Source organism: Neofelis nebulosa, chromosome 9 (assembly GCF_028018385.1).
Source record: "Neofelis nebulosa isolate mNeoNeb1 chromosome 9, mNeoNeb1.pri, whole genome shotgun sequence".
In the NCBI taxonomy this organism is placed as follows: domain Eukaryota; kingdom Metazoa; phylum Chordata; class Mammalia; order Carnivora; family Felidae; genus Neofelis; species Neofelis nebulosa.
The window spans coordinates 13,511,994-13,774,781 of record NC_080790.1 but is presented as its reverse complement, the minus strand read 5'-3'; the positions used below and the strand labels follow the sequence as shown (position 1 = coordinate 13,774,781).

At 40.8% G+C, this 262,788-nt stretch overlaps 4 protein-coding genes and 1 pseudogene across 6 annotated transcripts; 2 read left to right on the top strand and 3 right to left on the bottom strand.

The window, feature by feature from the left end:
* Nucleotides 1-14,513: 14,513 nt before the first annotated feature.
* Nucleotides 14,514-15,095, bottom strand: MSGN1 (mesogenin 1). The gene has a single exon (XM_058686337.1). It carries the CDS (start codon nt 15,093-15,095, stop codon nt 14,514-14,516), a length of 582 nt encoding a protein of 193 aa, XP_058542320.1.
* Nucleotides 15,096-47,463: 32,368 nt separating this feature from the next.
* On the bottom strand, nt 47,464-76,490 carry GEN1 (GEN1 Holliday junction 5' flap endonuclease). 2 transcript variants are annotated; one of them, XM_058682587.1, is made up of 14 exons: nt 76,009-76,490; nt 68,432-68,634; nt 67,566-67,752; nt 63,609-63,785; nt 62,127-62,237; nt 59,110-59,183; nt 56,811-56,902; nt 54,746-54,896; nt 54,407-54,443; nt 54,235-54,315; nt 52,712-52,842; nt 51,301-51,362; nt 49,789-49,929; nt 47,464-49,005 (listed from the first exon to the last, which is right to left on the bottom strand). In XM_058682587.1, exons 2-14 carry the CDS (start codon nt 68,590-68,592, stop codon nt 47,690-47,692), a joined length of 2,721 nt encoding a protein of 906 aa, XP_058538570.1. In that variant the 5' UTR covers nt 68,593-68,634; nt 76,009-76,490; the 3' UTR covers nt 47,464-47,689. The 2 variants fall into 2 exon arrangements, with proteins under 2 accessions (XP_058538570.1, XP_058538571.1); XM_058682588.1 differs by having other exon boundaries at nt 68,432-68,607.
* Nucleotides 76,491-76,607: 117 nt separating this feature from the next.
* SMC6 (structural maintenance of chromosomes 6) lies at nt 76,608-155,464 on the top strand. 2 transcript variants are annotated; one of them, XM_058682585.1, is made up of 27 exons: nt 76,609-76,763; nt 84,874-85,016; nt 87,163-87,280; nt 89,472-89,577; nt 95,589-95,725; nt 96,360-96,421; nt 99,820-99,900; nt 100,890-100,991; nt 103,843-103,962; nt 104,065-104,163; nt 106,948-107,094; nt 107,367-107,455; nt 107,636-107,800; nt 108,126-108,304; nt 109,643-109,847; nt 113,119-113,233; nt 115,135-115,295; nt 121,540-121,675; nt 123,166-123,246; nt 124,856-125,026; nt 138,876-139,013; nt 140,007-140,152; nt 143,725-143,850; nt 147,354-147,459; nt 150,172-150,324; nt 154,013-154,110; nt 154,958-155,464. In XM_058682585.1, exons 2-27 carry the CDS (start codon nt 84,879-84,881, stop codon nt 155,070-155,072), a joined length of 3,294 nt encoding a protein of 1,097 aa, XP_058538568.1. In that variant the 5' UTR covers nt 76,609-76,763; nt 84,874-84,878; the 3' UTR covers nt 155,073-155,464. The 2 variants fall into 2 exon arrangements, with proteins under 2 accessions (XP_058538569.1, XP_058538568.1); XM_058682586.1 differs by lacking the exon at nt 150,172-150,324 and having other exon boundaries at nt 76,608-76,763.
* On the top strand, nt 134,329-137,659 carry LOC131484402 (RAD51-associated protein 1-like; annotated as a pseudogene).
* A 6,223-nt stretch (nt 155,465-161,687) lies between the features above and the next one.
* Nucleotides 161,688-259,968, bottom strand: VSNL1 (visinin like 1). Its single transcript, XM_058682584.1, has 4 exons — nt 259,681-259,968; nt 220,097-220,263; nt 164,467-164,682; nt 161,688-162,663 (listed from the first exon to the last, which is right to left on the bottom strand). Exons 2-4 carry the CDS (start codon nt 220,256-220,258, stop codon nt 162,466-162,468), a joined length of 576 nt encoding a protein of 191 aa, XP_058538567.1. The 5' UTR covers nt 220,259-220,263; nt 259,681-259,968; the 3' UTR covers nt 161,688-162,465.
* Nucleotides 259,969-262,788: the final 2,820 nt, after the last annotated feature.

Sequence of the window (262,788 nt, the reverse complement as noted above, 5' to 3'; positions counted from 1 at the left end):
TCACTGAGCCTTCTGCCAGCACTGGATGCCCAACCCGGGTTAGCAGCCGAGCGTAGATAAGTCCACACAGAGCACTGAGGAGCTCATGTTTCCTGGGTGTGTCCCACCAGCCAGCTCTGATTTGAAGGACATCATCAAGAGGATGTGACTGCTGGTTGACCCTCCAGCTTGACCTGGACAACCGGAGGCCCCTTCCCCTGTCCTTGGAATGTATGTGTGGCCCACCGTTCCTGCACTAGGAGCTGGTATTAAGGATGTAGACTTGAGAAAAAAATGTGTGGCTGAGAGCTTCTGGACAGGGTATGTGACTGAACCCGGTTAAGGCCTCTATATAAATTTTTAAGATCCTGGAGGATGGGTGTGGAGATCCCCTCATCTTGTGGTGCCCAGGAGAAGCCTCGTAAGTTCTCTTGTGTAGTAAAACTACCACCTACCAGTCTGGAGTGGCCTGCCTCTTTCTTTGGTTTATCCCTGACGTCTGTGTATGAGGCCAGCTTCAGATCTCACCCAGGCAATTCCTGAGGATGCATACCAATGGCGTAGGGGCTAAGTTACCAGTGGGTGAGCCATGAGCAAGAAATTGTTTTATTCATGCCCATATTCCTGGTCTCTAGCACAATCCCTGGTAAATAGTAGGGTTTTCATCCATGACATATTCTTGCCGTGGAAAAGTTCCCATTCCGGTGAGTAGAGATGTTTTGGTGTGCACAAACATATTGAGGGTTACTCATGCCCTGGCTGATTTCACCTAGTCTTGGCCAAACATCTCACGGGTCTTTCCTGGTTACCCATTTAATTTGTACATCTGACCGAAAGTGTCAGAAAAAAAATTATTTAGTTATATATATATAACTATATAGTTATATATATATAGTTATATATAGTTATATATATAGTTAGTTATATATATAATATATATATTACCGTCCATATACATATGAGTTATTCTAGCTCATTCTAAAGCTTTCCTTTTCTACTCAATAAAGCCAAAATCTTTTCAGCAGAGATGTCATGTTTAGCAAATAAACATGAAGGATGCTCTGTTAAATTTGAATTTCAGAGAAACAACGGGCAATCTTTTACTATAAGTATGTCCCAAATATTGCAATATTCCAAGCATTATCTGAAGTTCAAATTTAACAAGGGCATCCTGTATTTTATCTGGCAGCCCTACTTGGGCCTCTATGGAGTGTCTGTGGAACATTCCTAGTGAGCTGAAGGGAAGCCGTAGGAAAGAATCAGCAAACGGTGGCACCTCCTTGCAGGACAGCTCTCCTGGATCCTGTCTTATTGCTGGGAAGGGAGGAAGGGCAGCTGTAATGGTGTCTCCTGATGATTGCAAGCCCCACTGAGGGCAGTTCCATGCTCATAGGCCAAACAGAAAGCAGAGCTTGTCTGCAGAGATAAAAGGCCAAAAGGCTGGGCTTCTTGCTGTAACACGGCTCCACATCTTGTGAGATGAGTGATCCCACCGGGCTCTAACATTGGGGCTGAGAGAGGCCGCAGGACCTCAGGGTTCAGGGTTCTGATCATCTCTCTCTCTCTCTCTCAATCTCTCTCCCCGTGTGTGGGTGTGAGTGTGTGTGCGTCCGTCTCTCTGTGCATGTCTGTCCATCTCTGTCTCTCTATGCATACGTGTCTGTGCGTCTCCTCCCCGCCCCCACCCCCTCTTTCTCTGACTGTTTGGTAAACTTCCCTCAGCACTTCTCAAAGCAGAGACAGGAAGGCATTCGTGTACAGACTTAATGGTCAGATCTGTGCTTTTATTGCATGTTAATTCATCTAGGAGCTTTGGTTTTCAGACATGGAGCAGGCAGGTGATAAGACTCTATATCCCCCTGGACACAGAGGGGCTACAAGTGGTATTCAGAACCCCATCACCCCCCTTCACTTTGCTCCACACACACAGATGCAGACTTCCTGACTCCGGAGGGGATGCATGACCCTGGAGCCCTGCGCACAGCAGAGACAAGTAAACTGACCTTTATGCAGTTGACGAGTTCAGCTTCGACTGCTCCGGATTCTCAGGGGTATGGTGAGTCACAGCAGCTCTGCTTGGTTTTCATTTTGTCAAAGGACGTCAGCTCAAACCTCCTGTTTCCCATAAATCCCTGGTACATTTTGCCTTTCTTAGCATTAACCAGCCCCATTTGCCATCTGTAGAGTTTTACGTCACTGGGACCTGCACCTCTGGCCATGGAATAATTGGTAGATATCACATTTGGATGGATGTGTGCTTGTAAATAGTTGACTTTGACCAATAAGCAACAGCTGTTTTGGGGTGGCTCGCCCTTCAAAAAGAAGCTTTATATCTTAGAGAAACCACAAAACATTATGGAGAGCACTTAGACTTGAGTTTGACCCACCACCACTTGAGTTTAAACCCACCTCCGTTCTTCACCAGGTGTGTGGCCTTGAAGGGGACTGACATCAGGGTCGTGCTGTGAGCTGTGTTCACAGCCCCTGAAGCCCACCAATTGAAGGTGGGTGAATTTCTAAATCTAAGAATATCTTTTTCTTCCGATAAAAACAATGTATGAATTATGAATGAAAACTTGTAGAGTTTTTTTTCTCCCTCCCAAGATTAACAAAGACTGTTTTTAATGATAGGAACACTAATTGTAAAGCAGTTTGAATTTGTTATGAAATTCTTATTGCTTGACCTTGTGATACCCCTTAAAAGAACATATATATAGATTGAGTATAGAAAATATAAATATTATGGCATTGTTAAGGGAAGTTTGAAATCTCAGACTCTAAGATTGTTTAGACTATGGTCTCTTCATCATCAAATAGCCATTAAAATACTATTTAGTCAAAAAGGCTTTTAAATGACAAGAGGTGGAATGCTATTTGCAAATAGAAGCAGACGCTATTTCCCGTAAAATTCTGAGACACACATTTTGCATAGAAAATGCAAATGGATTTATTTTATAACCACTCAGCAATACAGCTTAGACCTTGCAAAAACAAACTTTAAAACAAATTGTCAGGATTCTAACTACTTGTGATTCTTGGCAGATGCCAGGCATTACTTTTACTGTTAGATCGTTCTGCTCTAAGCCGTGCTGGATGGTTTTGTTGGTGCACCCAGCCGCAGCCTGCCTGTGGGTAACAGAAAGCGAGCTGTTTGGGGAGCACTTGAATCTCTGGCTTTTTTAGCCTAGTGTACAATGTAGGACTATTCCTGCATTAGGGCTCTTGGTTGCACTCAACGGATCCCCAGTTGTAATCAGGTCAATGAAAGTTCTTCATTCAGGAAACCGAAAACTTCAGTTAGAGCTCGCTCCCCTTGAGGCATGCTTGACTTAGCCTTTCACTTCATCCTCTTCCTTCTCAGAAAGACCTTCCCTGTTGTGGCAAAGATAAGCCCCGAACAGCATGGGGTCCTCTTCTTCACCTCTAAAGATAAAGATGGCCATTTCTGTGCTTGGGGGTCCCCAGGCCACGCAGGGAGTATACATTTGAACTCTAAACTATGCATCAGGCAGAGTCACGGATATACTGTTTCCATAAGGCTCCAAACACATCATTCAGAACAACTCACTGTAATTAGCAAAATTTATGTTATAAATCTTACTGATATAAAAAAAAAGTCATTAAGAACAATTAGGAGATGAAATAGGTAAATGCCAATTTCTCTGTCTTTCATAAGGCATTTAAACTCATAAGGCAACCTCTAGAGTATAAAACAGTATGGCCATTGTCTAGGCAATGAGGAAAAGTTTTACTTTGCATTTTCAGTTTGTCCATACTGTTTGAACTTTTTTTTTTACTGGGTTACATAATCAAACACTTAAATAATTCTATCATCTCAAGACTGAAATACAGGCAGCAGCTTCTTTCTGTGGTTGATCTGGGATCTCTGCCTCCAGGATGGATCATTTATAGTGAGCCCAGTCTCTGACATCATGGGGCCATCTACCCCCTACCCACTGGGGGGGGGGGGGAAGATCATGTACTGCTAACTCTCCTCCACTAAGCTTACTGATATAACTTTTTGATAATTGTTTACCAGATCTCCTTACCTTGAGGGGAAAAAACTAGCATTTACTCCATCAGTCACTGTGCAGGAAACTTAATGCCATTTAATCTTCATACTGGCCTGTGATGTAAGCTTTGATCCAACATGTTACAGATAAAAACTTCCTGAACTTTGTAACTTTGGAGACATTGCTATGTTACTTCACTAAACCACCGGGCTTCTCACTGTCTCGAGTTCTCAGACCGTGCAACCAGAGGCTCAAAGCTGTTCCTTTGCCTTGGTAGGCAGTCTGTTCAAAGCCTGGCTGGCAGAAAGGGCTGTCACCTTGGAGCCCAGGAGCACAGCCCCTGAGGTGCATGCTGGAGCCTCCCTGAATATTCCATTCCTTCCGCTCTTGCCTCTCTGCAGCCCAGGACCGGTTCTGCAGGATTGCCTGCTCACCCGGAAATAAAGTTTTCTGAATGGATCCCTTGTTTTGCAGCAAGGGGCCTCCCTGGCAGCCAGAACATCTGTCCGTGCCCTTCACAGTGAGCCTGGGCCGTGGGGCGGCCAGAAGCAATGACTGGATGTCTGGTGGCTCGGGAGACTTACCTGCAGTTTGTTGACAAATGGGACGGGCAGAGCCTTCCAAAAGAGGGGGAAAGAGCACCTGCCTCCAGTTCCTGTTTTCCTGTTTCCACAGAGATGCACTGCACTTCTGCTACTGGGTCCTTGGCACCGTGAGCCTGTCATTCCCCTGGTATTTAAAATCCACACACACAAACAAACAACAAGGCCCTAGCATTTCTCCGACACCTTTTGCTCCTTTTAAGTAGAGCCCTTTATGATGGCGCCTCTGGTCCCTCCAGCCCCCCAGGGGCCCACTTTGGCACCTCCAGCCTGGCTGGCCTGCTGCGGAGAGAGGTGGGCAGGGGGGCTCCGGAGTAGGATAGACCGAAAGGGCCTCCATCACAGGAACCGGGGACCCCGGGGAAGTGACCGGCGCATTTATTTGGTTTTATATACCTATTTCACCCCCTGGGATTTTTGAATGGGCCCTTTCCAAACAGGAAAACTGAAAGATCAAAAGGGGGAGGCATTCGTACTTCCTTAAATCGGCTGTAAACAGAGGACGAAATCTGCCCCTCCCCCTCTCCTGGAACTGATCATTTCTAGTGTGAATCACAGGTATTCCCTGTGTTTAGAACCTGCCCTAAGCAGTTATTCGTCCCTCGTGATCATCATTCTGTAGTTTGTACTTCCAGGTTCTTTGTCTGAATGAGGGTGGCTCCACTGAGAGGGCCTGGGGAAGCTCTGTGACCAAACAGCCCTTTACTAGCCACAGGCCCCAGGCAACTTGCTTCCCCTCTGGGAGCCTCATTTTCTCATCTGTAAAATGGGGATAATGGCAGCTACTTCACAGCCTTGCTGGAAGGGCTAGGAAGTGGCAGGCATGCGGTAAGCGGTGCATTAGGGCCAGGTGTTCACTGAAGTGAGTATTTGAGAGCAACATAACGCTCGGGTACAGTTTTCCAGAAAGCTGTCTTTTACACTGGCTTTTCCAGAGCTTTCCAAAACGAGACCTACCTCTTCCTTCCCACCACTTCTGGCCCCTCATTCACTCTGCTCTTGAGTTCTTCTAAGAATGCTCTACCCTCCACTCCCTTTCCACCACCCACCCAGCCTCAGTTCTCATATTCAGGAACCCCTTCAACCCCTCAGTCTGCGCTGCTCATCCCCAGTTGAGCAGATACTCATTTCTAGGGTTCCTAGCAGACTCACTGTCCACGCCACAGTCCTTTCTCCTCCTCATGGAATCTGACTCCTCCACTATTAGGGGATAAGCTCCCAAAGCGCAGGGGTCCTGCCTCTCTCCCAGGTACCAGGTGCAGGCTAAGAAACATGCCATGAACTCACAAGTTCTTGTCCAGTGCATAAATTTATCATCATCACATACCCTGCCAGAATGAGCAAACAAAAAATAAAGGTATTTGCCCTTTTTTTATAGCTCCAACCCCTTGGCTTGACATTTGGCCCGTCATAACCTGTTCCCAAACGCCCTCAGCCCACATGCCCAGGCGCTCTGCCTCTTGCCGATTCCTGCCTTTCTACCTCTGCTTTGCTGCTCTTCCTGTCTTGAAATGCCCCTCTGCCCTACCGAGATTCCACTTACCCATTGAGGTTCAAGTTCAACGCTGGCTTACCTACGAAGCCAGGTGCCCCCTCAGACAGAATTCCTCTCTCCCTCCCTTATTCCCATTGGTTTTGGACACCTCTTAAAAATGTTTTCTCTCTTTTATTTTTTGCTTATAATATGCTTATTTAGGTATAGGCCTATCTCTCCCAGATCCACTGAAACATCTTGAGAACAGAGACTGCATTTTGCCCTCACAAGGTTATTATGAGGATTGAACAAGACTGCAATGGTCAAGAAAGAACACAATGTTACTTGTGTTTAAATATGTGGCGCCTTGGTCCCCCTCCACCTGTGTGTTGCCACAAGGCCTGGTACTCAGCCAGACACGTATGGTTAATAATCTGCAGCACACAGACCATGAAAGAGACCCTAACTGCAAGCCGGTTCACCCAGTGCTGTCCTCACCAATGGGACAGGACGACCATTGATTGAGTGTAACCTGCCACCAAAGAAGTTTCCGGCTGTGTCTGCTTAGTCTCCGGGCTTCCCCTGCTAGGCTGGGCAGGTGTGGTGCAGAACAGAGGGAGGGGCAAGTACCGAAGGCTGGGGGTGCTGGGGAGACAGAGGGGTGAAGGACAAGGGTGACGTGGGCACACCCGGGAAGGAATTGTTTGCAGGGTTTGAAGGAAAGGAGCTGTGAGAGGCAGAGAAAACAGACACGAGTAGGAAGAAGATTGTAAGCATGATCACTGAGCACTGGATTTCTCCGTCACAGGTACGAAAAGCAGTACTGGCAGAAGTAAAACGGGAAACACTCGAGCATTTAGTGACTGAGCCACGTGGGACGCTGCCCATCGTTCACTCCGTGTGTGTGAGGTTCTACGCCCGTTGCTGTGCCTGGGCCCCGGGGAGCTGGCCCCCCAGTTAGCCCGTGAGTGAGGGGCTGCCCCCAGGCTGAGAGTCGGCTCCTCTCCGTGGCAGCTTGGAGGATGTTCGAGCCCCCAGCATCTGACTCTCCCTGAGCCTCCAGCCCGACCCTGTGCTTGGGCCAAACCAGCCCACAGCGGATCCCCCAAATCCTGCTGCTCGCACAGACCTCCGTGCTTTTACACATGTTTGTTAGTTTCCTTGAACTGAAGTTACTTACATTTTGTCTACTTTCTCTGCTAGAAGTAATTAGATGCACAGTAAAAATCGTGGGGGGGGGGGGGTCCTGGGGATGCAAAATCTTGAATTATGAGGGAGAATAAAATTCTGTTCAAGGGTTTAGGATTTCATCAGCCTACCCTACCTGCGGATTTGGTTGTTTTCTGAGTGCGCGCAGATTAGATTCAAAAATTCAGAAAGGTTTCAGGCAAAACCCACCTTGAAGAAATGTACCTGTTTTGAGAAAGATGCCTTTGGGGGCAGGCTTCAGGGCACAACTAGATATTCTCAGGAGACAGAAGCGATTAGCCAGAACGAGCCAGACTAGGATTCTGATGCTAGCTTTGCCGTTTATTAAGCGCTGTGATACCTTGTCATGATAAGCCTTAACCTCCTCATCTGTAAAAGGGACATGGCGGTCCCTGTTCAACTTCATGTGTAATGAGGTTTAGATTAGGGTGGAACAGGATGATGTAAGTAAAATGCTTTGTAATCACGAAAGCAGTGGGATGACACAGTGGAGTGGTGGTAAGGGCCAGGGGTGGAGCATGACCACCAGGGATCCAATCCTGGGTCTGCTGCCTCCAACTTGTACCATCTTAGATAAGTTTTCGCCTCTCTGTGCCTCAGCCTCCCCATCTGCAAAATGGGGACAACGTTAGTCCTTGTTTTATAGGGTCGTTCGAGGAGCTGTCTCTTACCTGATAGGGGGTTAAAATAGCTGTTTCCTATAAAGTGCTTAGAAGAGTGCCTTACGCGGAGTAAGCACATGGTAAATATTAGTTGTTGTGGTGGCCATTATTATGATTGCCGTTTCAGTTTTGTCATTTGGGGCGTAAAAGAAACCGAAGGAAAAGAGTGTGTAAGCTGTAGTCCCTATGAACAGGTATTACTTGAAATCTGGTTTATGATACCTCTGGAGGCATACAAGTACCCCCAAAGTCGTTACAAAACTCCTACACACTTGAATTATGAAGGCAGATAATAATGAAGGAGCACCTGGGTGGCTCAGTTGGTTAAGCGTTGGACTTCAGCTTAGGTCATGCCCTAGTGGGTCGTTGGTTCGACCCCTGCGTTGGGCTCTCTGCTGTCGGCACAGAGTCTGCTTTGGATCCTCTATCCACCACCCTCTCCCACCCCTTCCCCACTCATACTCTTTCTCAAAAATAAATAAACATAAAAAAAAAAACCCTCCCACACGTTGTATCTTAAAAGAGAGAATCACAACCATGCTCCACATTGTGTAGGAGGAGAATAGAAAGGGAATCGCAACTTAGAATATGCCCTGATCTGTGTAAGTCCTGATGCGTTCTTTGAACCCTGCAAAAGCACACTTCTTCAAACGAGAGCATAGGCTCATGGGAAAGACTTGACTGCAGAGACCGTTCTGGCGTGTGTGTGTGCCACACTGCTGGCACGTGGAGCCTCGAATGGCCAGAGGAAGGAGTCAAGCAGATCCAGTGGAACTCTGGGCTCTGCACCAATTATGTGACCCTGGGCAAGGTGACTTGACCTCTCTGATCCCGTTTCTTTATTTGCAAACTGGCCTAATAATAGCCCTCCGCTATTGTTAGCTGTCAAAGTTAAAGGGGAAAGAGTATGTAGAGAACTTGGCCCTGAGCCTCGCACCTCGCAGGATGGATCCACAACTGGGGTTGGCTCTGCTGGGAATAGCCCGTGGTGGTGCTTTCCTCTTGTGACCCCCGCCCTGCCCCTCTGCCCTCTTCACTCAATGAAGGAAAACAGAAGTCAATAGAGTTCATTTGCAGAACTTAGCGGGAGGCTCTGCTAGGGGAAGGGCAGTCAATAGTTTCCAAACCCAAGAGGCAAACAAATAATTGCCTTTTCCCCCCACTTCCTCAGAAGTTTTTTGCTTTCTTCCAGCTCAGTTTAAGGGCCTTTCTGGAATGAAAATCCAGGCCAGTTTAAGGGCCTTTCTGGAACGAAAATATCAAGATCAAGTCCTTCCAGCTTCTCTAGGAAGCACTGCTTCAGCTTCAACATCTCATTTTTTTTTTTAACGTTTATTTATTTTTGAGACAGAGAGAGACAGACCATGAATGGGGGAGGGTCAGAGAGAGAGAGGGAGACACAGAATCTGAAACAGGCTCCAGGCTCTGAGCTGTCAGCACAGAGCCCGACGCGGGGCTCGAACTCACGGACCGCGAGATCATGACCCGAGCCGAAGTCGGCCGCTTAACTGACTGAGCCACCCAGGCACCCCATCAACATCTCATTTTTGAGGTAGCAGCCCCTCAGATTCTCAGAGAAGGACAGGAGGAGAGTGCCAGACTCTGGGTGCCCTGAAACCCGTCTGGGGTCCAAGCTCAGCCTGTCCTGCAGCCTGGAGTGTGTGTAGGAATCAGATGACACCTTAGAGTTGGCACATAGAAGCTACTCTAACGGGACCTCAAAGGCAGCGACGCCAAAACTCACTTGCATGTGCATTTTCTTTTGCTGTTTGTTTTTTTTTTTTAATATTCTAAAGTAAAGGCAATTCTGTCTACTTGTCAGTTTGCGAAGGATCCCCCCCTACCCCTGCTCTGGCCTCTCTGATGATTAGCTCGTGGCAGAAACGACAAGAAGAACAAAGAATCCTCAGCCCGGTGTGAATTGTGGAACACTTTATTGAACACAAATGAACAGAAGTGAGGTTTCCTCTGTGGTTCATCCTAGGTGCCAGCAAGGAAGTGAAAGGGATTTTTGAGGAAACATTTGGGGCAGAGGCAGAGGTTCAAAGGGAAATAATTCAGAGGACAAGACAAATGACAGCCTCTTCAGAAATGCTCCCGATGGTGAAAGAAATGAGGGTACCAGAGACGGGGAAGCAGAGAAAAATGGTGGAGAAGCCTGGGAGCGAGCGTTTGCCGAGAAAGCTCTCCACTGCCCAGCACACATCAGCCCAGAGTGAGCTGGAAGGAAGGGCCTAAGCTTTGGAGTTAGAGCTGAACCCTCCAGCCAACTAGTCAACCATGTGCCACTAATCGTGGGGCTTTGCACTGTTTAGCTGGCGCAAATCTTAGTTTCCTCACCCTCAACATGGGATCAATAATGCCCCCTCCTGGGCTTGTTAGGAGGATTACGTGAAATAATAAATATGAAAATCTGAGGACAACATAACAGGCACACACAATCTGTGGTTCCCTATCCAAGCACCAGAAATAACTTACTCCTATTTATGAGCTTTGCCCTGTCAACTGCCCGTAAATGCTCCCTAGAGGGATCAGGGACCTGATCCAGCTATTTTCCCCACAAGGGAGGCATCTTCGTGGGGGCATTGCCGCAGGAGGCAAACGCCGGTACACAGCTGTCTCTGCCGGACGGGGCCCGGGCTGTGGAGTCTGTCTGGGGAGGACTGCAGCTGTGCTGGGCTCAACCGTGTCTGTGAGACAAGGCCCCACACCAGAAGCCCCCTCCCACAGAGCTCTCACCTTCTCTTCATGTTCCACATGCCTCCCCTCCCATGGGCACCTTGGAGTCCTGAGGGCAGGCCCAGCTAGTAGGTGAGTCCGTGGCTTTCCAGGTTTTTGGACAGTGAGGACAAGCAGTTCCTAACTCATCCACAGTATCTGGTCCCCAGGGCAACCGAAATTACCCAAGCTATTTATAAACCATTCTTTTTTTTTCTTTATTTTTTTGTTTTAACATTTATTCATCTTTGAGAGCGAGAGAGACAGAGCCATGAACGGGTGAGGGACGGAGAGAGTGGGAGACACAGAATCTGAAGCAGGCTCCAGGCTCCAGGCTCTGAGTTATCAGCCCAGAGCCAATGCAGGCCTCGAACTCACAGACCACAAGATCATGACCTGAGCTGAAGTTGGACATTTAGCCGACTGAGCCACCGGGCACCCCTATTTATAAACCATTCTTAATGCTCGATCTTGAAAAACTCAAAAGCCAAGAGCATTTGGGTCCCACTCTTTTCAAAACAGCAAGGAAAATAGCTAAAACTTGATCAAAGGCTAGACATCCCCTTCCCCATATTACTATCTTCCCTAATCTTCCTCCCCCCACACATTAAACCACACACACACACACACACACACACACACGCACACACACAAATACATATACATGTGCACAAACATATACTCTCGCTACAAATGCACAGGGCAGAGTCCCTTGAAGAAAATCTTGATATACTGCCCAACACTTTCCTTTTATAAAGTACCAGCAACAAATATATGAGAAGCTGATGAAGGTTTGTAGACATAGAATGACATTTTAGCAACTGTCCCAAAACCCACCATCCCTGATGACAAGATATATTTATTCTTCGGTTATAACAAAACTAATGAGAAATAAAGTTATATCCCTTCTTTGTACTATAGACGAAAATAAAATGCAGGTATATTAAAGATACATATGTATGTTTTCACTCATATGTGGATCCTGAGAAACTTAACAGAGAACCATGGAGGAGGGGGAGGGGGGAAAAAGTTACAGAGAGGGAGGGAGGAAAACCATAAGAGACTCTTAAATACAGAGAACAAACTAAGGCTTGATGGGGCATGGGAGAGAGGGGAAGGTGGGTGATGGGCACTGAGGAGGGCACCTGTTGGGATGAGCACTGGGTGTTGTATGGAAACCAATTTGACAACAAATTATATTTAATATAAAAAGATACATATGTAAATAACTATGAAAATATTTGAAAAACCCATAACATTTGGATAGCCTTGGAACTGGGAAAAATTAAGCAAAAGAAAAAAAAACATAAGTCATAAAAGGGGGAGAGGTTTGACCGTATAAAAATGAAAAGCTTCATAGAGCAAAAGGACACCACATTCAAAAGCATAAATATATGATACCATAAACATGGTGCTATGACAAAATGATAGATAACGAGGAAATCTTTTCAATATGTATAATGTACAAAGAACTTTCCCAAATTAATGAGAAGACAAGTAACCCAGTAGAAAAATAGCAAAGAATATTAACTGACAAGTTACAGAAGAGGAAGCAAAATGAACAAAAGTCACGTAAACTAAAAAACAACGCACCGTCTCAAATAGTAGATAGGGAAATTAAAATTAACACAACAGTGACATAGTCATTTTTTTAATCTATTAAGTATTCAGAAGGTTAGCAACATCCGGTGGCAGTGTGGGACAGCTAGTTCTGTTGCATCAGGTTTGGGACCCCATAAATAACTACAAACTTTTATAAAAGTCTTCTAATAGTATTTATTTAAATTTAAAATGTGCATATATTCTGATCTGGGCATCCCATTGGTGGGAAATTTCCAGGCTACGAAAAATTACCATGGATAAATATAATTGTCCGTGATGATTGCCATAGCATTTTGGGGGAGTAAAAAAGTGAAACAACCGGGGCGCCTGGGTGGCGCAGTCGGTTAAGCGTCCGACTTCAGCCAGGTCACGATCTCGCGGTCCGTGAGTTTGAGCCCCGCGTCAGGCTCTGGGCTGATGGCTCGGAGCCTGGAGCCTGTTTCCGATTCTGTGTCTCCCTCTCTCTCTGCCCCTCCCCCGTTCATGCTGTGTCTCTCTCTGTCCAAAAATAAATAAAAAACGTTGAAAAAAAAAATTTTTTTTTAAAAAAAAAAAGTGAAACAACCCAAGTATTATTCAAAAGGTGACTCTTAAATTATGTTAATACCTGTGCTCTGGCACGCTGACCCTCTGATCTCCACCCTGCTCTTCACATGTGTAACTCAGAGCAAATCTGTGCTTCCATTTCCATCTATAAAATCAAGGTAATAATGACACTTACATCTCAGATTTATCTCTGTTAAATGAGAAGGAATTTACTATGTATTGCTAAGTAAAAAAAAAAAAAGCAGTTTGCAGAACTCAAGGTATTTTTAAATGTATGTTTGCCTCCATTTGTAAATGTTTGTACCCACAAAGGAAAAAAAGTGGAAAAGTTATACATTAAACTGTGAACACATATACTGCTTTTGTTAATATGTCATTTTAAAAAAAAAGAAAAATTTAAAAAAAGAGAGAGAAAGAAAAATCACCAATAGGAAAAGAAATGACAGGAAACATTAACAGACTGTTCACTGGGGAAAAAAAAAGTATCAATTGTTAATAACCATTTGGAGAAAAAGGTAGCCTTAAAAAAAAGAAAAAAAGCCTTTTTAGTTCAAAGGTTTTGAGAACTTCCTTCACTCAAATCCCCCTTTTGACTGCTTGTGCCACTCACATTAGCCAAGGCGAGAGTGCGTTTCACCAGCCCCCAGACAAGGCCCCCGTGAAGTAGGGATGTGTGTTTGTGTATAGGTGCAGGAGGGCTGATTTGGAGGTGGGCGGGGGGGGGGGGGGGGGGGGGGGATGTGCGGAGGAAGAACAAATACCTCTGGAGGGGCTAGAGACAGACTTGAATTCTAATCCCAACACTTCCACTCATCTATAGAACTAAAATAGTCTCTTACTTTTTTTGAACCAATCTCTCCATTTGAGAAAGGACTCCGCAAAGGGACTCCGTGACGTTATTGTCACTGCAGGCCTGGCCCAGGCCGTGCCTGCCCCCCACCCAGCCCTGCTTCAGGCCCACGCTGTGGTGCTGAGTACCCCCTACCTCCCTCCTCCTTCCTACCCGCTCGCTCATACCCCGGCATCGGGCGTGTGCAGCCTCCTGTCCCCCGCATGAAGAGAGGAGGGGCTGGCCTGTACTTCACTGTATCTTAATGAGGTCTGTCTGCCTGTGCCTTGCTATTTACCATGACGCTAAATCCTTCTGCATTTACGTGATTTTGGCTCCTGCAAAAGAAAAGGCACGGTTTTAGTCAAACACACACAAGTACACACACAAGCACACAGACAAAATAAAAAGAGGAATGCTATAGCCCTTTACTTGATACACATCTTTCTAAATAAGAATCCAGGTGTCACGCTGGATGCTACACAAAATATGGGTTTAGTCGGCAACAGAAAGAAAGCTCCCACCACCAAAATAAGGAGAGAAGATTAATCGTGACAATTTTACTTTACGGACAAAATGCATTTAAAGTCATCGGCCCTCTAAAATACCTCGGACAGGCAGAGAAGGGCACAGCAATCTGTCTCTTCGCAAAGGCGCCGGGCTCCCGAGAAACCATGAGAAAACGAGAAAATACCTGCTTGTCTGGCTGTTAAGTGTTCCCAGTGGGAATTCCCTCGGGACTTTTCAGACCACAAAGTCACCACGCTTACTGTATTAAAAGAATAACTACACGCTGTTGTTCCGTGAGCTAGTCCAGGTCTTGAAAGCTCTCCTGTCCCCTCCCAGGGGCCAGGATGGGTCGTGGTCCTGGGGTGGAGCTCAAGCGCTCTGGGGCCGAGGCTCTCGCCCGCCGTTGAGGAGGTCTGTGAGCTCTCCGATGTACTTGATGGTGTACTTCAGCGTCTGGATCTTGGTGAGCGGCTGGCCCCTCTGGCTGTAGACAGGTGGCAGGTAATTCCGAAGGGTGTGCAGGGCATCGGCCAAGGTCCTCATTCGGAGCTTCTCCCTCTCGCTGGCCTTCCGTCTCCGCTGCACGGACATCCTGACTTTGGCGCCCTTCTGGGTCTTGGGGCCACCAGCGCCCTGCAGGTAGGCAGGCTGGAAGGCTAACACGTTGTAGTCCACCTCCCCCAGGCCACCGGTCCCACGGCCACCGCAGGCACCACTGCCCCCACTGTTGGCACCTCCGTGCCCACAGGGCAGCCCAGCCACAGCTGGACGGGGAGAAGAAGCATAGGACTCCAGCGATGGAGCCGGAGACAGGCTCTGAGTGGGGGAGGCCTCGTTCGACTCAAAGGGCCCTGCCCTGTCGTTCCAGTCCCAGGATGACAGCAGGCCGGGGCTGTCGGAGGGGCCCAAGCCCTCCTCGAGGCCAAGGAAGGTCTCACGCAGGTTGTCCATGCCTGGGAGACAGCTGCAGAGAGAACGGCTCCCTGGCAAGTGAGAAAGAAAGTTCTGCCGCCAGCCAGGGCAAGCTCCCTTTTATGATGGTGGGGGAGAAGTGATAAAGTGGGAAAGAGGGCCGGGTGGGGGGAGTTCAAAGGAGACACCAAGGACCAAGATGGAAAATGAACTCTTCAGGTGTCACTTTCTCCTCATTGATAATTAGCATCTTCCAGCTAAAATGTCTTTAAACAAAAAGGCCTCCAAGAGAAGAAAAAAGGAATTATCTTGTTGTAACTAAACCAATTAAGGCTGCCTAACTAGACTTAGCATTGTCCTGTGGAACTCATTAATGAGGGAGCCAAAGAAAACAAACCTGGGGCAATTTGCAGCAAGGAGGTGGTGGCCCAGGGCCCTGGTGGAGAGTCCCAGGGTGCCCCAGAGGGCCACCATCCCCATTCAGCAAGACCTCCTAGACGTTTCAGAGCAGATGGGGTATCCTGGTGGAGAAGCAGCGTGGTGTAGGGACAGGGAACCCCTCTGGGCTTGGATTCCATGGCATGTCAAATGCGGACAATTATGACTCTTACTTCAGAAGGCTTTCCAGAAGACAGCACCCAGCAGACACACAGTGAATGCCGATTTCCCTCTTGCCTTCCTCTTCAGCAAATTGTTGTGCTTCCAACATGCCCACACTCAGAATGACAAAGGCCAGCAGCTCCAGGAAAGCCAGAGCCTTAATGAGCAGGAAATATCCTTCCAGAAGCTTAAAGGCCTTGCTTTAACTGAGCAGATTGGGATTCCCCACGGCAAACAGACACCAGGCAACAGAAAACTCTTTTAAGGCAGGGAGTTTGCAGAATACCTGGCATTTTGCCGTCTGAAGGTCTTTTAAAAATCCAGGGGCAGAATCACACCTTGGTTTTTGAAATGTATAGAGGAAGTGTGAAATTAACTAGGGAGCCTGTTTTCCCCACCGTGGCTCCAAATGCCACCGAATGTGTTAAGTTGGATGGTCCTGCTAGTTTGCTTCACTTCCTACACACTCTGAGAGATAGACCCTCGGTGTTGGAAAGGGGTCTCAGATTCCCCATTTGTCCCATAAATTTAACTTATTCTCCACGTAACTAGTTCTACGAATTAGTATTAACATCAGATCAAAGCGAGTTACGTAGCAGAGTAACATTTAACATGTCCCTTAACATGATTAAGTCCCTTTGCAATTATTGAAAAGAAATGTCAATGGTCTTAATTAGAACACTTACGGTATTTCTTAATTAACTAGGCCCAGGGAAGAAAAAGCGAAAGCAGCTAATCTGTAGAAGAATGCTCTTAAATTCACCACTTATTAAAGGACCCTATTGTGAAGAATAAACATGAATGAAACATAGTAAGTGTGATAAATAACTTCTTCTCTCTGCCCACCGCTGCTTTCTCTTCCTTCAGTTCTTATGGAAAAGCCTAGAATCTGCTAATACTATTCAAGAAACTTTATATATAACTAACCTTTATTTATTTATTCATTTATTTATTTATTTATTTATTTGAGTCTCATTTTACAGATGAAAACGCTGAGGCTCTAAGAGGCTAAGAAACTCAGTTAAGGGGCACCTGGGTGGCTCAGTCAGTTGAATGTCTGGCTTCAGTTCAGGTCATGGATCTCTTAGTCCGTGAGTTTGAGCCCCGCATCGGGCTCTGTGCTGACAGCTCAGAGCCTGGAGCTTGCTTCGCATTCTGTGTCTCCCTCTCTCTCTGCCCCTCTCTTGCTCACACTCTGTCTCTCTCTCTGTCTCTCTCTCAAAAATAAATAATAATAAAACATTTAAATTTTTTTTTTTAAAAGGAAACTCAGTTAAGATATCCCTGGTAGCAAGGGGTAAAGCCAAGAGTCCTGGTAAGACCCCAAAGTCCACTTCTTTAAAAAATTCTGTTTTCTCTATTTTAGTTGTTTGTAGTAGTGGCAGGTGACTTGATGGGGTTCAATGAGATGGAGACTCTCAGTAGACCCAAGGTGGCTGTGATGGACACTGACACACTAAGCTCTTAGCCCTTATATTCTAAACTTCACAGTTTTCCTTGTAATACTACTTCTGCTCTCAGACTCCAGAGATGTTGTTTTTTTCTTTTTTAAATAGCTTCTTTCTAAAATTGCTTATTTCTTAAACTATTTTCAGAAATTTCATTTCCTAAATGAGACAGGATCTGTCAAATAGTTGGTACATTATAGACACTTGGTAAGTGTAGGCTTTATTCCTGTTGTGACTGTCACTCATGGTCAGACTCACCAGTATCAGAATGACCTATTCTGTTCTGGCTCCTTTACCCCTGACCCCAGACCCTAGCAGTGCTGCTCCCCAAAAAAACTGTTCTTAGAGCAAGAAAAGCTGCCTGGTTTCTATGTTTGTCAGTGTATACTCTCTGGTAAGAAATCAACCAGAACTAAACTTGCATTTTCCTGCTGGTCTCCATGAAGTATCCTAGGCCCCATCTGAGGAAAATGGTTGTGCAGGATGGTAAAACACCATTAGCACTTGAAGACCGTGGCTGGGCACGCGCTAGTTAGGTGTTTTTCTACGTCCGTTGACAATAAGGCAGAAAACTGGACGGTGCTAGACGGGACCCAGTAAAACCTAGTTGAGTGTGTGGTGTAGTAGAAAGATGAGCCAGAGTTCATCCCCGTTCGAGCACATCATTCACCTTTTCAGGGCTCTAGGATTTTACTTTGTAAAAAGAGGATAATAGTATCTGTCCTGTCTTTTTGATGAAGAGCATCTGTAAAATAAGGTGTTTGGACCAAGGGATCATTAAACTCCCTTCCAGCTCTAAAATGCAATGAAACAAGTTACTGTGTGTGTGAGCTCGATTAAAAGCACCCACCATACCAGTGTGAAGGGACTTAGAGACAATTAAGTCCATCCTTTTATCTGCATTCTAGAGATGACAATGACTTGTTTAATGTCACATCAAAAGGCTGCGGCAGAAATGGGAACAGAAAGCAAAGTTGTGTGACTCCCAGATTTTTCTTCCCTAGAAAATAATGCAGGTTAAGTGATACATACGCTTTCATATCAGTCAGACTACATAGTTCCCACATTACTGAGTTAGTAGGATAAATATCTTTAAAAAAAATTTTTTTTTAACATTTACTTATTTTGAAGGAGAGAGAGAACGTGAGCAAGGGATGGGCAGAGAGAGAGGGAGACGCAGAATCCGAAGCAGGCTCCAGGCTCCCAGCTGTCAGCACAGAGCCCGTCGCGGGGCTCGAACTCATGAGTAGTGAGATCATGACCTGAGCTGAAGTCAGAAGCTTAACCGACTGAGCCACCCAGGTGCCCCAGGATAAATGTCTTAATGTGCATCTAAAGGTCATTCCCTCAGCAAACATTGATAAGATATTGTGACTATGATGGTAACAAACCAAAAAGAAATCCCCAACCCTGAGCCATGTCCCCAAGAGGCCTTGCAAAATTTCCTCGTCCTAGTTTCCAAAGAGTAATGTGGAGGTACAGATTGGCTCTCAAATACCAGGCTCATGGCAGCCTTTTGATTGTAGCTCTCCCCAGTGAGCAGGACCCACAATTTGCCACACAGATTAATGAGTGAGTGTCCCGATGTCTAATTTTCACCAGGATGAGCTTCTGAGGGGATGCCAGTCATATCCCTGATAACAGCAATGACAGAGGCATGGGCAACTAGGCATTTTTCAGTAGCCTGAAGTGGAGATTGTACAGGAGACCGTAGACTTTGGAACTGGCCAGGAAGCTAGGCAGAGCCACTTCTGAGAAACTGACAAACGGGGCTCAGAGAATCAACAGGAAACAGAGGGCAACAGACTGCTCTGATGCGTGAACCTAAAACCACCCATGGTCCCATGTCACTGCTGGCCCATAAGGCACCTCTGTGCAAATTAGAAAAAAATACCTGGTTTGGGCTTCTTTCAGTTCCCACTGACCTCCTTGGCCAGGCTCATTGATGCAGGGCTCAGTCTCCGCCAAGAGTGGCCCTGGGAGCCCTCTGTGATGTGTCTCCTTTGCAACATTAGCATTTTTAGTACTTCAGTGACTGTTCAGATATTGTTGGACAGATAGACAGTGGCAGTAGTCGCAAGACTGTGTCCACTGGAGTCAGCCTGATCTTACGTTGGCTATTGAGGAATTGTGATCTTGGAGCCTTTAATGAATCTCTTTTAGCTTCAGCTTTGTCTGTACAGTTGAAATACTAGTACTCACCTCATACCAGGTGTCTGCACTGTCAGCTTTGAGTATGGCAACTAATGTTGCCATAGGTGTTAAACCCTGTTCAGTGAGCTGTTGATTCCTTGAGTCAAGAGAAGTTATGGGCACCATATGTGGGACTATAAATACATCTCTCCTATTTTCTTTGGTGTCAACTCACCTCGGCTTAGAAATCAAATTTCTTGCCTTCAAATGAAGCTTTTTTTTTTTTCTTTTCTTTTTAACAAAACCAATTTAGAGTTCTTCACCAAAGAGCAGTAGTTGCCCAGAGCCAGTGATGGGAGCCATCAGCTTCCTGTGCAGTCAATAAAGGGATGTATTGCCCATAGATCATTTGAAAACAGAAATAAAGCTGACTGTAAGTTGGCCTGTGTTTTACTGTCACATTCCAGTGCCAACTCTAAACAATGACAAAAATAAAACAAACACTCCTAGCTGAGACGGAGCACTCCCACCACTGACCTCTCCTTGGTAACCACTGCCAAAGAGAACTTTAAACTTTGCTCAGAAGTTTGGAACTGTGACCCAAGATGCCCCAATCCTAGTCCTAGTTTTGACCCTGCTTTACTACGGAACGTTGAGTGAGTCACTCACCCTTTACGCGCTGCAGTTTCCTCCCAGGAAAGTTAGGGTCAACCTGTATACCGTGTTGTAAGAAGCTAAAAAGATTTAAAGCTGAAGCTTGCCATTGGGGAAGTGGAAAGGGCTATAGGAATATGTTAAGGTGTTTTCAAGATTAATAAAAGTTACTACGGTCACCCATGAAGTCATCCACTCTGAACCTGGCAATTTTGCCATGCCACATAACACTAAGTGAATCAGCATGGAAGAGGGCTTTTTAAAGTCTATCTTGTGGGAAGTAGCGCTGTCCCCAGATCTTCAAGGAACATCGAGATGGAAGGTCTATTCCCCTTAGAGCTTCCTAGACCCCTGTACCACATAAGGCAGTTTGGATGGACCGTTTACTCAAGACCAAGGGAGGGCTCAAGTGGATTTCAACTTCTCATGATGTTGCAGAAAGTCCTTCAATAGCTCTGTAAACTGAAAATACTAATCCTGGAGTCTAATGAAAACGAAAGCTTCTTTGTTGAATTCCTACCAGGTACTGAGAATTACACCTGTTTCTTTTTCTTTCTTTTTTTTTTTTTTTAAAAGAAGTTTTTACTTTCTTTTTTTTTTTTTTTTTTTTAATTTATTTTTGGGACAGAGAGAGACAGAGCATGAACCGGGGAGGGGCAGAGAGAGAGGGAGACACAGAATCGGAAACAGGCTCCAGGCTCCGAGCCATCAGCCCAGAGCCCGACGCGGGGCTCGAACTCACGGACCGCGAGATCGTGACCTGGCTGAAGTCGGACGCTCAACCGACTGCGCCACCCAGGCGCCCCTACACCTGTTTCTTTTAGATCTATTAGGTCATCTTAATTTTTCCACACTCTGTATGGTAGAGGTTATAATCCACCATACTTAAAGCTTACAATGTAGAGACCTGGTAAAAGTGTGTTCTCTATGAGCTAAGTATTAGTATTTCAATAGTACAGACCAAGCTGAAGCTAAGAGAGATTCATTAACGGGTCCAAGATCACGACTACTCACATGCTAAACATGAGGAACCCCGTGTTCAGAAAGTGTTCAGAAAGGGACCCAGCAAGAGGACATAAAAGCAGGGTAGGTACCACCTAAGTCTGTATGAATGCCACATCCAGGCTCCTTCCACAGTAGACTCTGGCCCCCAGAAGCAATGTCACCCATGGAGTGTAATCACTGAGAAAATCTGCAAGATGTGGAGCTTGGTTCAAATCCCACCTCCTCTAAGAAGCCTTCCCTGCTTGCCTCAGCCCTCAGAATTTCTTCCTTCTCTGATTGACAGTCCACAGCTTTGACCCCATTCATTTGACACTAATATATACTGCCTGATGTTCTGGTTTACTATCCACATTAGTCTGACTTGCTTTCCCAATTATGTTGCAAGTCCCTTGAAGGTATGGATGATTATTTTGCTGGGCCACAACATGGTGGGCGGAGTTAAGAAGGTGACCGTCAATTAGCCTGTTTGTTTGTTTGTTTGTTTGTTTGTTTGTTTTTTGGTACATGTTGAGGGCCAAGCCCTGTGCTGGGTGCTGAGAACAGAAAATTAAATTAAGAAGCTTTTGTCTTCATGTTGCTTAGAGTATTGAGGGTGGAGATAGAGAAGTAAAAATACTGATAAAACAATGTATAAATGCGGTGATAAATTTAACCATAGGGCACAGGCATGACTGTATGTGACAGCCCCCAGGAATCCTCTGTAATGTGTCCCCATCACAAATTAGCACTCACAGTGCTTCACCAAACACTGGTGGGTGGATAGGAAGTGATTACTGTCCAGAGGAGAGCCACTAGAGGCAGACGAAACCTGAGTCAAATCTTATAAATATTCACACACAGATGAGGGGCACAGAGAAGAATCGGGAGGACTTTCTGAAAGACGTGATTTCTACAGCCTTGCTTTGCTTTTTAAGTAACACTCCTTCGTGTTCTTAAAAGGATGTTCCTTTAAAAGCAGACCTGTTTTAGCAAGATGAAAGGTTAGGGGAGCTCCTTCTAGACACTGCTTGAAGGTTAGATGTAGCATGAATTGTGCAGGAAACCACTAACTCAGTGTCCACAGGGGAGCCAGTGGAGGCTGAGGTTGGAGAAGTAAGCCTTGTCCCTAAGGGTAAGGCACTTGGACCATAGCTGGCAGGTGACAAGGAGCTTCTAGTCCTCATCATTAGGTTGAAGTGGAGGCAGACTGGGCCAGCCCAGCCTGGGGCCACCATACCAGCTGCTGGTGGAGACCAGGCATAGAGGCCACGGCTGCACGTGGTATTGTTGTAGTTGCTTAATGTAGATTAACTCACATCAGTCCTCACAGGAACCGTACAAAGTAGGTGCCAGAAGCAGCCCTCATCCTGTTTTACTAATAAGAAATTGAGGCAGAGAGGGGTTCAGCAACTTGCCCAAGGCCCCACACCTAACGACTGGTAACCCCAGGATGCGAACCTAAGCATGCCGCCCGCGGTCCAGGCTTTTAACCTCTGGCTAAAAGAACTGAGAACAGCTGCAGGCATCAGTGTGATGGTCTCTGTAGGGCTCTTGAAGCCAGAACTCAAGCTTGAACCTCAGCTCAGTAAGAGAAGACTGACTGGTTGGTGCCGTTCAGTCATGTAGCCAGGGTGTTCAGAGCACCGGAGATCGGCCCCGGGTCCTAGGCATTGTGGGGGCTGAGAAGATTCAGTAGGTTTAGACTTTCTGTCTTCATTCCTAAATTAAGCACCCATGGAACTCTTTTCTGTCCCAGTGAGTCTCATTCTGGTAGTCTAAGGGGGGGTGTCGTGTACGTGTATGTGTGACCTGGAGAGATACCCCTTTCTTGGCCAGACCCAGGGATGATAAGAATAATAAATGTATTTAGTACTAAATGCCTTGTATGACTTATTTAATTTAAATATTACAAAAACCTCTCAAGAAAGTACTATTTTTGTTCCATTTTACATAAGAAAAAAACCAAGGCTTAGAGAAGTTGAGAAGTTGCCCCAAACCATGAGATTAAAACATGGAGGAGACACGATCTAGTCCCGTGTGGTCTGACTCGGGAGCACCAGGCTCTAGGGGGTGATTTTACACCATGAGGGAAGACATGGGTGAGGAAGGGGTTTGGACTGGGCCCTTGTCACATGTTGTAAGGATTGCAGCTGTTTTACAACTTAGGGTTTATAGTTCTAAAATAGAAGGCATCTGTCTCTCCCTACCACTTCCCGGTACTTTCCCTGGCCTTGCACCATGCGATAATTTTTATCAAACAACAAGTAAGGCTGATATTTAAGCATATTATCCTATAATTAAAATTTTAGAGAGAATGTCTTATTAGTTTGTAAATAAAACACTTTTCCATTTTAATGTTGATAATAACAGTGCTAATGCCTTCCTTTTTTTATTTTTTAAAAAAATGTGTTTATTTATTTTGAGGGAGGTGTGGACAGAGAGAGAGGGAGACAGAATTCCAAGCAGGTTCCGCTCTCTCAAAGCAGAACCCAACGTGGGGCTTGAACTCATGAACTGATCATGACCTGAGCCGAAATTAAAAGTCGGACGCTGAACCGACTGAGCCAGCCAGGTGCCCCTGATGCTTTCCTTTTCTGAGTATTTACAGCACCGAGTCTGTGCTAGGCTGAAGGTGAGAGCCTGGCACACATCATCCCATGTAATCCTCGACAGTCCAGCGAGGTAGGCGTCACCCTCAGTTTACAAGAGAGGAAGCCAAACTTAGACGCCAAGGACCTGGCCCAAGGTCAGCAGACGCAGCCTCTCTTTGCAAGGCCACACCTTCACCCAACAACTCTGTGGCTGGCACACCCTGGGTCAGCTGTGGTAACGCACCCACTCTCCTGCCTCCAGCTCTGTGCTCAGCACAGGACACTCAGAGTGCCCTAGTTTTTTTTTTAATTTTTTTTTTAATGTTTATTTTATTTTTGAGACAGGGAGAGACAGCATGAACAGGGGAGGGTCAGAGAGAGAGGGAGACACAGAATCTGAAACAGGCTCCAGGCTCTGAGCTGTCAGCACAGAGCCTGATGTGGGGCTCGAACTCGCGGACCACGAGATCATGACCTGAGCCGAAGTCGATGCTTAACCGACTGAGCCACCCAGGCGCCCCCAGAGTGCCCTAGTTCTGACAGCTGTCCTTAGCCTTTGGGGTTCCTGCCTGCTCTGGGCTCCACGTACTCCCCTGACCTCTGTATATTCTTCAGTCCAGCCACAGCCACAGCCACAGCCACACAGATCCCCACTGGCCAGCGCAGCCCACCCCCAGACCTTCCTAGTAGGCAAGTGATGGGCCTAACCTTTGAAAACCATCAGGGCTAAGTTAAGAACCTGGATCTTTTCAACTCTTCACACAATCTTGGCACACAGCTGACGCTCAACAATAACAAAACAAATAATTCTTGTGAGACAAAGGGAATATGGCATGTGTATGTACACGTGTGTGTCTGTGTCTGTCTCTGTGTGTCAGTCTGTGTGTGTCTGTGTGTGTGTTAAAACACCTAAGTGCTATTGGGTATCTTCTTATGTCCTTGAGCTAGTAAAGAGAAATAAAAGTAGCAATTTCCTACACAGCCCCTGTGTTGTCAAGCTTGTGAGAGTTTTAGCAAAGGCAGCCTGAGGTGCTTGGGAGAATTACTTTCCTGTCACTGCCATTACTTTCACTACAAACGAGGGAAATAATAAGCATTTTTGGCTCTCCTGGTTTGAGTTTGAAGCTCATTGTAAAGCCAAAAACCCCCCAATATTTTGGCCTAACTAATCATAAAGCATTACACAAATGAACGAATAGATTATTTTCCCAGGCCGAGTATTTGACAAGGACAAGATAGCAGGAAAAAAATAGAAACAAAATAATTTGGCTTATGTCATGGGAGAGATGAGAGACAGAAGATAGATGTGCTGAATTCCAGAAATCCCTTATTTGCAAATGACATATCAGATAAAGGGTTACTATCCAAAATCTATAAAGAACTTATCAGACTCAACACCCAAAAAACAAATAATCCAGTGAAGAAATGGGCAAAAGACATGAATAGACACTTCTCCATAGAAGACATCGCAAACACTCATGAAAAAATGCTCAACATCGCTCATCATCAGGGAAATACAAATCAAAACCACAATGAGATACCACCTCACGCCTGTCAGAATGGCTAACATTAACAACTCAGGCAACAACAGATGTGGGTGAGGATGTGGAGAAAGAGGAACCCTTTTGCACTGATGGTGGGAATGTAAACTGGTGCAGCCACGCTGGGAAACAGTATGGAGGTTCCTCAGAAAACTAAAAATAGAACTATCCTACGACCCAGCAATTGCATTTCTAGGCATTTATCCAAGGGATACACGTGTGCTGTTTTAAAGGGGCACATGCACCCAACATTTATAGCAGCACTATCAACAAGAAGCAAAGTATGGAAAGAGCCCAAATGTCCATCACCATCAATGGATGAATGGATAAAGAAGATGTGGTGTGTGTGTGTGTATACACACACATACATACAATGCAGTATTACTTGGCAATCAAAAAGAATGAAATCTTGCCCTTTGCAACTACATGGATGGAAGTAAAGGGTACTATGCTAGTGAAATTGGTGAGTCAGAGAAGGACAAATATCATACGACTTCACTCATGAGGAATTTAAGAAACAAAACAGATGATCACAAGGGAAGGGAAGCAAAAATAATATAAAAACAGGAAGGGGGACAAAACATAAGAGACTCTTAAATATAGAGAACAGAGGATTGCTGGAGGGGTTGTGGGAGGGGGGATGAGCTAAGTGGGCAAGGGGCATTAAGGAATCTACCCCTGAAATCACTGTTGCACTATATGCTAACTTGGATGTAAATTAAAAAGTAAATTAAAAAAAATTTTTTTTAAAATTAAGCTTTTAAATGACTAAATAAATAAATAAAAATCAACTCCAGAAGTCCTTTAGAACAGAAAGATAAAACCCTTGTGTACTTCTTAAGCCATTCCTGAGGAGGATTCCCTGACCAGAAATTAAGTTTATCTCCACCCCCTTGCTAAGCCAGGTCATGAAGAACAACAGAATCCTCCCTCCCAAGAATTTGTAAGCCTTCCTTTCTCCTCCAGCACTCAAACAACCTGACCTCAAGATCCTAACTCATCAACCAACTTTATAGCCAAGTGCTGTGTGAATTTTCTTTGCAAAATCAGTGTAGATGGAAGCCAAGGTTGTGTGGCTTTGTCTCAGAAAGAATCCACTCCAAGTACCCATGTCCCCGTGGGGTCCCTAAACTTCTTTCTGTTTTGAAAATACGAGTAAGTATGTTCATTTGGGGGGGGAGGGGAATCCAGCCACCATGTCTGCACAAAATGGGCATGTAGGTGGAAGACAGGAGGGTTGTAGAGAGACATATGGGTGGAGAATCATCAGAACAGAGGAAAAGGGTAGTAAAAAGAGGAAGTGAAACTAATTCTCCCTTGAGACCAATGGGCAGGATGTGTTGATTAATCCTTAGTGCAAGGGAATATGAGCAGTTCACCTTGGTTCAAAAATCTCATGTCAACATTTAGCCCCAAATAGCTCGGGTTTTCCTCACAGACCAGAAAGGGGAAGCAGCTTTGAGTGCTTCTCCTCTGATTCTTCAGCAACTGGCTAGCAAGATGCAAAAAAAAAAAAAAAATCTCATGTGTTACATTTACACCTACTCCCCTTTTAAGTTGGATTTTTTATTACCACTGGTACTTGGGGTGGCGTTTTAATACCCATGTCAAAAAAGTTGAAAGCAATTTGCACTGAGGTTGTTCTCTAAGGATTTGCCTCTGTTCTTACCAGCCTGAAGAGCAAAAGAAGTGTGAAATTACTTCCTCAGTCCTCTCCAATGCCAGAAATTAAGATGCCGGAAGTCCTGGTATTAAAATGAATACTAAACATGTTTTTTAGGAAAATATCTGCCTAATGACCCCGCTTATTTTCAGAAACATTGGCCTCTCCTTTGGACCATTTTTTAATCCAGATTTCCCTACTTGCAAGTAGACTGGCACCTAAAAAGCAGATACAAGGCAAAGAATAAAGTAGGGAAAATATTTCTCATAAATATGAGGATCAAAGGAGTATTGTTCTGGAAAACTCATCCTGATAAGAAAAACACAAGCTTGCCATTGGGGAAATGAACAAGGGAGTGAATAAACAACTCACCAAAGAAATACAAGGGGCTAATAAACAGAAAAGTTCACCTCAATAGTAATCAAAGACATGTAAATGGAAACAACAAGGAGAGGCCATTTTGCACCTTCCAAATTGGCAAAGTTGGCAAAAGGGTGAAAAAGTAGTCCTGTCCACACACTGCTTGTGGAAGAGTAAACTGGCTAGATTTTTAAAAAATATTTTAAAATATCCAGAATGCATTAAAAAAATTTTTTTAGATGTTTATTTACTTCTGAGAGACAGAAAGAGACAGAGCATGAGCAGTGTAGGGGCAGAAAGAGAGGGAGACAGAATCTGAAGCAGGCTCCAGGCTCTGAGCTGTCAGTACAGAGCCCGATCTGGGGCTCGAACCCATGAAACACGGGATCATGACCTGAGCCAAAGTTGGATGCTTAACTGAGCCACCCAGGTGTCCCTAGAATGCATTTTAGATTTAAAACTACCTTTGGCATATGAACTTTATTCTATAGAACCAAACAAAGTCACAGTCAAATATTTATAAAAAAGAATATTTATCATAATATTATGATAGTAAAAAATTTAAAACAACTTTGAAATCTAACAACAAAGGAGGGGTATATAAATTATGCCCTCTCTGTATGATGGAATACTACATAGTTAACAAAAATCAGATTTGCAAGGAACACACAACAGAGGAGATATAATATAATCGTAGAGTTTTTAAGCAGGGCATATAAAATTAATACTTTGATTCAATTAAATGTTTGCATATAAAAATGACTAAGTGTTTGAGTGGTTGTTTCTGGTAAGAGGAATTGAGGGTATTTTTCTTTATTCACCTTACTTGCTTCGTTGTCTAATGGTTTGAAGCATGGTTTGAAGCAAAGACTGTCAGCCAGTGTTCCTAGGTTCAAATCTTGACCTTCTCCTTTTACAACTATGCGATCATAAGCAGGTAACTGAATCTGTGTCTCAGTTTCTCTGTTTGTGATATGGGGATGATAAGAGTACACACTTCACAGGATTGTTGTGGAGATTAATACATGTAGAGAAATGGCATGATACCTGGCCTTGGATATAGACTCAGGAACCACAGTTGCCCTCAAGTTGAATCAAAGCATCTGGGTAGCACATTTACTCAAAAAGAAGAAAGGACAAAGGAGGAAGGAAGGGAGGAAGGGAGGGGAATTACTCTTGTAAAGATAATAGGACGCTGGCGAGTCAGATACAGTAAGGGTTGCCAAGTCCTTGTTGGAGCTCTATGTTCAGTATGCATGTCATAGAGTTCACATGCACACATTCCCACACTTGTATGATGACAAGATCACCTAGGGAAAGAGGAAGATGTATTTTCAAAAGGAAGATTCCCAGGTCCCTCTCCTGGAGATTCTGATTTGATAAGTCTAGGCTGAGCCCAGTCAATTTCTTTTTTTAATAATCAGGGAAGTCATAAGCCACTGATTTGGACAGACAAAAGACCTCCAGAGGGTTGAAAGCTACTGAGTCTGGCACCAGGAAGCCAAGGGCATGTCCAACGCTGGTCTCTTTGTCTAGAGTGTTAAATAGACATAAAGTACGGGGACACAGGGAGCAGGACTGGGTGATGTCTAGGCCTTTAAGACTCCTTGACTTTTTCATGCTATTAAAAGCTTTCCTGATAACTTGTCTGTCTGACATTTAAGGCTGGTTAGGATGTTCTGGCCCATCCTGACCCTTTGAACTTTACGTCCCCCTGGTCCTCGGGCACATTCTCTACCCCACTCCAGGATCCAGGATGGCTCTACACTGTCCCCAGACCACAGTTTCTTTTCTTGACTTTTTCCTGGGTGTGTCTCACATTCAAATGTCCCTCTCCCTCCCTTAACCTAATTCTCTTAATCCCTTTAAGCCCGGTATAAGCGTCTCCTCCAAAAACCCTTTGTGTCCTGTCCACCCCTCAGTGACCATTTATACAGACAACCCAGTTCCGAAGGTTACCGTGCTGTCCTGCATTGCTCAGTAACTTCTTTCACTTGTCAAACTCAGGAACAAGGGCCTTGATCATAACTAATACACAAATATTGCTTAATAGCATGTAAATGGTTTTCCTGTTTATATCTCCGGAGCTTTACAACAACCACATGAGGTAGGTAGTGTTATCACTTCCATCGGAGAGTTGAGTAAACTTATGTTTAGGGAGGCTTTCTCACTTGCCTATGGCAAAACTATCCATAAATGGCAGAATTACAAGACTGTACCACTGGTAAAAGGAAGAGGGATTCCCCCATATGAATATTTCCAATGTGGAGGGTTAATGAATGGTCCTCTTTGTCATCCAGAGCAGGGGGAGGCCAAGCCCCAAGGCTTTAAAGAACAGCTGCATCTCGGGGCTGAGCCTGTGCCATCCACAGACTCAAATGGCAGGCTCATTATTGCAGCTGTTGCCAGCTTTAGGGAGCCACACAGCTGTTACCAGGAGATGGGCTCAAAGAGAACGGGGGAATAGAGCCCTGCGACAATAACTGTGCCTATGTGTGTGAGTGTGCATAGCGTTGTCCCTTCTCACTGCTCAAAAATGTTCTAAAGATGTCGTGTCATTATTCCTTACAGGAACACCGGGTTCGGCAAGTACAAGTGAGAAAGCCATCAGAAGGAAGGTAAGTGTCTTAAACTAGCCTTTCCTGGACATTCTGCAAAATGAAAAGCAGAGTCTTTGCGGGCTGTGCAACCTTCTTAATCATCAGCATTTGTGATAAGCCCTGCAGAAGAATGTTCTTGGCAGAGCTGAGGAGCCCTAGTAGTGTCTGTGCTGAGGAACAGACAATGGATTTGGAGATAAATGTCCAGCTCCCCTCCCCTCCCATGCCTTCCCCATGACACCAGCTGTTGACATCTTATGGATCTTAGCATCTTTTTTTGATGCTGAAGAGACCGTGCCTGCTGATGAGCCCATATTCTGTTTTCTCTTATTACCCATCTTACTTGTCCCTAAAGCTTCCCTATTGCTTCCCCACATTTCCCTTTCCTCCAGGCTGGACCTCCCCTTTTCACTCTTCCTTGGAAAACAGGCCTCTTTTCCCACTACTAGGCCTTGGCCAGTGTAGGTTTTCTGCCTCGGGCGAGTGGTGCCACCCCACTTCCTATCCAAACCCTACGTGTCCTTTCTGGTCTACTCTGAATACTAGCCACCACCTTAGTGGCCACTATTGCACCTATCGTGTGTGCTATGCAGGCCAATACAAGGTGTGGTAAATGGATCTGTGCCCCACAAATGCCATCATTTTCCTTCTTTTCTTGCACCAGGCCCCTTCCATCCCTCTCTGATCTACAGCACTGCTTCTCTAAGTGTGACCCAAAAACCACCTGACTCAGAATGTAGGCGGATAAGGTCCAATGATTTGTTTTTATAACAGACTCTTCAGATGAGTCCTCTTAAGAAAGCTGGATTTGGGAATGATTGGTCTAGCGGTTTGCAATCCCCATGGTTACCTACCTGGAGTCTGATCCAGTACAGAACATCCCAAGGTATTTCCCTTGTCAACGCTTGTCCGCCTTGTTTGTCCAACCCTCTCTCATTTCTGCGGGAGTGAAGCCTTGCAGGCTTCCTGTGAGCTGTGCACAGTCTCTCAATGCCATTCTTCCTGGGCCAGAATAGCAACACCCTCCTTCACAGGGTATCACCAAGCTGGTTTTGCTCTTACAAACTCGCTTCCAGATTGGTTAATGCATCCAGCCTGCAACACACATTTTCTAAGTATTCTATCTATGATGTACCAGAAACCTCCCTATATTCTGGAGACATACCAGGAACCAGATGAGGTCCCTTTACCAGGGTGCTCATTTTCTAGAACAGACATCTATCTGCAGGGTACTAGAGGTCAGGAATGGGCTTCAGGATGTCAAATGCAGTGCACAGCAATGACCGTGTATGTGTCTGGGTATATTTTACTGGTAAGGAGGTCTATAGATTTCATAACGTTTTAAAAGTTTTGCATAACTCAAAAAGGCTAAGAGCTACCAGATGGATGGATAATGATGAGAGTACTTCTAAATAGAGAAAATGTCATCACCGGCAAGCTAACAAAATGGTGCCAAATTGGGATCTTTAGTAACCCTGTCATTAACAGGTCAACTATTTACTCCAGAGTGGGTGATATCAAGATGCAGAAAAATTTCCTTAGGTATCAAGGCCCTTGAGGTAAAACTAAATGCCACAGACTATCCTCCTGGTAGTTATATGTGGGTATATCTCATTTCTGAGGAGAATGAGGTTGGTATTGATGGTCAAGAAAAAAAAATTTGGTGGAAATAAGTTGCAAGTTATACCTTAAGAGCAGATGGGGTTGGGCCAGGGCATGCTGCATAAAATCTGAAGTCGTTGGACCAGCATCATCTCAGACCCCTGTTGTCCTGAAACTTGGGCCCCACAACTATGTGTTTGATGGTCAATCATTCAGAAAAGAGTTTCCTCAGGAGCAGCTCAGTCCACACCAGAATCTATCCTGGGTGCTCAGGAGGGGAGATTTCTCCTTCTGTAGCCATTCTTCTGGAGAGGAACATTACCGAGAGCCTCTACCATGAGGTTGGATTCTATCTGAAAAGAGCAGAAAGGATGCGTCAGACTCCCAGTCGGACCCCCAGCTCAGCACAATTTAGAGGTGTTTACAAGGAACTACAGTGGGGGAAGGGAAGAGGCATTCCCTGTCTGGATTGGAGATGGGATGGGATGGGGAGTGGTGGGGAGGAAGCTGCAGTTTGAGCTTTGAACGTGATCTCTCAACCTCAACAGGAAGACCCAGCACCAGCAACGACTTTCTTATGGCTCCCAATTTGACACTTCTCAGGCCCCCTCTTTGGGCGTGGGGGGGGTGGATTTTCCAAGGAGGAAGGGAACTTGCAGAATCTTCTGACATGTACCAGACAACCTCACGATTCTGGGGGGGAGCCCACCATCCTTGTTTTCCAGGGGAGGCCCTATTGCTCAAAATCTGACTCAGGTTGCTGGTGAATGCTGGGTGATTTTAGATTACAGACCCAACCTCCATTAGTCCACAAAATGATTGCATTCATTGCTTCATTCGGCTGACTCTTCACTCTTCTGCACAGGAACAAATTTCCTAGGCCAGTCACTTCAACCTGGGTGTTGTTTGTGCTTTTCATCACACCCCTCCACCTGCTGTGGGACAGGAAGGGTCTGTGTTACCTGCAGTGCCCAAGTTCAGATCTTCTGATTCCACTAGGTACTCATTAAGAACCTTAAGTCAGTTATTTCTCTAAGCCAGGACTCATCTGTAACATGAGGACAGTAATTAATTGTACCTCACTGGGTTGTAGTGAAGATTAAATACAACAAACCACCTAGCACATGGAAGTGTTAATGTGATTTGTTTCTCTTACCTTTCCTTTTTTTTTTTTTTTTTGAGTATACTTGACACACAATGTTACATTAGTAAAAGGTATACAACTCAGTGATTTGACAAGTTTACACATTACACTGTTCCTCACGAGTATAACTGCCACCTACCCACTTTTAATATAGCAAATATATAGTATTCTAACAAATCTGGTGCCGGTTACTCTGCACAAGTCATTGTCTGAATGTCTGTTTCTTGGATGGTTTTCGAGACCCCCTCTGCAAAAATGTAAGGGTTTGAGATTCTGAGTTTGTTTCCAATAGGCTTTCTTAGGGCTGGAGAGAAGCTGCGTTCAGCAAACCCTATGAGGCTGCAGATGATGGTTCTAAACCCAGGCTTGCAGCTGTTGGGCCGAAGTGGTCGGTGCGAAAGATGAGTAGAAGCAAAGGGAAAGTTCTGAGCCCAAGAAGAGCTGCAAAGGAAAAGGCAGCTGCCAGTTTGTCCCAAGTAAATCAAATTGTGACATTTATTGGGCTATTTCCAGAATAACACCAGCAAAACTGGAATGCAGGATAATCTGTTCTGAGAAGGATCTTAGCTAAGCAGCCTGCAAGAACCACCCTTGTCTACTGGAGTCAGCCTGGCTTACTGAAAAGGTCATAGGTTGGGACATACAGACCTGGGTTTTAATTCTGTCTCCACTACTTATTGGCGACTGGAGCAGGATTTTTAATCTCTCTGAGCCTCAGTCTCCCCCACCCCTTAACAACAACAATAAAAGGTAAATCATAAATGAAGCTTGCAGGGGGATTGTGGGGGGTAGGAATTAAGAAAAGCACTTGATATATAGTCAATATTCAATAAATAGGAACTATGTGATTATGGGCACACCACGTCAGTGCACCAGGGTCCTCTGGCTCTGGAGCCATCACCATTTCTTTGATTTGTACCTGGGACAATGCACAGAATCGGGTGGGGGAGGAGGAGGCAGGCAAGTTTCAGGGGGTGGGTGGTAAGGGGGAAAAAGGAGATCAAAAGGCCTATAAATATCTGTCAAACTTTAAAATGCAAATCCCTTGCCTGTGTCCCTGTTGGGACCAAATCTTCCATTATCACCTTTCTGGGAAGAGCCTGAGAGGAAAAAAAGGTTAAGCATAGTCTTTCCCTTCATGGAGTGTTATGGTTTGTTTTGGTGTGATTTTGTGGTCAGGCCTGGATATGTGATAAACATTTTCATCCAACCCAGACCTGGAAGCATGAGTAGCCAGTTAAGACACTAACTGTACATGGGCTTCCTTGTGGGTAGACCATGAATTCCTCAAGAAAATTTTCTCTCCCTTACTATAGCCCCTGAAATTTGCATGATACCCTCTTGTTAAATGAATGGATGGATGGATGGATGGTTGGATGGATGGATGTTTATTCTGAACATAGTAAGTCATCTTTACTGGTTGGTGACCTAGTTCTCAAGGATCTCCTTGCTCTACACTTCACTGGGAGCCATGATTGGAGGTGAGGGAATCTCCTCTGAGGGGCAGCTACAGCCCTCTGACAAACTCTAGGATGGTCTCTGCCAATGGCCAGGGCTCTATGCAGCCCCATACCTGGGTATATATGATGCTACAGAGAGGCCTTGCCCTACCATTTGCCCCAAAGTGGTGGCCTCCTCTTATGAGCCCCTACTATTGGTGACTTATTTTTGGAGAAAGCATAAAATTCCAGATGAATTCCACAAAAAAAGAACTTCAAGGGTAAGAGAGCCAACAACTATCTGATACTCACTGTGTGCTAGCTCCGTCTCTCCCCTACCACCACCACAATCAGAAACACAGAGCCTCATTTCCTCTCCTCCTTTCCTCTTCCCTTGTTTGCCTTGTTTTCTTGTGAAATTGTACTTGTATATGAAGGGTGAGTGTTGTTGTTTTTGTTGTTGTTGTTTTTCCTGGAAAAAAGGCTCTAACAAATGTCCCTAGTCTGATATCCTAAAATACATGTCATTGATTAGACTCTGTCCTGGATAAAGTCACCGATGCTAGGTCTTAACCAAGAACCCAGTAGTCTTCTCTCCTTCTCTAAGTTGCCTCCACCATTCAAAGCTCCTACCAATCACTCACCTCTAGAAAGCCTTTAAGGACTGCCTGGGTCCTCACTGACCATTCTATTCTGCATTCTGATGCCCTCCGGTGCCATTCCCTTTACCAAGAACTCAGTGGTATTATTTGCTATCCCAAGAACGCATAAGTGTCATATTACAACTAAATTGTAAACATTTTAAAGGGAGGGACCAGATATTATTCCTGCCTAGCCCATTACTGAATCTATCTTAAGAATTTAATTAAAAATTGCAGCATATTGGTGGTCAAAGCGTGGCCTTTCGCTTCAGGCAGATTTGGGTTTAGAGGTTCACTTCATCCATTTCATTCATTCATCAAGGATGCATTAAATGTGTGCTACATGTTAGGCACTGTTGAAAGCTCTGGGAATATAACAAAGAACAAGATGAAGTTTCTTCTCTTGTGTTGTTATTCCAGCGATAAGAACCAAACAAACCAAAAATATAGTGATTTGTGAAGAAAATAATGCAGAGTAAGAGGTAAGTATGAAGGAGTGCATGTCCAAGGGTGGGAGGAGTGGCTACTTAGCTAGCATGGTCATAAAAATACTAGCTAAATGGTGATAAGGAGCTTACTATCCAGAGATCTGTGAGAATTCCAGGCATAGGGAAGAGCAATTTCAAGAACCGGAATTTGGATAGAGTTTGGTATGTTTAAGGAAATTAAAGAAAGCCAGCACCACTGGAGCAAGGTGAGCGAGGGGGAAGAGGTTGGAGACAAGGCTAGGGAGACAGGCAGGGGCCAGCCGTGGTAGACCTCATAGGATCTGTCAGGGATTTTGGAATTTATGCAGTGTCTTGGTAAGTTTTTACATGGGTGTGGGTTGGGGTGAGTGTTAGGTTGTGATTTGCAATTTCAATAGATTTAGCTGATGTGTGCGCTGTGAAGGGCACAAGTGCTTTCAAGCAAGGAGAGCAATTTGAAAACGCTTTTAGTAGTTCACGCAAGAGCTGCTGGGACCTGCCTTTGGAGATAGCAACACAATCGGGGGGTACTGTGTGGCTGCAGGCATGTTGCTTTACTTTCCTCTGTTGTTTTCAAGATCACTAAAACATGTATTTATCTGATTATAACAAGGCCTGGCCCACTGTAGGCATGAGGCACAAGTGATTAAAGTCAGAAATGAATGCTAAAAAGGAGACGCTCCTAACTCATGCTCTGCTGTGAACTTGCGGATGACCAGTCTTGCGGACATTTGGCCCTGGTGGTTAAAGCTTTGAAGGAAGGGGGCAAACGCTCTGGGAGATTGTGTCCCACTTGTCCCTCACATCCTACTCCTTCCTCACACACCCAAATCCCCCAGTCTCCCCAAGTGTTGACTTTGATAGTTATTTTTTAATTCTGAAAATTAAAGCAACTTTCGAGATCGTTTCTTGAGTATCCACAATACTGCTTTTCAGGGACTCTGAATAACTCTGATTTAGTGGCTAGTTTTCTATAAATCCAATCATTATAGATCATTGCATCTCACTGATGGGTGGTTTCTTGAACAGTGCCACAGCCTTGGATAAATGCAGAGTATATAGAAGCCTAATTTTTACCAAAAAATCTTTGGAGATGGACTAGCTCTGGGCTCAAATCCTGGTTCTGCTGTTTACTGGATATTGACCTTGAATAAGTTCCTCGGCTTCTCTTAGCCTCATATATAAATAGAGGATAAAAGTGCCTGCCTTTCTGAGTCTTTGTGGGACATAATGGAAAGCATTTTAAAGACATCATCTGTGGTCCATCAATGGATTTGATATACCAAAATCAGTGATGCTAACTTTGTACATTAATATATGTCTTTCAAGAGGCCATTCATCGTCAGTATGTAAATGAGTGTGAAGAAAGGAGGAAGTATCGTTGTTCTCACTATGAGAAGGAGAAGCAAGCCAGAGGCTGGGAAGGTAGCTAATCTCTTCAGAACTAGGACAATTACTCAGACCACTGCCTCTGAGGTTAAAGGGTGTCCTTTGGTCTGTTTCACAGGATGTAGACCTGGTTGTACTGAGTCCTTTGACACCTCACATAGAACTATCCCAGCTGTGAAGTCGTGGGGGCTTCACAGGGCCTGGACGGGAGATGTCTGTGTTTGGACAACCCTGTAAAATAAGCCTTCTGGGATCTGGCATCCACGGAGTCACCATTCTCCATGTCATAGAAATGCAAATGATTTCGGCAATAACGATTACACTGGAGCAGTTACTGCAACCAGTATTACTTGAAAACAAAGCAAAACAAAGAGGGAAAGGATGGATAGTCTACCTTCCCATGAACACTGGATAAGTCACTCATTTTCATTTTCAGATTCAAAGGGCAGACAGCCCTTTCCAACTTCACTCATGGACAGTGAGTGGCCAATGAAGAGATTTAAGTTATGATGAGGTGAACACTATAGAAATACTTTCATTGGGTCTCTGATCAAAGAAGTCTAAATATGCAGGCAATTTTTGCCATTTGGGGAGGTCAACATTTACCTTTTCAGGTCTTGGCATAGAATAATGCTGACGAAACTCAGACACTTAACCTCTGTTAAAGAAGTTTTGCCATGGTGCTTACAAAGAGAACTCTTCTGAACATTAGCAAAATATTCAGTCATTCTGCCCACATAAGGGTCAGCCTACTTTACTGATGACCCTCCCCTCCACTGCCAAACAGGCAATTTATTGAATTTCTCCAGCCTGGAGATAGATACACCATCCATTCTGACAGTCATCAGAAAAGACTCCACTTTTTTTGGACTCTTACCGGGGCTGACTCTGCAGCATGTCAGTTTAAAGGCAATGTGGGAAGTCCTTGTAAGAGGCTAATGCAAGCTGTTAGCTGAGCCTGATAAAAGCTTTTCCTGTCTAAGAAGGTGATAAACATTGCCCAGTTAATCTGCAGATGAAAGGAGGCTGCCTTCAGTGATATTATTTATACTGTTTTACCCGAAGTGCTACCAGCACAGCAGAAACACTCAGCAGTTGGTTTAGCCTCTCCAGCTTCAGAAAGTGAGGCATATCACCATGGCATCTTACAATGACTAAGGGGGACTAGGGATCAAGCTGATGAAGGGAGCCATCCAACCAGATTTGATCTTTCTCCACGGAGAGTGGAGGCACTAAGACCCTGAATTCACCACCAGGAAGTCCACACCCATTCATTGAAGCTTCCTGTGCCAGCTCCTCTGTTAGGTGCTACAGATTCAGAAGTAACAGGTGCTCGCAGCTGGTGCCACAGACAAAAATGCAAATGAATCAACACACACCTATTTGCAGGTAATAATTTAGAAGTTTATCAGAAATTGTAGGGATCCCTAACAAGCTATATAAACTTTTCTAGAGAAGACCATATTCACAGTGAATCTTGATGGGTAAATGAGAGTTGGTGAAGCAGAGAATCAAACTTTGTGCAGAGTTCTGAGAGCTACAAAAATAAATAAGACTTGACCTCTGAAAGAGTTCTCAGTCTTGCCTTAGAAAAAGATGGACACATTTTTAAAGAATACTGTGCCTCCTATGTGGAAGGCACCCAACTAATATTTGTTGAATGAATCAATGAAATGTGATACCCTCATGGAGGTATGCATAGTTTTTTGGGGGGCACAAATAGAGCAACTAGTTTGGGTTGGAATCAGAAGTTATTACGACATTTGAGTTGGTCATTGATAGATGAAGGGAAGTCATCCAGCTAATAAGGAAGGAGCAAGGATTTCAGGCAGTGAGACATTCATGAGTAAAGACATAAATATATGTTTGGGGAATAACAAGTGGACTTAGGCAGCTAGAGCCAAGGTTCATGGCTGAGAATGCCTGAAGCTGAAGCTGGAGAGATGGGTGGGGGCCAGACTGCCCCAACCTGGTGAGCCAGGCTGGGGTTCTGAGACCGTATTTTGCAAGGACTGTGAAGCCACTGCTGGCATAGGCTCCCGGTGGGAGGACCATTCACACAGCTAGAAGTTACTATGCTGAGTGCCGTTCCAGTGCTCTGTGAACAAAAAGGACTCAGCCCCTGCCCTCATCAAGTGTGTATTCTGGTTTGGAAAAGAAGCAATGAAAAAGGCCCTAGAAATGTTTATAATGTCAGGTAGTGCTAAGTGTAAAACGAAGTAATTTTAGATGAGGTAGGGAAAGGCTCCTTGAGCTGACATTTGAGTAAAGAACTCAATGAAGTAAGGAAACATAGGGCATTTCGTTCTGTAAGGAATTAGGAGACCTGAGTTCTAGTCCCAGCTTAAACTTTTTCCATCTGGGTGGTTTGGGAAAATTATTTTTAAACTACATAGGCTTCCAGCTAGCTGTTATACACAGAAAATCCTGTACAAAGTAGGTTCTCAGTTAAGTGGCTTATGTTAAGTGGCTGATAAATGATACACGAATTGCCAATTCTATTTGAACAAGCACATTATTTTTTTCCAGGATTGTAACCTTAGCTTAAATGCCATTATCTTTTAGGATCCCTTTTCTGACAATGCTAACATACAGACAGAATTTCCGTTTTCTGAAACCATTTCTCCCACACTCACACTGCTTCCTAGCAGAGTATTATGGTGTCCACATTTTTTACCTGAAGGGCAATGTTTGCTTACACTCAGCTTAAATCCAAATCTGAAAGTTTGCTCTCCTTCCAAATGATGGTAAGTGCATAGCTGACAGCCCATAAGGTGTCAATGGTGGCAGCCATTTTGTAATATCTACAATATGTTGAAACAATCTTATAGTATACCATTTACCACTGTGTCTGTAGGACCCAGAATAATGCTTGTCACATAAGTTGTTGCATAGATATTTGAATAAATGAGTTTCAAAAAAGTTAGGAAATGCCCCCAAATTCACATAGAAAATCTGGAGCAGAGAAGAAAATAGGCATGTCCAAAAACATGATCCATGTGACCCCTCAAAAAGCAGGGTCCTCCTCATTACAAGATGTGGAAGAAAACCCCCAAACTTAAAGACTGATCATACAAAGCCCAGAGTAGTTACGCCAGAATAGGACCTTAGTGTGAAGCCAGTTCTGGGATTCCAGTAGCTTAGAGGCAGCTCTTTGAAACTGCATTTTGGAGTAAAGCAAGGCCTCCCTAACACGACAGTCTATGAAGTGAGGAACACGTACACAAGCCATAAAAGTCTATATTACAAATGACATCATAGACCAAATCAGCAAGGAACAGGAACAACATAGAAGGCTTTAAAAAGGATTGATAGAATCCGAATAATTCCTTCAGGAGGAGAAACTGAAAACTGACGTCCAAATTCATACATTCATGCCTATATTAGATATTGAGCAAAAGCAACCCAGATCAGTGACTCTGAACTAATTTCGTTTCCAGCTTATAAAATCGCAAGTTAAGAACAGCTCTGGATGCTGGGAGTGAACAGATCAAGATAAGCAGGTCCCTGGAGGAATGTTTTAATAAGGATTACTTTTGCTTCTGAATATTCAAAATATTGCAAATATAGTCTTTACAGAGTTGTTAAGAGAATAAAAAGCTTGTGAAAAACCTAGTTTGCACATAGTAGGTGCTCAAGAAATGTTCCTTTTCCCTCTTGCCCAGCAATTTTAAATTCACTGTCTTCCTCCTCCTCTATGACCAGGCTGGGTCAGAGAGGCACCTTTGGTACTTTGTGTGCATTGCTGAACTCGCATATAAACTATCCATGTGTGACTTATACAGTCAGAATCCTTTAGCATCCTGGTCAGGTTCTTTGCTACGTTTTGTCCTGTTCATTTTCCCTTTGCCCTAAGATACCTTAGCTGGCTTTCTGCTCCAGATTCCTCATCACTTCTCCATCCTTGGCCATTTCTTTGCCTGCGTAGTGATTTGTTCCATGGACACTGGAGTTCCAAGTAAGACTCCACAGTTGAAATGTATTGTTCACCATAAGCATGCCGACTCTTACCCTTTATTCCAAGCCCAGGTTACTTCAACCTATTCCCTCATCCCCTGAAACATCTTCTGCTCGTAATCCTGCTCCTGCCAATCAAATTTCTGCCTGTACTTCAAAACCCAGTCAATTCTCATGTTTGCTAAAAGAATCCTCCCTCCTCTGGAAGACTGGTATAGTATAGATTGCCTATTCCATTCATTCAACAGTTAATTCTGTGCTAGCCAATATAATTTATTCTTGTATATAAATATGCCACATTTCCCTATCTTGCTCTAGACTGTCAATTCCTTGCAAGTAAAAATTGGGTATTACGCCACCCTGTATTTCCTGGCAGTCCCTGGCATTTGAATAACTATTGCTGGGGTCAATCAATGTGCACTATCCAAGTGACTTCACTTGGAACCAGGTACCAGTTACAGCAAGACTTGGAACTACATCAAAGGTTAAATGAAAAATAAGAGAAGAGAAACTTTCAAAAAGTTCAATAGTCCCAAACTCTGGAGAAAAGTAAATTTGAGACTATTTAACTTTAGTAACATGGAAGCCAAATTGGTGACTTTGACAGGAAAATGTAAATAACGAACAAAGATAAACTACCCAATTTCAAGACTTGCTATAAAGCTACAGTAATTGAGCCAGTGTGGTACTGGAATGATAGATCAGCGGAAAGAAGAGAGGTCAGCAATAGACCTACACTCATGGTTGAATGATTTTCAACAAAGGAGCCAAGGTAATTCAATGAGGTAAAAGGTATGTTTTTGTAACAAACTGTGGTGGCATAACTGGGTATCTGTATGGAGAAAAAATGTTCCTCAATCATTACCTCCTTTCACATGCAAAAATTAACTTAAGATGAATCATAGACCAAAATATAAGAGATAAAAACCATTAAACTTGTAGAAGAAAAAACAGGAAAATTAGTTGGGACACTGAGTTAGACAAAGACATCTTAAATAGGCTACTGAAAACAAAAATTAATAAAATAAACATCAAAGTTTAAAACATTTCAGTCTTTGAGACACACAGTTAAAATGAAAAGATAAGCCAGACTCAGACAAAATATTTGTTTTTGTTTTTTTTTTAATTTTTTTAACGTTTATTTATTTTTGAGACAGAGAGAGACAGAGCATGAACAGGGGAGGGGCAGAGAGAGAGGGAGACACAGAATCCGAAACAGGCTCCAGGCTCTGAGCTGTCAGCACAGAGCCCGACGCGGGGCTTGAACTCACGGACCGTGAGATCATGACCTGAGCCGGAGTCGGACACTTAACCGACCGAGCCACCCAGGCGCCCCTCAGACAAAATATTTGTAAAGCACATATCTAACAAAGGGCTTATATCTAGAAAAAATAGAGCCCTTATGATTTAATAACAAGAAGACAAATAACCCAATTAAAAATTGGCCAGAAAAAATTGCAATTTCATAAGAGATATATGAATGGGTAATATGGACATAAGATCTTCACGTCACCAGTTTTCAGGAAAGTGAAAATAAAGCCAAAGGAGATATCACTACACACTTACTAGAATGGCTAAAATGAAAAAGATTGACCATAGTAAGTTTTGGTGATGATATGGTGTGACTAGGACTCCCACATATTGCTGGTGGGAACACAAAATGATTCTGCACCTTTGGAAAAGAGTGTGGCAGTAGGTTAACAATTTCAACAAATGCTGACCAAAGATCCCTACATCCCCAAACATCCCTAGATGTTTATCAAAGAGAAATTAAATGTCCATCTGAAGACCTGTATCTGAATATTCATGGTTATATTATTCATAATAACCAAAGTAGAAAAACCAACTTTACTTCTCATCAACTGATGGAGGAAAAAATGGCAGGATATTAACACTATGACATATTCTGCAAGAAAAGGAACAGAGTATTAATATACACAACATAGATAAGTCTTAAAAACATGTGCTAAGTAAAAGTCAAACACAAAGACTACATACTGAATGGTCCCATTTATAGAAATTCTAGAAAGGCAAAGCATTGTGAAAGAAAGTATCAGTGGTTGTCTGGGATCAAGGTAATCTGAGAGGGTTAACTACAAAGGAGCATAAAGAAGGAAACATGAGGACGATGAGACTTTTCTATAGCTTGATTATGGTGGAAATTATACGACTGTATACACTTAACCAAAACTCATGAGACTTTGCACTGAAAATGAGTGGATTTTAGTGTACATAAACTATACTTCAGAAAAGGAAAAAGTCAGTTAAGTGAAAAAGGAATTGAGTCCTTAGCTAGATCTCTGAGAACATAATCAAGATCATTAGCATGGGGTGTAGGATCAGGTGAGCAGTTCCAAACAAAATCAATTACTCTAAAGTAAAATTTCACCGTCATTGATGAATGGATAAAGATGTGGTTATACCTATATACCACATATATGGTATATACCTATATACCACATCTTCTTTATCTATATCTATATCTATATCTATATCTATATCTATATCTATATCTATCTATATACATATATACAGAAAAAAATATATATAGTGTTACTCAACAATCAAAAAGAATGAACTCTTGCCATTTGCAACTAGGTGGATGGAACTGGGAAGTATTATACTACGCAAAATTAGTCGAGAAAGACAAATATGACTTCACTCATATGAAGAATTTAAGACACTAAACAGATGAACATAAGGGAAGGGAAGCAAATAATAGAAAAACAGGGAGGGGGACAAAATATACGACTTAAATATAGAGAACAAACGGAGGGTTGCTGGAGGGGTTGTGGGAGAGGGGATGGGCTAAATGGGTAAGGGGCATTAAGGAATCTACTCCTGAAATCATTGTTGCACTATATGCTAACTTGAATGTAAATTAAACAACAAATAAATTAATTAAAAAAAATTTCACCGTCATCTCCTTCAATACTAGTCCTGGGAGGGGGCGCCTGGGTGGCTCACTCCATTAAGCATCCAACTTCGGCTCAGTTCATGATCTCGCAGACCGTGAGCTCGAGCCGCGCATCGGGCTCTGCGCTGACAGCTCAATAGTAGTCCCGGGTTGTGCAACCATAACCTCAGAACATAGAGACAGCTGTACACACATCTGTGCAATAAGGTCCAATTAAAATCAAAAGTATAGTTTCCTTGAAAAAAATTAAATATGTACATCGTATGGGCATTTAAAATTTAGGTTACTAAAATATGTGAGTGCTAGCTCAAACTTTAAACTGTGGTTATTTTACCAGAAAAATGCCATTCTTGGTAAATACAGTCAAGTTTTTCTAATGTCTGGTCTTCGAAGCAAATTTACTATTTTCATGTGTACAGTAAATGCATATCATTTATAATTTTTTAAACTATTAAAGGATATTTGGAGGATTCTTAAAAGGAAACTTACAACAAAATCAATGTGTTTAAGAGGCACTCAGCTGATTTAGTTCACATATTTGACATTCCATAGTTTAGATGGCCTTAGAGACTCAAAAATGCTTCAACTAATGTACATTTACCAATAGTTAAAATCAAACATGACATTCACATCTGACATATCTCTAGGCATCTGGGCAAAAATACACATGGAATGACATGAGTCATTAAAGAGTAAAACACATCATTTATTGATATGGAATAATTTCTAAGATACATTAATATATTGGTACAGAACACCTCCGGAAGGATCTACAAGAAATTAGACACTGTGCTTGCCTCTAGATATAAGAACTAGAGTCTGGTCATTAGGGTAGAAAGCCGACTGACTTTTTCACTCTATACTTTTGGACTGTTTCACCTTTTTAATTAACCATTGAAATTCCTACCTTAAAAAATAACTTAAACACACACACACACACACACACACACACACACACACACACACACACACACAATCTGTTGAATTAGGCTTAGGTGGGATCCTTGAGAGCAGAGGACTGATTGCCTTTATTTAGGATTCCACTTGCCTAGGATTTTATAGTGAGTGCTCTACAAACAGGACACTTTTCTAAAACAGGTAAACTTGATTCAAAGCATTTTATATATATATATATTTAAGGAAATGTTCAAAAAAAATAAAATCACAACCTCAGAAAAAGCACAAAAATTCACAAGTATTCCAAATTTAATTTTAAAACATAGCATAATGTAATAAATACTAGATAAATAAGCCACAATTTCATCTCCAGTCTTAGGAAAACCTCTTTGTTACTCTGGACTTGTTTTCTAATCTATAATATAATGATGCCAGTGTATAAATGGGGAGGTTAGAGTATAAACATTTTAGATATTAAAGAGTTTGGACAGGTATAATGCTGTACAATTCATTTTTGTTTTTAATGTGTTTTTGTTTATTGTGATATAATTAATGTGATATAATTCACATACCACAGAATATATCTATTTAAATCACACCATTCAATAGTTTTAGTAAATTCAGAATTTTGCAAACATCACTGCAATCAACTTTAGAACATTTTCCTTATCCACCCACTTCCCAAAAAAACCATCCCATTAGCATTCATTTTCCCTTCTCCATCCTCAACCTCCCCTCCTCTCCCACATCCCCCACAGCCTTTGGTAACCATGAGTCTACTTTCTGTTTCTACAGATTATAGATTTACCTATTTACCTATTTGGAATTTTGTACATAGATTGAATCATACAAGTCATCTTTTCCAACTGGCCTCTCATTTAGCATGCTTTCAAGGTTTATCATATTGTAACAGGTATCAGTACTTCATTTTCTTCTTATTGCCAATATTCCACTGTATTGATATACCACATTTTGTTTACCCATTCATCAGCTGATGGACATTTGGGTTGTTTCCACTTTGGGGCTATTATGAATTATGCTGCTATGGACATATGTGTAAAGGTTTTTGTGTGGACACAGGTCTTCATTTCTCTTGGGTGTATTTTTGGAAGTGGTTCTGCTGGATCATATGGTAACTATGTTTAACCATTTGAGGAACCACCTAACTTTTTCCAAAATGGCTGCCCCATTTTACATTCCTACCAGTAGGATAGGAGGGTTCCGATTTCTCCACATCGTCACAAACACTTGTTATCCGTCTTCATGATTCCGGCCATCCTATTAGGTGTAATGTAGTATCTCATTGTGGTTTTGATTTATATTTTTCTGATAACTAATGACTTTGAGTTTTTCCATGTGCTTACTGGCCATTTGTACATCTTCAGAGAAGTGTTTATTCAGATATATTTATTCATTTGTTTTTTTGAGTCGTAAGAGCTATTGAGACACATTTCCAGTTACAAGTCCTCTATCACATTTATCATTTGAAAATATTTTCTACTTTTTTATGGGTTGTTTCTTCATTTTGATGGTATCCTCTGAAACACAAAAATTGTTGGTTTTAATGAAGTACGATGTATTTACTTTTGTTGTCTGAGCTTTTGGTGCCAGATCTAAGAAATCTTTACCTAATCCAAAGTCACAAAGACGTATGTCTATGTTTTCTTCTAAGAGTTTTGTAGTTTGCAACCAGGTCTTTGATCCATTTTTGAGTTAATATGGTATGAGGTAGTGCTCAAAACTCATCCTTTTGCATATGGATATCCAGTAGTACCAGTAGAATTTCTCAAAGAAAACTGTTCCCCCATTGAACTGTGTTGGTACTCTGGTTGAAAATCAATTGAACGTAAATGTTAGGGTGTATGTCTGGACCCTCAATTCCATCCCATTGATCTATAGGTCTACCTTTATGCCATTACAGCACATTCTTCATTACTGAAACCTTATAGTAAGTTTGAAATCAGAATCAGGAAGGGCAAGTTCTCTCTTTTTTTTAAAAATTGTTTCACCTATTCTGTGTCCCTTAAATTTCCATATGGATTTTAGAATCAGGTTGTACTCTGGTGCAAATAAATCAGCTGGAATTGATGGAGATTGCATCGAATCTGGAAACTAGTTTGGGCAATATTGCCATCTTAATATCAAGTGGTCTGATCTAAGAACATGAGAGATGTCTTTCCATTTATTAGGTGTTCTTTTTTTTTGAACAGTATTTTGTAGTTTTGAGTAAAAATTTTACACTTGTTTTGTTAAATTAATTCCAAAGTATTTTATCCCTTTTGATGCTATTGTGAACAGAATTTACTTAATTTCATTAGTATTATTCACTGTGGGTATATAGAAATATAATTGATGTTTGCATATTGATCTTTTATTTATTAGTTCTAATAGTTTTTACTGGGTTCATTAGAATTTTGTAGATACAAGATCTTGTCATCTGCAAATAACAACAGTTTTACTTTTTGCTTTCCAACCTGGTTACCTCTAGAGTTTTTGAATGCTAAATAAATTTATGTAAAACTTAATATTTAGAGTTATTGAAGTTAATATTGTACAAATTCACTTTTATTTTTTAAAAAGAAAGGAAATAAAGTGCTACAGAAAGAAAAAAAAAAAAACAGAAAAGCCAATAAATTGGAGGAAAGAAACCTGGTTCCCAAACCATTATTAATTAGTTGTGTGATCCTGAGCAAATTTCTTTTTTTTTTTTTTTTTTTTTTTATTTATTTTTTTGGGACAGAGAGAGAGACAGAGCATGAACGGGGGAGGGGCAGAGAGAGAGGGAGACACAGAATCGGAAACAGGCTCCAGGCTCCGAGCCATCAGCCCAGAGCCTGACGCGGGGCTCGAACTCACGGACCCCGCGAGATCGTGACCTGGCTGAAGTCGGACGCTTAACCGACTGCGCCACCCAGGCGCCCCATGAGCAAATTTCTAAGTCTCTTCTCATTATACATTCTATCTTGCAGATCTTTTTCCATTTGGCATACTGCGAACTCCCGGGGTTATGTAAGAAGTAGCTTTCCTCAGTTTAGTCAGCCATTATAACCATGATTTTTCCTAATTATTTTGAGCATCTTCCTCCTTTTCCATTTTTGCCCCTCATGAAAAGAATAAGATTAGCACAACTGGAAGAGCACCCTAAATGTATCTTCATATTGAGAGAAAATACAACTCTCAGGAAAAGCACAACAGAAGACATTGAGAGAGAGGGTAGGCAATTACAAAGAGTTATCCTCTTGGGAACAAGCTGAAATAAAAAAAACAAAACTTTAGAGGTTTGTGAACAAAATGAATAAAAGTGAGCAAATAGATGAAGCATTTTCCTAGTACTGTATTAACATTTTAAAGCTTTAACTAAAGAAAAATCAAGAACGATATAAAAATGGAAAAGTATGTTTTAGAAATGTACATTATCTGAAGTTTTTCTCACAAGGATCACCTTTTAAAACCAAAGTTTTAGGTAACATCTTTTATTACAATTTTAATTAAAAATGGAAAAGAGTGTCTCATGACATACAGAAGCACATTACATTTTTATGCCAAATGCAGATTATGTGTTTATGGTACTAAAATACGTTATATTTAAATATTTTTAATTTCATTTCAAGAGTTTTGGAACCTTAGTTTTAATCTTTGACATAAAGGAAGAGGACTACCCAAACAAGTACCACAGTCACCTTTGTCCTTAGGACGCTGTAGAAAACCCAGAGAACCTTTAGCTGCATCTGGGAAACAGTCTTCCTTTCCAGCTGTGTCATAAGCCTGGGCACACTGTTCGGTTTCTTTAATATGTATTTTAGGATTATTCAACTTGTTGGCATCATCTTTCTTGAACGGGGCTGGATAATGCTTCTGAGAACGAGGCTTCATTTTTTGAGTTGTGTATTTAGCTTTCCCAAACACTGGGACACTTTCTTCATCAGAGGAATGTCTGTCAAGGCAAACACTCTTCTTCATTACACTTTTCTGAGTGGTTTGCACATCAGCTTTTCTATTATAATCTAAAGCAGTATTTGATGGTCCAACTCTGGAGGTCTTTACTATTACTGGGTTATTGACAGAATAAGGTACAGAAGTATTCATTTTATAGTTTTCTTGAAATAGATAGTCTCCTTTTAGAACTTTAGATTTTCTAGATTCATTTTGCAAATGATTTCCTAGAAGATCCTTTGAAAGATATGATTGACAATCAGAACCATTGTTAGCAATACAAGATTCTTTTATGGTAACTAGGGACAAAGTCTTCAGGTCGACATTTGGTTGTGCATTATCCGGAGGATACGATGATTTTATACGTATTCGTTCCTTTAAAGGCAAATCTTGAAGATGTAAATCAGTAATGCCAGAAAGTAGATGTTCTTCAGTATCATCAATCTTTTGAAGATCCCTATCCAATACTCCATTAATGTCTGTGGTGCACCATTCTGATGCAAAGGACGATTGTTCTGGGATATTTTTAAAATTTTCAGCGATGGCTGTTTCAAGTTCTGATTTTAAACCATGAGAGGAAGTGTTTCTTGGAATAGCTGGAGAATTACTAAAAGAAGTACCTTCCCAGTCAATGGTGCTTAAGTGTAGATCAGCGATCACCGATACATTATAGGATGAGGTACTAGGTTGAGTAGATTCTGGAATTAGAGACTTACTGACAGCTGTAATTTGCTGCATAGGCAAAGATCCTGGAGAAAACATTAAATGCTCTTGTGTATTCAAACAAGGGTTATCTTCAGGTAAAAGCAAGCTATTCAGTGATGCAGAAATAGATTTCTGGGATAATGGACAATGAGGGGTAATTTCCAAATTTAACTTGGAATTCTGCTTAGAAATGATGTCACATGTGGGGTTTAAAGTCATCTGTGACTGGAAATTCTTATTATCTGATTCTGGCCAATTGTTTTCTTTATGCTTAATTTTCAAGCCTGAAAAGAAAAAAAATACAGCATTATTAAAATCGATTTCATTTTCCCTACCTTGAGTAAATAAATAAAGAGCGCAGATCAGAAGTTTTCTGTATGAGCAATTTTTGCCTTTTTTTGTCTCAGTGTATTCCTAGAAACTATATTATAATCATAACAAAATAATTATTAACAAAATATTATAAAGTATTTTCTTTTGGAAACAATGTTATAATTGAATTTTTTTCTCATCAAGTTCTTGGAAATAAAGAAAATGTATTTATAATCCAAAAGATGTTATACATACTAGTTGCTCGCTAAGTGGTTAGTACAATTACTATTAACACTTGGTTTATTTAGCAGTCACAGAGTAGAATGGTTTACTCATGGCTTTAAACGAAATATGTCAAGGGGTGCCTGGGTGGCTCAGTCAGTTAAACATCCAACTTTGGCTCAGGTCATAATCTCATGGTCTGTGAGTTTGAGCCCTGCATTGGGCTCTGTGCTGACAGCTAAGAGCCTGGAACCTGCTTCAGATTCTGTGTGTGTGTGTGTGTGTGTGTGTGTGTGTGTGTGTGTCTCTCTCTCTCTCCCCTCTTCTGCTCACGCTTTCTCTCTCAAAAATAAATAAACATTAAAAACATTTTTAAAAATTTTTTTAAAAGAAGTATTTCAAGACAAAGAAGCAAGAGTATAATCCTAGCTCTTGATTTCATAGAACTTTCAGCAAAATATAGACAAGATAGATTCAAATAGAACATTAAACATTTGTGTGTGGTATAAACAGCTATCAAATGTGATACTTACTTTTTTGTTTCTTCCCTTTCATTTCTAAGTTTTGTTTTTGGTAAACAGCAACAATCTCGGGATAAGCTGCTTCAAACAACGATAATTCTTCTATTGTTTTTAGAACCAATTCTCCATGTTTATCTTCCATAGCATAATGTTCTAAAAGATTAAAAATGCAGTAAAAACAGCCTTAACTGAAGGTTTGTAAAATTCAATTTTTCTAGGTAAGTAAATCATGAGCAAATCGACAATTCATTACAAATCTTGCTTTACAATATCTCTATTCTAATAATTTATTGATACTAGTGCAGAACTGATTTTCTTCTGCCTTGCAAGACCTGGAAAATGATTCCTTTCAAAATTAGAACTTTAAATTCTCTTGCTTTAAAGATGGTACTTACAGAATAGAAAACTTTGTTTAGATAAGGTTAGTTGGTTTGAATTCAGTAGGAGTGTTAAAATTTCCAGAAAAAGAGTGGGAACAGACAGTTTCCTAAAACCACAACATTAACTTTCTTTAGTGGTGGCTTCTGAAAAGAACAGAATTGAGGACATATTCAGGCTCACTGGACTCACAAGTGGCTGATACATGAAAATGAGAATGCTTGCATGTTGAATTTACAGTAAGGTATATAAATAGTAGGTTAGGTACTTATGTTTATCCTACATGAGTGCAAGGCTGCATGAGAAGCCACACTATAGTGAAAATATCAGTTGATGAGTTTAAAGTACAAAGAGAGGAAACAGGTAACTTAAACTATTTCCTAGTTAAACAGCTTGCTTACATCTTCTCCCTTAAGCAATAGAACCTACAAGAACGATGCTCGATTCTGGACAGAGGAGATGTACTGCCGAACTGGGTCAATGCTATTTTCTTTCCTGAAAATATACGACAGTTGGTGGAACTGTTCCTAAACAGTCTTCAAAATTCTTCAGCTATTTTCCTGTTATTGCTTAGAGTAGTTTATCTAGTTCTTTATAATTTCATTCTTCAAAATCATCTACAACTTAAACTTTCATTGACAAATCTACTGCCTCATTTATTCACATATAGTCACACAATCTAACTTCAAAGCCAGACAGAAATGAATTTGGAATCACTTTCCATTTTAAATGATCTGTGCTTTCCCTGCCTTCAGTTTTGGAGGTAGCTCAGAGTTCACTGCGTTTTTGTCTGCAGCAAAATAAGAGTAATTTGACAACTATACATCCCCATAAAAACAAAACAGAGTAAAGAAGGAGAAGACAGCAGCATTTTCTTAATAGAAATCAAAACTGCTTCCATATTATATTCTTAAACACTACAAAATAAATGTCAACTTAAGGTATTAAAATAAAATTACTTGACATTTTTAATATTTACTATTCATCAAAACTTATTTAAATAGCACAGGTAAACTATGAAATCAATCCTCAATGAATGTGATATGTCTTTATTTTTTACATACATACATGTTTTATATATGTATACAATATTTGCTAAACATACATGATTAAATGTTACAAAGTTTGCCTAAAGTGAATACATACCAGGCTTTTCCCATTCTATTTCCAAGCAATGAATTCCATTTCTGATTCGGGTTTTAACAATTCTGAAAAACAAATTCTTCTAATGAGGTCCAACTGCAGTAGGTATTTGGAAATTTCCAATTTGTAGATTATTCAATTTCCATTGATTTTTATTCTATTTTTATAATATTCTAAAAATACTATAAAGAATTATGACATAGTTATTCCTCCGACTATTCAAAAGATAATTTTATTGTTAAGTGTACAGAGTTTGTAATTGTTTTACCCTATCAGATTTCATTATTATTCAGTGTTCCTCTTTTCCATAATAATGATCTTTCTTTTAAAGCCTATTTTTTGTTAATAGGGAAGTTTAATCCAGTTACATTTATTGTGACTACTGATTTAGCTGGACTCATTCGTACATCTTATTTTGTGTTTCTGTTACCAAGCTTTTTCTGTGGTACTTCCCCTCTCCTCCTTCCTGTATTCTTTTGGTTTGACAATTTTACTTTCCTATTTTATGTATTAATTTTGAAGACAGAGATCGTATTTCTGGTGTTTTAGTGGTTACCCTTCAGTGTTTACATGTATACTTTGGAAGTTTTAGTTTATTATCATCATCATATATTAATCATCAAGCATTATGCAGCTATTTATATACATATTTTTCCAATTTATTAAATTAGCTAATACATTTTATTGATTTCTCTTTATTGATTGACCACTGTTTTTTGTTATCCACATCATCCCTCTAGGTTCATTTTTCTTCTTGCTTAGATACATCCTTTAACAGTGGTTTTAATGAGGATCTGTGATTTACTCACCAACCAGTAAGTCATGCATTAATGATGTCTAGGTTGCCAATTATTTTTACTCAAAGCTTTGAAATGTTACTCTATCACCTTCTGGCATCTATTAGTGTCATGAAAGATTTGTGTTATCAGACTGACATTCCTTTGTAGTTTATCTTTTTTCTTTGATACTCCCCCCGCCAAACTTTCAGCTTGAAAATTTTCAAACCTTTAGAAAAGTTGCAAGAATAACACAATGAACACTCACATACCCTTCACTGAGTTTCACCAATTCTTAGTTTTTGTTCCTCATTCACTTTACATTTTTGTTCCCTTTCTGGTCCATTGAAATAGTTCTATATGGTTAAGCTTGGCTATATCACTTTATGTTTATTTCTTTTAATAATCTGGTATCACTACTTGTTTGAGTAGAAAAGTGTGTGAAGGCACAAACTTACTATGTTAGGTTGACTATAAGCCCTGAATAAGCTCTTAATATTTTCTACTAGACCTTTACTCCAACTTTATATAATGGAGAGCTACACACCCCACTATTAAAGATATTAAGAAGATTATTTTAGATCATAAGATACTCAAATGGAAACACACAGACTTCTTCATTCAATTCTTTATATTACCGAATTGGCTGTAGTTGATTAGAATTCCTTCTACCAAGCTTTCTTTCTGTCATGTCATAGTGGGTCAAAAGCACTAACAATTTCTCACATGCATAGTGACTGGGCCACTCCATTTTTTCAAGAGTAAATCTCTGTAAATATAAAACAAAACAAGATTTTGTTATCTCTTGGAGACAAACAGCACTTTTAAGTGGTATTATTTTTTTCCTATTGAATTATCTTAGTTAAAGCAGGATCAATGAGAATATTCATGGAAAGAATAAGGAGTTTCCTAAGGAGGCAACATTGCACAATGATCAAGTGTGAGGGTTGTCAATTTGAACCCTAGTATGATATTTCTGAGATGTTGGGTAAATTACTTAACCTCTTTTAGCCTCAGGATTTCCATCATAAAATATAACCCAGCTCAGAGATCACAAAGATTAAGTGAAGTTACATGTAATGGGTTAAATATCACAGCAAATTTTAATGTTCAATAAATGTTGGCTGCCATTATTACTACTGCGGTTGGTAGGGATAAGCAACAAGTAGTTACAATTTACTGAACCACTCTGTTTCTCTGGTCACTGTATTAGGGGCTATTATAAATATCATTTAATCTTTTTTTTTTAATGTTTAGTTATTAATTTTGAGAGAGAGCATGAGTGGGGGAGAAGAGCAGAGCAAGAGAAAGAGAATTTTTAAGAAAAAATTTTCAACGTTTATTTATTTTTGAGAGAGAGAGAGACAGAGTATGAGCAGGGGAGTAGCAGAGAAAGAAAGGGAGACACAGAATCTGAAGCTTGCTCTAGGCTCTGAGCTATCAGCACAGAGCCCGATGCAGGGCTTGAACCCATGGACAGGACCATGAGATCATGACCTGAGCTGAAGTCTGACACTTAACCGACTGAGCCACCCAGGCACCCCGAGAGAGAGAGAATCTTAAGCAGGCTCCATGCTCATCGTGGAGCCTGACGTGGGGCTCAATATCACGACCATGAGATCATGACCTGAGCCAAAATCAAGAGCTGGACACTTAACTGACTGAGCCATCCAGGTGCCCCAATCTCATTTAATCTTCACAGTGACTTCATGAAATAAGTAATATTATTTCTATTTTGAGGATAACACATATCCAGGGTCACAGAGTAAGTGATACACTGTCCAAATTTAAAGTTATGTCACTGATTAAAAATCCCAATGTCCTTTGGTGAACACAGCATAATGTATAAACTTGTCACATTCCTAAGTTGTACACCTGAAACTAATGTAACCTTGTATATCAACTATACTGAAAAAAAAAAAAAAAATTCCATTGACCTTGTAAACTATACCACCTTTTATAACAACATATTCAATCCTCAAATTTTCTGGGTATGGTCTGCAAAGTATGGTTCCTATGTGGCAAAGGAATGAAAACTAGAAATAAATGCTGAAAAATACATGGGCAGTCAATAGCTGTTTTAAATCTCTTAGACCAAAGTGAGTATCCCTTATCTTCCTAGTATCCCACTACATACTATAAGGTAAGTATTTTCTGATACCTGAAACAATAATAAATCAGGTCTTTGGTACCTGATAACCTTCACCAACTTATCCTTGTTCAGAAGGAATTCTTGAATAACCTAGCAAGAGAAAATAAAATAGGAATTCAGATTTCAAACTTTTTAAAAGAACTTCTGAAATAAAACACACATTTGAGCTATTAGTTATTACCTCATAGAAAGGGAATCCCTCACAACCGCAAGCTTTTCTGAAAATAAATTATATACATGTTGTTAATATAATCAGGCAACTCAGCCTCTAAATTCATCTCATCCAATTTCTGCTCATTTAGTGAAAAATGTTCTTGGATAATATCCTAGTCTTCAAGCTTCTCTTTGAGTAACTATTAAATCACTATCTTCTGAGATAGCCCAATATTTGAACCAAATCAAAAAAAGGATTTTGTGAAATGTTACTAATCTAGACCTGGGGGAAGATTATGTGGAAGTAATTTGAGTAGAGGTGTATGAATAGGTAAGCACAGAAAAAATAAGTTAAAAAAAACCTTACTTCTTAATGCTGTTCTCTACTGCACTTAGTTGTCTATCATGCTCTGCACGGTGCCACTCACAAGGACAGCAATATTCATAATCATGTGGTTCACAGTATCGATCAGTTTTACACAGTTTGCAGCCATTACGTACATGATCCTTAGGTGAACCTTTATGGAAACACAAAGTATGATTTTCACTGCTTTTTAGATTTACTTTCTACACACTTTTTTTTTTTTTGCCCTTATCCAAATTTTTAAAAACGAATACTGCCTAGCAAAGTGCCTAGCATATAGAAAGGTTCCAATACATTTAGGTTGAACAGAATAATGAACACTACAGTAATTCTTAAGACAAAATAGATCCTGAGCTATTACACTTACATGACACTATTTTTGTTTCTACAAATTACTCTTCTATCTGAAAGCGTTAACTTGTAACCAGAAGTTACACATTTACAATAATCAACAATTAAAACTTTGTGGCTTATTTGGTAGCTATATGCAAGAAAAATGGGATATAATTATTAGCATTAAAAAAGATTACTTAATAGAATAATTCATGAAATGGTTTAATGAGAATATTAAAAGAATATAACAGTTAATTACCTCTGCTAGTTAATTCAGTTACCTCACAGCTATTTTTATTCATTTATTCATTTATTTTTAAAGATTTTATCTTTTAATTAAAAAAATTTTTTTTAATGTTTATTTTTGAGAGAGACAGAGTGAGAGTCGGGGAGGGGCAAGGAGCTACAGAGGGAGACACAGACACAGAATCTGAAGCAGGCTCCTGGCTCCCAGCTGTCAGAGCAGAGCCTGAGGTGGGGGCTCAAACCCACGAATCTCGAGATCATGACTTGAGCTGAAGTTGGACACTTGACCGACTGAGCCATCTAGTTATTCAGTTTATTTTTAAGCAATCTCTATACCCACTGTGGGGATCAAACTCACAATCCTGAAATCAAGACTCACATGCTCCACTGACTTAGCCAGCCAGATGCTCCCCTCTACAGCTATTTTTAAACTGCTTGGAACATGAATATACTATGAATGTGGCACAGGTGTGGGGCCCTAGCTCCCTTAGAACGAAAGCATGACCACCTTTAACATTGGTTTGAGAATATAGAAGAGCACATATAATTGATAGAAACTAAAACTGTCATTTTATAAAGTATCAAAAAACTACGGAATGGAATTTTATAAAACTTTTATTTCTTCTATGATTTTGTCTCTAATTTAACAATGTTTCTGAACATATATTAAGACAAATAGATAAAGAATTTCTTTTAAAAGATGAGCTAATAAGATCTCCTAGTCTCTCCTGGGAGTGAAAGGTGTTTCTGATCCAGCATACAGTAATGACATCTTTTTTTTTTTTATTTTAACCAAGACTAATGAAGAGGAACCAAGCTATTTTCAATAACAATGAACATGTATTAGAAATTAGTGTTAAGTCACTATTTTCATGCAATAAAAACAAATGCTTTCAGTTCGATATTCCCCTAAGACTTAGCAGGATACATTTTTTTGTTTAAATGGATTTCTATATTCAAAACGTAATTTTAACATCTAAGTAATTTGGTATCATAGTTTAAAACTTCACTTATCCTGTATTTATCACTTACATCACATTATTTCAATTAATAATTATTGAGTGCCTACTATTATATGTGACACAACTCCTGACGCCAAGAATTTTCAATCTACTGAAGAAGACAGGTATGTATGTGGGCATGTAAGAAGTATTATAAGATCAGGATGAGGTGCCTGGGTGGTTTAGTTGGTTAAGCCTCTGACTTCGACTCAGGTCCTGATCTCAAGGTTCGTGAGCTTGAGCCCCACAATGGACTCTTTGCTGTAGCAGAGAGCCCCCACTGGATCCTCTCTCCCCGTCTCTCTCTGCCCCTCCCCAAACAGCACATGTGAGTGTGTGCATGTGTGTGTGTGTGTGTGTGTGTGTGTGTGTGTGTGTGTGTGAATGTTCTCTCAAAATGAAGTAAAAATTAAAAACAAGAAAACCAGAACAGGATGTGGGTATCAGACACTTATATTCTAGAGATATCACCCCCTATGTCTGCTTACCTGGATGGGAACACACAGAACAATGGGCCAGTTTTTTAATAACTACTGGCTGTGGATCAGAGAAAGAAGGTTTTTCATTCCACTGAGTAAATCTGTAAAGGAAAATGATTTTAAAAGGAAAACAAAACAAAACAAAACAAAACAAAAACAAGGTCACCAAAATGCCATGCTCTCAAAGGTCAGGCTATTCTGTTCCCTTACCACCTGTCTCATTTTCCCTTTGCAGGAGATGAAGTTGCTGGCCCAGCGTATGAAAACTCTCAGTCTATGTACCTCAATTTAAAAATATGGTTCCAAAGACAACAGAATTGCAACAGGGGGAAGAGAGAATCAGACAGTCACAGAGGAAAAGAGAAGGAGGACACAGGAGGGGGAGGAGAGGGAGGAGGCAGGAGAGAGAGGAAGGGTGAGGGAAGAGAGAAAAAGAGTATGTGTATATGTGTTCACGTGTATACTCTTGTATTCATTTTTTTTTTTTTTTAAGAATCCTAAGTTAGGCAGCAATATGTAGAGAGAATGAGATGTATATACCTGTTTGATCTCTCTTCTGTGTGCCAGAGTATAAAGCAAATAGAATCATGCACATGAACATTACCCTGTATCAGGAATTGGGAGCAGGGTAAAGGATAAAAATAAATAGAACATCAAACTTCTGAGTAAAAATTGTTTAAAAAATCTAGACCATTTGAAATTATCATTTTCTTAATCTCTTATGCAAGCAGCAAAAACATTACCTGTTAAATGAGTGATTTTAAAGAAAATGCTTTCTGCTAAAATGTCCACTGAAGAAAAAGTTAACTTTATTTTTGGCCAAAATTCTAGGTAACATAAAACCACCAAGGGGATAGTTAAGTATTCATCATAAAACATAAGTGTTCTGAATTATATTCCTCTGCTTATAGAAGTTAAAGTTCGAATAAAAAGCTGAATTATCTCTTTAGTACCTTGTGCAGGATCTGACACTAGGAGTTATTATTTGGCTTCTGGAATTTCTGATTCATTTATTACAAAGACCAAGTATAAGCTTGCTAAAAATTAGCATTAATAGATGCTGGATAAATACACAGAAACTTCAAATGTGGAAGAAAAAAAAAACCTAGGGGGAAAGTCAGTCTAAATTAATCAGTTAGAATGGCACATAATGATAATGTAATTTTATGTAATGTAATAAAATGTAATTTTATTCTCTTCAAGTGTTCAAACATTTCATAAAATGTTGCCAAAAATACATACTTGCTGAAACTATTACAATAAGAATGATCTGTAGTTAGTCAAGTGCCATACCTTCTTGTTTTTTATTCTTTATATTATTCTTCACATTCCCAAATGATTCCAGGCCAAAGTATATCTTTTTTTTCCTGCTTTGGCATCATATTCACTGATACCAGTAATGGATATATTGAAGTCTTAGATCTATCAGTAGCTTTATAGCTTTCGAAGGAGTACAACAATTTCAAGTTTTTTTCATGGCCATTCCTTCTTGATTTCTACAACTTAATGTTTCCTTTCATGCACTCACCATCTCAAACCTATTGGAGGCCAAGACTGCTTTAAGTCTCCTAGTATCCCAGTTCCTTCTTATTCATTTGACACTTTATCACTAATATTAATTTAAAAATATATATTAAATAATTAATATTAACATAGACTGTTGCTTTCATTAAGTAAACATAATTCACATGGTTTCAAAACTAAATAGCACAGTTGGTAAACTTCCATATATTCTGTACCTTAATTGTCTTGAATCCTCAAATTGTATAGACTAAATCAATTAGAATTTATATATTACTAAATACGTGGCTATAGAAGAAAGGGCACTCAAGGAAAAATTTTGATCAAGTGTTACTTATTAAATATTTGCAGTATGTCAGGCATTTCACTTATAGAGTATATGATATCAAAATATTTTATATAGAAAATAATTTTAAATAAAAATTATTTTACAGTTATGTTTACCTTTACTTGGTGGCAAAATAGTCTAAAATAGCCTGTGGTAAAAGCCCGAGGTTATAAATAAACACATTTGGCATCTTACTACTTGTGTTTGTAGTGACCTAATAATGAAAAAAATACAATATGGCTTAGGACACATACTTTCATCCTTTAAAAAAAACCTCACAATAAATAAAAATCAGTGATTTTGTTTATTTATTATTTTTTAAATCCGTGATTTTAAATGAAAATATAGAGGAGCTTAAAAACACAAAACTCTGTCTCAGAAAGCAGAATACTTTTTGAAATATTTACTATTCAGTTCAAAAAGAATAAATGTCTAATGTCACAAGAAAGTTTTAGTTACCTTTGAAGTAAACTTTGCCCTTTCAAAATCTGTATAAGTTTTAATGCTTGCTCTTTTCCAACTCCAGGGACTCCCTTTCAGAAAGTGGAAAAGAAATGCCAATGTTAGTCACAGGGGAATGGAGAAATAAAGTATGGCATATCCTGCAGTCTGGGATGGTGCAGCTGACAGAATAAGGTAACTAGGTCACGATAGGAAAAGACGTGCAAGGTACACTGCCATGTGTAAAACAAAGATTGCAGAATAGCTCACCCTGTGACCTAGATTTGTAAGTAAAATAACTACTACATCATCCATTAATCTATGCAAACAACAAAGTCACAGGGTTATATACTTAACTGCTGACAGCATTTATTTTAAGGGAGGGAGGAAAAGAATTTTAGAAGGCTTTTACTTTTTATGTTAATTACTTTGATAATCTTTTAATTTGATCTACTTCAAGTTATATTTGTAATCAGAAAAAGCATGTTCATTTACTTTGATGAACATTTAATATTTAAAAACTCGGATATCAAAAGAGAACAATGTTCTTCCAAGTTAACTCTTGAAATGAAAACTTAAGAAAAATTAAAACAAGTGTTAAGTGTCCAACACACAATAAAATGTCAATAAATGTATATCTGCAGGACAATTTCTTGTTTGAGTCGTCCAGTTCCTAGAGAAGTTTATGCATGTATCCTTATAAGCAGGGCTGCCATTTAGCAATGTGCACTGGGACAGACATACCAGTGTTAAAAACACTTCCTAATCGGTTAATAAATATTCATGGCACAAGCATCCTAAGTGCCTGCTGGCAAAGGGGTCTCCCCTCCAGTCTGAATCTCCTTCCCAACCCACTTACAGTCAGGATCAGCTACTAAAAGGGTCACACCTGGCCTAAGAGTGGTTCCCAGAAGTCTGTTTCATGGCCACAGCCTATATCTTTGCATACAGGTTGCTACAGATTTTGTATACCACCCTTCTTATATTAGCATTTAGCTACATCTTAAACTTTTTGAAGGTAAATCACGTTAGTCCATAAGTCTTACAAATCTTTAAGTAGAACAATATAAATGGATAGTGGTTTCGTTACAAAGGATAGAAAATGTCAAAATAGCTAAGGTTAATGCATAATGTAACACCACTATAGCTAAAATTGGTTTCTGTGAGTTTAATTTTGCGAATTTTTTCTTACTTTCAACATTCAGCTGTTTCTAGACTTTAATTATTATATAGTGACATACGGGAAATAAAAATCTTCTATTTCAGAATGAGAACTATAATGAAATAATTATTTTTGTGTTATTTAAAAGTTTCCCTCCTCCTGCTTCCTTTAGTTACTACTTAAAAGAGTGATTTCTCTAAGTCAGTCAGAGACAGATATGATATGTTTTCACTCATATGCGGATCTTGAGAAACTTAACAGAAGATCATCGGGGAAGGGAAGGGGCAAAAAATACTTACAAACACAGAGGGAGGGAGGCAAACCATAAGAGACTCTTTTTTTTTTTAATTTTTTTTTTTTTCATCATTTTTTTAAATTTATTTTTGGGACAGAGAGAGACAGAGCATGAACGGGGGAGGGGCAGAGAGAGAGGGAGACACGGAATTGGAAACAGGCTCCAGGCTCCGAGCCATCAGCCCAGAGCCTGACGCGGGGCTCGAACTCACGGACCGCGAGATCGTGACCTGGCTGAAGTCGGACGCTTAACCGACTGCGCCACCCAGGCGCCCCAAGAGACTCTTAAATACAGAACAAACTGAGGGTTGATGGGGGGTGGGGGAGAAGGGAAAGTGGGTGATGGGCACTGAGGAGGGCACTTGTTGGGATGAGCACTGTGTGTTGTATGTAAGCCAATTTGACAATACATTATATTAAAAATAAATTTAAAAATAGTGATTTCTCTGATCACTGAGGACATAAGTTAGAAACGAGGGTTAATAATTTTAGTATCCTATTTTTTCCCTCTCCCGTAAGCTCTGATAAAAAAAAAAATTTATATATATATATATATACACACACACACACACACACATATAATATATATATGTCATTCTTCTTTAGACTTCTCTTGGGGATTGGGGTGCCTGGGTGGCTCAGCTGGTTAAGCATCTGACTTCAGATCAGGTCACGACCTCGCGGCTCGTGGGTTCGTGCCCTGCATCGGGCTCTGTGCTGACAGCTCAGAGCCTGGAGCCTGCTTTGGATTCTGTGTCTCTCTCTCTTTCTCTGCCCCTCCCCTGCTTGCACTCTGCCTCTCTCTCAAAAATAAACAAACATTAAAAAATAAATAAAATTATAGACTTCTCTTGGGGATGGAATATGTAGTCTAACAAGGGATTCAGTAAGAATACAGAAATGATCAGTAAGGACATGATGACAGGACTACATACTAAGAACTACAAGACAAATCATTCAATATTTTTAAATATACTTAAGAATGGGGTTATCCTTGTAATGCTTAATTTATCACTCACCTATTAGTATACCTATTTGTTTATTGTGCATCTTAAATAAAATGTTTTCATGACTAAAACTCAGTGCAATGCTAAGAAGCAAGGAGGGATGAATGGCTTACCCCAATAATTATATTGCCTAGCAACAGTAATAACATTGAGCATGTGCAGTTGGAAAGCTGGAAGGAAGACTGAAAACCACAAAATAGACAAAACAGTGATAGAAACTCATATTGGTATGATATGAGAAAAGAGTGATTCCTATACATTTTTAAAAGGGTGGTAAAACTTGAATGTGAATCTCTCAGTCTAGAGTAAGTCTTAAAGTCTTGATCTTCAAGCTGTGGGACTAGTTACTATTCCATTCTCATTTGCAACATTCAGTGTCACAAGGAACCAGCTTTTTAATGCCACTTGAAATGCTGGTTCTTTTAGTTACTGAGTTGTTTATTATGCCTAAAATTATACTCTAAGTTAGGTTATTAATCATATAGCCATATTATTTTCATATTTATGCAGCATGTAAGACATCAAAAAAGATACACTGTGACCAGTAAGTAAATACGACAATCTAAGTGTACCTTGGGGAGATAATCACAGCCAAGTAGTATCGCCAGTCCGACCAGAGCCTCTCTATCCAAACCTAGTTTACTCTTGATAGATGGCATTGTGTAACAATCAACATGTGGATCCTGGAAGAAAGTACGGATTTAGTTTCATCTTCAAAAAGTAAACATTTATACATTAAGCATTACAAAAACTAATTGGTCAGAGTTCTCTCTAAATGCTTAATTATTCCTTAAAGTTAAGTGGGAAAAATTGTGATCACCAGGATCTTCAGACTCCAACACTTCAATATCCGGAAATAAAGTCATAGTTTCAAAAATGGCTTAAAAAATAAACTATTATAGTCAAAATGTTCCTCTTCATTATTTTTGATGTTTTACAAAATATTTTCAATTTGCAAAATTACACACTGTAAAGTGTATATTATAAAAAGTAAACATTCCCAGTAACTGCATCATCTAAAATTAACTATTATTGGGGCCCCTGGGTTCAGTCAGTTAAGCATCTGACTTTGGCTCAGGGCATGATCTCACAGTTCGTGAGTTCAAGCCCCGTGTCTGGCTCTGTGCTGACAGTGAGGAACCTGAAGCCCGGAGCCCACTTCAAGTTCTGTGTCTCCCTCTCTCTCTGCCCTTCCTGCTCACACTTTGTCTCTCTCTGTCTCAAAAATAAATACTTAAAAAATTAACTATTATTAATAGTGTAGCGCATGTTCTTTCAAAAAACACTTTGACACATAAATACAAATATTTATTATTAGCTATATTTTTAAGCAAAAATAGAATTATATGGAAGTGCTTTTAACATGTTTTTCTTGCTAATATATCTTTAATATCAGTAATACGTATCTTTTTAATGACTGCTTGTTATTACATTATAATGGACTCTGAGGCAATGTTTCTCAGTGAGCACACAATGAACATTTTCAGAGAGGTAACAGAATTGTCTGGCAAGAGGTTTTTAGCTTTCTGGGCTCCAATCTACCAAATGTCTGTTGTCTTGGCCAACTTTGAAAAGTTACAACCAAAATTTCCCCTGACCTCTCTGAGAACCATGGCTGTATTCAACCATTCCCTAGAAATGGGCATTTGGGTTGTCTGCCACATTTTTGTAATACTAATAATGTTGCAATTAACATCCTCATACATCTCTTCTTGCATATTTGGAGGTGTTGTTGAAGATAAATTACTAAAAATGGAAATCTGGGGTCAAAGCAAAACATTTCATATGCATTTTTATAATATATTATCAAAACATTTAGAATTAAACCATGTGAAACAAATCAAGCCCTTAAGAGAGAAATGCACATTTCAAAGAAAATGAACTATGCGTCAATGATATTTGTAACAACAGTAAACATTTATTTCATTTAGCAATTGCTGTGTGCCAGGTATTATGGTAATCATTTTACACATATTATTTCATTCCATCATTTAATAATCCCTTTTAAAAAGGTACTTTGTGAAACAAATGCTGACAGAAAGAAACAAAGGTACCTTGGTATTCATAGAGAAATTCCTATAAACAGTCTGGGCTCCATATAGGAAAGCATCCCCATCATTGGTAAGGCAGCCGTCCACATAACCACTGGCATTAAGATAAGCACACATGGCTTCAGCTTCCCCAGCAGCTTGGACCCAGGGAATTCCTAAGCATTCCAGCATATCAAGGCACTGGAAAGAAAACGTAGGAGCAAGATATCTAAGACCATTTTTATTGCTTTTTCTTTCAGTGTTTAACTGATTTCTGTATGACAAATATTAACTATTTAAGTGTTTTACAAATTCTGATATTTAAGAAATAACTGGAAATTTGAATACTGAATACTTTATGGCATTACAGAATGATTGCTTAACTTTAGGTGTGACAATAAGAAATGTACTGTGGTTATGTTTTTGTTTATTTTTAAGAGTCCTTATCTTTTAGACAAAGATAATGAAATATTGAGACTGAAGCAATATTGTGTCTGGGATTTGCTCCAGAATGACATGGGAGAAGGGACTGAGTCGGGACATAGATGAAACAGGAGTTGATAATTGTTTAAGATTGATGATAATTGTTTAATTACTTTTGTGTTGATTTAAAATTTTCTATAATGAAAACTTAAAAAATTTTAATGTCCATTAAAAAGTAATCCATATTCAGGATGCCTGGGTGGCTCAGTCAGTTAAGTGTCTGACTCCTGATTTTGGCTCAGGTCTTGATCTCATGGTACTCACAGTTCGTGAGTTCGAGCCCCACATTGGGCTCTGTGCTGACAGTGCAGAGCCTGCTTGGGATTTTCTCTTTCCCTCTCTCCCTGCCTCTCCCCCATTTGTGCTGTCTCTCTCTCTCGAAATAAATAAACTTTACAAAAGCACTCCACATTCAATTAAAAATTAATTTAAAAATATTCAATTTGCATTTTGGTCAATGTTATCTCAAGATTAAAGAGAAATATCTTGTAAATGATTAATAGTTAATCACAGTAAGATTTAATATCTGCAAAATAACAAAAATTCTTCTCCCATGATGGGAGCTCTTCCCATGAGCTCTTCCAAAGAAGATACTATTATCCAATTTTACTTGAGACCTTAAGGTTCTTTTTTCTTCCTCTATCATGTCTGTACAATGAAACTCTCATGTTGTGGGAAACCAAGTAGGAGCCAGTTGTTGATTTGCTCCTAGAAGTCAATTGTCTGTGCAAGCGATTTCTTGCTATCAATTTGCTGACTCATGAACAATCCTCTGTGAGTTTTCCTTGCATTATGAGTTGAATCTGGATGAACAGCTTGTAATTTAGCCTTATAGCTTACTGCATTGTTCTTGTCATTTTCACATTCCACATTGAGAAATACTGGGTATGGTGAGGAAAAATGCCTTTTTACCGGTAGTTTTAGAGACTGATAAAGTAAATATCATCCATTGCTTTAACTGATTGCTTGCATGCTACATTACATAATACAAACCTCTGCTAGATGTTGCCCAAGGTGGACAAGGTTCAAAAAGACAAAGTACTGTGTTAGAAAAAAAGAGTACTTTCCAGGACTCTGGCTGGGTGACTTTAGGGAGATAGTTTTATTACAGGGGTTGCTTCTGCATTCCTTTAAATAAGAATTATCTTTTCATAATAAACAAAAGAATTTGGAAGTTATTTTAGATTCCTGCATTGTCATTCCAATTCTTCAAAAACCAGCACAGAATTTGGAAGGCTGGTTGTAAATTTTGCTACCCTAAGTGTCTGTCACGTGGGGTGGTATTGGAGGAAGACTAATTTGTGTTTTCATGCTTATACCTAAGAGACTGCAGTGGGTTAGCAGGAAGTAGGGCCTAGAAACTGAGGGTACAGAAATATAAAAATGAAAGTTTTATTCATTCAGGCAATACTGAACACTCACACAAAATGCTTAAGGACATCACAATTACTACAATAAAGAAACAGAAATGGAACAATTTTCTCAAGAAGAGATGGACATCTTTTTGTTTTATACTGGGTATTAATGCCCTGAGTATACAGACCATGGATATTTCTAGGACCAGACTATACAAGAAATAATTAGAATCCAGTACAGATATTTTCTTCAACTACTGACAGTCATTAAGGTGGAAAAAGTCACCAACTGAAAACTATTTTTTAAAATCTTATGTGAATAGAAAATAAAATTTCAAGAAAAAATGATTAATTTATACAATATTGTTTAAAAGAAATGAACTTTTTAACCATAATTAAAAAGAAAACAGGGATATGAATTAAAAGCAAATATAATAAAAAGTTTATATCCTTAACATAAAGAAAACAAAAGAAAAAAATTTCTTGATCTTGGGGTTGTGAGTTTGAGCCCTGCATTGGGTATTATAGATTACTTAAAAATAAAATCTGGGGCATCTAGATGGCTCAGTCAGTTGAGCAACCAACTTTGGCTCAGGTCATGATCTCATGGTTCACGATTTTGAGCCCTATGTTGGGCTTGGGCTTGGGCTCGGGCTCACAGCTCACTGCTGTCCCGATCCCACTTGGGATTCTCTGTCTCCCTCTTTCTGCCCCTCCCCATCTTGCACTCTCTCAAAAATAAATGAACATTTAAAATAAAAAAAAAAATCTTAAAAAAAAAAAAAGACCAATATATATTAAATGTATATTATATGTACTCCTACATTTTACATAAACAAAGAAATATCTTTGTTTTTATATACTAAATAATACAAAGATAAACCTCCTACCACCTGATGTTCTTTGGATGTACTGAAACTGCTTATCTCATATCTGTGCTGATGGAAAGTGACTGGCGAGAGCTATAAAATCATTCCTAAACTTTGGTCTGTCTGTCTATCTATCTATCTATCCATCCCACTTTGGGTAATTATGTTAAAATCTCAAATCACAAGAAAAAGCTATGTACACAAAAAAATCTTCGTAAGTTCACATGTAATAGAGAACTGAAAAGCAAACCATATATGAAATGATGAGGGATGATTTCAGAGCTTTTTATAGTATTTCATACATGTTGCACAACCATTACAAGTGATGGATTTGGAAAGAATGTGGCAACAGGCATATAAGGGTATGATAAGTTAAAAGTCCAAGATAGAGGCACCTGGGTGGCTCAGTCGGTTAAGCAGCTGACTTTGGCTCAGGTCATGACCTCATGGTTGGTGGGATTGAGCCCTGTGTCGGGTTCTGTGCCGATGGCTCAGAGGCTGGAGCCTGCTTCGGATTCTGTGTCTCCCTCTCTCTCTCTCTCTGCCCCTCCCCCGCTAATGCTCTGTCTCTCTCAAAAATAAACATAAAAAAAAAAGTCCAAGATAAAAATCACTTGTGCACTATTAAAGGCAAGTTTAAAAAGTATATACATTTGAAGAGAGGCAAAATAATAGTTGGTTTTTATTTTTTTCATTATATATTTCATTATAGATGATCTCTCCATTCCTTAACTTCTATAAAAATACATATTTTGTAATATATAAGTATATTAAAATATAACAATAAGTACTTTTAAAAATTAGAAAGTCCTAAATATATATTCTATATATGAACTATCATTAGTTCTGAATGAGTGAAGTATGAATTAATTAAATCTCTATTCTGGGAATTCTTTAAGTGCTGAAGATGTCACAACAGGTAACATGTATTAACTCCTTACTATGCAGTGGTTGCTTTAAATATCAGATATTTTTAATTTTTCTAATTTTCACCCTATCCCTGCAAAGTGCTACTTTCCTCATTGCACAGGATAGGAAATGAGGCAGATATAATTTAAAAATCTTGCTCAACATCTCAGAATTTCTATATGCCAGAGCCAGGGCTTGAACTTGGTCAGTTTCACTACAGAATATCAACTTGTCTCTATACACACTGGCCTTCTATTTACAGTAAGTTTAGTGAGTATTAAAGATAATTATATAACAACCTTTATCAAAGTAAAATGTACTCACCACTTCATATCACAATTATTGAATCATATCTAAATGCTCACCTCTTTTAAGACTGATTTAAAATGTGATCTCCCTGTTTTCTGAGACCATGTTTTTCCAGAAGGCCCATACCGAGTCTGATTCCTCCTGCTTATGACATCAGCTTTCAGCTTTGGGGGTTCCCCTTCCATAACGAACACCAGTTTTACATCCATTAGCGTTAAATATGAGATACGAAAAAATAAGTTCCTTAAATATAAAAATTAATAATATATTAATCTTCATACATTGATAGTGAAAGTCTACACAGCAGTATGACATAATGGCAAGAACATCAGACTAGTATCAAAAAGGTTACATACATGCAATAACATTTTATTTATTAATATTTTGCTTTAAGTGAACTGAGAAAACACTAAATGTTTTTAAGCAAGAGAGATTTATGATTGTTCTAAGTGCTACATGGAAAACAGTTTGGAGAAGGAGGAGGCCAGGAACTGAGGGAGGAAAACTCATGAGGAGGTCATTTCAGAACAGATGAGAGGATGGTGGCAGTGAGGTGGTGCCTCTGGACATTGACCAAAGTTTATGAACACATGGTATATTCTGGAAGTAGAGCTGGCAAGACTTTCTGATAGATTGGATGTGAGGAGGGGTCAAACAGAGAGAATGGCTCCCAATTTTCTGGCTTCTAGTCGCCAAAGCATCCTGTGGCTATGTTAAGCAGGCAGCTAGGTCTTTGAATCTGGAGCTCAAAGAGTAAGAAGTACAAATTTGTGAGTCATCAATTTAGAGATGGGAGAGGCAGACATGTTAATATATTTTAAAATCTCAAAATGTAAAGCAACAATAAACAAAGTGGAAACAAAACCAAGATGTCATCTGCTGATACAATCATACATTTATATCCTAAGAACTTTTACTCTACCTGAGGTGGGGCTTCAGGACTGTTCCAATCATTTTTTTGACTGTCTGTGCTTCACATACCCAGAGACTCAGATCAACCGCAATGGTTTTCCCACCAAGATTATGCAAGTGGATGTGTTGTTTAACAGGCTCCAAAATTTGCCACAAGTCATTCACTCCCATTCTGGTGATTATCTGCTGTTATTTGAAACACACTTCAAAAGACTGTTAAAAGACACAGAAGCTCAGAATAGAAATTCAAATAATATATGTTAGTTTAGGATAATTCATAAATAGAGAATTCTTTTATTTATTTATTTATTTATTTATTTATTTATTTATTTATTTCAGATGTCAGCCTTTCCTTTGTTTTTTCTTTTATTACGAAATGTATTGTCAAATTGGTTTCCATACAACACCCAGTGCTCATCCCAACAGGTGCCCTCCTCAATGCCCATCACCTACTTCACCTCCTTCCCACCCCGCATCAACCCTCAGTTTATTCTCAGTTTTTAAGAGTCTCTTATGGTTTGGCTCCCTCCTTCTCTAACTGCTCCCCACCCCAACCCCAAGTCAGCTTTTCCAAATGAATCAAGAACATTTGAAACATTAACAATGGTGGTAACTGACCTACTAGCTACAAAAATACTGATGTAACTAACGGAGTAAAAGCTATTTGCAAATTGTACTATGCTAAATCTGTCCTTAAAAATCCACTCATCAACAAATATGGGTTTCTCTGTAGTACTGAAAAATAAAGTTATTTTAAAATTTAATGTAACCCAAATGTAAATGGTCTTGTCCCTCGTCATTCTTTCTTCTTCTCTATGTTCTCTTTAGCAGTGGTGGAGAATATTTTTCATACGGTTACATTAATATTAAATGAGGGAAAAACCCCAAAATGGTAAAATTGGCTTTGTTTCAGCTGTTAACAAGGGATAACACAAGCAGCCATGGGCACTGGGGATGCTGTAAATCATATTTGTCTACTTGAGAATTCACTCTTTGATTTACATATCCAAAGCAAGAATTGGACTAGTCCCCTACCATAATCAGGAAAAATAAGAAAACAAAAGCAAGAAAGCAGGCATGTTAAAGTAAAGTAAACTAAAGAAAAAAAAAAAAAAAATCCCAAGGGGTCATTGCAGGAAAAGTCAATGGAAGATTGTGGGGGGGGGGGGGGGGGGACAGAAAATGGAGAGTTGGAAGGATATGCGATACCTTTTTAAAAAGAGCTTTGGCTTTTCAAATTGCAACGCCACACATACTCATTGTAGAAAATAAAATAAAGTCTTTTAAAAGAACAAAGAATTTTAAATCACCTATAGTGCCACTATTCAAAGTAAACTAATGTTAAACTCTTCTGTGTACAAGACATTTTAAAGACAAAAGTGGCTTGAACTCTGGTATTCTAGCTTTGGTATTTTCTACAGTTGTTTTTCTTTACTAAACACCTGTATCTCTTTTTCTCTTACTTTGCTATTATTTGATAAGAGTATTATGTAGTATTTGCAATGAAAATTCAGTCTGACTCTACAAACATAATCCAGATTACCATCCTCTGAAAATGACCTTAATTCATTCCAGAAACACAAAGTAGGATATAAAAAATATTACAAAAGGCTATCACCATGCAAAATGCAAAACCAATGCAAAGCCATTCTAAATTAAAAAAAAAAAAGCAAATTTTCTCAAATTGTACATGGCTGCAAAAATAAATAAATAAAGGCTGGAAGTATTGTTACTTTCTCTGCACTTCTCTGAATCTTAATTTTATAATGTGGCCAGTGCCACAGGTATTATTTTGTGCATTTATTTTTTATGAAGAACTGCACCAATATTTGCTGATATGTCACCTTACAAAGAATATACAGATTTAAATGCAAAGGATAAAGCATTAGGTAGTGAATGGTACCTCAGTGTTAATATTGTCTACTTCACGTAAGAAGTCTCACTGGTTGAATGTGGCATTGTGGCATCAATTCAGAGATAGTTTTATCTCTTTGTTAATGTGAAAAGTTGTAGCTAATTCTGGAAAGAGTGGGGACATATATATTTTCTAACTCATTATTATGAAAGGAAACAAGCCTTCTAAGTCTTAAACATCAGAATGCATAAAATTCAGAAGTAGCAAGTTTGAGAGGGAAGTTCTTGTTGACAGTTGCTTTTCTTTCATGATTCAAGTTGTACACTGGAATGAATTGCTAACTGAAGGAAATTATGAGATTTTTCTCTCGGGCGCAACATTATAACTGATCATATTTCATTTAAATGTACCCCTGGTTCTAGCCTTCAAAATTTTAAATGCAGGTCGTCTTCTGATTAGCAAAAGCTCTCCCAGGAATTTAGGATATCTCTTAGCTGTGTGCAGATTTATATAAAAAGATATCAACCGTAGCACTGTTTGTAACAGTGAAACAATGAGCAGAACCAAATGTCCATCAATAGAGGAGTATCTTTAATAAATTATGGTAGGTTGAAATACAACAGATGATGCAGCAAAAAAATGGGATAGATCTAAATGTACAATCTCCAAGTTTTAAAGAGAAAACAGGTACAACATAGATTATATTTCAGGGATGACTATAGTTCAGGAATGGGGACAAGAATTACTCTTCAAAGTATACTCTCCTTTGTGCTAATTTTTTAAATAATCATATGTATGTATTACTTCTCAAATTAAAAAAAGTTTTAAAAAATGTAGTCCTATCTGGAGCACCTGGGTGGCTCAGCCAAGTTAAGCATCTGACTCTTGGTTTTGGCTCAGGTCATGATCCCATAGTTTGTGAGTTTGAGCTCCATGTCAGACTCTGTGTTGACAGTGTGCAGCCTGCTTGGGAGTTTTCTCCCCCTCTCTCTCTGACCCTCCCCAGCTTGCTCTCTCTCTCTCAAAAAATAAACATAATTTTTTTTTTTTAATGTGGTCCTATCTGTAAAAGGTTGGGGAAATAAAACAAGAAATCTTTAGATGGTTTGCATCTTGCCTAAAAATTATGAGACCAAATATGGCTAGAGTTCATGGGTCAAGTCAAAAAGCAAAGTTCTGCAAATATATAATACCTGATATCAAATCTGACTTCAGTATGGCTTTTTTAGGGATGAGAGACTCACATTTTCCGGTTTCTATCATACCATCTAGGAGCTAGTCATGAAAACTTAGGCAAGGTGCATCCTTTCCTCTGGCCTTTCCAGTTTGCAAGTTCCTTCCTTTTTGTCTTACCTCTGAAGCTTCATTACATGATTTTACTAATATTACATAATATTATTCACTACATAATATTACTAGTATATATGTAATGAACAAAGATTGCCATCTTGTGCAGTGTTGTTTATGGTGGCACACATAAGCATACATTTATGTAAAGGACTGCCATGCATATTGTATTCCTTCCAAACGCTGTAGAAAGAAAAGAGGCATTGATGAGGCAGCCTCTTGATTACACACTGTTGTCCTCTAAATATTTCAAGCACATTAGGAACGTTTTGCAAAGACTTTAATGGAATATTACTCACTAGGGTAGCCATGCCTAGAAAAAAGTAAGCTTGGAATTAATTCTACTAAAACATTAAAATTCCACAGATTGGATCCCTTAAGCAACATAGAGAGGGCTTTTAACTAAGCCCATAAATAGTATTTTTAGTATAATTATTATGCTTAAAACTGAATTCTTCATGCTATTTTATTTTCTTTTGTCAGAATAAACCTGGTTTAAAGGATGACCATCACAGTTATGTCACAAAACAACCAGCACTGGTAGTTGAACAGATACCTGTATCGTCTACCTAGAACATGTTTTAGTTATTCCTTTATTAAAATGGGAGTGAAGACTACAAGATATAACTACAGCTATTTAAACACAACTGTTAAGAACAATGTAAGCAAAAAGAAAAAGAGTAGCAGAATTATCTGTTGGTTCCAGAAAAGCAAAATCTGACTATCTCTGAGCTAAAGTGTTCTCTTCTCCAATTTTCCTGAGTTATGTGGTATGTTCCAGAAAAATGTCTCTTTTGTTGCCAATCTTTTTGGTCACTGTATTTTAAAATCCATCTCAAAGCTTTTAAAACCACTTTGATCCCTTAACCTACAGTCCCTGTGTATCTATTGAAATGGATTTGAAAAAGGTGAATCTCTCTTGTGCTCCCCAAGCACACTCCTATAAAGTAGTAATGCTCTCAGTTTCTTTCATAAGCATGGAAGAATTGCTGCTATTGTGAAATATGCCTTTTTGACCATTTTCTCTGAATGACAGGAATCAAGGGGACATTTTTATAGGAGCTAGACATGCCCCAACAAATCTTTTTTCTCTGAGTAACTTTACATTAATGAACTTCTATTAGACCTTCTTGAATTACTGCAAGGCTCTACACAGCCTTGACTACTTTTAACTAATAATAATACTAATACTAATACTAGTAATAATGAATTAGAACTATACCAAGCAACATGTTAAAAGGATTGGGAGTGGGCATGGGATATAGAAAGTGAGCAAAAGGAATTATAGGAAGAATATTTTTAGAATCAGAGGCAGACTACACCAGAAAGGACATTACTGCTGAGTGTCCTTTGAAGAGTCTATAATGAACTCTTCTAATAATATATAATGAACTCTCCCTAATAATATTTTTCCCACTTCATCGGACATCTCCACTGAGCTCTTAACTAGAACATCTAATTGCCTACTTTACCTTCACATGGATGCATAACATGCATCCAACTCTTGATTTCATCTCTCCCCAGAACTGTTTTACTTATCTCTCCACAATATCCAGTTGCTTAGGCCAAAAACCTAGCCATCCTTTTTGATTCTCTTTACTTGGTTCCCCAACACCCATTCCATCAGCAAGTCCTCTACCTCCAAAATATATCCTAAATCCCTATTTCTAATGATAGTCACCCCTGCCCTGCGTTTTCCTGTATACAACTGTAACAGTCACCCAACTGGCCTCCCTGCTTCTACTTTTTACAACCTTCCACTTGTATGAAAACAACTGTTTTCATAGAAGCCAGAGTGATCCTGTTTGAAAATCTAAAGCATATGCTTTAAAATCATCTTCCTGTTTGTACATGTTAATTTACTTATGCTGATATCTTATAGCCAGTTATACAATGCAAAAAATATTAATGTAGAATTACATTAAGTGTTCTACATGCAGTACATTATTTTAAAAGACTATTTTTAGGATTATTTTCATTAGACCTATGATCTAAATTGGTTAAGTTTAAAATGCATGTTTTTTGAAAATCACTCATAAAAGCAGAATATATAAAAAGAATATCCCAATAGTTCTGAAAGGGCAAAATTATGTGAAATGTGTATTTTATGAAAAACACCACCACCACATGTTTTAAGAATGTAGTTAATACAAAATTTCTATTCTAATCATCTATTGTTTTCCACTTCTTTGCACCAATGCTTCCTCTGAACACTAAGTTGCAATGGGAAGATTGTAAAGGTATGTAAAGTTTCAAAAGGGACAGAACGCAACAGTTTTTAAGATATTCAAGTGCAACTACACTCAAAGATAGAACAGATGGTTTCTGAATGAGGTCATGATCAACCTGATGAGGTTACTCTAAAATAGCTCAGCATTAAGTAAAATTTAAATACCACATATTATCAAACTCACCCAAAACTACATATAATTTTCCCTTATTTTTTAATAGGGTACAATTAAAAAAATTTGTGGTGTGGGATTTGGTGTCTACTCCCATATTTTATAATGTGATAATCTTACTGACATCAATCTGATCATGCAGTCAATATAAATTACATATAAAGTCTCTTTAACATATTAACAATTGCTAAGAATTAAAGTGACACAAGAATACTTACATGAATCAAAAACATCAGAATAACGCTAGCAAATAACTTTATATAATGTATTAGTGGCTTCAATTTATTTAATTTACTGAAAGAGCATTAGACTTGGGATTGGAAACCTAGGATTTTGGTCTTGGATACTGAAGCTGTATGACCTTGGAAGACATTTAACCAACCCATCTACAAAATGAGAGGTAGGAAACCAGATGAACTATAAAACTCTAATATCCTTTGAATCTCATGACCAATTTTGGGTCAGTTGGTACTAAAATAAAATCACTCGATATTCGTTAGTATTGCTTGACAGAAAGAACATGAATTTCTAATTTAAAGAAAGGGCTCAAGAATCCACTTCAGGTTAAAACAAAACAAATCCTTTGATGTAACCATATGGTGCCCATAAATCAATTTATGCTCCTAAAACTTCCTTAAGAGCTAATAAGCTTTTATTGGTTAATTATAAAACTGAACGAGGTGAGAAAAGCACAGAACCTTGCTAATTTCACTAATGAATCAAATTTTAAAGAACATAAACAGAGGTCAGTGGTTAGATTTATGCAAAATACACATTTTGTTAGGCCAACAGTTTTCCAATTTTATTTAAGTTTTAAGCAAAAACATTAGGGAAAAAACTTTGTAGCAATAAAGCAAAAAATACTTTAAGTTTCCCAATTCCCATTTCAAGACTGTTTTCATATAAAGATAGGCAAATAGTTTATTTAAGTACAAGACTGAATTGTATGGGTTTACTACATAATTTCACTAATTGATGCTAGTTTAATTTTCTTCAGTTTTATTTTCATATGAATTTAGCTTAAACTTTGAAGGATAATATACCCGGCTTAACTTATAGTTATCAATAAATCTTTATTAAATGTCCACTATGTACCAGGAACTCTAGATGCTAGAGATACAATAATGAAAGATAAAGCCCTGCATCTAAAGACCCCAGGAGGGCAACTGAGAGTAGAGATGAAAAGAGAATTACAACAATGTGTCAAGTACAGGCAGGGGTATTATGAGGGAGCTAGGGTTTTAGCGTAGTCTGACCAGGTCCTACTTTTATACAAGGGCCACACTGGGAATATGATATACATTTGATTATCTTTAGAGGCAAAAGGTGACTTCGATGGAAGGAATTTCATTACTGGGGATGAGAAATTTATCATCTATCTATTTGGGGGTGAAGTGGGGTAGCGGTAAATGCCACTTTTTCCTATCTACAACGGGAGGCTGTGGAGTAAATAAAGTAGATTATTTAACTAGATCAACCCAACTCTTGAAGAGCTGTGTAAAGGCAGAAGAGAAGAGGTAGGTTTAATGACGGGCTGAGAACATCCCTGAAAGTTACGTCAAGGAACTTAAAACTTAATTAGTTCCGATATTTATTGGGTGGGTTTACAATAGGCCAGTGCGGGGGGGGGGGGGAAGGCTGTAAACAACCACAATGCCTTCAGGTAATTGCTATTATGTATTTTCAGAGCACAACGTTAACAAGGAAAAAGGAACACTCCAGTACGACTTTGCCCGCTTCGGCCTAGAACCGGGCGTGGGCGTTTGCTCCATTGTGCGGGAAGGAAGGACATCCAGGGGCCATCCGCCTCTGCGGAGCCGCCAGCGGCCAGGCACGCAAGGCCAGAGCGCGGTCAGGCGGCTCTCCCACCGTACTCCCAGCCGAGCCTCTGACCAGGGTTCGCAGGAGCGCCCCTAACCCGGCTTTTCAAAGGAACCAGAGGAAGGCGGGCAGGGCCGCCTCTCCACGGTCCGCGGGACTTACCCGGACAACCTTTTCTCCTTGGTTTTGGAAGACGCCCCTCCGTCATTTACTAGTTTGGCCTGAATCCTAACTACTGCGGCCTCCAAGTTTCCAAACTTTCTCTTCTAAAATAAAAAAAATTTAAAAACTTAAGTGGAAAAAAAAAGAAAAGGAAAAGTTCTCTACCTTTTTCGCTAAGCAAAGACTAACGTCTGGGACTCAGCACCCCAACCCGGGAAGCCGCCAATCACTTCTAATTCGGCGCCCTCTCTCAGTGGCCCCGCCTCTTCCGGGAAGTAACCGTCCCCTTTCCGCGACCAGTCTTTCTCTAGGCTTTTCTGGCTTTTAGCCGGTCGGCTCTACGCATGCTTGGAACTGTTGCCGGGGTACTCCGAGTTCTCTTCCCTTTCACTTAGGCAAATCACCCGTCCCCTCAAGTCTCGCCGCAGCCGAGCCCTGCGTGCCTACCAGCTTCCCCGCCCGCCAAGGAGCACTTCCGGCCCCTTCTCTTAGACGCTAGTGGCGCGAAAACCCTGAAACGCGCACGCGCGGGCAGAGCCCTGGCGGGAGGGGGGGGCGGGGCGCAGGCGCGTAGTGTCCCGCGGTGGGCGCCAGGGCAGCTAGGCTCCTGCCTTCTCCCACCGCAGGCGCGCGGTTCCCGGCGGGCCAACGGTGGCCAGCCGAGGCTGAGACGACCCAGGGTGCCCTTAGCGTCCCGCTTCACCGCGACAGCCGCGCTGATCGTGTTCCCTGGGGGAGACTTCGACTTGTTCGAGGTAAGGTGAGGGCGCGCGCTGTCGCTCTCCCTTGCTCCGGATCCATCCCCTGTCGTTACCCCCTTAGCCAGCGCCCCACAGCCCACCTAGCGGTGGCTCGGTCAGCGGAGCTGCTGCGGTGTCCAGGGTATCCCCGCGGGCCCGAGCGGACCAGCCGGCCGGCGCGGATTTTCGGGCTGTCTCTGCGGGCGACGCAGGTCCCCTGAACCGCGGGAAACTTGCCCGTTGCAGCTGAGCCCCTCCTCGGGCGGCTCCGCCGGTGGGGCTGAGAAATCCTGGCCCTGGCTGTTGGACCCGGCGCCCGGCCCCAATTTTCATTCAGGCTTAGAAGACTTGCTCGAGGGGATGGGGTCAGGAGGGAAGGTGGGCTCGGACATCCGGCTCTTAGAGCGAATCTGATACCCTCACCGGCAGCTACTTCGTCTGTTTACGAGATGTATGCAAATAGCACTTAAATTGGATTTGTTGTTAAATCCCAGCTTCGTGACAACGCAGGCTGTATTATCTAGAAAAAGTAACATGTAACGTTTGGAGGTTTTATGATGGCATTTCTTTTCCCCCTTGTGGAAATAAACTGGAGAAGAATCGCGACTGGCAATTGCGGAATACTAGAGTCAAGGATAGAGAAAGGGCTGTAGGACCAATACGACTTGAGATAAAACTGATAATTCTTGGAAAAATCAACTATTTTGTTTTTAAACCCTGAAGGCAGAATTTATGTGAGCGCTTATTACTTGGTGTATGTTTTGTGTATATTTCATTAACAGCGAGTGTTTTAAAGGCAAGGTATTCCGGAATGTATATTCTAAGGGGGGGAAAAAGAGCCCAAACTCCCTAACTTTTAGATGGCTGCTATATAGTCGTTTAAAGTAGTCAATAGCAAAATAAAAATAAAAAAAATTCAGTATCCTGTACAGTGGACTGCAGGTAGTTCCACGGGCGTGTGGGTGGGAGGGAACATAATAGAGCTTCTACTTAGATTTACTTTATCTCGTTCTAGTACTGTGTGAAATACACAGAGTGATAATTTTATGTCAAAATGTGTATTCCAAATTTCTTTTCCTGAATGGGTGGGCGTACAGAAAGTTTGGAGATCACTAGAATATTGCTTTAAAAAACATGTTTTTATATGAGAGAACCAGTGTTGAGTGACCCAGAGTTTATTGGTATCACCTCTTTAAGTTTTATTTCTTATTCTGTAATTGGAGGAAAATAGCTGTAGTACCCAATGGGCCAGATTCTTCAATATGTGTGTTAAATATGTAATGAATATAAAGCATTTAGTATTGAGCCTGGCAGAAAAGTAACTACAAATGGTACGTTAAAGTTGTTAAAGTAAGAATCTGTTTTTATTCCCCAAAGGTTTATTTTACTGAGTGTCTAGATGTAGAATTTTATATAAAACCTGCCTAAATCTTGACTTACCATTTTTAGACCTAAGTTAGGAAAATTAACCAAAGCTATACTTGACTTACTCTCAGGAATCAATAAACAAGTAACTCAAAATTTTACCATAGTAGTATGCATTATATTTAAGGCATAATTACCTGTTACACTTCTGTATACACATACACTCGTAAGTCCAGGTAACTGAGGGTCAAGTATAGTCACTTATATTAATGTTAGCATTTTGATTCACTAGTACATGAGATACATCTTTTCTCATTCAACATACTTTCCCTAGTGACCAAATTCAAAGTAATTTCTGTAGCTTTCTTAGCAACACTTCCAATCCCACCCCTACTGCAGAGTATATTTTACTGTCTATTGGCTTCACCATCTCAGTATCCTAGGATGGCTTCAAACTCAGTGTTTCCAAACAAAATAAATGTATTGTTTACTTCTTTTCTTTCCAGATCTGCTCTGTCTACTTATAATGGCATTTAGCCTTGTGTGAAGATTGTTTCCAAAAATGAAACACGAGATGGAATTTTATAAAGCCCAATTTTTCTTAAATTTTTTTTTCAACGTTTTTTATTTATTTTTGGGACAGAGAGAGACAGAGCATGAACGGGGGAGGGGCAGAGAGAGAGAGGGAGACACAGAATCGGAAACAGGCTCCAGACTCCGAGCCATCGGCCCAGAGCCTGATGCGGGGCTCGAACTCACAGACCGCGAGATCGTGACCTAAAGCCCAATTTTTAATTTGCTCAAATAGCAACATTAGAAGGACACATCACAATAGAATCCTTTTTGTAGTTTTTATACATTAACAAAAAATAGATAAGAAGATGGGTAGATTAATATCCAATTTCACTACCTATAAACAAACTCAGTTGTTCATGCCTGGAGGAACCTGGGCATTGAAGAGGTTTGACTTTGGGTTTTGACAAACTTGGGTTTAGATCTGAGCTCTGATAATTTATAGCTACACAGACCTGGGCAAAATGTCTTATGGAGCCTCAATATCCCCTTTTGTAAAATAAGGACAGTACTTAAAAAATGTTGGGGATTAAAGGAGATATTCAACAAATGTTACTTCTACTTCCCCACTTTACTCATACTTTTAAATCTCTTGATTTCTTCTGTTCCTTCTGATTTCTCTGTTTCCTTCTGTTACTGATATTGCCACTACTTTTGTTCAGTGCCCCTCATCCTTTCGAGGCTGTCTCTTTCGCCTCTATTCTCCCTCTCTCTTTCATCTTCCTTTTATACTGAGGCCACAGGGATGTTTCTAAAACATATATCTGAGTGTTCACATTTTATTATCTGAAATGCTGTGCTTAGTATTTCCCAGTTTTGCTGATCTGAGTTATTTGATAGGTGGACTTATGAATTTTTTCACTTAAATATTTATCATGTCTTATGATTTTATGATATATCTCAAGCAGTGTGTTTAATGAGTTCATTACATTTAAAATGAGATTGTTTAATGCAGAATTGAGGATGTTGGTGGCGGTGAGAGGGGCAGAATTGGGGATGAGGTAAACACAGTCCACTGCAGATTCAGAGATAGCAGCAATTTGCCTTTATTTTTTTTTTTTTAATTATTTTTTAACTTTATTTTTGTGAGAGAGTGTGTGCAAGTGAGTGGGACAGGGGCAGAGAGAGAGAGCAGGTGAGAGAGATTCCAAGCAGGCACTGTGCTGTCAATGCAGAGCTGGGTGTGTAGCTCAATCTCACAAATCTTGAGAGCACTGACCTGAGCGGAAATCAAGAGCTGATGCTTAACAGACTGAGCCACCCTGGCACCTCTGCCGTTATTTTTAACCTCTATTTCCTATTGATAATTTCAGTTCTGTTATGTCTGTTCTCACTGCTGTTAGTCCCTACTTGGATATTAATGAGAAGTATGAATTATTATATGGATCACAATAAAATCTAAAATTTAGGAATTTAAAATCCTGTTGAAGTGTATTTGATCCATTAGATTTCCAGTTCACTTATTTGCTATAATGAACTCTTGCTTATTGATTTTTCTTCTTGAACTTATTTTTTATTGATAGTTGCATATTTGTTACTATTCTACTCTGATTTGCTTCCTGTGAGGGAGAGAGATGTTCCTTAATTCTGACTTTTTTTGATTGTAAATAAACACATAATGAGCTTTTATGGATGTATTAAAAGTCCCAGAGGAGATGTTTTCCATTTTGTGTGTATATCAGAATATTAGAAGTATTTTTCTTTGCATCTGTTTTTATGTCTCTTTAGCCTTTTGGAAACAGTTTTATTGTATTAACTTGTATCTAATGCTCAGGACATTCATATGTGTTTTTAAAAATTCATTATCATTAAATTACAAAGTGATTCCTATTTTAAAAGGTAGAATCCTTTGGTGTCTGATGCATGTTACCATGGCAACCTAATAGCAAACTGCAAATCCTAGGCCAAGTGCAGCAAATAAAACACATCGTCATCATGTTGCACACCATCTTCTGTGTAGTACAGAATCTCACATTCATTGTAAGAAGCTTATCACATTTACCTACGTCATCTCCCTCCCCCCAGTTTTACTTAAAAAACTGCCATTTTTTTAATGGTAAAATACTAAAAATCAGTCAGCTGATGTCTGAGCGCCTGCTTACTGCAGGATCATTATTGGGCATTAATAAAAACAGTATGTAAAGGGACATTTAATGTGGGGAAAACCAAACAGTAATGCTTCATTTTTGCTCTTCTACAATAAATAAATTATTGCTCAGTAATTAAGGAGATAGAGGACGGGTGGGGGAAAAGAGATATTTTGGGGAAAATAATGGCATGGTGGTATTCCAGGAAATGTAAGTTAGCAACAAGCTGAAACTAACAGACATTGACTCTTGTTAAATAGTTTGAGAAATATGTTGGATTTTCAAGTTTTGACTTGTGTAAGAGATTCAATATTAACATTCAATTATTTATAAAAGAGATGTTGACTCTTATGTAATTGTGACTAATGCTAATATCATCTCAGGGATTTGTTTAGGTTAAATGTCCTTCGGATTATCTAATACACCTTTTAGATGGTATTTGTTTTATCATGATTTAATTCTTCATTGCCTTCAGGATAAGATAAAGGCCAAGTTTTTAAATGTTATTTATAACGGTTCTTCTTTAGAATCTCCTAAGATTTTGTTAGAAATGAAGATTCTGATTCATTTGATTTAGGAAGGGGGCTGAGATTCTGGATATCTAATACATTTCCAGGAGATGTAAATGCTACTTGCTGGTCCTTGGACCACACATTGAATATCAAGTCTATAAGTTATTTGATGGTTGGCTTCTTCTCTGCTGCTCTAACTTAATTGCTTGCTAGCTACGCCTTATAATTTATGGCATTGTGTCATGGATTACTTACAGTATCGTCTGCACTAAGCAGTTTGCAGACTGTGGCCCAGGGACCCTTGAGACTCTTTCAAAGGGTCAACAAAGTCAAACAATTTTCATAATAATAGTCAGATATTATTTGCCTTTTTCACTCTTATTCACTTATGAGTGAATGGAGTTTTCCAGAGGCTATGAGACGTGGTGATGTCATTGCTTTGAGGACTGACAGAATGTGTACATGTGTGTTCTTTGGCCTAACAGTTTCTCGGTTTTAATTTACAGTATGATAGATATTGATAGGTGTAAACAAAAAGCTCTTTGAGATCCTTAGTACTTTTGAAGAGATGGACCACAGCCTTTGAGAACTTCTGCCCTATGGTATTAAGCTGTAGACACTAAGACTCAGAGGTGTAGAACTGTACCAGAGCTCTTTTCTTAGCCACAGTGACTGCTGGTATGAGTGGGAATTTTGGCTCTCCACATGGTTTTCGTATGCTTTTGGGGGGTGGTCTCTTTACCTCTCTGGGTGGTAGTAAAAGGTCTCATGAGACACCATCCAACCGGGAGTGGGAGTAAGTAGCAACCTATTACTGCCTGATCAAGGTGGACACCTAGGCTCTCTAGGCGGGCTCCATGGACACCCATTATCATGACTCCCTATTTGGCCTACATAACGTTCTCTGACACTGGCCCAAATGGGATATGGAGATGCCTTCTTATGGCATTATAAGGTCCAGGCTACCCACTTGACCTTTGCTAAAGTGTGTGTCATTGGGGGAGTAGAAGGAGGCGCCACAGTTTTTTTTTTGTGGTTTTTGGCTGGAATAGAGCAATTATTGTCTAAAAGCTTTCTGTGCTGTCAGGCTGCCTGGTCCTTTGGCTAGAGAGAGGAAGCTTTTATTAGGTCTTTTTTTCCCATGCACCTGTTGGTATTTCCCCAGTTGCTGTCTTCTCCAAGTCTGGGATATTTAAAGCAAAACAAAAACTCTGGGAACTTACCTTGATGTCATTCCTTGGGTCCTGAGGTTCCTAGCCAATCTACTTCCTTCTCATTCAGAGTTGTCTTATGTTTGTTTTATATATGATTTCCAAAGTTTTTAGTTTTACTAAGCAGGAGAAACAGGGAAAAGTGTATCTATTCCATTTTCCTGGAAGTGGAAGTCTCTGATTTCTTTTTTAACTTGCATTTTGGGAGAAAGAATGAGAGATTGAACTCTAGACTCACACTGAATATCCCTTAAATTTGGTTGTATAAGAAATATGAATAAACATTAAAATATTCCCATTAAAGAAAACCTTGATTTGATAAAGACCTAATTTTTAGAGAAAATATTTCAAAATTTAATTAAATATAATTTGCATGAAAGGAGTCATGACTACTGATGAGGATTTTACAAAACATAAGGTAATCTTGTCTCGTAAGTGTGAGGGTTCACATTATATCAATGTTTTGAAAATAAAATTACAGAAAAATTGATTCAAGAGGTTATTGTAAACCTGTTAAAACCAGTATACAAGAAAGAAATGTAAATGATTTCATAAAGTTAACTTTCAAACTTTCTACTTACTAATAGCTCTACTTTCTAATAGCTTTCAGCCTACTTCTTTCTTAAGAAAAAATTTTTAATGTTTATTTTTGAGAGAGAGAGACAGAGTGCAAACGGGGGAGGGGCAGAGAGAGAGGGAGACACAGAATCTGAAGCAGGCTCCAGGCTCTGAGCTGTCAGCAGAGCCCTGATGCGAGCTGGGGGTGGGGCTCAATTTCATGAACTTCAAGATCATGACCTGAGCTGAAGTTGGACACTTAACCAACTGAGCCATCCAGGTGCCCCTAGCCTAGCTCTTTCTTACTTTCAAAAAAACATTTAATGTGTCATGCAGTTGAAGTGATTTCAGAGCATTAAAAGGATGGGAAAACCACTTAGTTCATTTAACGAGGTATACATTATCAAAATAACACAGCCTAACAAAGATAGTTCCCCAAACCAGTTCCTCCATAATATGTATAGATATTTCATATTTCTGCCAGATCAGTTCTGTCAGTATAATTTTGGAAAGCAGTGGATTAAAAAATTAAACACATATATGGATATCTCTTTCTCCCTTACCCTCCTTTTGTCGCTCACATACTTTCTCTAGAGGCCCCATTCTGGTTCCTACACATCTACTTCATACTCTCTTTGGAACACCACTCCACTAGCCCCCCACCCTTCTGACACACACACACACACACACACACACACGCACGCACACACACACACACAAAGACTGCTTTGTTACCCTGTGTGCATATATCATCACATATGGCTATCATCTGTAGTGAGGACTGACTGGAATCCTTCAGTCCGAAATCAAGAGAGAGAAAACCTCATTTACTCTCTTGCTGCCTAGGTACCTGGTGCAAACCTGGTTGCTATGGTATACAGTCCTTGGTGGACTTAGGTAGAGACTAGAACCATTCTACATATTCTTTCCTTGTATCTTAGACATTTTTGATTACCTATGTTATGGATTTTCTCTCCATTTATTTAGCAAATAGTTATTAGGTGCATATCATTATAAGTCTTAAGTGTATTTTAGAGAGAACAATGAAAGTAATAATCAAATGACTCATAACATTTAATTTTAATCACAGACCGTCAGCTTTGACTTGAGGTGCAGTATTTATATGTTCAAAAAGTTTAGTCTAATTTTACATACATTAATTTTCTAGGCATAAATTTTATAGTACATTGGAAAAAATAGCATGGCTTGTTTCTTTAGGGAACAATTAAGGGAAACTACTGATACTAGGCAACATGGCTTCAAGATATACTTCTTTGGGAAATTAATTTAAAATTAATGCTTTTATCTGAAAAATTGGATGATTGCTTTGGAAAACTTTCAGAAGACATTATGGCATCTCTATTAATAGATCTAGGAAACTAGAAAACAGAGTCTCACAAATAAGAGTTTTTACCTTTTGTGAGTTTCAGTAGTTAAAACATTTAGGGAGGCCCATATCCATAAAATCTTGGCCGTGAATAACTCTGAAGTAAAATCAACTAGTGTGGCATGTGCACATGATTTTAAAAAGCCACAACATAAACTTTTTGTCTTACACTTCTGCAGGTTAGAAGTCTGCTGCAGCGCCGAGGGCTAAAATCAAGGTGGCGGTAGGGCTGTTCCTTTCTGGAAACTCAAGGGGTGAATCTGTTTGGTTGCCTTTCCAGCCTCAAGTGGCCGCTTGTGTTTTTTGTCTCATGGCCCTCTTCCTCTGCACAGATGATATGTTTATTTTTTTTAACTAAAAACGAATGGACGTAGTACTTAAAACTTAAGCTTTGTCTTATTTTACTTCATTGTTACTCTAATACATGTTCAGACCTGATGGCCAAAAGAAAGGAAGAAAATTTCTTCTCTCCTGAAAATGCCAAAAGACCAAGACAAGAAGAGTTGGATGACTTTGACAAAGATGGTGATGAAGATGAATGTACGGTTTCTTTCACAAATGGTACCTCTACTTTGGTAAGTGCAAAATTTTTGGATTGGCCTGATTCTCATGTTTGGCTTATATGTCATATTCTTGATAATTCAATGTCAGGAAAAGCAGTATAGTTTTTAAAAAACTAAGGTAAAATAATGTAACTAATTCTGAAGTTTATGTGAATTATTAGAAACATTTAGGAAAACCCTTAAAACAAAGAGCTTGTTCTTTGGAAAGATCAATAAATTTGGCAGACCTCTAGTAAGACTGACAAAGGGAAAAAAAAAGAAGGCATTACCAATAACAGGAATGAAGCAGTAGGTATGACCACTGACCCTGCAGGCTTCAAAATGACAATGACATGAAAGATGTTCAACATCATTTATAATTGAGGAAATGCAAATTAAGAAGACCACAATGAAATGTTACAACACACCCATCAGACTGACTGAAATTAAAAACAACGACAACTTCAAATGCTGGCAAGGATACAGAGAAACCGGATCATTCATATATTGCTGGTGGGAATGTAAAATGATACTGCCACACTGAAAAATAGCTTGGCTTTTTTTTTTTTTTTTAATTTAACACACACCTGTCTACCACAAAACCCAGCATTTGTCCCAGAGAAATGAAGATATACTTTCACACAGAATTCTATACATGAATGTTTATAGCAGCTTTATTTGTAATAGCCCAAACTGAAACAACCCAGATGTCACTCAGTGAGTGAATGGTTAAATACTGTGGTACATCCATACCATGAAATACTAGTTAGCAGTGACCTCCTGATGTAGGTGACAATAGACATTTCTTTTTTTTTCAATTTTTATTTTTTTAATGTTTATTTATTTTTGAGAGACAGAGAGTGTGTGGGAGAGAGAGACAGAGCAGGAGCAGGGGAGGGATAGAGAAAGAGGGAGACACAGAATCTGAAGCAGGCTCCAGGCTCTGAGCTGCCTGCACAGAGCATGATGCGGGGCTTGAATCCATGAACTGTGAGATGTGACCTGAGCCAAAGTCAGACGCTTAACCGACTGAACCACCAAGGTACCCCATAGACATTTCTATAACATTTGTGAAATGACAGTGTTCTAGAAATGGAGAACAGATTAGTGGACTGGGGGTTCAGGTGGGAGTGGATTGGGTGGGATGTGGATCAGCTATAAAAGGTGACCTAAGGGATCCTTGTGGTGATGGAAATGTTCTGTATCTTGACTGTATCAGTGTCAGTATCCTGGTTGTGATTTTGTACCACAGTTTTTAAGATACTACCATGGGCAGAAACTGAATAAAGAATTCATAGGATCTCTCTGTATTATTTCTTACAACTGTATCTACAATTAGATCAAAATAAAAGTTTATTTTAAAAAACCTTCAACCATAATTTCTGATATTCTACTTATAAAAGGATATAAATGTTTCTGGTTTTTAATAAGATGGCATCCAAAAGAAGACAGCCAGGGAGTTTTTAAAGACTTTATTTTTTATTTATTTATTTTTTAAAAATTTTTTATGTTTATTTATTTTTGAGACAGAGAGAGACAGAGCATGAACAGGGGAAGGTCAGAGAGAGAGGGAGACACAGAATCTGAAACAGGCTCTGGGCACCGAGCTGTCAGCACAGAGCCCGACGCGGGGCTCGAACCCACGGACTGTGAGATCATGACCTGGGCTGAAGTTGGACTCTCAACCGACTGAGCCACCCAGGCGCCCCAAGACTTTATTTTTTTTAAGAGTTTTTAAATGTCCCCTGGGGGACAGTGTCTGGATATATTTTTGATTGGCACAACTTAGGTAGATGTGTGCTTCTAGCATCTACTAGGCAGAGGCTAGGGATGTTGTTAAAATTCTCAAAATCGCAAAGCAGCCCCCCTCCAACAAAAAATTACCTGACTCAAAAGGTTAGTATCGTCCATATTAAGAAACTATGTAATACAATTATTAGATCCTTTAAGGACTTGAGAATGAGTAGTTATTCATTGAAGGTTCCCATTTAATTTCATCTTACTCATTGAAGTTAAGATTATTCACTTATTATATAACTGTTTTCTTTAGTAACACTGCTGATCTTTCTCCAAATGCTTGGATGAGTATAATGAGTTTATTAGACAGATTAATAATTAATTGTTTTCTCCCTCTGTCTCTTGCTCTCTCTCTCTCTTTTTTTTTTTTTTTGGTTACTAGACTGCAGCAGAAGTTGGAATAATTGAGAGTATTCAGCTAAGAAACTTCATGTGTCATTCAATGCTCGGACCCTTTAAGTTTGGTTCTAATGTCAACTTTGTTGTTGGCAACAATGGAAGTAAGTGCTTTTGCCCTCCTTACTTTACTTTGAGTAGTATTTTGAAGTTAGAATGCACTAACTTTTTAAAGTAGGTGATTGTGCATGCTGATAAATCTAAGTTTGGGATCTATAAACTGTGGTCATGAATATTTTCAGTATTTGCTGCTATTCTGTACTTTAAGAAAATAATAAGTTAACTCTAGGTTCATTATTTATGTAGTAGGAATAAACATTTCCTACTTATTGTTTTGACTCCTTTTACCTTGGTGTTCATATCATAGAAGAGTGGACAAGCTAGCCTCATTGTGTTTAAGGCAGCCCTGTGTCTTACATCTATTAAATGTTATAATAGAGCACAAATATAGTGCCATGGGAATCCAGACAAGAAAGAAACTATTTCTCACTGTGGCCAATGAAAGCTTAAGGAGGAGGTGGTATTTATGGTGGCACTTGAATGAAAATTATAGATTCTTTAGGCCTCATTGGGGAAGAGGAGGCTGAGATGTTCCAGGCGAAGATTGCTTATTAGCAGAGGTTTGGAGGGGCAGAAATAGATGTGCATGGATGATGGTGAACAGCCTCATATGGCTTTATCATATCCTACATGGTAGGGAGGGGCAGAAGCTGATGCTGGAGGGGCCTGTCGTAGGTGATACTGGTGAGGATCTTGAATGCCACGATAAAGATTTTGGTGTTTTATTCAGAAGTTAGTGGAGAACCAATTACAGTTTGTCAGTAAGGGATGACATGGTCAAGATTTGTGAAACAAAGTGGCCACACTGTGGAGAATGGATTAGAAGGGGAGAGGCATAGAGGTTAGAAAGACCAGTTATGCAGCCTTTGTGATGGACCAGCCAGGCATGAGCTGTCGACAGCTTGACTGACCAGTACATGGAGAGGAAGCTTGCCAGAGTCTACGGCTGGTGACGGTGCTAGAACAGGATAGTAGGTGAATGCAGCTCCACATTCTGCTTAGTTGTTCTTTGTTTCCCCTGCTGTATATTCAGTCCAGAGGAAAGTGTTTTCAGAAGGAGAGAATGGACAGAGGGATTAGTGCTACTGGGAGGTCCCACAGGACAAGAAGTAAGGAAAAACTTGTGGGTTCTGCAATTAGGTCTTTTCTTCTTTTTTAACTTTTGAAATAGTTATTTTATTACTGAAACTTAGAGAAGAAGAAATAATGCAAATAGTGGAGGCAGTGAATTTGGAAACGAAGGAGAGATTTAGAACAGAGACTTGAAAGGCATTCGAGTAACTAAATCAGGTTAGCCAGTGGTGAATTTTGGTTAATTTAGGCTATGTTGTGGGAAATGATGGGCTGGTAAGAGTTGATTGAATTGGTTGATTGTGGAGTTCAGAAAATGATTGCATATTCTGGGTAATTGTTTAGATATTGAAATTTCAGCTTGTGTTATTTTATATGTTAGAGTCAAAAGAAGTATACTTTTCAGAAAGTTAGCAAATGAATAATCAAATTAGGAATAAGAGTTGTCAAAATATTACATAGAAACATTTATCTGTATGACTGATGATTTTTTTTCATATTGAAGTTCATTTATTCATTCAATAAATACCAGAGTGCCTATTATGGGCCACTATTGGCTGTATCATGTTGAATAAAACAGACAACATCCTGTCCCTGTGGAGCTTGCTTGCATTCAGCGGTTGTTAAAAATAGTTTCTGGCTTCTGTGAATTTGTGGAAAAGTAAATCATACCTAAATTAGAATAAAATGATAATTTTATTATAAAATTAATTTAATTTATTTAAATTAAATTAATTTAATTTATTATTAAATTTATTATAAATTATAAATTATGATAAAGATTAGATAAATTCAGTATCTATGTGTAATTAAAAAGATAACCTCATTTAATAGGCTGATGGACCAAGATGAAACAATGAGCATTTTAGGTTGGAAAGATATCAACCTTTTTTTTTTTTTTTTTTAATTATTAGTGGCAAAAATTTGAGTCCTGAATTATACTAATTTTTTTTCTAATTGCAACAGCTAAATATTTCATGATATCTATAATTCTTTTTTTAAGATTGCTGAAAGAAAATGGTAATCGAAGTGTAACACTTCATTTCAGGGTTAGAACTAATTTACATTTTCATTCAGAAATCTTTTTACATCAAATTGTGGGAGTCAGCCTCTTCTTTTCTCTCTCCTTAATGAATGTGATTTCATCAACACCTGTTTCCGTAGGTGGGAAGAGTGCAGTGCTCACAGCTCTCATAGTTGGTCTTGGCGGAAAAGCAGTCGCTACCAATAGAGGCTCTTCTTTAAAAGGTTTTGTGAAAGACGGACAGAAGTAAGTGTTTGCTTTCTACATGTATTTTCCAGTTCCTTAGTAAGAAGTGGCTGCTTTAGATTCCCAGTTCATGTAAACATGATAGGAAGTGAATTGGCTTCCCAGAACTGAAACGGAAGAGTCCCATCTTTCCATTCCTTTCTTTTCTCCCCGTTGCCAGTATGGCCCACTGTTGCCTGTTCAGCTGTCCAGAAGGAAAGCTCGCGTAAAGTACTGCCATGTGCCTGCCCTCTTACACTCTTGTTTCTATTACCTTTTTGGAGGAAAGAACAAGCAATGATGAATCTACGTACTTCTGTTTATTTTATTTTATTTTATTTTTTTAATGTTTACTCTTTTATTTTGAGGGAGAGAGGAAGTGCACACAGTTGCACGCACAAGCTGGGGAGGGGCAGAGAGGGGGGAGAGAGAATCCCAAGCAGGCTCCATGCTATCAATGCAGAGCCTGACATGGGGCTCAGTCTCAACCATGAGATCATGACCTGAGCTGAAATCAAGAGTTGGACACTTAACCAGCTGAGCCACCCAGGCGCCCCACTATGTACTTCTACTTAAAGAGATATTTATAAACATTGGACTTTCCTTGCTCTTGATCCAAACCCAGCCTGAATAAGTTCATGTTGGTGTGTTACAGGCAAAAGCAGAGTCAGCAACCAGCCAGGGGTCCCCGCACAAAATTTCTGCCTCCAGTTCACTAAGAATTCCAAAAAAGTATTCTGGTGTCTTTGATTTTCTGTCCTTTACTCAGGTGGTTTGCAAGTGGATTTGATTTGAGGACTACACCCACACGTCTGTTTGTGGTCCATCTTGACTCTTGGAAAATGGTCATAAAACTGCCTTCATTCACTCTACACCTGTATTTCTTCTTGATATAACTTGCCTTCATGTAACTTCATATAAATTGCCCAATTTGGATCATCATAGACTTAGGGCCTTTTGCCCATTAGGAGCACTCTTCAGGCCGGTCTCCTTATTCTTATTACTGCCTCGAATAACTCCGAAGGGGTCCTTGCGTCTCCTAAAAACTAGAAGTCCCAAACTGTTCTGCTGGCTCGCAGAGTGAGGCCGCTCCCATTGCTCAGTGCTCCTTTGCACACCCCATGCCCAGAACTTCTGGAACTTTGATAATTAGCAGTGAGATCTTTTTTCTCATATAACAGACTTTCCTTCTGCTCAATGTTCTTTCCGTTTAACTTTAATTTTATTACTAAAAAACAGAATAGGGACGGGATGTGAACCAGGATTGCAGTTTTCTCATGTATTTCTCAGAAAGCTGTAAGAATATTAACCCAAGCCGAGGTTCCAAGTGGACTCAGGAGAAGGGAGGTAAAGATACACGGAAAACATTCCCCATGCTGTATGGCCGTGGAAAATAACTATTCGGTAACAATTCTCCAGCATATTTTCTGTCTCTCCTTATCTTATTGGGGCTGCAGCTCAGCAAGGTCTTCTCCCCCTTCCATAGTCCGCAACCAAATGATCTCTGAAATCAAAAATTAGCTATTCCAACCTTTTTAATGGCTCCAGCTCTGTTTCAATTCATTACACTTAACTATACATTTCTTAGTTGTCTAAACAGTCACCTAGTCTACCTAGTCAGATAACACATTGATCTTTCAGATAGAAGCTTCAGGAAAAGAAATAATTTTTTTCTGTAGCCCTAATTGTTTTATATCTCAATAAATAATTTTTTGTTTTTTTTGTTTTGTTTTGTTTTTTTCCATTTGAGAAGTATCTGGACCAAAGCAGAAACTTCTTTCTGAGACTTGTCTTCAGAATACCATTTTTAAAAAGAAAGGAAGAGGCCAGCTTACACAGATCACCAACTTTTAAGGACACAGCTGCCTAGAGGAAATTAATATATTTTAAATAGTTAATAACAGTTAAAAGCCTTAACCTGAGCTCAGTCTCCTTTTTACAGAGCTTGACTGAAAAAGTAGCTTAAAAACAGCTTTTCCAAACCCACTACTATTTCCCTAGTCATCCCCTTCTGTTTAAAATATTTAATATCTGTGAATCTCTTTATATTTTATAATCTCTGATTCTGTCATCATTTTTTACAGATTCACCTCATGGAGCTTTGCAGTTCTAGTCTTAAGTCAGTTCTACATCTAAGATTTGTGTGTCTGCTCCATTTTCCCTGAAGGAAGTCTGTCTGGCACAGGTTTGGGAGAGTCCTCGGGACTCTCCTTCCCTCCATGTCAAACATTACACTCCCCGTTGGTAGCACCTGGGCTCAGTCCTGTCTTGTTTGGGGTTTTAGCTCTCTGTAGCAGTCTTGCCTAGTGAGATTTGGAGAAGCCAGAGAACCCTGCCCTGAGACACTCTGCCTGGGGGTCACCTCTCTGTCGGCTACCAGCTCTTTACAGTGGTGGTGAATTAATTCACCTAATACAACTTCTCCCATGGAAACCTCTGTCAGTGCCCCAAGGTCTCATGGCCCTCACTATTCAGGTTCTTTTTGAACATATTTAGTTCACTGTTCCCTCCCTTGGCTTTCTAATACTAGCCCTGGTTGCCTTGGCATCTGACAGCTGCAGCATTGGGAGTGAGTTATGGAGGGACAAAAACTCTTACTCCTGCTGTACATTGCTGATGTATTTAGTCAAGGCTACAGAACTTAACTGCAGATGAGCTGGCTATTCAGAGACAGAGCAGATGCATCATATTTTTGTATGGTTCGTGCCTTCTTCGTGCCTATGTTCCTGCTGCTGCCAGGTACCTCTGTGCAGATAGACTTTTCCAGGGTTGAGAAAGAAGCCAAATTCTTTCTGTGGCACTGCTTGTTTGTGATGTCATTCTAAAAGAACTCTTCACTTAAGGATTTCCTGTATTTACAGACATTGGGCTCCCTGACTCTTGACCCAAATTGAGAATTAGCCACATTAGTAGCTGAGGAGACAGCAGTTAGTGCCCCGCAAAGGTGTCCCTGTCTCCTGGTACAGTTACTAGGAGGCTTTTCTCTTAAACCTTAATTTTTTGAAAAACTTGCTTTTCTTTATTCAGTTCACATCGCAACAGAATACCAGTGCCTCCGAAGTTCTCACAATACTAAAGGTAGCTATTAAATACACAGAGTAGCTAGGAATGAAAATAATAAAATATACGTTTGCTAATCAAGAGAGATGTTTGATGATTCAAAGAGGAAACATATATAATCACTTTATTTTTAAAATGTTTTCATGAAGTACATTCACTTAATATAGGTAAACATACGAGTTAATGAAAAAAAATATTTTATTCCGTATTGTGGGCAGCTGCCCTTCCCCTATTACACTTTAGTTAACGGTTTTCAACTTTGTTCATTAGAATCAACTGGAGAGCTTTTAAAAATTCCATTAATTGGGGCACCTAGGTAGCTCAGTAGGTTAAATGTCTGACTTTGGCTCAGGTCATGATCTCATGGTTTACAAGTTCGAGCTCCATGCCGGGCTCTGTGCTGACAGCTCAGAGCCTGGAGCCTGCTTCAGATTCTCTGTCTCCCCGTCTCTACCTCTCCCCTGCTCATGCTCTGTCTCTGTCTCTCAATAATAAATGTTAAATTAAAAAAAACCCTCCCATTAATTACAACTTGTCTGGAGTATATCTGTCCTAATTGGGTATTTCTGATTTAAACACACACACACACACACACACACACACACACAGAGCACACAGGGGCGCCTGGGCGGCTCAGTTGGTTAAGCATCCAACTCTTGATTTCGACTCAGGTCGTGATCTCATGGTCATGAGATCCAGCCCCGCGTGGGTGCTGGATGTAGAGTCTGCTTAAGATTCTCTCTCTCTCTCTCTCTCTCTCTCTCTCTCTCTCTCTCTCTCTCTGCCCCTCTCCCGCTCATGTGCACTTGTGCACGCACGCCTTCTCTCTTTCTTTAAAAAAAAAAACAACAAAATACACACACCCCAGCCCACTTAGGGTAGCTTTAGAAAACGAGATTTAGGGGTGCCTGGGTGGCTTAGTCAGTTAAGCGTTCGACTCTTGATTTCGACTCTGGTCAAGATTTCACAGTTTGAGTTCAAGTCCTGCATAAGGCTCTGCACTGACAGCACAGAGCCTGTTGAGGATTTCTCTTCCTCTCTCTCTGCCCCTATTCTCTGCTCTCTAGCTCTCTCTGAAAATAAATAAATAAACATTTAAAAAAAAAAGGGAGATTTATTGTAAAAATTCAGGGATTTGTATATTAGAAGCTGCAGGAGCGAAGAAGTATAGTTGGGTCTCATGAGTAACTGGTACTCAGAGACCTCAGAACCAAGGATCTTTTGTCTCTGGGCCTTTCTTTTCTGTGTCTATGGCTTTTTCTCTGTATTTTTGTCTCTAGGCCTCTGTCTGCCTCTCCCTTCCTTTGGGTCCATGCGGCAGCCCTTCTGTTCCACCTCCCTCACCCCCTTGTATAATGGGCTGTACCGTATTGTGCCCCCTTCCCTCTGTCTCCTTATGACAGGTGTGTGAGTTTGTGAGGAGTGTGTTCTCTACCTTACAACTTAGCCAAGTCTTCATTACTCTGTGTCTTTGTTTGTGCAGTCGTCCAGTCATCCACGTCTAACTGTCTTAGTCTTTGGGTCTGTGTACGTTCTCTGTGTCTGATTTACTGCCAATATCTGTGGGTGTGTCTCTTTCACTTGGTCTAGGTGGTTTTCTAAGAGGTTATCTGTTGTGTGCTCTTGCTTCTCTCTGTAGCCTCTGCACATGTTCTGCTTGCTCATCTCAGTATAAAGCCCCAAATTGGTTTCTCTAGTCCTCAGAGGCTTCAGGGAATCACCAGCTCTTAACGTGGTTGTGCCTTCATTTGAGTTTGTTTTTAAAACTTCATTGTGAAATAATTTAGATTTATGGAAGTGTTGTAAAGATAGTATACTTTCCTTTATGCCCTTCATCTAATTTCCCTTAATGTTGACATCTCAAGTAACTAAGGTTACTCTTTCTGAGTTCGAATCAGATTTCTATATTTAGCTCCATCCCTGGAGGGCAGGGTGAGGACTGATCAGGCTACTAAGCCCTGTCTTTCTGCTCAGGCTCTGGTGAAGAAGAGGGTGACTGGAGCAGGAGGTAACAAAACCCTTCAGTATGTCTACTGTAATATCAGTTTACAGTGAAGTTTATCTTGAGTATTTTTTTCTGCATTTCCTGCAGATGGGAACAGTTTGGGAATCTGATTATAAATTCATGAAAACAAGTTCTATTAAAGATTTCATTTAATTACTAGTTAAAGTAGTTTTGCGTTAAAGGGCTTTAGCATTTTGGGAGATGTTCACCTGAATCAGAAAAAAATATTGATTGCTTTTACGTTTAAGGAAATTATGAGTGTGCATATAGTAATATACTTCCTTAACACTTTTTGTTTTTCTACCAAGTCTTATTTTTTTAAAAAAAAGTAGAAAAATAAGATTGATTTTTTTTTTCCTGTGTAAAAATGTGCATGGCTATAAATGCTCTAAACTTGTTTAAAACTTTAAAAATAATTCCTTTATAATATCAATAGAATTTCAAGAAATTCTGAGCTTCCGTTTACATTTCTTGGTATCAAATACTTTCATTTTTTTATTGCCATACATTTGAAAGATGAAAGTTGCTTCATTTGATTCTAATGTTCTTGGAAGATGTTATTATTTCCCCATAATTGTTACTTCGTCATTCTTAAGGGATTGCTGTCAGCATGATGCTTTATTTTATAGTCAGACAGTGTAGTATTCCATGTTGCCTATAAAAGGTGTATAACTTATCTGCATGATTTGAAACAACCAAAATTTTAACGGGTTTTATGTGACCGTGGTATTTCTATTATGGATAGAACAGTCAGTATTTCCACAACTCTTATTCTCTCTTTTTTTTTTTATTAGGCATGGTATATTCAGCATTATTCTGTAGTAGCCTATCAGCCATCAGCTACTGGTATAAAGCTACTTTTCAAATGAATTAGGCAAATTATTTTGGAGGTTTTGAAAATTCTAGTAACCTAGTATTGAAATTGCACTGTACCTTCATGTGACTTACCTTAACCTTCTTGCTTTAGCTCAGCAGATATCTCAATAACATTAAGGAACAGAGGAGATGATGCCTATAGAGCAAACGTGTACGGTAACTCTATAGTTGTGCAACAACACATCAGCATGGATGGAAGTCGATCTTATAAACTAAAAAGTGAAACAGGTTTGTTATGAATGTCTTTTCATTTCATATAAAATATTAGTAAATGTTCAGTTAAACAGTGAAGTGATTGCTCAGGTATTCATCAAAAGGGCATTTCTTCCTAATCTCTTGAAACCTTTCTCATGTCAGATCATGGGTTGGTTGCATGTATGTGTACATGCACATGTTTATGTACGTACATATATGCACAGAGTTGTTTCATCCCAGGACATTGGACAGCAGAACCATGATTATCAGAGTTTGGGTCCACTTGAAACAGGCTGTGCCATTTTGTCCTCACCCGCAGACCTCCTTTCACCCCTGTAGTTGCTAGCACATGTGGAAAGATGTGGTTCGCAAAAGGTGGGGAAAAAGTTCGCAAAAGGAAGAGGAGGCAAAGAGGTAGGTGAGAAGGAAGAGCAAGCGGGAATGGGAAGCTAATGGGAAGAAGAGAAGCACCATCATGGTGTCCGCGCTTCTTCCTCTGCGTGCTTGGGTCATGATCACCGTAGTGGCCAGCTCTCTCAGATGCGTGCGTATTCTTGATGACATCACAAAAATAGTAATGCTTATATTGGTAAATAATTGCTTCATTTTTCTCTGTATTTTTGCCCTAAAAACAGTCTGGTCATTTGTATGTGTTTCTCTTAACCAGGCACCGTGGTTTCTACTAGAAAAGAAGAGCTGATTGCGATTCTTGATCATTTTAACATACAGGTAATTGCTAAATCTGCATTCCTGATTGATGCAACTGGTCACTTTTTCATAAGCTGTCATTTGCAATGTCGAAAGAATTCAGATGGGCTCATATGAGTAAATTGACCACAGGAGGAACATGTACAACTATTGTTAGTGACATTGCTTAAAATTTGCTAATTCAGCAGGTGTTTTCAATGCCTAATATCACACTCGTATTTTGACAGAGCAGTCAAGAACATGTAGTCTGCACCAGTATGGGATAGAACTGCTGTTCATAAAAGCTATACAGTTTCTTTGCTTTCTGTTGCCCTAGGCTCCCTAAGCTCAGTTGCTAAGTCATTATAGAAAGGAAATTTATTCCAAAAAAATAAAGCATTTCTTTATGTATTTTGGAGTTCTTGATCATAACTGCAGGAGGTGTGTCAAGTCCTTTCTGCTAAGATAACTTTGAGTAATTAGAAATAGAGCATGTAGTCTTATGATGTGAGCACTGGAATTGTCCTGGGTGGTCATCTGATTCACCTATATTTTGTAGGTGAGGAAGGAGCTAGAAAAAGTAAATGTACACCTACAGTCGTCTAGGCATGCTTGCTGGTAGAGCCCGGATTGGGATCCAGGCATCCCTGTTACATTCTGATGTACTACCCTGCCTTATTCCGGGACGAAGAACACCAAGGCTAGTCACCAAGGGAAAAGAACAATTACAAGTCTAGGTATCTTTGCCAGTTTGGTTCAGAACAAAGCTATCCAGAAAAACTTTCTGTGATGGTAGAAATATTCTGTAGTATGCTATTCAGTGGGGTAGCCACTGGCATCTTGCTCTTGAGCACCTGAAATGTGCGACTGAGAAATCGAGTGTTTGATTTTATTTAATTTACTTAAGTGTAAAAAGCTCCATGTGGGTAGTGGCTTCCATGTCAGGCAACAGAAATTTAGAAAAATACTTATTAAAATCTGAAGAAAAGCAGACATATCAAATAAATTTGAGGCTAGAATGCAGGACAATTTTAAAGCAAAATCAGGAAAACCAAACGTATATGGAATCATAGATGTTTGGGAGGATCTTGGAGGGCATCCAGTAGGTTTCTCACACTCCGTACTTACCCTGTGTGGAATCCTTCACTCTTCAGCAACTACTTCTAAGTGGATTGTGATGGAGGAATCACTTCTGCCTGAGGCTTCTGATTCCTTCTGTGGACAACTCTATTTATCAGAAAGAAAAATTATGGGAAAGTTGAATTAAGCCTGTTCTCTAAGTTCCCGCTTCCTTGGGGAATGTAAAAACATGTTTATTTCTTTTGAAATATGTAAAGATTGTTACAACTCTTCTAGTCCTCTTCTAGTATGATGCAGTTGCTAAAGGTTCATTTATCAAAATATAGAAGGTCTAGAGCTGCACTTACCTGTATAATAACCATAGCTACGTGCGGGTATTAAGCACTTGAAATGTAGGTAGTCCAAATTGTGATGTACTATAGTGTGAGATACATATGAGATTTTGAAGAGTTACTGCAAAGGAATAATTCAATTTTTATATAGGTTATATGTTAATTGATATTTTAGACTAGAAATATATTAAAATTGATTTTCCCTGTTTATTAATATCGCCACTAGCAAATTTAAAATTATCTGTGTGATTTGCATTATGTATCTATTAGACATTGGTGGCCTAGAATAACCAAGTGGGAGGAGAATATTTAATGTCTTTAAGTACCTGATTATTTTGTCCCCTGTGCCTATTCTTCTTATCCTTTCTCTGAAGTTTACCCGTTTGTGCTTGCCTTTTGCTTGTTCTAGAGTCTCGACAGGTAAAGCTACAAGGTTCTTACATAATCCCTAGAGTAGGGTAGGAACTAGGAATCCCATTTCAAAAACAATCAAAAAGTTGTAGACAAGAGAATGTAAGTTTGGTGAAGTTAACTGATTCAAAGTTGGTTAAAATGTCTTGTCATTAAAGACTAGAACATTAGGTCTTGTTTTTAAGAAGTCAAATGGAATGTGAAATGAAGATATAGGGCAAACTTTGTAAAAAATATGTGGCAGTCTGTGTGGCCTACCTATATAATAGTAGTGATAAAAATAATAAAAAGTGGCATGTAGAAGTTTGATTTTGTTTTTTTAATTGAGAGAGAGAGAAAGTGGAGAAAGGGCAGAAGGAGAGAGAGAATCTTAAGCAGGCTTCATGCCCTGTGTGGAGCCCAATGCGGGGCTCAATCTCACCACCCTGAGATCATGACTTTGGCTGAAATCAAGAGTCAGACACTTAACCAACTGAGCCACCCAGGCACCCCTGTAGAGGTTTCTTTATAACTGCATAAATGGTTTTGTTATCTTAGAAGACCCCACATTTTACAGATGGCAAAATGAAGGAGTTTAAATTTTTTTTCATTTATACTGGTCCTACATATTCCATAACTTTCAAACCGTATTATTTTCTAGTATGTAAATTATTTTCTTATTAATGCCAAAGACATAAATGAGTAATGACCTTGAATTTTTCTGAAGCAAGTTATATGTTTTTTAAACTTTTTCACCTGTACTTTGATGAGTTACTGTACTTTACTGTTACTTTAACTGTACTTTAACTTGCTAGTTACAGATAGTTTAATTCAAGCAATAGTTTATTTTAAATGACTCCTCCTCCAAAAGGTAGAAATAACTCCAGCATTTCGATTTATTTTATAATATCTTCATGAAGAAATAACAAATCTGAAAGAAAAATAATCACTACTTGTCATCATAATTCCTATTAGAAATAACCAAGTTGGGAGCTGCCTGGGTGGCTCAGTCGGTTAAGCAGCCAGCTCTTCATTTTGGCTCAGGTCATGATCTCACCGATTGTGAGATTGAGCCCTGCGTCAGGTTCTGTATTATACTTGAGATTCTCTTGCTACTTGGGATTCTCTCTCTCTCCTCTCTCCCTGCCTCTCCCACTGTGTTCTTGCTCTCTCTCTCTCTCAAAATAAACATTAAGAAATAACAAAGTTGGACCTTTTGTATTTAGTTGGAGAAACTAACTTGCCCAGGGCAACATAGGGGGTGAGAGACAAGAACCCAAGTCAGCTGGGAGCTTTATTCACTGTTGTCTGATTGTTAACCAGTAGCATAGGAGTGATATTCTATAAAACAGGTGAAAGAAGTAACAACTTTCTAATAAAAATACTTCTTCAGAGATTTCTTGTGCCCTCATATAGTGGCAGAAAAATTTTGACTATGCTATTTATTTTAGTATCATGAAATATTGAAATATTTTCCCTACATTAATAACTAACATTTTTTCTTTGTGTATTTACCCTAATACCCTAACCTTAGCCTTCTTGATGACGCCATGGGTGAATTGTATTCTGTATTTCAGTCGGTTTATCTTAAGTCGTTAAAATGAAATAATCAGAAATAATCTTTCTTATTTATTTCAGGTGGATAATCCAGTTTCTGTTTTAACACAAGAGATGAGCAAGCAGTTCTTGCAGTCTAAAAATGAGGGAGACAAATACAAAGTAAGGAACACCAAAGTAAATATGAATTTATCAAAAAAGAATATATTTCTAGATTAAGCATATATACTGAATATAACTTTTGCTCATGTTATAAAAACTGAGTTTTTAAAAAATGTTTATTTATTCTGAGAGAGAAAGAGAATGATCAGGGGTGGGGGGGAGAGGGAGAGAGAGAGAGAGAGAGAGAGAGAGAGAGAGAGAGAGAGAGACAGAATATCCCAAGCAGGCCTAGCACTGTCAGTGCAGAGCCTGGTGCAGAGCTCGAACCCAAGAGCCATGAGATCATGGCCTGAGAGGAAATCCAGAGTCAGAAGGTTAACCGACTGAGCCACCTAAGGGTCCCTTGAGTTTTTTGTTTTTTTTTTTTTAAAGCCATTGATTTATAGTAATAGTGTAGGGCTAATTTAGGAAAGTTCTAAGTAGGTATGATAGAAACGTAATTTTCATGGTAAATTCTTGCTTTCACTCTTTGGCTCTGAATTCTGAGAGAGAACGGATTATTCTAAAATTAATCTTTAAGAAAATTAAAAGGAATGATTGGTCATGCATAACAACCTTTAAACCTTAAATTATAAAGCTAGCAAAGTATTTGACTTCTACTAAAACTTATGCTGTAACTTTTGAATGGATTTCACTATTTCCTTTTCTAAAAATTTAAGATGTGTAAAGATCAAGGATATGGATGTTTTCTCTTTTTTTCATACTTGCTTAAAGAATGAAAGAATAGTGAACGTGAGTTTTTAAGATGGTATTATTATCACACCAAAAGTGTTTTCTTACATAGGCTTTTAAGAGTTCTTTCAAGTAAATGTGTAGATGTGAACAGAGTAAGTGAAATAAATTTGGGGTCTGAAAACATGTTCTTTTGTGTATATGTGTACTTGCTCAAGATTGTTTTTAGTGTCTTTTTACATAATTAGTCCACAATTTTTTTTTTACAGTTCATGGAAGTTTACAGACTCCTAATTGTGTTTTCCTTATTGATACAGTTCTTCATGAAAGCAACCCAACTTGAGCAGATGAAGGAAGATTATTCGTACATTATGGAAACAAAAGAAAGAACAAAGGAGCAGATAAATCAAGGAGAAGAGGTTTGTAAACACTTGATGCCAATATTTTTGAGGTCAAATTACTATAGTACCTATAAGATAAATGGTACTGTAAAATTACATACTTATATATAAATACGTAGCTATAGAAAACTAATAGCACTTTCATGGTACTCTATGAAATATACGAAGGGTGGTTTTTATATTCAGGGTATTTTACTAGCCTTTACTTTGTTATGTAATAATGGGCATGTACACATTTTCCTCTGTTAAGTTATAAACTAGAGGACAGGGCAATATTTTACATACTTACGCCTGGATATATGACTTACTGGTTCTACAATAAGGTATCACTAATTCTCACTATAAGTCGTTTGAAAACTGTAGTATTTCTTATGATGGCAAAAGAAGCACAAGCCTCAAGCTGATATTAAACGTATGAAACGCACATGTAATTATATATGGTAGATAAGTATTTCATCACACTGGTAAATTGTTAACATTCATTAAGCACTGATAGCTTGGTGGCAACTGTCACATCTGTACTTGCCAGGTTAGCAGCTGTGCATATCTGTGTGAATTTGAAATTACTCAAGCCAGCGTGACTTACTTAAATTTGTTTTTACATCTGCTGTATTTTGTTTTTATACTTTCTTCTTCAGATTCCTGAAGATCCAACCTTCTGTCTGATAATCAGAGACCTCAAAGTCATAAGGCTTACGTTTGAGCCTTTCGTCCAGTACATTAAGTCCACCAATTTTTATGTGATTCTGTATCTTATTCTTTTGTTAGTCAGTTTCATACAACCAGTTCAGCTTTCAGCTGTTTCTTAGCTTGTGCTTTTGACACAGAATTGTACTAATGATTGCTCCAGGTCACCTTTAGTTAGATGTCACACTGGCCCTTTTACTTCAAGTTTTCAGGATTGCATATGTAAAATTAGGTCTGTGGCTGTATGAAAACTTAAAAAGCAAGGATGGGTATATTTATTTTTATTCCCCACATTGTCCCTTTAAACCGCAGGTATGTGGTAGTGTACAAGGAGGCACTGTAAACCACAGAATTAATACAGCACACTTTCTTGGAGTATCAGTGTTATTGGGAAAAGGAAATATTTGCATATTCAGAAAAAAGTAAAATATGTTACATTTATTATTTTTAAAATAATAAGTCAGGACTTTGAAGAAATTTGTTTGCTTTAGACAGTGGGGGGGGTTGAACACCCACTCTCTCCATGGTATACTTTGTTATCAACTAGTAAAGATATTTTAATTATGAAGTTAAAGAAGCACTTCCCTATATCATGTAGCAGAGTTCCGTATGTATAATGTGCACTTAATAAGAACTTTTTTCTAATTAATTAATTAATTAAATATTAATTAAATATCTTGTATTCTTAAACTCTGGATTTAAATAGCTAAATCTATAGGAAGAACTTTATATTCTCAAAATAAACTCCGAATTTGAATAACTAAATCTATAGGAAACAGTATGTGAAGGTTAGAAACTAGAAAGCATTCGGCCAACAAATAATAAGTTCCACTGTGTGCCTCCTGGCATTGTGCTTTGTCCGTGGCCATAAACAGCCAATATATACCAGGGCTTGAGGGCTCGTGGGGTCATAGACCTAACTACTCAGCAGGAACCAGATGGTAAATAACTGAGTATGGTGGTCACTACTAAAGGACTTATTTGTGACTGGGTTTGTGCAAAAGCACTTAATAGGGTATTAGTGTTGGGGTGTAGGGACTCGGAAAGGGTGGATTTGTTAAGGCTTATGTCTAAGATGAGAAATGAAGGATGAACAGTGCCAGGAGAGGGATGGTGAGAGGAGGGAAGCAGTCTCCAAGAAATAAAAATGATAGTGGAAGGGAGTCAGTGAAGAGGATAAAGTGGAAACAAAGATGAAAAGATGGGATGAGAAATGAAGTAATTTAGACCTCCCAAGAAGGCAGAAGCAAGTGGTCGCATCCAAAAGGTATAGATAGGGGGTGTAGCTCAGGGGTAGAGCATTTGACTGCAAAAGGTATAGGTAGATGGGGACTGGACTTCAGTGTAATGAAGGCCCCTCCTCTTCAGTGTAAGGAAGCTGTGACTGTGTTAGGTTTGTAGATAAGGCTATTGGAAGTTGGAGTTTCCATCTGATGGCCACTAAATTCCCTGAGGTAGGAGGCAGGGAGAATCAGTGAGGATTAGCGCGGGGGCATGTGTGTGAGGTGTGAAGAGAGTGATGATGGATTGAAATAATCCTGGAAATTGGGAAAGTGACTTGTAGGGACACCCTTGTAGATCTACAGTGTGAGGCCCTGGTTGAAGATGGTCAGCACCAGTGAACGGGAGAGGCCATCTATCTACCCTGGTGTACAGAATATGAAGTCTAGGAGCTACTTCAGAAGCTGTTCTAATGTCACTCTGTCTGATATTTAATGATTTTATTTACTGTTAAACGAGAACTTAGGTTTTAAAAATTGTAGCTTACTTAGCTTTTAGGAATAAATGTCTTCTACATCTTCCATTATCTTTGGAAAGGGTGCTGGGTATACTTTGCCCAGAAGAACAGACCATTCTGTCTCTCAGATATGGTGTCAAGAGAAGCGGGAAACTGAGTTTTGTGATTTGTCTGCACTTGTGAGGTCTTAAACCCTTTGTTCCTTTGATCATCATTAGAATAGTATTTGGCCATTTTTATAGTGCAGAAATTAAGAAAATAGTTGTACCTAGTCAAAGCATATCAAAGAACCAAAAGTATTTTTATTTTCATCTTAAAAGAAGACATTTCTTTGCATATCTTTTTTAATGCCATTAAGGCAGTACACTTAAAAGAAATACATTTGTAAAATGTCGTGTCTTTCTAATGTCAGTAAGAAATATTTCCTTTTTTTCTTTTTTTAAGCGACTTATTGAACTAAAACGCCAGTGTTTGGAAAAAGAAGAACGTTTTCAGAGTATTGCTGGCTTAAGTACAATGAAGACTAATTTAGAATATTTGAAACATGAAATGGCTTGGGCAGTGGTAATTTTTACTTAATTACTTATTCACTTATACTTTTAATATGCAGAATATATTTGGTTACAGTTAGTCTTCTACATGATTTACTGTGTAATTTCTTTGTAGGTCAATGAAATTGAAAAGCAATTGAATGCTATCAGAGATAATATCAAAATCGGAGAAGATCGTGCTGCTAGACTTGACAGGAAGATGGAAGAACAGCAGGTAATTGTAGTTTTTCTACTACAGATTTGGTAGTTTAATCATACGAGATTACTCATATTAGACTATTTTAAAAGACTTAACAAAAGTAGAAGTGTTAACCTATATATCTGTCTGTGTGTGAATTTATTACCTAATTTATTAGGTGAATCTGACCTAAACTTTTGTTCAAGGACTATTGTGGCAACTCCCTTTTTTAAAAGAGTGTTGTATTTGGACATGATCAGCCAGTTGAGCCCAGTGATGTCGCACTCTGAACTCGTGCTTGCAGACAATGGTACTTTGTTACCAACTAGAGATGCTACAGCCTGAATCTTTTACTCTGGGTTCATTAGCAGTGGCAACATAAGAAGTCTTGAGGTGCTAGGATAATAGTGAATTAGAATAGCATTAAAGTTAAGTATCATGAAGTGTAACAATTCAAAACTGAACACAATACCCAGAGACTGCTACCATAACTTACAGGGAACTGAAGTTTAGGGCCCAGAACCATCAGAAGATTCCATGTAGGTAGAACACATGTGGGACAGGTTGTTAGGTCTATAAAGTTAATTTCAAGCCGAGATGTAAGAGCCCAAGTGGAAACTATGCTATTTATGTAAGATTCAAGAAAAACCACAAGTCTTCCACTTGGGCCTAGAGGTAGAAGTTGGTTGAATGGTAAATAAAAGCAGTAATTCTCTGTTGGGGGTGTGCATGTAGACCTTTTTACCATATAGCAGATCCACTCTTTATACTTGTCTTTTCGTTCTTTTTTTTTTAACAGCTTTATTAAGATATAATTTATATACCATACAATTCACACATTAAAAATTTACGCTTGAGTGGTTTCTTAGTATGTTCCCAAGGGTATGTAGCCAGCAGTGCAGAATTCCTCACATTGTCATGCCAGAAGTAGAAGTCCTAGCCTTTTCTTTTTTATAGAAGCCCCATCTGCTCAGTGTGGCTGGCCTAACCTCGTAGTATTTTGTTCTACTTACAAATTTTTGGCCCCCAAGCTTAGTTTGTAGTATTGGACGTAATATCCCCCACCTTGCTTTTTCCTGTCTCTCCTCCAGGTATGCAGATATGTTTTTTCGTTTCAAGAATTATGACATTAATCCATCAAAACAGAGATAGATATGTAAAAATAACAGAAATAAGCTGAATTTCGTACTCCCTCTTCAGGTAGTAAATGGAAGTTCAACCCACCTACTTTTCTTACCTTGGATTTTCATTTCTGCAAGAATATTCTAGAATTGTTTATTTTACCAGATTTTCCTCAGCCTCACTTCTTAGCTTATCATAGTGGAGGACTTTAGGTTACTTTTCTCTTTAGATAATCTCCAATCTGAAAATGGAATCCAAGGGTGCCTGGCTGGTTCAGTAGGTAGAGCATGCAGCTCTTAATCTCGGGGTTGCAAGTTTGAGCCCCACATTGGGTGTAGAGATTACTTCAAAATAAAATCTTTAAAGAAATAAAAGTAAAAATAATAAAATAAAAATGGAATCTAGTCTGAGTAATAGATGTTCACCTTTTTTCAAATGGGAAAAGGAGGATCTTGAGGCTTCATTATATTTCAGTTCTATAGGCGTTTGCCCCACCTAAGCATTTGGGCACTTTCTGGAGGGTAAGAACAATCTTATTTTATAATTGTATCCTTCCCACCATGTCTTACACAAAACCTCTGGTGTAGTGTATGCATGGTCATGGATTATAGAATAACTATTGAATGGAAGGATTGCAAAGAAATAGTGTCTACTATACTATCTGGCTCTTGCTGGAAAAAGTTTGCTGATCCCTGATCTAATAGTTCTCTTATTTGTCCCTTCTAATCCATTCCTTTTGTCAGTGCCCTGCTTTGGTTTCTCATTCCTTTTTGCATTGGAATATTAACTCCTTACTGATGTTGTTTCCTGTAATTTTCCCTTCACCCTGCATGTGCTTTCAAAGTGATCTAACATACAGATTTGGTTAATGTCCTCTGTCCCTGTTGTCTGGAGGGTTAAGTTGTAAGCTGATCGTTAGGAATTCACACTCTTTGACTGTTGAGGCTCAGCTCTCACCACTACGTTCTTAGTTTAAATATTTTCATTTCCCAAAGTAGGACTAGTGCCTTTCTACATGCTTTTCCATCTGCCTCTAACACCTTTCCCCAACTTTTCTCCAGGGACATTTTGATTAATCTTTCAAGTCTCAGCTCAAATGCTACTTCTGCTTTGAAGGCATTCTTGACTTTTTTGGCAGACCTCTAGGTTCTTTCTCTGTGCTTCCACAGTTCTAAATAGATATAGCCTACTTAAGCTTTATTGCGTCCAAACTGTATGATCAATTTCCATATCTGTTCTCTGATAAATTGTGCCTCTCTCCCATTTATTGTGTTACCTGAAGACCATTGTTACTGTATCTTTGTATCCCCAGAAGATAGTACTTTTGTTGGATGAAGAAATGTGGAATTAAAATTATATTTTAGAGGGCACCTGGGTGGCTCAGTTGGTTGAGGATCCAACTCTTGCTTTTGACTCTGATTGTGGGATCAAGCCCCGTGTCAAGTTCCATGCTGAGCATTAGATCTCTCTGTCTTCCTCTGACCCTCTCCTCCTCTCACACGCTCTCTCTCTCTCTCTCAAATAAAAAAATTATATTCTAGTATTTTATATAATTATGTTTGCTTACCTGATGTCTTGAGATTATTTAGTCAGAGTGAAACCAAGTTTATTATTGGATGTGAACTATATATAACTTAAAATTTTTTTCTGTTTGGTGAAGAAAATTAAAATACACTCCAAAATGTTATTTTCTTAAAGGTTAGACTTAATGAGGCAGAAAAAAAATACAAAGATATTCAAGATAAACTAGAAAAGATTAGTCAAGAGACAAATGCACGGGCACCAGAATGTATGGCACTGAAAACAGATGTTACAGCTAAGAAAAGGACCTATAATGAAGCTGAGGTGAGAGAAATTTTCCAGCCTGAAATATTGAATACTATGTATCAAATACAAATACTGTTCACTTACTTCTAAAAGGAGGGGTTTTATAATTAAGTAAGATCTGTGTTGCTTACAGATTTTAAAAAATGTAAGTTTCATGTGGCCATTTATGTACTTTGTTTTAAAAATATATTTCTGCATATATTTAGCCTCTCATTTGAAGATTTGGCAAAAGTGGATTTGAATAGGATATATATATTTATTTTATCAAACTATGTCTTATTTTTTGTTAGGTTTTATATAACCGTTCTCTAAATGAGTATAGAGCATTAATGAAAGATGATGAACAGCTTTGCAAAAGAATTGAAGAACTAAAGAAAAGGTAAAATGGTTACTTTGCATTGCGCATGATTACCTCATTTTATACAACAGTGCCCTCAGTGAAATGGAGTATCAGATTTTTCCATACTATTTCTAAAGGAATTTTATTACATTGCTTTGTGGTTTTCTAAACATTCAAGTTTTCATATAACATTTTCTATTTTGGATTATTTACTGTTAGTACCGATCAATCTTTGGAACCTGAACGATTGGAAAGGCAAAAAAAAATATCTTGGTTAAAAGAGAGAGTAAAGGCCTTGCAGGATCAGGAAAGTTCAATCAATCAAGAGATTGAACAGTTTCAGCAAGCCATAGAAAAGGACAAAGAAGAACGGGTGAGAATTAAGTAAGTTTCAATATCCTTAGGATGATTATTTTTAATCACTTGAAAATCATGTAGTTTGGTGTTTATGAAGACAGAAAACATGTTTCATTGTTGGTTCATGTACTGAATGTGTGTGTGTGTGTGTGTGTGTGTGTGTGTGTGTGTGAAGTTTTGACGACTTGTGATGATTTTTCTCCAGTAACACAATCATTTTCAAATAAATCTGCCTTTAGTCTTTTGGGTAGCTGGGTCATTCACTGGTAGGCAGGTGTTAGGGGGGAAAGGCTGGATATTCCTGTATAATTGTAGTACATATTTCTTCTGGTTTTTTGCTTTTATTTTGTAGGCGGGAAGAACTAGATGTGAAGCATACACTGAGCTATAATCAGAGGCAACTGAAAGAACTGAAAGATAGTAAAACCGATCGACTGAAAAGATTTGGGCCTCATGTACCAGCTCTTCTTGAAGCAATAGATGACGCCTATAGGCGTGGGCGTTTTACCTGTAAACCCATAGGCCCTTTAGGTATTTGTCACCATTTGGTCAGGACACAAGGAACATTAGAAATAAGGTTTTATTTTCAGGAAAGGTTCTCTTGAATCTAGTTTTAAAAGTGTTATCAAAGGGCTATGTAATTATATGTGGATTTTAATTGTATATATTTTAAGAAATAATAACAAAAATCACTTTAAACTTTATAATTTTCCTTTTGTATCTTTAAAGCATAAAATAGCCAAAAGCAAGATAACTTAGGATAAGTAACTATAGAGTTGAATAATCTGATTCAGATTTTTTCCTGAATGAATGAATAAATGAGTTAACTAATTTGAATATAATTGATTAGTTGGAAAATCCAGTGACATCAAGATAGAAGAATTCTCACCACCTGAGTTTTGTGTAACTTTTATAAAATGACTTATCTTTTCTTAGTTTCTATTTAGGATTGTTTCTAAGTCCTTTTTCAACTGGAAAACCTGGGTTTATTTCATTATCCCCATATATACAGAAGATTAAAAATATATACATGTCTTTTGAGTTCTCCTGAGAAATTATCTCTAATTCTGTAATATCATTAGGGGAAAATGATGCTGTAAAGATAAATATATATATTTTATTACTAAATATATTTACTGTGGAAATGTGGCATTACATACTATATTATGGTGATGTCTCTTCATGTAAATGATATGTACCTCTGTACCAGGATCTGTTTCAATGGATGAGGCATTTCTTCTCTGTTTTTATTTATTTATTTATTTTTTATTTTTTTTTTAAATTTTTTTTAACGTTTATTTACTTTTGAGACAGAGAGAGACAGAGCATGAACGGGGGAGGGTCAGAGAGAGAGAGGGAGACACAGAATCTGAAACAGGCTCCAGGCTCTGAGCTGTCAGCACAGAGCCCGACGCGGGGCTCGAACTCACGAACTGTGAGATCATGACCTGAGCCGAAGTCGGAGGCTTAACCGACTGAGCCACCCAGGCGCCCCTCTTCTCTGTTTTTAAATCCCAATGTTAATCAGTTTTACAGAAAATAATAAAGGATCTGTATGTAAACCTTTTGGTTTGATATTCAAAATGCCATTCAGAGGCTGGAATAGTATCCGATTACATAGAAAGGCCTCTGCTGATTTACATTGGAATGAGTGGGACAGTTCTTTTCATAGGATTTGATGAGTTGTCTTTCCAGTGTATCCAAAGGATAAGTGGGGATTTCCCATTTAGTTAACAGAAGATCTGTAATGTCATCTATACTTTATATGAAAATATTTTGAAGTCAATTATAAACTGTTATAAAAAGATAGTTACATTAATATTTCAAAGTAAGGATTTATGGGCCTTTTAATAATTTTCTCACTTTTAGGAGCTTGCATTCATCTTCGGGACCCTGAGCTTGCTTTGGCTATCGAATCTTGCTTAAAGGGACTTCTGCAAGCCTATTGTTGCCATAACCATTCTGATGAAAGAGTCCTTCAGGCACTGATGGAAAAGTTTTATTCACGAGGGACCTCACGGCCACAGATAATAGTTTCTGAGTTTCGGAATGAGATGTACGATGTAAGACACAGGTAAGGTATCACTAGTTAAGTGCCATTTCTGGAATTGCTTAATCATGTCCAAGATCAGAAAGAATGAAAAAAATTTTATGTTAACCAAATATGTAGTACTGACTTAATGAAATTTCATCAAGCCGCTTCTTTAATTTCAGCGTAGGCACTGGAGATGCATAGGTAAATAAGACCTGCTCCCTGGCCTTGAGCTCCTTACACGAGGTGTGTTGTGGGAGCCAGAACAGGGAGAGAGATGCAGTGTGGCATAGAACCAATGCTGAGGGAAGTGATACAGACCTAGGCAAATTAAGGGGTATGTGGGGGGTGTACTAACAAAGAGCTTTGACACTCATTACTCACGGTTCAACTCTCAAGGTGCTTTGCAGATCCCTTAAAGAACCGTGGTTGTTTTCTTTGATGACCGTAATAAACCTCAAGGGCCCAGTACCCAAACTGGCCTCTTTGCTAACTGCTGACTAGCTACTCACTTTACTTTTAAATATAATAACATATTTTCTAATTTAATCTTCAGCTTTGATAAAATTAGATCACAAAATGCAGATGTAGTTCAGATGAGAAAGTAATTACACGTTAGATGTTAGTAGCTAGATTAGGGAAGAAATTCGAGAAACGAGGACACAGGATTAGTCTCCTGAACTGATGAGTTTGTCTAGTGACAGACAAGGGTTAATTGCTTTGTGGGCAAATAGAATTCTATGTGCAAAAAAATAGCGTGTGCATTATGGATAGTAAGGGACAGATTAAAAGTGTTATTTAGGACAAAATCAATAAACCCTGTCACTTGAATGTAAGAAAACAAAAGAATTGAGGATGCCTTCCAGGTCTCTGGCTGGAGTGAGTGCCTAGCAGGTGTGTGCTTCAGGAGAAGTACAAGGAAAAAGTGGATTTGTCAAAAGAGGATAAGTCCTGTTTTGGAACTGTCCATTTGGAGCTTTTAGGCTAGGTATAAGGATTTGGGAGTTGGAGGTGAAGTGTTTTCTCAATCTGCAGAAAAATTTGACCCTACATTAGTTTCTAGCTTTGATTCCTGATTTCTAAGACCTGATAAAAGTGAAATTTCCAATGTGCTACCAGACAGCATTGCTTATGGTAAAAAATGACCCCTGACAGGTTAGTTGCATCTGAAGCGGGAGAACTCTGAACACCTGGTCTTCCAGCGTGGTGACTCGTAATTGGGCGTTTCCCTACGGGGACCTTGGAAACTGCCCCTGGGGGATGGCTATGAGAGATTGACTTCTCTGAGGAATATCCTCTTTCACTGGCACTGTCATTTGGGGACCAGGACCTTGGGTCCTGAACTGTCGGGATGGCTCCGTGAGCTGCTGTGAGGACTGCCATGAGTAGGAAAGCCTGGTGCTGCCCTACCGGCATGCTGTGTCCCCAGAGATTCCCCGGGGATTGTGGCTCCAGGCTCCTAGCAGCATAGCACATCCTGGGAGGTGGTGCAGAGTGAGAGCTACGTTTGTGGAGCCTGAGGTCACTTCTCAGAAGTAGGTGAATCCATGTGCTGAGAATGAGGGCCTCACCAGTTGGGTAGGTTTGGGAGAGTGAGAGAGGAAGCTGAACCAAAGTCTACTCAGGATTCAGACACCTGTGGTAGCTGCAGGATTTTTTATTTTTTAATAGGGTTGAGTAGAGAGAATGTATACTGTTGGATTAATACTGCATTAGAATTTTTTAGAGTGGGTAGGTGTTGCAGGAGAAGAGAGAAGCAGTTGAGAGTGCTGCTGGGAAAGTAGTTCATGACTGGCCATGCGGCTTTGGCTGGAGAAGGAAGCAAGTGAGGCCTGGGAGAAAACCTGTAGGTGGGCCGCAGGAAGTTAGCAGATTTGACAGGCATGGTCAGCCAGGAAGGCTGTAGCTCGTGGTAACAGTGGGAAGTTAGAGTAATAGAGTGGCTCCAGAGTATGACAGAGTCCGTGTTTGCCTTTCGGAGTAGTTGGGTATTATGTTGAAGTTCAAGTTGGTGGGGTACTAGAGGAAGTTGGATGTTACTTTTAGGTGTTGACAGAGTATTGACAAGTTGGGTACATGTAATATTCTCTCAACTTTAGCTGCCTTACAGACGTTTTGGAGGGATGATTTTCTTGTGAAGAACTTTATCAGTATATATTGTGGTTCAAATGCTAAATTTTAAAATTGTCCATGTTATTTTAATGCAGAAAAGAACAGTGAAACACTATTGGAATATTAGAATGAATAAGGAATATTAGGCTCATATTGAGGAACCTCAACAGAGATTCCCCGGGAAAGTGCATAGCTTCCCAGGAGATACTCGGAGTAGTTTCCTTTCCTTTGCAGATGGCCTTGTTCCCTCTTTTCAGAGGAAATAGAGGATATGGAACTGCTTAGCATGCTAACCACCCACAACCTGGTCTGCGTCTGTACGTCTTCTCCCACTCAACAGAGGAGATGCTCTTTCTCTCTAAAGCTGTTTATTAATCCCCGTAGGCTCTGAATTACATGCTTTCTTCCCTGATTTGTGAACCATTTCTTTTCATTACTTCAACTCTCTCCTGAACTTTAAATGTTCCTACTCCACTGACTTCTTTCCCCTTTAAACATCTTAGGTCAGTGGTTTTCCTCCTCCATCTTAAGAGCAAACTCACTGGGGCACCAGGGTGACTCAGTCGGTTGAGTACCTGACTCTTGATCTTGGTTCAGGTCATGAACTTACAGTTCACAGAGTCAAGCCCCATGTAGGGCTCTGCACTGACAGTACTGGCTCTCTCTCCACCCCTCCCCCCTGCTCGTACACTCCTTCAAAATAAATAAATAAACTTAAAGAAAAAAAATTCCTTTAAAGGGAGAGAGTAATATTATCAATCTCATATAGTTACTCTGAGGATTTAAGTGAGCTAATATTTATAATATTCTTAGAATGCCTAGCACATAATATAAACGTTTGCTGTTTAAATAAAATAAACCTATTACAAATGTTCTCAAATGTTATCAGATATTTTCCATTGTTATCTATAGTCACACATTAAAAAGGCATATATATAAGGGGCGCCTGGGTAGCTCAGTCCATTCAGAGTCCAATTCTTGATTACATCTCAAGTCATGATCCCAGCGTCCCGGGATGGAGCCCTGCATCATCGGGCTGTGTGCTGGGCATGGAGCCTGCTTAGGATTCTCTCTCTGCCTCTCCCTCTGCCCGTCCCCCACGCGTACACTCATGCGCTCACTCTCTCTCATCTCTCAAAAATATATATATGTATAAAAGTAAAGTTTGATAAGTTGATATTTCTATACTTTTGTGTTCTAGAGCTGCTTATCATCCAGACTTTCCAACAGTCTTGACTGCTTTAGAAATAGATAATGCAGTTGTTGCAAACAGCCTGATTGACATGAGAAGCATAGAGACGGTGCTTCTGATCAAAGTAAGATAAGATGTTTGCTGTATTTTGTATTATTTTTCAGTTTCCAGAATTGAAATTGGTTATATAAATTCCTGTTCCCCTTCTGTATTCTGGAGTTATTAATATGTTTTACCATGTGCTTTTACCTCATAGAACACTATAGAATAACATAGAACTGGGTGGTTTGTGCATTTTCTGCCTGAGAACTTTTTTAACTTTTGGCTATTCCTCAGTAAATCATTTCACAAATACATATTATTTTGGTGAATGATGCTATAATTTTGTTTTTGTTTCTTTCTTTCTCGATTTGGTTGCCAGATCTGTTTTTTATTTACCTTTACAGATAAGTATGTTATTATTCTATTTTTTAAACAAATAGTCTATTTGATATTTCATGAGTTCTTTTTCTTAAAATTTTGAAAGTATCGTAAAATAAGTCAATATTTTTCATTTATGTATGTATTTTTATGTACTTGTTGGATTAAATCACCAAATTGTGTTTCATCTATTGACATAAATTTGCTGAGAAGGAACAAGGAAATTCAAAACAGAGATCTAACCAAAATAAGCATAGTAGAGTTTGTTTTTCTCATTATTGGAAATTGAGAAGTAATGGTGTCAGTAATTTAAATGTATATATAGTATATATGTTGCAAAGTAATATTGTAATTATTTGTGGGCTTGGCTCCCTCATATTTTAGGAGGATACTTAAGGGGCGCCTGGGTGGCTTAGTCAGGTAAGCATCCCTCTCTTGGTTTCCACTCAAGCCATGATCTCATAGTTTCATGATTTTAAGCCCCACGTGGCAGGCTCGGGCTGGCAGTGAGGAGCCTGCTTAGGATTCTCTCTCTCTCTCCCTCTTTCTCTGCCCCTCCCCCACTCATGCTGTTTCTGTCTCTCTTAAAATAAATAAATAAACTTAAAAAAAAAAAAAAGAAAAGGATACTTGAAAGAAAATAATGAAGTCCTCTTGTCTGTCACTAGAGGTTGGCTAGGCCTCCATTAAGTCTAATCCCTTTTTTACTTCTCTCTAGGGCTTAAATATTTCTAAGCTTCCCCACGTAATTCAGTATACCAATCTTTTACTGTAATTTGCTGTTCACTCACATCTTTCCAGGCTGTAAATGTCATTTAGAAAAGAAAAAGATTTGTATGAACTGATCTAAAATGAATATTCCCACATGAAAATGTACATAAAATAATTTTTAATTTTAAACGGATTAGAACTTAGTTTGTCATAAAGCATTGTTTACAATGCACTATGGTGTTCTTTTTTTTTTTTTTTTTTTAATTTTTTTTTAACATTTATTTATTTTTGAGACAGAGAGACAGAGCGTGAACAGGGGAGGGTCAGAGAGAGAGGGAGACACAGAATATGAAACAGGCTCCAGGCTCTGAGCCATCAGCACAGAGCCTGATGCGGGGCTTGAAGTCACGAACCGCGAGATCATGACCTGAGCCGAAGTCGGACGCTGAACCGACTGAGCCACCCAGGCGCCCCTCTTTTTTTTTTTTAATGTTTGTTTATTTTTGAGAGATAGAGCAGGCACGTTTGAGCAGGGGAGGGGCAGAGAGAGAGGGAGACGGAATCTGAAGCAGGTTCCACCCTGTCAGCAGCACAAAGCCTGATGTGGGGTTCAAACTCACAAACTGTGAGATCATGGCCTAAACTGAAGTTGGTCTCCCAACTGACTGAGTCACCCAGGCACCCCTACTATGGTGTTCTAAAGACTCTCAGTAGTTTTAATTCTTTGAATCTTGAGTTGTTTTCGAAATTCTTTTTTTTAACTTTCTGGAATGATTTTATTTATGTTTAAATAAAAATACTTGAATCTTATAATGATAGGTAGCATTTTGAAATTGTGCATCAGAAAGGCTATGGCATAATTTGAAAAATGTATTTATCCCTCTATTTTTTTAGAGTAATTCTGTAGCTCGTGCAGTAATGCAGTCTCAAAAGCCACCCAAGAATTGTAGAGAAGCGTTTACTGCTGATGGCGATCAGGTCTTTGCAGGACGTTACTATTCATCTGAAAATACAAGACCTAAATTCCTAAGCAAAGATGTGGATTCTGAGATAAGGTTAGTGTCAGTGCAAGCTTTACTGTGGTATTCTGACTGCTCCCTGTGGTATTCTGTCTGCGCCCTGCAGTGTGCTTCCTTTCATATTACTCTAGCAACAGTTATTTCAGGGAAGGATTGTGAATATTTTCGGGCTTCGAAGATCATTTAGCTGGATGTAGAATTCTGGGTTGATGGTTGTGTCCCATCATCACTTTGACAACAGTATTTTGGACGGAGAACACAAGTGTGTTCCCTTGACCAGCTGGTCTGCACATCGTTTACTGCCTGTCTGCATGGAGATGAGAGCTGAACCCAGAGTGTCCGTCAGCTACACCACTGTTCTGGCGTTCAGCTCTGACTCTGCTCAGTGAGCGTATAGGTGTGCTGGTTTACATTCTGGCTCAAGTTCCCTGTTAACATCTCTTACTGTATTTTGAGTTGCACTGTTCTAAAAGGATCAGTCGGCAGAATTAGAACATACATCTAGGAAAACAGAGCTTCCAGAAGAGACTAAGTGAGAAGTTGAATGACAAGCTAGTAAGTGTATTCAATGAGATGCACGAGCATGCAGAAAGGATTTTTGGTACCAAAAAGCCATGATTTTCCAAACTAATTCAGTTGATGAATTGATGGGTTTTGGAACTGAATTAGTGACCTGGAAAACCTTCAGTAGAAGAACTAAAAACTTAAGTAAAATAAATATCTAAGAAAATTGAGTAAAAGTGAAAGTATTCTAAGTAATTTATATATGTAGGGGAAATGAGAGTTTCGTCAAAATAGGTCTTGTTTTCAAATAATATTAGTCATTTTTATGTCATGAGAGCAGCATAAAGAAAAATAGCTATAATAGATACCAGAACATTTGGTAAAACTTCTTTCTTAGCAACAGAGAAAAGTTGAATGACCAGCAACTTGGTGTCATGGCACTGAACGCACATTTTGTATTGACACCAAGTCTTTCTGACGGGATAGATGTGGGAATGTGCCAGTATAAACGTGACCTGTAAAGTGGTAAGTTTTTGTCCATTGTGCCATGACATTTAAATCAAGCCTTCCTGATTCTTAACTGGGTAAGACTAAATTATATGGTATTCAACAGACACGAGTGTAAAATATATAAAAATACCGTAGTGATGTTACTCTGTATGGCTCACACTTTTCTTTCAATAAAAATTGCCTCATGTATTTATGTCCCAAGTGTTAAAGAAAAAAAAAAAAAGGATGACATTTTTGGAAAAGATTGTAAGTATGCCTCAGCAGCAAATTGGGATCTCTGATTCCAACAGTCTATTTATTTTATTTTATTTTTTTTGCTTTTGTGTATTCTGATATTTTAGTAATAAAGGTTTCGAGTTGATATTTGGCTTCAATTTTTAGCTAATGGTATTTGTACTAATGTGTAGTGGACACATCATTTGTTTTAAAAGTCAGGTGAACTGGGTTTTCAAAAATCGTTTCCCCTATTAAATAATATGGGAATCAATAAACTATTGATTGTAAATATGCCAAGTTCTGCGTATGATGTTCATTTAAATAAATCATACAGAGAAAGACAAATACTGTATGATTTCACTTACATGTGGAATCTTAAAAACAAAACAAACAAGCAAACAAAAGAAAACAAACTGATGCATAGATATGGAGAACAATCTGGTGGTTGAACAGTGTCTGCAGAGGGATGAGGGGTTGGGTGAAATAGAGGAAAGGGATTAAAAGGTACAGACTTCTAGTGGGAAAGTAAGTAAGTCATAGAGAGGTATAGTATATTAATATTAATATGTTAACTTCGGTAACAGATGGCTGCTAGATTTTGTGGAGGTCACTTTATAATGTATATAAATATTAAATCACTTTGTAGTACGCCTGAAACTAATGTAATATTGCATGTAAACTACACCTCAATTTACAAAAAGAGAAAGAACAGCTAATAGCTTAAAAAAGCCAAGCTTAAAAAAAAAAAAAAAAGACAGAATATACCAAGTTCTAATGATATTTAGATGACTTTTGTGTCATCTGTTTTGACCCAAACCAGTATATTTGCAAGTTTAAAAAAATTCATTAGTGTTTTTTAAATATAGAAAAGTATAAATTGGGAAACAAAAGTAGCTCATGATCCTGTTTCTCCATAGTCCTTATTGATATTTTAAAAAATAATTAGAAGAGGGGCACCTGGGTGGCGCAGTCATTTGAGCGTCTGACTCTTGATTTCGACTCAGGTCATGATCCCAGCGTCCTGGGATTGAACCCCACGCTCAGCATGGAGTCTGCTTAGGATTCTCTTTCTCTCTCTTTCCCTCCCCTGCCCACCCCCGCCCTCTGCTCACATGTATGCTCGCTTGCTCGCTCTCTCTCTCTCTCAAAAATAGATAGATAGATAGATAGATAGATAGGAAGGAAGGAAGGAAGGAAGGAAGGAAGGAAGGAAGGAAGGAATCTGTGCATATGGTGAGATAGTCCAAGAAAGAAAGAAAGAAAGAAAGAAAGAAAGAAAGAAAGAAAGAAAAAGAAAGGAAGGAATCTGTGCATATGGTGAGGTAGTCCAAGAAAGAAAGATAGAAAGAAAGAAAGAAAGAAAGAAAGAAAGAAAGAAAGAAAGAAAGGAAGAAAGAAAGAAAGAAAGAAAAAGAAAGGAAGGAATCTGTGCATATGGTGAGGTAGTCCAAGAAAGAAAGATAGAAAGAAAGAAAGGAAGAAAGAAAGAAAGAAAAAGAAAGGAAGGAATCTGTGCATATGGTGAGGTAGTCCAAGAAAGAAAGATAGAAAGAAAGAAAGAAAGGAAGAAAAAGAAAGGAAGGAATCTGTGCATATGGTGAGGTAGTCCAAGAAAGAAAGATAGAAAGAAAGAAAGAAAGAAAGGAAGGAAGAAAGAAAGAAAAAGAAAGGAAGGAATCTGTGCATATGGTGAGGTAGTCCAAGAAAGAAAGATAGAAAGAAAGAAAGAAAGAAAGAAAGAAAGAAAGAAAGAAAGAAAGAAAGAAAAAGAAAGGAAGGAATCTGTGCATATGGTGAGGTAGTCCAAACAGTGCAGAAAAGTATACAAAGTGAGACCATCTCCTCTCTCCTTCAAAAGTAAGGTAACAGTTTAGCAGTTTCTTACACGTGTTTTCTTATATGTGTTCCCAAAATAGTTTGAATCCTTGTACGGTGACTTAAATTAGACAGAATTCACATACTATAAAATTCACTGTATTTTAAAGCATACAGTTTAGAGATTTTTATTATATTCATAAGGTTGTGCAACCATCAGTGTAAGCTAATTCCTGAACGTTTTCTTTACACCAGAAGGAAAACCCATACCCATGAGACAATCCCAAACCCCCTGGCAACCACTAATCCACTTTTGGGTTTGTCTTTATGAATTAGTCTGTTCTGGATGTTTCATATAAATGGAAACATACACTGTGCAACTTCTTGTGTCTGGCTTCTTCCACTTAAGTGTGAGCTGTGTGTAAGTATGCATATGGTTTCTGTATCTTGCTTTTTTTCTACTCAGTGTTAAATCTGGGCAGTCTTTCCATGTCAGCACATTTAGAACTACCTCTTGGTAGTTCCCCAGTAGTTAACCGGTTCCCCGTTGATGAACATGAGAGTTATTTGCCATTTTCTCTTATAACAGTGCTGCAGTGAGAACACACATACATGGATCTTGGCATAGTTTTGAAAGTGTATAGCTTAAATTCTTAATAGCTAAGTAAAAAGATATGTGAATTTTTAAGTTATTTAATAGCTGTTGCCAAATGACTGTAATGGATGTATTACTATACAAGTAATGCTTTGATTTTAAATATTTAATAATATTAAGCAATACTAATATTTTTAATATGTACAATATTAAGTGAGCTCTAATAGTTATTAAAATAGATAATTCAACACTTTCATTTTATTTTTATGTAAGTTGACCATTTAATAGTGATTGCTAGATGATTCCAGAAAAATTCTCCAGTTTCCCATCATACTAGGAATACATGAAGGGTGCTTCTCTATACCCTCGTCAGCTCATCACTGACAGATTCCTGTTGATGAAAAATGGCTCTGGAATTTAAGTGAAGAGATTATAATTTATTTCACAGTTTCATAATGAACAGAGTGGCTTCTTAACAGGGAAAGGGTTTTAAGTTTTAAGTACAGGTACTGACTTGGTTTGATTACCCCTGTGTGGTTTTCTATGATGAAAGTACAAAGCAAGGAGCAAAAGAAATGTGTAAGTTAACTCTCAGAATAATTCCATTGCAGTAACTGCTTACATACAAGATCATTAAAAAAAAATGTACCTGTAGGTTTTTGAATTTTCAAAGTATTTTCACAGCTTAAATATAATTTTCCAAAGTTTATTTTTCAAATTTATTCTTTCCTTTGTTCTTTAAAACAGATATCGCATGTATACTTACTGTGCCAGGCCCTGATCGAGGCACAAGACATGGCACAAAATAAAGAACAAGAAATTCCCCATCCTGGAGCTTAATATTAGGAAGGGGGAGATAGACTAGATGAAGACTGTAACTAGGCCAAGTGCTATGGAGACAAACACAGCAGAGTGAGGGCTGCAGACCGAGGAGTGTACTACTTTGGCGGTTCCGGGGCGTGTGTGTATCCCACACAAACCACGTGCACGTGCTCGCACATTTCATTTAGTAGCACAGGTTTTTCGTTCCGTGGAAAAATTAATTAAAAACTAAGGAGGAACACTGTATGAAAGTATGTAACAGAATTCGCCCTCCCCTGCAAAAAAAAGTTGTATAATTTAGCCGATTTGTTCATATAAATTATGTTGATTGCTTAAGTTTATTCTAAATATGCAGGAAATTGTTTAATAACAATATTATTGTTATTTCATCGGTGCTTATTTCTGTGCTTATTTCATCGGTTTTTATTTTTGTTTTAGACTCTAGGTTTCAGAGTTTGTTTACTTGGTAAATATTTTGGTTTTTTAGCAAAGTTACTGTTAATAAAGGTCTAGATTTACATATGATAAAACAAGTATTTCTTACTAATCTTGAGGAACCATCTTAAGTTTTTATATCTGGCCCCATTTTTACCAGGAATACCATCATTATTTTCCTTCTTTCTTCATTTTCATCATTCATTCGGCTAACATTTATTGAGTCGTTTTCTAATTTTGAGGATTCTGGCAAGGTAGTGCAGTTAGAATATTTCATCAAATTTTTTTTTTTTTAACGTTTATTTATTTTTGAGACAGGGAGAGACAGAGCATGAACAGGGGAGGGTCAGAGAGAGGGAGACACAGAATCTGAAACAGGCTCCAGGCTCTGAGCTGTCAGCACAGAGCCCGACGTGGGGCTCGAACCCACGGACTGCGAGATCGTGACCTGAGCCGAAGTCGGACGCTTAACCAACTGAGCCACCCAGGCGCCCCAGAACATTTCATCAAATTTAAGCTGCTCTGTTATTAAAAAAGAAAAAGTGCTGTTATTTCAACCATGGAATGGAAGGTGATTTCGGAGATGCTAAAATGTGGGAAACATCTGCATCTTACCAATTCGAGACCAGTTTTTAACTGCAAAGGTGGTTCTCTCCCACCAGGCACACGATTTTGGGAGATAGGTGCTTGGGTCAGTGAGGCAGGAAGAGGTGACTTCTGAAGACAGTGACCGCTGTCACGGAGACGCTTTAAGACGCTTTATAGCTTTGGCCTCTACTTGCTTTTCCCTCCATCCCTTTTCATTGTCTTCTCTCCATCCCTCTCACTCCCACACATTCAGAGCATTCATCTACCAGCAGTAAAGGTTGAGCTGTTGGGTTTATGTTTCACTGCTCTGTGCTTCTGTGTCTGTACTTCCGTCTTCTCTCCTAGTTGGTCCAACTGAGGAAAGCTTTAGAGAACACAGTTCAGTTGTCTCCCAGACTCACTCCTCTGTTTCCATAGTTCTGTGGATGTAAAGTGTCCTGTTCACATTTTAACGTTACAGCTTATTTCCTGATTTTTCTTTCCTTTTAGTTTGATTCCTTCACGTCAAAATTCTGTTTCCACTTCTGCCTGTCACTGTGCATGATGTGTGCCACACAAATCATGTCAAAAATATTTCTTAATGAAGTAAGAGAAATATGACTAGTTTAGATGTCTTTTGAAATCTCTGTATTTTCATGTTATTAATAACTTGGTAGGAATATAGAACTGGTTTAACTGGATAGAGTTTTGCAAATAAACTATCACAAATAAGCTCTCCTTTGTAAAGATCTAAAGTATTTGTAATATTCAGAAACAGATGTGAGGTGTTTTTTTTATCCTCTTGTTTGTGTCTAGTGACTTGGAGAATGAAGTTGAAAATAAGAAGGCTCAGATACTAAATCTTCAGCAACATTTGTCTACCCTTGAAAAGGACATTAAACGCAATGAAGAATTTCTTAGAAGGCGCCAAATACATTATAGAGAGTTAAAGGTAAGGAAAAAAATTTCCTTTTGTTTTGCTCAACTTACTTCCAAGTTTTGGGGTTTTTTTTAATGTTTTACTTATTCTTGAGAGAGAGAGACAGAGACAGAGCATGAGCAAGGGTGGGGCAGAGAGAGAGAGGGACACAGAATCCAAAGCAGCTCCAGGCTCTGAACTGTCAGCACAGAGCCTGATGTGGGGCTTGAACTCATGAGCCATGAGATCATGACCTGAGCCAAAGTCAGACGCTCAACAAACTGAGCCACCCAGACACCCCCCCCCCTTTTTTTTAAATGACTTCCAAGTTATTTTTAAGAGCCTACCATTTATTTAGTTAGAGGAGCAGTTCACAAACTTTTTGGCCTCAAGCCCCTTTACAGCCCTAAAAAAGCTTTCATTTATATGGGTTTTACCTAATTATTAAAAATTAAAACAAACTTTAAGAATATTTATCGGTTCACACACACACAAAAAAAACCAAAACTCATTATGGGGTGCCTCAGTGGCTCAGTTGGTCAAGCGTCCAGCTCTTGATTTTGGCTCAGGTTGTGATCTCATGGTTCGTGAGTTTGAGCCTACGTTGGGCTCTGTGCTGACAGCTGTCAGCACTGCTAGGGATTCTCTGTCCACCCCCCCCCCCCCACCCTTTCTGCTCCTCCTGTGCATTCTCACTCTCTTCCAAAATAAATAAATAAACTTTAAAAAAAAAAAAAAACTATGTGTTCACAAAAATAATGTTTTGATGGAGAATAGCTATATTTTTCCAAAACCAAAAATAGTGAGAAACTTGACATTTTTATATTTTTGTAAACCTCTGATATCTGGCTTGATAAAACTCAACTGAATCATCACATCAGCTTCTGCAGTCAGTCTCTTGCAGTAATTACCCATCATATAGTTGTAAACCTTTTGCACACTCGTGAGAAAGTGATAGTAAAAAGGGTGAATAATGTAGTGTTTTTGTGAAAATAGTTTTGACCTCATGACCCCTTGAAAGAATCTCAGAAGCACCAGGGCATGCTTGGATTGTACTTTGTGAAGCAGCGTATTGAAGTAATCTTGCCATAACCTCCACCTTTCAGAAAAGGGTTTTCTCAATAGGGTCAACACTGTCATCATTTTAACGCTAAGGAGGAGTGTTTACATCCTTTTTTCATGGGACTGGATTAGCAATAAGGATGATCGTGACAGACTTTATACGCAACTTCCTTTTGTTCATTCAATACTAATGTGTCTCTGTCATTTGCCACAAAGTCCTCTGTAACAAAAGCAGAGTAAGGACTTTGTGGATTAATACATCCTTTCTGGGGGGCCCTTCCTTCCTTCCTTCCTTCCTTCCTTCCTTCCTTCCTTCCTTCCTTCCTTCCTTTGTCTACACCCAATGTGGGGGCTCGAACTCACAGCCCTGTGATCTGGAGTCGTGTGCTCTACCAACTGAGCCAGCCAGATGCCTGTTTCATTTATTTTATGTTACTAAAATCGAAATACTTTTCTTTCAGGTAAAAATAACAGAAAGTATTTCTGAAATTCGGGAGCTTGAGAATATAGAAGAACACCAGTCTGTAGATATCGCAACGTTGGTAAGATTCTTTTCCTTGATTTACATGTAATGTTAAAATACAAAACTGTCAGGGGCGCCTGGGTGGCTCCGTTGGTTAAGCGTCCGACTTCGGCTCAGGTCATGATCTCGCGGTTCGTGGGTTCGAGCCCCACATTGGGCTCTGTGCTGACAGCTCAGAGCTTGGAGCCTGCTTCATATTCCATGTCTCCCTCTGTCTCTGCCCCTCCCCACTCACACTGTCTCTCTCTCTCTCTCTCTCTCTCTCTCTCTCTCTGTCTCTCTCTCAAAAATAAATAAAAAATGTTAAAAAAATTAAAAATAAAATGAAATACAAAGCTGTCATTTAGGTTAATAACATCTACTCTAAGCTTTTTTTATTTTATTTATTTATTTATTTTTTTTCAACGGTTTTTATTTATTTTTGGGACAGAGAGAGACAGAGCATGAACGGGGAAGGGGCAGAGAGAGAGGGAGACACACAGAATTGGAAACAGGCTCCAGGCTCCGAGCCATCAGCCCAGAGCCTGACGCGGGGCTCGAACTCACAGACCGCGAGATCGTGACCTGGCTGAAGTCGGACGCTTAACCAACTGCGCCACCCAGGCGCCCCAACTCTAAGCTTTTTTTAAAATCCTTTATATTATGCTACCTTTTATAATTGCTATCTTTATTTCCAAATAAGGTCAACACTACCTGGCTTGTAGCATTCAAGTTCCTTAATGTTTTGTATGTGCAACTTGCATGCATGATAATTGGTTTTGTCTTCTACTACATGTAATAAAGCTATCAAAACTTGAACAGCATGCTTCTAAACAGTGGCCTTTCAAACCAGACTGCCTAGCATAGTTTTGTTCAGAGTTAATCAGTATTAATATTAATGGATATCTTTTAGTCAGTTGCAGTTGGTCTCTTCATTGTTGAGGTTTTTTTCCCCTAAGAAATTGGTTCTCATTTTATCACACATTTGTTAGTCTGTTATATTTCAGACAACTGTTTATTACATTCAGCTTAGCTTCTCTAAGTTACAGTAAGCAGTGCAGTAGATAGATTACCGTCTTGTTAAAATGAATAAATGTTTATTGAATGTCCACTCTGCACCAGGCACCATATTAAGTGCTGGGGGATATAACAGTGAACCAGACAGATAAAGTCCTGGCACTGATGGAGCTTTAAGCTAATGAGTTATTTGTCTTCGTTTTTTATTAGTGATCTTATTCTCCATTTTTTATTTTTCTGCTTTAATTCCTTAGGTTTCTTAAAGGTATGGGCTATGTCTTATTTTTGTTTACTCAGTATCTAACATATTGTCTAGCACATGATAAATATGTATGCACACTGCGTTTTGAAAGAAAAAGTAACTAGATAAAATAAATCTTACTTATGATTATGACCTCAAGCACAGTATAGTTTCACTTGTCTCCCATATGTAGTCTTTCTTACTGTTGAATCATTTTCCACTTTCTGATTTACCACCAAGGGTATGAAAATTTGCTAGTGCTCTTTGTATTTGTCTTTCACTGGATCGCCTGGAGCCTGTAGTTTCTCTTCTCTCAGAATCATTTGCACTGTTTTTCTGTTTCATACTTAAGTATTTTAATTAACTCCTTACGTTCTCTAAATGTGACCAGGAAGATGAAGCTCAAGAAAATAAAATCAAAATGAAAATGGTTGAGAAAAATATGGAACAACAAAAAGAAAATATGGAACATCTTAAAAATCTGAAAATAGAAGCAGAAAACAAGTATGATGCGATTAAACAGAAAATTAACCAGCTATCAGACCTAGCAGAACCACTTAAGGTATGTTACTGTTACTCTGTTGTTATATGTGTATTTTATGTTTCAGCAGTGTATCCACACTGTACTTGCTAGATACCGCCCTAACAGAATTTATGGTTAAATGTAAATGCAACCAAATAAAATGGGATACAAACCAAATTTTCATCAGTAGGCCAATTAGAATTAAACACTTCTCTTCATGTCTTTAGGAAAATAAGTTGCTAAAAATTTCTGTTTTTCCTAGATTACAGCTTTTGTTTCCTCTTTATTTTGTGATGATTTTTTTTTTCTTCCTTGTTTAGAACCAGAAGCAGGGATATCTTGTCCATCCACCCTGCTTCTGTGCTCACCTACTCTGTTGTCTCTCTTGGTTTTCCTTCAGTAATTCAAGGATTAGTTGTATAAAAATAGTTATAGATTAGGGGCGCCTGGGTGGCTCAGTTGGTTGAGCGTCTGACTTCGGCTCAGGTCATGATCTCACAGGTTGTGAGTTCGAGCCCCGCATTGGGCTCTGGCCTGACAGCTCAGAGCCTGGAGCCTCCTGCAGATTCTGTGTCTCCCTTTCTCTCTGCCCCTCCCCACTCATGCTATCTCTCTCTCTCTCAAAAATAAACATTATTATTTTTTTAAAGTGGTACCTGGGTGGCTCAGTTGGTTAAGTGTCAGACTTCAGCTCAGGTCATGATCTCACAGTTCATGAGTTAATTCGAGCCCCGTGTTGGGCTCTGTGCTGACAGCTCAGAGCCTGGAGCCTGCTGCAGATTCTGTGTCTCCCCCTCTCTCTGTCCCTCCCATGCTCATGCTCTGTCTCTCTCTGTGTCTCAATAATAAATAAATGCTAAAAAAAATTTTTTTTTTTTAAAAGTTGTAGATTAGATCTAAAAGCCAACTTGAAATGGCATGCTACTAAATTCTTGTTTATTGACATGTTTCTATTATGTTCCAGGCTGAATTAAACTGGTCTTTTTTAAAAAAAACTTTTTTTTTTTTTTTAAACACATGCTCTTTGAAACCAAATTTAGGGAAATAAAATTATTTAACAATTAAATAGTATACCTTTCCCTGTTTAGCTTAGTTATCAATAGATTATTGTCATTATCATTTTTACAAATAGCTCAATTGTTCTCAGAACTTTAAATGTTATTTATAAGAGTCTGAGAAGAAGGAATAGCGTATTTTAAGAGGCCGAGGCATCTTGGGTGCCTGGGTGGGCCAGTTGATTAAGTGTCCAACTCTTGGTTTCTGCTCAGGTTATGATCTCACGAACCATGAGCTGAGAGCACAGAACGTGCTTGGGATTTTCTCCCTCTCTCTCTGCCCCTTTCCTGCTCAGGCTCTCTCTCCTTTTCAAAATAAATAAGCTTAAAAAAAAAGAATCTGAAGGGGGTATGCTGAATCAAAATGGATTTAGGTATTTTAATAGTTTAAAAGAATTGTGCATGTAAGGTTTACTCTACTTGTCTCCATTGAAAATTTTGGAAGACCTCACTTAGAGTTGGGAGAATATTAAAGGAAGGTGCAGCATGTGCTGCCTGCAAACACCCTGTTTGCGGTGGTCTCTCTGGAGATGCTGCCCCGGAGCTGGGGTCCTGCCTGCCTCTGTAACCCAGGGTGGCTTAACTCTTTTCTGTTTGCGATACGAATGAAAAATCGGAAAACAGACTGATAAGTTTACTGATGAAGAAGAATATAAAGTTTAAATATTAAAATTGTGAGGAAGAGAAATGTATTAAAGATAATATTGAGAAAAATAATTAAGAAAGTATTTGCTACATACAGGAAATAAGAAAAAGGCAAAAGGATAAAAAAGGACAAAATTAGTTTTTAAAAGAAAATGATAAGAAGGAGTAAGATAAATATTAAAATCATCAAGAATAGACTAGGTAGAATTCAGAATTCAGGAATTAGAGCAATGAAGTGACAACAAAAGTAAGATTAAAAAGATATTTTAAATGGGTAAGGGATTGAACAAGGTGACTTAAAATCAAAATGATGAAATATGTTAATCTAGAAAAAGTAAAATTGCACCTAAATTATTCATCTCAGACAACTTAAAATTCAAAACAAGAAAAGAAGAGTAAGCTGTATTCTGTTCTTGTAGGTATCTATCTCTAGGCTAATGCAACTCCTGGGATTGGGAGTTTGAATAAGTTTAAGAGCAGAAAATATGGGCAGAACGCAGTAAAGATTCTTGATCTTAGCTCTTTGCCCTGGCTGCAAATAACTGAAAGCCAGGAGGCGAGTCCTTCGGTGAACTTGCATGCAGTTAGCTGGTAGCCAGGAGGCTTTTCCTCCTCAGTATCATGTCACATTAGCCATCAATAACGGCAGGACCAACAGGATATGGCTAACAAAATAATTTAATTCCTGAGACACTGCCATCGTGATATATTAGCAGCTTCGAGATGTCATCTGCTTGCTTGTAGGACAGTTGTTCATTTTGTGTCAAGGGTGGTGAGGGGTAAAGTACTCTGTTTAGATATATAGTCATGAAATTTTGGTATAAGGAATATTTTTCTCACTTTAAACAGTCTGTTTTGATTTACACTGCAAATTTGATGCTTCAGTTTTAGTTGCAAGTTAAATTTGTCAGACAAGGAGTGTGGCCCACATCGAGCCTACAAAGATAGATGGTCTGCATTATTGGAGTAGGAGGCTCTCGGTTTCCAATATAGGGAGTTTATTTGGATCAAGGGTGACTGTATTTTTAAGTATTCCAAAGTAAGAGGCACCCGGATAGCTCAGTTGGTTGAGCGTCTGACTGCGGCTCAGGTCATGATCTCGCAGTTCGTGTCTTGGAGCCCCACATCAGGCTTGTTGCTCTCAGCACAGAGCCTGCTTCAGATCTTCTGTCCCCCTCTCTCTCTGTCCCTCCCCCACTCGTACTCTTTCTCTCAAAAATAAATAAAACATTACCAAAAAATTCCACCTGGGTGGGCTAGTCGGTTAAGCGTCCCACTTCAGCTCAGGTCACTTTGATCTCACAGTTCGTGAGTTTGGAAACCCGTGTCGGGCTCTGTGCTGACTTAGAACCTGGAAGCTGCTTAGGATTCTGTGTCTCCCTCTCTCTCTGCTGCTCCCCTACTCATGCTCTTTCTCTCTCTCTCTCTGAAAAATACATATTTAAAAACAAAATTTAAAAATTATAAGATAATATTTCATAGGTTTTTAAAACCTCATAATTAATATAGATTTATATGAAGCAAGTGGCAGTAATAATGCTATAGCAGTTTGTCCAATGTTGCCGAATAAAACTGGTTACTTAGACATCCAAGAGAATGACATTTTTTGAGGATTATGTTCCTTCTATCACCCCAGCCTATTTTTAAAAGGCTGTAACTTCTTAAAGCTTAGAAATGCTATAGGTTTAGGGCTACATCAGCCTTTAATTTTAGACCTAATCCCTCCTAGTTCTCATCTAACCCAGGGTGAATGTTAACTGACTGTTCAAATCTCTTGATCTTCATGTCATCAATAAGATGAAATGAAATAAAATACTCTCTTGCTTCCCTTTTAGTTTTAAATGTGATGGTACCTAGGACATAAATTTATTAAGTACATAAGAGAAGTCTGTTATGATAAGTGTGGAGAAAGGGAGAGTAACATCGTATGAGTTTCTTTTCATCCTGTTTTATGAGTTAAGTGTGTAACTTTCCACAGTTGCCAGGAGGGAAGATTAACCAGCACAAACGTGGCCTGATATAGAGAGTTTGTTTGGATCAAGGGTGATTCTGCTTTTAAAAATTCCAAGATAAGGGGCTCTTGGGTGGCTCAGTTGGTTGAGTGTCTGTCTTTGGCTCAAGTCATGATCTTGCAGTTGGTGAGTTTGAACCCCACATCAGGCTTGTTGCTTTTAGTGCAGAGCCTGCTTCAGATCTTCTGTTCCCCTCTCTCTCTGTCCCTCCCCGACTTGTGCTCTTTCTCTCAAAAATAAATAAAACATTTAAAAAAAAATTACGGGCGCCTGGGTGGCTCAGTTGGTTAAGCGTCCGACTTCAGCTCAGGTCACTTTGATCTCATGGTCATTTTACCCCTCTGGCTCCCTGAAGCAAATATGGGGACTGTTTCAAAGTTCCTACCACAAATGATTAGAAAACTTAGCATTCAACCATCCTCTTTCATAAGTTACTCTATTTTCTAATTGTAATGTCTCCTACATAAAACATAAAAATTCAAATAAACTGCTTGAAGTAAATGAACAGCTTATCTCCATCCTCCGTGGAAGTTTTACTAGAACTCTTATAATCAGACATCTACCATGGGTGATAGTTATTCAGCAGCGTGAACAAGATGCAGTAAATTGTGCTCTTATGATGGAGGGTAGCCTAAATCCTGCATTATATGGGGCAAATGTTTTCAATTTTTAAGATATTTCACAAGTTCTTTTCCTTTTTGGGATACTTCCACATATTCTGTCTTTCATGATGCTGTTATTGCTGTCTTAGTTTGTGTTTTTCTCTGTTTATAACTGTCACTCTTGAGGCTGACCATGATAATCACAGTGTGTATGACCAATGCTGGGCCCAAAAATCAAACCAACAACTGAGTGGAGTTTAATTTGGTGGTTCTTAAAATCAGGATATTAAAAACAAAACAACAACATTTTATTGAGATATAATTGATGTATAGTAAATACACATGTAAGTGTACAGTTTGATAAGTTTTGACGTGTATAATCTGTGAAGCCACACAATTAGAGAAAGGAACGTGTCCTTCACACTCACAAGTTTCCCCATGTCCATTTGTCATCTCTCTCTCCTTACCCGTCCCCCTTGTCCCAATTACCAATCTGCTTACTATTTCTGTATAATTTCTGTGTAATTCTACACATTTTGTAGAATTATATATAAGGGAATCACACATTTTGTACTCTTAATTTTTGGGGGGTTTGACCTTTTTCAGAACATAACATACTGTCTAGCACATAATGTCTGTACTATGGTTTGAAAGTGAATAAAATAAAAATTATTCTTTTTGACTATGATATTCATATTTTACTTGAATCAGTAATTCACTCCTTTGTATTGCTGAGTAGTATTCCATTGTATTTGATATATCATTTTTTATTCATTTACTTATTGATGGACCATATGGGTGTCCAGTTTGGGAGCTATTACAATGAGGAATAGTGTAGAAGTCTTTGTATATCAAACTAAATGAAAACACTGTCTGCCAGTCTGAACTTTCTTTTGGTGGTTCTTAAATCAAGAGCCATTTTAAAAATTGAGATTCATGGATTCCAGGCCAACTAAAATAAAATCTCGAGAGGTGAGTTCTGGAAATCTGTGTATTTTTTAAAATGTCCAAATTGACTAGAATGTAATCTGTTAAGAGAGCTGCCATAATTAATGGCTATGTGCATATATCATCTTCTAAAATCTTTCACCAATCTACACATTCTCTGAAGAAATTGCATGTTATATGTATAAGGCATATAAGGCATCCCCTAATATAAGGCACGTTTCCATTTTCACAATAACCAGGGAGAATGTGTTTTGGCCACCATTCACATGAATTATGAGGGGGAGTAAGTAAATGCAAACTTAATGACAATCAGTTTATTAACTTTTAGCTATACGTGAATTCAGAATCACGTAAGTGTTATATTTAATGTTTAGAAATACTAGAAATACTGCTTGGTTTGTGTTCACATTTCATGAACTACTTTTATGTAACTTTTCACATGTGTCCTCAACCTTGACATCTTTATCATGACAGAGCTATATTTTGAGTAATTACAGTAGTTGAGTAACACATTTTTCTAGAGCTCCTGATCTCCTCTTTCATCTGTATTATTTTACAAATAGTACTTTTGAAAATGAGTCTTTTAATTTACAAACAGTAAAACTCACTCTTTGGGCGTACACTTAACATATTTTGACAATCCAGAATTGTGTACCTAACACCTCAAGATACAGAACAGTTCTGTCGTCCTCCTCAAAATTCCCTTCTTTTGCCCCTTTCTAGTTAAACCTCCCCCACCCTTAACCTCTGGCAGTCATGTTCTCCATCGTTATTGATTTACCTTTTACATAACATCATATAAATGGAATCATATGGTCTGTAATCTTTTGAGCCTGGCTTCTTTCATGTAATATAGTGTATTTGAAATGTATATGGATATACCACAGCTTGCTTATCCATTCACCTCCTAAAGGACATTTGGATGGTTCCAGTTTTGATGGTTATGAAGAAAGCTGCTATAAACCTTCAAGTGTAGGTTTTTATGTGAAATGGAGTTTTCATTTCTCTTCGTTAAATACCTAGGTGTGGGATTGCTGTTAAAAGCCATAATCATCTAGTTTTTCTTTTTCTTTTTTCATTAATATGGAGAATAATATTGATTTTATTTTGCCAGCTATTAAACAAAGCTTGGCAAACCCTACATGATCATAATTATTTTCCTTTTTATAAATGATTCAATTCTATTTGCCAAAAATTTAGTGAAGATTTTTTTTAAAGTTTTTACTTAAATCCCAGTTAACATAGAGTGTAATATTAGTTTCAGGTATATAGTATAGTGATCCAACACTTCCATACAACACCTGGTGCTCATCATGACAAGTGCACTCCTTTAACACCTATAATCCATCCCCCCACCCACCTCCCACCCTTCTGGTAACCATAAGTTGTTCTCTGTAATTAAGAGGCTGTTTCTTGTTTTCCCTCTCCCCCCACCCCACCTTTGCTCATTTGTTTTGTTTCTTAAATACCACATATGAGTGAAATCATATGGTATTTGTATTTCTCTGACTTATTTCACTTATCATAATAATACTGTCTAGCTCCATCCTTGTCATTGCAAATAGCAGGATTTCAGTCCTTTTTTATGATTAATAATAGTCCATTAGTCCACTGTATATGCATATATGTATGTATATACATATATGTAAAAATATCTCACAACCTCTTAAAGAGTTTTGACCCATGTTTATTCATTAGTCTTTGATTCTCTGTGATATGTTTGACTTTTTTTATTATGGCTATATTGGCCTTATTAATTTTTTTAATGTTTATTTTTGAGAGAGAGAGCACAAGCAAGCGAGCATGAGTGGGGGAGGGGCAGAGAGAGAGGGAGACAGAGTCCAAAGCAGATTCTGCACTGTCAACACAAAGCCTGATACAGGGCTTTAACTCACAAACTGAAATCATGACCTGAGCCAAAGTTGGATGCCCAACTGAGTGACCCTGGTTCCCCTATAAGTGGCCTTATTGAGTGAGTTTAGAAGTGTTCCCCTTCCCTCTTCTGAAAGTTTTTGTAGATTTGGAATTACTTCTTTTTCACATGTCTAATAGAATTTACCAGCAAAGCTATCTTGGCCTGTAATTTTCTTTGTGGACAGTAGTTTCTTTATGAATTCAATTTCCTTAGTTGATACTGAGCTATTTAAGTTTTCTAATTAGGGACTATATTGTTTCATTGACATTTATCACATGTATTGAACATGTAGTTCATAATTTTTCCTTTTTGTCCTTTATAAATCTGAACAACAGAGAGAAAATAGACTAAACCAAAAAAAAAAAAAAAAGATTGAAAAATAAATAATGCTTTAAAGACCTGTGAAATTATATAAAAAAGATATCTGACATTTGTATCATTGGAGTCCCAGAATGAGAGGGCAAAGAGGACAGGGCTGAAAAAGTACTCCAAGAAAGAATAACCACACTCCTCTCAAATTTGGCAAAAAGTCTGAATTTACAGATTAAGAAAGCGAGTGAACTCCAAACAAGATAAACCCAAAATAATCCACCATAAAACACATAATAGTCAAACTTCTGAAAACTAAAGACAAAAAAAAAAAAAGTCTTAAAAGCAGCAAGAGAGAAACATCACCTATATGGGAAAAAACACTATTTGAATGATAGCCGATTTCTCAACAGAAACCATAGAGACCATATGGAAGTAGCACATTTTCAAGTATTGAATGAAGACACCAGCCAACCCAAAATCTAAGTCCAGCATAAATATCTTCCAGCAGTTAAAGAAAAATTGAAACATTTTCAGATGAAGGGTAACTTAGAGAATTTGTTGCCAGCAGACTTGTTTTAACAGAATGGCTCAAAGTTCTCTAAATAGAGAGAAAACAATAAAAGAAGGAATTTTAGAACACCAAGAAAGAAGAAAAACAAGTTAAACATACAGCCAAATTCAGTAGCCTTTTTCTTCTTTTCTTGAATTTTTAAAATGTTCAGAAAGCAAATGAAATTATAATATCTGAGATGATTTTAAAATATGTAGAGGAAAGGGGCGCCTGGGTGGCTCAGTCGGTTAAGCGTCCGACTTGCGTCCGATCAGGTTGTGATCTCATGGTCTGTGAGTTCAAGCCCCGCGTCGGGCTCTGTGCTGACAGCTCAGAGCCTGGAGCCTGTTTCAGATTCTGTGTCTCCCTCTCTCTGACCCTCCCCCGTTCATGCTCTGTCTCTCTCTATCTCAAAGGTAAATAAATGTTAAAAAATAATAATAAAAATAAAAATAAATAAAATAAAATATGTAGAGGAAATATTTAAGACAATTATATTAAAATAAGGAAGCCTGAAAAGCTGGAAAGGAAGATTTATCAAACTGGTAAAATTATGACTTGTAGACTATGTTGTGGAATATATATAATATAAATATATAATACCTGGAACAACCACTAAAAAAGCTGTACACAGAGATACACTCAAACGTACTAAAGACAAATCAAAGCAGGATTCTAAAAAATGTTTAAGTAACCCACATGAGGCAGGAAAAAGAAGTTAAAAAAAATGAAATCACAGATTTAAACCCTGATGTATGAATAATTACACTAAATGTAAATGGCCTAAATAAATCGTTGAAATACACATATGGGCAGATTAGGTCAAAAACATGACCAGACTATAAGTCCATTCAAATGTAACCTATAGACAAGTTGAAAATATATAAATGGAAGTTTATATATCTTGCAAATGATAATCAAATGAAAGCAGGAGCACCTATATTAAAATCTGATAAGGTACACTTCAAAATAAAATTACTAGAGGTAGAGAAGGACATCATATAATGACAAAAGGGTTAATCCACCAAGAATACATAGCAATCCTAAATGTATGCACCAAACAGCAGAGCTGCACCAACAGATGAGCTGCAACATGTGACAGAATTCCCTCAACAATTGATAGGACAGAAAATCAATAAGGATTTAGAAAACTGAACAGCACCATCAAACTACTGGACCTAATCAATGCTTACAGAAGACTACCAACAACAGAATACACCTTATTTTCAAGTGCCTGTTTCATGTATACCAAGATAGATCATCTCCTGGACCATTAAAAACAAAACAAAACAAAACAAAACAAAACAAAACAAAAATCCCAACAATTTAAAAGAATTGAAATTATATAGTGTGTTTCCTAATCATAATGCAGTCATACTAGAAATCTTTAATAGAGCCTCAATTAAAGATCTTTTAATAGAAAGATAATCTCCAAACATGTGAAACTAACATCCTTTTGGGGTACCTGGGTGGTTCAGTTGGTTAAGCGTCTGACTTCGGCTCAGGTCATGATCTCGCGGTCCGTGAGTTCGAGCCCCGCGTCAGTCTCTGTGCTGACAGCTCGGAGTCTGGAGCCTGCTTCAGATTCTGCATCTCCCTCTCTCTCTGCCCCTCCCCTGCTCACGCTCTGTCTCTCAGTGATAAATGTTAAAAAAAAAAATTAAAAAAAAAAGAAACTAACATCCTTTTACATAACCCATGGTCCAAAGAGAAAGTGTTGAGAGAAATTTTAAAATATTTTGAACCAAATGAAATGAAGATGATTTTTCAAAATTTATGGATAAATACAGCATTGCTGAGAAGGAAATTTATGACACTAAACAATTCATTAGAAAAACAATATACAGACTGCTGCGAACAAGAAATTCAAAGCTGCACGTTTTCAGCTTTGGAGGGGGCTATGGTGCTGCCTGTGATACATAAATAACCGGTCAATTACTCAGTTTGAGGGCTTTGCAACCACACCTTTAAATAAGAAACCCAGAACAACACCAAAGGAGTTAAAACTAGAAACAAGGAAACCAAACCTGAAGAATCTCCAGAAAGAAGATATTCCACTACAAAAGAAAATCTCTTAAAAAAAGGATGACTTTAGATGACAAGCTCTACCAGTGAGACTTAGAAGTCAGTGAAGGAACTTCCAACAGTCACCATTGATGCGGACAAGGCGATAAAAGCATTGAAAAATGTGGCAGTGGCAAAACTGAAGCAACGAGTAAGTCCCTGCGTATCTCCAGTTGCAGTGTAGCCAGTGATTATTTAGATTTGGATTAAGGTTACTGGGGAAGATGATTTTCATGGTGTTCAAGGGAAAAGAAAAGCAACATCGAAGGCCGTGATACAATAGAGGAAGATGGTTGGGTTGGAAGGCTGTAATGGCGATAGTGCTAATGACTCTGAACCAGACTTTTGCAAATGGTGAAGAGTCTGATTTTAGTGAGAGGGAAGATAATGATGAAGTCTTCACCAGGGGGAAAAATAAAGTGAAAGAAATTAAGAAAAAAAGAAGTAAAGGTTAAATCCTCAGTTGAAGAAGAAACGTAAATCCAAATATAATTCTTTGTAAGTGACTTCAGGAGACTCTGCTCCAGGTCTGTGAAATCAGAATCTCAGCCTTCATCCAAAAAGGTTTCTTTGTCTTTAGAGGCCACTGGGAAACCATTCCAAATACGTAATCCATCAACTGAAAGCTGAAAACCTAAGTGGATCCCACCAGTGATACCTGGAAGCAGCAGCAGCAACAGTAGCAGGAGCCCACTGGCTCCAAATCAGAATCTCTGCCTTGGCTTGTCCAGATTAGTATGAGTTAAACCTTTACATCCAAAAGTCTCTAGTAGCTGAGTGTGGTTGTAAACAAATATTTGATTAAGAGGATCACAGAGTTACAGGTCTGTTTGACTTGTATTTATATTTAAGGAAGTTATCATAATATAAAGGAATCCTTTAATGTCATAAAAATTGCCTCTACCTAGTCTGTGATGATGTTCTCTGAAGCTATTCAAGACTTCAGTAAGAGTTTTGTTTATATCTTGTAATACCATTTCCTTCTGATGAGCGTATTGTATTTTTCCTATGTATGATAAGTTGTTAAGTGGTTGCCAGTTTGACCTGGAAGAAGTTCACGTTGCATGCTGTTCTTTTCTAGAAACATGGTGTTCCTTTCTAGCTTTGTCTAATTTATGGCACCTTAACCTTAACTGTCCAGAGTTTGCCTGGCAAAAGGAAACGTTCCCACTTTTTCCAGGAGACATTTCTGAAGTCTCACTTAAGCTACATTGTCATTTTTATTGCAAAGATATTTCATGTTTTAGCCAAATATTTTTATAGTAAGAATTCAGGGTTATTTTACACATTAAATCATTGCTTATATGACATATGTCTCCTCAGAAATAGATGTTCATTGTATAGCAAATAGAGTTTCATAACATTTTATGAAGCTGTTGTTGTCAGAGCCTTTAATAAAAGCGAAAAGATTTTGATAGGCTTTTTTCCTTGATACCATTACATCCATGTGTCTCTGATTGTCTACATTTCATGATTAAATGAATGCATTGCAAAACCAAACAAAACAAATTATAATATACATATCCTTTTTATGTATTATTCACAGTGGCCACATGGGGCTTATTTTGGAGATGCAAGACTCTTTCCATCATATTAATAGGCTAAAGAAGGAAAATCATGTATCAATCAGTGCAGGAAAAGTATTTGATAATATTCACCCATTCATGATTTTTTAAAAGTCTCAAAAAGATAGAAATAAAGAATTTCTTCAACAGATTAAAGACCATCAAACAAACCTAGTTAACATGAAGAAAGTAAAAATGATTGTCTCACCACACTTACTTAATGTAGTTAATATTGGAAGTTCTAGCCAATGCAATATGGCAAGAAAAGGAAATAAGATTAAACAGATTATAAATAAGATTAAACAGAAATAAAACTCTCCATTTGACATGCCATGATTCTCTACTTAGAAAACCTCAAGGAGACTATAAGAAAACTCTTGGAACTAATAAATAAGGTCAGCAAGGTATCAGAATACAAGATAAACATGCAAAAATCAATTGCATTTTTATACACTAGCAATGAACACATGGAGGCTGAAATTAAAACAACGCCATTCACAGTTCCTCAAAAGAGATGATTTGACTTGTGTCCTATACAACAACTTGGCAACCACTATTTCTGTTTCTATAGATTTGCCTATTCTAGACATTTTATGTCAATAAAATCATACAATATGTGGTCTTTTGTGACTGGCCTCTTTCACTTAGTATAATGTTTTCAGTGTTCATTCCTGTTCTAACATGTTATCAGTAGTTTGTGCCTTTGTATTGTCTAATGAAACACAATCATATATCACATTTAATTTATTTATTCATCAGTTGACAGCCATTTGGGCACTGCTGCTATGACCATTCATGTACATGATTTTCTTTTGGATAGATACCTAGGAGTAGAATTGCTAGGCTACACACTTATCCTACGTTTTGAGAAACTCTGAAACTATTCTCAAAAGTGCACCACTTTATATTCCCACTATCAACATTTGAGTGTCCCAGCTTCTCAACATCCTTGCCAACCACCGCTTGCTATTGTATGCTGTTTCTATTTTAACCATGCTGTTAAATGTGAAATGTTCTTGTTGTGGTTTTGATTTGCATTTTCCTTATGTCTAATACTGTTGAGCAAATTCTCATGTTTTTATTGCTCATTTATATATCTTCTTTGGAGAAATGTCTGATCAAATCTTTGCCCTTTGTTCACTTGCATTGTACGCCTTTCTTACTGAGTTTTAAGAGTTTTGTATGTATTCCAGGGATATATTTGATGTTTTTGGTGCTGTAGTGAATGTTATAGGTTTTAATGTTTAAAGTGTTCCAAACGTAGAAATATTACTGATTTTTATTTTGGCTTTGTATCGAGTGAGTTTTCTAAACTTATTAATTTAAAAACTTTTCCTTTGAAATTTCTTCATAAATAATGTCTCTTTTTAACTGTGGTTTTACCCTTCCTTTCTGATCTTCACTGCTTTTTATTTCTCTTTTAACTTTTAATCGAATTAGCCAGAGCCTACAATATAGTGTTGAATAGAAGCAATGGAACTAGACATCCTTGTCTTGTACTTGATCTTAAAAAGAAAGCATTTAATCTTGAAAGTAATGGTTAGCTGCTATTTATGTTTTAATTGTTCTGGTTCCTATTTCCTCTCTTTTTTTTTCTTTTGGAGTTAGCCAAGTGATTTTTAGTGTTCCTTTTTTTAAATCTCTTCTAGTAGTTTTTTAGCCATAACTCTTTTCTTTTCCAGTGGTTACTGTGCATTATAATATGCATCTTTTACCTTTTCATAGTCCACTACTCTTTATTTTTAAGGTGATCTTGAGATAGTTTCTTTAGTTAAATTTTGTGCCAAAATTGTGAGGTTATATTTCCAGAATGATGACTAAATAATTTAGTGCTAAATCTCTTTGCATCCTTTTCTCTTCCACCCTGACTCACTTTTTTAAAACCCAGACTACCTCTGTAAATATCCAACACTTCTTTGTTTTAGGTCTCTTCAGGCTAATGTGGCTTTCCACAAAACTACCTTGTTTACTAAAAAAAGGTCGAAAGCACCGTAACATATGGAGGCTTCATGTTAGGATTTGAATATAATAATGTGACTTCTTAATTTAGGGAAACCCCTCACTTCTATTCATACACTTGGATATGAGCTCTGACACTTGACTCTGCAAGCAATATAACCCTGTCCACTTTGTTGAGTTGTCAGTTAGTTTTATACCTATGCTGGCAGTTTTTTCAAAACAGTCTTTTCTTTATAGATTATTTTGGCTTTATTCAAACAGGATGAATTAAACCTTGCTGATTCTGAAGTGGATAATCAAAAACGAGGGAAGCGGCATTATGAAGAAAAGCAGAAGGAGCACTTGGATACTTTAAATAAAAAGAAACGAGAACTGGATATGAAAGAAAAAGAACTGGAGGTTATCCATCATTTTTCTTTTATGTTTTGTTTATAACCTTAGTCACAGCTGTTCAGGTGTTTTCCTTAATGTCAGATTTCCAAACATAGACCAGCAGTCCGATGACTGTCCACTTCATGTAGCATAACAGGTGCTTCAGTGCATCAAGGAAAGGAATAGTCTTGGAAACTCTCAGGGTGTGGACACTGAAACAGACCACTTACCACAAAGAGGACTTTGGCTTGGTCTGCAAGGCTGATCTCCTGCCTCGAGTGATTTGGAAAATGACTCGCACTCAGCTAACATAGCTCCTTAAATGCCTAGCTTGGCAAGTGGTTAGCAGCTTTATGTCAGAAAAAGTCACCTCTTCCTTTGGGTGTGGGCTGGGCTGGAATTCAGCCCCTACTTGCTACATACCCTTGTTAACAGCTGTCAGCAGCAGCCCTGTTCTGCTTTTAGAGAAGCTGAGGGCACTGTTGCTCTAACTAGAAGAGATAAATTCTGACTTTTCTTAGGAGAACGCTTAAATTCTGATCTATTATCTTACTTGTTTATGACTTACTATATGGAATGTTATGAATATAAACTACTATGTGTAAAAGTGCTTTGGGTTTTTTATTTATGAATACAAAGATCTTTTTCTTTGTGTTTTCAGTACTATTTGGTGTTCAGAGGCCATCCTAAAACATACAGAAAGCTGTCTGACCTCGCTCATAAAAATGCCAAACTTTTCATTACTGTTACTTGAAATTTGTTTCCCTAGGAACATATAGAGCTCTTATAAATTATTAAAGTCATGTATAGTAATGCAATTTTCTGTTGAAGATTTATAAATGAGTCTAGACTAGTCTCAATATAAGGTGTAAAGAAATAACATTGATACTAAATGTAACTAAAACACATCTAAAATTCTGATTCTAAGTTCAGAACTTTACTTTGTGTTTGTGGACACAAGTAGTACAATGAATTATGTCAAAGACAAGTTTTAAAGATACTAAACATCTGTTACCTTAGGAGAAAATGTCACAAGCGAGACAAATCTGCCCAGAACGGATTGAAGTAAAAAAATCTGCATCAATTCTGGACAAAGAAATTAATAGATTAAGACAAAAGATACAAGCTGAACATGCTAGTCATGGAGATCGAGAGGAAATAATGAGGTACGTGGTTGGTAGCTTTTCTACTTTATTACTCATACATATTATTAAGACATAAAAAAATCTATGTTTATAAACATAGTATTGCTATGGGATATAGCTACAGGTCAAACTAGTTTTTCATATGTGTCATTAATAATAAACTTTTTTTCTTCTGGGTCGAAACAAAACTCATTATGGAGTGATATTTTAACATAAATGCCGTTTTATACCTTTAAGATTCATATAGACAAAAATGTTCAGTTTCACAAGCAATTAAAAGAAATGCAAATCAAAACTGTTAGAAGCCATTTTCATATATGTCAGGATGATAAAAATAGTCTCATGTCAGGGAGATTTCAGTGAAATAGATATTTTCATATTACTGGTAAGAATGGAGGCTCTACTATAGTTAAAGCACAGTTTCTCAAGCAAGAGTACCTTGGTCTGAACTGTAATTCTACTACCTACGTATGTTACTTTTGTAAATTACCTAATCTCTCTGAATCTTCATTTTCTCATCTGTAACGTGTAACGTATGTGTACTTACAGTTATAGGGTTGCTATAAAGATTAAATGAGTTAGTCCATGATAAAACAATATGTAGGGTTCCTAAAATGTTAGATGTGATTATGATTAAAGTTTTTCTGAAAAGCGTTAAGGCAGTTTGTCAGATACCTTCAAAAATTTCAATTTGGCCAAGTAATTTTGTTATAATCCAAAATCAGAAAAGCGTTTTGTGCTGAGGTATGTTTATTGTAGCGTCATTTATAAAGCTGAAAAATTAGGAATTGTGTACAACTGTAGGATGCTGATTGAATTATGGAGAAAATTACAGCTATTACACTTTATGAAGAACTTTTCCTAATACAATAGTTCAGGAACAGGAGTGATCTCAATCCTGTTTTCAAAAACAGTGGGAAACAATGGGAAGAAACACAAAAATGGAAGTTTTTCTTTAAAATAGTACCTCACATGTTTGGTTTTTAAAGTATAATCTCCAGTTTAGTTTTTTCCAGAAAACAGTTTCTCTTCAGTCCTTAAGTACTTGGCTCCTCATGTGGGCCATGCGGGAGGTCGTGGGGCAGTACCCGCGGGCCCAAATCGGGGTGGGGGTGCTCAGCCCTGAGGGGGCCTCAGGAGAACGGCGCCAGGCTCCCTTGCTGTGAATGGCCCAGCTCCCGCAGGACGCGGTTTCACACGCCGCTCACGAAGCATGCAGGCGTCCAAGACACTGGCTTCGGAAATGTCCCTGATGGCAGTGGCCCCTGCTTTGTTCTGAGTAACCAACTTCTTCCTGGCCTTGTCCCAGGGTGCAGCAGATAGGTAGCAGGCAGCCGCGGCCCTGTGTGACATGACCATGATTAAGTCCTTCTCCTCTTGCTCATCTTGGAAGCGAGGACCTGAGAGAGTGTTACCTCGCATGTTTTAAGTACAGTGTAAAGGAGAGGCCATGATAGGTGTTGACTTCCTCTCTGGTCTCATCATCTGCAGCACTTTTCTCTCTTTTTATCTTGATAAATTAATGTATTAAATATGCTTTCGTTGTTTACGGAAGTGCAAAATGGTGTATGTTATTTTCATTCTTGCCAGATAGAAGAGGTAGCACACTAAATAAACAAACTGTTTTACAAATTGCTTTCTTTAATGTATGTTTTGGAGACTTTTTTTTTTATCAGTACATAGGCATTTTCTTATTGCTTTTTATAATTACATGGTATTTAATCATCTCCTGATGGGTAGTTGAAGTCTAATCTGCTGTTATAAATGGTGGCACACATGTGTCTTATTGTGTAGTCAGGGTGTTTTAACAGGATTAACTCCATGTTGGAAGATTCCACCCCCCCACACCCGCCCCCTGGACTGTGCGTGTTTGCACTTCCATCGGCCATTGGCATTGGCGGTGTATCTGAGGCTGGTTTCCCCTCAGCGTAAACAGTGTGTGACAACCTTTGGTTCTTTTTGCTGACAGGTAGATTTCCTTAAGAAAAGAATATAGCTCAATGTAATTTTAATTTCCATTTCACTTATATTGAGTCTGAACATCTGTTTATGTCTTAAGGACCATTTATTTATATCTTTTTCTGTGAACTTTTTATGTATATTCATTTTTCTGTGATTTTTTTTGGTGTGAAGATTGTATTTTACCTCTTTCTGAAGGGCTGTGTAGCCGTTTGAAATTCTGTTTCTCCTATAATTGCTTCCTTAAGAATGGCCGTGTGGAGTAATGTTTGGTTTTTGCATGTTCAGAACTGTTTGTCTGTAGCTTTTGAATTTGAAGGATAGTTCAGCCTGATAGAAAATTCTTTTTCTCCTGAGTATCTGTTTCTGATGAGTCAGAGTCCGTGATCCTTTTCTTGGTGTACGCTGTGGTTTTTTTAATCTGTAGGTTTATCTTATTTCTTAAAATTTCTTTTTTTGTATTTTACTTTTAAATAGTTTCTGTTCTCTTGTTTACTTGTCTTTGTTTAGGCCTTTGTTGCACAGGTGTTGTATGTCCTTTGTCTTCTCTAGTTATTTTGTCTGACCATGTTATCTTTTTTCCCCAGTTTTTTGCTTTTCTCTTTCCCGATCTCTGTGTCTGTCAGTGTTTTCTGCATTTGTCTCTTGTCTCTTGTCTCCGTGTGGCATCTTCTCACTTTGTCTTCATGTCCCCTGCCCCCTCGTGGCTTCTGCAGGTTCCTGCTCACCGCCTCCTCTTAACCCGCTTATCACCTTCTTTTGTTTACCTGTCTGTTCTCTGAGTGATTTGTCTATTGCAGTTCTTTTATTTCTGCTTTGGGGCATCCCTTCCTGGTAGCACTTACCTCATATTCTGTTTTGTTTTAATTCATGATTTTCGATTATAGCTTTTGTCTGCTTTGTAACCACGTTGTACTAATGTGCTTTCTTTGTTGGGAGTGTCCTCTGCTCTTGCCCAAGCCTTTTTTCTATAAGTATCTGCATGTGGATTCTGTGCTTGTGCCTTTTTTGTTAGTCATTTTTTACTTGGATTTTCCTGGACTGAGCATCCGAACGAACGTGGGGTGGGTAACTGTGGAGCCTTGGCCAGGCCTTTCAGACTTGGTCAGGACCCGTCCCTCCCCTGCTGTAGCCGTGAGCAGGCACGCTCTGTGATAGCACTGCTGAGTGGCCATGCCTTCTCTGCCTCTTTGACCTTGTCTTATTCAGACTGGGCTTGGCAGATGCTAACACTCACCCTGTGTTCTCTGTTCCTGCACTGCCATCTGTCACTAAGGGAAACATTTCTTGCCTTCCGGTGTGATCACTTCACTTTTAGAAGGTGTATATTTGCTGGCATTTTCTAAGATCTGCCACTCTGGGCCCCAGCTGGGCACTTCCCTCACTTACTTCCTCTGCTTTCTGCAAGGCCTGGACTTTTCTCCTGCCCAGCCCTGCTAACAGCTCTTCCACTTTAGGGCAGCACATGCTCATTCTGGGGGTGTATTGTGCCTGGAGACGGGATACCTGCAATTGCTGATCCCCTGGGCATTCCTGCACTCTCCCTTCCTCCCATTAAATATATCTGAGATTTTACTTTTCTTTGTGATTCTTTGAATCGCATTTATTGACTTAATATTTTGTTCATAAAATAGGCTGTACCAAGAAGCAAGAGAAACCTATCTTGATCTGGATAATAAAGTAAGGACTTTAAAAAGATTTATTAAATTGCTGGAAGAAATAATGACTCATAGATACAAAACATATCAACAATTTAGACGGTAGGTGCATTTAAAAATATTACCACGTATATAATTTTGTACTTTCATTTTCACATTGTCCTTTATAAATAAAATTCAGTTGAAAGAACTTTATACAATCCAGTTAAAGAAGAAACTGCAGTGCTTCCTGTATTGGTTGATACATAGGGTCCTATGATTTAATCAGAATTCTGGTTTAGAAGGGATTTGCGTAGTGGGCTTATCCACTTTTTCCACTATTAGATCCCTTTACTAGATAACTCGAGATGGCTTGTTCAGTCACTGCTTACGTAGGTCCTTTGAATAGGAGCTCACTGGCTTTGAAACAGCCTCTTTTACTTTTGGACACTGCATGTTCTTAAGGGATACAAGTTTTGATGGGACCTGTTGAGGCAGTATCTCAGTTTACGATCTGATTGAATGATGTGGCTCCATGGATGTAGAATCTGTTTTGTTTACTGCTGTGTCTCCAGGACCTACTACTGTGCCTGAAATATAATAGGAAGTTGATAATATATTGGTTCAAAGAATGAACACAGGATCAGAGAAATGTATGTACTACCTAGAAATATTCATACTCTCAGGGATAGATTGACCCCCCCCCCAAAAAAAAATTCAAAAACAACAAATAAATCAGAGGATAGGTTGTAGGAAGGGATGGCTCTTGACCTACTGGTATCCAAGGCAGTCCTAGTCTTTTTCCACTTAACCTCTGTTTTCCCCAATGGTATTCCCTCAGTGACCTGCTTTTTACCAGTCTTTATACCCAAACTCCATAATCCTGAGACTATAGAATTAACAGAGTGCTTTTTTTGTTTTTTAAGTTTATTTCTTTATTTTGGGAGAAAGAGAGAAAGAGCAGCAGAGAGAGGGAGAGAGAGAATCCCAAGCAGGGTCTGCACTGTCATCACAGAGCCCGACGCAGGGCTCGATTTCATGAGCCACAAGACCATGACCGGGGCCGAAATCAAGAGTCATATGCTCAACTGGCAGAGCCACCCAGCCAGCCCCATGAGACTATAGAATTAAAGAAATACATCTAGTTCTAGTGCATGTGAGGAAACTCAGATAATTCCATAAAGAGAAATAGGCTTTGCACGTTTGGCCCGTGTTCCTTAACTAAACTATAGGTTAGTTTTTGAAATGTGTGCTTCAGGTTTTTTTTTTAATATTTTTTTTAATGTTTATTTTTGAGAGAGAGAAAGAGAGAGAGAGAGTCAGAGCGTGAGTGGAGGAGGGGCAGAGAGAGAGGGAGACACAGAATCCGAAGCAGGCTGCAGACTCTGAGCTGTCAGCACAGAGCCCGATGCGGGGCTTGAACTCACAAACCGAGAGATCGTGACCTGAGCCGAAGTCAGACGCTTAACCGACTGAGCCACCCAGGTGCCCCTGAGATCTGTGCTTCAGTTTTGTAAGCATGTTATTAGGACTTCAATTATGTAGGATTTGTTTTTATCTTTGTGAGGCTGCTTGTAAGTTCCATTGAGTGGGACCAGAGCAGCCTTTAGTCGAGGGCCAGCTCTTTCCTACCCGTGAGGCAGCGCCCTTCGGAGTCCTCCACTGCAGCGTACCTTGTGAGGAAGGAAGCTTCTGCCTGTGGGAGCGTGAACTGTTCTGGCTCTGGGCAGTCTGCGGGGATCACTTCTGCTGCTTTGGGGTGTTGCTTGCTCCAACCTCACATACGCAGGGAGAGTTGTCAGCTTGAGACTAGTGTGCCCTCTGTCCACCCTGTGTCTAGCCTCTGCAGTTCTCCCTGTGCTGCACTCTCTAGGCTTTAAGAACCCGAGTGCCTTGGCCTCCCCAGAGTCCCAGCTCCATCTTCTCAAACAGGGAAAGCTCTGGGCTCCGCCTGGGTTTCCGCCCCCCTTCACTCTTTCTGTAAGTAGTGACTTGGGACATCTATAAGGCCCAATTCATTTGTTTCCCATATTTTAGAGATCATTTTGACTGGAATTGCCTGCACTATCTGATGTCCAGTCTGAAAACTTATTTCATTTATTTTGTACAATGTTTTGGTTGTTTCAGGCTAAGTAAATCCAGTGCCTACTTCTGCCTCTTTTTCCAGTAGCAGTAGGATTTGTTTTTGTGTCGTATTTAAAATATTTTCTGGGGGGTGCCTGGGTGGCTCAGTCGGTTGAGTGTCCGACTTTGGCTCAGGTCGTGATCTCGCAGTTCGTGAGTTCAAGCCCCGTGTCAGGCTCTGTGCCAGTAGCTCAGAGCCTGGAGCCTGCTTCGGCTTCTGTGTCTCCCGCTCTCTCTGCCCCTCCCCCACTCACGTTCTGTCTCTCCTCTCAAAAATAAACATTTAAAAAATAAAATAAAATAAAATATTTTCTGTAAAAGTATTCGTCTTACAGTCTATTACCTTGATATGTTTCCTCACCACCAAAATGGCACCAAATGGCAAGAACCTTGCCATTTTATGAGGACAATCTCTCTTAGACATCCCATGATGAATATCAGTAGTGAAAGAAAGAAATGTCAACACAAAATTCTGAAAACCAGCTAGCAGTCATTGCTGTGTCACAAAAGAAAACTCAAGCTATCAGTATTTTCTGGGATGGAGATTTAATGTAGTTTAGGAAGGGAATTAGGAGAGATAATAATAAACTGATAGTTACTCTGAAGAAGCAAGCCTTAGACTCATTAGGGAGCAGAGTTGTTAAGAAAAATACCAAGTTTCCTTTCACCTAGATCTTATTTTCTAAATACCATTCCCTCCTTGGAGAAATGGCTGATTCCAGAGCTGGGCAGGGAAGGTAAACGTGAGCCTCTTGCTACGCCAGAAAGTAAGGAGGTGCTTGGAAGAAACATAGAGTCATGATAAAAGAATGTAGGAAGCAGCCTGAAGAGGCTCCCACTGGCGAAACCTGGGCCTGCCTGTTTGTGGGCAAGAATATGGTAATCCAGAGAATAAAATAAGAATCTGTGACTCCATCCCGATGAATGGAAAAGTGAATAAGTAAATAAATAATTGAGAAAGAAGGGAAAAGTTTTCCTTACAGTGGAATGTCATGTGATTAATGGAGTCTGCATTGTGTCAGGCTGTGGGTAAAGTATTATAGGTACAGAATGATTGAGCCCTTTTTTGTCACCATAAAGTTAAGAGGAGATAAGCACATGGATAGGCCATTTATTTATTATCTTAACACTACTAGAGTTTAATCTCTCGAGGGCAAGATTCATGTCTTCTGTATTAGGGCGATATCTCATGTAAATTGCTTGAATGATTGATATATTCATATGGACTCGCTGACCTATATTAAATGTGGGATAACATCTTTATTCATTTTATGATGTTTGTTTATTGTAAAAGGAAATGAAGTGGTAAAAATGTGGAGACACAAATAAAACATAAAGATGGGGGGGAAAAATCTTAGAATCCTACCTATTAAATGGGCAACCAGTGTTAACATTTCGGCATATCCCTCTCTGGTCTTACATGCTAGTTTAAAGATCATGCTGAATATACAGTTTTTATATCTTTATATTCTTTTTAATGTGCCCCATTTCTTTATTCTAAGATGTTTGACTTTACGATGCAAATTATACTTTGACAACTTACTATCTCAGCGGGCCTATTGCGGGAAAATGAATTTTGACCATAAGAATGAAACTCTTAGCATATCAGTAAGTATCTTAACTCTTTGTATGCTAATCGTTAGAATTAGCTGCTGCATTTCTTTTGATAATACATTAATAGTTTTAATCTATTATCTTTGGAAAACAAAAGAACTTACTTTTAAGGCTGGTGTTTGCCAGAGTGTTGAAAATTAAACTGATCACTAGCTAATGCTGCCATTGTAGCGTTAGCTACATCCCCCCTGAAAACCACTATGAAGATAATTAGGAAATTTATTTTCAGTGACAAAGGTTTACCCTCTTTCCACTCCACAGGTTTCTTTTTAAAACTCATACAGCATTTTAAATTATGTGGGATATTATAGAAAGTGCATATTCTCTGGAAGCCACTATAAGGAATCCAAGAAAGGATTTCTCAGAAGAATGTTCTACCCCATGTAATTGTCTGCACTTACTTATTTCTGAATGCGTCCGTAGATCTAGCCTCAGTTGGATAAGCAAAGCCACCATATTCAACTTTGTGGGGTCTGTGTTTGTGGATCCTTCATAGTTGCATGCATTGAAAGAGGAAGTATGGGATATTGCATTAAAAATTGTGTGGCCAAGTCAAGAGCAACCAAATAATTGGGGCAAAATTTTTAAGTAATTGCTTACTGCTCTTAGTGGCCATAAATTTGTACTTCATTTTTAAAAAAAATTATACTTCATTTTATACTTAGGATAAATAATAATTTACAGTACATGTGTATAAGACTCATCTAAATTTTTAAAGAATAATAATAATTAAGAGAAAGAATGACTGTGCATTTAAAAATGGTCAAAAGGCTTAAATAGAAGCTTCATAGAGTATCCAAATGGTGAATAAGTACATGAAAAAGTGTCCAATATAGTTTTTCATCAGAAAAATACAAATTTATATCATAAACAATGACTGTCCTGCTGCTAGCAGTGTGACTAAAACTCAACGCCGATCATATATTGTGTTGGTGAGACTGTGGGCTTGGAACCCTCATGCCTGGCTAGTGGGAGTATAATTTGATAGAACTAATTTGGAAACCTGTCTCACAGTGTCTGTGAAAGCAATTCCACTCTTCAGAACTCTTCTAAAACTGATAAACTTCGCCTGTTGAATGGTGATGATTAAAGTCAGAATAGTTGTTACCTTTTGGATTGCATAGTGCCTGAGAGAGAGCACCGGGGATCTGCTGAGATGGTAGAAATGCTCTAGGTCTTGATCTGAGTAATTACCCAGGTAATTGAGCAGAAAACTTAAGCTTTATGTTCCTTACTGTATATGAATTAGACTCTAATAAAAATGAAAAAGAGAAAATATTAGGAGTGTTTGGATAATTTATCCTCAGAGCTAATTGTGCAGGACAACTGAAGCTATTCCTTCTGCATCATCATCCCTGTTATTCAAAAGAATATTACTGTTTTAAGAATCCTTAAATTCTCTAGTCTTCATTTTATAAATAAGGAAACTAAAACCTAATTAGTAATGGATCAGGGGTAAAATTTAGATCTCCACAATTAGTCTAGGGCTTCGTTTATTAGATTGATGTAAAATGCAGTTTGGGAGCAAAAGACAGTATCTAGTTACTTAGTTCTTGCTTTTATGCGAGGTATTTTGTTTGGTTGGGTGGGTTTGGTTTTTTACTACTTAGTTGCTTTTTCATTTGGATTTTTACAGATTCAGACTTATGGATAATAAATGTAAAATGTCAGTGTGTGTAACTTCAGAATGTTTTTATAACCCTTTGATAGGAATGCTACTTGAGAGGTGATTTTTCAAACAGTGGAAGAGAAAGTATGTGAAGCTACAGGTCTGCTAAAGCACATGATAAAACTTTATGATAGAAAACCTGATGGTGCTCTGCTTTTTTACCTTGTGGGTATGGTATATATGTATGTCTGGAATTCTATCCAAATGAAAATAGAATTCCTTCTAAGTTTTTTTTTAATGTTTATTTTTGAGAGAGATTGAGACAGTGCAAGCCAGGGAGGGTCAGAGAGAGAGGGAGACATAGAATCTGAAGCAGGCTCCAGGCTCTGAGCTGCAGCAGAGAGCCCGACGCAGGGCTCGAACCCACAAACAGTGAGATCATGACCTGAGGTGAAGTCGGCTGCTTAACCAACTGAGCCACCCAGGCACCCCTCTAATGTTATTTTATACTGTCTTCCCAGCGTACTGTGTAAAAGAGTTTGTTTTTTATTTTATTAATTGCTTTTTTTATTGTCCCCATTTGAATCTCTTTTGGAAGAGATTTTATGTTTCAATCATTGCTGCTTTTCTTCTTTGGCCAGTGTGAGCCTCTAAGTTGGTCCTGTTGCCTTTCTGACATTCAGTAATTACTTTTAAAGAGGCTTAACCACTAGATGTCACTGTAATTCAAGTAATGTAAGATTATCTTGGCACTTAGAAATGTTGGAAAAAAGAAATAAAGAAAACAATCTCATTCACAAGACCGATAACAATAAAATATTTAGGAATAAATTTAAGGAAGTGAAAGATCTATACACTGAAAACTACAAGACATTGATGAAGGAAATTGAAGAAGACACTAATAATGGGAAGGTATCCCACAGTCATGGATCAGAATTAATATTGTTAAGTAGATGTCACATCACTAAATGATTTTATTCTTTTTTTCTTTTTCTTTTTTTTACTATAAATTCATTCTTTCTAATTCTAGCCAATGTTTTTTGTAAAGACATTAGTTGACTTTTGCTGTACTTTGTTTCTTTGTTAATTCTTGGCAGGTTCAGCCTGGAGAGGGAAACAGGGCTGCTTTCAATGACATGAGAGCCTTATCCGGAGGAGAACGTTCTTTTTCCACAGTTTGCTTCATTCTTTCTCTGTGGTCCATTGCTGAGTCTCCTTTCAGATGCTTGGATGAATTTGATGTCTATATGGTAGTGTGAAATTTTGAATTCTGTAATCTTTGTTGTTGGAAATGTGTATTTTGAAAGGAAGCAATGTTTTGTTTAGTTTTACCCACAGAAGGGATCCTGCCTGAGACTTTAGTCCGTGATAGGTGGTAGGAAGGAACAAAGAGTTTTAGTGTTCTCCCTGCTGCCCTAGAGACCCCATCCAGGCCGTCAGCGTCTTCCCTAGTTTATTTCCATCTTCCATTTTAACACAGAGTTACAAGCAATTCCTTGTTTGGACGAACGGCAGCCACTGCTGATTTTCTCCCTTTCTTCACAGCTACACTTTTTGGAAGAGCAATAGATATAACACAAGGGGCAGGAACATTTGACTTCGAAATTAAAAACCTAGGATTAAGACTTAACTTACCCGAAGGACTTGAGGCAAACTATTTATCCTTTTGGGGGTCTCAATTTCTTCATGTATAAAATGATATTACTCATCTTTCCTACCTCAGGGGGTTATGGTGAGACTCCAGTGAGGTCTTCCGTGCAAATGCACTTACAAAGGTGGAGGCACGGAGTAGGCCCTCCCAAACCGGCTGTTAACCGGCCTCTGTATGGTTCCTGGCTCATTCTCTCTAAACCCACTATAATCTGGGTTTAGACTACAGTACTCTAGCAAAACTTGTTTAGCAAAGATCACAAATGAACTTTTAGTATTATTTTAATTCTTTGAAGGAGTTGACACCACAGACCTATCCTGCATCTCTTATAATGTGCATTCTGGCCAGCTTCTGCTCTCCTCTTTCCTGGTTCTGGTGTGTTCCAAGCTGCTGTTCTGAAATGTGTGAGGTCCTCTTTGTCTGTTTTTGATACTGTTGTTGATTTTCCTGGATACCATACCCTGTGTACGTCTTCATGCTACACCCCCCCCCAACCCCCCCCCCCCACACACACACACAAACACACTCTAACTGCCACCAACACTACCACTTACATTTGGATACCAGCAAATCTGAGTGTCTCATCCTGGCCCCTCTCTCGCACTCCAGACCCATATGCCCAACAGTTTCGATGTCATCTGGCATGACCACGCCTCACACTCAGCAAGTCTTCCACTCAGAGCCTCTTCCTTTTCCTGAATCCCCTACCTTGATTGGTGGCCAATAGCCATTACCCGCCCAGTTACCTTGCTAGGATACCTTTGATGTATCTGTGATCCTCCCTTCCTTTTCATTTGCCCGTCACAGTCACATCTGACCTTTCGAGTCTCTGCTCCTTCCTGTTACTTGTCCCTGTCTCCTCACCCCCTGCCTGTCATAACTGCCTCCTGTACAGACGTCCAGACTTGAATCTTGCTTCTTCCTTGGTTCCTTCCTCACTGTTTTGCCAGGTTTATATTTCTAAAATGAATCCGATCATGGTCACTCACTTGTTTGGAACTCTGTGGTGGTGAATTATCTGGGATAAAGGTTTAGTTCTTTGGGTATCTGTGAGACCCTTCCTGATGGAGTATCTACCCACTTTGTGGCTTTCCTAACTACTTACGATTTTTAAACAATGCGCCTCTGCGTGTTGTGCCCCCCTTTGTCTACTCACCTTTCAAGGCTTGGTTTGGATGTCACCTTTATGTCACCTTTGTGAACACCAGGCAGAATTAGGAACCTCTCAGAACTCCTTTGCTACCACCCTACACCAATTCACACTGTTATTTTTATTTTTTATATTATAGAATATATTATTATGTAATTTGTACTATATACATTTACTATTACATAGATTTTTATACATTTTCATTCTGTTGCCATCTCCTATTCTCATGTCTGAATCTTCTACCAAATTATACCTTTTTTGGAAGTTACCAACTATGGCTTGATCATATTTCTACCTGTCTGATGCCTGGCCCATAAGTATTTAGAAAATGCTCATTCATGGAGCATTTTAATCCTGTTTAATCCTTCAGTGTCATTTTTTCCCCGTGATAACATTGCTGCGATTGCTTAGAAATTCTTCTGAGAATTGGCTTCAGAGCTAAGTCACAAATCGCAGAAGATGAGTGTTCTTTCCATGCAGTGATTTTGTCCAAAATGCCATTTTGCAGCCTTATCTCTTATCTTATTTGTCAAATTTAATTCTGTTCTTTCTCTTTTAGAAACTTAGTGGTTCTTTTTTAAAAAAATTTTTAGTGTTTATTTATTCTTGAGAGAGAGAAAGAGAGCACAAACAGGGGAGGGGCAGAGAGAGAGATGGAGGCACAGAATCCAAAGCAGGCTCCAGGCTCCAGGCTCTGAGCTGTCAGCACAGAGCCCTACGTGGGTCTTGAACCCATGAACTGTGAGATCATGACCTGAGCCAAAGCCAGACGCTTAACTAACTGAGCCACCCAGGCGCCCCTGGAAACTTAGAGGTTCTTAATCAAAATGGCATTTTGCCCCATTGGACCTATTCAGAAAAATGTACCTAAGTCCTGAAAACCAATTGGAAGCAAATGCATACATTTTGGTGGTTTGGCGGCTTTGTTATCAAATGATAGGCCTCCTCAGGGCAGTGTTTTGAAAGGAAAGCATTCTACTTGAACAAGCTCTCGTTATTTTTGTTAACTTTAAGTTAGGTTGCTTTACAGATATGCCTGAGGGAAGAATTTATATAATACAAGCCATTGAGCTATGCAACCAGGATGTTAGTAACCTGTCTGCCTCCAAAACAGTGTGTTCTTTTTTTTTAATTATTTTTTAATGTTTATTTATTTTTGAAAAGAGTGAGAGACACAGAACACAACCAGGGGACGGGCAGAGAGAGAGGGAGACAAAGAATCCAAAGCAGGCTCCAGGCTCTGAGCTATCAGCACTGAGGCTGACGCAGGGCTCGAACCCACAAACCGCAAGATCGTGACCTGAGCCAAAGTCAGACACTTAACCGCCCCCCCAGGCGCTCCCCAAACAGTGTGTTCTTAACCACCATGCTGTACTGCCACATAAATTTTCAAATAGACCGTTAAAAATATATGCCTATAATAACATTTGTTTATGTTCTCAACTTTTCAGGAATTTTCAGGGTAGGGAGCAGTACTTTGATTTTTTTCTTTCTCTGATAATTGAACTCAGAAAATGTAAGCACACAGTTTAATTTAGTTTCAAAACCTGTTATAATGAAAAAAAATTAATTAAAAAAGCCCTGCTATAATTAAGCATTATTTTTCTATACACTGGTATGCTGTTTAACTTAAAAGATTGAATGGAGGAATTGGTTTGTAAATTTACATTGGTTCAAATTGTACACATTGTAGAAGGTGGTGGGGCAGGGTCAGAGGTTTTAAAACACCTTAATCATTGAGGGACATTTTGACAGAATTAGTAACTTCATAGCTGGTCATTTTTTATGTTGTTCTCCTGAGGTATTAATTATTATTACTGTACAAATTAGATTCATTTTGTAACATTTAGTTGTGTCTTTGGGATATTTGTTGATTATTTTAATTGCTAAATATATTTGAGGGAGGGAGCTATATTTACTAAAACAATCTGACTATAGAAATTACCTGGAAGAGACAGGTATTGTTATTTTCCACTCATAGTTTTGGATATTATCTTTCCCTGTAAGAATAGTTTGGCATCATCAATAAGGTAGTAGATGATCCCTGGATAAAAATGCAGGAGTTGGTATCAGCCAGCAGAATGCTGCTTTTGCAGGAACGTGATTAATGCAGCAGGGACCCTAACTTTTTCCCTAGGACATGGTTAACCGGAGAATTGCAATGGATATGATACTCAAGATGGCGGACTCCCAGCGTTTCAGACAGTTCATCTTGCTTACCCCTCAAAGCATGAGGTAACTTCTCAAAAATTCTTCTGTGAATATATACAGCAAGATATAAAAGGGGAAAATAAATCTCTTATAATCTAAATTTTTAAAATGCAAACACATAAATCACCAATATTAAGAAATAAATCAGTTCCTATGTCAGGAGATCTAAGATAATTTTTCCTTTTTAGGTACTTAAAATTGTATTTTGATTATCTCCCTTCCATAACAAAACCAAGTTGATTGAAATATGAGTACTGACTTGTTATTATTTCCATTTTGACTCTGTTCCTTTGTGATTATCATGACCAACTAATAAAGTAATTTAATTTTACTAATTCTGTTTAGACTAAAGACACGATTCAGGATTTCCCCAGTCTTGGCTCTTTTCCCGGTGACTTACGGCTACCAGTCTTTCTAAATAAGGAGCTCTCCCCTGCTGGCAGTCGGCATGGTGTCACTTAGAGTTGATACTCTGCCTCTAAAGTGGTCACTTGGTCCTAGGGAGATTTAAGTTTGTGATTGGGAATTTTCAGGTAGACAAGATTTAAGTTTGTGACTGGGAATTTTCAGGTAGACAGAATTTCCTGGCAAGACAAGAAGAACAAGAGTTAGAAAGAGCTGGTATATAAATCTCATTTTCTTTTTCTTCTAAAGTGAAAGCCCCTGGCATTTAGCAGGAAGTTAATTTTTAAAAATGAAAACAAATTATTTCTTGATTGCAAATTATATTTCTCCTAGAACTCCTGATATTCAACATATCCCACATTAGTAGATAGGGTAGATTTGTGTTTTCATGAGGTAGGAGTAGAATTTGTTTTAATGTGAAAAAAATTTCCTAGACGTTTTGAATAATTAATTTTACTTCCTCTAGTTCACTTCCATCTAGTAAACTGATTAGAATTCTTCGGATGTCTGACCCTGAAAGAGGACAGACTACGTTGCCTTTCCGACCTGTGACGCGTGAGGAGGAAGAAGACCGGAGCTGATCTGTAGCTGCTGGTGCCACGGGCTGCATCGTCACGTGGAAGATTTGTAAAGGGAAACAGTTCAGGAGTCTGTGATGAAATAAAATGAAACTGAAGATATTCCGAAATAAGAGAAGCTCCTTTATACATCCGGCCCGAATAAAGTATGTAAATAAATCTAGAAAGCCTACTACAACCAGCAATTTAAAATTACTGTTACTTTACTTTGAGAAAATTAATTTCGTAGTACTGGTTTTAAATCTTTTTTTTTAAGTTTTTTTTTTAACCATCTACTTTTATAGATTGTTTTTCAGAAGTAAAATTTTGTACATATGTACATGTACATATCTGTTTAGTTTGGGTTCATTTCTATGGTATTTTGTAAGAATTAAAATAAAAGTTTGAGCACCTGATTATATTTAGTTTTGTTTTCCCGAATATCACATTCTCATCGCAGGTGGTGCACAGGTGGTCTGGGGACGGGGACCAGTTTACAGTGGATTTATTGTCTGTCTGTGCTTATTAATGATGAGGGGCCTGCACAGGAGTATAAAGCTTTGGTCAGAATTCCTGTATCATTCCTGTATCAGCTGTATCATTAGAGATACAGCTATAGATTTGAGCTGTACTTTTAATTACTATATCTCGTTCAAACTGAGGATGCCCTCTGTCTGTATGGCACTTTGAAGGAGCCCTGGAACACCACAAGCTCTGACACAGTGCCTTTCAGAGTCCCCTGTCGTCCACCCAGCTAAGCGTCTAACCCATGTCACAACGGGATTGTGACACAGCACTGCACCCTGACCTGCAGCCTGTTTGCCTGGTTTACGACCCCTCAGTCCGCTGTCTGGGGCTCCTGGGCTCTGGCTCAGCTGAGAGGACCCAGGCTGGGAAGAAGGTCTGGGAGAACTGGGGGCCCCTGTGGAGCAGGAAAGCAGCCCAGAGCCAAAGGCCAGCCTGTTAATGGGAACTGACATCAGTGCTATCAAAGACCTCTCCTGATTTTAGAGCTGGCCTTGGAATGATAAAATCTAGCATATTGTAGGAAATGGTATTTATCAGCTTTTTTTTTTTTTTTTTAATCTTTTTTAAGAAGGCATGAATAGGACTTCTGCCTGGATTCTCTGTGTTTGATACTAGGGTAAGTGCTAAAGTTTTAAGACAGACATGGGTATTCAAGAAGCACTTCCTGTATTGCCAGCAATAAATATTTATGTAATTGAAAAGGACGTATTTTAAGAAAAACGGTATTTTAAAAAACAACAGCACTTCTATTGTTACTGAGAAAAAATGGATTTTGTTTTTTATTTTAGGGAAGGGAGTCTGATTTAGCCTTAATGTGAGATCAGTTGGCAAACTGCTTTTCTAATCTAAGAATTTATAGAAAGAGGAGATGTATGCTGAAAGTTTTAAACATCCCCCATAACCATACAAAGTCTGACCTTTTAAAGTTATGTTTATAACTAATTTGTATCAAAACTATTTTTTAACATACATGTGCTTTTTCAAATTAAAAAAATGAAGAATATACCAAATGCATAAACTTAGATTAGCTAAATAATTTTTGCGTCTAAATCCTTACGATAGTTTTTGAATGTTACGGTTCTGAGTGCAGAGTGGGAAATAAAATCCTCAAGTATCTGAATATCTTTTGCTAAGAGCTGAAGATTATTCATTGCTTTAGCCTCACAAAGTTTTGGTTTCAACTATCATAAGTGAAAATAATCTCGATGTTCTAATTAATAGTAACATTGATTAATTAGAATAAAAGAAGAAAAAATTAACTATATGTAACTTCTAAAAATAAAGCTTAAAACGTGTATGTATGGGGTGACTTCACTACATCAGAGGGTTCCTCGACCTCTGGTTTATCATCAGGGCTGAACTGAGGAATGAAATCCCGGGAAACAAGGGGCACATACTCCCTCGGACTCTTCAATCCTACCTTCTCAAATCCGTGGGGTGGACGTGATTAAAACCAGTCTCAAGATGACAAATACAATGAGTTTTAGTAAACCAAGATATAAATAATAGTTACTCAATATTGAAGATTACACTGAAGATTCAGTCACTGCCTTCTTGTTTAAGTATTTTCACTTCTCCCGTTCTCTAGTGCTGCTTTTTTTTTTTTTTTTTTTTCTTTCCTTCACATATCTCCAAAATGTCTCAGTTCTGAGTAAGAAACTATTGTCTAGGACTTGGGCCGAATCAGAAGTGTTTTCGACTGGTGGAGCCCCAAGGATCCCGATTTCCTTTGTACAGGCAGGTGTGGCACAACTTAGTAGGAAGTATTGTGTCCCGAGTCAGTAATGTTCCGGTTAGATTTAGGACTTGGTTTTACGTCAACACAGATAGATGTACCTCAGCCAGCTCAGACTTTCTGGAGAACTGGTTTGAAACTTAGAGTTCTATGAGTTCATAGGGTAACAGATACTTCATGACAGGAGCTAAATGGCTGTGGACTTGAAGATCCACCAAAACAGTATTTAATAGGAATAGCTTTTGTTTAAAGAGTGGTAAACTAATAGGGTAGATATAAATTCGCTGTTTCTTTGAGTCAGCAAACGAAATGTTCTGTCCTAATTATATATGATATTGATACCTACCCTATTACATTTTGGCCGGGGCATCTGGATAGAGTCCATAGAAACAACTGTGGCCTGAGAACACTCACTGATCAGCAAGCTTAGAGGGCTGTTGTCCCCTGATTTTCTGCAGTATACAAATGTAGAGATTAATTCATGCAAAAATGATGAAGTTCCTGCCATGTGCTTATAGCACTTTAAAGCACGGGGGACACTCCTGTGAGTAATACCAAATCTGCCCTCATGGAGCTGAAAGTTATAATTTCCAGGTAACTGTAATTGCTTGCATAATAAAGCAGGGTAAGGAGTTAACAGTGGAGGGGAGTGGTATCTCAGAAGCCCTGTTAGGGGAAGCCTTTGCAGAAGGTATTTAAGCAGAGCCTGAAACGAGTGAGAGAACGAGCTATGGGAAGACCTAAGGCAGCAGTTCCAGGCAGAGGAAATGAGGGCAAAGGCCCTCTTGCGAGAATGAACTTCGTGTCCAGGAATCGAAAGGCTCATGTTGATACAGCTTCATGAGTAAAGGGGATGAGGTTCAGAGGTAGGCAGAAGAAAGATCATTTGACGTCTAAGGAAGTTTTCAGACCTGGTCTAGTGAACCTATTTAAAGACTCCTCCTGGCTGCCGTGGGGATAGAGTAGGGTTTGGGTCGTGGTAAACAGAAAGCAAGCCCTGACGGTGGTCCAGGTAAGAGGTCATGGGGACTTGGGCCAAAGTAATGGGGGGAGAAGCATTTAAATTTGAGATCTAGAGGCAGTGGAGTTGCTGGTAATACTGGGGAGTTGTGAGAAAAGAATCAAGGGTAATTGGCCTGGGGTGATACGGTGCCTTTCACAAGGACAGCGAAGGAGCGGACGAGGAGGCCAGCACACTGCTACTTGATGAGGAAAGTCACACTGGCGAGTGTGAGAATGGAAAACTCCACTTAAGAGTCTGAAGATCTATAGTTCACCCGCAAGATGCTGAGAAAAATCCAAACTGTGTGCCCAGAATACTGGAGAAACGTAATTGCTTGCAAGAAAGGACCTACGGGAACCCTACGCTACTGTATTTAGAGGCTCTAATTGACTATCAGTTTCTCGCCATAGCCCTACACATCCTCTGCCGTAGGGCTCTCTGAACACATCTGTTTAAGCATGTGTTTTACTTCTTGACATTATTTCCAACCGTGTGGAGAAAATTCTGCTCTTTAAGAAATTCAGAGACACCTGGGTGGCTCAGTCAGTAAGGCATCTGACTTCAGCTGAGGTCATGATCTCACAGTTTGTGGGTTTGAACCGTGTGTCGGGCTCTGTGCTGACAGCTCAGAGCCTGGAACCTGCTTCAGATTCTGTGTCTCCCTCTCTCTCTGCCCCTCCCGTGGTCACACTCTCTCTCTCAAAAATAAACATAAACATTAAAAATTTTTTTAAAAAAAAAGAAAAGAAAGAAGTTCATATTATTCATCCAGAGACTGTTATCCCAAATGAGTGAATTATAGGAAATATGATTTCTTCAAACAAAAGGATTCCCTTGTAAAAAGCAAGACATGGAATCATATTCCCTTGACTCTGGATGGGTTTTTGACTTTCTTGTCACTAGTAAAATGCTATCTGTGGAAGTGGTATTTCATGACCTGGGGTCAGGTCAGAAAAAACTGAAACGTCCAGCCTCTTCTTAGGACTACTTGAGCTGGAGCCTGAACCACCATGAAAGTCGCTGAGGCCACCGCGGTGTGAGAAAGCACAAACTGGCCCCAGATGGGGGGAGCCCTGAGATCATGGGAAGAGAACCCCTGGCTGCTCCAGACCCCTGTGTCAGCTCAACCTGCCACAGGCCTGCAACTGTAGGAAAGACCCCGAGCCAGACTCCACGCCACTCTCAAACCCTTGCCCCGCAGACCATGGAAATAGTAAAATGATTGCTTCTATCTCAAGCCACCAGGTGTTGGGGGTGAGGTGTTGTGGAACACCGGTGACTGAACCATTCCCATTACTCCCCACCCCCAGTAACTACTCTGATGTGATATTTCCTTTTGTTTCAACATGACTTCAGTGTTCTTACCGTGAGAATGCGTTGACGTTTATATATTACACCCTGCAAGAGATTTTATTTCTCTTTTCCCTGTTGAGCATATTGCTGTGCGTGCATTGTTGCTTCTGGCCACTGTGTAGTATGCCTAGGATGCATCGATCACACTTGACCTACCTATTCCTCCAGCGATGAGCCGCCAGGTTGCCTGCAGTTCCCCCACACGCTGTCACAGACATCCTGGGACACGTCCCCTTACAGTGCCCTGTAGGTCTGTGAGCACTTCTCCGGGCAATACACCCAGAAGTGAGCATGCTGCCTCCCAGAGCGCCCGCGCACTTGCTCTAGCCAAGCTCGGCTGCACCCGTCTTCACTATCGGTGCCGTGTTCACTTGCTGGCCCAGTCCCCACATTGTATTTACGAAAAGAACGAGTCGGGCTGCTGGAGGGTTGGGTTTTTTTCTCTCTCCATAATTGCTCTGAACATCTCGGTGGCTCCCTTCCTTCAGGTCTTCCTCTACACGTCACCTAACCACTCAAACAAATAGTTACTGCTACGTGCCGTCGCTGCCCATCCTTCTCAGCTCATGGTTCTTTTCTTCACTGTTCTTACAGGTGGACGTGTGTGTGTGTGTGTGTGTGTGTGTGTGGTGTTTGGGTATCATTTGTCTCCCCCCGTGAGAAGGGCGTTGGGTGCGTAGGGTGCGGCCAATGAAGATTTGCTATGAATGCATAGCCAGAGTCTGACTTAACCGAGTACCATTCTAAGGAGCCTCCCCGGCTCCTCACCCCACCTCCCCGTCACTTAGTTGGGGGAGAAAATATCGGGGGGCACCGAGGCTCTCCCATCTCTCCCCGCCCCCACTTTGGACTCACCAAGCACAGGGGCGAAGGACATTCTATTAGCACTTGGGACGGTTCTATCAGTGTTTCAGGTACCATCGGCGTCCCGAGTGTTTGTGGTGAGGTGTGCTTGCTCACAGCTTCTTGTTGAATGGCTGCATGAAATCGTTAGGCCCTGGTCTCTGGTCTGACTTAATGACCCTAAGACAGACAAAGGAAGAGTACTTAGAGAAAAAAAAAAAAAGGCACGGAATAAAAAGTGAATAACATATAGCACTGCCCTGTCTGATACTGTAACTATTAGCCACATGTGGCAAATAATTAAAATGCAAATTAAGTTCCTGAGTCACATTAGCCGTATCGAAGTACTCAATGGTTACATGAAGCTGGTGCAGATGCACACATTTCCATCACCCCAGAGAGTTCTGTTGCGCAGCCCTGAAGAAAAAAAACAGCTCTAGATACTTTCTGAAAATCCCAACCTGCCTTTAGAGTTCTTGAGGGAATCTTTTCCGCCTGCCTTCCTCCGGGCTAAAAGGGTCAGCATTTTGTTCTATCATTAAAAATAACAACCAGTATACTTTTGACTTGGAAAGATAGACGTATTCTTTCCTACGGGCTACTTTTGGAGGACACTTAGCTGGCTGCATGTGTCCTCCACATGGTTCTGAAGAAGGTGATGTGTCCTGGGGCACCTGGGTGGCTCAGTCAGTTAAGCGTCAGACTTCTGCTCGGGTCATGATCTCGCGGTTCGTGGGTTCGAGCCCCTCATGAGGCTCTGTGCTAACAGCTCGGAGCCCGGAGCCTGCTTCGGAATCTGTGTCTCCCTCTCTCTCTGCCCCTCCCCCGCTCATGCTCTGTGTCTCTCAAAAATAAACATTAAAAAAATTAAAAAGAAAAGAGATGATGTGTCCTCGGTACCCAGTCATGTTGAGATGAAGCTTATTTTCACACAGTGAGCATTTGTTGAGAACAAACAAGCTTTATGTTTCATTTCAACTTTACATAGCATGTTTTTTGCCCTGCTTTTGAGGGCCAGGATGAAGAGTTGGAAAATTGCTGTCATTTGGTGTCATTAATTCTCTGAATTCCGAAGTTGTGTGTTTAAGAGGGTCGATTTGGTAAGTTGTTGCCACCTGACCCTTGATGATCATGAACATCAAATTTAAAATTACGAAGTAAGAATTGAGGGAAAAAGTCAAATGTTATAAATTTATTCGGGACATCTGTTGCCACCTCTTTGGATGCCTTTGAAAATTCAAGCAGAAAACAATACACTTCCAGGTTTGTTTGTTTGTTTTTTTACTTTCAATAAATAATATCTTTGTGTATATGTATATATAGATAGATATACTTAACGAGTCATTTAGCAGGATTTTTAAGTTTTATACTGCATTAATTCCAACATAGCTCTTTCCAGATTGATAGGATGCAAATGAGGTAAGAATTAAGGCAAACCTAAAAGGCATGCAAATGTAGCACATTTATCTCCACTGATAATACAAGATCTCGAGTATGGACCACACAGAGGAGCCAAGGCCCCTCCACATGTCTGTCGGTACTATTTTACAGGAGAATGGTGACACAGCTTATATTAAAGTTACATTACCGTGGGGGTCTCAGTGCTACTAACATGTAATCAAGGAGACACGAGCATTGGCAAAACATGAACAAGAAACCATAGAACTCTTTGCGGCACATTTCTGCCCAGGCTTTAGGGGAGGAGGGTTTTTATGAAATGATGTTACACGTATCACATCGTGGCAGGTTGTTTGTTTTATAATATATGCTTTTAAAATTCATTAGCAAATGACATTCTCATGCACACAAGTGTTTCAAACACAAGAAGCAAGTCCATTGATAGGTAGTCCAAGCAATATTTGTGTAAGTGTGTGTGTGTGTGTGTGTGTGTGTGTGTAGCTGCAGACTGAATGGAACATTGAGACTTTTGTGCAGTCCATAGCATTGACCTCAGCTCATTTCTGAATGTCGCACTGCAGAAGTAATACAATGGAAGGGTCGCTCTTTGCAGCTTCTTTGAATTCATCCAGTGTAATCTGGTCATCTTTGTTCTTATCCATCTTGCTGAAAATCTTGTCTACTCGCTGCTCAGGCGTGAGGCCGTCCTCATTCATTTTCATCATGATCACAGTGCCTACCATCTTATAGATAGCCTTGGGAAAACCAGAAACAGAGCGTAAAGTTCTCCTAGGACATGATAAAGAATTTAAATTTACTTCAAAGGACTCCTTAAATCGTTTTAAATAAGACAGAGATATAATCAGATATGTGTGTCTTGTCTGACTCCCAGGTTTCTGGCTGGAGGAAGTGAGTAGAAAGAGTGGCTCCGTGGTAAACACAAGAATAATGGATGAGGAATCTTTATTCAGGAGGAGAGCGCTGAGCTCTGTTTTAAACATTCTGGGATTGAGGTGCAGGTGAGCACCAGCCCTTGAAGATTTAAGAAAACAGAAAATGTGGTCCCAACCAAGAAGGAATTTACAATCTACTAAGATAACTGAGCAAGGCAAGCCAGTAAAATTTAGTCCAGAAAGACGACACTTTAGGGAGATCTGTGGATCAAGGACTCTGTTCATAAGGACTTCCAGCTGTCCAGTTCAATTAACTGTACACAATTATTTCTCAACGTGAGAATTTCCTAAATAGAAACAACTTTTTTAGGAAACTGCCTGAAAAAAATAAATGCCCTTCCACACAAAGACTTGCAGGTGGGGGCGCCTGGGTGGCTCAGTCAGTTGAGTGTCCGACTTCGGCTCCAGTCATGATCTCACAGTTTGTGAGTTCGAGCCCCACGTCGGGCTCTGTGCTGACAGCTTGGAGCCTGGAACCTGCTTCGGATTCTGTGTCTCCCTCTCTCTCTGCCCCTTCCCTGCTCATACTCTGTCTCTCTCAAAAATGAATAAATGTTAAAAAAAAAAAACTAAAAAAAAAAAGACTTGCAGGTGGATGTTCATAGCATTATTAATAATAGCCAAGTAGAAACGACACAAATGCTCAAACAATATGATGTATCTGTACAATTGAATACTATTTTAGTAATATAAAAGACTGAAATACTGATAAGTCTTAGAACATAGATTAAACAAAAAAGGAAGTCATTCATAAAGGCTATAGATATTTATATTGTATGGTTATATGAAAGGTCCAGAAACCCAAATCCACAGAGAAAAAGAAGAGTGGAGTTTTCTGAGTCTGGAATAGGAACAGGCAGGTGGCATGAGGGGTCTTACTGGGGGAATTAAAATGTTCTAAAATTAGATTATGGCGATGGAGGCTTACTTTGGTAAATTGTACAGTTATAATGGGTGAATTTATGGTTTGTAAATAATAACTCAAAGTTTTAAAAAATGTCAGTTAGAAAAAAAAAAAATGCCAGTTAGAGCCATGGGCAGCATCTTACATCCACCAGAGGGAAAGCTGGTTTGAGGAAGAAGGGGACATCCAGCAGAGCAGAGCTAAGCCAAGGGCAGAACTGAATCTGGGCCCAGCGGCCTGGATCTGTGACTTTTCCCAGCGCTGCGCTGAGGCTGAGGCAGGGGGACAAGGGTCGGGAGAATTGAAGGCCTGGCATGCAACCAGCAGGGCTCCTGGCAGGGAAGAAAAGCAGCTGCCACAGCCTACGCCCCAGGAAGCTTCCTCCGGGGGTCTCTGCCTTACTTGCCCGTCGGCCAGCCAGGGAGCCTAGCCGCCCACCATCCTGAAGTCCCGCTCCGGCCAAGTCCACCCCGAGTCCTCGCCCTGCCCTGCCCTCGTCCGGATGGCCAGCCGCGGCCCGCGGGCCCGCCCCGCCTCCATAGGGTTCCCTTTGGCGGCCCCGGGTGCCCCGCCTCACGCGCCCTGCCCAGCCCCGCCCAGGTCCCCCGAAAGCCCGACCCCGCCCTCGCCCTCGCCCTCGCCCTCGCCCTCGCCCCCCACCCGAAGGCCCCGGCCCCGCCCCTCGAGGGCCTCCGCCTCACCTCGATGATCTCCAGCATCTCCACCCGCGTGATCTTGCCGTCGCCGTCCAGGTCGTACATGTTGAAGGCCCAGTTCAGTTTCTGCTCGAAGCTGCCCCTCGAGGTGATGGACAGGGCGCAGATGAACTCTCGGAAGTCGATGGTGCCGTCCCCGTTCTTGTCAAAGGTTCGGAAGGCGTGCTGGGCAAACTTGGAGGCGTCTCCGTAAGGGAAGAACTGCAAGCAGAAGGCACAGGTTCAGGTGCCGGGAGGGCCCGAAACCTCAGGCCGGGGCGCGGCCCAGGAAAGCCTAGACCGCGGGCTGCACCGGGCGCTCTCGTGGGCTGTCGTGGGAGGGGGTGTGACCGGCGGGCCTCCTGCCTGGGCCAGCGCTCAAGGCCAAGGGCAGGCGTCCATCAGTGCGTCCTCACTCAGAGGCCTGGCTGTTTCTTGTGGGTGAGGCTGGGGACATGCCTTTGTGGTGGCCAGGCCCTCAAGCCCGCAGCTAGCGTCCCTCATCCGTGGCTTCCCTGGCCGCCCTCCCACAAGTACGAGGACCGAGGCAGGTAGCAGACTCCTCTCCCCACACGGGGTGGTGCTCCGTGAACTCCCCCTTTCTCCCTGTGGATGTCCAGGTTCACTGCCTCGTGGGGCCAGAACAAGGTTGCCCAGACCTGGTTTTTCCTGCCCCCCTGCCCCGCTTCCTATCCACACTCCCTCGATGAGGCTCCAGGGTTTCACTTCTTTTTACAGGGACTTTTCTTTTGTAGAACAGACATTTAAAACCCATTAAAAATAGAACATGACTGGGTTTATTTTTGCAAGATATAAAGAGGTTTCTTTTCAGAGCCAACAGTTGGCAAGAGTGCCGTAGGGAGACAAAGAATGGACCCAGGAAGGAAAGGAAGGGCAGACCCCAGAGGAGGTAAGACCATGGGCAGTGAGGCAGGGGTGTCGGCCCCACTGATACGAGTCTAGGCCAGTCACAAACAGCAGGCAGTTCTGTCGCTTGACCCTCTGTCCCAGCAAAGCTGAAGGACATTCTCTAGGTGGAGGGTGGAAAACAAACCAACCCCAAATCAAATGCGAAAACAAACCATGTGCTGTTTTAAGGCAGAAAGGGTATATACATGTTTCTGGGTGAGCAAATCCAGCAAATACAAACATGAAAGCAGATTTCTGAGGATGTCACTGGTCTCCCTGCTCCTTCCTACGTTTTGCCACTTGTGACTGGAACAGTCTGGCCAGCCTCCATGCAGATGGCCTGCTTCGTGCCCACCCGGGGCTGTCTCCCTTTGGGAGTTTCTCACTATGCACCCTGCCCTTGGGCCTGCTGCCCGCAAATCCCAAAGGTGGAACATTTCCCTCCAGAAATAAAATAGGTCTTTCCATATAAGATGCAGAGCTGACTGGGGCTTGTATTTCAATAGCACTCACTTCCGGACACTGAGATCTGTTCTGCTTACTATTGTGTGCAAAAAATCACCCAAGGGGCACCTGTGTGGCTCAGTCGGTTAAGCACCTAACTCTCAATATCAGTTAAGGTCATGATCTCATAGTTTGTGAGATCGAGCCCTGCATCAGGCTCTGCGCTGACAGTGTGGAGCCTGCTTGGAATTCTCTCTCTCCTTTGCTGTCTGCTCCAACCCCACGTGCTCTCTCTCTCTCTCAAAATAAATAAACATTAAAAATTTTTTTTAAATCACCCCAAATCAGAGTGGCTTAAAACAACAATTCTTTCATTAATCTCAGAAAATAAAGATTTGACAACCACTTCTTTTTTATTTTATTATTTTTTTTTTAATGTTTATTTTTTGAGACAGAGAGACAGAGCATGAACGGGGGAGGGGCAGAGAGAGAGGGAGACACAGAATCGGAAACAGGCTCCAGGCTCCGAGCCATCAGCCCAGAGCCTGACGCGGGGCTCGAACTCACAGACCGCGAGATCGTGACCTGAGCTGAAAGTCGGACGCTTAACCGACTGAGCCACCCAGGCGCCCCAACCACTTCTTTTTTAAGCAACCAACTTATCTTTCTGAGGCTATGGAGGACAACTTTATCCTTTGCTCCCTCATCCCCTACACACATTATGTCTCCTATCCTTCGTTTTTCATGATTCATCAAAATCCACTGAGGCCTTTTTCTGGCCCAGCCCTGTCTTTGGTACTGGGAAAGCAGAGATCAGCACCTCACTGCCCCCAGGCTCTGGTATTTTGCAGTTAAGGGGGGAACTGAAAATGAAGGTCATGTTATCAGAAAAGGACTACAACGGAAGAAGGAACAAGACATTCCTAATGCTAACGAGCGCATGGTTACTTTCAAGAGGGGCGCCTGGGTGGCTCAGTTGAGCATCCAACTTTGGCTTAGATCATGATCTCGCAGTTCGTGGGTTCAAGCCCCCGCATTGGGCTCTCGACTGACAGCTCAGAGCCTCCTGGAGCCTGCTTCGGATTCTGTGTCTCTCTCTCTCTCTCTCTCTCTGCCCCTCCCCTGCTCACACTCTGTCTTTCTCTGTCTCTCAAAAATAAATAAAATGTTACATATATATAAAAAAAGACTGTGTGGTTGGTTTCAAGACGGAGAGTTAAGACAGAAAGGCTCCTGTCCTCTGTCTCGGGCTCAGCCTGTTTTCTCTCCACCCCCCAATGCCATCAGAGGCATCGTAGATACCTAAGGATGGGCTGCCAGGTGCTGACTTTTGAACTTGACCCTGACAATTTCTAAATAGGTAAGTTTGAGCCACATGTGCTCTGAACTGTTTGTTGACTTAATGATGCTTCTGACACCAAATGTGTGGGCTTTGTTTTGGTTTAGTTTGGTTTTTGGTTTTTCCCTACCAGCAACCAATTCTCCAATTTTCTGGACATTAACCTGGTCCAGTTGAATTCAGTTCAATTCTGACACTAACCCCTGGGGAGTCAGTGCAGACCCCACAGGTGAGTCAGGGTTCAGTCCCACAAGACTGCGCCCACTTCAGATGCCAGTGGCATGTCCCCTGCTGCCACCTGTAGTTCTGATAGACCTGATGTAAACTCAGGGGGATCCCACAATGCCCTCCTTCAATAATTTGCTAGAACAACTCACAGACTTAAGGAAGGCACTTTATTTACTATTACCACTTTATTTTAAAGGCCACAAGTCAGGAACACCCTGGGGGAAGAGATGTATAGGGCAAGGGGCGAAGGCACGAGGAGGGAGTGCAGAACCCTCTCCGGGCATGCCACCTGTCCAGCACCTCAGCGTGTTCACCAACTTCTCAGACCTGTAGTTTAAGGGTTTTCATGGAAGCCTCATTACATAGGCGCAGTTCATTCAATCATAGGTCAATGAAGATTCAGTTCCATCTCCAGCCCCTCTCCTTTCCCCAGAGGTAGGGTGAGGGCTGGACTACAAGTTTCAATCTTCTAATTATGCCTGGGTCTTTCTGGTGACCAGCTCCCATCCTGAAGCTGTCTAGGGGCCCCAGACAGCAGTCATGTTATTAGCATACAAAGGCACTGTTTTCACTCCAGAGATTCCAAGGGTCTTAGAAGAAGCTCTTGTGTCAGGAACTGGGAACGAAGACTAATTATGTATTTCTTATTATATCACATGTGCCGTGTGCGTGAGTGTTCTTCACCCCTTTCTGCTCTTTGCTGATGTGTTTGCCTTGTGGTCAGGAGTCTTGGGAAGAGCTGGTACCTGTGAAATGGCTTAAGAGCAGAGCAGAGTGAGCAGATTCCCACTCTCCTTAGTGCTGTGTATCCACCAGGCTTTCTATATGCAGTGACTGGAGACCACTGCGTATTTTTCAACATCTGTGTGGGTTTCTGGAAGTGAAAGGCTTTAACTATCATTTCTTATAGCATACTTTAAAGTGAAGGGGTATCTGAGAGTTTTGTCTAAAAATAGCTGAGAACTTGAGGTCAGTATATTAAAAATTAATTTAGATCTGAAAATTCTTGAGGAAAAAATCGATTGGGCTATAAAAGTTACATGCGCCTTGCAGAAGGCCTATTTACTGACTTTTAGAGCCAATGCGTTCATTTCAGAAGAACTGAGCGTGTGCCCAAGACCCCTCACGTATCTGGACGGTTTGTTCTCTTTGGAAAATTCATCCTATCATGTTCTGAGCTCTTTGAGTTTTTCTAATCAGGGGAATGCTCTTTCTTTTGATGAAATGATTCAACTCTGGATGTATCATCACAGGAAAAGCAAAGCCATACTCTTCAATCTCTTTGGGAAGAGATCAGGGTCTTGAACTCATATTCACTTCTAGACTACGATAGTACCTGAGAAATGTAAGTATTTTTTGCATATTGTTGCTTGCAATGTGTTTTATTTTTTAAAGTCAATGTGTTTTGCTTGACCAACTGTATTATGTGGTGATGTGGAAATAATTTTCAGTGGCATGAATAATCTACAAGTCTCTTTATATAATAGATAAAAAAACTTTGAGGTTAAAAATTATATATAATGTATGAATATAATAATATTTATATAACATAGACATATATTTTATGTATCTAAATATATAAAATATACTAAATAAATATATTTCACTTGTATCTTAGTCCATTCAGGTGGCTATAATAAAATGTCACAGACTAGATGGCTTATAAACAGAAATTTATTTCCACAGTTCTGGAAGACAAAGTCCAATATCAGGGTCAGTCTCTGGTGAAGGCCCTCTTCTGGCTGCACACTGCCAACTTCTTGCTTTGTCCTCATGGGAGGAAAGACAAGGGAACTGTGTGGGGTCTTTTTTATAAGGGCACTAATCCCATTCATGAGGGCTCCACCCTCATGACCTAAGCTCCTTGCAAAGGCCCACCTCCTTATAGCATCACCTTGGGCATTAGGTTTCAACACATGAATTTGTGGAGGGACACAAATACTTAGTCCATAGCAATTTGTTAGCAAGAAGATGACTCTAGCTGTGAGAAATTTCACAAACTGTATTAGATGATTGAATATAGCCAGTCTTTGATGAATTTCTAGTGTCTGTTTTATGTCTATATACATACACGCTTAGTTTTTCTACTTTTGATCACAAATTTTGTATCGAGTGTATCTTGCATTTCCATTAAAAGAAGAAAACCATCTGGGAAGCAGCTGCAGATGGTCAGTTGATCCCCACTGACTGAATCAGATACCGGAATCCTTCCGGTGACTTTGGGAATTGTGTGGTATGGCTCTTGGAGGCCAAACTGGTGAGGCCTGGCACCTGAGGTCAGCCTGCCCTCCTGAGGGTGCCTGAGAGAAGGTTTGTCTTTGGAGAGCAGGGTTTGGGGGTGGAGCAGGGCCTGCTTCAGCTGCTGGCCACAGAGCCCTAGACTCCATCCTGAGGGTGGGAATTGCACTGTCAGCTCCAGTTTGGACAAGGCGTCTTTGGGGGTGGAGGTGATCAGGCCAGTCCCCCAGGCAGGTGGAAGATGATGGCTGGCCAGAATGGTTCACCGGACAGTGGCAATTTCTTCAGGGATGCTGGAGCTCTCTTCCCCGGGTCCAGTGCTTCCCCTTGCCAGCCCACAGCCCTTTTGCTCTGACACTTAGGGGCTCCAAGCTTACTAGTGGGAGACTGGTAGAAGGTGGGGGGCAGAAAGGGCCCTCTGTCCCTGACTACTTCCGGCCCTGCTGGTGAGACTCTGACCTCAAGATCAGTCTGTACACTAAGCTGTCCCTGTCATACCACAGGGGCAGTCCTTTGCCCCAGTTGCGCTCTGAGAAAGCTCTAGAAGTTGCTGGCCTATGGTGGGACCAGGACCCAGCTACCACGTGTAGCATGATACCCACAGGAAAATGTCACCATTTCTGCTCTCTTCCTGCTGAATGACAAGGAGGAGGAGCATGTTTGTGTCCTATGGCATTGGTATTCCCCTGGACTGATTTCTGGAAGTTCCTGAGATAAGTCTTCTGGGCCACACATCCTCCTTTCCTGTTGACTTCCCCTCCCAGGATGCCTGGAAATGAGGGCTGCCATTGTACTGGCCACCAGATTGTGGGGAGCTGCTGCAAAGGAGAGCTGCATCCACTGTGTCTTCTTTCTTGGTGGAGGGGGTGGGGAGCAGAAAGACCAGGACCCCTCCACTTGGACACCCAGCAGAGCCCAGACAGGTGGGCACAGTCTGATAGCAGGGGCTGTCTGTCTTCAGTGCTGGGTCACAGGGAAGCTCACAGGGCCCACTCTTCCACTGCAGAGGAGAGCAGGCCCAGAGAACACCTTCTCCTCATTCAGTGATTCCTCTTCAGGGAGGTCCTGATGGGTTAAGACTTCCTCTGCTTGTCTTCTCGTGCCACCTCTCTGGTGGACATTCCATTTGCAGGATTGAATATAGCTTATCCCCTTCTCTCCCTTCTACCTCCACCAGAGACCTGTCACCTCCCATCAGATTCTGGCCATAGTCCCCTAATTGCCGCTGGTCTCCTCAAGGTCAAACACCCGAGCAGCACTGATCTTCCTACAGTGTGGCTCTGATTGTGTCATTTCTCTTCACAGAAACACCTAGGGCTTCCATATCTGACCCAATAGGTGCCTTCGATCCTGCATGTCCTGCTTTGGGCTCTGCTCTCCAGAGGCTCACATTTGCAGAGTTGAATTCTGAACTTGGAACCTTGCTGTTGGTGCGCTTCATGATTGCCCCAACCTGCAAGCACGTCTCTCTCATTCCTCTGTTTTCTGCCTCTGCACCCCGGCTGTGTTCCCAGGTGCCACCACACATGCCCCCTGCTTCCTATTTTATATGCCTTCCTCTGCATCCCATCTCATCCTGGCCAAATGGAGAAATCCCACCTTTTCTTTACGTCCTGCTCAAATGCCCTGCCTCTGTGGAAACTTCATGACTGGACTGAATCTCTCCCTCTGCTTGTGCTTCACTGATTTCTAGATGAGTTTTCCCAAACCCTCTTAGACCCTGGTCTGCACCTGCTGTGTCCCTCCTGGCGTGGGAGTCCCGGAAGGGCAGCCACCACATGTGTATTGTGGGCCTGTAGCGGTGCTTAGCGCCTCCTGAGAAGGGCCCATTCCAGCGAGCACAGGCACTGTGGTCTCACACATCTTTGTACCTGCATTTATGTCACTCTTGCATCTGTGAAATGGGGGTGCTGAGTTAACTAAATGCTTTCACGCTCCTGTGAGGGCAGGCAGAGTTTCCTGCCACAACTGAACAGTAGTGAAAACCATGACATCAACTAGTCAAATGTCAGTGCTCTGTTCCTAGAATTCCCTATCTCCCTTTGCTGCTCAATTCAATTTTTTTCTCCAAAAAGCTGACCACCATACAACATATTTCAATTAGTTATTCGATGTCTTTCTTTCTCCATGAGAAATGTGAACTCCGTGAGGGCAGAGAGCTTTGGCTGCTTTGCTGTTTTGTTCCTTGCCTAATCTCTGCCTAGCAGTGCTCAATGACTTAGTGAATGAAAGAGTGAACCAATTTCTTTTTAAAAATTGGTTTATTTTGAGAGACAGAGAAAGTGAGATAGGGGGAGGGGCAGAGAGAGAGGGAAAGAGAGTATCCCAAGCAGACTCTGCACTGGAGGGCTCCAACTCACAAACTGACATCTTATCTGAGCCAAAATCAAGGTGCCAGAACTGATGCTGCCCTGCCTAATAACTGCACAGCAGGGTTGCAACTGGTGACACGTTCACTGTCTCCTGGGATCCTCAAGACAACCCAAAGGGATGATTTGGTTCTTTTTTCACTTTTCCTTAGTAACAGAGAAGTGGGTTTTTAGGCAGAGGTTCAGCACTGTCATTCCTATTTATTAGGGGATTATTTATTTGATATCAGTTACTAAACTGTAAATCCCCAGAGTGCAAAGCCTGTTTGTTGTATCCATAGCACATACCACGGGGCTGCAGATGACAGGTGCAAAATACAGTCTCGTTGAATGACCAAGTGAAAGAAACACTTGTAGTGCCAACTAGAGGTGTTCAAGCACTGCTGCTGAAAACAGCCACCACTCATTGGACATTTATTAAAATCTAGCCAGCTCTGTCCTCTAGAACTTCTTGTGAGGATAACAATATTCAACAACTGCACTGCTCAAAATGATAACTACTAGCCATATGGGTCAACCACCGTGAGGTGCTGGGAATAAAATTTTAAAAAGACACTGGGGCACCTGGGTGGCTCAGTCAGTTGAGCATCTGACTTTGGCTCAGCTCACGATCTCACAGCTCTCTCACAGCTCGTGGGTTTGAGCCCTGCATCGGGCTCTGTGCTGACAGTTCAGAGCCTGGAGCCTGCTTCAGGTTCTGTGTCTCCTTCTCTGTGCCTCCCGCGTTCATGCTCTCTCTCTCTCTTTTTCAAAAATAAATATTAAAACAAATTTTTTTTAAATGTAAAAAGACAGAGCATTGAGGGCATTGGGGGAAGAAACCTTTGAAATGTTACTAGTGTAACCAACAAACTGCATGTTTTAATATTATTTAACATACGTATCAATTTAGGTAGCAACGTGTGGCAACTGGCTTCTGTATTGAGTGAGTAGCATGATCTATGCTCTGTCATAAGCTCTCACAATACCCTTGTCAAGCAGTAATCCTCAGCTCCACTTCATGGACAAGGAAACATGGGCTCAGAAAGGTCCAGCAAACCCCTAAGTTAATTCTCTTTCCACTGTGTCAGCCTGCTGCAAGTTTATGCAAAGGAGCAGTAAGAAATGTACACATCTTCCCAGAATAAGAACATCCAAAACAGAAGGTAGAAAGGTCAGGGACTGATGGTCATCTATGTCAACATTTGTTGGAATGCTTTCATGATTATCATACAGCACTGGAATGACCTCAGTTCTAATACTTCTCATGCGTGTTACTTCATTCGGTTCTTATAGCAAAACCTGCCATCATAAACTCTGTGTGGACCAGGAGACAAGCTTGAAAGTTGCAGGCATTTGTCCCAGGTTCCTAGCAGAATGTGACAGGTGGATCTGGTCATTTCTGCTACATCTTGCTGTTTCTCTTTGTCAAGCTGAGGAAATAAACCTAAATCCACATTTATGAAGCAAACGTATTTGTTGCGTTATGTAATTCTTTGCTACCTTCCATGTGTGGGCCTCAATCCCTGGCAGTGGGTATTTGTCGCCACCTTCTGACAGCATGTGTGTACTGCATGGAAATTACTAAAAGGATGCTGAAGGATATTTTTAGGACTCATTCTTTAACTCAGCATTTACTGAGCAGTTACTCTGTGTCAAGTATTGTGTTAGATACTGAATAAAATATTAAAAAAGACCTAGAGCATTAAGGATAATAGAGGAAATAGATACGAAGCAAACAACTACATAAATAAGTGTAAAATTACACTCTGATCCATTGCAAATGTATAGAGCCACAGCCACTAATGGGGATGGTCTTATGAGTTTGAAACTTAACCAAAAACTTACTGCATGGTCCTCTCCCTGCACCCTAATATGCAGGCTTCTGCCAGTTCATTGTTTCTTATTCATAGTTTAGGAATAGTCTCAGAGTCTGAAACTTTCCGGGATTTCACAAACCTGGATTGTACCCAACTGTACTACACACCCTTCTTCTGAACCAACCAACGTGCAAAAGAAAATCCCAGGAAATCCTTGAGGACTGTCTTTCCTCAGAGAGACAGTAAGAAACTCTCCATCCATTAATCAGCTTGCTCCAAAGCCACCAGAGGCTTTTCCCTGCAGATAGAGGGCCAAAGCCCTGCATTTCTTTTCAATATTCAGTTGTGAATATTAAAAGGTTTGTTTCTTTTAATAAGTGGTGAATGAGCCCCAGACACTTCGTGCTGAATATGCATGGTGTCATTCGCCTCTGCAACCCCAGGGCCCCTCCGAGTAAGGCACAGAAGGCTCTTTGGTGGCTGTATTAAGAAATAGCCTCAGAACACTGTGCTTCCAGTCCCTTGGGTAGTCTTTCCTCTGAACCCTCCACTCCAGTCCTTTGCACTCTTTTGCTGCCTGCACGTCTCATCCTTCCAGAAGCTGTGCTGAGTGCAGAGAAAGCACCACAACGTTTCCCATGAGAACCTCGCCCTCTCCCAGTGGACACTGGTGCCTGCCTCAATGTAACGGAGGATGCAGGTCTCCTAGAGGCTCCCCTGCCCGACGTTCAGGTTGAGGGAGGTTTTACAGCACAGCCGTGGCCCACTGTGACAGCTGATATGCTGTGTCAAGAGTGGTTGGCGGCAGAGCCGCTGGGGAGGACAGACTCTCCAGGGCTCTGCTCAGCTCCCGGCTGATGCTGATCAGTTCTCAGGCCTCAGAACAGATTTCTTCCCATTAGTCTGCCTGAAATAGAGCTCACGATGGGATCAAAGAGCACAAGAATATTCTCGGACGCTCCACCGCTCACGGTCTTGGAGAGGTCGGCCATTCAATCTCTCATAGGACACCATCCCTTTAAAAATGTCTCACTCAGGTCAATTCTGTTTTCCTTTGTTCGCAGCTGTCAGAAGCCTATGTTCTCTGGCTAATGTACCCACAAACACAATCCCCTCCCCAAGGGTGGAGTCTTCTTCACTTCCCCCACCCCCGAAATAGGGCTACTCTACCTCAGGTCATTTGCCCTCACCTCTGCTGGAATGAGCCAGAGGCTTCTAGCCTCCTGTGGATCCCTGGCTCAGTGCCCACCTCTCCAGGCCCTGCCAAGCGGCTACCTTTTCATGAGGGTCTATCAGGGATCAAGGCCCTAAGGCCTTTTTCATATGCTACCTCAGCTGGTTCTTCACCAAGTTTAGGACTTGAGGGGCATTATTGTGGGTTAGGTCATACCACTAAGGGGAGGTGGGCTGGTCTAGGCACACGGGCTCTGTCTGAGGAATGCCGCCTGTCTGCATAGCTGCCGAATCTGCCCAGCCTTCAACTCCGAGCTACGATCCACCTCCTCACCAGGATCCAGAAAGGTTCTGACTCTCTCTTCCCAGCCTTCCGCTTCTTAGTCCCCACACAGTGTTCCCCCTGCCTTGTGCTGTGCTCACAGGAGCCCTGCCTTCCTGTTGCGGTCCTCAGCAGGACTGGGCCAGGCCACAGCAGGCCTGTGGGAAGGAGGGCACCCACAAGGGACAAAAGCGGTAAACATGCTACCCTTCGCATAGGTTCCGCACTTACCCTTGCCTCCCCAGGCAGCAGAAGGGACCTGGTGGGATTTCTGAGGCCCACGCAGAGCTACTCACTCTCAGGGCAGGCAGATGGGGGCTATGGCCCCTGACCCTGGGGTGGGTGCTGCTGTGGAAAGAAGGAGATGTGCCAACCAAGCCCAAGGATTTCCTGGACCCTGGCTGAGGCCCAGCACCATCCTTTCCCCCCAGGGATGCAGGTGTGGGCTCCTCTAGGAAAGCAGGACCCACCACAGCTAATGAGAGGCAGAGGTGGGATGCAAACCCAGTTCTGTCTGACTGTGTGATGTTGGACACCTGTTAACCCCTCTGAGACTCAGTCTCCTCATCCACCAAATGGGGCAACAGTGATCAATTCTTATTGTGCAGGATTGTTGTAAGATTTACTGGAGATGACAGATGTGGAAGGTGCCTGAGGTCACAAGGAGCTGGGACTCTGGGTATTGGAGGGTCCCTCCTCCCTTTTCCCCTCAAGGCTGCTGTGATATATCCCATACCCTGATGCACCCAGGTGAGCAGGTGGTTCATAGTGGGGTCTCAGTGCACACCCCCCCAGACTGCTGGCCCAACTGGTGCCCTTAGGGTCAACTTGGTGTTTGGTATTTAGGCTCCTCACATTCATGTAACCTCATCCAGGACTAGGATCCTTGCCTCCTGGGCTGCCTCACCAGCCCACATTCTCTGCCTCTGGTTCAACTGCTCCCTCCCACCCACTCCCAGGGCTCTGTAGTCCCTCCTGCCCACAGTTCTGGAGAGAACCTCTTACATCCACTTAGTCATGTCCACTTCCTGTACACACCAGTTGCATCTAATTGTTCCCACAAGAAGCAGCGGGATTATCCCCAGGCCTCTGGGCCTTTCCAGGTCTGGTCCTTGCTGCCTGTCCAATGTCTGCTCCACCGGGGCCTTGCTGGGTTCTCCAGCTGCCATCCTATTGTTTCTGTCATCTGAAATGCTCCTTTTTTGCCCTGGCCCAGTCAACACCTGTTTGTCCTCGGACCTGGATTCAGTCTTCATTTTCTCAGGAAAGACTTCTCTGAACCTAGGTCAGAATCCTCCATTAGGTACATGCACATCGCTGAGATCCGTGGTAACCATCATCCTGTGTTCATGGGATTGTTTGATTAATAACTTTCTCCCCTAGTGGACTGTAAGCTAAATGGGGCAGGGAATGACCTGGTTTTTCCCAACAGCTATAATCCCTGGTGCCTAGTATGGGGCCAGGCGCACAGAAGGTGTTCAGTAAGTATCTGTTGAATGACCTAGAGACTCAGCACAGCGGGGTTTTTTTCGAGCCTCCAGAGACAGCGGTAAATGCATACAATGACCAGTAAAAGAGCTGAAATATGTTCTGAAGATTGTTTTAAGGCAGCTATGCTAAAGAAGGCTCACCATTTGGCCTTAAAACATGTCACTGCCATTACTACTTTAGCTGATGATTCATGACAGTATGAATCATCCCCAGAGAAGTTCACGTACCTGGTCACGTGGATGGGAAGAGGAGAGAGACACTTCCCCTTAATTAGAAATGGGGAGTCCAAAAGCTGTTTTCTGCCAATGTGTTCATTCAACAGATACTCACAAAAGCCTAATTGGTGCCAGGCTCTATGCTGAGCTCTGTGTGGGCAGGAGGGAGGCTGAGGAGAGGCAACAAAGAATCAGAGTAAAATAGAAGAACTGGTCTCTGCCCCAGAGCAGAAAATGAAAGGTAGATGCAGCCCAGAGAGTGAGCTGCCTTCCACACATAGGCTCTCTGGGAGGAGGTTAAAACACACTCACCCCACGCCACCCCCAGATCCTGAGGTCACTTCTGAAAGCTGCCTCTTCACTTGTCCTCCGGGTGACAATATCCATTTTCTGCAGTCATGGCTCCTTCAGGGCTCCAGGCTTTATTACAAGGCAACTACTAATAACTCCTGGTTCCTGTATAACTCCATCTATTTGAGAAGAAAATTAGTCCTGAGCTAAATTTCTAGAGAAGGGGGGTTTGCCTCTTGGGTCAGCGGAAGCAATTTTTACCTGTGTCCTAGGCCAGGTTCTTCTGTTTGCATTTTGACCCTGTTACACTGTCCCAAGAAGGTCAAGAACTCCCAGAGAAGTTCTGTTACTTTTTTATAGAGAAAAACACTCAGGCAGCAGAAATCCAGATTCCTCACTAATCTTCAGATCTCCTTTGTTTTAGAATTATCGCTAAGAGAAAAGCCCAAATAACTTCTACTTTAAGAGAAATGTTATGGGGCGCCTGGGTGGCTCAGTCGGTTAAGCGTCCGACTTCGGCTCAGGTCATGATCTCACGGTCCGTGAGTTCGAGCCCCGAGTCGGGCTCTGTGCTGACAGCTCGGAGCCTGAAGCCTGCTTCCGATTCTGTGTCTCCCTCTCTCTCTGACCCTCCCCCGTTCATGCTCTGTCTCTCTCTGTCTCAAAAATAAATAAACATTAAAAAAAAAATAAGAGAAATGTTATGCTTTGCCCTTTCTTATATCAAATTACGATCTGGTATACTGTAGGTGCTTTATAAATGCTTAAGATGGATAAAGGAAGCAACCTGTTGCAGAGGAAAGGATGCTGGGTTGAGTGACAAGGTGTCTGGGTGTGACTAAAGCTAAGCCATTCTGTCTCTTAAGACTTCCATTTTCCTTTAAATAATATAAAATGAGGCAATAATTCAGATAAGCCTCAAAATTCCTTTTAGCTATACTATTTATTTTTCTGATTCTGGAAGTAAAATCTCAAAAAAAAAAAGAAAATAATGAATTTGACAAACAAATGGTACTTCCATGATTTTTCACTTGTTGTTAACCAAAGCACCTGTCCTATCATTCCCTTGTGTTTGTATGTCTTAATTACAGGATCAAACTTTGAAGGGTGAATATATCCACATCTATACCTGCATTGGTACCAATATCTATGTATTTGTATCTCTACCTCAATAACTCTGCTCCTATATCTATAGATATCTATATCTCCATATCTAGATCATACCTCTCTCTGTATAACATCTCTCCTTATCTCTATCTATCTCTATCTCCTTCTCTATATATTTATTTCTGTTTCTACCCCTTTGTCATATCTCTACCTCTATTTCTGTTGAAAGTTTCACAGAGCCTGATGGATACTCACTGGTTACTCAGACTTTAAAAAATTAAATGAACTCTCTCTACTTCAGTCTAATATCCCATTCACATTACAAATTGGATCAATGACATCTTGATTTGGGGCAAGGAGGTTCCTCTAGTACTTCTCTTGCTGATTAATCTTGAGCCACCAACATAAATCAGTCCACTGTTAGCATTTATTACAAAATAGGAGATCACCAATAGTAAATTACACTCTGGAAACTGCCATGGATTTCCATCTAAAGGCAATCTGTCAGATTAGAGAGAAGATTGTTTTATCAATTTAAAAAGGAGCTCATCTTTGAAACTAGAGAAGGGGTGAGGATCTTTGAAGGTGTTTGAGAGAAGGCTGGTTGCCATGGGGAAAACTGGAAAGGGACCCTTCACTCGGTATTCTCTTCGATTACTCCGACTGAAGTGGGTACAGCAGATTTTCCAACTGGTTCTGAAACTGGTTATTTGTTTCATCTCCCCTACTCCTAGAATAAAGTGATCTGCTCAAGATCGATTCCCATTTTACCCTACATGGGGTAAAATGTAGGGTACACTTCACAAGGTCATAGTGACAGTGACAAGAATGTTCAGCCTGACTGCATCTCAATTAGAACCCTACTGGCATGCCATAGGCCACCAGTCTGCAGCCCTGGAGAGAGAGCTGTTCTACAATACAGTGGGTGACAGCAACAGTAGCCCGAGCGAGGGGAGCTCTGTCTTCAGAAGCTGAAGTTTGTAAGAAATGAATATATACAGGGCCACTGCCTCAGAGGATGTACCCTTCATTTCCTGGAAAGGAGGAATCTTCCCACCTACTCTAAGATGGTCCCCCAAATTTATTACTGTCCCCCATTACTGACATATCTATAGCTGCTACCCCATCATTTCAGTCCCATGTACTCCCATCACTGCCACCTGAGGGATAGGAAAAGGTCTGGCTGCAACAAGACACACAAAGGAGATACATCCTGCAGAGAAGGGAAGGTGCCATGTGGGGGTGTGAGCTTTGTGCTCAGAGGGGTCTGGAATTGAATACCAGTTCTGCAGTTTACTACATGTGGGACCTTGGGCAAATGGTTTTAAATCTTTTTCAAAGCCTGAGTTTATTCATATGAAAAATGAGCTGGAGGTGGGGGAGTATTGGCTGCTGGGCTGGAATCTAACAGGAAGGACACTGGAAATGAGTCAGGATGCCTAGGACTGGGCAGTTCTATTAAAGAGGTGCCGTGAACCTGGGCTCTCTTTCTCTGGATGGGCCCAGTTACGATGGTCTCGGATTAAGATGATGTGTGTAATAACTCCCGCACATAGTACTTGGCCCACCGTAGGCACTCAGCAAATGAAAGATGCTGTGATAGTATTATTTTGTGTTTTGCCAAGGCTGTGCCCTATATGCACCGAGAGTATGAAGACTGAGGAACACTATAAACATACATATAAAGGAAGTGATTTCCTTTTATTTTTTTATGGAAAAAATATATTGATCAATTAGTCAATAATCACCTAGTGTGTGCACCCACCGTGTGCCAGGTGCTGGGTTTGGTGTTGAAAAGGATGCAGAAAAGTGGAAACTGTACCTCGGGAGCTCAGCCTGGTTAGGGCAGCAGACATGGAAGCACACCCAGAGTTCATCAGCAGTGCCCGGCAGCCAAGGAAGCACACAGCCAGTGAGGGGGTGGGGTTGTTGGCCCTGCCTTGCAGAAGGTGCAAGACGCATCCTGCGGTCTCTAGGTCGTCCTTTTATTACCTCAAGCCCATACAAAACCAGCATCAACCAGAGTCCAAATTTGCTCAAAACCAGTAATCCAGCTGAGGCAAAGAATTTTGTAACATGAGAACTACTGCTCCCTTCCAGGGCAGCAGGGCAGGACACCCCAGAATCCCCCCCAGCCCCTTGGCAGAATGAAAAGCCCAGACTTTTCAGCAGATCCTTGCCGAACACTGCCAGCTCTCTAAGGTCCAACTTTGCTAAGCCCTAGAGGCCTGACTCCAGGAGGGAGTCCTGTGTACCTCAACCTCCTAGAGGCTGCAACCTGGCTGAGGGACACATGAAGGTTCATTTAGAAACACCAAGAGATGCGCCAAGAGCCAGAACTCATGGGCACACACAGCAGGAACATAAAACCCACAAAGGGATGGCCAAGCCCAGGCACCTGACCCCACCATTTCTTATCATCCCTGCAGAGCCTCAGAACAAGGGGTGAGCCAGCCTTTGACTCAGTTTCCTGGGAGGATCCCTCCTCTGCTGTCTCTCCGCCCAAACGCCTGCTCCTGATTTTCCTCTCCCAGAGGCGTCCCCCCCGGCAAATGTGATCTGATTCTGGGTTCCGTGGTCTAGAAGGACTGCTTTAGAGATTAGATTTTCGGGCGCAGGGGAAGTCTCTGGAGGGCTTGCCAGTAGAAGCCGCCACTAGAATCCTCCCACCCTAATAAGGACAAAGGACAGGAACCACAGCAGTGGGCAACCTGGGCTCCCGTGCCAGACCTGGAGCTACTCTTCTTTCTGCTCATGTCCTCCAGGGCATGAGCCTGGTGCAGACAACAGAGTCCAAGTTCCCACTGTGCCTCTTATTGGCTGTCTGACTTTAGGAGAGGGATGTGGCCATCTGGGTCTGTATCCTCCTGTGTAGAATGAGGGAGTTGGCTGTCTGTGAGCCCTGAGCCTTCTATCAACTCCTATGATTCTAAATCTGCCCACTGTCAGCATTATACTTGACAAAATATGCTGATTTAATTAAAATTTTATAGCAGTTACTAAGTGCCAGGCATGGTTTAAGCACACTGTCAGTATTTAACAATGTAATCCTCTAATAACCCTCTGCATAGGTACTATTGCTGGCCCCATTACATAGATGGGTAAACAGTAGCACAGGGATATTATGTTAATTTGCCCAAGATCACATACATAGTTAGTGGCAGAATTTGAATTCGTTTGGCTCTAGAGTTTCTATAGCCACTGAGCTACACATCTCTGATCTAACACAGGAGCACAGACACCAAATCTCAGTCTGCCTCCCCACATACCAGCTGTAGACCATCTGCATCCATGAAGTTAGATGCAGCAAAGAAACCGGGCAGGTGAGGTCTGCATTTCTTCTGAAGCTCCCAATGGGCCAAGTGGCTCAGAGATTGCTTAGGGATTGCAGGCTTTGACCCGAGCCAAGCATTCTTGACTTAACTGCGCAGCACCATCCAGGGTGAAAAACTGCCACATCGACTGTGAGGCCCCAACCAAGGGCCTCCTTTCTGTGCTCAGAGTATCCCTGGTAAGCTCCGCACTGTGCTGGGCACTGCAGTGGGTACAGAGCTAACCGGACAGTGTCCTGCTCTCAGTGATGTGAGCCAGGGCTCAGCTTCCATGCTAGTGGGTCTCCTGGTGGTCTTGTTAAAATGCAGATTCTGATTCAGCAGGATTGGGATGGAGCCCATGGTGTCTGCATATCTAACACGTGATGCAGGAGCTGGTGGTCCACAGACCACACGAAGCAAGAATGGAGATACCAGGCATGTGGGATTTGAATAAGGAAGCCCGGGCAGCCTTGGGGAGGGGAGGGGAGGTATGCTGGAGGAAGCAGGGTTCTGAGGGTGGCAGGAGGGTACATAGGCACCAGTGCGTTTGTGGGGAGTCAGGGGGCAGCCTATGGGGGGTGGCGTGGGGAATAGAAACCAAGAGCCAGCATGGGGAGACGCCCAGTGGGTCTGCTGAGCCTGCCTAGGGTGATTCTGCCGAGTGACAGACAGCAGGCTGGAGGGGGCACTGAGCCGGGCTGAAGAGACTCAGCTGATTTCAGCCCCAAGGAGCCTCCTCCTCCAGCCCTAGATGTCTGCATCAGATGAGGCAACAGTCCTGGCTCCTGACAGGGAAGCTCTCCTCCCACATTTCCATATTTATCTCTGCAGGGAAAGCAGAGAGCAGCGTTCTCACAGGCTCCCAGGGCTGCCCTCCGCCAGGCTCATGAATAAAGATGCTGAGACTCTCCTGGGAGAGTCCTCCTGGCCTTCCCTAGAGAGAGGGGGGAGCGCAGAGGAGCAGAGGGCAAGGCAGGGCAGGAGATGCTGAAAAAGGATGGGTCAGCCAGCCCTAGCTGAGAGAATGGGAAGGAGGTTTGGATCAGGGTAGGGGTCTACAGATGGTACCTGGAACACCAGAAATGTGTCTCCTCTCAGTGCCTCAGTTTCTGTGCCTGTAAATCAAGAGATTGAACAAAATGGCTTAAGGCTCCTCATTCCAGGTCTGACTTTCTGTGATTCTATCATAAAGAAAGGCTGATGCTTTATGACAGCCAAAGGACTCTCCGAGCTCACGGCCTGTTACGAATCCCTTGGAGAGGAGCCTTGTCCAATAGAGAGATACTGTGAGCCACATCCATTATCCAAAATTTTCTAATAACTACTAAAAAAGTTAAGAAAGAAAGACAAGTAAAATTAATTCTAACATATTTTATTTATACCACTGTATTCAAACACATCAAATTATAACATTTAAACATGTAATCAATATTGACGTGATTAATGAAGTAGTCTACATTTTTTTGGACCAAGTCTTTGACTTTGGTGTGTGTGTGTGTCCTACTTATGGCACATCTCAATTCCCATGTAGGCTGCTCTATGGAACCCTGCAACCCGGGACAGCATGGACGATGCAGATGGGTGCTGAGGCTCCGGCTATAAATGAACTTCAGGAAGATGTATACGTCACTGAGCAAGCGTCCACTTGGTCAGGGAAGCAGAAGGTTATGCGTTCACTAGGGAAGCTGTCTCTGAGAACACGTTGTAACCTCTCAGGCCTAGACACTAGTTTCTCTTCCTGTTCTTGGACACACCAGGCTTGTAGGCCAGTGAGGGGCCGCTCTGGGCTTCCTGCTTACACGTGGAGCTTGGAACGGTTGAACAAATCCATGTTTCCACTGCAGATCCAGGTGTCTAATGCCTTCATACCTTGGTAACATCTTCCATGCCTCTGGAATCTTGGCTGGTATTTCCCCTTCCTGGGTACCATGTACCAGGAAGTGCCAGTCATCACACGGATTTTGTACACTATTTCTGGAATGTTATTCTGAGGAGGAGCTCTCTCTAGCAAGTCCTGACCCCCCCCCGCAAGAGAAATCAGTATTTTTTTTTCTTCTCTGAGAAGCAATAGGAGAGGCGGCTTGGCCTAGAGGAATGAGTGAGGGTTCTTGGAGCTCTAATGACCGCCATTAAACCCTAGCTGCACTTCCAAAGTGGCCGCGTGGCCTTGAGCTGGGCACTTTGTTTCTGAGCCTCAGTTTCCACCAGTATGAAAAGACCAAGCCCATGTATGATGGATGCAATTGCTGACATAAAGCACTTTGTACAATGCCAGATATGTAGAAGACACTTAAAAATGGCAGCTTCGATCTCTTCCTGCCCTAGGATCATGGGTTCCTTTTTTAAAATATTTTGTTTTAAGTTTACTTTTATTTATTTTGAGAGAGATAGAAAGCGAGGGGGGGCAGAAAGAGAGGGAGACAAAATCCCAAGGAGGCCCTGTGCTGTCAGTGCAGAGCCCGATGAGGGACTCAAACTCAAAAACTGTGAGACCATGACCTGAGCTGAAATCAAGAGTAGGATGCTTAACCGACTGAGCCACCCTGGTGCCCCAGGATTATGTATTTCTATGTTTTGGAGTGTACTGTTTGTGCCATCGCCAACAACAAAGTACTTTTATCCTGGAGAAGTGTGATTTACCATGTGGTGGCTCATACCCATATGCTAGACATTGTTTTAAGTCCTTTTACCTGTTTTAACTTAATTCTCAAGATAGTCCTGAGCTAAAGCTCATAGATGAGGAAACCAAGGCACAGAGAGGTTAAGTAATTTTCTGAAGGTCACACAGTAAATGGCAGAGCTGCGATGTGAACCTAGGAAACCTACCTGCTGAGCCCCATTGCTGACCTCTTTTGTCTTGTGGCTATACCAGAGGCAGGACTCCTTGGGGAGGGGATTTTGACCTTCAGCTCCAAAGGCAAGAACTGCAAACCAGTGCAGAAGCTTTTAGGGCAGCCAAAATGATGACCTGAACCCAGATCCTGCCAAGGCAAATCCCATCAGCAGGTACTTCTGGATTTTTACATTTTGCCTGCCACCTGTTATCAGCCATGCCTGAAGCTTCTCTGCACTTTCTGTTGTGATTCTGTTTTCTAGAGCATTGTTCCCAGCAGACCTCTGAGGTTCCTGGCCCTGTAGCGGAGCCCCGACTGTGCTATCTCTGGAGTGTCCTGGAGCCCCTCCCGGAGACCCTTCCCCTCCTGAGGGACATGTGTGGTTGCAGCAGCCAGAGAGGCATGTGATTCCTGGCTCTGCCCAAGGGCGTGTTGCTAAGCAGCGGGTGCATGTTGAGATGTGTGGAAGGAAACCCTCATGGGACAAAAACAAACCCTCATGTGCCCAGAGCTGCATGCACACGTGTGTGTGTGTGTGTGTGTGTGTGTGTGTGTGGGGCAGAGCCAAGCCAAAGCAGCACCTTCCTGCAGCAGGAGCCCAGAATGATGTGGGAGCAGACTAGTGAGGGGATGGAGCTCAATGATCTCTAGCAGGGAGGTCCCCATCTTCTCTGTGGCAGTTGTGCTCCCAGCAAGACAAAACCAAATACACAAAACATCTGTCTTGCTCCTCTCCCATCACCTACCTGACAACCTTGTTCTTGCTCGGCTAATCCCGGTGTCCAAGCAGAAGCAAAATGAGGGTGTGGGGGGAGGTAAAGGGGCCGTGGGAAGTCTGCCTGCGACTCATTTTTCCCACCCATACGTTGCAGGGCATCTTCCCTGGCCTGGGCAATGCCACACATCCCCGTTTTACTTGTTGCTCCTTCCCTGGACAAGAGGGAGAGAAGGAAAACTGTTCTCTCTCCTGGTCAAGTGCAGTACAAAGCCAGCCTCTGGTCTTGCCATGACTCCTTACACACTTTATGGGTGCAAAATGAAAAAGTGGGCCCCTTGTTTAAAAATTACGAATTTCAGGATGCAACAGCAGAGCATTGAACCAAGAACAGGGCCCTTCTCGCCTGGGGCCCTGAGCAGCAACACAGTCATAGCCACGAAGCTGCCCGGAGTGAAGCTGGCCGAGTGTTGTCTCCACATTGCATTAGCATGAGCCAGTACATATGCAGATCTAACTCTTTCTTTCTTTCTTTCTTTCTTTCTTTCTTTCTTTCTTTTTTTGAGAGTGGGAGAGGGGCAGAGGGCGAGAGAGAGAATCCCAAGCAGGCTCTACACCCAGCACAGAGCCCGACTCGGGGCTCAATCCGACAACCGTGAGACCATGACCTGAGCTGAGATCAAGAGTCGAACACTTAACTGACTGAGCCACCCAGACACCCCTACCTGCTGAAAGTTCTTTGACGCCCTCCCCACCACAGGCTCCCACAACCCATGATTAAAGCCACCCTCCTAGCCAGTCACTGGAGGCCCTTCTGGACCTCTTGGGGCCTGCAAATCGCTCCAGCTTCATTTCCCAACCCACACCTTGGGCACTCTGGGCCTGTACAGACTCCTTGGCAATCCTTCCAAAGTGCTCTTTCATGCTTTGCCCACACTTTTCTCTCTGCCAGGAATATGATTTTTCTCTCTCACTCCTTGTTACCTCCCATTAGGTCTTTGTCACTCAGTTCACAGGTCACCTCCTCTGAGATGTCCTCCCAGACTAGTCGTTCTTTTGAACCCCACTCTCTCCCATACCTAAGCCCTGCCTGTGTCCATGTGTTCAGGACACTTGCTACTCATCATTGTAACCATCTGTTTGTACCCCTGCCACCAACTCTGCTATGAGGTCCTTGAGCGAATGGCCATGCGTGGAACACAATACTCAATAAATCTCTCTTGGTGGACAATGGGTGAAGGTAGCCCCCCACCATGTCTTTCATATGCAGCTCTTTTCTTACTGTTATATTAAATTAACCAAGAGATATCATTTACATGCTTATTTCTACATTTCTCTCATAATTCTTCTCCAAAGAGTGATCTGTCCAATGTACTGGGAATTCATTGTTGATATTTTTTAAAGTATTTTATTTTCATTTAATGAAAACAGCAATTTTTTTTCTGACTCTAAAGATAAAACACATTTGTAACAAAATTAAGAGATAATGATAAGGAGTTATTATCCAGACACCTACCACTCAGAGAGAGCCACTATTAACAGTGAACATTGTTCTAGACGATCATTCACTGATTCACTGAACAATGACTATGCTTCATGCATTCAGGATACAGCAGTGAATCATAACCACAAAAAGCCTTTCCTTCCCTCTGGTCATTGTTTACGTAAGTGCCTATGTACAGTTCTGTGCACACGCACGCACACACACACACACACACACACACACAAGCTTGTTGTTTTAACTAGTATTCATTTAGTGCTATTTCCTGAAACTCTTTTTATGCCACTGACTTTTCATGTACGACCCTCTTTTTTATGGTTGATATGTTTCATAATTTGTTTAGCCAGCTCTTAACTCTTAGGGAACTGTTAAAAATTTCATTATTATCCATACTTCAGTGAACTTTTTTTTTATTCGTCAAATTGTTCTGTCATCTCCCCAAATGGATTGTTGGTAAAAGAGTACACAAATTTTAATTTTGATGCATCGCGCCCAGTGACATTCTAATACCTGGTCGTCAGAGTGCTGATCTGTCCCACATCTCAGACTGTGCTGGGCGTTAGCACTTCCCCTAGTTTCTCCTCTGATAGAAGAAAAAGTGTTTTGGCATTTCCCTGATTTCTAGTGAGGATGTATATGTCTTTTGTAATCCCTTCGGGAAAATCATAAGCAAGCTTGATTATAATAGTTTTGTTTTGTTTGTTTCTTTCCTCTGCTACAGAGGTTTACGTTTCCAGGTAAAGTCTGTTGGTATTCTCCTAATTGGCTTCTGGTTTTGGTGTCACCGAAAGGCCTTCCCCACCCTGAGATTCAGGATATTCTCTCTGTTTTCTTCGGATTCAATCTCTCTCTAGCTCTCTCATTTCTCTTGGAATGGTCACATTTATTCTGTGACTCTAGCGGCTACACAGGATTTCACGAAGAGTCCATTTCTCCTTGCTGGTGTGAGATGCCGAGCTCAGGCTGAACGCTGGATCTGGCGTGTGGGCCAGTAATTCTCTTTCTGTGGCTGTCAGTCAGCCCATTCTTCATCAACAGCACAGTGCCTTCATTATCGCAAGCGTGTAATACACTTTCATAGGTGCCAAGCACCCCCTTCCCTCTTTTTTTTTCATTATTGGTGAACATATATTCTCCCAAAGGAACTTCCAAATAATTAGGTCAAGTTGCAAAACAACCAGACAAAGCAAAACCCAGTGAGGTTTTGATCACGATTGCTTGGAGCTGCTGCATTATTTAGGGAGAGCTGGCGTCTCTGCAATTCTAAGTCTTCCTATCCAAGAACTTGGAGCGTCCATTTGCTTATTTATGTCTGCCCAACTGATCAGGCTTCTGGAGTGTGAACAGCCATCTCCCTTTCTCGCAGAGCTGTGAGCCCTGAAGCTCTGAACAAATAGATCTTCCTCTGGAGAAACTGCCCCAGCCTAGGTGTTGGTAGCGGTGGCCCAAAAGACCTTTCCTGAGTGAAGTGAAAAGGTGCCAATTCGCGTGCATGTCCTCGTGTAGACGCTTTATGTAAGCATCTCACTGCATCTTCTGGCCGACTCTGGGGGTGGGTGGTGTTCCTGGTCATGGAAGGAGCTGAGGGTTTGCTCACCTGCCCAAGGCTCAGTAGCTAATGCTCTGGGATTGGGTCCTGGATCTGTCCTTCTCCGAGCCTTTCACTAAGCCACCCTGAGCATGAAAGAACCTAATAACAGCCTGAAAACCCAGCCTGGGGGGTGGGTAAAGACTCAGAGGAGGGAGGCAGGCTGGCCCAGAAAAGGGGCCAGGTGGGGCGGAGACCCAAAGGAAATATAGAGATGGGAGACAGGTGGGGACGAGAAAGCTTTGCCTGGCTCTGATCCCCATGTTGAAGGCAGGCATTATTTTTGTCTAGTGGGAACCAGGAGTTTTAAAATACAGACAAGAAAAGAGCGGAGGCTCTGTGACCATGGGGGAGACAGGAGTGAAAGCAGGTGGGGCAGAGGATAGAATGAGGGTGCCAGAAAAGGGCTGAAAGCCGCCAGTGGGGAGAGTCGACTCCTGAGCCCTGGCTCCTCAAAGACCCTGGCAGGGCTGGACACCAGGCAGGAGGCCGGGCTTCCTGTTCAGGTCTGGGGACAGCCTGCCAGCGAAGATCTGTTTTAAAATGTCTACATGCTGTACGTGATACAAAAACAATCTTCAGCCTTCAAAGCAGCTGGTACATTTTCTTAGAGATATGTTTGCCTGCCTACCAGTCTGCTGCCTTGCCGGGCCTCGGTCCGGTCACTTTCAACTATCCAGAGATTTTGATAAATTCTACTGCCGCTGTGAACTACATCCACCAACAAGATCCTCTCTGGAAAGACAGCTGGCATAAAAACTACTTTAAAAATAAATATTGTATATATTATACACTCCTCGTATTTACACTCCCCTCCGTGTTCTACTGAAGTGCCTTCTCTGGCTGACCCTTGTCAACCCAAGGACCTTGGGCGTAGTGGTAAGGTCTCTCCTGCGCCCCAGAGGGAAGCAGCCTGCGGGAGGCGCTATGTCACTTTGAATATCTCTTTTCATGCCAATTAAAAGGAGGTATTGTAGCAAACTGAAACCCACAGCTGAACACTTGGATGATCGCAGTCCTCACAAATCTCTTCTCTCCCTGGACGAAAATGACTTCCCCACACCTGCTTTTCATCATCACCCAGGGCACTGATGGTGATTTTTCCTAAAAAGCCATCTTCATGTCACTTTTCAACATCTCTCCTGCCCCTTCTTGCCCGGACGAAACAGTGTAGCCTCCTGAGCCTGGCATTCAAGGGCTTTCAAAATGGAGACTGCTTTCTCGTCACAACCCTCTCCTCCTTGTGCTATACCCCAGACATGTGTAATTATTTGTTTTCATTCATATCTTCATATGCTGCCATTGCTAAATGGATAGACAAATATTAGATATCCAATATGTGTCAGACATGGTGCCAGACCCAGATGGATACAGAAAGAGGTAAGATGTGGCTGTTGTTCTCAACAGCTCACAATCCATTATACGTCTGCTTACACTACAGGTTAGAATCTCTCTCCCGGATCTGTGCTTTCTTAACCTTCTATTTATACTTCTCTCAGGGTATTTTATCCTATCAGGGTCTTATTTAATAGCTATGTGTCTGTGTCTGCCCTGCAGATTGGGGTACCTTACCAAGGAGAAAGGCGATCTCTTGTCTACCTTTGTATCCGTCAAAGATTGGAGCAGGGCACATGATAGGTGCCTCCGTGAAAGAATGAATAATTGAATAGGCCCTAGAAGCAATTTCAGGTCTGTCTGCATGTAAATATGGGTGAGTGTGTGAAGTTTGCTCCTCTAACCTCCTGGAGCAACCCTGAGGCTGTCACACAGCAGTGGTGTGGAGAAGGGGGCCCAGTTTGGAGTTGCACGGACCCAGGTTTGCACACTGCCCATGAAACTGGTAGTATGCAGCATTGTTGAAATGAGGGTGGGACTGCTGAGGCAGGCCAGGAACAGTAGGCCTGGGACAAAATAGTCCTTTATTGCTTTAACTGCTGCTAAAAACCCTTCTCGGGACTTACTCCATCCTGAGTCTGTGCGGTAAGCATGCTGGATGCAGTAGGCCCTGGCAATGATCAGACCCAGTTGGAAGCAGGGCTGGCTTCTGAGTGCTATACTTCTTCATCATGTGAATAAATTCATGACTCTTTCCAAAGCCTCTTCTAAGAATCCTAGTGACACTTCTGGCCAGTGATAGACTTTTCCTGGTGTTCTGGAATTATGACAAATCCCCCAAACTGGGAATCAAAGGCATTAACCCCTCATTCTAACTTCACAGAGCTGCTGGCAGTTGGGTTAAGCCATATGCTGATGGGATTGATTACAGGGTGCTAATTCCAGGGGCACCTGGGTGGCTCAGTCAGTTAAGCATTCTATTTCAGCTCAGTCATGTTCTTGTAGTTTGTGAGTTCGAACACCACGTTGGGTTCTGTGCTGACAGCTCAAAACCTGGAGCCTGCTTCAGATTCTGTGTCTCCCCCTTTCTCTCTCTGCCCCTCCAAAAATTAAAAAAGAAACAAACAAACAACACACACACACACACACACACACACACACACACAAACACGGTGTTAATTCCAGAACCAGTCCTGCATCCAACCATGGTCTCCAGGTCAGCTGAAAGAACCTGTCCCCCTCTCTCCTGTGCAGGAAGGGGGTGGGCGAGTGATTCCCCTCCCCGAAGCCAAAGGGGCTCCAAGGGAATTACTGCCAAGGGATGCTGGTTGGCCAAGGAAAGATTGGCCTTTCGTTCCATAGATGGCTACTGTGTGGCCAGTTGTTTAGTGACCCCTGGGTGTTCTGACTGGGGAAGGGAATTGGAGTGAAATGATGTGGGGAATGATGCCTAGGCTTGATGCTCCCATTCCAGGATGCTTCCACTTCTAAGTTCCTAAGGGGGGTGGATGATGGGTCCTGCATGTGCCCATTTGGCTGAGAGTTGGGTAGGGACCGTGTCTGACTGGGAGTAAATCCTGAGTCTGTACAGGAATGCAGCATAAAATCCACAGCTCCCAAGGGGCAGCAGATATCAGATGGCATAGCTAGAAGCTTCCTTCTTATTGATGGGACACATTGGAATCCAGTCCTCAGGAGCCCTGAGACAGTGAGCTAACTTAGATGATCAGCCACAGGAGGACTGTAACTTTCCTCCTTCAGTGAAGAGATGGCTCCCTTTTCTTTCTTTCTCCCTAGCCCAACACACTGGGGGAGTGGAGTGGCCAGGAGGGGAGGCTGGAAGGGTGGTGTGCCAACAGTTGGTCATTGGTACCTCTCACCCCTGTCCCTAGAAGCTGCAGCCACAGAGAAGTCAGCCTGTTCTGGAGGAGGCAAGGGGAGCTCTGACTTAAGCTGGAGATGGAATATCATCAAATGAACAGGACTGAATCCTAAAGGTCTGAAATGAGCCTGTCTTAATAACCGAAAGTGACTGCAAACTTAGGGACTCTTGCCAAGACGTCGTCAAAGCAACCACCACACACGTCAGAGTAGTTTGCCACAGCTTGGTGACTGCGTGAAGTTACAAGAAAAAAAACTGCTTCATGTTTGTAAGTCAAGGAGTCGAGACTTTTCAGGAAACCTGTTTTCTGGTACTGAGTCCCATTATAGCTACTGCTGTTCTGGTAACCAGGATATTTTTAATTGAGCACCTGGGTACCAACCACCGTAGGAGACACTACACAGAGGTGTTCTTGTCTAATAATCTCAACTATACATTTGAATACTACTTGTTGTAGTAGTTTCCTATTGCTGCTGTACCACACTACCTCAAATCTGTTGGCTTAAAATAATACAAATGTATCGACTTGTGCTTCGGGAGGTCTGAGGTTGGACATGGGTCTCCTGGGATAATGTCAAAGTGCTGGCAGGCCAACATTCTCCTTCCTCCATCTTCAAAGCCAGCGATGGCCAGCAGAGCCCTTCGCGCATTGCGTTTCTCAGTCCTCCTCTTCACTTCTGAGGCTGCTTGTGATTACATTGGGCCCATCTGGATAATCCAGGGTTGCCCCGACTTGAAAGTCAGCCCATAAGTCACCTGAGTTCCAACTACAACTTTTTAATTCCCCTTTGCCACATAATGTAGCATTTTCACAGGCTTTAGGCATTAGGATACCGGAAGACGTCTTTGGGGGAGGGCATTATTTTGCCTTCCACCTTTGTCATTCTCCACATGAGGCAAAATGCACAGGAAGGTGAAGTGACCAATCCAAGTTTACTCAGTTCATAAACTGAAGACCAGTGGCTAGTTTGCGATTATCCGCATCTGGATCCCTGAAAGCACTGGATTTGACATCTATCAGCCAAAATCAACTCTGGCCTTAACCCAGAAATAAGTCTGGGAGACATGAGTGAGTTCTTCCTTTCCTAGGTGGTTGCCTTGAAGAAATTGGTATTTCTAACCAGGTCCTTTCGTCCTTGTGCTAATATGCCACAATGGATTTCTTCAGGAGCATTCCAGTTGGCTCTTGGCCTTCGATTTGTCCTGTGGTGCTTTGGACATACACTACCTTTAATGTGTATATGGTCAACCTACAGATCCAATAGGTATGTCCTTACTACTTTCATGCTTAGAAATCACCCACGCTCAGATAATGGATTAACAGCCACTTCTCTTCCCTTATCATTTTTGTTATTATTTAATTTAAAGAAGCATCTCCTTAACTTATCTGGAATTTATTTTGTGTCTAGTGCAAAGGGGGGATCTGAATTGATTTTCCATTCTCTCCCCACAAAAACAAACAAACAAACAACAAACAAACAAGACAACCAGCTGTCCACACAGCCAACAGTCAACGAGGGCATCTGATCACATGCTACATATAAATGCAGGGGGCTCCGACTTAGTTGTTCAGGAATTTCTCTATGGTGGCACCAGCACCAGGGCCATACTGTTTTAATTACTGAAGGTATAAAACATATTTTCGTGTCTAACAGAGAAAATATGACATTTACTTAACAGTCAGTAGTTCTCAAGTAGTTATTCTTCCAAAGAGACCTCAGAAAAATCAAAAATTGATGTTTAACTACACAAAATTACTTACAGAATAATTGATATCACTATAATATGTAATTTTGTTACCCAGGAACACTGTGTTTCTATTTACTTACATCTTCTTTTATAGCCCTCAATAAAATTTTCTTTATACAAGTCCCACATTTTTCTAAAGGCTACTTCTAGGTATTTTATTTTACTGCCATAATAGTGTTATCTTTTTCTAATATGTTTTCTGATTATTTATTAATGGTATATTGGAAAGATAATGACTTGAATTTTTAACTTATATCTAGCCATTTAAAATCAATCATTATTAACCTATTTTTTTTTCTGTTGGTCCTCATAGATTTTGAGGGCATACATGGTCCTTCAATAATGAAATCTCTCAATTTCTGATACTAAGTGGATGGAGGAGAATTTCTGTAACAAATTAAATAACAGTGGTCAAAGATCAAGAGTGTCCTTTCCTCAGTCTTGATTTTAATAGGTGTTTATTTTAAGGATGGTGATGCCAATGTAGGTTTAAGACAGCAAACCTTTCTCAAATTAAAGATTTTTTTTCCATTTTTAGATATTAAAGATTTTTTCTCTTTTAGAGGATGCTGTTGCTTTTAAATACATTTATCCAAATGATTGCGTGTTTAAAAAATATTGGCATAATTCTATTATGAAGTATTTATAGTTCTTTTTTTAAGTTTATTTATTTATTTTGAGAGAGAGAGAGAGAGTGAGCAAGCAAGCATGAGCAGGGGGAGGGACAGAGAAAGGGAGAGAGAGAATCCTAAGCAGGCTCCTCTCTGTCAGCCCATGTCTCGATTTGGGGCTCGAACTCACCAGGCTTGAGATCATGATCTGAGCCAAAATCAAGAGTTAAATGCTTAACTGACTCAGCCACCCGGTGCCCGTATAGTTTTTCTAATGCTAAACCATCCTTAAACTCCTGGAGGGGAAAGCTTACTTGATTGTGGCCAATGATTGTTTTAAAATACTTTAACTATGAGTTACTAGGGTTCATTGACAGTTTTCCTATCCATGTATAGAGGTAAGACTGGTGCTAGATTAAGAGATGAGGAGAGAGAAGGCTGAATGTTTTGGGAGACCTCCGGCTTTGGCTTCTGATATGGGTGGGGCCCTCTATCAGGGAGGAGGCAAGGAAGGGACCCAGGAGAATTGAGCAGCATGAAGAACACGATGAAAACCTCACCTACTCAATTTACCCTCTCCTACTCTGACTATTCAATGTCTTCATAGCTATCCAGAAGAATCCAGTCTAAACATCAGTAGCCTCCCCAGACATTGCTGGTTTCATGGGGCTGCATGTTCAATGAGATGCCCTGTTAAGTGAGGTGCTGGATATTGTTTTAAGAAAGCTATGCTTCACCAGCTTCATTCTCAGATGTCCAAATGACCAGGGTGCCCATGACTCACCAGGATGTAACACAAGTCTATTATGATTTTATTATTGCCTTATTCTACTCATTAGCATTTGATTACACAATGATTCTCTTATTTTATTATGCTTAGATGTGAGATTATAACTGCATTCCTTAGAAATGATGTAAAATTCAAATAAGCCTTTCCCAGTGAGTTTAAATTGAGAGGTTTCACTCTACTCATTTTTTTCCCCTGAATTTATTAGGGGGGTTACTCTGTGCTTTTTTTACACAAGCGAGTGAAGATTGTGTGAATTTCGCTATTTTTTATTATACACCCTCTTTGATTTCTGAGCCTTGGAACCTATTTGTAATGTCACTAGATAAAAGACAATGGTGGGTGTGAAATTTTTTTTTCCTCAAAAGATAGTATCATGAGTAGCATACTGCTCACCTACCCGCCCACTTTCCCGGGGGAGCAGAGATGATTGCATTCTTCAGGGGCCCCTTGGTTTTAATTAGAGGCTTGATTTGTGGATGAGTGATCCTACGTCAGGGAAAGTAGTCCTCTACCCAGCAAACCTTCTGCAAAAGGCAAACCTTCCCAAGGGAAGAGGCACAGCTGCTCTCATTTCCCGCCTGGACCACCTAGTGGGCACCTACTGGCCAGCCTTCCTGCCTTTAGCCTGTTCCTCTCGCTCTGCCAATCCATTGTCCACACTACTGCCAGAACGAGCTACTTAAAAATAGAAATTTCATGGAGTCGTCCTGCTTCATTAGCTTTTCATCACTTTCTGGAGTAGAACATCCAGGAGAGGGGCCCTGCTCACCTCTCCAGGGTTATCCCATTTGTATAGCGGAGTCCTCCCTGCCTGATCTCATGCATCAAGCTCTAGCAAAACAAACTTTTGTGCTCCCCAATGTACCCCCGCCCCCCCCCCCCCCGGCGGTGTACAGCAGATAGTTCCTTACCTTCGTGTTCTCCCTATTACACGGAGAGCTTCCACTCTAATGCTTTCTAAATGCCCCAGGCATTTTCCTACGGACACTTTGGGATTCAGCTCGGGAAGGAAGCTTGACCTCAAAGCTAGGTTGAGTGTCCTTCCTCCATGCTGTTAACACCCTGAATGTGACTCCAACATGGCACTAGCTGTGCTGTTGTAATCACTTAAGATGGACCTGTAACACCCCTGTGGACCGTGAGGGTAGGGGATGCATCTAATTTTTAATTTTTTTTTTAAGACTGAGACTAATCCATCTTTGAGTCTCTGATGTCTAATACACATCCTGGTCATTGTAGGTGCCCAATAAATTTTTATTCTGTGAATGAATAAGTTTCCTCATTTTTCAGGTGGGGACATGCACAACGAGGGAAGGGCAACCAGTGCAGTAAAAGGACCATCAGATGGGAATCAGAACAGGGTGTTGTAATATAGTTTCTGACCTGGTTACTCTACTTCCTTGCCAAGAAGCAGCCTTTTCTAAAAAGGCAAATGTGATAAAGTCAGCCTATTGAGCACATGGAGGTCCATGCCCAAATGCTTCTACCAGATGCCCAAAGAGTGGAGAATACCTGGGGCCTCAGCAAGGTTACAGCTCCTGAACTGTAAGTTTCACATTTTATTTCACATTTTCTTGAAATTTGCATTATGCTCTCCAAAATGTCTTCCTTTACAAATGGAAATACTCAACAACCCCAGTGTCCATTGACAGATGAACGGGTAAAGAAAATGTGGTATATACATGCAATGGAATGTTATTCATTGCCCCAAAATTCGGAAAGTCTACCCTATGTGACAACATGAATAGATCTGGAGGACATAATGCTAAGCAAAATAAGTCAGTCACGAATGGACAAACACTGCCTGATTCCACTTATATGAGATATCTAAAACAGTCAAACTTTTTCTAGAAGAAGAAACTAGAATAGTGGTTGCTAAGGAATGGGAGAAGGGGTAATGGGAGTTGCTGTTCAAGGAGTATCAAGTTGCTGCTATACAAGATGAATAAGTTCTAGAGATGTGCTTACAACATAGGGCCTATAGCTAACAGTATGGTATTGTGCACCAAATGCTTATTAAGGTGGGTAGATGTCATGTTACACACATACACACAAAAACAATAGCAAAGGGACACAAGGAAATCTTGAAGATGTTTGATACGTTTACTACCTTGACTGTAGTGATGGCTGTATGTTTATGCCCGAACTTATCAAACTGTATATATTATATACATTAAATTTGTGTGGATTTTTTGTGTATCAATTAACCTAAATAAAGCTGGAAAAATTTGAAACATGTTTACAATTAATTTATAGTTACCTTCCTCGACCACCCTTCAGTCTTCAAGTAAATTTAGCATTCTGAGAAGAAAGACCCTGGTTACCCTCTGCCTATGCCCAGTTCACTACCATCCGGGCAGCTAGGCAGATATAATGAAAGAAGAGGAACAGATATGGATCCTGGATTCAGAGAAGCCTGGATCCAATTCCAGGTCTGTGACTTATTGGTTGTTTCACTCTGAGGAAGTTACTCAACCCCTTCGGGCATCAGTGGTTGACTCCACAAAACTGGGGTGATGGCACAGTTCCATCAGTGGAACAGCTTGGGTGGACACCAGCAAATTGCGCTTACACAGCGGGTGTCTAGTGTTCTCTCCCTTCAGCCAGACCATCAGGTGCTCTTCACAGCCTCTCCCATCCACCACCACCTCCAACTTGTTTAGAAATGAGACAATGATTTCCAGTCACAGTTGGTCTAAAGTGCTGGGAGAATTTTGGGGTGACATAGTGGAAAGCATTCACATGCACTTGAGGCCATTCCTTCCTCTGCCTCCCTAACCTAAACCCAATGAGCCAATTCACTGAGCTTCTCATGTCCAATTTCCCCATGTGTAAATTAGGATAATTATACCATCCTTGCAGAGCTTTAGTGAGGATTAACTGAACTAACTTGTGTAAGAATTTAGCAGAGTGCTTATCACATATTAAGTAGTGAGTATGTGGGAAATTTATTAGGTTATTGAGGACCCACATTATAGGAACCGGATGGAGTAAGCAGGAAAATGCTGTCCCCAAAGGTGTCTACATTCTAATTCCTGAATGCTATGAATATGTTCCTTTACATGGCAAAAAAGACTTTGCAGATGTGATTAAACTTAGGACTTTGAGATGGGGAAATTATTTCTGGATTATCCAGATGAACCTAAGGTAATCAGAAGCGTCCTTAAAAGAGTCAGAGGGAGAGATGTGAGAAGATGAGCAAAAGAAGAGATTTGAGGAGGCAATGATGCTGGATCTGAAGATGGAGGAGAGGCCATGAGCTAGAGCCTAGATGGTAGAAAAGGCAAGAAAACAGACTCTCCCTAAAAGGGACACACTCCTGTCAACATCCTGATTTTAGCACAGAGAAACTCATTTTAGACTTCTGACCTCTAAGAACTATAAGATTATAAATTTGTGCACTCAGTTTGTAGTAATCTGTTAGGTAGCAGTAGGAAACTGAAACACCAGGTGACTACATTTTCGAACATTGATAGAAACAATGGCCACCAAACTCTTCTGATCACTAGGTACTATGACACTAGCTGCCTTCCTCACCTTCTCTCATTCCCCCAGTACTCCTTCCCTGGGTTAACAATACTGTCAGGGGCTGAGAAGGTGTTACCATTCCTGAAATGTGCCACTAGGAACCACATCTCTTCTTTTCTGGGCAAAGGTAGAGGGGAAAAAGTGCAGGGATGCGTGCGTACCCACACATGTGTGTGTGCGTGTATGTGTGTAGATAAGGACATCTCAAAACGAAAAAGTGTGCCATACAATGGGGGCAATAATTCAGCCCTGCTCAACTCAGGATGCCCAACCTGGCAAGCCAGGATGAATGGCAGTTGCCATGGAAACAGCATCCCTTGGCTTCTGCCCGCTGCCTCCTTAGCACAGCTCTGCCATTGTGCAATCCAGTTACCACCCAGTGCTCAGCAGCTCTGCACCCTGACAGGGTCTGGCATATCTAACTAAGCGTGGGGCACTTCCGCTATCTCCCCCCTTTCCACAATAACTTCATGGACTCAGGAAGCCAGGAAGTGTGAGAACAGGGATGGGAGGCTGCAAAGTACAGTGGACAGAGCACTGGATTCAAGATTGCCTTGTTCAAATCCTTTCTCTCCCCTGAGACCACTTTCCTCTTTTGTACAACGAACAGGGGGCTGGCCAGGATAACTGATGAGAGCCTCTCTAACAACTGTGAGGTGACTTTCAAGGGAAGATGATAAACTGAGAACAGGAAGAGGACAGAGCTAAAGAATGGTCAGGTTGATGGCTATTTGTCTGTGTTTCTGAAAACCAGCCTTCCCCACCAGAGGGAAAAGCCCCAGGAGCAGTTAGGTGGAAGGAAGCCGCTCTCTACGTTATTCCTTGACAGAGGCATGCCCTGTTTCACAGTGAACGGGCCATGAGTCCACCTGCCTGCTGTTGAGCTCTGAGGGTGTTGCTTCCTTTATTGTTCCTCGGGGGCCATATCATGGCTCTTAAGCCCTGCCGCTGGCCAGGAGGGACTCTGGGGCCCAGGTCGCACAAAGCAGGAGGCGCTCCTCAAATCAACCTGATTAACCAGCTAACTTTTCTAAGGATGCTCCACTAACTCCTGACCTCCAGTGCTAGTGTCCAGCAGGGAAGTTGAGAATACACACAGGTAACTGCAATCCAGGGTCTACATGGAGCTCATCTTGGTCAAGATTACCTGTTTAGAAAGCAAATTCACTTTGCTCCATCAGCTCGTGCCACCTACCCTTGTACCACCAGTCAGCAGTGGGGTGTTTGGAGAAGTTCCATCCTTCCCCATCTTTGTGGGACTTGTTACAATGATGCAGAAGGGGTCTAGGGAGTTAGCAGCCTTGATGGGGCAAGGCTACACTATGCCATTTCATAGCACTTCATGATAAATAAATTGGAGCTCATTAATTAAAAATGAGAGCCGACAGGAGCCAGAGCTGGCTACAGGGCCACCTGGAGTCAAGGGACTGTGTGTGGCTTGCTTGGGCTTCACTCTGTGATGATGTTCGCAGTAGGTGAGTGCCTTGTTCCCTTTACCTGGACCTCCCAAGGGAGTATGTCATAGACCAAGGAAACAGCTTGAGTACAGGGTTGAGGTGCAATATTGAAGAATGTTTGATGACTGTAGGCAGCCCTTAGGAATAGTGCAGTGAGGTTATCAGGTCCTTTGGCAGATAGTCTGTCACCTATCTACTGTCCCTTCCCCAATTTTTCACTAACTTGGCTTTTGTTCACAGCATCAGTGTTCCCAGCCCCAGGCAATAGATGATGATTGGACTAAAACCAATAATAGCAATCCTGTTCTTTGCTTGTCAATTTTTTATTTTTAATTTTAATTTTTATTGTTTGTTTGTTTGTTTGTTTGTTTGCCAAGAAATATAGTTTAGGCCAAAGAGACCAAAGAGTTAAGTCTGCTGACGGTAAGTGGGGTGGAAGCATTTCTTGGAGATGTTTTTATTTCTTGATATAAAGGGACTGATGCAGCCGGTACCCTTTCCCTTTCTCTGGCAGACTCAAATGATGATATGCTGCCAGATGGCTGCAATCAGCTGAGATCCATGAAGGTAAGGCCAAGAGAATCCCACAGATGTTCAGAAGTCATGATCTAATACTCAACAAATGGCCATCTCCAAACTTCCTTTTATGTGAGAAAAATAAACTCCTGTTGTTTAAGCCACTGTCTATTGGATTTCGAGTTATTTGTAGCCAAGTAAGTGACACAGGTCCAGTGCAAGGAAATGGAATTTGTACTTTCTCTAGTTGGAAAAGCCGCCCCACCTCCATAGGGGAGCTTTTGTTGTTGCTTCTAAGGTTAGTTTAAAATAAAAGTCATACATGTGTGTTATGAAAACTTCAAACAATAAAGAAGTATATAAAGTAAGGAGTGAAGGGTTCCCTCTCACCAAAACTTCTAGAAACTAAACACTATGAAAAAAGAAGGATGTGGGGAGAGATGTGTTTCTATGCTATACATATGTCTATAAAGTGTTTTGCAATTGGTCTTTTTCATTTAATGAGGTAGCATGGATCCAGGTTTTTGAGGAGGTAGGATATCATGGGAGCTGTACTTAAGGAAGGTGAAGTTGATATGTAATCATTAATCTATTAGCAGGGCATAAACAAATCAGACAAAACCTCCCCGGTGGAAAGGAAAATGGGAAACTGAGATTTATTGGTGACTTCCTGAATGGAGGCACTATGTCAGGCATTTTGATTCAATCCAGCTCCTCTGAGAGATTATTCTCATTTTACAGAGGCTCACTTAGAATCTGAACCCAGTTCTTTCTGACGCCAAAGACCTTGGTTCCTCTGTTTCACCAACAAGGAGGTTTGCATTTTTCCATGGGTGGCCTGTTGTAACAGCCCTCATGTTCTAGTGCCCACAAAGCATCTTTCTGGTGGGTCCTGCTGGGAAGCTAAAATGCTCTGGGCCCGATCCATGGGTGCCCCCTTTGGGGCTGGCCAAAGCTGAGTGAGTGAGGCAGGGACAAACTGGCAGGGGTTTGGAGGCAAAGGAGGATAGGAGAAGAAACCAAAGGAAGTGCCACGTGGAGCCCATCAAGCTGGCTTCCTTGCCTACTGCTAACTGAAGCTCTTGGGAAAATGACAACTGGCAAAACTCACAGTGAAGGGTAATTATGCTGTCAGAGGCATCTCTGATGCTCAGGGCTGGGAAGATCTGCCAACAGGATTCATTGTAAATATGTAATTGCTGAACGTTGTTAGGCCAATGTTTGTCTCAGCTGGAAATCTGACAACAGGAAGCCAAAGTTTTGATGCCCCTCCTATGCTGCCACAAAAACAGAGGTGGTAAGAGAGACCACCAAGTCTTCTCCTGCCTTCAGCTATACCCAGGGGGCTTTGCCCGCGTGAAAGTCTCTCCTGATGTCATGCCCTCTCCACCACTGCCCTGGGGAATCCCACCCCAGTTCAGAGACCAGTTCTAATTTGACCTTTTCCAGAAGTCTTTTCTGACAGCCCCCATCTGTGCATGTTTCCCACCCCACCCCCACCCCATTTCCCTTTACCTTATGGCCTTAACTATTTATCTTTTGTCACTTATACTGGGAGCTCTTTGGAGCATGATCTTACCTGAGTTCGAGTTCTTAATCACCCTAAAAGTCACTTAAATGCCAGGAGGTACGTATGTTTTTATGGAATGAATGAATAAATGAATGAATGAAGAACTGGTCAGGGAGACATGTATCCTTTGCTTCTGGGCAACAGGATGGAAAGTGAGAAGGTGAAAAAATAGGCTTTGCACCAGTAGCTCTGTCTGGCTCAGGGGAAAACCAAGCATCTTCCCACATAGGGTCCCCCTTCCGGGTGGGGAAGAAACCTGGGCATTAAGAGTGTTTACCAAGAAGGAGGGATGCCTGGGTGGCTCAGTCGGTTAAGTGTCCTGCTTTGGCTCAGGTCATGATCTCATGGCTCATGGCTTTGAGTCCTGTGTTGGGCTCTCTGCTGTCAGCACACAGCTTGCTTCAGATCCGCTGTCAATCCCCCCTTCCCTCCCCTGCTCATGTTCACTCTCTCTCTCAAAAAATAAATAAACATTAAAAAAATTTTTTTAAAGAGTGTTTACCATGAAGGAAACATTAGGGTGAATGTTCCAAGAAGAGTCCTTAGAGGTAGTTTAGTCTTGATGCCTTTTGTGGTGAGAGAACAGGCCAAGAGACGAGAAATATCTTGTCTGAGGTCTCCCAGGGACAGTGGTGGGGCTGGAACTAGAACCCTTATCTGCTAACGTCCAGCCCAGAGCTCACTTGGCAGCCCAGGCTGCTTCTGTTTACTATCCTATGGTCATCATCTGGATTCGACCATAATGATATCAGGAATGTAGACATGTGTATAATTCATCAAATGTTTTCCAAAAATTTTACTCTACTTGTCAACCCATTTCTTTAATTGTTCTCTATGATCCTTATTTTTGACCTCAGTTAATGTTTTCTGTGTACTCACTAAAAATCCCTGTTGAAGATTCGAGAGGTTACTCCTGCAGCTGATACCATCACAGAGCCATGTTCTTGTTTGTTCCACTTAAGTTGGCCTTCCTGGCCATTGGTAGACCACAGTGGATCATGGGTGAAGGATGCTGCACTCTACAGTATGAGCTACCAAAAGCAAAGGAAGATAGGGGATAATTAGGAACAGTGAGGGTAGTGGACTTGGGGGTGGCCTAGGGAGGAAAGAGAAGGAAGTCAGAAGGCAGGATGTGGAGGAGTTGGGGGGAAGAAACGGTATCACTGGACTGTGGTCATTTGTGGCATGGTTATGTGTCTTACTCATCCCCTAGCATTGAAGACTGTGCCTGAGCCTGGCTTCAAGAAACTCTTTGTTGACTGAATGAATGAACTGTAGAATGGGTAAACCCACCTTCTGGGAAATGAAACTACTGCTGTCATCCAGAATAGTCTGTCCCCGTTTAGCATCATACTAAAGCCTAGTGGTACCTTGGGATGCATTTCAAAGTCATCCTGGAGCTTTTTCAAAGTATAGATGTTGATTTAACCTCCTTTATGTTGAACCAGGAGAGGGAGGGGTGGACCCCATCTGGCATGTGGAAAGTAAGAATGCATACCCGGAGATTAGGAACTATTCTTTTAGATTCTTCCAGTTTCCCCAACCTCTTCTGGAGATGGCCTTGCAGTGGCTATAGATTCATCTCTGTAATATCTGGGGTGATCTATTCAGTAAAGTTTGGTGGGGCTGAATGTCTATAAGGATTTTCCCACATTCACTCCTAACCCTACCCCAGGGGTCTCTGATGAAGGACTGATGGGATGTTTGTGGGCAGGGAAGGGGACTTTTATATTGGGGAGCCACTTTAGAATGGGAGTTCCTTGCTGGTCATTCCCCCAACACAAGCCACAGGGATCACACAGGTGTCAAGCACCCTCTGGGGCCACCCTCTGCTTCACTCCTAAGGGTTGAGAGCATTAGCCCCATAAAGGATCACATTGTAAGGAGATTCTTCTGCTGAAGGAGCCAAAGTCAAGGAAGGAAGAAACTTCCAAACACACCCATTCTTTCTCCACCCTTGGCACACATTCATACCTATCTGCTTGGAGTGAAGAGTTAGGCATGGCTTGTCTAATTCTCACCCCTCATGATTGACAAAGTCTTGCCCTGCATTGCCTACTCGTATGATGTGATGTGAATTTTAGCACACAGAAAAGGTCCTTTCCACAGGTCTTGAAATCTCACCATTATTATTTTGGCTTTCCTAATAGGCTGCAAATTCCTTAGCATGGTATACAAATTAAGTCTAATCAGTCACTGGTATGGGAGTATAAATAAATTAATTAGAAACATTTGGGAGAGGGGAGGGCAAGGGTAGAAGAGGGCGTCATGGGGTAAGGAGCTATGGTGTAGAGAACAAGGCCCAGGAAACACAGTTGGCTCATTTCACACTTGGAGCCACCACTATCCTCTTCAGAATAATCCTCCAAACTTTGTCCTAGCCAGGAAGAAGTCCACCTTTTGGCCCAGTTCAAGCCCCTTCCTAGATGAAGGCTTCCTGGATGAAGTAGCTGTACATGAGCATACCACAGCATATTTTTCATATGGCATGATCATCCTTCATTTTACCTCTGTGCAAGCATGGTCTCTCAACATAATTGGAATCCCTACAACAGAGCTGTGTGTCAGGCATTGCTATCTCAATCATGTAGATGAAGAAACTAAAGCTTATATAACTTGTTCAAGGTCACACAGTAAAGGTCAGAACTGGGAGATCCAAAATTAAAACTTATACACTGGTATAAGTTTTCAGTGGTTGTGTGACCTTAGACACATTACTATTCTTTGTGCTCAGCTGTCTCATCTGTAAAGTGGGGACACTAATGCCACCCAGTACAAAAGGCTGCTGTGTGGTTAAAATAATCAATATACAGAACATACGTGGAATTGTGCTCATACATAGTAAATGCTACAGAAGTATTTTCTATTATTATTGATCTTGTTATTGTTAATATTCAGTATTGCTTCTAGAGGATCCTATCTCCACTGTTTCTCTCATAGCATTTACTGACACACAGCAGGAAGTCAGTCGATATTAACTCCCTTTCCCTTGTCTTTCTGAAAATTGCCATCAGGATCAGAAAAATATCACAACCGCTTGTTTTATGGAACAAAAATTTCCATAATCCGTAGGAGAAGCAGCCAACAGTGGCACTACTACATCAAAGCAAGCAGAGTTCAAGGCCTTGAGATGTGGCCCTCGCCTGGCGAGAGTTCAGAAGAAGATTCCTTGGAAACGCATAGTAGATACTGAAAGCCAAGGCCCTGTCATCGTATGCTTCCAGTCCCACATCACTGACACATTGCAATCCAATGTCATGTTCTCGGTCCTCGACGGGCTTGTTCTGATAAAGGGCTGACTAATGGGCAGGAAGGGGAACGTTTTGCCAACGCGCTTCTTTCCATTAGATTATGGATGTATTTTTAGTGTGGCTGAGAAATAGCTAGGATCTTGACTTGCAAGATGATTTTGGACTAGGAAAAAAATCTTAGCCAAAAAAAAAAAAAAAAAAAAAGATTGCAAATGCTTGCTGCTATTGGGAGTTCCATGTTTTCATTGCCACCTAGCTCACTATGTTAAGATGGGGCTCAAGTATGATTTCTTCTGGGTAGTTCCCTTAGAGCCTCTTCCCAGCACTACCCATTTTTCACGGAACCTAGCACAACAGTTACCTCAATGTATCACCATTTCCAGTTTCATTGACAGGCTCCCCCATCAACTGAACAGCTTGAGTGAGTAGCCATGACTGTTGGTTCATTTCAGTGATGCCAGTTCTTAATTTGAGACTGTTGTAGAGGAGATGCTTGATAAGTTTAATGAATAAATGGATGGATGGATTAGCTGGTTGGCTGGCTGGCTGGCTGGCTGGCTGGGTGGAAGGGGGGATGGGTGGATGGGTGGATCAGCTAGATGGAAGGATGGATGGATGGATGGATGGATGGATGGATGGATGGAATGAATACAAAGATCAAAAAGTCATTCTGCACTGGTAAATCTTACTATGAGCGTGACTACAGATCCTATGTCTCAGCATCTCTCACCCATTGTTAAGTGTTTGTCCCTCATGATGCTACATTTGCCTAATGCCACCGCACGCCTGCTTCTCATGTTGTGCTCAAGTCATGTAGGCAAATACATGCCTCTGCTGCCAAACTGATACCAGGAGAGAAATGCCAGCACTAATCATTGTCCACCAGTCCACTGCACACCCTGTAGAGGCACCTCAGTGGGGACAAAGATTCGGGGAGTAGGTACAGGAAGAGGGCAGAGCTACAGGGGTTAATATTTTAGTAAATTATGGACAACAGTTTCTCATGTTTAAAAAACAAACTCCACTGACTGACACATATGTAGTGACCAATTGTTGGTACCTTTATGGCCACAATTAAACTCTCTATTTAGTTGAAGTTTCCATCAGGCCCCAGTACAACAGAGTGAAGACCTGGGGAGGTTGTCAGGCCCAGGGCAGGCAGCAGAGTAGAGTTATCTTGGCATCACTTACTCTCAGTAAAGAAGAATTACACACACAGAGTGAGTCCATTTCTGCTTGTCCTGGCCTCAAATCTCATCCACAGAGAAGCTCAAATGGCACCCCAGCTGTACATCTTGCACCTGACCTTTAGAAGAGAGGCTGTTGACAGACACCCTCCAAAAATGTACCTTCTGGGCAGAGACTGCTAGCTGTCTTCCATCTAGCTTTCTCTCTTTTCAGAGTCCTTGACTTCTTAGCTAGGCACATGGCCATCCCAAATTAAGGCTACTTTCCCAGTGTCCCTTGCAGCTGGGTGTTGCCCTGAGACTAAGTCCTGGATATGGCTGAGGTGATGTGTGCAATTTCTGGGGCTTGCCCTTAAAGGGAGGGATATATTCTTCCATTCCTTCTGTCTTGTCCTTCCCACTAGCTGGAAGGTGAGACTGTGGTGAGCTACTTAGGGTCATGTGAATCAGACCAATGCCCTAGGAAGGGGCACCAGGAGAGAAGGGGATTGAATTTCTGATGGCTGTGGAGCAGCGCTGCAAAGCTGGCTTGGACTTTCTGTGAGAGAAAAACAGTCTTTAGTCACGTTGAAACCACATGAGTCTGTCATACTCAGTTGAACTTTTATCTTAACCTAGGCACCCTCTCATACATAAATTGAATATATACATGTGTATTTGTGTGTATATGTATAATATCTCTCTCTCACACACTCACTCAGCAGGATCTTCATTTTCAGTTATTAATTCAATTGAGTTTGGTCCTTCAAGGAAGGACTTCAAGGAAGTCATTCATCCATTTGAACAATAAACATATATTAACATATGTCTCTAACACAAAATAATTGGGCATCTTCGATATCTTTGAAACCTTAAGAGGAAATGATAAGACTGATTTTTATGAAAACGGTCATCCTTGCTTGAGATATATCATGTTAATTCTCTATTAGCTGGAATCCCTAGTTACCCAGGACATTCTTCATTAGTCTGGACACCAAGATTTTTCTATTCAGGTGGCTGGTTCAGGTGGCTAATGCAACCCACTCCCAAAGTCCCCCCATTGTCCTCATCCTGAAAGCTGAATGGACAATGACCACAACTCCTGTCATCCCTTAACACTCCAAGACATCCCCTGGTTTTGTCTTATGTAATCTGTCCAAAGCTGGCTGAATCCTCATCTAGTGAGTTACCCCAGCAACCCAGCTGTGTCATCTTGAAAGATGTGTCTGGGCACCGCTTCTGAGTCCACAGGAGATTTGACTGAGGCCAAGCCATAAAGCCACAACCTATTAGCTCTAACAAGGTGTCATCATTTATTGTGTGCCTGGTAGACATGTCACATTTTTTAAAAAATATGGATAAAAATAAGTCCTACCTTGACTATGCAGTGAGATTTACTTAGAAAGCAGGCACAGTCATCTATTTTCAGAGACCATCTATGTCTTTTATGATCTCCCTTGCATTTCTTCTAAAATCCTTTCAGTTTTCACACTTTTCTCTGATAATCTCATTCCAAACTGAAACGTCACCAGCCTAATTTCCAAATCATCAGCTAGCTTTTTCATATAAGGCATCTCTAGTTTTACATTTTAGCCTTTCATCTCCTCTTTGGGGAAATAATATTTAAGGAAGTCCATGGACCACTCTCGCTGGCTAGTGCCTCACATCTTCCTAAGAAAATTAGCTAGCCACTTGACTCTGCGAGTGTGATCCTGATATGTTATGTTGCATCCTGCTTATTTAAGTATTCTACATCAACATGGTTCACTATGAATCTCTGTGGGTTTATTATTCTGGATAACACACTATAAAAGGTTTCCCTCTTTTCAGTTATTCTTCAGACTGAATTTCAGTTAATCTATAAGAGAGGGCCTTTTATTTCTTTATTAATGTGTTCTGTCAACCAACCAATTTTTGTCTTTGATTGCTGGGGATACAGCAATGAATAAGATACAGTCTCTGTCCCTGTGGGTAGTTGTACAGGAAAACTGCTAGAAAGCCAAGTGACCTACAGTACAGGGACATTCATGTTTAGCAGAGCTCTAACAGCGACAGCCCCCCTCGACTTCTAGGATCTTGGCATTAGAAGTGAACTTAAGAGGTCATATGGCTCTCTACCTCATTTTACAGAGGGAGAAACTGAGGCTGTGCCTACACCTCACCTTCTATCTCTCATCCCCTCATTCTCTCCTTGTGAGCAATACTGAACTTCTGTCTGTTGGACATGGAGTTCACTCTCATATCTGCCTTTGTACTATATTTTGTTCATTTCTAGATCTCCAGAAAAAGTAGCTGGTGGGGCTCAAAAAATGTCTCATGTGGTCCCACAAATGTTCTGAGGGAGATAGGGTGGGGATTACCAGGCTTTTCAATAAACTGAGAGTCTATGACTCAGAGAGGTTGGTAACTGGCCCAGAATCATACCGCTTGTTAGCAGCATTGTCCTGACCAGGACTGGGGCTTCTGCCTCTCACTCTCATCTTTCTTTTATTAAGTAGGATGCTTTCTCCTGCAAGGAACAGAAGACCAACTAAAGGTGGCCTAAACCATAAAGAGTCAAGTATCCCACAAAACATTTGGTCCAGACACTGTTTCAGGACTGATCCCACAGATCTTGGATATCACCGAGGGCCCAGGTTCTTTCTATCTTTCTACTCTACCATGTTCAGCTCGGATGCAATCTCTCTCTTAAGTGTTGAAAGTTAACTATAGTTTCTTCAGGTATCATATGCACAGCACAGACACCAGCATGCCAGTCTTTTAACGAGTGAAGAAAAGATTTCACGCTGCCTTCCTAACCCCCCAGCAGATCTTTTCTTAGATCCCTTCTCACTAGGGTAAGGTAACATGCCCACATACTATATGCAAAGCAGACTAGGGGAGTGTTTACCTGGATTCTTAGCTTCTACAGGGGGAGGCTGGCCACAACCAGAGAGAAAGAAGAGAGGAGAGGAGGATGGCCACTGGGTAGATGACCAATCATGTTTGACACCTCTATTTAATCAGGCCACCCCTCCATGTCTCTTTAGGTCAGTGCCACCCATTATGGGCATGATCTCGTAATTTGTGGTCATTAAATGTACTTGAAGAGGAAGTTCCAATTCTTCATGGTGGGTGGGCTTCTCCAATCTCATAAGATAGTCAACCCACCAGGTTTCCCACTGACCCAAGTCCAACACAGCCAACAAGAGCTCTCACACTGTCAGACTCTGCATCATTGGCCCTCATGAGTACACTGGGAGGCAACAAAGTAGGCCTTCTGTTGTCTGATGGGGAAATATGGACTCGGAGAATGAAGAATTATCCACAGCCCAGCAGCAGGGGAGCAGCAGAGCCAGGATGCAGACTCATCTCTGACCCCATACCTCTTACTCCTTCCCCCTGCCATACTCCAGCTGTAAGTCATCTGAAACCACACTGGTCATTTATTTGAATGTTTTCTTAATTAAAGGCTATGCTTAGAAAAACCACACAAACCACCCGTAAGAGCAGGGATCAGGCCGCCTGAGATTTCCATCAAGGATCCACCAACCTCGTAAAGAGCACTAGCAGTAGAGTCCAACTGTCTGCATTTGAATGTTGTGTGACCTTGGGAAAGTTATTAACCAGCTTGTGCTTCAGTTACCTCATTTGTAAAATGGAGGCAATCGTAATACCTTCCTCATACACCCTTGTGAGGATCAAATGAGTAATATATTCAGAGTGCTATGCTTGGAACAGAGCCTGACACTCAATAAGCATTCAATTAATGCTGGATATTATCACCCATTTATTATTTATCTGTGCATCTAGCCACCCTCTGATTTATTCTAGAAAGGACCTAAAGTGTGCCTAGTTTCTATGGTGTTTTATGTTGTAAAGCCAACCAGCACGCCCCCACCAGGTGACTGTGGAAACACTGTGAACCATACTGATAAAACAAACCATTTATCTTTATTTTCACATCAAAACATTTGTGCGTGTGACAGTCCCCTAGAGCAGACAGTAAACTTGATTGCACAAGATAAAACCTTCTCTGCCACCTGCCTTAATATCTAGTGTTGGGATGCTTTGCCTCAAATGGGATCCTGTCCCTCTGGGTCAGCCCTCAGTGGGGGCTATGCCACCCGACCCAGGGACACTGTTTGGATGCTGTGTTCAGAGGATGTCATGTTCTCCCATAGCCCTTCTCTGGAGTTAATGTAACACCTTCAGGCTGTTCGTGTCTGCTGCAGAGAAGCGCAGGGAGGGGTGGACTGGCTCAGGTGGCTCACCTCCCCAACCGCTGGGAGCCTTCCCTCCAGCACCTGTGCCTGGGGCAGGCTCTTCTCTTCCTCCCTTCCCCTCTTTCCACACAGGAGCTGGACCAGACTGGAAGGCTTACAAAGGAAACCTGGGGAAGGCTGGTTCTCATGACTGAAGGCCAAGACAGCCCTCTGCAAAGGGAGGGACAGTCCCCTGGAGCAGATGGCCACTTGAGGCCTCACAGAGCCGAACAGACCATGAAAGATTTCTGCTGTAGAAGCACATGGTGAAGCCAGTGTCCTCACCCTGTGCTCCTGTCACCAGTCCTCAAGGCTCCAGTACTAATGAGAGTGACCTCATTGAGCATTCATTGAGCACCTTTAATGTCAAGCCCTTGCAAGGGACATGCAAAGAATCATTTAACAGCTTCAGAAGCTGAGAAAAAAAAAAGGGGGGGGGGAGTGGAGGGCCCTGTGCTAGAACTCTCAGTTCTTTAATCATCCCCTCTCCCCCCAGTTCAGACTGCTGTGTCTGGCATCAGGGCTGCCTTTCCACAAAAGAAGCCACCTTTTCAGTAACACGTAGATATCCTAAGCCACTCTAAGCCACTCTTTGGGTCTCTGATAGAGGGATCCAAGCCCAAAATGATAATACGCATAACCTTACCTTATATCTTGTTGTCATTTAGTAGTAAAATATATACACAAAAACACAGGACAATACCTAGCTTGCATTTTTCCCTGAAAACAACGTAAACCACACTAATAACACCATCCATTTGTCTTTAGTTTCAAACCAAAACATGTTGCGCTCACTTTTTAGTTGAGAGAAAAGGAATTTCATCTACAAGGAGGGGGCAGAGGGGCCTGACTTCATAGATGTAGCTGGTTGTGCAGACCAGGCCTGCTGGCCTTCACGGAGTGCCCAGCGTCGCTGTTTCCACCCCAGGAGATTTAACAAATTCACCTTCTTCTCAGCAAGTCACCACCAGCTCCTCTCTGTGACAGAAACAAAGACCCAGGAAAGTCTTGCTCCCCTACGAAGTGGAGGGCCCCCAGCCAGCAGCTCTGCTTGGAACTGGACCAGGGTGAGAACTGGACTAGCCTGGGGGGTGGGGTCAGTGACTGGCACTGAAGGGAGGAGATGGAGAGGCTGCCTGGGCAGACAGGTTACGGGAAGTACAATTTCAAAATGTCCCTGAGCAGTGTCCCGGTCATTCCAAGATCAGGGTCTTGAGACCTGAGAGAGTGTTTTCACCTGTCTAAGTTCTTTGGGGGATCTCAGCACCCAGCTTGCACATCACCCTTCTTCTCCTCCACCCAGGAAGCCTTGCCGGACCCTCCCTGATGCTGTGTCTCCCTCCTCCTCCCCTGAGCTCCCAAAGCTCTCACTGACTCATATCCTACTTAGCTCTCCGCATTTGGCTGTTTGGGAGGCTTTATCTCCCCAGACAGCATGGGACTTGCTGGTTGTCTCTGTGTTTAGTCTTGTGCAGCACAGACAAGGTACAGACAATAAATACCCACTGACTAACTCAGCCAACCTTTTCTAAGTTGTTCGCTTGAGGGCACACTGTGAGCTCCTGCAGCCTTACTCACTGAGTCACCAAGAACACTTACAAGGGAAATGAAAATGAACTGCTCGGGCCTGACACTGTGGTTATGTTGTTTTAAGAAGCATACGACACCAGGTCACCCGAACGTCCATGGTCATCTAACACATCTTGGCAGGAAACCATCTGTTTGCTTTGTCCACAATATTCAGGACTTCAGGGCTTTTCTGGCTCTTATTGACCTCTGTATTGGGCCCCACTCACATCTCCAACCTCACTTTTCCTGTGATACCTGTTTGGTCACTTGACATTTCAGCCAACACAGCGACTTGCTGAGTATGTCCCATACCATCCCCGGGTCTCCCTGCCCTTGTGCCTTGCTTAGATTGTCCCTCCTCTTAAGGAAATCCTTAAGAGCTACAGATCCTACCTATATTTCAAGGTATCTTGAAATCTTCACTGAAGATACTTATACAGAAATTTGCTAGGCTGGATTATCTGCACTGGTCTTGGGACAAATAAAACTTTCTCTGTTATCTTTCTGCTATCTATATAGACTGTTCTGCTAGGCCTTTAAGTGAGTGAGGCAATCTGACTCACATTATGCAACCCCATAGCTCTCGGCTACAAATTTGTTATAGATACCACTTGATAGTGTTTGCTGAAGGTGGGAGACTGCTAATAGCTTCTCCGGATTACTATCTGCAGACGGATTCTCTTACATTAGAGCTAATGAGGCCCTTGGATATTTTGTAGGTAGATTTAGCCCTATTTTGCTGTTGACCTCCTCCATTTCTCCCCCATTTAAGACTGCATTTCATCTGAGATGGGAAAAGTGACTTAGAGCTCAGGACAGGACACGATTCATAGCAATATTAGGCGGTCACAAGGATGGGGATCCAAGCTCTGTAACTACCTTTAGAGAGAAATGCCAATGGTCCAAGACCCATTCCAAGTGGAGACATGAGAGCAAATAATCAACGACAGTGAGCATTCTTCTAGCAGGCATTCAGTGGGCCACAGCAAGGTAGGGAGGAAATGATTCTCACCAAGATGGGTCAATGGTATCAGATCAAACTCCTGTCACCCTTTCAAAGGGTCAGACAAATCCACTGTAAAGCAGTTTTACAGTGAGAGGTCCGGACATGATTTTGTATCTTCAAATCCAATTCTGTAATAGAAATGGGCTACTTCTGCCTCTTTGGCTCTATTTCCAATGAGAAATGGATTGTTCTTTAACAATTAGCTGCAGAGAATTGCTAGAGGGAGAGTAGGTCCTTCTGGCTTGAAACCTCCATAATCAGGCTGGAGTTGAGGCACAGCATCTGGAGCGTTAACTGGAGCGATAAAGAAACAGCTCCATCTTGGACTCCTCCCCCCCCCCCCCCCCACTCCCAAGGGCTTCAATTTCCTACTGTGTAAACGTATCCTGAGGGCAGAGAAGTTGAGGTATCATCTAAGAGCATTCCTTTGGATATCATGGCTGCAATGGCCATTGATATCTCTCTAACTGACACCTGCCCTATCATTGGAAAGCAAAATCCCAAGGTTTTTATTTTGGAAGCCATCCAAAATAATTTCACACCCTGTGAGACAGGAGAAGGTTATCACTTCTACCCCTCTAGGATAAATGCTCTCTCCAATGCAAGACGCACTGGTAGCCAACTATTCCCTGAGACAATCTCACCATAATAAAATGCTTTAGAGCCTCACATGGGACCTTGTTTTCCCAGAACTACAACTTTATTGTCATTTCTTCCTCAAGATTTCAGTCCCTAACTCTTGTTTTCCACATTAATTCAAGCTGAAGTGCACCCTCAATCATGTTGGCAAACATTCCAAATGGAAATGAATTCCCAGGTTCTCACTAAAAATTGCAACGTCCTCACCAGCCCAATCTGGATGACATTTTGTGTCTTATGTAATGTCTATTTCCCGAAGGAATTAAAATGTTTCTGTATATAGTTCTGCCCGACAAATTTTTAATAAGGCCTACCTACTCCTAATTACCTCTTAGGAACAAGCAGTCTGAATCCCTGAAAACTGATCATCCAAAAATCTGTTTTGAGCCAAGAGTTTTATTTTCAAAATTGATTGGAATCAGATGTTGAGAAGCCATAATAGCCAGCTCTGTCACATTTTCTTTTGATAAAATATATGGGGGAGCCAGCTCTTGATGTCACAGCCCAAGAGATTGGGCAATCTGGCATCTGGAAGCCTTCCCACGCCCATGTGCCTGAGCTCAAGCCACTGCTGAGCCTCTCCAGGACAAGATGATTTGCTGTTTACAAAGCACTTTGGTTGTCTCTCACATTAAGTTAATAGCACTCAGAATAGTCTCCCCATTTGACAGATTAGGAAACAGAGAGTCAGAGTGTTTTGTTGATTTATTTAACAAACCTTTAAGCATAAGACTTTCCCAAGTTCACACGGCTAGTGTATGGCTGAGGCAGGTACACATCCAGGCTTCTGGTTAAACGACACCACATTTATGTGTAATCAGGCAAAACACCAATAGCACTGTAGGCTCTGGGGGATGGAGAAGGGCTCTTGCTAGTGAGGTGAGAAAAGCTTGCATAGTTGTGCTTTAAAGACATAATATCCTTGTGAAAGGAGGTGGGGGGACCAAAGTCACAGGAAAGCAGAGGAAGAGACTCTTCTGCTTTGAGAATGGAGAGATCAAGGAAGGCTCTCCTGGGAGAAGCTTTCGAGCTGTTTGTTCTGTTTTGTTATGTTTTTGTTTCAGCCTAATATACTCAGTCTGTGGGCCTCCTGCCAACATCATAGGAAGGGGCTCTCAAACACAATAATCATTTTTTATTCCAGCTTTTTGAATTCTGGTCAGTGGGATTCTTGAGTTTCCAGACAGACCTACAGATTCTTATGTCCAAACCACCTTTCTTTCGAGGATTAGCTTCAATATCACCTTCCCTGCCAGCCCTCCCTGGGCCCAGAGACCCTTCCTTGTCTTTCATGGGCCTCCTCACAATCATAGATATATTTATATATGAAGCCTATACTCACCTATCAGGTTCTTGAGGGCAGACCAGACCACAGAGGCCCAAGGGAAGGAACCCTGACATTCTCGGTGGATTCACGCCTACACGGTATCCGGCACATAGGTGTGCTTAGGAGAGAATAACAGGGAGGGATCACATTTTATCTTATTGGGGCCTTCCCATTTTCATTTCCATGGGGCTCTGAATAAAACACAAATTAATTAAGGTCCCCAAATCAGGAAAACTTCGCCTGCAAACTGGAAACCAATTTAACGAGGTGCAGATAAGAAACTTGCATTCTTATTTTCTGCCAGGTAAGTTCATTTGAAAGTATAGTTCAAAAGGAGATGTTTCTCCCTTAGTTAGTGTGTAAGACACACTAACTCTGCTCTGGTGGGAATTAGAATGTCAGCCTGACAGTGGTTAGAAACATCTTTGGTGATTCTTAACCTTTCTTCAGACTACCGAACACTTTATAAATCTGATGAAAGCTATCCCAAAAGAGTATACAGACTTTTACATACCATCTCAGCATGTACAGAATTCCAGAAGCCAACCCAAGGATACTCCCAGGTTACACTCTAGGCCAGCACTTCTCAGCAAGTCCATCATGGATTTTCTCCATTAGAACTGTCTGTGAGGTCTTACTAGAAATCCATTTATTGGGGCTCTGTCCTAGGCCCAGTAAAACAGCAACACTGAGGAAGGTGTTCATCAATCTGCTGATTAAATAGCCCAAGTGATTTTGATACACATTCAAGTTTTTTTGTAATTTTTTTAATGTTTGTTTATTTTTGAGAGTGGGGGGAGGGGCAGAGAGAGAGGGAGACACAGAGTCTGAAGCAGGCCCCAGGCTCTGAGTTGTCAGCACAGAGCCCAATGCGGGGTTCGAACTCACAAACTGTGAGATTATGACCTGAGCCAAAGTCGGATGCTTAATCGACTGAGCCACCCAGGTGCCCCAATACACATTCAAGTTTGAATTGGTCATGGATGTAGATCAGTTTTTTCATTTGCCAAGTCACTTGTCCAAACTCGCACAGTAAACAGGGCAGAATGAAATGCAAATGTTTTATTTCATATTCTATAAAACAAAGATTTTATACGTAAAATCTTACATTTATATGTTTGCATATAACTTCCAGAAAGCATGCCTTTTTCTTCTGATACTGGTTTTTAGGCATAAGAACACAATTTGTGAGTTAAGTTCTAAAACTCTATAAAGAATTATAGAATATGGTTTTGATACATCATTAACTAGAAAAATCTCCCTTGGTCTATCAAAAGATCTTTATCATAAAACATTTAGGTGCTCCAGAGTCTGTCATCATTTCTTTTTATTTGTTTTAATACATGTCTCTGAGTAGTTGTGTCAATAGAGTTTTGGTGAGTAGACTTACATTTCCAAAGCTTCAGGCCCAGAAAATTTCTTATTGAATGGGATTCCATCAATATTTTTTTTTTAAGTTTTTTTAAACGTTTATTTTTGAGACAATGCAAGAGACAGAGTGCAAGCAGCAGAGAGGCAGACAGAGGGGAGACAGAATCCGAAGCAGGCTCCAGGCTCCGAGCTGTCAGCCCAGAGCCCGACGCGGGGCTCAAACCCACGAACTGCAAGATCATGACCCGAGCCAAAGCCAGTCGCTCAACTGAGCCACCCAGGCGCCCCCCCTCAATATATTTTTGTAAAATAAACATGGTACCAAGGTTGAAAAAGGTAAAAAAAAAAAAACCAAATAACTATCTACTCAGACGTTTTATCTTCCAAAAGGCTAAGAGAAAAGTTTGCTTTTAATCATTGCATAAATTAGCTTCTTACTTTAGTATCTCATTTTGAAATTAACCTCTCCTTTTGCCCCACCAACAAGCATTTATGTCATTCTGCCTTGTATTGGGCTTAACTGTGTCCTCTCAATTAACCTGTGAGATCCTGGAGGACAGGCAGGACCATCCATTAGTCATTTCTGTATGTCTTCACTACAAGCTCCCTGAGAAGGAGATACACAGTCAGCATTTAATATAATTCACTCAAACAAACGCTTACTGATGTTTGCTCTGTGGCAGGCTCTATCCTAACCACTGGGTCTCATGTTGATTGAAATGGGGTGACTATGGTCTACAGGACTAAAGAATGAGCCTAACAAGGAAGACCCGTGCCCAGACCGGTGTTTTGCGAAGCTCGCTCCTGCAGCTGTATGTTGGAGGGGCTGGAGTGGGCTGATGGGGGCTGCCATGGAATCCAGTCATGAGGCAGGGCTGTGGGTTGCGGGGACGGTTGGCAAGCCCATCTTTAATACGCGTCCTACCTTCCCTCTTTCTATGACACCGGGCCTCATTTTTCTGAACCTCAGTTTTAAACATTTTGAAACATGGACTTAAGGAAGGGGTTCCTTTACATTTTGGATGCAAAGGCTTCTGAAGTTGAGAGTTTGTGGCTCTGGGCCTTGCAGAGGGGCCTTTCCCATTATTTTGCTCCTCCCCACACCCTGAAAAGAGTGGTTCTACAGCAGCCAGGTGTCTCTCCTAGAGCCTGAAATGGGTCATACTGGTGACCGTACCCGCACCAGGCTGACTACCCAGACAGGAGGGCAGCGGCCACGGGCAGAGTTGCTCGCTCAGCCGGATTCTAGGATGTCTCAGTGTCCACACTGAGACACAAGGAACTACAGAAACGTGCCTGTTCACCAGGGTAAGGACCGTGACTTGCCAAATATTTGCACTTTTCAGCAGCATTAAAGGAAGTTTTTTCTGTTAGCCCCTCTCTTGAGCCTCATTACACAATCCACATCTTTCTCTGGGCTTCTTCCTTCTAGCATATCGGAGCTGTCTTTTTTTTTTTTTTCTCTTCTCCTCTCCCTGTGTACACGGCATATTTCCTCTGTGGTTCTGCTTTGTATGATGTCCTTGGACAACTCTGGAAGGACAAGAAGACTTTGCTTGCTTTCTGACTATTTGACAGAAGAGCATAGGCTGAGTTTGAATATGGTTGTGAAGAGGCTGCCAGGAATCTAAACTCCACTCAGAAAGTCATATATTCTCTTCTTGGAATAAAAAAGTCCATTCTGGGGTGGAGTGAGAGAGGTGGAGGAGGTGGATGATGTTGGTAGATATACATCAGTTGTACCACAGCTGAGCCGTGTTTAATGTTTATATGCCCCCCGCCCCCACCTTGAGGCTGGTGCTCTTCCAGTGCTGAGTACTTTCAGTGTGTAAATGAAATACCTCATTTCCTGCATTTCAACTCTTTCTTCAAAGGCAAACTGCTCTCATTTGAAACAAATAGTGAGGAATGTGGCACACAGAGCTTTCTTAAACACAGTGACAGCTTGCATGACCTCCAGTGATATGAAAGTAGCTTTGACAAATCTCATTTGTCTGTACTTCCCTTGGGGCTGAGAGTGAAGACAGTTGTGAGGCTCAGGCTAACTCCTGGGTGATAAAATGTTAGAAGATGTGACTTTCAAAACTATGGAGAGTGGTCTAATCACTTAAGAAAATGCAAATGATCCCACTTCTCTGCAAAAGCAATTTATATCAATTGAACAATAAATGCACTTCTCAGCACCTCTACCTGAAAGAGCTCTACACGATAAAAACTAATTTCTTCGATCTTAGAAATGGCACAGTGATCTTACGATATACACACAGGCCACCCTAAGGGTACCTTTCGACACACATTTAAGGAGATAGTTTTGTATTTACCTGCGGCCCCCAGCTGCTCAGCTTTGTATTAATGAGAATTCTGTGTCCCTGACACTCATCAGTGGTCCTTACAGGGTTATTGAGCTTTTAATCATGCAATAAGCACCCATCTGCAAACTCACCACCCGAAACCGCAGCTACAACGTAGATACAATCTGTATCTACCCCTGTGGCCCTACTCCTATCCTGTCCCTTGCCTCTTCCCCATTGGATGTGGCCCCACCAGTCTGGATCCCGTATTCATCAATCTTGCTTTCCTTTTTATATGATTTTATTGCATTTATTGGTAGTCTTGTAAAATATTTTTGTAACCTTCTTTGTGTTTAATTTAGAATATTTTAAGACTCACTTTTTGCACTTAACGTGTCACTACAGATCAACTGTTTTGACTGCTATGTGAATACATCACAGTTTATTTTCCACTCTCCCTCTGATGGGCATTTGGGTTGTTTCCCAGTTTTGCTATTGTGAACAGTGCAGTTATAAGCATTCTTATACGTGCCCCTGCTTGTGCAAGGATGGAATTGCCAGACCACAAGCTATGTGAAACATTCAACTTCAGGAGGTAAAAACAATGCCTATACAATCATCCTCCACACATATATTCACGCGGATGGTTCAACTGCTCAAACTGATTGCTACACTTAAAGGATAAAAGCAACGTTTTCTATTTGGTATTTTAGTCAGAAAAAGTTAAAAGAAAAACAATGCATTTTTTCCACAAGGCTAGCGTTAGATAAGTGTACGCAAAATAGAATGTCTTAGATCCTGCCAAATCTAGAAACAATACAACTGATAAACCCAGACAAACCAAAATAATACCATTGCAGTAGAAATTATGCCTGCCATGGAACAGTTTTATCTAATGTCCAGGGTAAGATTCACTTGTAAACGGTACAAAATGCTGAGTTAAGAGTTCATTTTGTAGACCTTGATGCCCAAATGTATACCGGACCTCCCTACCCCTTTCCAAATGTGCTGATGTGGGAATCTAGGTTTCTTTCTTATCTGCATATAGGAAGACACCTTGTAGTGAAAAAGGGTCCAGGTACTTTCTCTTTAATGGAGAGAGGTGCAGATACCTTTAGCAAGCCAAACAATAGTATAATTAACAGCTTGTCAACAATCATCATCAAACACTGTATTATCTGAGATTTCTACTGTTCCTTCACCCAACACTGTCATCTTCTGAACTCTAGTCAGTGTTTTGGCTGAACAATTACTCTTCTTATTCAGAAACTGCTTGACTTACGTCTGGAAAAAACACACCCCTTTGCATTTTTAAAAATGTCCATTTTTTCCTTTTGGTTGGAAAACCACCAGGTTGAAACAGATAGGCTACTTGGAGTTGTAATTCCATAGGAAGCTACATTTCATGAAGACTGCATTTTGTGGCCTTAAGAAAACAAGAGGTGGAAACCATTTACCTTCACGTAGAGTTGCTGAAATTCCTCGAGGTTCAGCCTCCCACTTGGACAGTCCTTGAGGAATCCTTTGTACCACTGCTTGAGCTCATGCTCGTTAAACTCTGTGCTCTTCACCAGGTCCTCCATCACTTCAGGGGCCAGTTTGCTATTCTGTTTCCCCATTCTGCCTGAAGGAAAGCAAATTAATGCAATTAGCTGTGGTCATTTCAAGCTTGATTAGGAGCCACGTCAGAGTCCTGAGCAGCCCTTGGTGGGAACTCCCTCCCGTGTGTCAGGTCAAAGTCCCCCCAAGTCTGCCTCCTTCTATTTGGCATTCCAGTAGGGAGAGGACAGAACAAGACTCTTCTCACAACTCAAGAGGCAGCAGAGCTCAGCCTTCCCCGTCACGTGTCCCCTTTTACATGGCATAGATCCTACATGGAGAAAGAGCCATCCTTGTTTTTGCTCATGTAAAGTACATGGGAACTGTTTATGCCCTCTTTTTCTGAATTAAAATCCATTAGCACTTGCCGCCTAGGTGCCTAATGCTACATGTAGTTTGTAAGGATATTAAATGGGATTGTTGACACACGCAACGAGAAGGCTTTATAGCCAAGTGATCACAAACAGACTTGGGAAATCTGATCAGCAAATAACAGTGCATAAAATACATAAAATAATGTTACCTATATCAGTTATGTGCCAGGTTATTGACCGTTTGCCATGTATGTTACTTAGGGCAATATTAATGAACTGTTTTATCTTAAATTTCTTCCTAAATAAAATTATGTATATAATATATATGTTACACATATAGCATACAACTAAAGTATATATTATATATTATATATTATATAATAATTAAATATATATTATATAATAACTAAATATATATTATATTATATTGTATTGTATTATATTATATATATTATATAATAACTAAACTCTTTCAGATTTACTGTGATGGCTAATTAAGAAATAAGTAGGTAAACAAAGATAAACAATACTCCAAAATTAAACTATTTTTTGTATTAGTGCCAGAAAATTGAAGGTGATTTTTAAAAATTTCCCTTGAATGTTGTTGTTTTATAACAAAAAAAGAATGAAAACCAAGCTTAACCACAGACTGATTTAAAAAGCAAAATTAAACTGAAAATCTGAAGGACCACCAGAATAAGGAAAGTGCCACAAGATCTTCAAAACCCTGATGCGGGAACTGAATTAGGCTTTGAAAATTTTACCCCAGTGGATCTAGGCCTTCAATGTTCTTGAGACAAATTCTCTCTCAGGCTCCAGGCAGGTCTATACTTGCAATCACCCAGAAAGGGTAATCTCAACACATGCTTTGTTGGGGCTTTTTTTGCCTCCTTCTACAACAGATTCCATACCCATTGTCAGTGACCTGCCCTAACATTGAAAATCCTTTCACTGTAGTGAAACCAAACCACTCTTGCTACTTCCAGGGAAAGCTTCCTCCTCAGCATCATCCCAGCTGGACACAGTGAGAAGATATCATGAAAATGGCCATTTTTCTTCCAAATTCTTCTGTTTGAGCAAAGGACCGAGGAGCAGCCACTTTGCTCTTTTATCGTGGAGCGTCTCGACTGATTTTGGCTCTTAATTTCAAGCTCCATGTCTCTTATTAGCAACTGTCTCTTAATAATAGGTTACTGTGGGATTCCACAGCTGGATGTGGAAATCAAGTTGGGTACTCAGGTGTCAAGTGTAATTAAGCTGGGTAAGAACACTCTAATCCATGGTTACCCTGCTAATCGAAAGATATATTACCAAACTTTCAGGACTTCACTTTGTTGTTTGCAGTAGAGAATTACAAATTTTCATTTCTGCACTAGAATCTCACCTAACAATAACAGCTGCTGAATACTGAGGGTTGGCTGTGGGATAGGCACTGTGTTGAGCATTTTACCCTCGATCTTTGGCCCTATGACAGCTCTGCAATAAGGATTAGGGCAGCTCTCTTGTACAAGATCATACAAGTAATGCGTAGCAGAGCCAGATTTTGAACATGGATTAGCAAGACTCGAATGCACAATCACAGACAGACAGGTGGATGGAAGGCATTTCAGAAGGAACAGGAGGGGCAAAAGCAGGAAAGCTCTCAAGGCTGAATCAGTGCCTCTTGGCGCTGAAAGAAGGGATGAGAGAGGGATCAGTCACTTTGCCAGGCCCTAGTTGGGAAAAGACTGCTAGAGTTTACCAAAACCACAAGCCAGAGTGGGTCTGTATTAATGATGGGAAAATGGATTAAGGGTTATTAAAAACTGCCTTCAAAAATGCCTTTAGAAGGTCAACAGCGTGTCAGCTTCTCTCTTAAGCAAGGAAGCGTGGATTCTCCATGGATCATTTATGTTCCTGCTGACTGACTGGGGAGAGGGTGGTCTCACACAGGGAACACTGTCAGGACCATGAATCACCATTTTGGAGACTCAAATGCATCACTTCATGCTTCTTGGTTATGGGTCATGCTCAGCATTATCACTTAGGTGTGCCTGGCAGTAGATGGGTTACAGAGAAAATCAAATTCTGGCCTGGCTCAAAGCAGCATTGCCACTGCCTTCATCATCCCTTGTTTGGGTTCATGATCCTCACCGAGATCTCTGACCCCAGCCCACCTTCTGTATGGCTGCTTGAATGAATTTCTAAAATACAAACCTTGCTCTCTGAGCCTCTCCCTAAAACCGTCAATACTTCCCATTGTCTACAGGATGCAGCCCTATCTCCCTCGCCTGGCACCTGTCCTGCCTACTCACATCCTCATTTTCTGCCCATCTGTCTTTTCACTTGCTCAGCAGACTTCTTCTCTTTCTTTAAGTAGCCCCCGCTCACATGCTACCTCTTCTGTGAAACCTTTGCTGACTTTCCAAGGCTCGCTTAGGCATCCTTTCTCAAAGGCATCTCCACTCTCTTGTAAAAGATTTCATAGTCATTATTCATTACTCATTATCCAATCTACTGGATTGTTAGTTTCTTGGGAAAGAGGACTGTCTTTTATTTATCTTTGCATCCCTGCTACTTTGTACTAGGTGCTCAACAAATAATTTTTAAGGGGATGAATGAATGAGGGGCACAGTGGAGTCCACAGTCAAGGACCTTGGCACTGGCCTTCATCAGGTTGTGGTATTTGGTATGTTTCTTTCTGGGAAAGTCAGTCTCCTAGTAATGTATATATGAAAAGAGTCAATGCAATCATAAGTATAAATATAACATGCAGGCAACAGATGGGAAGAATGTTTCATTTAACTGTTTGGAAAATGGCCTGCCCCCACCCCCGTCAGAGACCATTTTTTTGTTGTCTTCGTCACTAAATTTTGAACATCTTCAAGCCAGAGCTCATGTCTTTTGTCTCAATATTCTCAGTATTTGGCATAAATGTGGTGCTTAGTAATATCTGATACGTGAAGGAAAGCATTGGGTTAACTCTCCCCATCTATACTCCCCTTGTCCTGGGGCTGCAGTGATATGGGCCAGTAGTGTCTTTCATTATGGCAGCAGGACAACAGAAAGGGTAAAAATGACAGTAAAGCGTATCATATTCCCAATAAAAAGATTTCATGACATAAATAACATAAAATAAAATATTCCATGTGTGGGGGGGGCTGCAGGTTATCCCAGCTCTGTTTCTAGTTCATTCTGTGATCTTGAGGCAAATCCTTTCTTCCTCTGTTGCTCAGTTTCCCCATTTGAAAAACAAATGAGTTGGAACACATGACCTTTAAGGCCCTTCCAACCCCATCATTCACGGATCTGTAGCATAAGTTCTGTAAATATGAAAATATGAGTCACAGATTTGAAGTTGGTTTGTCTTGAAAGAGTCCACACAGGTTGGTTTTGTGGATTCTTTACCTGGGCGCCTGTTGGTACTTGAACATTTGTTGCCTAAGAAGGGAGGGCACAGGCACTTGAGTGCATTATTTTAAAGTTGGCATTCCAGTCTATTAAGACAGGCATAGAACAGGACCAGTGATGGGCACCAGGAATGGGCCTGTGGGTGATGAAAGCCCAGCACCAAATTGCAAATGATACCCGGAAAAGACCATGTTTTCATACTCTACAGTTTACAAGTCTTCATGCGGCAACATTTACCCACGCAACAACCCAGTAAGAAAGAGATTATTATCATCTGCCTTTTACTGATGAGGACTTTGAGGCTCAGGGAGAATGAGTACTTCGCCTTAGCTCAACCAGCTAATAAAGCTTTGCTCAGAATACATGTCGTTCTCCAGAACCCCACTGGTTTCCTGATACAGGCTGTCATATTCTCTTGCCTGGATTCTGCAGCCACCTTCTAACTGGTTTTCCTGCCTTGAGTTCTGCCCACCTCTCTTCCACTTCCAGCCACGTCTCCAGAGCAGAAGAGGCAGAACATGAACGAGTGCCCTTAGAACAGATCTGAGAGACTTCCTAAAGGAGGAAAAGACCACCAGGGGAGGTAAGGAGCACCCATGGGCATTTTTCCTCCACAAACCCTTTGGGTCCGAGAGAAGATTGAAGTAGTGTGTGTGTGTGTGTGTGTGTGTGTGTGTGTGTTGCCCTGAGCTGGTCATTTACCCACTCTGATATCTAAGTCCAACCTCCTAGAACACAACAGGGTCATCTGTGTGCAATGAGGCACACAGAACAGCAGGCCTGGCTTTTCACAGGTAATCTGGCCATCAGCCTGGCTGAATCCTGGCAAGATTCACGCAAAGACTGGGGGCTGAGAGAGAGAGGCCCAGCCACATATGCAGATACACACAGGATAAGCATACCAGTGGGGAACGAGGCCTGGAAGCAGGGCTCAGAGCAGAGAAAGAGCTTTAGAGGCTCAGTTGGAGGCTGATGGAATATAGCCATGTGTGGAAAGAGTCTTAAATGGGAGCAGAGCTCGTTGTAGTGTAAGATTACCTGGGCCAACTTTGAATACATCAGGTGCTTTCTCTAAGCCCTGGGCTCCTCACTTGTACACTGGAATAACTAGAAGAGACGGGCCTTTTCATGCTTAGATTCCTGCCCGGATGGCTCTTTGTTTCCCTTACCACCTGTCTAAACTTGACTCCTCCTGCAAGGCTCGGTTCCATTGCTGTCTTCTCTTTGACACTTGACAAGTTCCTACCACTCTCCCTTCTTCTTCTTGATAGCATAGTTTGCATCAACAATGACCCTGGCCTGGTTAGCTCTGGGCAGCTCAGCTCGGCAGACAGGTATAGGTGTCGTCTACAAGAAAGGTTCTGTGCTAGGCATGGTGGGATATACAGAGAAGATGTGGTTCCAATCTTGGAAAGCTCAGAACTGGATGCAGGAGACCTTCACGCCCCTGGGGATGTGGGATCTGATGACATGACTGCCCAGAGCAGAGACCTATGGAGCACTGGGGACAGAGAGACAAATGCCCACCAGATCAGGCAACTTCACCTGTGGTGGTCTTCAGGTGACAGCTCTAAACTAGAGTTCCCCAAATGTGCCTGAGTAAAAGAATCATCCTTATCTAGTGAAAAATGCAGCTTCCTGGGGTGCCTGGGCGATTCAGTCAGTTAACCCTCCAACTTGGGTTCAGGTCATGATCTTGCAGATTGTGAGTTTGAGCCCCATTTTGGGCTCTGTGTTGCCAGTTCAGAGCCTGGAGCCTGCTTCAGATTCTGTGTCTCCCTCTCTCTCTATCCCTCCTCTACTTATGCTCTCTCTCTCTCTCTCTCTCTCTCCCTCAAAAATAAATAAACATTAAAAAAAATTTTTTTTAAATGCAGCTTCCTAAGACCCTCCTTTAGAAGGAAATCTGTACTTATAACAAGCAACGCATGTCAACTGGGGGAGCAGTGATGAAAATCATGAACAAAAATCAAAGTAGATGGTCTGAGGAGAAGACACACAGAGCAGCACAGACATAACCTAAGTTCTCGCTAATGGCTCGCGCTCTCCTTCTGACACCCCTGATGTTGTCTCAAGATCCTGTACTGGGACTAACATTAAGAATTTAAAAATCACACAACTCGGGAAGACCAAAGTTGAAAAGATTTGCCCCTGCGTTCTTCTGCTTTTAATCCCCTTGATTTTAGGTTAGAGAGCTTGAGAATCTCGAAGATCGCACGGGCACCCAATGGCCGGCCAAGTGGGGATGAGAACCCTGGTCTCCTGACCCGGCTGGGGGATCCCACCCTCCAACCCCAGCAGCACGCCGTCCTCAGGCCAAACACCCAAAGCTTGCAAGCCAGGATGCACGTTTATCTCCCAGCTGGGTTGTTGAAACAATCTCCATCACCACCTCCCTGGGATGCTATAAACAAATGACAGGAGGTTGCTAGTTTCCAGAGATGGTTAAAGCAACGCTGAAAACCATGCCTCAAAGTTGCCCAGCACATTGTGTGGGGTTTTCTTTTCTAATAAGGACAATTATCTGACACAATGGCTCTTTCTGCCTCTCTCCTCTGTAGCCTCCTCAACAGAGTATTCTCAAGCCTCTAGCAGCATCTCCCCAAAGGCAGAGTGTGGATCCCAGGCTGGCCTTTCTTGTCCCCTTTCTCTGGGGACCCCCGCGGCTTCAGAAAAGGGGAAAAATGCTTTCTTTTGGCATTCTTTGATGACTTTACCTCAAGCCCTGAACCTCATGGGATTACAGCTCAGGTCTGGCCTGCAAGCATAAAACAGGTAAGGTTAGGAGGGACTGAATCCCTGGGGACTCAAGATAAGGCATGAGTACTTATTTGATCTGTAATAAATGAGGAAAAACATTTTGATGGCAGTGGCAATGGCACCATCAGGGCAAATGACAAGAGTTCCAACCCAGAAAGGATAATAAATACATGGAGGTGAAAGCAGAAGTGGGTCCCACGGATCAATCATCTGATCTGACCCCTATGTTTTCTAGAAGAGTCCCAGGAAGGTTAGGGGAATACAGCAAGTCCGTGACAGTGCCTAGCAGCACCTTGGCTACTAAGCCTGGGTAAGAAGACTTGGAGGCTGCTATAATGCCCAGGTCTGTGACCCTTGGGTACTGATTTGTGTTGAGGGTCCTAGGCCCTGCAGGACTAAAGAGCCAATCTATGTCCCTGTCACCAGGCTGTGAAAAGTGGCCTCCCTCTCTAGGCCTGTCCCAGTTGTTTCCAGCCAAGTTGCCACCTGAACAGTCTCTCTGCCGCTCAGGGGTGGAGTCTGAAGTTTCCTAGGGCCTTAGCTGGGGACAGCCCTGACCAGGATGGGAACCGCTTGTGAACATTAGCCCTTGGATCTGACTAGGTGGTTCCAAACTAAAACCTACCTGGTAACAAGGTGGCCAGGTGCTCAGGGACTCTGATCTACAAGGCATCAAGTGGCCTAACTGGCTTTGGGGGTCCGACTCAATTACCTTCTTCCTCCTTGCCCAGGCACAAAGAGCATCTCTTAAACATCTGGGAAGTGTGGCTAAACCCGAAGCCACACTTGGCGCCCCGGTGTTGGGCTATAACTTTGGAAAAATTTCTACTCAGACTCAGTTTCCCTTTCACCCCCTCTTACAAGTTCTTTTCCTTTTCTATTGGGACACAATGTCTCTTTTATTTTTCACTGGACGTAGTTTGGTGGGACAAAAATAAGTATCCTGGGGGCAGACCTGGATCAAATGATGTTCCTGCTGCATAGAGAACATCTATGGTGTTCTATGATAAGCTACTCAGCCCACTGGAGCCTCAGTTTACTCATTTGTCAAATGGAAATGATGAAATTTGCTCACAAGGTTGTTATGGGAATTAATGAGATAACACATTGAATTATTTCCCACAGTGCCTGCCACATAGCAGATGTTCAACAAACAGTAGCTATTATTATCTTTATCATGGGACCCAGCAGACTGGATGGCTCCAGAAGATGGGGAGGCAGACATTTCATGATTCAGGCCTCGATATCTAGGCGTCACCTTAACCCTGACATCTCATACCAGACCTGGTATGTGTAAACAGAAGTACACATACTGCGGCACTTGGGAAATTTTACTGTGGTCCTGCTTCCTGCTTCTTCTCCTCCAAGTAAAAGTGCTTCATATCCAACCTGACAGAGGGAAGTCATCTGAGGACCCCACAGCCTTGACTAAGCATCAACTGTTGAGTGAAGTTTCCATCTAATTCCCCACTCACCCACTGAACAGAAGTGTAAGCTGATTAATAGCTGGTAACCTTTCTTTTTTTTTTTTTTTTTTTTTTTCAACGTTTTTTATTTATTTTTGGGACAGAGAGAGACATAGCATGAACGGGGGAGGGGCAGAGAGAGAGGGAGACACAGAATCGGAAACAGGCTCCAGGCTCTGAGCCATCAGCCCAGAGCCTGACGCGGGGCTCGAACTCACTGACCGCGAGATCGTGGCCTGGCTGAAGTCGGACGCTTAACCGACTGCGTCACCCAGGCGCCCCATAGCTGGTAACCTTTCATCTGGGAGTGTTTCAAGCAGCCACCCACTTTTCTGCATCTTATTTTTACTTCCTGGTACATCTTTCTCCAACCATTCTATGTGTTCTGAGCATTGATTTCTATGAAAGGAAACAGGCCGTCTCCGGCAGTGTCAGAACCTCACTTAGTTCTGTGAGGTAACAGAGGAAATGCTTTCATTAATAATCACAGCCTTCTGTCCAACAGATTGTGTGCTAGGTTGTGCTGCCAGGTCCCAGTGGGGAAGGACCGTGGCCCTTATCTCAGAGCAGCAGGGAGCTGCGGGAGAGAATCACAGAGCAGGGGCGCCTGCGTCACCTGCACATCACCAGTCCCCGGGCTGGGAGCAGCCTTGAGCATCAGCGGTCAGGATAGACATCCAAGTCCTTGCTCTCAGAAGTATCTGAGATATCTATCCTGATGGGAGAGTGACATGTCCAAGTGTCTATAGGTGGTGGCAAAGTCACTCAAGTCTTCCGATTCTCAGGCTGGTGGTCTTTCCTTTCTGAGAGCTGTTTGCACTTACTGTGTCCCTATATTGTTATTTCTACAATAATTCTTAAAAAATAGTTTAACTCATGCAGGTGGGTCTTAAATACAGAGAGTTTGAAAGTCTCAAACAAACTTATAGAAGTAAACTTTACTTACTTATAGAAGTAAATGTTCTATTTGAAGGGAGAATGACACTAAAAATTCATTCATTCATTCAGTGATTCAAGAATCTTTTATTCAATATTATGCTATATTGCAAAGATAAAGATGGCTTCCAAATCATCTCCAAGGTAAGCTTTTCCTGAATACTAGATAATATCTCCATCTGCCTGTTAGACATTTCCACCTTTGTATCCTACAACCATACCAAACTCAATATATCTTCCTGCGCTCCTCTCTCAGTAAATGACCCTGCCATCTGCCCAGGGTCCATTCAGAGCCTGGGGGTTGTGCAGGATTCTACCTCTCATCACATCCCTGTATCCGACCAATCATCAAGTGAAATAGTTTGTAGATCCTACTTCCTAACTTTCTTTCAAAATCCATCAGCTTCTTTCTTGCCACTACCTTAGTTGAGACTGCCATCATCTCTCACTTTTATCATTATCCAAACTTCCAAACTTGCTTCCCATCGACAGTCTTGCCCTCCTGAAATCCATCTTCCACATAATAGCCAAATGACCTTTCTAAAACACCAAATCCAATTATGCCACTGTCCTGCTTAACCCCTTTAGTGGACTCCCATTAGCCTCACCCTGAATCCAATCCGCAGCAGGCTTTCCAGACCACTCACCTGGGCCACTGCTGCCCCACACCCAGGAGCTCTTCAGTTTCACTCCTGCCCGTGATCCAACTTGCTGCATCAACTTGAACCTCTGGTTGTGTACTAGCTATTCCTTTGGCTTTGAGGGCAGTTCCTATTAGCTCCCCTTTAGCCTTCTAGTAAATTCCAAACCATGTTCTAGACATAGATGAGACACCTCATCTGGGGTGACTTCACTATCTGGCTTCCTCTTTTACACCCTGACTCTTGTATACACTGCTGTCACCACGCCACCTGCCAGGGCATGGTCGCTGTAAGGCACGTCTGCCCACCGTAAGGCACGTCTGCCACCTCCCTAGACCTGGGCTTCCCCAAGGGCAGAGTGATTGTCAGGTTAGCCTCAGATTACACTGAACAGGTGCCCAAGAAATGCTGTTGAACCAATTAATTACGATGTGATCTCTGTCAACAACTAGCTAGAGCTTATCAGCTGAGCGATAAGAGAGAACATATGAAACGGAGATCAAAGATGAATGTGCTAAGTGCCATTAGGGAGACACCAGCAACGTGGAGAGAGACAGGGAGGGAGGAACAAAGAAAGAGGGAGGTGTGGGAGGGAACTCTAGGGAACCAGTAATAAAACTACTTTAGGAGCTGAAAAACTGTGTGAAGAATTATTTGCAAAGTAGTCCTTCAAAATTATCTCAAGGAAACAATCACAAAAATCCAGAGATGTATATACTAGGATGTTTACTCCAGCATTGTTTAAAATAATTTTAAAAACCCTACCTTCTAAGAAACAACTTAAATGTCCGTCATAGAAAACTAGTTAAATTGATTTGGTTATAACCGCACAATGGAAATTATGAAGCCATTAGAAGTAGTAATAGAGATCTACATCTAATGACATACATTGGTATTGATTTGATGTCATTTATTTACATTAAAACATGTGAATATACAAAACAACTATGTATTTTTAAGGATAAACACTTAACTGAGGACATGTATTAAACACAGTAGAATGGAAGAGGAAAGTGGGAGTACAGAAAATAAAAAAAATATTTATAATAAAATCCAAAAAGGGCTTTATATATACAATGATGACAGTGTGCCATGAACACAGGAGTATGATTACCATAAATGTGCACTTGAGGTCCAGAAAAAGAAAGAAAAGAGGAGAGAAGACATTGCAATACTGTTAAGTTAGAAAAGCAAGTCATAAGACAGTATGTGTATCACCTTGCCTTTGCTTTATGCAAGCTTTGCTTTATGCAAGCTCAAGCTTGTGTGCACAGAAACTTTGGGCAGTACATAATTTACATCAAAATCTTAACAGTGGTTATGACTGCTGGTGGTATAATGGTAATATTTCATTTCTTAATATCTTTCTGAACTTTTTATAATGAGCACATGTAACATTTATAATCATAAAAAATATATAAATAATCTCAACAAACAAAATGTCTTTTGTTCAGAAAATAGTCTCAGGCATCCTGGAAAGGGAACTTCCAAGATGCTTTGAATTAATGCCACTCCCTTTTCCAACAATTGATGCAGCAATATGTCAGGGTTCACTTCCAGACCAAAGACCACTCTGAGGACTATCTTGGGTAGCTCTGGGTGAAATGATGAACATGGAGGAGAGGCTCAGAAGAACCCTGAATCTGCCACCTTCTCACCCATCTCAAAAGCCCTGGAGAAGCATTGATGGGGAGACAAAGTGTGGCCAGGTCAGAGTTCCTGACCCTCAGAATCTATCATGTCAGGAAACCTCTCTGAGGCTCAGCTCTACCATGTGAGACTGATGATGATAATATCAATCTTGATGTGTTATCACAAGGTTTAAATGAGATATAAGATAGAAAAGAGCTTTGTAAATGCTAAAGCACTCTCCAGTATTCATTATAATAACTGAAATTCAAATTCAAAAGATAGAAAAGATGATGATCCCAGAGATCATCACTTATGGCTGCCTAAGGCTGGATTAAGATTGTCTAATGAGGTCCAGAGAGATCTACTTGAAGGTCAAAGGAAAGAGGTAAGAAGGTGAAAGGGAGCAGAATTTGCTACCCCAATCTATGCCTGTTCGGTGTAGGGTTATTTTAGGCTGAGTATATTTAAGAAACAGAAGACATAGGGCAATCTCTAACAGATGAGTAGAAGTTACCCTTCTGAAAGAGACATTTATATTCATAAGAGAAATCTCCATTTGTAAGGGTGTCTCACTTTGGAGCTTCAAGGGGGAGATGACTAAATCTCTAGAAACTCTGTCAATGGAGAAGGCAACTGAATTAAATGTGCATAACAACCATACCCTTGTTTACTGTTTTGCTTGACAGACCCCCCAAACTGCCTTCTGTCCCTCACATTCTATTTGTGTTTAGCTGGAGATGATATTTAAGGTGATGATTTGGTCCATTTTGGTTTTCCTGGGTATCTCCTTTGTATGCAAGAGGTATACATGTTATCAGACTTATGTTTGTTTTCCTCCTGTTGACTTGTCTTTTATTATGGGGGGCCAGGGGTGGGAATCTTAGCCAAGAACCTGGAAAGGTTAAGCGAAAATTATTTTTCCTCCCCTACAAAGGCTTTGGAAACAGTAGCATCACTGGATGTGTCTGTGGATCAACCTTCCTTACCTTCTTTCCAGGAAATAAGGAAATGGTGATTCACAGTCTTCAACTTGGAGCTGTTGACTATAAAGCCAACTGACATTCTCAGGAAACGTTTTCCAGGGCCCTCCCAAATAGCCTGTGTGGACTGTCTGCTTTGACAGGTTGGTGGACCACGACTTTCCCTAATGCACAGAGCTGGGTTCAAGTCCCAACTCCACCAGTGTTTTCCTGTGTGACCTTAGCCACAGTTGGCTTCCATTTTGAGCTTCGGTTTTCTCATCTCCAAAAATTCTATCAAAGTTTCCACCTCACCTAATTCACTAGGTCATTGTAATGGACAAATCTTATAAATGGTAAAATTGTTTCTAGCTCTTAATCTAGGGCACTTTCTGGACATCTCAGGAAAGAAAACAAGATCTGGATATATGGAAAGAAGTGGGTTTATTAGGCAGGGGAAAAGAGAATGAGTAAATTGCAAATCCTAGCACGAAAGAGAAAAGACACCTGTTGACAGGCAGCCAATAGAAGGTTGACAAGCTGGAGGAAGAGGGAGGCAACCATGGGCCCCTTCTTGGAGCTCTGGGAGGTGGATGGAAAGGACATATTTACCAAAGGTTGCTGGAGGAGTGCTGACCCTCTCCAGTGAGGTTCCTGTCTTTGATGTGTTTCCAGTTCTGAATTTTGCTCACCCTGTCCTTGCTGGGCCTTTGTGAAGTATCCAGCAAGGCTGGAACAAAGCACTTTATTGTGGTGCTTGAAAAATATCTTGGCTAAAAGGGACAATGCCAAGGCTGAGTGGGCTAAAATTAGACCTTCCGGTTCTGTTTGACTTGGCAGTTGTGTGCACAGGCTGCTAACGTGGCATCCTCCACCGGCCTCCCTCCCGGACGGCCATGTGCCTTCTGAGAGCACAGGTAACATGTGCTGAGGGAGAGGAAGTGCTGCTTCCTCTGGCACCCTGTGGGGATGACAAATGCTTCTGGGCTGTGTCACTGTCACTTGGAGCAGTATGTTGAGTAATAATTTGAAGGGATATGTTTCCCCATCAGCCAATTTGCATATTGAATATTAAATATGAATATTAAATAAATATTGCATATGAATAGTCAATCATATCTCTACTTCCCATTAATCTAATGCCCTTCCACACTGAAACCAAAAGGAAATCTCAAGACATATATATCATATTATACATTTGAAACTTTTACTAACCTTTACCTAAGAACTTACAACTTCACCTATGTAACCAAGGCAGAACCCAAAGAATCAGTCACAAGTAGCTTCTTCCATCATGCTGTGCAGTGATGGCATCTACAAGGAAGAGCATAGGCCTAGGAGTTAGAGAGGGAGATCCCGAACCCTTGCATGTCCATTAACTTGTAACTTTGGGCAAGTTCCTGAACCTTTCCTATCCCGTTCTTTAAACTTTAAGTTGTGTATGTTAATAACTACCTCAAAATCTTAAATGAAACACACAAACAAGCAGACAAACACAAAACAGAAAGAGACTCATGAACACAGAGAATAAGCTGATGATTGCCACAGGGAAGGGGGTGGGAGGATGGGCCAAATAGGTGAAGGGGATTAAGCGGTACAAATTTCCAATTATAAAATAAATAAGGCATCAGGATGAAAAGTACAGCATAGGAAATGTAGTCAACAATATTGTAGTAACTTTGTATGGTGACAGATGGTAACCACCCTTACTGTGTAATGTATATATCATTGTCAAATCACTATGTTGTACACCTGAAACTAATATAATATTGTATGTCAACTGTACTTCAATTAACAATTTTTAAAGAGTTAAATAAAACAATAAATCTATATGAATAACATTTTAGCAGTAATAACCATAGCTTATATTATCACTTACTATTGTGTTTATGGATTATGCATTTCATCTTTATAGTAATTTAATGAAGTAGATATTACTATGCCTTCATTCTACACTCAAGGCAAATAAGACTTGGAGAATTTAGGAAACTTTCCAAAGGTCACACAGCAAAAAATTGGTGGAGTTTGCACTTGAACCCTGCAAGGCTCTGATCCACTGTTCACTATTCTGCACTGTTAAAGGAGATGAGAAAGAAGAAAGTACTTTCCAGAACAGAAACTGTTATTTCAATATAAGGTTCACCATTCTCTTTTCTTGCCTGGGTGTTGCCCTGATCTATGCATTTCTTTACTCAAGTGAGGCAATTTCCAGTACCTAGAGGCTAGGTTGTTTCTTTCCCAGTTACCAGCTTCAGGTCCTTGGGGGCTGGGGAGGGGCTTGAATGCTTAATACAACTGCAGCAATTGAAGGAACGGAGGATGTTTAACCAGAAGAAGCAAAGACTCAGGAAAGGAAATTTGAGCTTTCCTTGAATAAGTGAAGGATTTACTGGCACAAAAATAGACCTATAGATCAGCGTAACAGAATGGAGAGTCTAGAAATAGACTCGGCTATACATAATTACTTAATGTATGATCAGGGAAGCTTTTCAGAACAAGAGGAGAAGGGAATATAATTTTATAAGTGGTGCCATCATCTTTTGATAGCAATTTGGTGGAAAAAATGTAAGTCAGAAGTATGATAGGGAAAAAAGGATAAAATAGGCAGAGAGGGAGACGTTGGGACCTGAGGCCCCCAAAGGGGAAAAACAAGTATTTTAGAACAATGCTGGGAGGGTTTGACTACAACAAACTCCCTGGGGGGTAAGGTTCCTCTTAAGTATGCAACAGACACCATCTACTCCCCTCTCAGGTTCCCCTCAGGAATTTGACAAAAGACCTAACTAAAAATAAGTAGTAGACCATAAAATGTATGACCCACAAGGAACTTAGACCATAGACCATAGACCATGCCTCATACAATGCAAATGAGCCAATCAAAAAGGAATGATTAAGCATTTAGAGTTACCCACCCAATAAGGGTAGAACCTGAGAAGGAACAAAGGGTAAGGGAAGAGAGAGCCAACCAGAACCTTACAAAACAAAGTCCCTTGCCTACAGTCCGCAGGCTTTCACCTTCGAATGCCACCTCTCTGTAAAGAGAGCTTTCATACTGGTCTTACTTTCTGACCTTATGCTCAAATTCTTACTTTCTAATCTTATACCTTCATAAACTTTAGTCTGCTTCTCATCTTGTGTCTACCTCTTCATTCTTCGAAGCGGTGAGACAACGAATCCGGGGTATTGAGGTAAAAAAAAAAATATCCTGCAACAGAACCACACTATGTACCATCTTTTAAAAAATCATTAACATTCGGAATAAACAGCTTAATATAAAAATACGTCAAAGAAAACTAATAGAAACTGAAGATACGCTAGACAAAATGTTAATAGCTATGTGTATCCATACACATAGCTTTATATGCTTTATATATAAAGCAAATTCCAATTATTAAGGGAACCGTTAGATGAATGATCAGAGTGTACATAGAAAATTCATACCAGCATAAACACAAATAGTAAACAAACCCAGAGAAACATGTTTAACCTATTTATTAAGGTCAAGTTAGACTTTCTAAGCAAAAGCAATGACAGAAACTATAAAAGATAAGATTGATAGATAGAACTACATAAATTCAAAGTTTAGGGAGTCTAAAAACACCAGAAAAAAATAACAAACGTCAAGTGGAAGAAAAAATAGGCAACATAAATGTTTTTTAAATATTAAAGGTGCTTAAAAATAATTGGTTAAGAAGGGCGCTTGAGTGGCTCATTTGACTTTGGCTCAGGTCATGATCTCACTCACGGCTTGTGGGTTCGAGTGCCGCCTTGGGCTCTGTGCTGACAGCTCAGAGCCTGGAACCTGCTTCCAATTCTGTGTCTCCCTCATTCTCTCTCCCTCTCTTGCTTGTTCTCTCTCTCTCTCTCTCTCTCTCTCTCACACACATTCTCTCTCTCTCAAAAATAAATTTAAAAAAGCATTAAAAATTAAAAAAAATAAATGCTAAGAGAATTTGATAGAAAACTAAACAACCAACAAGAACAGAGTATGAACAGAGATGAAACCTCAGTGGCCAAGTCCACTCCTACAAATAATCAAGCACGGTAAAACTGCATGTTCCTGCAACCCACTTAAAAATAGAAATGAAGAAGCAGTAAACAGCAACACTTTTGATACCAGGGGTACCCATCTTAAAGAAAAATTCCAAGAGGAAAAAGTTATACAAAGGGATATATTTATTACAGCTTTATTTAGTAATGGTAGAAACTCTAGTTTTAGGGAAATAGTAAATTATGGTATGTTGACTCAATGGAATATAAAAGCATAAGTACAAGTTTGAAACATGGCAAATTACTTATGATATGCTAAGTGCAAAAAGTGGGCATACAACATTGAATACACATTATAATTACAACTATTTACTGCAAAAAAAATGAAGTATGTTGTTTTCCTCTTTTCCTCCTTACAAATCAATAAAAAGTGCAGACTATGTGCAGAAATCATACTATGTATCTATCTGGGCATGGGGATAAATAAAAAATGCTTGCTTAGGGCTCCTGGGTGGCTCAATTGGTTAAGCATCCGACTTCAGCTCAGGTTGTGATCTCATGGTTCATGAGTCCGAGCTCTACGTTGGGCTCTGTGCTGACAGAGTGCAGCCTGCTTGGGATTCCCTCTCCCTCTCTCTCTCTCTCTCTCTCTTTCTCTCTCTCTCTGCCCCTCGTATATGCTCTCTCTCAAAATAAATAGATAAAATAAAAATAAAAATAAAAGAAGTTGCTTGCTTATTTCCCGTAGAAACCAATGATCCAATGGGAGAGAAAAATAATTTGCACACATTTAGTTACAATGGATAATATGGAGCGATAAGGACATCCCTAAAAATGTAAAAGATTCTATGGTAGCACATTCATGCTGAATAGTGAAAGATCTCCTCTAGGTTACTATATTAACTCACATTAAAATATGAGAACTTGAAAAGATCTCTGTAAAATCTAATTAATAGTCCTTATTATAAAATTGAGAAGGCTGAGGTGCAGAGGGAGAGAGTAAACAAATAGATCTTAGATCAATGCTTTCCTTTTCCAGATGAGAACCTGAGGCCTAGAGAAAACATAAGCTTCTTCTAAGAGTGTAGAGAATGTCTGTTTAAGATCTAGTTCCGGAGCCACATCTCCTGACCACAAATCCAATGTTCTCTTCAAACGCAGCTTTCACCCAGAGTGCATCAATGAAAACAGAAGGTGACAGAAGAAACGGGCTACTTGTCTTTTAAAGAACTTTGAGGATAATGGAGGATACAGTGGTAAGACCTCATCTCTGTCTCAGTAATTCAGGGGAGAGTCATGAGTTTACAATACCAGTCAGACACCTAGGAGGCTGTATATGCTTCTCCATTCCTTGTACCCTAGTCCTAGTTAGTCAGAAATTCTGCCTTGACTAACTCTATTTTATTTTAAACTCCACTGTTTTTTTGTCAACAACTATGTAATTAGTCTTTCTGCAGTCTCTACCCTTCAAATTTATTCTTCACACTGTCACTGTACTGTTATTACTAGAATAAATATCTGACCACTTCAAGCCTTCAGTGCTTCCCTGTTGCCTAAAAAGGATGTATAAATTCCTTCAAAGTACCCATAGAGGACACCATGATCTTGCTGGTGCCTTTCCTTCCGTTTTATCTCTCACTACTTTGGTCTTACACTTTGAGACTCATGCTCACACTGAATTTGCATTTTCAAAAATGTTTCAATATTTTATCAGATCTCTGTTAGCATAGCAGGCACTTACTGAATGGACAAATGAATGAATAAATGAGATAAAGGAAATTTAATAAAGACATTTCTTAATGACATTGATATCTTGGCTAATTAATCTTCTCTATCCATAAGCTCAGTGAGGTTGGGTATTGTGTTTGTCCTGCTCACTGCTGTATATTCAATATTCAACAGCTGAATAAATGAATGAATGAATGGATGGATGAATAAAACTGTGTAACAGAGATTTGTATGGCTGTTATGGAAGGGCAGAGGAAACAACCATATTTGTGGGAATCAAGGAGAGCTTCACATGACAAGCAATCTTTGCAATGGTTGGATAGGGATTGTCAGGTAGAAATAATAGACACATTGAGGTACAAAAGAACATGGCATGTTCACGGATCAAGAAATACTGGAAGACAGCTGGAAAGCTTCAGGTGGACAGGATAACCTAATGGAAAGAGTCAGACGGAGTTAGATTCAAATCCGAGAGTTAATTCTATTTGTGTGACTTCAATCAAGCTATCAAAGCTCTCATAGCTTTCATTTTATCTTAAAACAAACTGTAAAAATTGAAGATGAGATAATATAGAATACTGAAAATTGCATCGCTTAGGACAGGAGCTCTTCCACTTTCTTCCTCTCCCTTTACCCCCTCTCCTCTTCCTCTTAGTGTTAATTCTTTGGTTTAGCACAAGTATCTTGGCCTGCTCTAGTCACTAGGTAAGACTAAGGGCCTCTTTCAGATCTAAATCTAAAAACCGTTCCACGAGATGTTCTCTGTGGGCAACCAGCTCTTATCTGTATATCTCCCTTATCCTACTGCATACATCACGCTAATGCCAAATAAAATGTTTTGACTCCAACTCAGATTAAAATAAGAAGGGCCAAAGGAACAAGAAGGAATTAATTTGCTATCTGGTCTCTAAAGTTTTTTGCTCTTTTGCTGTCTGAAACCAAATAGTTTGGCCCCTATTTAACTCTCAATAGGGAGACTTTATAATTTATTGTCCAAAGAGCACACTGAGAGTGAAGGAAAGTGCTATTACTTCTACCAAGACAATAGGTATTATTCAGGGCTGCAGCCCTAGGGACTCTGTGGCCTTCTCTCATACACACCACATTCATTCGTCCATTAAGGCCTTTGCATTAGTTTTCTCTCTCCTTAGAACGCTCTTCTTCCAAGATCTTTCATGGCTGACTTCTCACCATTCAAGTCACTGATCAAATGTCACCTTTTGAGTTCTTCTATTCAAACTATTAATACTGTTAATAGTAATTACTATTAATAAGTAACTATTAATAGCCTCTTCTCCAACGACTATCTCACTACTTTGTTTTATATTCTTTGTAGCCCGTAAGACTATCTGAACTTAGCTAAAGTATTCATTAATTTATATGATTATTTATTGATGGTCTTTTTTCACTATAGAATGTCAGCTCAAAGAGGGCAAGAACCTGGCCTGTCTTATTTATCACTCTTTGTATCTAGACCAGTCCCAGATACTAAGTAGGTACTTAATAGTCATAAAATGAATATCTTAACTTTCTATAATTTTTAAACATAAACTTCCTTTCTTGGTAGTGACAGTGATTTATAGTTACCATATGAATGTGTTCATTTCACATATCAGTGCAAATAGGTTGTATGCCAAATTGTTTGAAGGAAAGGTCAACTTTAAATTCCCCTATCTGCCTGCTCACGAACTCAATAAGGATATGTAACTCAGCAGAGTCCTTAATTATTTCCAACTTCAGGAAACAACTGAAATAAATAGCCTTAAGTCATATTAGGGCTACAGTGTCACTTAAAAAATGTTATTAATTGTGTTAGGTTTGAATCAGACAGTATCCTAGGACCAAGAGCAAAATGTGGGTTACCACTCAGGAAAATTACCTGATGCATACCATAGCTAAACCATCTATTCTTGGTATTCTGGATATTTAAAAATTATAAGTTGTTTTTCTCTGTGTTTCTAGAGTGCTTTTGGAGTTTTTTAGAAATCAAGATGGGGGTGCCTTGGTGGCTCAGTCAGTTAAACGTCAGACTCCTGGTTTCGGCTCACGTCATGATCTCACAGTTTGTGGATTCAAGCCCCATGTCGGGCTCCATGATGGCAGCACGGAGCTTGCTTGGGATTCTCTCTCTCTGCCCCTCCCCTGCTCATGCTCTCTCTCTCTTTTTCTCAAAATAAATAAATATACTTTAAAAACTTTTAAAAAAAGCAAGATTGAACAGTGGAAAGCTCAGTTTTATTTGGTTTATTTGGTGTTTATTAGTCTTACAATTTGGGGCAGTTAACTAATGTTTCTGAGACTCGGCTTCCTCATCTGTAAAATTGTAAAAGTATTGATCTATATATTCCATTTGCATTCGGAAAAAGTTTTATAATAATACCAAACCATAGATGGATTCATTTAAAAAATCTTGATGCCAAATATAGTCAACCATTGGTGTTAATAGATTTAACATTTCAAAATTTGACTATTCTATTATGGGCCCATTAAATGAACCAATTTATAACTTTCTTGGAACATGAATGTGAGACATTCTTGGTGTACGGCTGGTGTGTAGGAATAAATCACCCAGCTAAGGCGTGATTCTCCCAAGCATCTACATCTCAGTGCAATCCTCTTGAGATTCATTCTTCCACAGTAGGCTCTCTCTTAAGGGATTAAGAAACAAGACAAAAACTAAAATGCTATGTTTCTTTGTAGAAAGTGTCTCCTTAAAAAACACACCTGCTCTACTGGGGAGGGAAGTGAGAAAGAGAAGTGAACTATATGTCAGAGAGACACTCACTTTAGAGATATGCCAAGATATTGAGGCATATCCCTTCATCATGCCAGGTGTCTGAGACTGAGCAGAAAACAGTCCTCCTCAAACATTCCCAAAGAAAAGAATATTTATGGGAATTCTCAAAGGTCCACCTAAATGTCACTCTATTGAGGGGCACCTGGGTGGCTCGGCTCAGTCGGTTGAGCGTCCAACTTCAGCTCAGGTCATGATCTCATGGTTTTTGAGTTTGAGCCCTGCGTTGGGCTCAGTGCTGACAGCTCAGAGCCTGGAGCCTGATTCGGATTCTGTGTCTCCCTCTCTCTCTGCCTTTCCCCCACTTGTGCTTTGTCTGTCTCTCTCTCAAAAATAAATAAAATGTAAAAAAAAAAAAGAATTTAAATGCCACTCTTTGACAATGAGTAAAAAAGCAAAAAGAAACAAAAGTTTAAAGATAGTTTGGGGGAGCCTGGGTGGGGTCAGTTGGTTGAGTGTCAGACTTTGGCCCAGGTCATGATCTTGTGGTTTGCAAGTTCGAGCCCCACATTGGGCTCTGTGCTGACAGCTCAGAGCCTGCTTTTTTTCTCTCTGCCCCTCCCCAGCTTGTGCTTTGTCTCTATTTCTCTCAACAATAAAAATAAAAAAATAAAAATAAAATAAAGGTAGTTTAACTTTATACTCAATATTTCAAGTTTCTAGCATATTAGTTATTAATGACTAGTGAAAAAAATAGCATCTTTGGTAATAGGCATCAAGCCCCTTCAACTGTCAATACTCTTCATGCCAGGAATTTAACTTAAGGAAGTGATCAGTTAGGTGCTCAAAGATTTGGGCAAAAATGAAATTAGATGCCAACCTTCCAACTGATCACAAAATATATTCCGATGGATTAAAACCCAAATTAACACAATATGCACAAATCATGGTAAAAGATTGATAAATAAGACTACTTCGAGATTAAAAACTATTTTTAAGACAAAATAAACCATGAATAAAGTTAAATAAGTAATATGCAAGGAGAAGATATCTGCAATGTACCTAATAACAAAGAATTTTTATTCAGAACATATGAAGTATTCCCAGTAATGAATGAGAAAAATACAAACAATACTATTAAATAATAGGTAGAGCATAAAACTAGATAATCAATAGAGAAGAAAATCTACATGGCCAATAAAGAGTAAAGAGATGGAAAATTACAAAGAACAATTTTTTCCAATTAGTTTGATAAAAATAAATTTTGGGGGGTGCCCAGTTGGCTCAGCCAGTTAAGCATCTGACTTTGGCTCAGGTCATGATCTCATGGTTTGCGAGTTCGAGCCCCAGGTTGGGCTCTGTGCTGACAGCTCAGAGCCTGGAGCCTGCTTCAGGTTCTACATCTCCTTCTCTCTCTGGCCCTCCCCAACTCATGCTCTCTCAAAAATAAATAAATGTTAAAAAAATTAAATATATTTTTAAAATATGCCGATACCAATTGTTTGCAAAGAAGTATGAACTCTTTCTAATATACTATTTGTGGGAATATTAACTGGTACATCTTCTTTGGAGAACAATTTGGCAATATCTAATACAGCAGAAGGTGCATATAGAACATGATCTAGCAGTTCTATTTCAACACATACGCCCTACAGAAACTCACACAAATATCCAAAGGGATATGTGAAAAGACGCACACTGCAAGTTTTTAATAGCAAACACTGGAAAAAAAGTCAGAGCAACCTAAATGACCATAAAATAGGAAATGGATAGGTAATTGGAGGTATAGTCACATAATGAAGTACTGTGTAGTAGTTAAAATGAATAAATGATATCACATGAATAAAAATTGTGATCTAAAATTTTTTTGAGAGGATAAGTAGGAGAATGACACACAGTATGATGTCATCTACTTAAATGTCAAAGAGCAAAGATGATACTATAGAGACATGTATTTAGTAAAAAGAATAAGCATATTCGTGAAGAAAATGCATGCTAAGTTCAATAGAATGTTTCTGAGGAAAAAGAGAGGTGAGTGGAACTAAGAAGAGAAATGAAGAGAATTTCAAAATATGAGAACATATTAATGGTTGTGAATTCTAGGCAGTAGGACAGTGGATACTTACTATATTATTATCTGAACTTTAATGTGTGAAATGTTTCACAATAAAAAAATAGTATGTTTTCTTTTAAAGCATTTGGAATTCATATTTCTGTCTAATTCTGATGTTTTCCTAAGGACTTTACATCACTGATGGTTAATTAATCAAATGGCTTGGGTGTCATTTATGACTTTGGATAATGTTTTCCTCCAACTCTTATCATAAAGAGTAATCACATTCATTTCAACGGAAACATGTGGCAGAACGCTGAAGAGAAAATTGTGCCATCCTCTAAGAATTTTACCCATTTAAAGCAGGTCCATTTTCGGTTTAGGAAAAAATACTTCTCTGATCAATGCTGCAGTGAATACAAGGAGGCATATATCCAATGGAACATCCACTGCTTTAACCACATCAAGGTAGTTTTGTGCTCTGTAATCACTTGCTTACTTGCCTGGCCCCACTAGATTCTTGGAACCCTTGGAAGAGGGGGACCCCTTCTTACTCATCAATGCCTAGGCCACATGGGCATCCAGTAAGTGTTTTGAAAAATGATTTAATACAATTTCGATTTCCATCTTGAATAGGGATATTGAAACACTGTTGTTTAACCACATTTGCAAGGCAACTTGAGAGGCTCTGAGAGACTCAAAGTTGGCACAAGCGTGACTCTTTGAGTCACCTGGTTTCTTGCCATTGTACTAAAACACACACAATGAGGCCGTAATGGCTTATAGTTGCTGCTGTTTTTGCTCCAGAATCCTATGCATGAGGATTGGAATAATTTCTTAAAGGCCTCTTTGAACACCCTCGTGAGATGGTGTAATAAAGTCCACTTAATAATAAATATGCATTTCTGTGCCAAAACGGAACACATCTTTGGCCAGCTATGGTTTCTTTCAGCTTATAGGCTCTGAAAGTGTATCTTAGGTCAGCAAGACTCAAAGAAGACACAGAGGAGGCTGCCAAACCACATACAAATTCTATTTAACAATCAGAAGTGTGGGATAGAACAAATCAGAAGACAATCTTCATTTTCCTTTTTTGAAACCTCTCATTTCTAATTCATTTTTTAAAATGTTACTGTATTAGGGGTGCCTGGGTGGTTCAGTCGCTTAAGCGTCCAACTTCTGCTCAGGTCATGATCTCGTGGTTCACAGATTCTAGCCCCGCGTCAGATTCTGTGCTGACAGCTTAGAGCCTGGAGCCTGCTTGGGATTCCGTGTCTCCCTCTCTCTCTGCCCCTCTCCCATTCGCTCGTGCTCTCTCTCAAAAATAAACAGGCAATTAAAGTTAAATTTTTTTTTAAAATGTTACTGTATTAGAAACCTAACTGCAATCCTCTCTGAACAAGGAAGAAGACTAGATAAAAAAAAAAAAAAAAAAAAAAACAAAAAACAGAGAAGAGCATGACTGGAAAAACATTGGATATAACTAAAGGAATTGGTTTTAAAAAGGAATATTTAGAAGAGGGTAAAGTTTATCTATATCAACATCATAACTAAGTAAAAAGAAAGAGGCATATAAAAAAGAGGCCAGAGGGGCGCCTGGGTGGCTCAGTCGGTTAAGCGTCCGACTTTGGCCCGGGTCACGATCTCGCGGTCCGTGAGTTCGAGCCCCGTGTCGGGCTCTGGGCTGATGGCTCAGAGCCTGGAGACTGCTTCCGATTCTGTGTCTCCCTCTCTCTCTGCCCCTCCCCCGTTCATGCTCTGTCTCTCTCTGTCTCAAAAATAAATAAACATTAAAAAAAATAAATAAATAAAAAATTAAAAAGAGGCCAGAAAGAAATATGCCAAATAATCGATATTAACTTTGAATATTAAGATGATGATTTTTATATCTCTCTACTGTAATATTCTCCAGTTTTGCTATGTGAGGTGCCTGAATTATTTTTGTCATGAAATAGTTCCCTTCTCCCTTCATCTCTCCTTCCTGGTTATTCCTTGCCCAACATACTGGACATATCAGTTATTAATATGTCTCATCTCTTCTTTTAGCTGCAGTGGCCTTATCCATACTTCATATTTAGAAAAGTATAGTTCAGCCATTTTTAGGCAGGAATGATCTAAAAATCCAAACAAAGATGTGTCACTGACCCAAAAGTGGCACAGCACAGACCAGCTGATGAAGTTGGATGGTGGGAAGGGCTTGCAAACAGAGATAAAAGTAATCAGACTTGCTCTTTCAGAGATTTGGAATGGAAGAGATTTGGTATCAATCCTTCATCAGTAGTGGGTGCAGAGCTAACCTGCAGAGAAACCCAGATGTTATGTATAGAGAGAGGAACATCTCGGATCCCAGAGATCAAGAAAAGGAGGCAGTGGCAAATACCTAGTTGTGCTGGTTCCTAACGGCTCTGTAGGTCCAGTTCTGATGTTTCTCCTTAAAATAAGTCTCTTTTGTATAATACTATTCAGAGGAAGATAAAATTCCCTTAAGGCAATATATGCCGTCAATGGGGACAGACTCTGGATTCTAAATCTAGGGCCCAATTTATGCCAAAACAGACAGAATACCTATTTATATAATCTCAATGTCCTGTCTAAATGCCATCATTAGGGAACAAAAATTTACTCTTTGATTTCTAAAGAATGTGCAATTGTTAGAGACCATATTAGCATTAGCTTTGCTTCTTAATGAAAATTTAAAAAGTTTATGATCGACTTAAAGATAAAATTTAGTTTGTGGATTGCTAGAATGAAGTCTGGAAGTGGAAGAATGCATTCAATTATTTAAAAGTGTCTGTGAATACATATGAGTGTTAGCCTTAGAAATGGAATAGTGTATCTTTCACATATCATTGTATTATTTTTTAAATGTGTGTCAATGCTATTGCTATCAATAATGTAAATTTTAAAGGTGAATTTTAAACATTATTGAATTCATAGTAGCTATTTGTCCCAATGTGTTCTTTCAAATCAACTAATAATGAAATTACGATTACTAGCCTTGGGAGTCTGAAAAACTTGGCATTACAGAGAAGTCCTAGAAGTATAAAGTAGTGGTAAAAAAAGATGGGGAACACCTGGTACAAAGTGTAGACTAGAAGAAGCCTCAAAAGGCTTGAATTAAACCTCAACAGACTCCAATAGCAATTCCACAGGCTGGGAGTACTGCAGACCCTGCTGGCTGGTGAGGGTGTTTGGGGTGAGTCCCATGTTTTATTCTGACGAGTGTACCTATTTAGAACAATGTAAAGGGAGTGTCATTTTCTTGATTAACTTTTGGGCTGCATTCTTTTTTTTTTTTTTTAATGTTTATTCATTTTTGAGAGAGAGTGTGAGCGGGGGAGGGTCAGAAAGAGAGGGAAACACAGAATCCCAAGCAGGCTCCAGGCTCTGAGCTGTCAGCACGGAGCCCGACACGGCTCGAAATCATGAACCACGAGATCATGACCTGAGCTGAAGTTGGACGTTTAACAGACTGAGCCATCCAGGTGCCCCTGAGCTGCATTCTTAAGAGACAAAAAAGAACAGACACTTGGCATATGTTTTCCATCTGAAGAATTGTACAGTTCTCTACACAGTTGCTCACTAACACAGTAGCTGACTTTCTTCTCCATCTCCTCACAAATAGTCATATTCCTATATGATCTACCTCCTAAACATCTGCCAAATTTGTGCAGGTCTCTGAAGCTGTGCTGTTCCACTGTAGACCAAGCCAATATCACCTCTCACCTGGACAAATACAACTGCCTCCAAACTGGTCTCCCTGATTCATTCTCCAGAAGGATCATTTGAAAATTTAACTCTGATCAAGTCACTTCCTTTTTAAAATCTTTAATAGATTCTTACTGCTCTCATGATGCAGTAAAAAAAAAAAAAAAAAAAAAAAAACTTTTTAAAAAATCCCTTAACATTCCTTATAAGATTCACAACCTGGAACCTGGCTGTTTGCTACTAATTTTGCAGCCTCACTCCAGTTTCTTACCAGGTTCACTATCAAATCCAGCTCTTTGGGCATGCTATTACCTGTGTGGGGAGCACTCCTTCTATACCTTTCCTGAACTGGCAAACTTCCACCCCTACTTAGGTATCCAGCATAAATCTCACTCTGAGTCAGTCCAGGATTCCTTAGACTAAGTCTCTTTGTTATGCATACCCACGGGAGCATAATCTTCCCCCTTTTTTTCAGACTAATCAGTTTTTAATCACCCATTTGTCATGCCTTTCCATACCATAAGCTCCATGAGAGAGTCTATCTTTTTTTGCTTCCAAATTTTTTCAGTACAGGGTTTGGTACATAATAAGCACTCAATGTCTGTTAAACTGGATTAGTCAGTTACTGTTTGTTGAGCTGGATTAACTGTCATATTCTCATAGAAGAAACTTGTGAGCCCCAAAGAGACAACCTAAGAAATCCATTGAAAACTAATTTGCTCTTTCACACCCAAAATTCTTAGAACAAAATCTATCCTTCTTGTCATGACCCATATCCCATTCTACTTGCATGCTTTCATCTGAATCTCAGCTATGAACCAGGCATTATGGTCCAGAGGATACAGAAACTTATCTTCTAAAGTTCACTAAAAAGTATTGAACACTTCCATGTTAATAACATCTTTTAACATAGTATCTTTTATGTAATCAAATATGCCTACCCTTTTAGAGTTTTTGGATTGCTTATTTCCCACTACATCTAGGTTACAAATACATCTCCTGGACTTTCTGCTAAGCCTTAAAAAAATTGAAGTCTTTACTATATCTGGAATACATTTATATAGTGTGAGATGGATATTTCTATCTAGGTAGATATTTCTAAGTAGACAATCAGGTGTTTGTCTTAAATTAGTTCCCACTAAATTAAAATGGCACCCTTAGTGGTATTTCATAAAATCCCAAAGAAAATGAGCTATCTCTGATTCTCTATTTTGTTCTCTGGTCTATTTGTCTACTCATATGCCTACACCATCTTAATTTGATTACAGTGTTTATATGTTCTAACATCTGGTAATGCAAGACTACTCTATTCTTTTTACATGATATTCAAATTTGACATGATATTCAAATTTTACATGATATTTGAGGATGCAGTGTTCAGATAAACTTTAAAACAAAGTTAAAAAAACTTAAATGATGCCTACAATAAAAAATCCTGTGGCATTACAATTATTATATATTACAAATACATGATGTCTATACCTTACCTTATATGATGTGTTCATATTGTCTTTTCATTTGTTGTTATCATATTTTCTGTTCTTCAATAAGATTTTATAGTTGTGCTCCCCAAGGCACTTTGCTTTTCTTAAAACTTTTAATTTTAAATATTTTATCATCTTGGTTGCTATTGTATATAGAATATTTTTTCCACTTTTCATTTCTGAATACTTTTTTGGTAGACTAAAATGAAAGAAGTTATTTGTTTTTATAATTTATCTCATGTCTAAACTCCTTATCAAACATTTATTGTTTTTTTATTTTTACTTGAATCTTCCAACTTTCTCTATATACAGCCAGCAAAAAATAGTAATTTAATCTCTTTTCCAATATTGAATAAACAGTTTATTTCATTTTCTTATCATATTGCTTTTGCACAAATAAAGAACAATAGAAGTATTTAATCCTTTCTGAGACAAGGCGAGGTATAAATATATGGAGACAAATCTGTATCTATTCCTGAGAAAATGGCTCAATGCTAGATTTTTGCTGTATAACACTTATATGACTTTAAAATTATGATAAGAAAATGTATGAGATTTTCAGTAATAGTAGATAGAGCTGGAAGGCTGTTAGTAGAGACATACTAGCTAATCCTACTAATTCTACATATAATGAGACTAATGCCCATCAAGAGAAAGTGATTTAACCAAGATGAAAAGCTAGAAGCAAAGCCCAGGCTAGAATATGAAGATTTCTTGACCCCTTGGACAATGTTCTTTGTAAAAGACTTGGCGATTCTCACTGGATTTCCCTGGAATCTATTATTTGAAACACCTCAAAATAAGTCTTTCTGTCACATTTTCTTATAGCATCATGTATTTTTCTTCCAGTGTACTTAATCTTATTTGTAATGTTAAGCTATTTTGTGATTATTTAATTTATGTTTCTCTAACTAGACTCTGATCTCTATGAGGGCAAGGATTATGGTTATTTTAGTTCACCCTGCATGTCTACTGCTAGGCAAGTGACAGATATTCAATAGGTGTTTTTTGAAAGAATGAATACATTGATGAGTCAGAGAGATAGTACCTCATATAGAAACAATGTAATGAACATAAAAACGACAGGTGAGTAGTCACAAAGGGCACAGATCTGTTCTGGATCTTAGAGTTATCACTTACAAACCACATGGCTTTAGGCAAATGACTCAATCCCTGTACCAATTTATTCATCTAAAGTAGAGGTAATACCGTCTCATTGGATTGCTGTGAACATGGATGAGTAATATGCAAGTAAAGCAAAGAACCTGGCAGAGCCCTTTGTGTAGAGGCATGGGATATGCCAGGCACGTTTACAAACACTGCACACTTCAAGAAGTATCTCCTTCTCTTCCCCCTTCCTTGCTGGGTAAACTGTGACATCATAAACATGATGTGAACAGCATCAAGTGTAGACTATGTTATTCACAACTTGTATGTTATACCCTACGAAATTGAGACCCATATTTATTTTCACATGAAGAAATGAAAACTCAGAAAAATTTAATTGATTTTTCCAGGACTTTGCATTGATGATGACTACAGCACAGCTGTGATGCCTAAAACACAGCTAATGCCACCTACTTTTATGGTCTTTCCATTATGTACTTCCGTTTTGTGTCCTGCTAAAGCAGCTTTTCCAACTGGGTTCTTCAGAAGGCAAGGAGATGGTGATAAGTGTAATTTAACATGAGTTCCCTGAGTAAACATTGGAAACATAAGGTCCAGCAAAGCTAAACAGACTCTGGGATCTTTACAAGAGGAACTCTCAGACTTACATCAATACACACATGCACTAGGAATATCTAAGAGTGGGATGCAGGAAGCATGAACTCCCTCAAAAAAAGTTTTCACAAAACTTTTTGTGGGGAAGTAACTATCAGTGTTTTGGAAATATTTCTTTAAGGAAACAAAGTTTGGGACTCCTGGGTGGCTATCAGTTAAGCGTCTGACTCTTGATTTCTGCTCAGGTCATGATCTCATGGTTTGTGAGTTCAGGCTCTGAGTTAGGTTCTGCACTGACAGTGTGGAGCCTGCTTGGCATTCTCTCTCTCCCTCTCTCTTTACCCCTCCCCTCAAAATAAATAAGTAAACAAACAAACAAAAAAAGAATAGGAGGGGCATCTGGGTGGCTCAGTCCGTTAAGCATACGACTTCGGCTCAGGTCATGATCTCGCAGTCTGTGGGTTCGAGCCCCGCGTCAGGCTCTGTGCTGACAGCTCAGAGCCTGGAGCTGCTTCAGATCTTGTGTCTCCCTCTCTCTCTGCCCCTCCCCCACTCATGCTCTGTCTCTCTCTGTCTCTCAAAAATAAACAGATGTTAAAAAATTTTTAAAAAAAGCATAAGAGGAGCATCTTAAAAAAGAAAGAAAGAAAGTTTAAAATGTCCTTACTACCAAATTTAAACCACCCTCCCTTTTAACTCTGCCACTTCATCTACAAGGAGGAAACTTTCAATAGGCCTTTCTTTTAATACCATCTCATAAGTACTGATTTGGTATAAAGCTATTTGCTCTGAAATATTTCGCTTAAAAATATAAAGTGATCTATGATGGTACATTAAACTTACTGTATACATATCATGTATGCGTGTATAGGCATTGCTCCCTCACTCCTGCTTTGAGACCTGTTCTCTGCTCTTTGTCAATGTGCACCAGTGTGCACTTCTACAAACACTCAACAAACGAAGGCTCTGATAGGCTACTCCTGATTCAAACATGTTCTACAACATTAATTGTGTGTACCACCAAGGCTACCCTTCCTGCCATTTACTGGGTGTTACTTGATAGATATTTATTTGATGGACAACAGATGGACTAAGTGATAGCACTAGGCCTGACCAAAGAAATGACGTCAGGGTGTCATGGGGATGTGTCACAGGCACTGTAAGCACCTTGGAGGAAAAGAGGAAGGAAAGAGAGGATAGAGGGCAGAAGACAAGTAAACATTGGCAGATGCTCTCTGACATTATTTATGAAGCACACCGTAGGTCATTGGTGTGGGAAAGACTGTTCATCAATTGAATGTTGGTCATTGGAAGCTTTGGGAACTTTAGCAGGAGGGACGTCTTAAATAAATGGAAGAGCTTTCCCAAATGGATGCAGAACACAGGTCTATGCTAGGACGTTGACTGAGTTAGAACAAACATGCTTAGAGCAGAACACTTACAACAGGAGACTAGGAGAAACAGTGGGATGCAGACTGAGGAGAATGGCAAGAGGGCAGGTGGAAGTCCGAAGAGGGAGGATTATTTACACTATGCTAAGCTCTTTTAGGTGGTATGTGTGTATACACCTGTACATATGCATATCTGTACATACACATACATATGGTCTTTGACATCTCTATAAAGTAAATATATTAATCCCATTTCACAAGTGAGAAAATGGGCCCCCCAAATTAATTAACACCAAAAGTCCTGACCAATTCTAGGAATGATCTAAGACTCCCCTACTATACAACAGACCCTCAGAACGATGTGTGACTTTTACAGATTTCAAAAGGAGAAAACGTTTCTCCTTTTTAACCACAGATTAAAAATATACTTGAATTTCCCTAGAAAATGAAGCAGGAAATATGGGGAGAATTGAGAAAAAGCTGAGATGAAAAACGGCTCTTAGAAGACCTAAAGACAGGGGCGCCTGGGTTGTTCAGTCAGTTAAGTGTCCGACTCTTGATTTCAGCACAGGTCATGATCTCACGGTGATGAGATCGAGCCCCACTTCTCTGCACTGAACTTGGAGTCTGCTTTGGATTCTCTCCCTCTCTCTCTCTGCCCCTCCCTGGCTTGCATGAACGTGAGCTTGCTCGCTCTCTCCCAAAATAAATGAAGAAACATTTTAAAAAGAGAAGAACTAAAGACAATAATACCATTTTTGAAATCGTGTGTGTGTGTGCGCATGCAAGTGTGTGCATGTGCGTGCCTGTGTGCACACCCACACAGGCACAGACAGGCTGGAAACAAGTTTTCAGCTCGGTAGGTAAGAAGGATTGCTTTTCTTATCATAAAAGCCCTAGGAGAAAAGAATAAAAGAACAGATCACATAAGAGTCCTCCCGCACATACACAAAACTGCAGATAGTACTGAACGCTATACATATTATGGTTTTTCCTACAGGAAAAATACCTATGATACATAAATACCTATGATAAAGTTTATCAGTTAAGCATAGTAAAAGATTAACAACAATAACTGATAATATACTAACAATACACTGTCATGAAAGTTATGTGAATGTGGTCTCCCTCTCTCTCTCTCAAAATATCTTATTGTCCTGTACTCATACTTCTTCCTGTGATGATATGAGATGACACAATGCCTATGTGATGACATGAGGTGGGATAAGTGACACAGGCATGTATGTGACTTAACATTAGGTTACTGCTGACCTTCTGATGAGTGTTCAAGAGGATTGAAAGTTTCTGCACCTGGGTTGACTGGGGGTAACTGAAACTAAGGAAAGTGAAACTACAGATAAAGGGAGACTACTATGCCTTGAAAAACAATTATGAAATGTATTCAATAAGGAAACAAATGTAAAAATGTGCTACCAGTTCCATATTCTGTTGGGCCCAATTATATGCTGCTATTACATGGCAGGGGGATGACAGTAGAGAAAAGGTATAATGGAAGGAGATGCACTGAAAGAAAGAATAAGAAAAAAGGGAAGGTTGAGGTCTCAGTGTAAGCATTTCTTCTAGAAATTCTCTTTTCTATGCATCCATGCCACTTTCTATTTTACCGACTTAGTAAATTGCATTTATCTGTCTTCCTCATTAGGCATAAATTCCTTGAAGGCTGGGACTGTATCTTATTTAATGTTGATTCCACAGTGACTACACAGTACTTGGCACATATACTCCATGGATACTTGTTTTACAAGGTAGGCCAAGCACTGTTCAGTGTTCATTGTTCTTAAGAGCTCACTTCCTTGCTCAGACGTTCTACTACAAATGTTGGTTCTACTACAACTCAGAGACTAACGTGTTTCAGGATATTGATTTCTGATGGAGATAATGGTAATGACAATAATTGACAATAATAACTGTCATTTATTGCATTTTCTTTTTTTAGTGTTTATTTTTATTTTTGAGAGAGAGAGAAAGAGAGAGCATACATGTGAGCAGGGGATGGGCAGAAAGAGAGGGGGACAGAGGATCTGAAGTGGGCTCTGTGCTGACAGCAGAGAGCCCAATGGGGGACTCAAACTCACAAACCGTGAGATCATAAGTTGAGCCCAGTATTGGATGCTTAACCGACTGAGCCACCCAGGTGCCCCGCATTTTTAAAAATGAAGCATTATATCTTTACATATGTAGTCTTTCATTTTCTGTTCAAAAATCCTGTGATTACTATTTTAAGTGGAAACTGAGGCTGAGAGCTTGAACCACTTATTCAAGGTCTTTGAACTAATAAGCTAGTGGAACTGGGGGATTTTTATACCTAAGTGTGTCCAGCTTGAAAACTCTTATTTTTATTTCCTATCATAATTTCTTTTGAGTCAGTTAAAACCTTGGTGAGGGCTGAGGAACTTTCCTATTCACGAACGAAAGAGGAGTAAAGATTAAGTGGATGGTTTTGTCTTTCATAAACTCATAACACCACTTGCCAAAGAATTCTAACAAATAGAAGTTGTTAATTGAAAGTCTGACTTGCACAGCACTATTTGATGCATTAAAATAAAATATATTCATAAGCATATCAACTTCACTGATAATGCCTAATGAGCCTCCAATGAGACATTTCACTCACAATTTAAGATTTGGTTTCAGGGTGCCTAGGTGGTTCAGTCGGTTGAGCATCCAACTTCGGCTCAGGTCATGATCTCATGGTTCGTGGTTTCGAGCCCCACGTGAGGCTCAGCACTGACCATGTGGAGCCTGCTTGGGATTCTCTCTCTCTCTCCCCCTCTCTCTCTCTGCCCTTCCCCGCTTGCTCTCTCTCAAAATAAATTTAAAAAAAACTTAAAAAAAAAGATTGGGTCTCAAGAAATCAGAAATAAACACACTAATCACAAATTAATAAAACCAATACAAAATATAAAACACCAGAGACTTCTGTAGCACCAGAGCCTAATATTTTAAGAAATTTTCAATTACAATAAAATATGAAACAACAGAAATATTAGGGTCTAGTTTTTTGAGTTAAAAAAAATCCACCCAGGCTCCAAAGCCCATTTAACATGTTAGTGATTTGCAAAAATCTATTTACATTCAGCTCCTCAAAAGTTCAGAGCCTGGGGTGCCTGGGTGTCTCAGTCGGTTGGGCATCTGACTTTGGCTCAGGTCATGAACTTGCTTTCATGAGTTTGAGCCCCGTGTCAGGCTCTGTGCTGACAGTCCAGAGCCTGGAGCCTGCTTCGGATTCTGTGTCTCCCTTTCTCTCTGCCCCTCCCCTGCTTGCACTCTGTCTTTCCTTCTCTGTCTTAAAAATAAAGATTAAAAAAAAAAATTCAGAGCCTAAGAGATAATTAACAAAATCCAAACAAAGGAGATAAAAATATTTAAAGTGACAGATTTCTGTTGTCAGAAAAGTCCCTATATGAACAAGAATAAAGAAAATAAGAATTCATTCTATAGATCTGTAATAATAGCAAGTAAATGTAACTGCTATGTTAACACTTTGCCTGTTATGAGTGATACTTCATAAAATGAGAGCCTTATTTTCTATAAAAAGTTCAGCAATTATTTTATCAAATATATTGAGCTTGAAGGCCAGTTGATCAATGAGAGTCCTCCAAGTCTGAATTGTAATTTAGAACAAGAGGAAATAGATTGTTCACCTGAAAATAATCCAACAAATGGTTATAAAAGCAATGAATTGTCTTAAAAAAAAAAAACAGTTGGTGGTTACACAGCAGTTCATCTGCGTTTGAAGTAGAGTGAAGTAAGGCGGTAGAGAAACCCAGAGAAAGCATAGGAATCATGACAAATTACCCAACTTGCATGCTTTAAGTTCGCTGATAAGGGTATAGAACATCTCTTTAATGTATTCACAGGCACCTTATTATTAAAGTGTCAAACCTCTGTGAGGATTCTTGAGTAACTTGCTATTCCATTTCTGTTTCATTCATTAAATAGTTTCTAAAGCACCCCCAAGTTCCCCATTTATGAAGTTCTCAATGAACCAGGCTGGGAGCACCTCAAACTATTTTGACTCACTTAAGAGAGCACATGTTACCATTAGAAACAAAATGTAAATGAGAAATGCACTACTGTGGTCCCTTCACCGTGTGAACATGTTAAAATAATTCCATAGTTCAAGGGACCCATGATCTAAGTAGTACACATAGCTACCATAGTCTGAGTTTAAATTCCCTTTTTGACTTATTAATACCAGTTCTTGTAGATAGGTACAAATAATTTATATTTTTACTTCTTAAGAGATAAAAATTATGTGTGGATTAAAATGAACTCTTGAAGGTATTATTATAGTGCTTTTATATCTTTAGTGGAAATAAATTATAAAATAATATTCAGTCCAGCTTTTCCTTTCAGTAACATAAGAATATTGAAAGCAATGTTAATTGTGCAATGTTTTTAGTCAAAACAATTTAATTTCTTAATGTAATTAATTAATAAGGTGCTTACAACTGATTCTTGGAACAGATATATAATTGACATATATTATAAAGTACTATAAAAGACATTGTACAAATATTGTGGAAATATTAAAAAGATCATTAAAATATACACCCTTGTAGACTATGCTTTCATATTGTAGATATCTCTTTAAAATGAAAATGTTCCTTGATATCCTATGTTTTTTATGTATTGGAGGGATGGATTAAGTAATTTATGTGGATCCCATTCAGTTCCTACACTGTATTAATTATGTGAATTAACCATTGGGAGAGTAGAAATATCAATCATGTATTAATTTGTGTACCATTGGATACTTCAGGAAAATTAATGCATTTATATCTACTAAATGTAACTGAGATGAACATTGTCAATTTCAACCTTAGACTAAACTGAATGTGATCCTTCTTTGAGAAGAGTCTTCCAATCTTTCTAAATAATTACTAATCTAAGGAGCATAGATATCACTCAGTACAAAGAAACAGATCTTTAGAAGGACATTAAAAGGTATTGCTCTCGTGAAGTAGGATAACATTTGTTTGCTATTGACATTATACTGTCATTTTATGAAACTCCTCAAGGAGGTCCTCAGCAATGTTTGTAATCCATACCTGTATGCAACCCCAATGGCAAACCTATAGCTTGCCCAGGACAACATTTCTAATCCAGTTATCCTATTGCAGAACGAGATTCACAGCACAGCAAATTGAAGCAGCTTGGCAGCTGCAGGTCTTTGCATAGGCTACCTGGTGTTCAGAATAGCCTGGGCACGACTATTTTCAGAGTGGGATAGTAAGACCAGGTGACATCTGACCCAAGAGTATTTGTTAGGGACAGACTCTATCCAAGACAGAGTTCATCCCAATTCAACAAAGGATTACCATGAGGGGAGGGGTTAAATTAAATGTTAATTGGTGACTGTGTTGAGACACTCACCTCCATGCTTCATCAAAAACTTCCAAGAGTATTTAACTTATCTTTCAAAGGAGAAAGAAATAGACTGTCTTCCTCAAGCCTTCCCTAATGTCTCAGCTTTTTTTCAGGTAAGAATTCCTGGCACTTTCCCAAAGGGTGCATCTGTGGTGGGCCTTGGTTATGTTTCTGAGGGCCTGGGAGATTTATATTTCTTCAAAAAGGAACAGGAGGGCCTGGATTATCTTTAAATGGCCCAGAGCTGTATTATCTGGGCATTCAGGAGAGAAAACGAGGGAGCAATAGAAAAATCAAGCGAGAGGGAAAGATAATATAAAAAGGAGGAAAGAGAAGAAGGCCCAGGTAGGCAGGTATCATTGCCTGCTTTGCAGTCCCAGTGCTGCAAGACCGAGAAGGAGGCTGTGCAAGGGCTTGCCAAGCCCTAAAGGCTTTGCAGGCGGCACTGCCGTCCTCTCTAGCGCCCACTTCAGGTTGAGCCGCTCAAGCACTCTTCCTTCAGTCTTCCGCCCCCCGCCCCCGCCCCTCCCCTTCTCTGCAGGTGGCTGCATCTGGAGGATTTCCAAGAAGGCTGGGGACAGTTAGGCATCTTGGATTTGGGTTCTGCCTTCTAGGAGCCAGGGGAGAGCTGGCAGGGCCCATTGTGTGTTTACACTGCAGTCGCCTCACTCCGCGAGGACCCAGACCCTGCAGCTGCAGCAGTTTTGGAAGATGTAAGACAGGCAGAAGAGTGAGGACGGCACCTGCAGTGTCTCTGAAGCCTGGAGTCCCTGAAGGATTAGAGCATGGAGGAGACAGAGATGGGTCTGGGCAGTCCTTGGACAGGAGCTTTGAGTGATGTGCCAGTTCTCTCAAAAAAAAAAAAAAAATCCAAGGATTCCAAAGAAACTAACTGAGATGCAGAGGCAGCCAGGAAGGGCAGGTTACACAGTGAATAAGGTGGGTAGATGGTAGGTGAGGGGCAATAGAAAAGAGATAGAAAGAGACCTTGCAAGAAAGGAGAAATGACAATAGTGTGAAAAGGAACCTTGGGACTCTCTTGAAGATGTGCTGGGGACCAGACAATTATTTATCTAAAGACTTTAGCGATGTCACTGAAGATGCTAAAAGTATAGAGAGAAGGGAACATTTCCACTCAACATTACTCTGTAGTTGTTTATTTCATAGACTAGAAGTTAACTGACATTTCCCTAGCTCCCTAGCTTCTGGGCCTCAATGGCCTCATCTGTAAAACACAGGGTTTGAACTAGATACTTTAGAAGGTCTCTGTCTGGTACGTCTCTATGACTGGCAGCCCATGAGCCAGGGTATCTGATACTAAACACCTCTAAGATTTCGTACCAGATCCCCCATTCTTCCTGCACTACCCATTTATCAATGCAGTGTAAAAACTGCACGATTCATGAAGCACATTCCAACTCTTAGTGAGGACGAGGAGTATGGTTCAGTTATGACAGATGATTGATCCTTCTGCCCTGGGGTAAGGAAGAGAAGAACAGTGATTTACACTTTGGGTTTCCACGGAGAGAATATTCTCGAATTTTTTATTTCAAATTTTATCCATTTAAAGAAATTGCAAATTCATTTGAGGAGCTCAAAATAGTTGGACTGACTAAAGGGCCAATGAGCCCTATAATGATCTGCCTTATTTGAAGGAAAATTTATTTCATTACAGAAACTGAATCTGCTTCTTCCATGGAAATCCATCCAGCTCACTGGCCATGCTCTTCGCTTGCCTGCCTGCCTCATGCCATTCTGCCAACTGCTTCAGTGCAGCATTTTCTGGAGTTATTAAACACCCAAGCTTAATGAGAGTGCACTTATGGGTGAAGTATTCAATGATGCAGGACCACCTCCCCATCACCACCACACGCAGTTTAGATGGAAGTGGGGGTCAAATATGTTTTCACAAGAGTTTCATTTTTAATTTGTCTCAGCCTGAAATTCCTTTAAATTAAAAACAAAAATTAATATGGAGAAATACAACTCCTTCGCTCTTCTTGTCTTCAAGTGGGATGTGACACACAGATAGTATCCACTTGTGTTTTCTACACCCACTAACATTTCCATTTCATTTTAGTCTCCAAAATATGGGCAGGAGCACAACTCTAGAAAAATGGATTCCCACTCTCGAATCTCACAGGGCACCGATCCATCCGTGCAGTGCTGAGTGCTCGCCCAGAACCTCACCATTTCCTCTGTCCCTCCACCGCCATTCACCAGTGCCCCCGGTTTCCACAGTGGGTTTGACCTTGCAAAGACCCTGCTTTAGTTCCTGGGCACGGAACAACCCATTTTAACTCAAAACACAAAACGACCTTTTCTCCTTTAAAGAAACACCACCGAATGTAACACATCTGGGCTTACATTTCTCAACCCCGCATTCCAGAATGGGAATACGGGGTGCAGAGGCAGGCAACTAGTTTGGGTCTGACAGCTTCCATTCAGAGAGGCTCTGGGTCTCAGACTCTGCTCAAGACAGACGGCTGACTATGTGGTTGAACATCTCTCATTTTTTGCTCATTCACCATCATGACGAAGAATCAAAACCGAAAAATTATCTACTCATTTCTCAATACTAAGAAATGTGCTTCTTTTGCGCGTCGCTCCGTGGTTCTAAACACTAACACCCCTCTTGGAAACCAATCCCGGTTTCCACACCATCTCGTCTACTCAGTTTCACTTAGCAAACACCTTCACTGCTCTTCCCCGGTGAGAAAAATGGTGCACCAAGCTCACGGATGGCAGGTTGGTACTTGACTGCAGCCGCTCAATAGTTTTATCAGCAACCGGAAAACTTCACAATCGGTCAAACAGCTACTTAAATGTGTGTGAGAGGAAATCCGCTTATTTATAGACTTACACTTAAAAAGCACCTCTGTTTCACCTATCTTAAATCTAGCTTCAGACAAACCCCCAAGCACGCCGCATATAAACACTCCTCCTTCCCCCACCCCCATCATCCCCAAAGATCCCCCTTTGACTAACAACACATTCAGATGGCCAGCCTTAACCAAAGCAACTGTCACCAGGCATTTGGACGCTCTATGCAAAGTATGTGACAATAGCCAAAGCATCTCTCAGACAATTGGCTGTACTACACATGCAGAAAAGCAACGAAGATTGCATTTTCCACTTACAGTTATAGCGCTGCGCACGGTCACTTAATGAAAATGATAAAACTCAACAGTTCTTTATATATATGTATAATTCAGATAAACGGTCAAGCCGTCTCTGTGTGTGGTTCTCTCGCGCTCTTTTTTTCTCTGGAGCTGTAGGCTGCTTAAATCCCTCTTGGATCGCGCCTCGCAAGCCCAGCCGCCGCCGCAACAAGCTCGGGTAAGTCTCTGCTGCAGATTGGGAATCCCATAGAAAACCTAGGGTCCCTGGAGCTGGCTGCGCAGGCGCGCGAGCCGCCGCCTCTCGAGGCACCCCCCTCCCCTCTCCCCTCCTCCCTCTTCCTCCAACTCCGCAGCCCCAGCGTGGAGAGAGCTGTGGAGCCGGTGACCAAAAGCAGCCTGGCGTTGGCGCATGCTCAGTTGGAGGGGCTCGGAGTTCCCGCGGATGGATTCCAGGTCTCCAGATTTTAGCAGAAACTCAAAAGGAAAGTACGGAGGAAAAGGGAGCTAGGCTACCGGAGCAGCCTCCACCTGGACAGACGGTAGGGAGAGCAAGTTGGGCTCACCACGCCCCGCTGTTATGGAGTCTGGTGGTGAAGGCGAAGGCCAGAAATGGGACACTTGGAGCCTGCTTTTCCCAAGGCTCTCAGCCAAGGCTCCCAGGGGACCCCCGACCGACCCTTTGTCGGGCTGTAAGATGACAGAGAAAACTGCAGAAATCCTTTTCTCCAAAGGAAGTATGTCCCCAGAGCTAGCTGTGACCATACCTACCCGGCCCCTGTGAAGGAATAGTTACGGTGGGCACTTTCCGTGGGCCATTGCATCCTAGGGTCTTATGCTGTGAGGACAGTCCTATCCAGAGCGGTTAGAGAAATGTGTGTTGAAGGGAGCTGGTTCCGAGACTCCTTGCCCTGTATGACCTTGGACAAATCATGCTAACCATCAACAAACATTTAACAAGCGCCTTCAGTATGCAGTTAATAAATATTTATTGACTATGCTCGGGGAGGGGGTGGTAGATGGGAGGGAACAAACCATCCTTGGAATCGAGGATTAAGGGCTTGGACCAAGCGATATTATAGTGCCCCCTTTTGTGTCCATTAAGGATGCATGTGTTTGCTAGCCCTCCCCCGCTCCCCACTGTCCTGCCAAAGCCTAGAAGACTTGGCAAGGAGTAGTGTCCAGTAAATGTTTGGTCGCCTCCCTACCAGGAAAGCAAAAATTCCCAGATGTTTCCAACCTGATCAGTTTTCCTCAAGTGTGTATGTTTGCACATTAATTCATTCGTTCATTCAAAAATTATGCATTAACCAACTACTTAGTATTAGCCACTTCTTTGGGGATACATGAAACGAATAAAACCCCATCCTGAGGTTTACATTCAGGAGGGAGTTTTATTTTCAAGAGGGGAGGCAGTTCTGGAGGCACAGTGAAGATCCAAGTTCTCCTTAAATAGAGACCTTTACAATTTCACACACCTTACCACGTTCAGGAAAACTGCAGTGTTACTTAATCTTTTGGTTCTGAGGACACCAAGAGCATCTCTCGTGGCAAAAGAGCTCGAGACAGACAAATCTCCGTTGCCAGGAGGGAGCTGCTCCTGGCTGCCAAGTCGGGGAGTCCAGCTGGGAATAACTTGAGGCCACTTAGAGAAGACCAGGAGAAACTCCGCCCCACCAGTCTCCGGCCCTGTAAAAGGCTTGTGCCAGGTGAGGACCCCCAGTAGTGACACCTGAGCCACAGCCTGACGCTCAAAGCCGACCTGGCTGCCCCAGAGCCCAGGAACGCGCTTTCTTGGGCCAGTCGCCTTCTGCAGTTTGCGCGGAGAGGAGAAAGCTAGCGGGACTCTCGGGACACCGCTCCAAGAAGTCCCTTCCCGTCGGGGCTCTTCCGCGGGGTGCTGGCGACCGCGGAAACCCGGAGCGCGGAGTCGCGCGGAGCAGGGCGCGCGCCCGGGCGCGCTGCGGCAACTGAGCACGTTGTGAGTCTGGCGAGCGCCAGCTCCGCGCTCCCGGCCCGCAGTGCGCACTGCGCAGCGGGACCGGCCGAGAGGTTCCGTCAGTTGCTTGGGATGGGGTGGGGGCAAAAGTCAGCTCTGGATGAGTCGTTCTGGTTGGCTTCGGAGACATCTCCAAAGCTTTCAGAGTAATTTCTCATCTTTTGTCGATTTCCCCTACTAAAGCGTTTTACGCTGGGCTCTCTGGTTTCTCTCTCGAGAACAGCCTCAGCACTGCAATCTGCATCAGCCAAAGGAAGGGGTCAGGATGCCATTTCTCGGCGTGAAAGAGACAGGCCTATTGATTGCGCCCTGGCGATCTCTTTCGCGGCATTGTTCGGTTTTAGATAAGTTACTTTCAAGTTGTGTTTAGGAAGAAACGAACCACTGATACTTCAAACCGTGTTCTGTTGTAGGGGAGATTTGATTTAGATGCATGCGCTTTTGTGAAGCAGCTTTTGTCTAATTGGGCAGACAGAATTTTTAAAAAGTTTTATTTGCACTGAAGCGTCGTTTGGCGTCCTAAGGTGATATCTTGATTTTTAATCTCCAGCTATTTTGCAGCTTTATTTTCTTAAGCTCTAATGTTTTGTTGTTGTTAACTTTTTTTTTTTTTTTTTTTTAGATGCCCTTTGGTCGAGTTTTATATGCAGCATGAAATCACAGTAGGGGAAGCAAATTCTAAAAGACACCAAAGGGATATTGTTTAAATTACAGAAATCAATTCCCCTTTTTAGGATAGTGGAATGAACTTGAAAAGAAGAATGGCAGACATTAAAAAAATAAGAGAACCCTCTGTTTCTTTAGGCATTTGCAGATGTTTCTGGTGACCACAGAGGAGCAGAGGTGCCTGGTCCCCCGCTCAGGCGTAGAAGGGACAGGAATACCGCACTCTGCTGAGTAAAGAATGCCATTGCCATCAAGCTACAGCGGTTGTTCTATTAAAGTCTCCTCCGCAACACTGGATGGCAACACTGGATGGATAGCGGCGTCAGCTTTCATACTGTCTGGAGATTTTTGAGAGTTGGGGGTGGGGGGGAGGAAGGTGCTGGAAAGAGGAGTTTTGGGGTTTGTTTGGCTTTTTTTTTTTTTTTTTGGACTATCTAGTGGAATCCTCACTTACCCAGAAACAA

What these genes read in the sequence shown, in the direction of transcription:
- MSGN1 (XM_058686337.1), bottom strand. Translation starts at nt 15,095, where the DNA reads ATGGACAACCTGCGTGAGACCTTCCTTGGCCTCGAGGAGGGCTTGGGC.
- GEN1 (XM_058682587.1), bottom strand. Translation starts at nt 68,592, where the DNA reads ATGGGAGTGAATGACTTGTGGCAAATTTTGGAGCCTGTTAAACAACAC. An exon ending in TTAAATCAGTCTTAAAAGAG is followed by an intron (nt 63,786 to 67,565) that starts GTGAGCATTTAG and finishes TTTTCTTTCCAG; the next exon opens with TGCCTTGATATGCTGGAATG. An exon ending in GAAAGGGAAGAAACAAAAAA is followed by an intron (nt 49,006 to 49,788) that starts GTAAGTATCACA and finishes TTTTCTTTTCAG; the next exon opens with GCTTGAAAATTAAGCATAAA.
- SMC6 (XM_058682585.1), top strand. Translation starts at nt 84,879, where the DNA reads ATGGCCAAAAGAAAGGAAGAAAATTTCTTCTCTCCTGAAAATGCCAAA. An exon ending in ATGTACGATGTAAGACACAG is followed by an intron (nt 109,848 to 113,118) that starts GTAAGGTATCAC and finishes TTTGTGTTCTAG; the next exon opens with AGCTGCTTATCATCCAGACT. An exon ending in ACCTAGCAGAACCACTTAAG is followed by an intron (nt 125,027 to 138,875) that starts GTATGTTACTGT and finishes TTATTCAAACAG; the next exon opens with GATGAATTAAACCTTGCTGA.
- VSNL1 (XM_058682584.1), bottom strand. Translation starts at nt 220,258, where the DNA reads ATGGGGAAACAGAATAGCAAACTGGCCCCTGAAGTGATGGAGGACCTG. An exon ending in TTCAGCAACTCTACGTGAAG is followed by an intron (nt 164,683 to 220,096) that starts GTAAATGGTTTC and finishes TTCTGCTTGCAG; the next exon opens with TTCTTCCCTTACGGAGACGC. An exon ending in AGATGCTGGAGATCATCGAG is followed by an intron (nt 162,664 to 164,466) that starts GTGAGGCGGAGG and finishes GGTTTTCCCAAG; the next exon opens with GCTATCTATAAGATGGTAGG.